The sequence below is a fragment of the Schistocerca americana genome, chromosome 9 (genome assembly GCF_021461395.2).
Source record: "Schistocerca americana isolate TAMUIC-IGC-003095 chromosome 9, iqSchAmer2.1, whole genome shotgun sequence".
Taxonomy (NCBI): Eukaryota; Metazoa; Arthropoda; class Insecta; order Orthoptera; family Acrididae; genus Schistocerca; species Schistocerca americana.
The window spans coordinates 121,762,860-122,051,217 of record NC_060127.1 but is presented as its reverse complement, the minus strand read 5'-3'; the positions used below and the strand labels follow the sequence as shown (position 1 = coordinate 122,051,217).

At 43.3% G+C, this 288,358-nt stretch overlaps 1 protein-coding gene across 1 annotated transcript; it reads right to left on the bottom strand.

The window, feature by feature from the left end:
• Positions 1-84,779: 84,779 nt before the first annotated feature.
• On the bottom strand, positions 84,780-267,224 carry LOC124551111 (esterase FE4-like). Its single transcript, XM_047126050.1, has 10 exons — positions 267,061-267,224; positions 236,672-236,809; positions 226,807-226,966; positions 219,273-219,458; positions 201,642-201,841; positions 190,118-190,292; positions 170,782-170,954; positions 150,149-150,314; positions 107,733-107,865; positions 84,780-85,133 (listed from the first exon to the last, which is right to left on the bottom strand). The coding sequence occupies exons 1-10, from the start codon at positions 267,208-267,210 to the stop codon at positions 84,974-84,976; spliced, it is 1,641 nt and encodes a 546-aa protein (XP_046982006.1). The 5' UTR covers positions 267,211-267,224; the 3' UTR covers positions 84,780-84,973.
• Between the last annotated feature and the right edge of the window lie 21,134 nt (positions 267,225-288,358).

Here is a 288,358-nt window from a genome sequence, read left to right as displayed (position 1 = left end):
GCTCAACGTGTGCAACATTTTTCAAATTGTTTTGCTTGCATGTATTTTCTTACATGTGGTTGTTAATATTTTATAAAAGATAAATATTATTGAAGTGAGTGTTCCCAGTTTCATATTTTGAGAATGTTTTGTTTGTTAGTCGATTGTTAAACTGTAATTACAAGAGGTGAAGCATTTCCACCTACTTTGAGGCACATCATTTGCATGTAAAAAAAAAAAGAAAAGCAGTAGGTAAAGTACTCGCACACATTCTTGGGATATTCCTGAAAAATGGTTAAACTGATTCTTGTGTTACAATTAAACACAAGCAGAATGTTGCTTGGATAGAATTGGTGTAGATTTTAATTGTCCATCATTAATTTCCAGATGTCAATTTGATGTACTGACTCACTCCGTGACTTGGAGATTCGCTCTTCCTTTTCGTCCTGCAGAACCAGATGTGTAAGACGCAGAATGAAAGAAATACAAACTTACTATGGATAGGATAGATTGCTATTCACTATAAAGTCTGGATTTTATTGGCAGAACACTTAAAAAATGCAATAGATCTACTACGCTTGTCTGTCCTCTTTTGGAGTACTGCTGCGTGGTCTGGGATCCTTACCAGATAGGATTAACGGAGTACATAGAGAAAGTAGAAAGAAGAGCAGCACATTTTGTACGTAGCGAAATAGAAGTGAGAGTGTCACTGGCGTGATACAGGAATTGGGGCGGATGTCACTTAATGAAAAGCATTTTTCGTTGTGGCAGAATCTCCTCACGAAATTTCAATTGCCAACTTTCTCCTCTGAATGCAAAAATACTTACGTTGATGCTGATCTGCATAGAGAGAAACAATCATCATAATAAAATAAGGGAAATCAGAGCTTGCATGGAAAGATGTAGGTGTTTATTCTTTCTGCGCGTTGTTCGAGGTAGGAATTATAGAGAATTATTGTGAAGGTGATTCGTTGAACCCTCTGCCAGGCACTTAAATGTGATTTGCTGAGTATCCATGTAGAAGTAGACGTTGGTCATCTGGGTAGTGCGTAAAGCTAGGTAAGTCAGCAAGTGTCAAGAGTGATGTCATGTTAACTTATTCAGCAACAACAGGAAGATTGGTGTGAAGCTGACACTTTCAAATTCCATCAGGTGTTCATGTGCCACTGTGAAAACTTACATCAAGAAGTTGTTTGAAAGATGTCGCTAGTGCGTTTAAAGTAAAACTTTAACTAATTCCCCAAAATATTCCTTATAGGCTAGCTGTCCTGTACAAGATAACTACTGGTATACATGTTGTTGGAAACAAGGTTTAATCATGAAAAAGAGACATGTTTGTTTCTCCACGTTTTGTAATGAACAAGTAGTGAAATTTCTGTTTCTAATGAGTTCAGTGATGATTTTTTTTATGGTCTGTTGTTGTGAACTGTGATCAGTGTAGTTCAGTTTCAGTGATGTGGCCTTCACTGAATGCACAATTAGCAGACATTGAAAAATCCAGGATGGAATGTAACACTAGCAGACATTGAAGGATAAAAGATTCCTGTACATGATGCTGCATTATGTTGTAAAATAACTGTCACTGACTGTCACTAAATGGCTGAAACTGCCATTTCAGCTCCGTTGTAGTGGCCAGGCCCTTGGTCTGTCAGTTGTGAATCTCCCTGTAGTAGACACGGGAAGAGGCTTCTGCAACTGTACCCAGCACGGTAACCCATAAACATGCATTATACAACGTTGTTATTGCAAATAAAGGAACTCTATATAATCTAGTAAGCAAATAGATCTGTCGGTTTTTAACCTATGTGTACATACTCTTGTAAAACGTGTACAGTCCCTCTTAGAAGAAAGGTGCCAAATGAAAGTGGTGCAAGATGTCCATCACTCATTAGCTGCTCATGTATGGTTTCAACTGTGGAATGATTTCATGCTGCAGAGTAGCATAAATTCATCCAGGAGAAGTGTCTGTGACTAATTGTGCTATAGCAATAAGCACTGTAGAGACCTATCCAGTCGATACAACTAATTTCTTTGATCCACCTTTGTCCTCTGAGCTGTGGCTCAGTCTCTGATCTCAACAGGAAATTAACTTTTAATCTACCTTGTTGACTTTGGCTATGTGGTTCATTTGATCTGTTTGAGGGGCAGCACTGCTAATAATGTTTTTCAACAAGTGAGTCCCAAAGGGAGAGAAGTAATTTTTTCCCTCCCCTTTTAATTTTTCGTAGATAAATATATTGCACCTCTTTCCTGGGCTTCTGCCCATAGATTTATTGATAGTGAGTTTAATTTGTCTTATATTTTTCCATTTATTACAACTCCAACTCCTTAAATGTATTTCACATTCATTTCAGATGTCGTGTTTCTTGTGAGGTTTTCCTGAGATGACTGATCTATGGTATACTTCTGGCTGCATAATATTTAGATGATAGACTCGGCCATCTTCTTCAGATGCTGTCAGTTTTGCTGACTGGTGGAATCCAGACAGCAAGTAAATATAACACAAAAACTTACAGCATTGGAAGAAAATAGTTGGGGCAATCATTGAAATATTATGTGTAAAATGAAACAGTAACTCATCAGAACACCCAGAAGTACACCATCAGTCCTGTTCTTAATTTCGTATAAACTTAAGCTGTTGTGTTATTGCAGTGAGGTGTGCTACTGGTGCTTGAAGTCCCAGTACTGCTATTTTAATTGATTACAGGGACTGAATAAAAAGTAAGGTTAATACAGTGGAAATGATGTGTGTCAGATGGTAGGCATACTCTACAGCCAACAGCAGGAGCTCAGTTGAAGTAGTGCAGTGAGTGGTGACGGCTGTGTTTGAGTCAGTTGCAGTGCCTACTGTCTGGAAATGTCAGAGGCCAGTTCAAGCTCCGTAACAGTATGTCACTGCCGCTTAGTAATACAGTTTCTTGTCCAATCACCATCATCCTACAATGAGAGGAAGACTGATGGCACCTGGAACTGCATCACATCATCCTTGATGTCGCTGCATGATGCCACACAGCGAACACTTTGCTTGAGCTCCTGTTTATATATGGGTGGGAGATACTTGAGTATCCCATGCATTCATCCGATATGAGACAGTGCAATTAAGACTTGTACGCCAGAATGAAGGAACCTCTTCCTGGCATGCACTACAGTGTAATAGGAGACATCACAATGCCATAGGGTGGTCCTTAAGAGACATCGACAGAGACGGACGCACTAACAGTGTATGACACCTTCCATCTATGTGGGGGAAGGTGATCGAGACACGGGGTTGTTTTATTGAGGGAGTTTAATATGGGGAACATCTGGTATGCTTTATAACAGTGCTGCCATTACTATCTATCCAACCCATGTATTGGTGACTTCACTACAACTCTAAACATTACTGTTGGCATCTTTAATCTAACAAAAGCAGACATTTTCTTCATTCATCCTGTAGATAACCTGGTGTTCTCTCCAATTACCTTTGTATGAATGGGATATTACATTTCCATTTCCATAAATAAGAAAAGAGAAGGGACAGTCCGATCATGTATCTCCTTTCCACTAAATTCAAATACTAATTGTGAATGACTCTTCCTGTCTCAACCTTAGCTATAATTTGAATAATTCAGTGTTATCACTTTCAATTTTGTCAACAGGCAAATAAAAAACAGAGTGTTGGGCAAGAACAACATCCTAGTAACAGGTGTGGTACTAAAATGTATCAACAGAAAACAGCAGTGCCTGTTATTGTTGGATTTATTAGAAGTGCTCAGAAGATTTCTGGTACGAAAAAATGAATGTTCCTTAGTATCGCTGAAGTTATTTGTCCCATTTTCATCTTTCTCTGTCAGGTGCTTCTCTCTCTCTCTCTCTCTCTCTCTCTCTCTTTATGAGTTGGTAATAGGTTTTTGGTTAAGTTAAGACAGGGTGTTTTAAGGGAAATTACATGTGGGTTTCCTTAGGTTAAAGATATTCTGTATGCCAGATGAGTACTAAAATGTTTTCTGCAACTCTTTCAGAGAGGGATGCATGTGCTGTGGTATGAATTTCTTTTTCTGAGGAGAGTGGAGTGAGATAGTGAGCACAATTTTTTATACACTGATTGAAGGAATTTCGTGATAATTAAAAATAACAATCCAGCATTATGATACCATGAATGTGTGTCAGAAGTACATTTTTTAAAATGTGAACTTATTTCAACAAGCAACTCTTGCCTGTCTTATCATTGTTTGTTCATTAAACATCATTTGCCAGTGTTTTTGTGCCCTTGCTTTAAATTAGTGGTGGTTGCAATGAACAAACGTCACTCATCACTCATTTTCTCTCAAAACACACTAAAAAATAATGCCGTAAAAGAAGACAATGTTGAGTAATAAGCTGTATGTAGTACTGTTTGCAATATTTGGCATATGTACACTTTATCTAAATATTTCAGATTTGTGCTGATCCTGACCTGTGGAGCAAGAGATGAAAATGGGGGTGAATACTCTGGAGAAATGAGCATTTTAAGCAAGAAGGTTATATATATTTCCTAATCGGAGAATAAATACTTAACTGCGGGGACCTTTACTGTAAGATCCCAGAATTACCATCAGTACAGGCTGAAACCAGAAATTTAGCAGGAAAATATTTTTGAATGGTATGTGCATAGGAAATAGAGGTTAGATGCCAATAACTATGGCGTATTTATTGTTTAAAAACCACAATCTTAAGTCAGGAAATAGTGATTTAGAATGAGATATTCCATATGAAGTTAGACATTAAAAATGGACAAATGCTACTGATAAATTCCTTCTCCTACCCATCTTCATCAAGCATTGAAGGCATAAGACACATCGGAGAAAGCTTAACATATTCTTGTACACAGTGTGAGCTACAGTTGTAAATGGAGACTGAAAGTTGCAGCAGCAGAGTGAAAGGTGCACATTGCACATTTTCATTATTAATGCTAGGGGTGAAAATTCACATTGAGTGCCTAAACAACATATTTGCTATGGTAAGAACTCAAATATCCTGACAAGAGGTGCACACGGTGAATTTAGTAAAACTTCATGATCGTATCACTAACTATATCAGACTACTGCAGTTGTTGAGGGGATTCTTAAGAAAGGTATAAAATATTTCTTCTTAACAAGTGTGATAAGAACCTGAGTTCTAATTATCCAGGCAGCTGGAACTCTCCTGGGAAGGGGTATATACATACAGAATCAACAACATAAACTAAATTATTGCAGGACATGGGTTAGATAATTATGTATCGAGTAAGGTAGTCATGGATAGAAAGGGCCCACCCTTGGCCAGTACAGTAACAAAGTTGGTAAGCTAATATGAAATCACACTTTAAATGCAGTTTCAAACAAATGTGTATACTGCAGAGAAAGAAAAGCTGAATGAAGAGAGAATGAGTAAGAACGGCTATGAAGGGAGTGTTTAAGCAAACACTTCACCTGCCAAATTTCCAGGAAAAGAAATAAAAATCCAGTAATGTTTTGTCCTATGTAGTCAGTCAGGAAATTAAAATCTATTCTTCGTGTTGCTTGTTCATCACACTGACGTGAAGGTGGAACATAATGATATGCGACCAAATAAACTATATGCTGTCCTCTGAATTCACATCTCCTAAACAATGGTGACCACAGTTCTTATTGAATGCCACATGGGCATAAAAATGATGGACTTAGGAGACTCCAAATTCAAAAAGCAAGTTCCTTGGTACAGGAAAAGTATGGACATGATGGAATATCTATTAGAAACATATTGATTATGCAAAATAATAAACTACTGCTCCAGCAAGCGTTTATTGTTTTTATTATAGATCTTCAGATCAGTAATGTGGCCAATAATAATGGAAAAAACACACTTTATCCATTTTAAGGAGCGTTGACTTTTGGTGACTAGGATCAACTTACTGTACAATTATGGATTTTGGCTGCTTATTACATTTTGAAGACCAAACTACTACTCTGTTAGAAGCAATGTGATTCTACATATGAGGATTTCGTGAAATTCAGCTCCAAAAGGCTATAGTTAATGAGGTCCAGGTTGATTGTGGTTTTTGTGTCAAGGAAACTGCAGGACTTCATAGTAAATAAACCGATATAAATTACAAGAGCAGCATGTGATTGAACTAAAGCTGTTACCAAAGGGAATTCAGTACATTGTTCGCAGTGAGGAAACTTGTGATTAAAATATCATCAAACATTTCTCAGGAAAGTGCGAAAAGTCCATTGCAGTTAAGAAAATATGTAAATGACCATTACATAACCCATACCTCTTTGCAGAGCAAGGCTGAGTCACTAGCAAATTATGAATTGCAGGAAGACCTGTAAATTGCATCACCTTTTGTCAACTGTCAGCTGACCACTGCAATGTAACCATATGTTACTACAATTAGATAAAAAGACTTGACGACAATCTGAGAAAGAACTAAACCTCTTGGAGCTGTGAAACATATAAAGGATTGCATCTGGAGGGCTTTTAAATCGAGTGACCACATAAATCTAAGTATGCGGTGTACAGGTGCCACACTACAATTTGTTAGAAGAACCTTCAGAGAAAGTAGTTTATCCATGAACGAAGTAAGATAAAATGTTTACATGTTGGTCTTAAAAGTATTGTCTGTCAGTTAGGAAGCTCTACCAAGGTGGACTAATTGAAGATAGGTAGCAATGAAGACCTTCATTTTATGTTTTATTTATTTATGTTTTATAGCCTTCATTGGACCACTCTAGCCAACTTTATACAAAGAATTTTTCAGTTTCCTGTCAGCCCAATACTTCATTCTCTCGGATCTCATCCTTTCTTCATCAGAAATCACACTTCCCATTGTCTGTTTGTTGATTCTCATTTCTGGTTTGTCTGTCTGTGAGTTTCCTGATTTTGTTAGTTTTCTTTCTTAGTTCTTCAAATCTTTAGCTCTGGGATATCTTCCTTGATTTCTGTAATCCACTTAATGTTGCACTTACTATTCCACAATTTTTCTATTATTCTCCTGATGATCCTGCTATCTGGTGTTCCGATTAGATGTCCGAAAAATGAAATGCGTTTCTTCCTGGTTGTACTCTATACTGGTTCTATTTCCTTGTAGACTGTATCATTTGTCCCCCCAGGGGGTCCACAACTCTTTTGTGGATACGTGCGTAGCAAGCATGGAACCCCGAGCTAATGTGGCCCTTCTTCCTTTCCGGGCTGCATACCCTCCCTTTCCGCATCCTTCCCCGTCCCCCATCTTCGCGCCCCCCCCCCCCCCCCCTCACCCCTGGCTCTTTCCTTCCCTTTCTCCCCCTCTGGGAGTATGGTCTGTGCCTATGTCCGGAGACGGACGCTCGAAACTGTTACAAATTCCTTTCTTTCTACACTTGCAAGTCTTCGTCCTTCCTCTGTCCTTCTCTTTTCCTTCCCTCTTCTCTTTGCCCTTTTCTCCGCTGCGGCGTTTGAGACCCCTCTTCTTCCCTTTCCCTTTCTCTTTTTTCCTCCGTGTGCGTGTCTGAAGGCCGACCCACGCACTTCCATGCGTAGCCGGTGACGGGGTAATGCGTAACTCCCCGCCCCGGGTAAACAGGTAGGACACGTACGTACCCCCTGGTAACGGCCAGTCCCAGGGAGGGGTGATTACCCGAGCTGATACCTTCCGAAAGTGCCGATTGGTCCCTCCGTCCGTTTGTCGGGAGGTGTGAACAGTCACCTAAGGCGGGAGTGCCCTCGGAGAGGGCCCCCACAGGGGAGGAGTGCGCCATCGGAGACGCCGGCAATCATGGGGGGATTCTTCCGCAATGGTTTCCTCACCTTCCACTATGTCTGCTCACAAACGTAAGTTCACTGAGTCTCAGCCACAGACAGTTCTTCCATCGTTGCCACAGTTCCTTGTTGTTTCTCGGTCTGACAAAGGTCACGACTTCTCCACGGTCAACCCTTTCATTATTCAGAAAGGTGTCGACGCAATTGCAGGTCCTGTAAAGTCTTGTTCCAGATTACGGAATGGCACCCAGTTGTTACAAACAGTCAGTGCCCTCCAGGCACAAAAATTGCTGCGTACCTCACTACTGCACACCTTCCCTGTCCGGGTGGAACTGCACTGTACTTTAAATTCCTCGCGTGGAGTCGTGTATACACGCTCCCTCAATGGATTGTCTGACGAGGAAATTCAGCACTACCTGTCTGACCAGGGCGTAACGGCTGTTCATAGGGTTATGAAAAGGGTTGACACGAACATCATTCCAACCCGCACTGTCTTCTTGACATTTGACAAAGTTCAACTCCCATCGAAAATCAAAGCAGGCTATGAGATAATTTCCGTTCGCCCTTACGTCCCAAACCCTACGCGTTGCTATCGGTGTCAGCGGTTCAATCACACCAGCCAGTCCTGTTCCAATCCGGCGAAATGTGTTACGTGTGGCAAGGATGCCCATGAGGGTGCTTGTCCACCTCCATCCCCTCGCTGCATCAACTGTATGGGTGACCACACTGCTTCCTCTCGAGATTGTCCCGTTTTTAAAGACGAAAAGCTCATCCAGGAAATTAGAGTGAAGGAAAAGGTGTCGACCTTTGCTGCTCGAAAATTATTCGCCAGTCGACAGCCCACCGTGCCTCAGACAGGAAAATACAGCACTGTCCTTGCTTCTCCTCGGCCAACAAAGGAGGCGGCCATGCAGACTTGCGACCTCACCTTTAGTGCCACGGTCGTGAGATCGGCCAGTGCAAAGATCGCCCGTTCCACCTCACCACTTTCGCCTGCCCACTCTTTGGCTCACCCTTCGTTGAGTTCTGCTAAATCTCGAGCCCAAAAGTCAGACACCAAGACTTTGAAAAAAGAGCATACTCGTGAAGAGTTTTTACGTACTGCAACTTCCCAACCATCGGATCCTCCTTCCTCTAAACATCATACTTCCAAGAAGCCTATAAAGAAACCCAGTTCCTCTCCTTCTCCGCCAAGGCGTGTCCCATCTACAGCACCACCTGGCGGAAATCGCCCTCGGCCGTCTTCTGTGTCGCCGAGGCGCACTGCTGGCGGCCAATCAACCGGCCGATCGCTGGTGGCAGGAGCTGCTCCTGACCAACCTATGGATCAGGATCTTCTGCCATCGGCTGAATGCCATTCCATGCTGTCGGTCGCAAGCTCTGAGCAGTCATTGAGTTGACAGCGACCTTGGTCACATTCCTGCATTTTCTGTCACCCTTTGTCCATTATCTACTGGAATATCCGCGGTATTCGAGCCAATCGGGATGAATTGTCGATCCTCTTACGATCCTACTCGCCGGTCATCTTCTGTCTTCAGGAAACAAAGCTGCGTCCCCATGACCGCTTTGTTCTCCCTCATTTTCAGTCCGTCCAATATGATCTCCTCTCTGTTGAAGGCACTCCAGCACATGGAGGACTCATGATTCTTCTCCATGATACTCTCCATTATCACCCAATCCATTTAAACACTTCCTTCCAAGCTGTCGCCGTCCGTCTTTCCCTTTCTGGATACACGTTCTCTCTTTGTACTGTATACATTCCGTTGTCCACACCAATGGCACGAGCTGATCTCCTTCATCTTCTTGGTCAGCTTCCACCCCCATATTTGCTGGTTGGGGACATCAATGCCCACCACTCGCTTTGAGGATCTCCACATCCTTGTCCACGTGGCTCACTATTGCTAGACGTCTTCCACCAAGCAGATTTAGTTTGCCTCAACACTGGGGTCCCTACATTTTTGTCTGCCTCCACGACAAATTTATCTCATTTGGACCTTGCGGTTGGTACTGTTCCGCTAGCTCGGCGCTTCAAATGGTTCGCCCTTGATGATACACACTCGAGTGACCACTTTCCTTGTGTCCTTAGACTGCAGCCTCAACTGCCCTGCATGCGCCCGCGACGCTGGAAGTTTGCCCAAGCGGATTGGACACTTCTTTCGTCTCTAGCGACATTCGATGACTGTCACTTTCCCAGCGTCGACGATGAGGTCACACATATTACCGACGTTATTCTTACAGCTGCGGAACATTCAATACCACGCACCTCCGAATTGCCTCAGCGCCCCCCAGTTCCTTGGTGGAACGAGGCATGCCGTGATGCAATACGTGAGCGGCGACGTGTTCTCCGCGTTTTCCACCACCATCCTACTTTGGCGAACTGTATCCGCTATAAGCAGTTCCGAGCGCGATGCCGTTGTGTCATCCGCGATAGCAGGAAGGCAAGCTGGAAATTCTTTATTAGCTCATTTAACACCTTCACTCCCTCCTCGGAAGTTTGGAGTCGGCTTCGACGGTTCTCAGGCGCGCCTAGTTTCTCCCTGGTCTCTGGGCTCATTGTTGCGCATGATACATTAGTAGACCCCTTCGCAATTTCTAACTCGTTGGGTCAGCACTTTGCTGAGATTTCGAGCTCTTCAAATTACCCGCCAGCGTTTCTCCCGAAGAAACGTGCAGCGGAAGTGTGACCCCTTGCTTTCTCCTCTCAAAATTGCGAAAGCTACAATACTGTTTTCTCCATGCGGGAACTCCAACATGCACTCTCTTCTTCTCGCTCCTCTGCCCCAGGACTGGATGGTATCCACGTCCAAATGTTGCTGCATTTATCAACCCATAGTCTGCGTTACCTCCTTCGCCTTTATAATCGAATTTGGACTGACAGTACTTTTCCCAGACAATGGCAGGAAGCTATCGTCATTCCTGTTCCAAAACCTGGAAAGGACAAACATCTCCTCTCTAGCTATCGCCCCATTTCTCTCACGAGTAGTGTCTGTAAGGTTTTGGAGCGTATGGTGAATTACCGTTTAGCTCGGTGGCTGGAATCCCGCAATCTTTTAACACCTGCCCAATGCGGATTCCGAAAGCATCGTTCTGCAGTTGACCATCTTGTTGCTCTCTCCATTTATATCATGAACAATTTTCTCCGGAAACGCCAAACAGTAGCAATATTTTTTGATCTGGAGAGAGCATACGATACCTGTTGGAGGACAGGCATCCTCCGCACACTGTTCTCTTGGGGCTTTCAAGGTCGGCTGCCCCTTTTTCTTCGCGAATTTATGGCAGAGCGCAGATTTAGGGTGCGGGTGAACCCTACTCTCTCCCGTACTTTCTCCCAAGAAAACGGAGCACCCCAGGGCTCTGTGCTGAGTGTTGTACTGTTTGCCATTGCCATCAATCCAATTATGGATTGTCTCCTTCCTGATGTCTCGGGCTCCCTCTTTGTGGACGATTTTGCAATCTACTACAGCTCTCAACGGACCAGCCTTCTTGAACGACGTCTTCAAGGGTGTCTCGATCGCCTTCACTCTTGGAGCATCGAAACCGGCTTCCGTTTTTCTCCCAGTAAGACCATTTGTATTAATTTTTGGTGACGTAAGGAATTTCTTCCACCCTCCTTACATCTAGGTCCTGTCAACCTTAATTTTTCCAACGTCGCTAAATTCTTGGGTCTTATGTTTGACAGAAAACTGTGCTGGACCTCCCACGTTTCCTATGTTTCGGCTCGCTGTCTGCGATCCTTTAACACCCTCCGTGTCCTGAATGGTACCTCCTGGGGAGCGGACCGAGTGGTCCTTCTCCGCCTCTATCGCGCCTTAGTGCGCTCGAAATTGGACTATGGAAGCGTAGTCTACTCCTCTGCTCAGCCGTCTATTCTTCGGCGTCTCGACTCTATCCACCACCGTGGATTACGTTTAGTGTCTGGAGCTTTTTACACCAGCCCTGTGGAAAGCCTTTATGCTGAGACTGCTGAACCTCCGCTGTCCAATCGGCGAGCAGTCCTTCTGAGTCGTTATGCTAGCCATCTGACTTCCATGCCTGCTAATCCAGCCCATGACCTTTTTTTCGACGCCTCCTTTGATGTAGGGTATGCAGGCCGCCCCTCCTCCCTACTACCACCGGGAGTCCGCTTCCGTCAACTGCTCCATTCTCTTTCCTTCCGCTTTCCTAAAACCTTCTTGACAACTTGGGGTACAGCACCGCCTTGGCTCCATCACCGGATCTGCCTGCTCCGTGACTTTTGTCGATTTCCCAAGGAAGGTACCCCTTCACTTGTTTATCGTCGGGCATTTGCTGCTCTATGTGCACAATTGACAGAAGCCACATTCATTTACACCGACGGCTCGAAAACATCGTTAGGTGTAGGGAGTGCGTATATTGTTGGCGACACCCCAAATCACTTTCGGCTTCCCGACCAGTGTTCGGTTTATGCTGCGGAGCTTTACGCTGTTCTCCAGGCTGTCCACTACATACGCCGCCATCAGCGGATACAGTACGTAATCTGCTCGGATTCTCTCAGCTCTTTCCTCAGTCTACAAGCTCTTTATCCTGTGCACCCTCTGGTCCACCGGATTCAGGACTGTCTGCGCTTGCTCCACCTGGGGGCGTCTCCGTGGCATTCCTCTGGCTCCCGGGACACGTTGGTATCTGTGGAAATGAGGCGGCCGATCTTGCAGCCAAGGCTGCAGTCTCTCTTCCTCGGCCAGCTATTTAATCGATTCCCTTCACCGATGTACGGAGCGTTTTATTTCGACGTGTTGTTCAATTATGGCACACGCATTGGTCGACACTTACCCATAATAAATTGCGGGACGTGAAAGCTCTTCCTTGTGCTTGGACCTCTTCCTCCCGAACGCGTCGTCGGGAGGAGGTAATTTTAACTAGACTCCGGATAGGGCACTGTCTTTTTAGCCATCGACATCTTTTAAGCGGCGATCCTCCCCCACTCTGTCCCCACTGCTCTCAGCTGTGGACGGTAAGACACCTTTTAATTGAGTGCCCCTATTTTAATCTGTTATGCTCCCGTCTACAGCTATCGCCTGATATATCGTCGATTTTTAGCAGATGACACGCGCTCAGCCGACCGCGTTCTCAAGTTAATTGGTGCCAGTGAAATGACGTCAGTCATTTGAAGCTTTTTTTTGGGACAACCAGCCCCTTTCTGTAGTGGATTTTTAAGCTTTCCTTCTGCTTTTAGTTTCTCCAATTTTGACTTTCGTTCCCAATGCTGCTGGTTTTCAATTTCGGTTTTTTACTGTTTCGTAAGTCACGGACCGGGCGCTAATGACCATAGCAGTTTTGCGCCCTAAAACCAAAACAAAAAAAAAAAAAATGTATCATTTGTAGCTACTCTCCAGTGTCCATCTTTCTGATACGATTTGTTGATGATGCACATTCTGATGATTCTTCTCTCTATTTTGAGGATTTTGTCTATTTGGGCAGTGTTAGTTGTTTTGAAGATCGTTTCACTTGCGTATGTTATATCTGGTTGGGTGACTGTTTTGTAGTGTTTTAATTTTGTTGCTATTGACAGGCTCTTTTTATTGTAGGTGTTCTTGGTGATACATTGTGCTCTAGTCAGTTTGTTAATTCTGTTATGCAATGTTGGCTTTTCATTGAAGTTTTATGTTATGATTTCTCCCAGATATTTAAATTTATCTACAATGTTCATTTCTTGGTTTCTCACAGATATTTAAATTTATCTACAATGTTCATTTCTTGGTTTCTGTGGCAATTTTGTTTGAGTTGTGCGTCAGTTAACATGACTGTTTCTTCAAAGGATATTCCAAGACCAATTTTCTGTGCTATTTCCTCTAGTGAGATAACTTGTTGTTTGGTTTCCTGAATACTGTGTAACAAGAGAGCAAGGTCATCAACAAATCCTAGACAATTTAAACTTATGTAATCTTTGGGTCTTCCAATTTGGATGTTCTTTGGGTTCATCTTGTACCATTCCCTCATTATGTATTCTAAAGCGCAGTTGAACAACAGGGGTGCCAAGCAATCTCATGGTCTTAAACCTGTTTTTATGGTAAAGGACTCGGATTCCCACTCCCCACCCCCCTACCTGACTTTCGATACAGTGTTGGTTAAGGTGAATTCTATCAGTTTGATTAATTTTGTATGGAGCCCAAAATTTGTTAAGATTTTTAACATTGAAGATCTATGGATACAGTCATACGCTTTTTTAAAATTCCACAAAGGTTATTAAAAGAGGTTTATTTCCTTTCTTGTAATGTGCTATGGCTAATTTTGAAAGTGATGATCTGTTCTGCACAGCTCCTCCAAAATCTGAAGCCTCCTTGGTATTCACCTAATTCTTCCTCTAGTTGCTCTTTGATCCTCTTGTATAGGATTCTGGAGAAAATCTTGTATGTGCAGTCTAAGAGAAAGATACCTCTGTAATTATCTGGGCCGCTTTTATCTCCTTTTTTGTGGAGTGGGTGGATTGTGGCTGTGGTCCAATGTTCGGGAAACTTTTCTGTTATCCAGATTTTTGTTAGGGCATGTATAAAGATGTTTGAACTGTATCACTGGCATATTTCCACATTTCTGGAAACACTTGGTCTTTTCCACATGCCTTATAATTTTTCATCTCTCTGAGTGTTCTTTGATTGTTGGAGGATTTATGGGATCAGGTGGCTGGGTGTGTCAATATTAATTGCTAAAATTCCTGGGGTTCTTCACAATTCAAAAGTTTACCAAATGCTTTTGCCATGATTTCGGCATTTTCCTTGTCATTATGTGCCATTTTTCCATCTTCCCTTTTCAGCATTAATGTGGGAGGGGTAAATTTTTGTAATCGTCTTTAAAGCATTTTGTTAAAGTCTCTGGAATTGGTTTTATGGTAATTTTCTTCTTTTGAGTCAATTAGATATTTCTGTGATTGTCTCTTGGTTTGCCTGATAATTTGTGTGAACTTTTTCCGGATTTCTGAGGTTGGCTGCATTTTCTTCTGTTTTGTGTGTTTGAAATTTTAACCATGCATGTCTTTTTTCATGAATTTTGTCACATTCTGAGTTCCGCCAGACATGTCTTTTTATATTGGTTCAGCGGGGATAAATTTTCTGCTTATTGCCTGAGAATTTGAACCAGTTCTCATAAATTATGTTTTATGTGACTAGTCTATATTTATAATTGACTGATGGGGACTGAAGTTCCTCATTCGTTTATTGCATTTTGGTTTCTTTTTTAGTGGTGTGAACTTGGATTTTGACAATGTAATGATCTGAAAATGCATCTACCCGTCTTAATACTTTAACATTGTATATTTCTTTTATTGTGCTAAAGTAGTTACATTCATGTCTTATATTAATGTATTAAACTATCCTTAAGAAAATGTGATTTGGTATTAAGTGAAAATATCTCTGTTCTTGCATATCACTGTAGCAAGCAGTGTTAGTATATTTAACAGTTATCTCAATTTAAATGCCATCTTGCTTCTGTTTAGAATACAATTATTTTAGCTTTTATCCTCAAACTCGTACCACAAATGTTGTTGTAGGACATGCCATAGATATATTTTATTTTTGCAGGTTAAACATTCCATTTAGAAGCAAAAATATAGAAACAACTGGTTTCGCTATAAAATTCGACCATACTGCCTTGTGAGGAAGGTTATATAGTACACTGTAATGTGCGTTTTGTCATTTGCTATTGATTCCAAATACGTAATTAATTTGACGTCTTTTTGATCTGTCATTCAGAGTAATTTTCCAGTCACAACAGCGCGCTGGCGCGCGCGCGCGCACACACACACACACACACACACACACACACACACACACACACACACACACACACACACACACACACACACAGTGCAGTGGGAATGACAGGATGGGCTAATCATATGCAGTATACTATTGACCACATATCAGAAATAATATCACAAGGTCTTAAGTATCATACAGTATGTGACACTTAACCAGAAAACAGACAACACTTTTTCAAAAATTGCAAGATGGGAAATATAGTTTTTGTGGAGTCAGTTTGATCATAGTGGCTCCAATAACACTGACTACTCCATATTATCTGATTCTGCACCAAGGACAAAAAAGTATAAAATACGTATCAACATTGTGGCGGACCTCAACAGCTCAATGTGGCGTGGACTCGACAAGTTGCTGGAAGTCCCCTGCAGAAATACTGAGCCAAGATGTCTGTAGCTGTCCATAAATGCTGGCACAGGATGCTGTGCACGATTATGTCCCATAAATACACAGCGGCATTCATATTGGGTGATCTGGATGGCCAAATCATTTGCTCGTATTGTCCAGAATGTTCTTCAGGCGAGTCAGACAGTTGTGGCCCGGTGACATGTTTGGGAACACAAAGCCCACGAATGGCTGCAAATTATCTCAGAGTGGCCTGACTTGACCATTTCCAGTCAGTGATCAATTCAGTTGGATCAGACATAGCCCACACCATTATGAAACCACCACCAGCTTGCTCAGTGCCTTCTTGTCAACTAGGATCCCTAGCTTCGTCAGGTGTGTGCCACACTCAAAACCTACCATCGGCTCCTACAAAAATTGGGTAACTGTGGCCTGGTCAGGTGAGTCCGTCATCTGGGGTCCAACCGATGGTCATGAGCCCAGGAGAGGTGCTGCAGGCGATGTCGTGCTGGTAGCAAAGCACTCACACCAGTCGTTTGCTGCCATTGTCCATTATTGATGAATTTTGGTGCACTGTCCTAACCAATAAGTTGGTGGTACATCCCACATTGATTTCTGTGGTGATTTCTCACAGGGTTGCTTGTCTGTTAGCATTGACAATTCTACATAAGCACTGCTGCTCTCGGTTGTTGAGTGGAGGACGTCGGTCACTGCATTGTCTGTGGTGAGAGGTAATGCCTGAAATTTGGTATTCTCGGTACACTCTTGACACTGTGCATCTTGGAATATGGAATTCCCTAATGATTTCCAAAATGTAATGTCCCTCACATCTATCTCCAGTTACCATTATGTGTTCAGATCTGTTAATTCACGTTGTGCACCCATAATAATGTTCGAAACCTCTCCACATGGATCACATGACAGTTCTGCCAATGCACTGCCTTTATATACCCTGTGTGCACAATACTACTGTCATCTGTGTATGTGCATTTTGCTGTGTCATTACTTTTGTCACCTCAGTGTACACTGGTGTGCAAAACATAAAGATGAAATTAAATTTTGCATCATGTCACTGCCATGTAACATAACCCAATGAAACTTGGGCGATACGGAAGATGATCTGCTACAGTATAGTACAAAAGTTAACTGAAAGAAATATGCAATGCAGTTACCAGAAATGACACTTTCAGTAAGAGATAATCATTATACTGAAGTCTTTATCTACATCAATACCCTGCAAACCACCGTGAGGCGCATGACAGAGGGTACGTCCTCCAATTGTACCAGTTATTCCTGTTCCATTCACGTATGGAGCATGGGAAGAATGTTTGAATGCCTCTGTGCTTGCAGTAACTATTCTGATTTCATTTTCACAATCTGTGTTTGAGTCCTATGTGAGCTTTAGCCTGTTCTTCAAACTTAGACAAACTATCCTGAGAAAGTCTGTTAACTATCTTCAAGTCTTCCAGTTCAGTTCCTTCGGTATCTCTGTGACTCTCCCATGGATTAAACAAACCTGTGTCAATTTGTGCTGCCCTTGTCTGTACACGTTCAATACCCCATTAGTCCTATCTGGTATAGGTCATACACACTTGAGCACTATTCCATAACCGGTTGCATGAGTGATTTGTAAGTAATCTCCTTTGTAGACTGATTGCACTTCCTTAGCATTCTACCAATAAATCGAAGTCTACCACCTGCTTTACCCACAACTGAACCTATGTGATCATTCCATTTCATATTCCTACAAAATGTTACACCCAGGCATTTGTATGAGTTGGCCAGTTCCAACAGTGACTCATTAATATTATAATCACAGGATACTAAATTTCTTTTTCGTTTTGTGAAGTGCAAAATTTTGTATTTCTGAACATTTAGAGCAAGTTTCCAATCTCAGCACCACATTGAAATCTTATCAAGATGTGACTGAATATTTATGTAGCTTGTTTCAGATAGTACTTCATTACAGATATGCAAAAAGCCTGATTTTACTATTAATATTGTCTGCAAGCTCATTAATATACAACACGAACAGCAAGGGTCCCAACACACTTCTCTGAGGCACACCCAAAGGTACTTCTACATCTGATGACTCTCCATCTCTCCATCCAGGATAACATGCCATGTCCTCACTCAAGTCACAAATTTCACTTGATACCCCGTATGATCATACTTTTGAAAATAAGTGTAGGTGTGGTACTGAGTCGTATGCTTTTTGGAAATCAAGTAGTATTGCTTCTACATGGTTGCCTTCATCCAAAGCTTTCAGTTTGTCTTGTCAGAAAAGAGTGATTTGGATTTCACATGATCGATGTTTCTGAAATCCCTGCTCGATGCCATTGAGGTGGTCATTCTGTTCAAGATAACTCATTGTGTTAAAGCTCAGTATATGTTCTAAGATTCTACAACAAATAAACAAGGATACTTGACGGTAGTTTTGTGGATCACTTCTGCTACCATTTTTGTAGACGGATGTGACCTGTGCATTTTTCCAAGAACTGGGCACAGTTTTTTGTTTGAGGGATTTATGACAGATTATAGTGAGAAGAGGGGCTAAGTTGGCCGCTAATTTGCATAGAACCTGACAGGGATTCCATCAGGGCCTGGAGCTTTGTTAAATTTTAACTACTTCAGCTATTTCTCAACACCTATTTCATCCATCTTTTCAGTGGTACGGCCATTAAATTGGGGCAATTCTCCTGGGTTTTCCCTTTGATAGGAACATTTGAAAGTGGAGTTTAGCATTTCAGCTTTTGCTTTGCTATCCTCAGCTTCAGTTCGTATCTCATTCATTAGGGCTGGACACTAACGTCGGTGCCACTAACAGCCTTCACATAATGACTAGAATTTCTTTAGATTTTGTAAAATGTCATTTGACAATATTATGCTATGTTAGTCACTGAAGGCATCAAGCATTGCTCTCTTGACAGCCAAACGCGTTTCATTCAGCATCTCTCTATCTATAGGTCTACACTTTGTTTTATGCCTATTATGCAGTAGTCTCTGTTTCCTTACAGTGACTGTATCGTGGAGATTCCCTCTCAATATGAACTGTTGTACTGGCACGTATCTATCCAGTGCAGTATCACTATGATTCACCTAGGAATGGTCTGTTAGACATCATAAAACCAAAGACATGACTCTTATTAGGGTGTGTGTTCATTATGGACAGAAGTGCATGTTCTTCAATGTACTCCCAAGTTGGCCACAAGGTTGGTAAAGAGTTCTTGTTTGTAGGGTGTTTCATTTTCCACCAGCACGGCTGACAAGTACTGGATGGTCATTGGTGCATGTGGACATGCTGCAGTATGTCTCCTGAATGCACCCCACACATCCACGCATGCTCAGTGATATTTTAGTTGGGAGGGGTTGCAGGCTAATCCATTAGCTGAACACCTCCTCACTGAGAGCTCCGCTTCACCTGCACTGTTCAATGCAGTCGCACATTATCATGACTAAAATTTAAGTCGGGGCCAAACACCCCTGGAACGATACACATGTGGAAGTAGTACAATGTCACAGTAACATTCACTGGTGAGTGTACATGTTCAAAGATTTGGAGATTGGTATGCCCATGCAACATTATGGCTCCCTACAGCATGACACCTGGACTACCAAAACGATTGTTTGGCTGTGGTGTATGCGTCCTCATATGGAAAGAGATGTTTTACAGTGTGGGGGACCATAATGTTGCACAAGAGATTTACTGGCCTCCAAACTTTTGAGCACAGTATACTCACTGGGCAATGTTATTGTGACATTTTACTGTTTCCAAATGTGTGTCTTTTCAGGTGTGCGTTCAACCCTGACCACATTGAACTGTAAAAGTGGGAGTGGCTCTGAGAATGAGAAGATATTTGGCAAATGGACTTACCTGCCTGTTCCCTTGACTTAAATCCCAACCACATCCACATGCACCAATGACTGTGCAGCAGTTCTTAACTGCACTGGTGAAGGAATGGAATGCCCTAGCACAAGAACTCTTCACCAACCTTGTGGCCAGTATTGGAGCATGTTCTAGAGTGAAGATTGCCGTCCTCGGTAATCACATGCGCTATTAAGAACCATGTCCCATCTTTCTTAATGTTCAGTGGACCATTGAGAACCACAGTAACTGCACTGTAATTACTATCTTTGAATAAAAGTGTCATTTCTATTCATCTCATTGTATATTGCTTTGTTACCTTCAGTACTATACTGTAGGGCTCCTATGTATGCTCAGTTTAATTGAAGTATGTTACTTGACAGTGACACATCATGCAAAATTTACTTTCATCCTTAAGTATTACACACCATTGTTACCATTTCAGTAATATGTTACTTACATTGAATTTCAAATATTACTTGCATTTAATTTTGCATAAGCACATTACAGTGGATCTACTCACTTTAATGCAAGAGTCACAACCATTATGACTTTGTAGCATTCAGCACCCTTAATGTAATCTTCAGATAACATAGCAATACATTTCAAGAGCTAACACTCTCATTGAGCTGGATGTAATGCTAAAAAAATCATATCTTCACCATTATTTTACTTTCTGGGCTGCTGAGCTGGCTACCACTTCTTTTCTTTCAGAATGTGTGAATATGAATGATTTAATCTCTGTGATGTAAGCCACACGATTATAAAAGAAACTTAAATTTCTTTTCTTTAGCTTTGTTCTCTGTCCAACAGCTCCAATTTATTTTAAATCACTTATTGGTAATGTTAATATTTTCTTTTGTCTTAGTCTACAGAATCATACTGAAATCTGCACCTGCATCCAGCAGCTGTGACCATTATCTCATTTACATTAATGTTAAACACTTGGTTGTTTCTGTTTATTCTGCTTTGACTTGTTACTTCGTTACACGGTAATAGTTTTCACTGGATTTGTAGCTTTGCCCAGCAATATGCAATGCAACTGACCATTTTTTAGTTTCTTCTGTCCATTTTATATATGTCCACCTTCATTCCTGTTTATTTCATCATTATCGAGTTCTTGTCCGTTATTTCTGTTGTTATTCTAACATCTTTTCAGTCCACATCTCCAATTTGTGTCGTTTCAAACAGGTTGGTGTCTGTGATTACATTGTGACAGTCAATGTCTAATTCTGTTCAAGCGTTCAGTGGTTTCTTTTCTGTTTCTGTCTCTGTTCTCGTGTCACATATCACTTCCGTTTGATCTTACTTTGTCACACTTTTGTTGATTCCATGATTTACTGCGTCACCTTGTGTTGTGTCAACTTTGAGTATGTGTGGCTCTGTGATTTTCCTTTGGCTTGTGTTGTTGAGGACAAGTAAAATTGCCTCCAAGTCATGGTCTGGTACCATTAACAATTTTTGTCACATGTTTAGTGGAAGTTCGTTATTCAGAACTCTCAAAGTGACCAGTTTTGACATATCTTGGTGATCGTGTATGGCCTTGTTTGGATATTTTTCAAAGTATCTGCAGAGAACGGAACTTCTCCTTACATATGACCTTCGACAAGTCTAATTTTCTCATTCTCTGTCTAGTTTTGTAGCAGTCCGTGGGTGTTCAAACACACATTTCTTTTACGTGGGCTACGCTTTCATTTACACCTTTTTTGACATTTTTCTGGACATTGATAATTTCCATGACTCTCTTTTTTAATTCCTTACAAACTGTTCATTGTATCTTGTCCACATTTTTGTAAATTTCACATGTGTGTTCATCTGCTTTTTTCTTAGGCATAAATTTGCAATCTGATTAGTGCTATAAGATGTCCATCTGTTTGACTCGTAAACTCGAAAATCTTCTAGACCCTCGTCCTACAATTCTTTGGCTTGTGATCTTGTCCATTCGGTCTAATTTTGTCATGTGGATCATGCCATTCTTTGAAGTTGCAATTGAACATTTTTACAGATGGATTGTACTTCTGAATCTCCTGCAATTGTTACAGTCAGATCTTTTGTTTGATCAGCTTACTTACTTGTCTGCTTGAAATAGTATTTTTCAGTTAACACTTAGCTTTCATACACATTATGTAATTTTAACTGTTGTGTACTATTTAATTTCAGTTGCAACAAATAAATATTTGTTGATTACCAATTTGTATAATTAACATAGCTGCAGTTCAGTAATGTTTGTGATTGCATGCACGGTTGCTCATGTTCTCAGCTCGGCATCAACCATTACTTGAAGTGCATGGTCTAGCTATACCTTTTCACTCGTCAAGGAATAAAAATTTCTACCACAGTCCATGCACTGTCTCCTTTAATTCCATGTTTGATTTGCACATTTTTATTCACGTGGTGGTCGTTCTTCATTTTTGGTCATGGACTGCTTCCATCTTTGTTAGTAGTCAACTCCATAAAGTAAAAAAAAAATGGATTAGTTTTACATAAATTCACTCTCATTATATTCTAAACTTAATTCTAGTTGCAAAACTATTCTTCTAAATCCAGAGTAACAGTGTTTTGAAGTTCTTGTCTGTGTTAAGATATAATATAAAAGAAATCTCTTCACTCTTTCTGTTGACCTGAGACGGCTGCTGGTAATTTTTGTTCAAACTACGTAAATATGAGAGTTGTCCAAAAAGTGTTCCACAATTTTTCTCAGAATGTTTATTCTTAAGTTACAATTCGCCAACAGTATAAGCATCATTTATTTTGCATGTTCTATCATATATAGTGTGTTAAAAAAAAAGTTTGAATACTTTGAGAGCTGGTAGTACTCATTGAAACAAGAAAAATAAGTCCAATATACATGGGTTCGGAAATGCATACCTCATGTGATAAACACGTTTAAAGAAGGCGTTAAACATGGTAACTATTCATGACAATGAAACCCTCTGTCGTCCGGCGTAAGAAATGATGCACCCACTGAAGTAAACCCTGTTGTTGTTGTTGTTGTTCTACCTGCGGGCATGCACTGAAGACGCGACCTTGTAGTGTCCACGCATCGTTGATTGGTGTGGCATAGACTGACAAATTGCTTAGTGTCCCCATTACCAAAAGTCTAGGGGACTGAGGCACAGCCTCCAGCAAGGTAGGCGGTACATAAATGAAAAAGTCCAGAGCATGTGCCCCAGTTAACCTTTGTGGTAGTATATGTGGCCCTATTAATCTATCTCCAAGTACTCCTGCCCATACTTTCATTAAGAATCAGTGTGGATGCTGCTTTCCTGAATTGCTTAGGAATTCACATCTGGCCATACATGCTGGTCATTTGACTCTAAGTTTATTTACATTGAAATTCAAAATTATAGTTATTATTGGTGTGTACTTATGTTTAAGCTGTTGTAACATTAATAACGTTATTACTTTTTCAGAATGTTGACAATATAGAAGAAGAATTATGGAAAGAGTCTAGTTTTGAAATAATTGAAAAGCTAAAAACATGGTTAAAAAGCTGGATGAAATGTTAAATGAACTGGCAAATTTGAAAGAAATTGTTAAAAAGTCTTCAAATCAGGAAACTGTTTGTAGGAAATGTTCATGTCACTGCCACTCCACACAAGCAACTGTTACGAAAAGCAGTGGCAGTACAGAAACAAATAGTTTGGGTAGCCACTAAGGCGAGCTCGAAGGGTAAATAACAAAGGAGCTCAGCGCTGATTTACCTTAATTCCTATCTGTTCCAAATTATTTGTTTCTGTACTCAGTATGCATATGAGTCTTAGGAAGAGTACAAAATAACTTAAAACTCCTCGACATGGATCTGCTAAAAAAGACGAACACCCAAGGAAGAATTTCTGGCAATTCATTTGTCAGTTGATACATTTACATTGACATATGTAAATGGCTGAAGTTATTGAAATGACATGTATTTTATGTTTTTACCATTTTTAGTTCTTGGATATCTAAAATGATCATTGTGTAAAATAATTGTGAAACTCTTTGATGGAGGTTTAAATGCTTGATTTAATTTTGTAAATATGTATGAAAGTTTTAATAAAACTCACCTTTATTAAAGAGAAATGCTTTGTTTACATAATTTTAGATTGTATCATTGCTGAGGAGGGGAGCAGGATCATTTGTAATTTTAAATACCTTTCCTCCTATGTTACACAATATAATACAGTAAAAGCCTAAGCAGTCACTGCGGTAAAGTCTGTGTTAACATGTGTTATACACCAGACATGAGTAAATGATAGGTGAGTGGTTGCCATTCCTTATATCTGTTTGTCATCTCCATCGTGGAATTTCCAGTTCCATAGAATACAGTTAAAACTAGTCAGACTGACATACAGTGACAAATGTTCAAATGGGAATAGTTATTAGTAGAGGCTAGAACCTAAAATGGGTCTAAATTGGACTTTAACAGAAAAAGTGGGGCCAAATACTACTTTTGCACAAAAAAATATTTTTTAGTTTTTAATTAATGCTAAGGAAAATCAATAATATGAATTTGCAGATTTTAAGAAAAGAATAAAATTTATACACTGCAGTGAAAAGCAAAGAATATGTATGGTGCAATGTTGCTTGTCTTCGTTGCGCTACAATGTTGGCCTGCTGCATTGGTGACGCTTGAGTCTTCTTACAAGGGAACCTCCCCATCGCAACCCCCTCAGATTTAGTTATAAGTTGGCACAGTGGATAGGCCTTGATAAACTGAACACAGATCAATTGAGAAAACCGGAAGTAGTTGTGTAGAACTGTGAAAAAATAAGCAAAATATACAAACTGAGTAGTCCATGGGCCACATAGGCAACATCATGAACCATGTGAGATCAGGAGCACCGTGGTAGCGTGAGCAGCTGCAGAACGAGAGGTCCTTGGTTCAAGTCTTCCCCCGAGTGATAATTTTACTTTCTTTATTTTTTGCATAGTTATTATCTGTCCGTTCGTTCATCAATGTCTCTGTTCACTGTAATAAGTTTAGCGTCTGTGCTTTGTGACCGCACCGCAAAATCGTGCGACCGTGCGATTAGTAGACGGAAGGACGTGCCTCTCCAATGGGAACCGAAAACATTTGATCACAAGGTCATAGGTCAACCGATTCCTCCACAGGAAAACACATCTGATATATTCTATACGACACTGGTGACGGCATGTGCGTCACATGACAGGAATATGTTGTCGACCCACCTAACTTGTACACTTGGCGAGTGGGTAAAAAGATTGTTCTACCTTGCCCGATTTAGGTTTTCTTGTGGATGTGATAATCACTCCCAAAAAAGTGATGAAAACATAAGTTTGTCACATAAACTGAAAATAAAAAATTAAACTTTTCACTCGATGGAAGAGTTGAACCAAGGACCTTTCGTTCCACAGCTGCTCACGTTACCATGAGACCACAGCACTCCCACATGCCCAGACTCCTTGATGTTGCATATTTTCCCATGAACTACTCAGTTTGTATATTTTGCTTATTTTTTCACAGTTCCACACAACTTCTTCCTGTTTTCTCAATTGATCTGTGTTCAGTTTTTCAAGGCCTATCCACTGTGCCAACTTATAACTAAATCTGTGGGGGGTGCGATGGGGAGGTTCCCTTGTTAGTCTTGTAGTTCAGAAGATAAAAGAAATATAGCCTGTGCTGAAATCAATGCTGTTTGAGAATATGTCTACACACAGCTGTGTTGAGACAAACCCAGCCAGCCATAACTTAAAATGCCATCGGGACAATAAAGAAGTATACTGAATGAACAAAGCATTGTCACTTGTGTCTATTTATTTCTTTAGTTTCAATTCAGTTTATTAGTGTCGTTGTAGTACACCATCAAAATGACATAGGACTTGTCAATAAACATTACAATTTAAAATACATGTACATGAAAACTTATAATTGAATTTACTTGTCACTTAGACATTACAATTTTAATAGAACTATAAGAACATTAACATAAAAATATACAAGTAGGATAATGTAACAAAAAAAAAAGCTAGTGATTCTCCCATCAAAGATTATTTCCATTCTTACATTAACACTGTTTCACACTTTCATAGAAACAGCAAGTATTCAAATGTGAGCAATTACATATATTTATTATGTCAGGGAAATAATAACTACACTTTTATTGTCAATGATTCATAAACTCTTCAATACTGTAAAAACTATTGCTCAATAACATGTTTTATAATTCTCTTTTAAACATGTGCAGTTTTGGTATTATTTTTAGTTCTTTGGGGAGAGCACTGTAGGGGATTTTGGGTTGGTATAGTACACTTTTGTGATACATAGCTGTTTTATGAATTTCTCTGTGGAAATCATTCCTATTCCTTGTTTCGTAGTTGTGAAATTCTCTGTTTAATGTAGAAAATTCCTTGTGTTCTTTTAAGAAACATACGCTTTCATATACATATAAGGATGGTAGTGTCATGATTTTTAATTCTTTGAAAGCATACGTACAAGAGTCTCTATATCCTATACCTTTTAGTATTCTGACGGCCTTCTTTTGTAGTCTAAATGAATGTTTTGTTAGACTCTTGTTCCCCCAAAACTGTACACTGTATCTTAATAAACTGTGCATGAATGAGAAATAAACACATAACACTGTTTTAATATTACATGAGCTTTTAAGCATTCTAAGTATATAACATGTTTGACTTAATTTTTTGTTCAGTGATATTAGATGCTTTTCCTATCTTAAGTGTTCATCAAACTATACTCCCAAGAATTTAGTGAATGATGCTTGTTCAATCTTACTTACCCAGTTCTACTGTAAGGTTAGTTTTTATTTTATTTCTAATATGTCTGAAGTTGATCCACATTGTTTTTTTTTTTTTTTTTTTTTTTTTTTTTTTTTTTTTTTTTTTTTTTTTTACTCAAAATGAGTCTGTTTTCATTAAACCATCTGTCTGCTTCGTCTGTTGCTAATGTGACTTTTTCCTGTAAGTCAGCTTCACTATTTGCTTTAACAAACAAACTTGTATCATCAACAAACAGTACTGCCTCTGCTTCAGATAGTTGACTTGGTAGGTCATTGATAAATATTAAAAACAGTAATGCCCCTAATACAGATCCCTGGGGTACTCCGTACAAAACTCTCTCAAATCTTGATAAATATGTCCTATCTGCATGGCTTATCTCCACCTACTGATACCTGTCCGACAGATATGATTCAAACAGTTTGTGGGCAACTCCACGTATCCCATAGGCATATAACTTCCTAAGCGGTAACTTATGGTCGATGGCATCAAAGGCCTTTGATAAGTCTAAAAACAATCCACAATTTAATTCCTTTCTATTTATGGAATTTAGAACAATTTGCAAAAAATTGAAGATAGCTGTTTCAATTGATTTATTTTCACAGGAACCATTTTGCACATTAACCAATATTCTATTCTTAATAAGAAATTTGTATAGTCTATGATACATTATCCTTTCTACTATTTTTGAGAAACCTGATAACACTGATAAAGGCCTAAAGTTACTAACATCATATTTATCACCGTTCTTGTAAAGTGGCTTTATAGTTGACATTTTAAGTTTTGATGGAAACACCCCTGTCTTAAAAGATTCATTTATAATTTCAGTGAGATGTGAGGCTATGTTTCTTGCACTTTGCTTAATGACTGTCAGGAATCCCATCACACCCACATGACATTTTATTTTTTACTCAGTTACTGGATAAAGGAACATTGTCATGTCATTCATGGGGATTTTTACCTTGCTATTGGAATTGCATTTAGTTTTAATTAGATTTATGGCTATATTTGTGGAATGTTTATTAAATATGTTGGCAATCTGAAGTTGGTCCTTAAAAGTTTTATCCCCACTTTTAATGACGAAGTTGTTACCTTTTCTTTTGTGTCCACCTATATTTTTATTTATTACCTCCCAAGTTGACTTCATTTTGTTGTTACCTTTCTCAATATATGAATCATTATCAAGCTTCTTAGCTGCAATTATTACTTTCTTGTACAGGCTTCTATAAATTTCACATGTGCTTTCAGTGCTACAAATTCTTCCTGGCTGACTTATTTAACTTTCTGAGTGTGTCTGATGACTTTCTAATCCCCTGTGTAACCCATGTTTTGGTTTTATGTTTATTTTTGACTCTTTTTATAGGAAAGGCAACATCGAAGCAGTGTTTGTAGCTTTTAAGGAATGAGTCAAACTTTGTGTTGACATCACCACTTGATTCACTACCCCAGTTGTTATTTTCCAGAATGTAATTAAAAATTCTTATACTGTCATCATTTATAAATCTCCTTTCTCTGTAATTGTTATTGATAACAGGGTCCTTGTAAGATGTGACATTTAAACTCAATTTGATACCCTTGTGATCCGAGAAACCAGTGTCAGTTACTTCAGTGTTATATTCACACTTGTCCTTGTTTGTAAATACTTGATCTATTATAGTTTCAGACATACTTCCACATCTGGTAACTTCATTTACAGTTGCCATCATATTATGACACAAAAACAGATTGCACAGTTGCTGTTGTTTACTACAGTCATTCTTAAAGTTAACATTAAAATCACCAAGAACAATTACATTATGTTTAAGTTCATTCAGTAGTCCCTCAAGGTGTTCCATAAAAATGGCAAAGTCGCCCAATGGTGATCAGTACAAACACACAATAGTAATTTTTAATTTGGTTAGCTCACATATACTGTATTCAAAATCTTTTTCTATGCATTTTAGTTTATATTTAATTTCTTTTGATTCTACCCCTGTCCTAACATAAATACATTTATGGTTGATTCTACAAAATTTGCTAATCATTTCAAAATTTGGAATAATTATGCTAGACGCTTGCATTTCTTTTACCCACTGCTCACTTATGCATAGTATGTTAATGTCTTTTCGATAGTTAATAGAACTTCTATTTCAGCTAATTTACTTTCTAGTCCCTGCACATTTTGGTATACAACTGTTAAAGTTTCATGTAGTGGATTTGCTGCACTATTTACCTTTGTACTTTCGTGTTGCTGTCACTGTAAAGATTCTACCTTTTCTTCTTCTTCGAATTGCGAAGATCCCATAAAAAATAGTCACCACGCACAGGAGCTCTTCTTATCCTGAGGCTCTTCCTTTGAGATGTCTGCAGAGCAGCTGATGAGTTTCTGGATCTAGTAGAATGGTTCTAGGCTGTTGGTGTGGTTGAAGCCCTAGTTACAAGTGAGCACGAGGCATTAAGTGTGTCGAATTTGCTGACAGCTTCATCCTTGGAGGCTTTCTCACCTGAAGAAATTGTTTCCTCTTCAACTCTGGTGGATGTTCCTGACATTTTTGCTGGTACCCCATTTTCTACCACTCCTTCAGATACTGGTACCGGTATGTTAGGTATCTCTCTCATCTTAGACATTTCCTTGCAAATTTCCATTTGCTCAGTTACTGCTATGGTGAGAGTTAAAGTTGCATGATGTATTGACTTGCATTGAGTAGTGCGCATTAAATGTAATTTTGTCGCACTTTAAGCAGAAATCGTAAAAAATGGTCTTTTCTGGCAGACAATTTCACAAACGATGCCTTAGCAATTTTTTGTCAAGCCTATCAACAAGAAGTAAGTAAACACAGATAATTTATATTCATTTTATCTACCAATCTTCTTGCGCTCATCTTCCTCGCTCAGAATTTCAAATCAAAATTTAAAAATTAATGTACTGACATGCATATGCGATTCAGTTGAAGGGACTTTTACATGATCGTGTTCTTATTTTTTAGTTACTGCCATCTTCTTGGTGTTAATTTTAGGTAATCCGCGATATAAAGACAAATTTCCTCCAACAGAAAGATTTTGCAGCTAAGGTAAGAGTGTCACTAGGAAAAAGAACAAACAATAGATTTTCCTCTGTAACAAGTAGCACAGTTGATAGCTTTACTCTGGCTTGTGTGAGACTTTAGTGTCACCTAATGTGCCATGGAACATGCTAAAGAACCCTATTTTTAATGGCTTCCTGGAGAGCATCAGTGGTTGCAGTATATCAGATGCGACGATGTTGCACAAAAATTACTTGAAACAAGTGTATGAAAAAGGATTTTGCTGATATTAAAACAGATGTTGGTGATCACTATATTTGGCTTTGTCAACAATACCACCCACAGTTGCAGATTTATGGCTGATGCATGGTGGGGAAATTAGATTCCATGGCACCAGGAAAACATCACATACTCCTGTGTAAAAAATTAGAGGAGTTGAATCTCAGTATTATAACCCACGCTATCAGTGAATCCCTAGGCATCCTATGGCCAGGAGAAGTTAGGGATGACAAATTCTTTTGTTAGTGACACTGTGTTGCCTATTATGTTAAAAGTGGGAGCAAAAATGAAAGAATTCTGTCCCAGTAATGTATGAAAAGATAGATTGCTACTTACTGTAAAGAAGACATGTTAAGTTGCAGACAGGCAGAATTAAGAACTTACACTAAGCTTTCAGCCACAGCCTACATCAGCAAAAGAGAAATGCAAACCATTCATATACACAAGCAAGCACACCTGACACACACGCGACCGGCAGCTCAGTCGCATTCTGGCCTGAGCTGCGGTCATGTGTGCTTAAGGTGTAATTGCTAGTGTGTATGAAAGGTGTTTTTTGCTGATGTGTAAGTGTATTTTAATTTTGCCTGTCTCCGATGTAACATGTCTTCTTTATGGTAAGCAGCAATCTGTCTTTTTCCTACATTATTGATATTCCTATGTGGAGTTTCCTTGGTTCCATTCTATCCCAGTTTGATCTACTGCATCTGCCTTGTCCACGGCCTTCGCTATTTAGCAGAGGAAGTCAGACATAATTTTCCTGAATTCAGCAGTATCATTTGGTCTAATAAAGTATTTCACTAAGCTTCTACCTGCATTCAGTCCTTTCATGAAATAGCTCCAAACATTCCTCTCCCATATGAACCCATGCTTACATGTTGGTGCACCTGGCTTTTTGGCAGCTTTATATTATGCCAAAGACTACCAGAAAGTCAGAGGTGGTAGACATGTCTGACTCCAGTGAATTTTCTTTTATTGAAAAGGTCAATATGGTCTTTAAGAATAACAAAAGTGTTGCATCCTTGGCATTTTTAAGAACACACTTCCAACATATACCTGTTGCAATCCATTGCCTAGAGACTGCATCACTGCAACTAAAAGATGTTGTAGATATCTCTGAGATACACCATTTCAGTAGTAAATACTTGGTTCAGAGGGTGCAGTATACGTCAATAAATTAAGGAATATTCTTCTGGGGGATCCCAGATATGAAAAAAAACTGTCTGCCATTAATTGGCAGAAGTAGTTCGAAGGTGGATTGTGTTATGGGCCATGAGCAGTTGTCAATGGAATATGTGTCATTGACTTCTTGTACTGTAGAAAGATCTCTCAGTACAAAAATGTATTGAGAGAAAGTAGAGAAAGTATCATTTTGCAAAATTTAGAAATGTGGTTAACTGTGTGCTCCACCATTAAAATGTAATACAGTATAACATTTCCTGTTAGGTGTAATGTTAACACCCGGGGTATGGTAATATGTAGGTACTTGCCAATTCAAGGGGTAGTTTATTGCTTATTTTCGACAAAGAACTGGAATAACTGTGTTCAAATTATTATAAAACTTTTCTGTATTAATGTTAGTGTTCATTATATGTTTCATTTAAAGACTCCAAAATGCTAAACTTGTTTATATCTAGAGATTGGTATTCTAAGACAATAGAGGACGAAAATCCAAATTATAAAAACCTAAAAATCTGATCCTAGTTATTAAGAAAGTGTAAAAATGGCAACTTTCAGCCAAAGATGAAATTCACTGAAGGAAATCAAAGGTATTCACAGGAAATATCCCGTGTGTGTAACTTTTAATATAAATTGTTTATTGACAACTTATTTAAGATTGTTTAGATTTGTGTGTGTAAAATTCAAGCAAAAATAATTTCAATGTAAATTCATGCATAACAGCATTAAATAGTGACACTATTGTCATATAAACAATGGAGAAATGTTATTCCTAAATAAATAAGCCATCTACTAGAACTAGACAGAACAAAAATTTCATGAATTAAATTGTCTATATCCTTCTCTTTGAAGATTGCGGTTTGTAATTGCAAATGAACATTTCGTGTTGAGCTGATATGCTGCAGTAATTTCAGATTTGTTCCATTTCTCTTCCAGTTGTTGAAGATCGTTAAGTTCATACATATTTGTTTATGATGCCCTGACTGATCTGTGGGAGGGAGGATGAAGGAAACGAGTATATACATACAGGATGATCAGAAAGAGTCTGAATAGAGTGTAAAGGTGTTGAAGGCATGTTATGCCGAGAAACAATTGTCAAGAAGAAACTTCAGTACATTGTGCCATTTCAGAGTTAATTAGCATTGAAGTTAGCCAGTTAGGCCGTTGCACAAGCAAATTCAAACTGCCTCCCGGAGTCGGTGTCTCCAAATGTGTTCATCATCCAGTTTCCTAAAATGAAACGAGTGATACAAGAATTAGACGTAAGACTATGTAATAACCCAAGGCAAAGGTGGAGCAATCTCATGCACTATCATCCACACTGTGAGAACAACTGACACTAATTTTCTATCTAGCAGGCCGCTTGAATTTCTGCACATAGTAGCCTGATTGCCTAATGTCAATAACTCGGAAACGCTCCACCACATCGATATTCTCTCTCCCCCCAGCACAACAGTCTTGAGACTGGTTTGATGCAGCTCTCCATGCTACTCTATCCTGTGCAAGCTGCTTCATTTCCCAGTATGTACTGCAGCCTACCATCCTTCTGAATCTGCTTAGTGTATTCATCTCTTGGTCTCTCTCTACAATTTCTACCCTCCACGCTGCCCTCCAGTACTAAATTGGTGATCCCTTGATGCCTCAGAACATGTCCTACCAACCGATCCCTTCTTCTAGTCAAGTTGTGCCACAAATTCCTCTTCTCCCCAATCCTATTCAATACCTCCTCATTAGTTACGTGATCTACCCATCATATCTTCAGCATTCTTCTGTAGCACCAAATTTCGAAAGCTTCTATTCTCTTCTTGTCCAAACTATTTATCATCCATGTTTCACTTCCATACATGGCTACACTCCATACAAATACTTTCAGAAACGACTTCCAGACACTTAAATCTATACTCGATGTTAACAAATTTCTCTTCTTCAGAAACGCTTTCCTTGCCATTGCCAGTCTACATTTTATATCCTCTCTACTTCGACCATCATCAGCTATTTTGCTTCCCAAATAGCAAAACTCCTCTAGTACTTTACGTGTCTCATTTCCTGATCTAATTCCCTCAAAAAATCGTAGCACCAAAAAATAATTAATGTAGAATAATGAAATTTCTGGAATACAGTTGTCTAGGTAACATATTTAAATGATTAACATTACAAGATCAGAGGTTACTGTAAGCACTAGAGAACCCACTGCAAATGTGAAATGCTGGTGCATTAATAACTGGTGTAGCCTCCAAACTACTGAATTCAAGCATTGTGTTTAACAGGTGCCGGATGTCAGTTTGTGAGACTCCATTCCACGCCTGCTGCACTTGGTCGGTCAGTAAAGGGACGATTAATGTCAGTTAAGGATGACACTGGAGATGCCGCAGAGTGATGTTCCATATGTCCTCGATTGGAGGCGGATCTGGTGATCGAGTGGGCCAAGGCAACATATCTACACGCTGTAGGGCATGTTGGGTTACAACTTCGACATGTGGGCGAGCGTTATCCCGTTGGAAAACACCCCATGGAATGCTGTTCGTGAGCCGCGCGGGATCAGCCGTGCGGTCACAACAAAAAAACTGCACTTTGTCGTCGAGATTCCAGTCCACAGTCGCGTTCCAAACAGCTTTCGCCTGTTAACATCCTGAAAAGTTTTCCACCCTTGGCACAGCAATAAGTTGCACTTTATTTCTATGTCAAATAACTGTCGGCAGACGTTCTTCTTTTGATTCCCGATCATGTGTAGCAGGCAACAGCTTGCCATCCCAATGAACAGTCACATCTGGTACCTTGTTTTCAAAATTAACTTTTATAGCTTCCGCACGCTCTTTCCGTTTCTCTGTATGAATTCTTTGAATTGAGGACTTACTTATAGGAAATTCATCAGTATTATATCAAAGTGCCTCAATGGTAGCTTCAAGAATATACACTGAATCTCTCACACTCAACTGACACCTGTTTTTGAAGTAATTAAATTTTTCCGCATAGTTGTTTTACTGGTTCCAGATTTTATGTTCTCAATCACAGTTGGGAAATTTTCTTGCAAACACGCCTCATTTTCATTACAATCTGAAGATAAGTCATTTTGTAATGCTTCATAAGATGCGGTCGAAGGAGCTGACGTGGAAAAATATTTAGCACGTCGGTTTTTCTTCCTCAATAGTTCTGATGCGCGACCTTTCCTCTTTATTAGCCACTTCTTGTCCACTCCAGCTAAGTGACAGGTCGACCTGGCTCTCTCTGTCGCTGTAAAGAGATTTTATCTTCATTTATTTTCATTAACTAAAGTGGATTGGCGTGTGCAATGTCGAACAAATCATCCATCTTGTTGACAGTTTGACACTCTTGTCGGCGCTGCTGCATTATCTTTTGGGCTTTTATGCATTTTTTGCAACTCCCTCCAAACTTGATATAGGTTCACTAATTTTTTCACACAATTAGGTACAGATTTTGTGGGTATACACGCCTTTTCCCAAAAGATCATACGTTCCCGAATAGTGAGATTTGCACTTTAACTGACAGTTAAATCCACTCCCCGGATATTATAAAATAAAACTACCTAGAATATGAATTTTTTTACATGATAAAGAAATTTTAACAGCCAATAAATGCGGAAGAATGGCTACTACATGACTAACTACGCTAAATACAAACATTGATATACAGATGTATACCAGCGAACGAAAGCTAGCTGTGGTGAAGGTTAGCTTGTACGAGTCGTAATTTCATATTAGGAAAACGTCTGGGGTTCGATTCCGGGACGTTCTTATATTCTTACTGACTAAGTTACAATTTTGTATACTTAGTTTTATGTATACTGTTTACAATGCATCGATAATTATATATTTTGAAGGTCTTGCCAAGGAACTTGATCTTCACACCTATCCCAGTATATCACACACATTTAATTCCTAATAAATTACAGTGAACCATGAAATTTTAAGGTATTTGATATTGCGAATGTAATTCATCAGCAGTCAGTGTTGAGGTCAAGCGTTCAATTACTCTAAATAGTCTGTAAAAGTAAAGCTTACAATATTTTTGAAATGGAAGTCAAACGTTTGTGTAATGATTTGTCAAAAGTACGAAATAAAATATGAGGGAAACGTTTGGTGCACTGCATTTTCTGTTCATGATTTCGAGCTTCATGCAAAGGCATGTAGAACTTTTCTCTGATCTACTTACTTCTTTTACACAAATCTTTTCGTAAAATATTTGATTTTTTCTTTAAGTTTTATTCAGAAAGGATGATCTTACTGACTCCTCGTTTGCCTTCCTAACGTAGATTCGAAGGAAGCCATTCTGACATTTAAATACCGCACCAATGTATCTTTTTATGCTCAAAATAGCTAGGTCTTGAACAGCTGAAATTTTCGACGCTTCATTTACATAGCTTGACAGCAGATTTTCTGAAATATTTCAATTTTTCCCCAGCTTATTAAGTTTTCGTTAATTACCCTGATTATTTTCAAGCTGTTACATATTTTTATGCCAACCTAGACCTCATGCTGGTCACTTTAATACCCCATTTACCTGATTCTCTCCCTTTGTTTAGCTATGAAAATGTGGACAAAACCTCATGGTGTAAGTTACAGGGAGTCCTATTTTCGATCTGCTGACTAGTTTACAAAAACGTAACGAGTGTTAATCATACGATAAAATAGTCTTTCTGCGTGCTGTCATTTCCAAAATTCGTCGTTTCGATATCTTGAACCTTTTGAGATATGACGATTTCTACGACCACTTGATTCCCGAAGCGCAGGAAAGGTTCGGACGCGCTGCAAGCGAGCCGTCCGCGGAATAACAACCAACATCTCAAGAATGAAAAGAGATATTATTCCGGTCTCAACTTTAAATACTATTTAGATATATTGGTTACATTTCATGGGCAATAACCTATGGCCTTACATGAACTATAAGGAAAGTCTACACAAAGTGATTTTAGCTCTGCAAATCCTTAAAAATTTCGTGCTGCACAGTAACTATGACGAATAACGAAAATAAACTCAGACCTTTATCGTTTATAGATCTCAAGCTATAGGTTGCGGAAGAACCAAATTTTGTCACCGAATAGTTTTCTTAAAATCGGATGTTAAGGAATTCATAGCTGCCGTACCGTCTGCTCCACTGCTTTGCCGAGAATACATGTGGGTGTCGCTCTCTGTCGCGCGTGCTGCAGCAACAAGATTCAAACACATTTGAATTCAAACGCCGCCAGTTGCAGCGGGGCCGGCCAGTGTGGCCACGCGGTTAAAGGCGCTTCAGTCTGGAACCGCGCGACCGCTACGGTCGCAGGTTCGAATCCTGCCTCGGGCATGGATGTGTGTGATGTCCTTAGTTAGGTTTAAGTAGTTCTAAGTTCTAGGGGACTGATGACCTCAGATGTTAAGTCCCATAGTGCTCAGAGCCATTTGAACCATTTTTTTTTTTTTTTTTTTGAAGTTGCAGCGGGAGAACGGCAGCGATACACATGTCGCTCTAGTAGGACACTTCCGTGCACCTGCGGGTGTGTTTTGTCGCCTGAAGCTGTCGCGCGCTTCTGTCGCTCACGTTAGACATGGCCTAAGGCCTTAGTCTAAATTGTTGTCAGTAGGTGAAAATGTCAGTGGAATTACGTAGTAGTTATAAAACGCCTATATTTGTAATAGGTGAGGAGAAGCGTCAAATAAAAGCTTCAAAACTGCCACCTAATGGACAAGTTCTAGCAGTTTTATAATATCTGGGAAGTGGATTTAACTGTCAGTTAAATCTCACTATTCGGTAATGTATGATCTTTTGGGAAAAGGCGTGTATGCCCACAAAATCTGTACCTAATTGTGTGAAGAAATTAGTGAACCTATATTAGGTGCGGAGGGAGTTGCAAAAAAAGGCACAAAAACACAAAAGGTATTTGAGCAGCGCCGACAAAAGTGTCAACAAGTTGGATGGTTTGTTCGACATTGCACACGCCAATCCACTTTAGTTAATGAAAATAAATGAAGATAAAATCTCTTTACAGCGACAGAGAGAGCCAGGTCGACCTGTCACTTGGCTGGAGTGGACAAGAAGTGGCTAATAAAGAGGAAAGGTCGCGCATCAGAACTATTGAGGAAGAAAAACCGACGTGCTAAATATTTTTCCACGTCAGCTCCTTCGACCGCATCTTATGAAGCATTACAAAATGACTTATCTTCATATTGTAATGAAAATGAGGTGTATTTGCAAGAAAATTTCCCAACTGTGATTGAGAACATAAAATCTGGAACCAGTAAAACAACTATGTGGAAAAATTACATTACTCCAAAAATAGGTGTCAGTTGAGTGTGAGAGATTGAGTGTATATTCTTGAAGCTACCATTGAGGCACTTTGATATAGTACTGATGAATTTCCTATAAGTAAGTCCTCGATTCAAAGAATTCGTACAGAGAAATGGAAAGAGCGTGCGGAAGCTATAAAAGTTAATTTTCAAAACGAGGTACCAGATGTTGAGAATGTTTATTGGGATGGCAAACTGTTGCCTGCTACACATAATCGGGAATCAAAAGAAGGACGTCTTCCGATAGTTATTCATATAGAAATAAAGAGCAACTTATTGCTGTGCCAAGGTTGGAAAACTCTTGAGGATAAGTCATAGTATGTTGTTTCAGATGTAAGCAAACTACTTTTTACTACATCTTGCTGTTTGCACTGTGAGATCTTTATTCTTACAAGTCCACATAGCAACTGTTATTGGAATATGTTTTTGTTAGTTTAAACAAAGAGCAAGTGCAGATGAGTTTAATTATGTCCTGTATATGCACTGTCCAATCTGAAAGGGCAAAACTGGCCTTTTTGTTTTAGTGATACCAAGATTCAGGAACACATAGGACTGCTTTTTTTCCTTATTTTATTTACATACTTTACGTTGGATCTCTTTTCACTGCCGTAAACAGTGAGCATAGAAATTTGGTATGTCATAAGGCAATGGCTGGTGATTTTTTGGGAGCTGTTGAATCATGATAATTAGAACTTTCTTTTCAAGGTAGCATGCTCTTCTGAGGTAAATATGCAGCCACATATCATTTGGATAATCTTGCAACGTGAACATTTGTTGTTACATACGAGAATGCTGCTGGTTGATGTCTTCAGTTGACCCAGTGTAGTGTAACATGGGTCATTTGCGAGAATGACTTCTGTGCCACTGAAGACGGTCATGTCTTTTATAAACATTTTATGTAGTGTTTAAAATATACTTACACGCTGCTGTCTGTGATTGATAATTGGATCTTTATTCACAACTGATGTTATTAGTTGAATCAATACAACAAATTATCGTTGAAAAAGTGTTCATCATTCAGTAGCGGGAAATAGACCCACACTTACAGTATCACCATGTCTGGACACAAAGTCGAGAAGGATAAGTTCACACACGGCCTAGGTATGGAGTAGCTGGACCACAAGAATAAAACAAAGAGGCGACTTTAACTGAAGAACAGTCAATAGGTAACCTAGCCCACATCAAGCTGACCGATCCCCAACGCAGTGTTCCCTATCCATGGTGTTATATACATACATTTGCATACATTATTTATATTGGCTATAAACATATTACTTACATCACTACGTGCTTCCATTTAATGTCACACAAAACACCAATTCAGAATAGAATGAATACCGTAATTGCTACTAGAGTCAATCATTCACATTTGATAGCAGATCTTCACATTCTGACATCTGTTGACCACAAATACTGTGTAGCTGTTAGTGGAAAGAACAGTGCTTTAATATTTCAGCAATTAATAGTGTGTATCTTGTTAATATGACTGTAATAGTGCTATGTTTTGCATCATCTTTTCAATTAAATTTCAAATAATTAAAAACAAAGTCCAGCACATGTTGGTTTAAAAGTCATAACCTCGTAAAATTTATATTCGTAGTTCAAACATGCCCATAACAGTGCTACAGAGTCGCCATGTTTGATTTAATAGCATTTTATATGACTAATTATTGAAATAATTGGTTACTTTGTAGGGTAAAGTCGTCAATGCTGAGCACCAGTGATAAACGAATGTGCCTTAAAACATATGAAAAAATATATATATTTGTTGTCAGCAGTTGAAGCTGTGAAACTGGGTAATATGAGAATCAGAAGGGTTCTAATGAAAATGCTGTGCCATATAATACACTCAATGACAGAGTTAATAATAGGCATCCTTGTAAGTTATGGGCGGCAGACAGTGTTAACCTGAGATGAACGACGTTTGGTGGAGGTCTTTATGACATTTGCTGAGTGGGGATTCCGTATGACAGACATTTGTGACGTAGGCCAAGATTATTCAATAAGGAAGATTTATAGATAACAGACCAGGAAAGGAATAGGTAAATATATTCATGCTACGGAATAAAATATTAATGGCCCGATTACGAGAGATTGTACAAAGATCAAGATCTTTTTTTTCACAACAATCACATTCACTAACACAGCAAAGAGTAGCATTTAATTACTCCGTGTCCTCTCCTACAGCGTCTGTGGCGCTTGCGGTAAACACTAGCCGGTGCCGCTCGTCTGACGCAGCTCCCGTCTTCCCACGATGAACGTCATCGCTGTACCCACAGACATGTGTTGCCCAGTAACTAGGCTCCAGAAGGTCGAGTGGTTCCAGAATTTACTTGTAAACTCGCCAAGTACTACACTCCTGGAAATTGAAATAAGAACACCGTGAATTCATTGTCCCAGGAAGGGGAAACTTTATTGACACATTCCTGGGGGCAGATACATCACATGATCACACTGACAGAACCACAGGCACATAGACACAGGCAACAGAGCATGCACAATGTCGGCACTAGTACAGTGTATATCCACCTTTCGCAGCAATGCAGGCTGCTATTCTCCCATGGAGACGATCGTAGAGATGCTGGATGTAGTCCTGTGGAATGGCTTGCCATGCCATTTCCACCTGGCGCCTCAGTTGGACCAGCGGTCGTGCTGGACGTGCAGACCGCGTGAGACGACGCTTCATCCAGTCCCAAACATGCTCAATGGGGGACAGATCCGGAGATCTTGCTGGCCAGGGTAGTTGACTTACACCTTCTAGAGCACGTTGGGTGGCACGGGATACATGCGGACGTGCATTGTCCTGTTGGAACAGCAAGTTCCCTTGCCGGTCTAGGAATGGTAGAACGATGGGTTCGATGACGGTTTGGATGTACCGTGCACTATTCAGTGTCCCCTCGACGATCACCAGTGGTGTACGGCCAGTGTAGGAGATCGCTCCCCACACCATGATGCCGGGTGTTGGCCCTGTGTGCCTCGGTCGTATGCAGTCCTGATTGTGGCGTTCACCTGCACGGCGCCAAACACGCATACGACCATCATTGGCACCAAGGCAGAAGCGACTCTCATCGCTGAAGACGACACGTCTCCATTCGTCCCTCCATTCACGCCTGTCGCGACACCACTGGAGGCGGGCTGCACGATGTTGGGGCGTGAGCGGAAGACGGCCTAACGGTGTGCGGGACCGTAGCCCAGCTTCATGGAGACGGTTGCGAATGGTCCTCGCCGATACCCCAGGAGCAACAGTGTCCCTAATTTGCTGGGAAGTGGCGGTGCGGTCCCCTGCGGCACTGCGTAGGATCCTACGGTCTTGGCGTGCATCCGTGCGTCGCTGCGGTTCGGTCCCAGGTCGACGGGCACGTGCACCTTCCGCCGACCACTGGCGACAACATCGATGTATTGTGGAGACCTCACGCCCCACGTGTTGAGCAATTCGGCGGTACGTCCACCCGGCCTCCCGCATGCCCACTATACGCCCTCGCTCAAAGTCCGTCAACTGCACATACGGTTCACGTCCATGCTGTCGCGGCATGCTACCAGTGTTAAAGACTGCGATGGAGCTCCGTATGCCACGGCAAACTGGCTGACACTGACGGCGGCGGTGCACAAATGCTGCGCAGCTAGCACCATTCGACGGCCAACACCGCGGTTCCTGGTGTGTCCGCTGTGCCGTGCGTGTGATCAATGCTTGTACAGCCCTCTCGCAGTGTCCGGAGCAAGTATGGTGGGTCTGACACACCGGTGTCAACGTGTTCTTTTTTCCATTTCCAGGAGTGTATATATCCCCCTCCTCAGATCGAACACGCGTTATATACATAACCATTATGTACATTAATATCGTACCTAGGATCCACATTTCAAAAGTAATCATTTACTGTATAAATTTATGTACACATTTTTTTCCATAAATTCTTGTACTCTATAGAGCAGGCTTCCGGTTGTTGTCTTTCCTCTAATTCTTTACTCTACTTTTGTTTTTATAACATAAACATCTATTTATGATTTCATTCCGCGTTACTCTTACTTATAAATGGTGAGGACTTTCTCTTCAGCTCCAATCGTAAATTCCAGGTGTCGTGGACATTTAAGCATTTCATCCTGTATTCTAGTTTTTTGTACTATTTTTTCCTCAGTACCGACTAGTATCATTATTTATAGTAGTTTCTATTCTGGAGGAACTCTGGGCAAATGAAAGTGTTCTTTCCGATACCCATAAAACATAATAATGCTAGTGGTATATAGAATTCAAACTTACCAGAATAATCCCTATAAAATCTGCGACTTGTGTATTGATACTGTCCATTTCCCCTTTTGGAACAGTACCTGTACCTTAAAAAGGGTTCATATGAGTGCACTCCATCCTTTCCTTTTCGGTAGGTACGCCCCTCTTGATTACTATTTTCCTATGGTACAGGTCAATCCCCTTCTTGGTGCCCCTGTCCACACAGTAAAGGTCAGCCTTTCTTAGGTCTGCCTATCTCCCTTTTATATTCAATAAATTCTGGGTGCGCCGCCCCCCCCCCCCCCCCTTATCCTCTACGAGTAGGCCTCATGGTTCATTTACCTAGTGTTCATCTTTATGTACACTATAATGAAATGTTTTCTGGTAAAGTTATAAATCTGTTTTACGCCTCCACTTCTTGATACTTCATTTAGTCCCCAGAGTCCTCCTTTGCTTTTCAGCTTATACATACTTGGTATATACTATGTCTCTATACACTATTCAATATATAATATGTTTACTTAAGTTATATGAGTCCCACTATCCTACATCTCGTCAGAACATTTGTTAGGCTGACATTCTTTAATAAGTATCCCAGTTGATTTCTCTCTGGCTTATGTTCTTTTTTCTTACTCATGCCTCCTTCTTATGTATACTCAGAAATGGTTACAGTATTCCCTATATACGTGCAATGCAGAGCCTTCACAATAAACAACAATGTGTGTATGTACGATGCAGAACCGTTACAATAAACGACAATGTGTGCATCTTTTCACGGGGTACACATTCCTGTCTGATGTGTTGGCAGAAGAGCCAACACCGTGTTGCTAGAGGAGGTCGAAATGCATGCGTTTAAGCTCACGCAGACTGGCGTGAGGTCTGGAACAGTTAAAGGAGTTGAGTCTACTAAATAAAGTACGAAGCTCTTGGAATACTTAACTTTAATCCATAATTGGAGAACATCGCTCTTGTTGATACATTAATAACAGTCTCAATATAAACTGGTAATGGCGCCTTGCTAGGTCGTAGCAAATGACGTAGCTAAAGGCTAAGCTAACTATCGTCTCGGCAAATGAGAGCGTATTTGTCAGTGAACCCTTCCTAGCAAAGTCGGCTGTACAACTGGGGCGAGTGCTAGGACGTCTCTCTAGACCTGCCGTGTGGGGGCGCTCGGTCTGCAATCACTGACAGTGGCGACACGCGGGTCCGACGTATACTAACGGACCGCGGCCGATTTAAAGGCTACCACCTAGCAAGTGTGGTGTCTGGCGGTGACACCACACTTTCCCCCTAGAACGCTTGACGGTTCTCCCCTTTTGATGTGTAAGATCATTGTTTGTGTAATCGTATTTTTTGTGTGTATGCATAAGTGTGTTTGTGTAGCCTGATTCTTCGGCGTACTTATATAAAATAAGCTGTAGGTTACTGAAAACCGCGGAAAATAAGGACTTCAGCGATTGAAGTATATGAATATGGAAAGAGGGAAAGATAGAGCGGTACTCAGATGAGAAGTAAGAAAGGAAAAAGTAGAAATGGTTGCTAAGATCGAAGAAGAGAAAGAAGATAGCCCCAAAGACAGGAAACCCTTCCCACCCCCCTTCCCCAGGATCTCTGCTTCGCCAGTACTTGAGTGAGAAGCCGAAGGAGGTACGGTGTTAAACGTCTTCAGTCTACTGACTGGTTTGATGCGACCCGCCACGAATTCCTTTCCTGTGCTAACCTCTTCATCTCAGAGTAGCACTTGCAACCTACGTTCTCAATTATTTGCTTGACGTATTCCAATCTATGTCTTCCTCTACAGTTTTTGCCCTCTACAGCTCCCTCTACTACCATGGAAGTCATTCCCTCATGTCTTAGCAGATGTCCTATCATCCTGTCCCTTCTCCTTATCAGTGTTTTCCACATATTCCTTTTCTCTCCGATTCTGTGTAGAACCTCCTCATTCCTTACCTAATCAGTCCACCTAATTTTCAACATTCGTCTATAGCACCACATCTCAAATGCTTCGATTCTCTTCTGTTCCGGTTTTCCCACAGTCCATGTTTCACTACCATACAATGCTGTACTCCAGACGCACATCCTCAGAAATTTCTTCCTCAAATTAAGGCCGGTATTTGATATTAGTAGACTTCTCTTGGCCAGAAACGCCTTTTTTGCCATAGCGAGTCTGCTTTTGATGTCCTCCTTGCTCCGTCCGTCATTGGTTATTTTACTGCCTAGGTAGCAGAATTCCTTAACTTCATTGACTTCGTGACCATCAATCCTGATGTTAAGTTTCTCGCTGTTCTTATTTCTACTACTCATTACCTTCGTCTTTCTCCGATTTACTCTCAAACCATACTGTGTGCTCATTAGACTGTTCATTCCGTTCAGCAGATCATTTAATTCTTCTTCACTTTCACTCAGGATAGCAATGTCATCAGCGAATCGTATCATTGATATCCTTTCACCTTGTATTTTAATTCCACTCCTGAACCTTTCTTTTATTTCCATCATTGCTTCCTCGATGTACAGACTGAAGAGTAGGGGCGAAAGGCTACAGCTTTGTCTTACACCCTTCTTAATACGAGCACTTCGTTCTTGATCGTCCACTCTTATTATTCCCTCTTGGTTGTTGTACATATTGTATATGACCCGTCTCTCCCTATAGCTTACCCCTACCTTTTTCAGAATCTCGAACAGCTTGCACCATTTTATATTGTCGAACGCTTTTTCCGGGTCGACAAATCCTATGAAAGTGTCTTGATTTTTCTGTAGCCTTGCTTCCATTATTAGCCGCAACGTCAGAATTGCCTCTCACGTCCCTTTACTTTTCCTAAAGCCGAACTGATCGTCACCTAGCGCATTCTCAATTTTCTTTACCATTCTTCTGTATGTTATTCTTGTAAGCAGCTTCGATGCATGAGCTTTTAAGCTGATTGTGCGATAATTCTCGCACTTGTCAGCTCTTGCCGTCTTCGGAATTGTGTGGATGATGCTTTTCCGAAAGTCAGATGGTATGTCGCCAGACTCATATATTCTACACACCAACGTGAATAGTCGTTTTGTTGCCACTTCCCCCAATGATTTTAGAAATTCTGATGGAATGTTATCTATCCCTTCTGCCTTATTTGACCGTAAGTCCTCCAAAGCTCTTTTAAATTCCGATTCTAATACTGGATCCCCTATCTCTTCTAAATCGACTCCTGTTTCTTCTTCTATCACATCAGACAAATCTTCGCCCTCATAGAGGCTTTCAATGTATTCTTTCCACCCATCTGCTCTCTCCTCTGCATTTAACAGTGGAATTCCCGTTGCACTCTTAATGTTGTCACCGTTGCTTTTAATGTCACCAAAGGTTGTTTTGACTTTCCTGTATGCTGAGTCTGTCCTTCCGACAATCATATCTTTTTCGATGTCTTCACATTTTTCCTGCAGCCATTCCGTCTTAGCTTCCCTGCACTTCCTATTTATTTCATTCCTCAGCGACTTGTATTTCTGTATTCCTGATTTTCCCGGAACATGTTTGTACTTCCTCCTTTCATCAATCAACTGAAGTATTTCTTCTGCTACCCATGGTTTCTTCGCAGCTACCTTCTTTGTACCTATGTTTTCCTTCCCAACTTCTGTGATGGTCCTTTTTAGAGAAGTTCACTCCACTTCAACTGTACTGCCTACTGCGCTATTCATTATTGCTGTATCAATAGCGTTAGAGAACTTCAAACGTATCTCGTCATTCCTTAGTACTTCCGTATCCCACTTCTTTGCGTATTGATTCTTCCCGACTAATGTCTTGAACTTCAGCCTACTCTTCATCACTACTATATTGTGATCTGAGTCTATATCTGCTCCTGGGTACGCCTTACAATCCAGTATCTGATTTCGGAATCTCTGTCTGACCATGATGTAATCTAATTGAAATCTTCCCGTATCTCCCGGCCTTTTCCAAGTATACCTCCTCCTCTTGTGATTCTTGAACAGGGTATTCGCTATTACTAGCTGAAACTTGTTACAGAACACAATTAGTCTTTCTCCTCTTTCATTCCTTGTCCCAAGCCCATATTCTCCTGTAACCTTTTCTTCTACTCCTTCCCCTACAACTGCATTCCAGTCGCCCATGACTATTAGATTTTCGTCCCCCTTTATACACTGCATTGCCCTTTCAATATCCTCGTACACTTTCTCTATCTGTTAATCTTCAGCTTGCGACGTCGGCATGTATACCTGAACTATCGTTGTCGGTGTTGGTCTGCTGTCGATTCTGATTAGAACAACCCGGTCACTGAACTGTTCACAGTAACACACCCTCTGCCCTACCTTCCTATTCATAACGAATCCTACACCTGTTATACAATTTTCTGCTGCTGTTGATATTACCCGATACCCATCTGATCAGAAATCCTTGTCTTCCTTCCACTTCACTTCACTGACCCCTACTATATCTAGATTGAGCCTTTGCATTTCCCTTTTCAGATTTTCTAGTTTCCCTACCACGTTCAAGCTGACATTCCACGCCCCGACTCGTAGAACCTTATCCTTTCGTTGATTATTCAATCTTTTTCTCATGGTAACCTCCCCCTTGGCAGTCCCCTCCCGGATATCCGAATGGGGGACTATTCCGGAATCTTTTGCCAAAGGAGAGATCATCATAACACTTCTTCAATTACAGGCCACATGTCCTGTGGATGCACGTTACGTGTCTTTAATGCAGTGGTTTCCATTGGCTTCTGCATCCTCATGTCGTTGATCATTGCTGATTCTTCCGCCTTAAGGGCAATTTCCCACCCCTAGGACAAGAGAGTGCCCTGAACCTCTATCCGCTCCTCCACCCTCTTTGACAAGGCCGTTGGCAGAATGAGGCTGACTTCTTATGCCGGCAGTCTTCGGCCGCCAATGCTGATTATTTATCAAAATTTTGGCAGTGGCGGGGATCGAACCCGGGACCGAAGACGTTTGATTATGAATCAAAGACGCTAGACCACGGGTACAAACGCTATGGAACGCAAATGGTGAAGAATCAGTCACACTTGTTTTCGGGGGTTGTTTGGAAGGTGTGGCGTGTTCTCTGTTAGCCATGTTTGTACCTACACTGCCCACCCCTTCCAAAAACTAATATAAATCCTCCCCCACACATCACATCCCATAAAGGTAAAATTATGTATCATGTTATCGCAATTGTGTAATGATTCAAACAAAATCCCATTTTCTATTAATCTAATATTCTTTGCAGTTTATAAATCTGCACCCAGGTTTGTATAGGCCAACTGGATAAGAGATTATTTTCAAAGAATAGCTTAGGCAAAAATAAGACCTAACTATACACTGATGGTGGGAGAGACTGGCTGAATAGTCATTACAATCGAGACCACTGCTGACTAGAGCGAGTGTGAAGGCGACTTAAATACTTATCGGGTATGATCCTCTAACAACTGAGGATGACTTCTTCCAGATACTTAGCAGGCACACTCCTTCAGAGACCGCGTCAGCTGCTGTCAACCTTACAGTCTAGACCACCACTGACTAGAAGGGAGCGTGAAGGTGACTTAAACACTTATCGGGCACGATCCTCTAACAACCGAGTACTGAGAACGCGGTCCTGACTCGATATAACAACAAAATTGAGTTGATGACGTAGCATGGAACAGAAGCCCATGTGACAAATTTGAGAAAACCAATGGTGATACGATCACTGCCGGCCAGAGTGGCCGTGCGGTTCTAGGCGCTACAGTCTGGAACCGAGCGACCGCTACAGTCGCAGGTTCGAATCCTGCCTCGGGCATGGATGTGTGTGACGTCCTTAGGTTAGTTAGGTTTAATTAGTTCTAAGTTCTAGGCGACTGATGACCTCAGAAGTTAAGTCGAATAGTGCTGAGAGCCATTTTTTTGTTTTGTTTTTTGATACGATCACTTATTGTTATTACTACTAGAAGCAGTGTGGTCTTGATATCAATGACTTGCAGCAGCCATTGCTTGTCAGCCAAATAAAGTAAATGATGCAGAACCAAGAGAAAACTGAACAGTTTATGTGTCTCATACCTGAGTTGTGCTTCATGACTGGACTTAAACTAATGAAATGAGAAATGATTTTAGTGAGATGAAAGATATTGCAACATACACAGGTGCAACATCAAATCAAAGACAGGCATCGGGTGATATCACACTTCCACATGGGTATGTTTCTCTAAAGGTGGATAATAGGGTAGTATAAGAATTCAAGAATAGATTACAGGATAGTTTAAGATTTGAAAGGAATACGCTGCAGGAAAAAACAGCACAGAAGAAACACCGAAAACAACTCAGGATCCGATGGTCGTCACTCCGCCCGTTAACAGAGAACGTTAACGTCCCTGGGGGATATACAACTTTATTTTTTTTTACATTGTATTTCCCTTTTCATAATCCTGTTATAGGATCTGCTAAAAACAAGGCTTTGGGATGTATTACCGCTTGTACTCGGTAAGGTCCTTCATACTTTTGGAAAAATTTGTGTGTCTCCTTCTTCAGGGCAGAGCTCTGACGATGCTGTTTTATGAGACCTAGGTCATCGACCTTTGTATTGAGGTTCGATAGCTTTCTCATTATGTCTACTTACTCGTTGTTGTGCCCTTTCAACCAAGTTCTAAGAAACTATTGCTTGATTAAGCTGGTAATCAACAGTAGATTGTTCTGGCCAAGCAAAACATTTAATAAGGGGTTCTCCCACAAAGTTACCTATTACATCCAAAGGTGTTAATCCAGTTGATAAATGTGGTAATTCATTTAAAATAAGTTCAAAGTCTTTAACTTTCGTTGCCCAGGATGTATGTTTTTCATAGCAGTAGGTGCGGCATAATTTCCCAATTTCTTTCGTAACCATTTCACACGGGTTAGAAGGCGGATTACAGTTGGAGATTAATACTTGATGAATATCTTCCCAAGCTAGAAATTCTTTAAAATCGTTACTAACAAACTGAGGTCCGTTACTGGTGAGAAACCGTTTTCGTTTTCTACCTCCAGAAAGTATTGTCGCAGACAGTGAATCACGATTGGTGTATTTGCTTTCATAATAGGACACAATTTAACATACTTCAACTAACACACTACTAGGACAAAAATGTACGACACTCCTCCCTTTCCTTTCGGAGTTGGTCCATAGAAATCTCCTGCTGTAAGATTGTGTAATGCCTTAGAAACGATTGGATACATTTTCTATTTAATGTGAGTGTTACTCTCTTTTACCTTCTGATAGATTTCACAAGTCCTAATTAAAGAGGCTACCTTCTGTCGTAGCTTCTTAAAATAATAGAACTTATTCATATGAGCTATACATTTCTTTATTCCGAAGTGTCCATATCCTGTATGAACATACCACACAATCTCATCTTCCATTAACTGCAGAATACGTATGCACCAACGTTGAGTTGTTATACTGTCCCTCCAAAATAAATTATGCCCTATAATTTTCCACCTACCTACTTGATTAAGAGGTAAGGCATTCTTGTTACACATAGCATATATTTCTGTAAAATAGGCATCATGATGGATGTTTTCGGTTATTCTTTGAGCCACATCTTGTACCCTGTTATGTGGATATTCTACTTTCAAAAAATTAATCGCAAAAGTTACGCCGGGCACTTCCATACGTTTTAACGCTTTCATGTCTATAGCTAACCTAGACAAAAAGGAAGGTACAATATTTTCAGAACCCTTTATATACTGCATTTTAATGTCATATTCCTGTAGGAACAACATCCACCGCATTAATCTACTATGTAGCAATCGACTACTCATTAAAAAGAATAGAGCTTGGTGATCCGTACATATATGTATTCCAGACCCCCATACTAGTGTTCGGAATTTTTGGATACCTCATACTATTGCTAATAGTTCCTCGACTAGCAAAAGCTATAGATCTGTGATTTGTTCTTTCCAGACCCCACTCTCCTTGGAAAAGTTCTGCTGTTATACCATAGTCGGATGCATCTGCTGAAATTTTAAATGGCTCATCCATAACCGGATGGTGTAATATGGGTGATTCGACCAGTGCTCATTTTACATTTTCAAACGCATCATTAGCCTCTTGGTCCCAAACCCACGATATTCCCTCCTTTAATAAACGTAAAAGTCTTGGGTCGTTCAGCTCTTGACTTCGTACGTATCGTCTATAGTACCCGGCCATTCCAATAAATCCCTTCAATTGGCTTATGTTTCTAGGGGGTGGACACTCCTTAATGCCCTTTATACGTTCCGGATCTGGTCGAATTCCTTGCACTCCTACGATATGCCCTAAAAACTTAAGCTCTTGACTCGCAAAGTGCGATTTAGACAATTTTACTGTAGTACCTTTTTCTTTAAACCTTTTCTGAGTTTTACTCAAGGACAGGCAATGCTCTTCCCAGTAGATGAGATTACGAGTATATTATGTACATATATTATTAATTAAATCCTTTAACAAATCCCTTCCTAACGTCCGGTGCCCGTATAAACACGGATACTGAGACATTTAGCCCAAATGGCAACACATTAAAATGATACGATTTCCCATCAAATACACTCCTGGAAATTGAAATAAGAACACCGTGAATTCATTGTCCCAGGAAGGGGAAACTTTATTGACACATTCCTGGGGTCAGATACATCACATGATCACACTGACAGAACCACAGGCACATAGACACAGGCAACAGAGCATGCACAATGTCGGCACTAGTACAGTGTATATCCACCTTTCGCAGCAATGCAGGCTGCTATTCTCCCATGGAGACGATCGTAGAGATGCTGGATGTAGTCCTGTGGAACGGCTTGCCATGCCATTTCCGCCTGGCGCCTCAGTTGGACCAGCGTTCGTGCTGGACGTGCAGACCGCGTGAGACGACGCTTCATCCAGTCCCAAACATGCTCAATGGGGGACAGATCCGGAGATCTTGCTGGCCAGGGTAGTTGACTTACACCTTCTAGAGCACGTTGGGTGGCACGGGATACGTGCGGACGTGCATTGTCCTGTTGGAACAGCAAGTTCCCTTGCCGGTCTAGGAATGGTAGAACGATGGGTTCGATGACGGTTTGGATGTACCGTGCACTATTCAGTGTCCCCTCGACGATCACCAGTGGTGTACGGCCAGTGTAGGAGATCGCTCCCCACACCATGATGCCGGGTGTTGGCCCTGTGTGCCTCGGTCGTATGCAGTCCTGATTGTGGCGCTCACCTGCACGGCGCCAAACACGCATACGACCATTATTGGCACCAAGGCAGAAGCGACTCTCATCGCTGAAGACGACACGTCTCCATTCGTCCCTCCATTCACGCCTGTCGCGACACCACTGGAGGCGGGCTGCATGATGTTGGGGCGTGAGCGGAAGACGGCCTATCGGTGTGCGGGACCGTAGCCCAGCTCCATGGAGACGGTTGCGAATGGTCCTCGCCGATACCCCAGGAGCAACAGTGTCCCTAATTTGCTGGGAAGTGGCGGTGCGGTCCCCTACGGCACTGCGTAGGATCCTACGGTCTTGGCGTGCATCCGTGCGTCGCTGCGGTCCGGTCCCAGGTCGACGGGCACGTGCACCTTCCGCCGACCACTGGCGACAACATCGATGTACTGTGGAGACCTCACGCCCCACGTGTTGAGCAATTCGGCGGTACGTCCACCCGGCCTCCCGCATGCCCACTATACGCCCTCGCTCAAAGTCCGTCAACTGCACATACGGTTCACGTCCACGCTGTCGCGGCATGCTACCAGTGTTAAAGACTGCGATGGAGCTCCGCATGCCACGGCAAACTGGCTGACACTGACGGCGGCGGTGCACAAATGCTGCGCAGCTAGCGCCATTCGACGGCCAACACCGCGGTTCCTGGTGTGTCCGATGTGCCGTGCGTGTGATCATTGCTTGTACAGCCCTCTCGCAGTGTCCGGAGCACGTATGGCGGGTCTGACACACCGGTGTCAATGTGTTCTTTTTTCCATTTCCAGGAGTGTAGAAACGCTGTATATTTCTTTGATGCAGGATGTAACCGAATTTGCCAATATCCAGCAGTTAGGTCCATCATGCTAAAATACTGTGTTTTCTCAAATTTGGGCAATGATTCATCGATGTTAATGAGTCTGTCTCGTTCCGTCTCTATATGCTTATTCAAAGTGCGTGCGTCTAGTACCAACCGCACAGCTCCTGCAGCCTTTTTTTTACTACTACCGAGAGGTTATTCATGACCCTAGTGCTACTTTTGTTATGTTATTGTCAATCATTTTGTCAATTTCTTCCTTAACTGCTTCTTTTAAACTTACTGGTGTTGGATAAGGCTTACAGAAAAATGGAGTACTATCTTTGATTTTAAATTTACATGCATAGTCACTAATACTACCTGGACGATCAGAAAATACCATTTCATATTCCAATAGAATTTTAAATAAATCTAATTTTTGTTCACTGGTTAATATTGGCGATTCGTTTATTTTATTTTGTATGTCAACGGTGTGATACGTGACTTACGTTATCAGTCGCTGGTGACAATCTTGCTGTAGCAGTTAACCTCAGACAGCGACTCTCAGTTGTCTGTTTATTAATATAGCTGTCTGTCACAAACTTTACACAATATTTGTAGTCACCTTTTCCAAAATCAAGAAGATTCGCCTCAAAATTTAATACGCCGTTAATTCTGATAGCCAATCTAGGCCAAATAACACATCCCTACTGATATTTTCTACTACTAAGAGTGTTTGACGAAATGGGATATTCCCAATGTTGCAGTTCACCTGGGTCTGGTATTTTACAACTATTCTCTTTGTTCCATTAATACCGACTATGTACACTCCCGTTACTGGTAATACCGGTAAGTGATATTTCGTTCGTAATGTGTTAAAGAAAACGCTAGAAATAAGTGTCACTCCACTCGCGGAATCTATAAATACGTTAACTTCAAAATCCTGTGGTTTTCCTATTATTATTGGTTGTGGATAATGGCAGTTAAGCTCGCTTCTTTCAGTAACACCTATTCTTTTGTTGGTATTTTATGCATGAAATTAACGTACCTATTGTAGACCAGGCCACCTAATGTATTTCTACGACCTGGGCCCCGGCCCTGCATCCAGATCGCACTACGTTTTCCGCCTTATTGGTAATGACAGGCTGGTTACCAAATCTGGGTATTTCGTTACTACTTTGTACTCTATTACTGCTTGGTACAAATTTCTGCGACGTCACGGGGCCCATATTCGAAGGTGAATGCGTGTTCTGATAATTTTCGTTACCCTTATTCCGGTTACACTGGTGTACTGCTAAATTGGCCTCATGTCTCTTAAAATTGCTATTACTGTTATTACTACCCCTTCCGAAATTTTTATTTTCACTTTGATGCACATTCTCGTCGCGGTCTTTGTTTAAGACATCAAGTGCGTCTACAAAGGATAATAATTCTTCTACGGTTTTCCACCCGCTACATAATATATCCTTCCTTGCGTAAATGGGTAAAAGTCTTATTAAAATTCGCACCAACCCTTCTTCCTCCATGGGCTTATCTAAGTACTTCGCTCTCGTTAAATGCCAGTCGAAATACTTTCGCATCGTCCCCCACGAACTGTTGTAATACTTTGGGTCCCACAAGTCGAATATTAGTTTTTCCTGGGCGTTTGCTGACCATTACTTCTCCTTAAACTTTTTCTGGAAGTCTGGCCAAGACGAAAAATTCCCCATGTTCACTGTGCCTCACTCTGAAGCTTCTCCTAAAAGGTACCCCACCGCAGATTCAATCTTTTTTTAATCTTCCCAGTTTTTCGGCAAGGCTTGATTAAACCATTTCAGAAAATGAGTAGGATGTACTTCCCCGTCTGGCTTAAACTTTGAAAACTGTCTGGATAGTCCAGAATTTGCCCCCCCCCCCCCCCCCTTTGTAGATCGGTCATTACTTCACTGGTTAACACCAGGTTAGGAGAAGTCACCTTCTTGTCTACCTTATCCTGGATAAGTTTGAATTCTTTCCAGAAATTATGTATGCCTCTCTTAGTATCATTAAGTTCTGTAGCTAAATGTGAAGAAACGTTGTCGGGAGTTACCCTCTCGGCAACTTTTCGGTCGATTATTTCCTCTACCTGTTCCTCCAGATTACTTATATTTACTGCGTCTGAAGTGGCTAGTTTCTCTTTAACATTTCGTTCCACGTCATCTATTCGAATGTTCAGACCTGCAATTTGCGATTGGACCATAGGTACTGATTTAGCCTGTTTGTCCAAACTCTCTTTTAAAGTGTGCAACCTATGCTTTACATCATCGAATGTAACATTGCATACGCTTTGAAATGATCCTAACTTTTCGCTAAGTTCAGTTTATACATTATTAAATGTGTCTTCAGTATCAAATTGCAGTGTTTTAGCTAAGTCCTGAGAGTGATTATTCTGTGTCTGACTAAAGTCAGTGAACAGTTGGTTTACATGGATAGTCAGGGAATTACTTAATTCATTCTTTAAATCTAACTGCCAACTCTCCACTTTATCACTTAAGCCATTGAACTTAGAATTTAAAAACTCACCCTGTGCTTCTAATTTGTCACTTAAGGTAGCACTTAGTTCGTTTCTTATAGCAGCTGAATCCGCCTTCTGTTCAACTAATCTATCATTTAACTGAGTATTTACTGAATCTAACTTAAGACTTAGTTTTTGTCTTAAAGTAGCTGAATTTGCACTCTGTGCATCTAATCTAGAATTTAATTGTAAACTCTGAGCTTCTAGATTTTCACTTAAGGTAGTAATTTGAGCGTTTTGAGCTTTGATTAAATTCACTACTTCAGACCGGTTGGCACTTCCCTAGTCACTCTAATAGCTGTGGCTGGTTCTGCTAGTTGCTGTTCTTGATCCATATTCTTTCTAATTTTAGATCGAGTTATCATTTAAAAAAAATTCACCTCTGAGTTTAATAACTATACTAACAGTCTGTTATTGAACAGCGTCCCTAGCTGCACACTCAATTAATTGTCTTTCGCTCACCCGGCGTAGAGTTTTAGCCTGCGTCAGTGAACAGCGCCGGTGAGCAGCACGGGCAGCGTCAAAGGTTGGTTCCAGCGTCGGTGTCGGAGAACGGATTTGTACTCGTTACCGGTGAGCATCAGCTGGCGTCGTTGGCGTCGGTTACTGGTTACGGGGTCCACGCCCCCGCGATGTGTGTGAGGGCAGCTTACTCCCCACGCTGGATCTTCGTCGTCGAACAGTTCTTGTCATAACTCTTCTTAGTCTAAAATGTTGACATTTTCCTTGTACAGTATTTATTAATTTTCACTCCTTTTTGCCGTTTATGCAGAATAAAACTCGTTGAACCATTTCCCTGTCGTGTTACTAATGGTTGATGTGGCAACTCACCATATATTTTATCTTGATTTCATTTGGAAATTCCTCTTTCTTCGAGTCTTGATCACGCCGGTCGCCATGTTCTACGATTTCGGACACAAGAGAAGCGGTGCAAAGCTGGATTGCGAACTTCACACTTCTCTTACTACAGCTGACTTACTTGAAACTTTTAGTCGATCATCTTCGCCGGCCAGGGTGGCCGAGCGGTTCTAGGCGCTACAGTCTGGAACCGCACGACCGCTACGGCCGCAGGTTCGAATCCTGTCTCTGGCACGGATGTGTGTGATGTCCTTAGGTTAGTTAGGTTTAATTAGTTCTAAGTTCTAGGTGACTGATGACCTTAGAAGTTTAGTCCCATAGTGCTCAGAGTCATTTGATCCTCTTCTCTGGATATGCGGCTGCGTCGATCTCCACAACTTCTTCTCTGAAGAAATAATGCTGGTTAGAGGAACTAACAAATAACTCGGTAACCTCATACTTCAGTTCAGGTACATTTTCATCTCCACAAGTTTCACATAAACATACAAATCCATGTAAGACTACTACGACGACACCCATTAGATACAATTAAACATAATCACATTTGCCTGGTTTTAGCAACCAAATAATTTATAGACGTCCCCTGCGTCTCGCTTCGTTCAGAGCTAAGCTATGAAGTAATTTAAAAGTCTATAGTCAAATGTTCGTTTTTCTTTTTTTTTTCACAACAATCACATTCACTAACACAGCAAAGAGTAGCATTTAATTACTCCGTGTCCTCTCATACAGCGTCTGTGGCGCTTGCGGTAAACACTAGCCGGTGCCGCTCGTCTGACGCAGCTCCTGTCTTCCCACGATAAACGTCAGTCGTGCACACACAGACATGTGTTGCCCGGTAAGTAGGGTCTCTCTCACACTTATCTTTAAAATATCAAGTGTTCGAGGTGGAAGGTCGAGTGGTTCCAGAATTTACGTGTAAATTCTCGAAGCACTACAGAGCTTGGAGGAAGGCGTTGAATCAGTTTAAGAGCAAGAACAGAAGGCTTCTTCACAAAAATTATTTTCCAGCTTTCCTTTGTGAAGCCTTTGACGAGGTTGGTCTGAAGTCTGCAACAAATGTGAAGTTGGAGTTTTTAGCCTCTGGGAAATAATCATTGGACCATCACAAGGTCTGCGAGCAAATCCCACACTTTGATGTCAGTAGGTCCAGCAAATCATCCTGAACTGATGTCTTCACTGCTCATCTGCTGAAACCTTGTGTCGGGGAAACTGTGCAGTTGGCCAAGAGGAAGGGGAAAAGTGTGTCCCTTCCACGTGGGAAAGTTATTCTCATGTAAGATACTTGCTGCAGTGAGAATAAAGGTGATACACAGAGGTAGGAGGGAGGGAAGATGTTCCTGATGGAATTAATGACCAGAGTGCGCCCTCGGAAGAAAATGGCAAGAGAGAATGTATTTTTCTCAGTCAGGATGAGGAAATGCAAGCAGTAGGGGGGGGGGGGGGCATCTTTGGCAGGCCTAATATTGAGAGTGGCTCTGTGGAAGGAAATATATACATAGTAGGAGATCTTTTTCTAGTTTATCTGAAAGACAACAATGGAAACTGTAAATTTGCTGTTGGGAAATTATTGGCGTCAATGATGAGGTAGAGGACCTCACAATCGTTTTCATGAGGAAAGGGGTCACTCACAAAGAAACTTACTATGTCTTTCCTCAAGCTGTTGGCAAAACTTTTGTGAAGCAAGCTGGTATTGTAACAAAAGTAAGAGGTTGAGATATCAGACGGGGTTTACGTGCATTGATGTTAAATATTGATGTTACACTAATCGATTAATATATTGACATTTTTACAGCAATAAAACAGCATTATGGGTTTGTGATAGGCTACGTCTTATTAAGGGGACTTGTATGTGACTAACGGTCAAAAAATCGATTTTTGGAATTTTTCTCTTAAAAAAATTCTCTGTAGTTTTCTGAATGAGAAAAAGTTTACTTCCAGGCAAATGGACCGCATGTAGCGGTTCCACCTGCTGTTTATTTCTTCATTTGTTGTCCTCGGTGTCGTCTTACCGGCTGAAATATGGAGTTTGTAATTCCGACAATGACCACCTTAAATAATGTAGCCGACAGATGCACAATTAAGTTTTAAAGTACTTTAATTTCACTGTTCACAACCCCCTAATAATACACAGTTATATATGTATGGCCAGTGCACTATTGTTTAAACTTTCCATAACCTCTTTAATAAAACTTCCTGGCAGATTAAAACTGTGTGCCCGACCGAGACTCGAACTCGAGACCTTTGCCTTTCGCGGGCAAGTGCTCTACCATCTGAGCTACCGAAGCACGACTCACGCCCGCTCCTCACAGCTTTACTTCTGCCAGTATCTCGTCTCCTACCCTCCAGGAGAGCTTCTGTGAAGTTTGGAAGGTAGGAGACGAGATACTGGCAGAAGTAAAGCTGTGAGGACCGGGCGTGAGTCGTGCTTCGGTAGCTCAGATGGTAGAGCACTTGCCCGCGAAAGGCAAAGGTCCCGAGTTCGAGTCTCGGTCGGGCATACAGTTTTAATCTGCCAGGAAGTTTCATATCAGCTCACACTCCGCTGCAGAGTGAAAATCTCATTCTGGAAACCTCATTAATAGTTTAGGCGAAACTCCACAAACTCCTACAATAGTTTACTGTTGAATATCTACGAGTCATAAAACCTAACCACAAAATTTACACTTCTCGAAGAATAAACAGGTATGTACGGAGCAGATACTGTCATTGCTGTAACACACAGCCTAATTGTTGAACTTATTACACTATTAAGTTGAAGCATTGTTGTTGTTCTAACCAGCACAGGTTACTCGTCTGAAACTCGGCCGTGGACTGACTGTCTAGTGACCAAAAATGGGGCCCTTATATGCCATCACAATAATAGTTACTGAAATTACACATTGTTTAAAGTTAAATTTACAGAAATTACAATTAAAACTTAGCTCATTAAATTAACTGAATAAATAGAAACATTGGTTCTTTTTAGCAATTTCTTCTACTGCAAGAGTTAGGCCGAATTATTTGTTTAAATCATGAAATTAATAAACAAAATTATGCAAACAATGCTTTTGACAAAACTGTTAATTACTGTGGACTTAATTCAGGGATGGTTTTGCTAAAATGTTTTCGAATAGAGCCAAATAGACACTTTAAGATTGCTAGTATGTCATCTTCCAAATGTTTACAATTATTACAGAAGTTATACTTGTTTACACGTCAACAATAGAATTTAAGTTACGAAACAGTTGCTGATTTCATCGTATACTGAAAGGCACTAACTAGGAATAGTTGAAATTATTTAGAAAATCAGTTACATACCTAAAAATAATCACAAAATTAAATCTGATGTTATATTCTTTAAAACTGAGGGCCAATCTTTCTCTTTTATGCAAATGCAGATTATATTCAGGTATGCTAATGTTAAACAGTTGAAAGTAACAAAACTAATTTTAAGGTAGCAAATGGCAAAACAAGAGAGGAATTAAACAAGAGAGGAATTAAAATTATCCCAGCTTGCTTTGTCACACGCAGAAAGTACCAAAATTAGAGGAATTTAAAAGTGGCTGCATGCACCTCGGTGTCCCCATGGCATACAGTTAGCTGTGTTAAAAATAAAGTTTTGCTCTCATTTGTTTCATTTTTATGACTTTTTAGTCCCTTAAGTTGGCTAACCTGCGAAAGCTTTACAGTTGCATATCTTTTGTTTATACAAAGAGTTTAGTCATTGTTTGTTGTTGTTTTGGCGTGAATATTTTGTTTACAGCGAAGTAATTTTGTGCATGAGTTTCTTATTACACTTGAAATCAATGGGAAGAATTAAGAAGTTGAAAGTTAAACAATGTAAATTTTATGGAAATCGGTTCACCAATCGGATTAACTATGCTAATACTCAAATACAAAGTGATACAACACTTGAATCAGCTTCAACTACTCAAAGTGCTACGAAGCTTAAACTGAAATATTTGGACAATTGACAGTATTAATGCTGATAATATAGAGACTGTTGTGTCTAGATAAGACAGCCTAGACACAATGAGAGGAAGCCGAAAGGCATGCGATAATCCAAAGCAGGGTGCGTGAGGTCTGAAACAGGATACGTTATGAATGCTATAAAGAAAAGTACGTAGCTTCTGGAATACTTAACTTTAATCTATCCTTTTGGTACATCTGGAGATTGTGGCGATACAAGTGAGACTCTTTAGATACATGCAATGTTACTAATGGCGCCTTGCTAGGTCGTAGCCATTGACTTAGCTGAAGGCTATTCTAACTATCGGCTCTGCAAATGAGCGAGGCTTCGTCAGTGTAGTCGCTAGCTACGTCGTCCGTACAACTGGGGCGAGTGCTATTCCGTATCTCGAGACCTGCCTTGTGGTGGCGCTCGGTCTGCGATCACACAGTGGCGACACGCGGGTCCGACATCTACTAATGGACCGCGGCCGATTTAAAGCTACCACCTAGCAAGTGTGGTGTCTGGCGGTGACACCACAGAGACTCCAACTACTGATTCATGTTGTGTTATTATTGAGCGTTCTGCTCTATGTGAACCAATAAATAAAACTTCGCAGTGTAAGGAATGCAGCAATAGTGGTGTGAAGGTAGTTAAGATACGTGCTAGAAGAGGTTGGGCTTCAAAATTAAGAACTGTTTGTAATTTTTGGTGATTTAAGCGAACGTGGTTATACTTGTGGCATAACTAAACAGAGTGTGCATAACACAAATATTAAAGTTGCTTATGGTATGAGGTGTACAGGTAAAGGGTACAGAAGTACGCAAATTCTTTGTGCTCCTATGGACATACCTCCCCCTACAAGGTATTACAGATACAATAAAATTATTCTACAGACTTCAGAACAAGTAGCAAATGATAGTATGACAAATACTGTTCAGGAAAGTGTAGACATGAATGACAGTAATACCTGTCTGCCTGCAGCCCTGGATGCATCCTGGCAACGAAGAGGCCATAGTTCCCCAAATGATGTACTGACAGCCACCTCCTTGGACAATGGTAAAGTCACTGATGTGAAATGTATTACCAAGTACTGTCATGGTTATGCCAGTGGAACTGAAAATCATAAATGTTTGATTAATTTTAGTGGTTATAGTGGAGGGATGGAATCTTAAGGTGTTGTGAAGATATTCCACAGGTCAGTGGAGAAATATGGTGTGATGTATACATCTTATCTAGGAGATGGAGACTCAAAAGGGTACCAAAAAGTCTGTGAATCCAAACCTTATGCTGACAGAAAAACTGAAAATATGGAATGTGTTGGAGATGTGCAGAAAATGTTATGTGCAAGATTGAGGAATTTGAAGCGAAAGAAATTAGCTGATGGTAAGTGCATTAGTGGATGTGGTCGGTTTACCGACGAAGAAATAGCTTACAGTATTATTATGGACAAGCCATAAGACAAAATAAAAATAACCTTTAGGGAAAGAAAAAGGCAGTATGGGCTACCTTCTTCCATTAGTTCTCCACAGTTGACAATTTGCTATAACGGAAGTTACAAAACCTGTATATAGGGATCTTAGTGACACAAGATTATTAGAGAAATGTTTACATGGTAGGACTCAAAATCCAAATGAAAGTTTCAGCAATCGTATATGGGAACGGATACCAAAAACTGTTCTAGGAGGATTAAATACTTCGAAAATAGATGTGCTAGATGCTGTTCTGTGTTTCAACGTCGGTGCAGTATCAAGGCTTAATGTTATGGAACTGATGGGAGGGCCTGGTGGATTAAATATGCATAGAGCTCTAATAGCCACTGACTGAAAGAGACTCTTCGATGCAGAAAAATCAGTGTTGGAAGCCACCAAAGAAGCAAGAATAAGAGCAACAAGTGTGAAAAACACAAGGGAGGAATAACAACGCAGGAAAGAAGATGAATATGGACCTGGGATGTATTAGTGCCAAGCAAGTCTTAGCTCTAACTTGAATTTCCCGAAATTATTTTATTTATTGGTACACTTTGGCTAAAAACTATTAGAGACAGAGAGCTGAAATTTTATTTACTGCCTTAAAACACACTCAACTAAAAAGTAGACTAATCTTTTGACTTAACTTTGAAAATAAAATGCTTTTTTGAAGAAAAACCTTCATTTCATTTCCAAAATTTTTGATAATCATACTTAAAATTTTTTGTACCACCATGTTTTCAAGAGTCTGCGTTAAAGACAAATAGTGTAAAGAACTTACAGGACAAAATAAGCCATCTACTTTGTTTGTATTGTGGCTAGAGTGTACCTATGATCCAAGTAAATAATTAGCATGAGTTTTTTCACTTGCAACAAAAATATACAATTTAAAAAAAAGTTTGATAGCTAAAGCTGTGGTACATTCATGAAACTGTTCCCAAAAGATGTCTTAAAAGATGGTATGCATTATATTGGTTTACAAATCCTATTCTTTGCGCTACACTGTTTAGAAGACTGACAAAAAATGGTTCAAATGGCTCTGAGCACTATGGGACTTAACTGCCGAGATTATCAGTCCCCTAGAACTTAGAACTACTTAAACCTAACTAACGTAAGGACGTCACACACATCCATGCCCAAGGCAGGATTCGAACCTGCGACCATAGCAGTCGCACGGTTCCAGACTGTAGCGCCTAGAACCACTCGGCCACCCCGACCTTCAAAACTGACAATTTTTTAGAAACACTATTCTCGTGGATATTAAATAAAGGCAAGTTTACACTGGCCATTACAGCATCATCTCATCAAGGGGTATTCACACCGTCCCTTGCATGACACAGAACTTAAAGTCACGTGATCTCAACTCATCTGGCTGCCCGGATTTGTTATTTTGATAGCGATCTTCACAAGATAATTTTCAACTGTTTTACATGCGAAGAGCAGCTTGCAGTTGGAGCTTATAATTAGAGAAGGAAGACAAAAGTACAGAACAACACAAAAAGGATGTGGGTCCAAAAAAATGTCATTATGTGGAGGAAGGGGATCTCACACATTATACAAGGAGCTCAAGGAGGAGGAATCTGTATTTTATACATATTTTAGGGAGTCGAAGCACTAGATTTTTTTACATTAAATAGCACATAAAATTACTTTAAAGAACACAGGGTTATTAGTAGCCATCACATTCCGTGAAAAGTTGGTTTGTGTAAGGTTAAGTTGTGCAGTTTTTGTGCAATAGTCATGTCTCCCACAATACCTTTCCCTTCAAGATTTATAGGTTTTTTTTCGTCTTGTGTTTGGCTTTTAATAGTTAAAGTACCTTATTTCTACTGGGCTGGCTAATGAAACCACATAAATATTGACCACCGAGGCTGCTTCACACACAAACCAGACAGCTACTTAAAAGTAAATAAGCCTGCCACAAACACTTATTTAAATAAACAACTCTAATACATCTCTTAATGTATGCTTCACAAAAAAGTATTATGCTACTGTTGCAGTGCCTGAATGTTTCAGTTCATTTCTTTATGAAACATCACGAATACCTGATAAGATACTAACAAATTCCACTTGTGACCAGTTCACACTGTCTGTCGCATCCCTTCCAGTCAAAACGTTTCGAAATGCGTTTCAAATGTTAACATCCTCACTTGCCGTCCTGTCACGCCACCATCAAGGTATCTTGGGAAGAAAGTTTTGACAGCTGACGTCGTGTGTTCGTTGTTAATCACATGACACTGAAGATCATTTCCACCTTTTACATGGCCATTTGCATATCCCCATATTTCGTTTCATTGTGGTTTTCATGGTTGATATCAGTTGTCTGTTACTTATTATAAATTGTTTTGTTATTCCTTTTGTTAAAAGTTATAATTTTATAATAAAATGTGACGAAAGATTAACTGAAGCAACGAAGCAGCCATCTGAATTGTATGACATGAGTGTGCTAAATTGTTTTCGATCTAGTATATTTATAAAGCTCATTTTCATACGTAGTATGCATTTAATATTTTACAATGAGATGGACTGCCATATGCCTACAGCTTGAAGTGAAAACCGTACTTGGGTAGAATCAGATTGATTATTCAGTGGAATTCGTTTGTTCATTGTCAGGTATTTGTGATGTTTCATAAAGAAATGGGCTGAAACTTTCAGGCACTGCAACAGTAGCCTAATGTTTCTTTGTTAAGTATACATCAAGTAACGTATTATATCTGTTTGTTCAAATATCTGTTTGTGGCAAAAGCTCCCTGGATTTGCAAGAATCAGTAGTCAATATTTATGTGGTCATGCTAACTAATCCCAGTGCAAATACGGCACTTGAACTATTAAAAGCCAAATACAAGACTTAGAAAAAACCTATAAATCTTGAAGGCAAAGGTCTTGTGGGAGACACGACTATTGCACAAAATTTTGCACTTATCTGGCAAGTAAAGTTAACCCTAAACATACCAATGTCATGGGATGTGATAGCAACTCGTTACACTATATTCCTTTTAGTAATTCTGGGTGCAATTTGATGTAACACACGAAAAAACTGGTGTTTCAACTTTCTAAAACACTCCTAAAATGCAGATTCCTCCTCTGTAAGTTCATTGTAGTGTGGGAAATTCCCCTTCTGTACCACGTAATGACATTTTTTGGACCCACATTATTCTTCTGTTGTTTTACACTTCTACCTTCCTTCTCTAATATACGAGCTGTTCCTGCAAGTTGCACTTTGCGCGTAAAAACAGTTGAAAATCATCTTTCAAAGACCACAATTCCATCGAAAAAACAGTTCAGCACAGTAATGCGAGTTGAGATCATATGTTTCGAAGTGACTTGATGTTCCGAGACATGATGGAGAGTGTGAATATTTACACCTTGACACAATGGCCAGTGTGAATTGCCTTTCCTAATCAACCTCATTCTACCCACAGTGCTTTTTTCACTTCAAGTTGCAGCCATATTGCAATCCATCTCATTGTAAAGTATTAAATACGGTATGTATGAAAATGAACTTTATAAATGTAATAGAGGGCAAGGAATTTAGCATATTCATATCATACGATTCGGACTGTTGGCTCGTTGCTTTCATTAATCTTTCATCATGTGTTATAAAAATACAACTTTTAACAAAAAATAACGAAACTGTAAGGGTCTACAGGTTGCGCGCAGCCGTATGGTACGTAACACGCGCTCGCCAACGGCCCTGCTCGGAACGTTGACAATTTGCTTGGTCAGCACATGTATGTCCAGCCGCAGTGTGACGCGCGAGTAAGCCACTAGCCGCTGTCTGCAGCGCGCCGTATTAACTAGCATGGCCTTGGGCGCGACTATGTCTCTTTTCTTAGCTCACCATGGAGCCTTTCCATACGGACCGTAATTAGGATGTCAGACATAGTGATGATGGGTGCGCATAGAGTGCGTGTTTTATAAACAGCCTTTATTAATAAACTGTTCAAACTTACTTCTCGTGTTGGCATATTGCGTACCTCAAGGACCCGCTGTTCACAAATCCTGACAAATATTTCGCCTAATTATCATTCGCAGCAACAACTCAAACAACCCCGTTATAGAAGTGGTGTCAGCGTGGAGATAATTATGGAAAATCTGCAGTCCTGAAGTAATGCAGCACAATGTGAACTTCGAGCAGCAGCAGTAGCGTGAACATCTACCGACTAGGTGGGGACACCCAGCGTTGGAATTCAGGTTGGTCTACTCCAGTTTGGCTGCAATATGAATGGCAGTGATGGATTTTTATTTTACATTCGAGTGACTCATTGGCGTTAAATTAGACGAAATGTCGCAATCCAGTCAGAGTAACGTTGTCGATCTACAAACTGTTATTAATAAACTGCAAGAAGAGATTCGGCAGTTAAAAACAGAAAGAAGCGAGCATAACATTCCAAAAAACTTGTCAGATGATAGTTCATGTAGTCCAGGTACAACTACAATAAAGAATTTTTCATTATTTCCATCAGTACCAGTGTTTAGCGGGAAACCCGAAGATGACGTGAAGGTATTTTTTCGTAAACTTGAAGGTGCCGCTATGTTAGGATCATGGACAGATTCCGATAAATTAGTAGTTGCCAAATTAAGAATTCAGGGAGCAGCACAAGATTTCATTAGTGCGGAGCCTACTTGCGTGTAAACAGAAGATTTCAATGAGTTTAGAACGATTGTTGTTCAGAGATTTAAACGTAAAAACTCGATCAGATTTTACAAAAAAATGGATCTGAGTACTATGGGACTTAACTGCTGTGGTCATCAGTCCCCTAGAACTTAGAACTACTTAAACCTAACTAAACTAAGGACATCACACACATCCATGCCCGAGGCAGGATTCGAACCTGCGACCGTAGCGTTCCAGACTGTAGCGCCTAGAACCGCCAGATTTTACAGAGAACAGCTTCACAGTTTGCAAATGCAACGAGACGAATCTATGGAGCAGTTTGCCGACAGAATTCGAAACATCAACGCTCAAACATACCAGTTAGTAGAAGATGAAAATGAAAATCGCATTCAGTTGTTCGAAGCCGACCGGAGAGCCTTGGACACATTCACTCATTGGTTGCACGGAGAGGAAGTAAGCAAAGCTGTTAGAATGGCGCGATGTAAAACGTTTCAGAAAGCAGTAGAATCAGCTGTTGGTTTCGTTGAAGCACTAAGACGACCGAATGAGATGCAGAAACGAGAACGCAGAGTTTTCAATACGACAGTGCAATGCTACAGATGCAATAAGCTGGATCACAAACATAGGGATTGTAAAGAGAATCGAATCTGCTATCATTGCGGGGTGCAGGGTCATGTTTCGAAAGACTGTCGCAACAAGAAGAAAGGTAATGCGAACAACAGACAATTTGCCAGATCTTTAAACGAGTATGGGGACGTACTGGCCACCACTCCATTCTCCCCTTGCCAGACACAGTGATTCCTGTTAGTTCCAGCGAAAATCAGGCCGAAAATGACTTCGTTATAGGTGCTGTATATCATGGGAGAAACATCAAATTACTTATTGACACAGGAGCACAGACCTCATTGATGTAGTGTGGCATAGATAAACGGGATAAATTGATACCGCCGCTATTAGAAGTGCGAGGGTTAAACGGAGGAATGCTACATAACTATGCAGAAGTTGACGTAGAATTAATTCTTGGCCAGCCGGCCGAAGTGGCCGTGCGGTTCTAGGCGCTGCAGTCTGGAACCGCGAGACCGCTACGGTCGCAGGTTCGAATCCTGCCCCGGGCATGGATGTTTGTGATGTCCTTAGGTTAGTTAGGTTTAACTAGTTCTAAGTTCTAGGGGACCAATGACCTCAGAAGTTGAGTCCCATAGTGCTCAGAGCCCTTTGAACTATTTTAATTCTTGGCCAAGGCCAAGATGAAGGTGAATATAGAGATAAAGATAAATACAAAGCAAGGGTGCAAGTAGTTTCAAATTACGAAACGTGTTACGACGGTGTACTTGGATTTGATTTCTTGTCCTCTAACGAGGCAGATATATTTGTCGCAGAAAGAAAGATCAGACTAGGCCGTAGCAACTACAACCTAGGAAATCAATCTTCAGATCGTACTCAAAGGAGCATTAATACTGACGTCGTGGGAATGGACCGCCCAAACGAATCATCAGTTCAAACCGTCCGAGTCGATGTTCAAATTGATGAGCCTCAGCAAATTCCCAAGGGAGCAGGAAAGACAATCTACGTTGAAGTTAAGTCACCCCAATGCATGGAAGGAACTTTGTTATTAATTCAGTGATCCGAGACAAGTGAGCTACTGGATACAATGCATTCGGACGACATTCGACAATGAACGAAGTGAGTGCTGCCACTTTGTCTTAGAAAGAGAGGCGTAATCCTCTTACAAGCCGCCAGATGCTAAATTCACGATCGCAACTATAATGTTACTGTCTCAATCGCCTTGATTCTACAGGTGCTCACAAGTATCGCTAACGATATCCATGTTAAAAACCATACAAGGCTTATAAATCGAGGTGTAGAATTACCTCCGAATAAAGTGTTTTTTTCTTTTCACACAAATATCGCGACACTGAACATATGTGGTGATCGTCGGTGTGTGTATTAACAGACCAACAGTGCGGTTACACGTCGCCCATGGCGTAAGCTCGTAATAAAATCACCGCACATAGGCAGTGATTCGACTAAGGAACGTAGTATGAAGGCAGTATTTGCAACTTCCTCATGCCGCTGCTAGATATTTCTCCAGTATTTGTAATGTATTCTGTCTTGATGCCACATCAGAAGCTCTGCAATATATCCACTGGGTTATAGATGACGATTGATTGAGAATGATCATATACAGTAGATGCTGTGATGATTGAGGTCGTAAGAAATGTACACAGGCTTTTCAGATCCCTAGTTTACGCTTTCCGGTAGAAATGCTGTCTGAGATCTGGAATCAAGTCTTTCCATTCAACCAAATACCTACGTTGGATCCTAAGGAGAAGTCTTTTAATAATTTAATGATTACAGACAGTAGTGAACCATCCCTGCAGCTTTGTGCATGTTACAGGCTAATCTGAGTTAATGCAACAGGGTTGTATTTTGACTATTCGGTGGAAATAGGAACCTGTTGTCGTAGCTCTGCCAACCGTGTACAACTTGTAAGGTCAGCGCCAAACGAAGCCCATTCCTGCAACATGAGGTAGTATAAAAGACAGTACGAACAGTTACGATGGTGTTCCTTATTGGGAAAATTAGAAAGATTCAACATCTTACAGGTACTGCAGTCCGAAGGAGATACAGTATCACTCAGGGTCCATTCACGTCTATCAACACAACATTCTATCATCGTTATTCTGTACCATCCAACAGAGAAAAATTACGAACTATAATAGCTCCGCTAACTTCATGTCATAGAGAACTCGGTAAGAATTTTACCACATCTCTCTCTTCCAATGTATCGAAAACAAATACAGTATGCATGCTGGCATCGAGCACATGCGGCAGTCCTATTAAATATACAGGTATTGATACATTACATAGACCTGTGTAATGTGTCAACGCCCATACTGTAGGAGGAGGAGGATCATGTCCCACAGACTATCAGTCGCAAGAGAGGCTCCCTGTGACCCTGTGTCGTTGTTTGAAACATTGATTTTTTCTGTTGTTACACTCTTTGTGCATCGCCATACATTTTGTTTTTTCCGCCACGACTTCGAGGTATGTGTCAGGTTTTAAACTGGCATTTACACTTTTTGATCCATTGCCTCTCACAGAAAACTAGACGTCACATAGTGTAAATATTGTTGTTGCTGCTATTACAACAGCACACACGCTGGATGAATGAACTAAGACACAGTCATAACATATGGAAACTGGAAGAGTTTTGCGGCGTTGTGGAGTTCGGGAAACCCCAAAGTGTGTAAAATTCTTTCGCACCTTTCCTGAAAGATTCTCGAGATGGAGGAGGCAGGAAGATAGGTGCCAAGTGTTGGCACATAGCTTCTACTGTTTCACGAACTATGATGCTCACGTAGCTTGGTGATATCCGGAAACCATATCCAAGGGACACAAAACTCTCCCCTGTAGCTATAAACCTGTAACACAAACCATAATTATTATTAATACATGAAACATAAATGTCTAGTCCTAATTACACAGCTAAACAAATATCGTTCCGTTTTAGGTAACCAGTGTAAGAAGAAATGGAAAGACATCAGAGATAACTACTGGAAACAGTTCGAAAAGAACAACTGCAAACAGGTTCTGCAGCACCAAGTTCAACAACAAAATCGGCGTTGTTCAACAGACTAGGCTTTTTGAGAGCTGTAGAAAGGGAGAGGGTCGTATTTTTGCAGCGTTCCGCTAAAGGAGCCAACAAGTGTTGAAGGACTGATATCTGATGAAGACGGCCAAAATGCCAATGAAACTTCCTTGTCCTCTGGTGACGTACTTGCTGCCAACTCTTCCATCTCAGCTCGCAGATCGAGGAAAACACACTGGGATTCAATCAACCAAAGGGGCCAACAACGATTGGAATTGCTGCAGCTCTTGGCTAATAATCGGGACCCGGAAGATGATGTGGGGCTGTTCATGAGAAGCATCGCAGAATCCATTAGGAAACTACCACGTCACCTCATTAATAAAGCGAAAATTGACATTTTAAGCTATGTTACGGGACTTGACAGTTCTTCAAAATCATCTCTTGTGCCACTACCTGTCAGCATCAGTCCTTCCGGCTCGTCTTCCCTTTCATTCCCATTCGAACGAACTTCATCGGTTGGAGACGGTACGTACACTTTCACCCCATTAATAAACGTCGAACCACAAGCAGGTGATACTACTTTTGAAAATAATTACTAATCATAATGTAAACACAGTGTAAAGATAATGTAAACATAAACAACAAACTGTACAGGCCCTGAGTCGTTTACAAATAAACTTATTATTTTAATAGAAATTATGTTATTTCATAGAGATACAAAATTATCCCTTTTAGGGATTATCCCTAAATATGGAGTGTTACATAACAAAGTGTTTTCCAATGTTATTAATTGGTTATGGATTACTTTCCAAGGCGTGTGCTTTTTGTCAAATTTCTTGTATTTCTGACCCTGTCAGCTGTGTGCCAAAATCTAACGGTATCACTTTTTCTGAATAGGCTTCACTATGAGTGTAAATTTTTCTGGGGTAGTAATAGAATATTTTCATGTCAATATTGCGTAGAAGTTAGAGTTGTCTGTTTATTATTTTGTTTACTTTTGAATCATATTTATTCAGTTTATATGTTTCTAGTCATTCAATACAGTAACAATATAATGATTAGTATTCAATTTATTACGACAAATTACATCAGCAGTAAATGCTAATAGACATTTGTAATTAATGTGTCACATTTAGCCATGCTATTTCAATGGGACGTTACAGCATTGGGTTTCATGTTGCCATATTACTTCAGTGAAATTATGCAGTATGCACAAGCACTTGTGATTAACCTGAGTACTCGCTTTGGCGGTACATATACTAAACTTGGAAATTGGGGATTAACCTGACTTATCTTGTTGCTAATTAGTGATTGACTGAATGAGCTAATTATGTACTTCGAATTTAATGCAGTGTAATTACGTGATACTAACTGTTATTTCTTAAATGCCATTTGCCATATACAAATATAAACAAATATTGTAAACAGGGGTTAAAATGAGAATTATTCTTCATGAATTGAGGTTCTGCGTTATTAAGCAAATAGTTTTGATTAATTACTGTAATTTTATAATTTTAAATTTTACATTTTTTCCTTTTCTGTCTCTCTATATAGTTTCAAACTTTAATATTCAAATCTAATGTTGCAATTCTATATTATCATATTAAAGCGTTATTTTGGTGGGGATATGTAAGAGTACAGTACCATAACATAGCTGTACCCTTACATAGTATTGATCATATGATCTATGCAGAATCATAAACTAATGCAAAGACTGCAGTGCAGTCAACAATGTGTGAGTGGGTGAGCAAACGTCGAGTGTTAAGAGTCCATGAGTGGAAGTCAGGTGTGCAAGAGGCTATAGACAGTTGCTCGGTAATGAGGCCAGAGATTAGTGGCAGAATATAGGCGTAATGGCAGACTGTATTTGATTTCTGTTGAGTGTTTAAAAATGTTGATTTACAAAAAGGGTGTCTTAATTAAGAACATCCAGTATCTGAGAAAGGACATTAATCACTTAGCAGTTTTTCTTAGATTTCACCAGAACAGAAGGGCACGACAATGAGTTTCATGAAAAGGAACTATTACTTATTATGCTAAATTAATTAAATATAACTTCATCTTCAGCATATGCAAACAATAAAATTTGGTGCAAAACTGGAGGGAGGTTACAGTCGGGTTCGGAGGCTTGTCTGCTCTGTAAAGTAGGATAGATGGTGGTATGTGGTATCTCTGGCAAAAGAGCCAAAACATTATTATCACGATGACCACCTGTTTAATACCTTGTTTGTCCATCTTTAGAAAAAAATACATCACTGATTCTGCATATCAGGGCTCCGGCAGTTTGTCATTAGGTTTGTGGAGGTATGTGGCATAAGGGGGTCTACTACACACAGATCACGTAATACACATAAATAACGTTGGGCTGTTTGGGTTGTTTTGGGGGAGGGGACCAGACAGTGAGATCATCAGTCTCATAAGTTCAGGAAAGGAAGTCGGCCGTGCCCTTTCGAAGAAACCATCCCGGCATTTTCCTCGAGCGATTTAGGGAGATCACGGAAAACCTAAATCAGGATGGCTGGACACAGGTTTGAACCGTCGTCCTCCCGAATGCGAGTCCAGTGTCGTAAATAATGGACCACTGATTTGCATACATAGTGATGGCCCCCAACAGCTATCCAGACGGGTTCTATGGGATTTACATAAAGTGAATCTGGTCGCCGAAACATTAAGGTGAGTTTACTATAACGCTGCTCAAACCCCTGTAGTGTGGTTCTGGTTCCAAGACATGGGTAATTACCACAGCATCATACTGCTCCCAACAGCCTGCGTCCGTAGTGTGCCGCAAGTATCGCGCCAATGTTCATCTCATTGACAGCATTTGTGAATGCGGCCAGCGACTTAGTGTGGCAAAAATGTGATTCTCCCGAGGAGCTGACATGTTTCCGTTGATCGACAGTCGAATCCCGACGGTCCTATACCCACTGCAATCGTAATTGATTACGTTCCTGGGTGAACATGTGAACATCTGAGGGTGATCTGTTGCAGAGTTCCGTGTTCAACAATGTACAATGAAGGGTGTGCTCCGAAACACTTGTGCGTGCACCGGTATTGTGCTATTTCGGCAGAGATGTCACAAATCACCATCTATCCTGCTTTACAGAGCCGACAAGCCTTTGAACGCCACGTTCTGTGAAGAGTCATGAACGTCCAACCATATGGCACCTAATGCTAATTTCGCTGTCCTACCTTTTTCCATAGATGCTCACAATGGTAGTACATGAATATCAGAACAGATTCGCCGTTTTAGAGATATTTTAATGAATTTCCCAATCTGCAGCCTATATATTCGCGAGGGTGATCCCCTGTCTGTGTCTGCTCCAATTACATACTTTTGTTACTGTGTCATGTGACCGCAACACCACTAGACGGGGCATCTAACATCAGAGTGCACAGTGGTCATAGTGTTTTGGCTGATCAGTGTCGATACTTCTCAAGCCACCACACAGCGCATGGTGGAGGGTACCCTGTACCACTACATTTCCTTTCCTGTTCCACTCGTAAATAGAGCCTCCATATGATCCCTAATTTCTCGTATTTATCTTGATGGTCCTTATGCATTGTATGTTGGCGGCAGTAGAATTGTTCGCCAGTCAGCTTCAGACGTTTGTTCTCTAAATTTTGTCAGTAGTATTCCTCACAAAGAACATAACCTTCCCTCCAGGCATTATACTTTTAGTTACCAAAGGATCTCTGTAAAACTTACGTTCTGTTTCAACCTACCAGTAACAAATCTAGCATCACCAGCTGCGACATAGTCACGTGTACGAATAGTGACCCAATACTGTCAAATGTTTTTTATTCCAGTCTTTGATCACAATATCAATTCTATTGACGATAACCGGTTTCAGTCCGTGATGACCATCCTCAGATCTGCAATATACAAATATATACACCTAGAGAGCAGTGTGTCTTTCAGCACAATACAGCAACATGTATCACAATATACTATCATACAACCAGGGAAATGTAGATAAAATACAGTAGAACGTACCTTTTCTAAAGCATGTACTAAAGTGGTAAGGCCATAATGGCATAATCAAAACATATAAATACAGTCAGCACAGCATCATCACATAGATCTAAAATAAGGTGTGGAATAGGCCACATCGTTCACACAGTCATTATTGCCACTGGCTACTGAAGTACAGGAGCTACCAGAAATCTGTTTACCTACATCCTACCTAGACGTCGCTATTGTGGGCTTAGATGTAGTCATCATGATGTAGGTAAACAGATTTCTGACCTATTCTACACCTTATTTTAGATCTATGTGACGATGCTGTGCTAACTATATTTATATGTTCTGACGATGCCATTATGGGCTTACCACTTTAGGACATAGTGTAGAAAAGGTACTTTTTACTGTTTTTTATCTGTACATTTTCCTGGTTGTATGATATTATATTGTGATACATGTTGCTGTATAGTGTTGAAAGACGCGCTGCTCACTAGGTGTATTCATTTGTATATTGTAGAGCTGAGGATAGTCATCATGGACTGAAACCGGCCATCGTCAAAAGAATTGATATTGTAATCAAAGACTGGAATAAAAAAAATTGACAAATCTAGCAGCTTGATTCTGTATTTCTTCAATGTCTTCTTTTAATCAGAGCTGGTACAGATTGCAAACACTCGGGCAGCAATCAGGAAATACCACAACTGGGAAGGCCCCTTCCGATAAGTTCACCACCTGCAGACTGTGCACTAGTGTACATAAATCCTCAGCGAAACTGCCATGGCCATGCAGCACCACAGAGAAGAGGCTGGGTCAGGCACACTGCCTCAACAGTGTAGCATCATGCTCCTTGCAACCAAAGGATGGAGTCCATTGCAGTAAGACTCAGAGAGTTACAAGCATGTGCCATGTTTGCAAACAACCACTACACATCCCAGCAGGCTGAATTGTGCTGTGTGCCTGGCAACTTTCACCTCCCTAGCACTTGTCTGGACTCGCAGGCGCCACGTCATTCAATGAGGAATGCAAGCGGCCATCTCGCGCCATTTGCCCCATACAGGCCATGTGACGTGCCACAATCGGCGAGATCTAGCCTACATGACTAACCAGGACATAGTTGCGCAGCGCTATGACGTCAGAGAACGAGGCCTAGGATACTGGTACGGCCTTAGTGTGACGTCAGAATAGAGTATGGCAGACCTGGCATACTGGCACAGCTCTATGATGTCAGAATCCGAGATGCTAGGACTTAGCGAAATCACTTGCCTGAAGGGCTACACTGAATCTGTAATTCCAACCAAGTTTTACGTCAATTTTGCGTTGAAACAGCGAATATTGTAACGAAATTAATGGAATTTGTACCTCCCCAGATATAGCGTTACGCTTGTCTCAACAAATATTGTACCAACATTGAATCGTCTGTTGAAATCAGTTGATAAAGGAGGCATGTTCAGAAAGTAAATGTACTAGACTTTTACATTTCTTTTTAGAAAAAAAGTGTTTCAAAAAAACTTACAGGATATTGTCGATATACCTGTAGACAATTTTCCCACATAATCGTCACCTGTTCAATGCATGTGGTGATCTGTGACACAAACTTCTCTGTGCATTCGACGAAGAACTCACCCGCCAACTTCTTCCCCCACTTCAGAACATCTTTCTGCACCTGCTCATCGGTTTAAAATTTAATTCCACAGATGTGTGGATTCAGGGAGGTGAAAGGCAATAATCTGAAGGTGCCTAGTCTTGGTGATTCAAAACATCTGAAAAAAATGAGTCCAAGAGCACCTCTGTGGCTAAGATTGTGGCTGTACACACATTGTCGTGCAAACAAGCACACTCCTCATCAGCGTTCTGTTTTGAATGCTCATTTTCACTTTTTAGGATTTTGGAATATCATTTGACATTGATAGTCTCTCCCTGAGGCAGAAATACGACCAAAATGATGAATTTTCGGTCCCAAAATACTGAGGCTGTAATTTTTTTGCCTGGAATTATGTTTTTGACTTTTTTTAAGATGGGAACTGGTGTGACCCAACACTAACGGCTGTCATTGCGGTTCAGGCGTTTAATGAGCCATCCGCGTTTCAACTCCAGTCACAATAGGGCCCAGAAAATCCTCACCTTACAATTCAAGCTGCTCAAGAAACTCATTGGCTCTATTCACCTGATTTTTTTATGTCTACGTGTTGTTGTGCTCTTCAGTCCAGCGACTGGTTTGATGCAGCCCTCCATGCTTCCCTTCCTGTGTAAGATTCTTCATCTCCCAGTACTTACTGCAACCTACATCCTTCTGAATCTGCTTAGTGTATTCACTGCTTGTCCTCCCTCTGCGATTTTTACCATCCATGCTGCCCTCCAGTACTAAATTCGTAATCCCTTGTGGCCTCAGAACGTACCCTACCAACTGATCCCTTCTTCTAGCCAAGTTGCGCCACAAATTCCTCCCCTCCCCAATTCTATTCAGCACCTCCTCATTAGTTACGTGATCTACCCATCTAATCTTCGGCATTCTTTTGTAGCACAACATTTCAAAAGCTTCTATTCTCTTCCATGGCTACACTCCATAAAAATACTTTTAGGAAAGACTTCCTCACATTTAAATCTATACTCGATGTTAACAAATTTCTCTTCTTCAGAAACGCTTTCCTTGCCATTGTCAATCTACATTTTATATCCTCTCTACATCGACCATCGTGTTATTTTGCTCCCCAAATAGCAGAACTCCTCTACTACTTTAAGTCTCATTTCCTAATCTGATTCCCTCAGAGTCACCAGCTTTAATTCGACTAAATTTCCTTGTCCTCGTTTTGGTTTTTTTGACGTTTATCTTATATCCTCCCTTCAAGACCTTGACCATTGGGTTCAACTGCTCTTCCAGGTCCTTTGCTGTTTCTGACAGCATTATGTCATCGGAAAACCACAAAGTTTTTATTTTTTTATGCATGGATTTTAATTCCTACACCAAATTTTTCTTTTGTTTCTTTCACTGCATGCTCAATATACTGATTGAATAACATCGCGGATGGGCTACAACCCTGTCCATTGATCGTGACTGGGCCAAATATGTCACAAAATAAATGTCAAACTAAAAAACTACAAAGAACGAAACTTGTCTAGCTTGAAGGGGGAAACGAGACGGCGCTATGGTTGGCCCGCTAGATGGCGCTGCCATAGGTCAAAAGCATATCAACTGCGTTTTTTTTTAAAAATAGCAACCCCATTTTTTATTACATATTCATGTAGTGCGTAAAGAAATACGAATGTTTTAGTTGGACCACTTTTTTCGCTTTGTGATAGATGGCGCTGTAATAGTCAAAAACATATGGCTCACAATTTTAAACGAACAGCTAGTAAAAGATAGTTTTTTAATTAAAATACAGAATGTTGGTACGTTTGAACATTTTATTTCGGTTGTTCCAATGTGATACATGTACCTTTGCGAACTTATCATTTCTGAGAACGCATGCTGTTACAGCGTAATTACCTGTAAATACCACATTAATGCAATAAATGCTCAAAATGATGTCCGTCAATGCATTTGGCAATACGAGTAACGACATTCCTCTCAACAGCTAGTAGTTCGCCTTCCGTAATGTTCGCACATGAATTGACAATGTGCTGACGCATGTTGTCAGGCGGTGTCAGTGGATCACGATAGCAAATATCCTTCAACGTTCCCCACAGAAAGAAATCCGGGGACGTGAGACCCGGTGAGCGTGCGGGCCATGGTATGGTGCTTCGACGACCAATTCACCTGTCATGAAATATGCTATTCAATACCGCTTCAACCGCACGCGAGCTATGTGCCGGACATCCATTATGTTGGAAGTACATTGCCATTCTGTCATGCAGTGAAACATCTTGTAGTAACATCGGTAGAACATTACGTAGGAAACCACTTAGATTGCCATCGATAAAATGGGGGCCAGTTATCCTTCCTCCCATAATGCCGCACCATACATTAACCCGCCAAGATCGTTGATATTACACTTGTCGCAGCCATCGTGGATTTTCCGTTGCTCAATGGTGCGTATTATGCCGGTTTGCGTTACTGCTGTTGGTAAATGACGCTTCGTCGCTAAATAGAACGCGTGCAAAAAATCTCTCATCGTCCCGTAATTTCTCTTTTGCCCAGTGGCGGAACTGTACACGACGTTCAAAGTCGTCGCCATGCAATTCCCGGTGCACAGAAATATGGTACGCGTGCATTCGATGTTGATGTAGAATTCTCAACAGCGACGTTTTTGAGATTCCCGATTCTCGTGCAGTTTGTTTGCTGCTGATGTGCAGATTAGCCGCGACAGCTGTGAGGACGGGGCGTGAGTCGTGCTTGGGTAGCTCAGTTGGTAGAGCACTTGCCCGCGAAAGGCAAAGGTCCCGAGTTGCAGCGCACACTCCGCTGTAGAGTGAAAATTTCATTCTAGCAACTAAAACACCTACTTGGGCATCATCATTTGTTGCAGGCCGTGGTTGACGTTTCACATGTGGATGAACACTTCCTGTTTCCTTAAATAACGTAACTATCCGGCGAACGGTCCGGGCACTTTGGTGATGTCGTCCAGGATACGGAGCAGCATACATAGCACACTCCCACTGGGTATTTTGATCACAACAGCCACACATCAACATGATACCGATCTTTGCAGAAATTTGTAAACGGTCCATTTTAACGCAGGTAATGTATCACAAAGCAAATACCGTCCGCACTGGAGGAATATTGCATATATCGCGTACTTTTATGTTTGTGACTATTACAGCACCATCTATCATAAAGCGAAAAATGTGGTCCAACTAAAACATTCATATGTCTTTTAGTACTACACGAATATGTAATAAAAATGGGGGATCCTATTTTAAAAAACGCAGTTGATATCCGTTGACCTATGGCAGCGCCATCTAGCGGGCCAACCATAGCGCCATCTGGTTTCCCTATTCAAGCTAGATGAGTTTCGTTCTATGTAGTTTTTCCGTTTGAGGCTTTTTTCGTGAGATATTTGGCCCGGTCACTATCAATGTATCACCCTGTATAATCTATCTGAAACCATCTTTGATGATTGTTAAAACAAGTGTTAACTTTGATTAAGTTATGCTCTGTGCAAAATTCTACCAGGTGGCTTCCTCTTTCATTCCTTACCCCCATTCCATATTTACGTACTCTTATTTTTTCTTACTATCGAATTCCAGTCTCCCTTCACTATCTGAATATTTTCTTTTATCTCATCATACATTTCTTGAATCTCTTCATCATCTGCGGAGCTATTTGGTGTATAAACTTTTACTACTGTGGTAGGTGTGGACTTCTTGTTTATGTTGGCTATAATTATGCGTTCACTATGCTGTTCATCGTAGCTGACCTGCACTCCTATTTGTTATCCATTATTCAACCTTCTCCTGCATTACTCCTTTTTGATTTTATATTTATGACCCTGTATTCACCTGACCAGAAGTCTTGTTCCTCCTGCCACTGAACTTCACTAATTGCCACTATATCTCACATTAATTGTCCATTTCCCTTTTTAAATTTTCTAAACTACCTGCCCGATTAATCTATCTGATATTCCATACTCCATTCCACGTGCACAGAGAGCAAATTTGGGTCGGAGACAGATACAGCTACAACAATTGCTGGAAGGGACATGTCCATTTTCTATGTTGGGAATCAATGTCTTAGGACCTTTCAGTTGAACACCATCAGGGAACAGATTCGTTCTGACAATAATAGACCATTTTTCGAGGTATGTGGAGATGGTGGCTATGCCAAATCAACAGGCATCAATGGTTGTGCAAGCATTAGTAAATAAATGGATTTTGAAGTTTGGTGTATTGGAGACAATAATTACCGACCAAGGGACCAACTTCATGTCAGATTTAATGAAGGAACAGTGCATATTGTTGAATGTAAGGAAGTTGAGGACAAGCGCATCACATACACAGGCAAACGGAAGGACAGAATGGGTACACAGAACAATTGGGAAGATGTTGAGTTTTTATGTGGATTCTCATCACCGTCAGTGGGATGTGTATTTGAAGCATATTTTATGCCCATACAATGTTAAAGTTCATACCAATACCAGTTTGTCTCTGTATGAGGTAGTGTATGGGCGAAAAATGCCTTCACCATTTCATTTAGTGAAGCTACAGAAAGGAAGGACCTGTGTATCTGTATGTCAATTCGGGGGAACAATTCAGGATGATTGGAAATGGGTATAAAAGGCGAATACGAAGGCTTTGGAAAGGCAGTAAGACGCAGTGAAGCGGAGAGTACGTTTACTGCAGTATAGAGTAAGGCAATAGGTAATGCTATCCAGCCCCTATGTGCCAAAAGGGAAAACGAAGAAGTTTGTTACGAGGGCCACACCAAGTAGCTGAAACCACATCCCCTGTTAATGTTAAGCTTCAGCTTCCAACTAGAACAACGATAGTACACATTGGGTGGTTGCGGCCATTTAAGGGTTGTCCCGGTGTGATGTTGCAGGAAGGGAAGAGGAAGAAAGAGAGAGTGAAGAGAGGCGTTCAGCACAGAGAAAACCAAGAAGATAGAGTACAGCATGATGTACCGTATGCTTTGCAATCCAGAAAGTAGTGGGGTATTTGGAGTTTTTTTTGTTTTCTTGTTATGTGTCATTGGGTTTGCGTAGATAAATTACGCATTGTATTTTCGTATGTTGTATGTGTTATCTAGTGTCATGTGCCTGCTAGGGACAGCAGTCTTTTTGAAGAGGGTTCAAAAATGGTTCAAATGGTTCTGAGCACTACGGGACTTAACTGCTGTGGTCATCAGTCCCCTAGAACTTAGAACTACTTAAACCTAACTAACCTAAGGACATCACACACATCCATGCCCGAGGCAGGATTCGAACCTGCGACTGTAGCGGTCGCGCGGTTCCAGACTGTAGCGCCTAGAACCTCCCGGCCACTCCGGCCGGCTTTGAAGAGGGAGGAAGGGTGATGGTGATCCCTGTCCTCAGGTCACTGAGAAGGGGAGTGTTGGCGGTAATCCATCTCTTCATTATCGGAGTGGACGCCTTGCGGGTGCAGCACCTGGATGGAGGTGTGCTGTACTCGAGGCAGAAAGATGTGGTCGTGTCAAGTCACCAGCGGGCATTAAGGTTGGTATGGAGCGTATGGAAAATGCGGAATGAAGTAAGGAGGCTTGAGGAAGTGTCTGAGGAGCTTAGGTAATGTGCAGAGGGCAAGGGAATGCTGAAGGAAGTAGCTGGGGAGTATAAGAAATTGCAGGAGGCTTATGAGATGCTACGGAAGCAGGTAGGATGGATGGAGGAAGCAGAGCCATGGGTAAGGTGGAAACGAGGGTGGCTGAACGCAAGAGGGAAAATATTGAAAACAGTCTTTGGAACTGTGGACAAAAGCGATATAAAGGAGATGAGCAACACGGTGGAAGGGGTGAGGCAACTTGCAGACGGGAATAGAGGAGCGGAAGCTTGGCACGCAACCTGGATAGGGACACTGGAGGAAGTCCTGAATAACACAAGGTCGCTCCATTCCTCAACTGCTCTGTCCTGCTAGCCCAGGGATTTCAGCAACGACAAATAACGATCGTTTTGAGCACCTCTGTGCCAAGTGCCATCGCAGCATTAACTTTGTTGCGTGTTTTTTTTATCTTGATCAGGCGGAGAACCAATTCCAAGAGGGAACCGACGGTAGTCCAAATCCCAGTGGATTGGATACCGAAGGCGTGAGACGGGTAGGTAAGGATCAAGTATTAATTGGAGTGGTCAGCCAGTAAGGAATTTTTAAGTTTTGTCTCATGTCATGTGTTTTAGGAGGACTAGACCATATCTGAGTTTCCTAACCGTAGTAGTAAATCTGTCGTAAGTATGTGCCGACGCAAACAAATTTAACAGCAATTAGAGGTCGACCCTGGGACCGGGTCTTTCCAAAGAGGGGAATAATGTAGCGGCACCACCGTTTAAGATGGGAAAAGGTTAGCTTTGGTGCAATATTTCTGAGTGCGCAAGTTATAGCCGGGGGGGGGGGGGGGGGCTTTTGACAGTAAGTTACGCTACCAGCGGTTGTGAAGTAGAATGGAAGCCACAGGGCTGTAGACCCACTAAAAAGAGGAAACGCAGCGATGTGCATGTCGCAAGTTACAGGCAGAAGGGCCCCCCTGGCCCAACCCAGGTTTTATGAGTATGTGACTCGGAGCAGAGCGTCAGCAAAACAGAGGCGCCCAGCCACATATAAATAGGCGCCGGTTCACTAACAAGGCATTCAAGTGTGACAGCTCTCCTGGACGGCGGGGCGTGGCACACCACCAGCTACATACAGCAGCAGATGGGGCGCCAGCATTCCAGTCCACGGCCGGTCGCTGGTTCGACCCTCTGAGGCCAGCGTGCGGTCTGCAGCCAGCCAGTGGCGAACCACACCACGGCTCGGTACTGAGGACAGTGTTGTTGGCTCCTAACACATGCCGGAGGCATCCAGAGGCAAGGGCCGCAGATTCGGATGCCGTATCGTGGGTGCTTGTTGTCGCCGCAATCTTATCCACACCAGCAAGGAAGCATGCCGTGGTCCACCTTGCAGCTCCCAGCAGGCGGCGCTGAGGTGGCTGGGATGGAGACCGCCTAGTTGACTGCCGGCGCATCCTGACGTCGTCACAACTCCGCGACCGTACAAGGCCGACACACAGCAGGGCATTGCACAGGTCGCTGAGGCAGCCATCCCGCACCAAGCCATTTTGCAGACAGTGAAGTGGTGTGCTCAGCATCGTGGGACCCGGTGACACAGATGAATGGGGGAACTGTAGCTGGAAATAATAAATCACTTGGGAAACTCGGACGAGTTTTAATACGGCGCATCTTGACAGTTTCCATCCACGTCCAACATACCTCTACAGTACACGGTCGGATTGATGTATTTAAATTTTCCACGAAGCGAATTTTCACGTCAAATCAAGACACCATAGCATTGGACATATACATCAAACAATTAAATGTAGTTAGCCACTCAGAACCGTCCACGCTGCACACGTGACGTCAGAACTCTCCATACGATCTGAGAACGGAGAAAGCTGACATGCGTACAGAAAATAGTTGAATATATGTCGGACAACTTGTGGCAGTACCATCCTCTGAATTATCACTTTAAGATTTTCCGATTTCTGCTGCAGATCCAAAACCAATTGAGTTTTCACCTGTATTTCTGCTGCATACTTATGCTAGTGATATAACGGCTTATTAATTTTGTGTTAGCAGAAGAGCCATCACCGTGTTACGAGTGGAGGCCGAAATGCACGCGTTTTAGCTCACGCAGGCTGGCGTGAGGAGGGAAGAACTATACTGATGTGAGGTCTGGAACATGACAAGGAATTAGAATTCAGAAAGCGGACGTAATTAGTTTGATACTTAACTTTAATCCATTAATGATGAACGTCGCTCTTGACGGTACATGATTCACAATATTATCTGTTCAGAATACATTCTTGAAGATAGTAATTATAGTAACTGAATATGGCGCCTTGCTAGGTCGTAGCAAATGACGCATCTGAAGGCTATGCTAAACTGTCGTCTCTGCAAATGAGAGCGTATGTAGTCAGTGAACCATCGCTAGCAAAGTCGGCTGTACAACCGGGGCGAGTGCTAGGGAGTCTCTGTAGACTAGACCTGCCGTGTGGCGGCGCTCGGTCTGCAATCACTGATAGTGGCGACACGCGGGTCCGACGTATACTAACGGACCGCGGCCGATTTAAAGGCTACCACCTAGCAAGTGTGTTGTGTGGCGGTGACAGTTAATGTCTGCAAGAAATCTAATTCTTCCATCCGCTTCTCATGTGCTTTATAAAGCCGAAGAACGACTCAGCTCTAACTGTGAAAGGTTTTCATGATCATAATAGTAACAGTCTGATATCTTTCAAGTAATTTCACGTATCTAGCGGTACTACATCTTTCAAGCATGCTATGTTTACATATTTAGCAGTTGTTACATCTTTCAATTCTTTGGAAGTTTCGGTGTTTTACGTCTGAACTTAAACAGTATGCAACAGTAACGTTGAAAACATAAACAGAACAGTACACTAGATGACCACAATCTTCCTCTTTCTCTCCCTCTTTCACATAATTAAAGGGACTGTAGCACACAAAATTTGGTCTTGTCTCCTGTCCAGGAAAATGTTCTATACTAGTTCATACATACAGATAACTGAATAGCGAAGTAATACTCAGTAAGCGTTGGGCTGTCTCTGTGATCGCGTATTGCCTGTATTCTCTGTGGAAAATTCAGTGATTCTGTATCAGTCACTGCCAAGTGTTGATCCCAGACATATTGATAACATCCGATTTCCTTCCAGTCCAATCATCTTCGGATGCCCTCCACGGCCAGGGTGGTGCAGTATGGCATATACGCACGTCCACGACTGTGGCAGGTTTCTCTGGCCTATGAGAGTTCGTGATGTACGAGGGGATGGGCGCTCTGCGTTTGGACATCTGGGAGGTCAGTGGGCCCTGTGCAGGAGTGTTTTCAGCGATCTCAGGCATTTAGTTGTGACAACAACTAGGACCGTGGTTTAGTGCTTCTTAATACATTACAGTGCACTCTTCCTTGTAGTGGCAATTGTTGTTTCCATCCTATCACGCAGTAGGCCCTTGTAGTGTAACGACGTGCATGACTCAATGATGTTTGTTTGAAATATGACCATGTGCAGACTTCGTCACCTACGTCGTTTACAAAACACTTCAAAAAATTATTTAAATTATTTTAAAGTTCTCTGTAAAAGATTCTTGGACGAAACTGTAATTAAAACACCTTCAGTTGAATCGTTTGTGCAAAATTACGTCACTCAGTCGAACTGGTTTGAGCAACTTTTGAAATTTAGATGTCGTTTGTTTCTTCTTGGAAATTATATTCTTGCAAGTTATCTTATTTTTCCCATATTAAACTCAAATTGTAAAACCCTTAAGATAAAAAAAAATCGAAATCAAACTCTTCTTAAAATTAATACGTCGGAAAAATTCAGTAATAATTCTTCCTGAATATAACTCTATACAATTCTGAACACGTATTTAAGCTTTAGAGCATACACTGTTTAATTGTGTTCGTATATGCTACATACAGATGCGAACATCAGACTCGACAAAACAGAGCGGAACAAAATACAACATGAACTAAACATTCTGTGACATTATTACAATGGAAAATTACAAATTTTTATTTATTTGAATGTTAGAGGTTCGACGCAACATCCCGGTCACATGACCTTCTGCTGCTCTTTGGCCATTGACCCGCGACGTCTAGTGGCCAGCAATTTTCTTTCTGGTTCCGGCAGTGAAGATGCTGTTTCCGCGAGTTGCGCTGCTCTCTCCAAACATGAAACACACAAAACAAAAATACAAAACTTTAAATATTTTACAAACGTAACAAATTATTACAAATACATAAACAAAACACTAAATTAAACTTATATTTACCTGCAAACTGAGCTGATCCTTGTGGATGGGTGACGCTTTAATTTTGCGTTCCATTACACCCTTCCTCCTCCACCTTCCAAATATAGCAGAAGGAAACTATTTAGGAATTTTATAGTGCTTTAAAAACCCAACAGCGACGTCAAATTCCCAATTGTTGATAGCAATCTCTGACTCCTATCTATGACAACTGCTACTTCTACGAATTCGTTCATGGTTTATGTGGGTCGTGTTTAGTGCTTCGCAATACTTCACAGTGAACTCTGTCTTGGAGAGGTATTTGTTGTTGTTGTCCCTATTCTATCTCGCTGTGGATCCTTCTTCCTCCTCTTGCTCATTTTTCGTCCTGGTGTAGCTGAGAGAACCAGTCACAACATTAAATTCCCGGTTGATCAATTTACTGTTTCAGACAGTTGAATTGCGTGCACGCACAACAGTCTAGCGCCTCCCACAAATTGTCTAAGAACATAGCCTGAAAACTGAGTTGAAATTTGAAATTTTCAGCTACCTCTAAGGTAATGGACTTCCTACCGAATGACATAACAGTGCCAGTATCCACCGATAGGAGGCAATGAGAAAAAATACAGTAGGCTTTGGAAACCAGGTGGTTGCTGGACCGAATCCCACCAAATATTCAAATCCTATTATCCAGAAACATAATTCTAGGAAAAGCTGTTTCACACAAAGTACCGATTTAATTAATTAATCGGTCAATCTGATAGAGTGCACGAATATTTCCAAGACATCCAAGACAGAAGGTCCTGGATCATTCATGTTAATTAGAAAGGGTTCATAGAAAGACTTGATAGAAATTTGTCTAATAAAGTATGAAAACTCCACAGTTACGATTCTATCACACAATTCCTACAACAAATGTGGAACATGCTTCTTACCTCAGCACATCAGAAAAGGAAAAACGAAAAAGTTTAATTCATTAATTGGTTAAACAATACCTTTGAAAGGAAGGAAGTGAGATACTTGAAAAAAATTAAAATTTTTATGTAATTAAATGTATGAGCATACATTGCCTCTGAAAACTGCCTTATAAAACTGGAATAAAAAATGGTGGTATTGTCCATTTACGAGTAACTAAAACAAGAATAGCATTTTGCTTAGTCCAGATTTTATTTTACATTGACAGTACTTTACAAAATCTATGAAATATTCTTTCCCTGTGTGAGGTGTAGATTAATCACAGAATTTTTGATGGTCGTGGTCGAAGTATGGGCAAGATCTCTCTCATAAAAGATTTCGGCGATTTCCCTTGATATTTCTGGGGTCTGCGCTGCTGCTAGCTGCCATATCGGTCGTAGAGTTTCTCCCAGAAGGCCACCCGCTCCTCAAATGGCCGTCTGGCTATGTACAGCCCGTCGCTGGTGATGTGCAGGTAGGACTGGTCCTGCTCTGTGAAAGGCGGCCATGACACCTCCACCTTCGGGTCTGCTGGTTGACTGCACACAAAAAAGGAAAGGTTCCTCACAAGAAGCAAACAATGCATTTAGATTGTTCAAAACATGTTGCACCAAAATTATACAGTCTGTAGAGGACACTTTATTTACAGATCCGCGTCCAAGGCTCGGTTTTAGAGAGGGAGGTGGGTATATTTTGTTACAATCTCCGTGTACCTCCACCTTGCACTCCGTCTTCAGGCCACAAGAGGCCCATCGGGACCATCCGACCGCCGTGTCATCCTCAGCTGAGGATGCAGATAGGAGGGGCATATGGTCAGCAAACCACTCTCCCGGTCGTTATGATGGTTTCCTTTGACCGGAGCCGCTACTAATCGGCCGAGTAGCTCCTCAATTGGCATCACGAGGCTGAGTGCACCCCGAAAAATGGCAACAGCGCATGGCGGACCGGATGGTCATCCATCCAAGTTCCGGTCACGCCAGATTCCGTGATGTTGTTGCAAACTTTCAGGGATGATGGAAAAGAGAAATCTATCAATTTAATGTAAGGGGAACCTGGTCTGGAAATGAGCGAGTCGAAAGTTATATGCGAAAATTGTTGTGATACCTATGACATCTATAACACAGGAGAGATACCGACAGACTTCCAGAAATGTATCATTGTTCCTATACTGAAGAAGGCAGCAGCTACAAAATGTGAAGTTACGAACTCTAAGCCTAATATCACATGCATCAAAAATTCTCATAAAAATAGTTCTAAAGAGAATTGAAGAGAAGGTGGAAGATATGCTGAGTGAAGATCAGTTTTTCTTCAGAAGGGGATTGGGAACAAGAGAGGTGATTCTGGCACTGAGACTCGTTATCGAAAAGCAATTACAGAAAAATAAACCAACTTATATTGCCTTTGTAGACATGGAAAAGGTATTTGATAACGTTACCTGGCAAGAGATCTTCAGAGTGCTGAGCAAAAGTGGAATAAAGTACAAAGACATCCGTGTGATTCTCAGTTTCTGTAAGAATGAGGTGGCAGTGATTAGGAACTGTCATCAGGAACAAGAAGCAAATATTAGAAAAGGGGTAAGGCAAGGATGTGCTCTCTCTTCTCTTATATTCAATGCTTGCATCCAGGAAGCTATAGACCAAGTTTGAGAAACTGCTGAGGTGGGGATCAAAATTAATGGGCAGAAGATAGACATGCTACGTTATGCAGATGATAATGCTATAGTCACGGAAACAAAAGAAGATCTAGTGGAAGTCCTCAGAACAACGGAAAAAGTTCTATGCAATCAGTATGGTATGAGAATAAACAAGAAAACGACTAAATTGATGGTATGCAGTACAGGAGCAGAATATGAACATCTGAGAATGAGAATTGGAAGAGAGGAGCTGGAAGTGATAGAGGAATTTACTTACCTGGGAAGCAAAATCACAAGGGATGGCAGAAGCCGGAAAGAAATTGCGAGCAGAATAAAAAAGTCCAAAATTGCATTTAATCGGAGAAGGAACTTACTCACCAGCAACAACATCAGTCTGAAAATAAGGAAACGTATCATGAAAAGTTTCGTTTGGATTGTGGCCGTATACGGATATGAAACTTGGACAATTGGAAGAGAAGAGAGAAGACAGATAGAGGCCCTGGAGATGTGGTGCTATATCCTCTGCCTCGTGATGACTGGGTGTTGTGTGATGTCCTTAGGTTAGTTAGGTTTAAGTAGTTCTAAGTTCTAGGGGACTGATGACCATAGATGTTAAGTCCCATAGTGCTCACAGCCATTTGACCCATTTTTTTGTGGTGCTATAGAAGGATGATGAAGATCAGCTGGACAGACAAAGTGACAAATGAAGAGGTGCTTAGAAGAGTACAGGAAACCAGATCTCTGTGGATGCACACCGAAACAAGAAGAGACAAACTTGTAGGGCACATCCTACGACACAACAACATCACTGGAACACTAGCAGAAGGAGCTATTGAGGGAAGGAATCAGCGAGGGCGACCAAGGATATCACACATGCAACAGATCATGAATGACTTTGGCTGTAAAACATACGTGGAAATGAAGAGGAAGGCAGACAGAAGAAAGGAATGACGCTCTGCTGCGAACCAACCTCAGGCTTGAACACTAAAAGAAGAAGAAGACAGTGGATTACTTCTTAAATTCCACCTGTGTGCTGAGTACTTTGAGATATTCCACATTCCAGGCAGTTCGTGGTTTGTCTCCACCTTGCCCCCCACGACACATTTACACTAAGCTGGCATGGAGATACCATAATATCGTGTAGAACTTCCTTTTGCCCAGTGTGGTGTAATAACTCGACGTGACACGCAGTTAACAAGTCGCCTAAAGTCCCCTGCAGAAATATGGAGCCATGCTGCCTCTGTAGCTATCCATAATTGTGAAATGTTGCGAGCGCAGGAATTTGTGCCCGCACTGGCCTCTCGGTTATGACCCATAAATGTTTGATGGGATTCATGTTGGGAGATTTGTCCAGAATGCTCGTCTAACCAATCACGAACAATTTTGACCGGTAACATGGCACATTGTCATCCACAAAAATACTACAGGGTGTTACAAAAAGGTACGGCCAAACTTTCAGGAAACATTCCTTACACAGAAATAAAGAAAAGATGTTACGTGGACATGTGTCCGGAAACGCTTAATTTCCATGATAGAGCTCATTTTAGTTTCGTCAGTATGTACTGTACTTCCTCGATTCACCGCCAGATGGCCCAATTGAAGGAAGGTAATGTTGACTTCGGTGCTTGTGTTGACATGCGACTCATTGCTCTACAGTGCTAGCATCAAGCACATCAGTACGTAGCATCAACAGGTTAGTGTTCATCACTAACGTGGTTTTGCAGTCAGTGCAATGTTTACAAAAGCGGAGTTGGCAGACGCCCATTTGATGTATGGATTAGCACGGGGCAATAGCCGTGGCGCGGTACGTTTGTATCGAGACAGATTTCCAGAACGAAGGTGTCCCGACAGAAAGACGTTCGAAGCAACTGATCGGCGTCTTAGGGAGCACGGAACATTCCAGCCTATGTCTCACGACTGGGGAAGACCTAGAACGACGAGGACACCTGCAATGGACGACACAATTCTTCGTGCAGTTGACGATAACCCTAATGTCAGCGCCAGAGAAGTTGCTGCTGTACAAGGTAACGTTGGCCACGTCACTGTATGGAGAGTGCTACGAGAGAAACAGTTGTTTCTGTACCATGTAGTGTGCAGGCACTATCAACAGCTGATTGGCCTCCACGGGTACACTTCTGCGAATGGTTCATCCAACAACGTGTCAATCCTCATTTCAGTGCAAATTTTCTCTTTACGGATGAGGCTTCATTCCAATGTGATCAAAGTGTAAATTTTCACAATCAACATGTGTGAGCTGACGAGAATCCGCACGCAATTGTGCAATCACGTCATCAACACTGATTTTCTGTGACGTTTGGGCAGGCATTGTTGGTGATGTCTCGATTGGGCCCCATGTTCGTCCACCTACGCTCAGTGGAGCACGTTATCATGATTTCATACGGGATACTCTACCTGTGCTGCTAGAACATGTGCCTTTACAAGTACGACACAACATGTGGTTCATGCACGATGGAGCTCCTGCAAATTTCAGTCGAAGTGTTCCTACACTTCTCAACAACAGATTCGGTGACCGATGGATCGGTAGAGGCGGACCAATTCCATGGCCTCACGCTCTCCTGACCTTAACCCTCTTGACTTCCATTTATGGGGGCATTTGAAAGCTTTGAAAGCCATTTCCGATAACAAAGTGATTGAAGTCACGCTGGTACGTTCTGTTGCTGTGTGTTTCCATTCCATGATTAATGTGATTTGAAGAGAAGTAATCAAATGAGCTCTAACATGGAAAGTAAGCCTTTCCGGACACGTGTCCACATAACATATTTTCTTTCTTTGTGTGTGTGAGGAATGTTTCCTGAAAGTTTGGCCGTACCTTTTTGTAACACCCTGTATAACTGTTTGGGAGCATAAGTTCATGAATAACCATTTCCAATCAGCTGGACCAGAGGTCCCAATTCATTCCATGTAAACACAGCCCACACCAATATGGAGCCCCCATTAGCTTGCACACGCCTTGTTGACAACTTGAGACCATGGCTTTGTGGGATCTGCACTACACTCTAATCAGTTCTTACCTACTGAAATCGGGACTCATCCCATCGGAGCACGGTCTTACAGTTTAACCAATATGATCACGAGCGCTGGAGAGGGGCTGCAGGCCATGTCGTGCTCTTAGCAAAGGCTCGTGTGTCGGTAGCCTGCTGCCACAGCGCATTAACGCCAAATTTCACCGCACTAGATTAACGGATGGGTTCGTTGCATGTATCATATTGAGTTCTGTGCTTATTTGACGCAGTGTTGCTTGTCTGTCAGAAATGACAAACGCCGCTGCTCTCGGTCGTTAAGTGAAGACGTCTGCCAGTGGTTGTCCACGGTGAGAGGTAATGCCGGCAATTTGGTATTCTCCACACACTCGTGACTCTGTGAATCTCAGAATATTGGATTCCCACAATTTCAGAAATTGAATGTCCAAGGAATCAGAGAGAACACGTCTGTCTGCGGACCTTATCAAGCAGGACGGTGGGTTATTATTTGGATACAATACAGAATCGTGTCATTGGAAAAATTCTGCATCGCGAAAATCCTTCTGCAGTTTTATCGAACAAAAATAGCGGATCTTCTTCATGTGTTTAAAAGCATACAAGGCAACACACAACTCCCCATCCATCAAGATGCAGTTCTACTATAAGGAAACTGACATGTAGGCTACCCCACACAACAGTCGTTGTATGAGAGTAACATCAGCCTGCTTTATCGACCTGCTCAAGGTATCAATGTGGAGAGCGTTCTGAGCGTGGAACAATGCACAGACTTACAGCAGAAGCGCTTGAGCTCACATAAGGGTTGCACAGTGATGTTCGAGTACACCACACATGCGCCAGAGGGTCTCAAACAGGGGAGCTCAGTATACTTTTGTCAGTACACATCAAAGTTGGAGAAGTAGACCTGGTGACGAATCAGATCCTTTGACAACCACCCCGCAACGCTGCAGACGAGGTTTTAGCTTCATTCAGTGCAGTCCTGACATCTGGAGTCTAGCCAGAAGCGTGGCAATCTCCGAACCTGGGAACGACACACGATGCCCCAGGAGCTATCGGCCCATAAGCCTACTTCTTACTGTTCTCAGCTTATTTGAGTGACTGTATCTGAAGAGGCTGCAGCGACACATCCAGGTCGAGCAGTTCCTCTTCATTGAGAGTCAGGTCCTGATGTGCAGCTGTTCCATGACGCACCAAGTGTTCAAATACCCCATGGAGACTACTGAACGGTGAGAGTACTATTGGGCGATACTACTCGATGTCTCCAGAGTCCCTGGCGGCGTGATGGCGTCCCATTCAAACCTCTGCTGCTTGGCGCCCCTATGTCAAATACGCAGCTGCTCCGTTTCTATCTTCTGGGGCTGCCCTTCCACGACAGCGCTGGATTAGGTGCGTCGACTAGTCGAAACAGTCGCGACGGAGTCCCGGAAAGTCCTATACCTGTCCCACTGTTGTATGTCCTTTACTTGAGCGGTATGCTTCAGTCCCGAAACACCTAACTGGATCTCTACGCTGACGATACAGCTTCCCTGAGTAACAACAGGAGCCCCTGTATCGTGCAGCGCCAACTACCTCCTGAACTGGAAGAACTTACCATCTGGGCCACTATTAATCGTCTCGTATACAACCCAGAGAAGACCCAGATTATGAACTTTGCATGGTGGCTCAGTCCAGTCGCTGTACCCGCTGTTGAGATCAGTATCAAGGATAAACGATATTAAATCATTCAATGTCATGTCAGACACACGTCTCACGCGGAGTGATCACGTCGAGGGTCCTGACTGCCCCACTATGGGACACTTGCACCAATTATACCCACTTCTACATCCACACTCGACGTTGTCACCAGATTTCAGTTTCACTGTATACAACGTCAGATTCGGAGGTCAGTATGCCGATGCAACATTGTGCCTCTCGACACCATATCAATTGGGCCATCAAAACGATCATGTTCGACAACGCTGTATGTACCTTCATATGGCGAGAGACGGAAACATGTAATACATCCAAGAAACATAGTCAAATATGATCGTAACCAGGTGCTATGTTGTGGGGTTCAAAATGGTTCAAATGGCTCAAAGCACTGTGGGACTTAACACCTGAGGTCCTCAGTCCCCTGGACAGAACTACTTAAACCTAACTAACCTAAGGACATCACACACATCCATACCTGAACAGGATTCGAACCTGCGACTGCAGCAACAGAGTGGTTCCGGACTGAAGCGCCTAGAACCGCTCGGTCATAACGGTCGGCTATGTTGTAGGGAGGAATAACGTTGCATGGACGGCCTGACGTCGAAGTCCTTGAACATGGTGCAATCACCAGTCAACGTTATTATGACACTGTACCCCTTCTACGTGTGTATCTTTTCCGGAGAGCATTTGGCTCTTTTATGGATGACAGTATGCAACCCCATCAAAGAGCGCAGGTGGCGGAACTCTTGTGACGAGAGGGTATTCGGCCAATGGACTGCCCCGCACCCGTTTCCTCGTCTTAAATTGTACAGAGCATATGTGGGATGCTTTGGGGAGACGTAGCGGTGCACGTCCTCGTGCACCACCGACCATCCAGCTAGTCTCAACCAAATTGGCAGAGCAATGGAACTCCCTGCCTCAAGAACGCCTTACCAACGTTTATGCCAGCATGGTAACACGTCGCAGAGCATGCACTGCCGACCATGGTGACCACACACACTATTAGGAACCATGTTCCGCATTTCTAATGATCAGGGCACCATCATGAAAGGTCATGACATCAGTGTAATTATTATCTCTGAATAAAAGTGCCACTTCTGTTTCTCTCATTCCATACTGCTTCCAGTTATATTTTACTAGTTCTTTCGATGTATGGTCCAAGTTCCATCGAATTATGTTTCTTGGCAGTGACTCATCACGCGAAAATTTCTTTCGTTCGGAGGTGCTTCACACCAGTGTGTATACATTGCGCAATAAAATGAAAGGGTCACTTTTTCGAAACACCACAATTATCCCCCATTGTGATGTGAAGTTCGAAATTTAGCTCAAAGATACCTCTTCGTCGTCGGGACGTGTGCAAAACAGGCCACGGCTCAAGCGTTCATGTGAGGCGTAAGATGTTTTAATGATGTCACATTGGCACGAAATTTCACCACAGTTCTGCCCAACGCACAGTGAACGTGCCACACGATGGGAAGGTCATCACACCCCCTCTTACCCATATTTCATCCCTTCTTTTCCGCCTATGCGATGGAAGTCAGAATCGCGACGCACAGCAATGATATCAGGCGGTTTTCATTCGGGTAGGTAAGAAAAGATTTCAGAAATGCCGCGAAACAACGGTAGGGGTTTGCGTAAAGGATACCAATGCAACCACTCCCCCCACTGGGCCTTGATTCGTACATATTTCGCGATCGAAAACGGAAAAACCTTATGGGGTGGCATAAAGGGCTCCTTCCCACGGAGCGTTGACTCCCGCATATTTGGAGATCGGGAAAGTGAGTTGCCAGTGTGACGAGCAACCGGATAACGACTTAACCCTGCTCCAAAGACACCATGGGCCAGGAACCCCAATGAACGCGATCACATGCCTTTGTAGTGCAGTGCGAAGCCAGATTTTGCTCTGCTACACGGGATGGAACCACTAGGGAACTTTCAAAACCATACGACGAAACCTGAACGTGATCCAAAGCAGTGAAAGGCGCTACAGTCTGGAACCGTGCGACCGCTACGGTCGCAGGTTCGAATCCTGCCTCGGGCATGGATGTGTGTGATGTCCTTAGGTTAGTTAGGTTTAAGTAGTTCTAAGTTCTAGGGGACTGATGACCACAGCAGTTAAGTCCCATAGTGCTCAGAGCCATTTGAACCATTTTGAACCACTAATCACATAAGGAAGGGGGATATGTTTGTATAATTTTATTTAACAAAATAAAAAAAGGTGATAACCCCCGCCGTAGTGGTGACAGCCACCCCAGTGGCCTCCACCGCGGTGAGGGGCGGTAGCTGGACTTCGTGATGTTTGAAGGACGCCTTGACATAGACAGTCGTCCTGCCACCGTGGGCTGGCCGCCGATAGTTGGCCGCCGTGATATGAATTCCCGGCTTCAGGAATGTCTCGCACACGGGGCAAATGTCAATTGCCTCGTCGCGCATGAACTCCCCGAATTCCCCCTACCGGGGGACCGAGCCGTTCTCGTTGAAGGCGCAAACTGTGAGGCCACGGATGTGGCGATTATCCGTGGCGGGGAGAAGTAGCAACGCAGGGCCGAAGGGTCGTCGTGACCGCGGTGACGAGCGATCGGAGCTCAGCTCCGGCGGGAGCAGAGGGGGCGGCGGGAGCCACTGGGGCGGCTTGTTGCAACCGTTCCGTAGAAGACGACTGCCGTGGAACATCGGCCGCTAGTTTGGGTGGCGGCGCAGCACGAGTTTCCGGCTGCCGCCGCGGCAGAGTGTCGGCAGAAGTACGTTCCGCAGCGGCAGGGGTAAGTAGCTCGGCCCACGTGCCGGCGACGCCTGCGTGGGGCGGCATCCCGCGCGCCAGGCGTGAGTGCGGCGGTTGCCACCCGCCCGGGCGAAGCCGCGGACGGCGCAGTCGGCTGCTGCCTCTCGCCAGCGCCCTGCTCCGATCGCCGGGTGGAGGAGGCAGACGGTCCGCCCTCGGAGGAGGCAACAAAGCTGGTCGACGGGTGTACTTGACGAGAAGGAGCAGCCCTGCCCCGTTGCTGGCTTCGGCCCCGTTTGAACGCCGAACATTCTCTGTAACTGGCAACGTGCGACGCGCCGCAGTTGCAGCACGTCGGTTTTCCTTCTCGGGTGAGCCCGCGGGATTTTTTCTCGCGCTGCCCCGCGCACTTTACGCAGCAAGGCAGCACGGAGAAGTATCGGGAGACGTGGTCCAGCCTCTGGCATGAGAAGCACTGGGGCCCCTTGCCTTTGGCCTGAAGCGGTTACACCTCGACATTTACGCGGCCGACTCTCTGCACCTGGAAAATCTTCCGGTTTTCCAGGTTGTCAACGAGGACAACCTGGTACACAGGCATGTCTCGGTGAGTTCGAGGGGACTTCATCAGGCCGGTGGACGGGATGCCAAAGCCCATGTCCTCGAGCTCCTGCTACTTTATCCCCTTAGGGGTTGAAGTTCAAAAAATACTGATTTTTATATATATATATATATATATATATATATATATATATATATACGGGGTTGCAGTACTAAAAATACTGAAATACCTAAATATATATATGGGGTTGAAGTTCTAAAAATACTGAAATATATATATATATATATATATATATATATATATATATATATATATATATATATATATATATAAATCAAATACCAACTTTCGTAGTTCTAGCTTCAAAATTGCGTTACTAGCAATATATTTTCAAAAAATCTTTTATCCCTTAATTCACCCTCCTAGATGTGGAATTTCGAAAAATTCCTTATCAAACGACGCGTACGCTATAAGATGAACACCCGCGCCACATTCCAAGTTACTATCCGTAGCGGTTTGGGCTGGGCCGCGATGAGTCAGTGAATGAGTGACATTTGGTAAATTGTCTTTTAGGTATAGAGATGCGTATATATACTTCATAGAGGGTCATCGTTGTTAGGATAAATCTCGAAATGTTCTTGACCAATTTACTTCAGATTTTTACAAGATACTTTACTTTGATGTAAACAGGACATATTCTTTTAAACAACAATGTACAAGTTTTCTGTCAAAGGCGACTGCGAGAAAGAAAATACTGTGCAATGCAGTGCTGTGAAAAGTGGGGATTTGTTTAATCTTCCGCAGTCCCCTCCACAAGCACCAAAGAAGCACTGAGAATGACACACCCATCCAAAGGAGTGGCACCATCAAGACTCAACAGTGTTGCATGCCCTCACTTCATGGGAAACTGAGGAGAGGAAGTCAATCCAGAACATTGGCGTAAAAAGACTGGTGATCAGGGACTTTACCAAACTTGAGGGGAAGGTGGCGGAATACCACCTTCAGAAGTTTGAGCGGCTCGGAAGGGTGCGTGTAGCACTGGAGGCCATCCGAGCAGATGGCGTCCATCATCGCGTGGTACTCTGTAATGCATGTAACTGTGACCTCGTATAGGTCACGGCCGGCGGCCTTGACAGCAGTGGTCGTGGTCACCCTGTCAAGTTTCTGTTGGAATTCCCTGTAGACGCCGTCCCATTGGACGACGATTGGCGGCGGAGACGGCGGCCTCTTCTGGGGCGGCGCCAGAGGCGCGTCGCCGTCCTCCGGCGCGTCTACGCTGACGCCCGCAAACGTGTTGGCGGTCGGCAGCGGCTGCAGTTGCCGCCTGGGTGGGGCAACACAGCCGTCTGCATCAGGTTGCCGGGAGGCAGCAGGCGAACGAGGGGGTCGCTGCGTTTTCGTTGTCGGTCTCGGCTTGGCGGTGCTCCAGGAGGAGCCCGCGACCGTCTTCACTGCCTCTGTGGTCGAGGCGCGGGAGGCCCTAGATGCCTTCTTCCGCGGCCTCGCGGCGTCAGAGGTCAGGGATGAATCATCGGAATGGTCGTGGGTCACAGCTCGGCGCTTTCTGGGTGCGCGGGCATCGTCAGGGTCGATGTGTCGACGCTCTGCCTCGGCAATAGCCTCAGCGAGGTTTGCGTCCGGCAGTTCGATGGCCTCCATCTCGGTGGCCTCTGCAGCTGACTGTGCCCCCGTCCAGACCGCGGGGTTTCCCCCAGCGCAGGTCGGGGTATCAACTAGCGCAGCCACGGGCTCTTTCTGCGTCTCTGGGGCCGGAGGGGCAACCGGGGGTACATCGACATCTCGGGTGGTCGAGTCCCGCGGCACGAAATCCCCGTGGCCGCCTGCGCCCGGCCCGCAAACTCATGCAGTGCGACTGGCGAGGCTCTGGGTGGCACACCCGACTCTTGCTGTCTCGTGTGCGGTAGTGCAGCAGCCTTCCAAATATTGCAGGAGGCGAGTATGGCCACCTCACCATCCTCTCGGCCAAGGTAGGAGCCCCTTGCATGAGCTTGTTCATAATAATGCTCGGTCACGAGAGTGCAAGTCAGAAGTAAAAGAGTCGTCAGCCTTGTCATAGTCAGGAGTCAGTAGCCGGTCGTCATAGGTGGGGGCTGGATAGGGCCGCCACCGTGATCAGCTCGGTCGCCTGAGCTGCCCCGACGGACTACGACCCGCCACACTCTTCGCATGAAAAGACACTTCTCTCGTCGACATCTCGAGCAGCACTGCTGTGTGTGCGTTGCCGGCGGTGCGCCGCCTTATATAGCTTATAAACCCCGTTGGCGAATGTATCTGCCAGAACTATTTGCGATCACGTGCATGGCGTAGCAAAGTAGTTCCTAGCCTAGCTGTGACCTCTGGTGAAGCTGTTGTGCAGCCTCCGCGAACGGATAGCGATCCCTGTTGGCCGTTGGTGTGTTGTGTTGTGGCCGCCGGTATGTCTTTGTTTTGAAAACACAGACGATGTAGGTTTTCCTGGTGAATATACACCCTGTGATGCAGGCATCCCGTGATGGTTAGACGTAAAGTGGGATGCCAGTGCAGTAGGCGCTACGGTGTCCGAAGTGAGCGGCCACAGCAATGATGATGAGGTCAACACGACACCCAGTCTCTGAGCGCTGACCACTCAGCTATCGAGGCGAACTCACGGGAGATAAGGAAATGCAAGCTACTTTATTTCAGTTTCGATAATAGAAGGTAACATCACCAAAAACCATTTTTTTTTAGAAACTCGATCTCCTTTAAACCAAACAGCAACGGACTGGTCTTAACAGCAAAGAGTATCGTACACATAAAATACGACTGTCCCATGTCCCCACTATACACTTCGTTCACTTGAAATATGTAATAAGGAATCACATCTCTACTATTAAAACTCTCCAGACTTGCAATGGCTTTCAGTGTATCACTAGGAGACCGCACAACTGCAGCAGTGATCCAACCATTACCATTTGAAGCTGCATCATTGCATTCGTAACTGTAAAGTTACATACTCGCAAAACACGGACGGCCCTTGCTGAATCACTTGCGCTCCGACGTTACTACTCGAAGTAACTTCAACCTTATCAATGGCCGTATACACAACAGGCCGAGAATGCCCAAATCTCCGCGAGGCACCTCTGTTCGCCGTCCAATGCTGTCGCACGCGCAGCTGCACAGTAACTGACGCCGTCTTTCCTGATTATTTACTTATATAGTCCCATCAACTTCTGTCTTGACCGGATGGACAATAAAATCGCGCGAGACTCTAACAAGGGAAATTCCCCATCGTCCTTCACTCAGATTTAGCGGTAAGAGAAGCCTGTGGGGAGCCCGCTGAAAACCTGAACACAGATCAAGCATGACAATAGGAAGAAGGTGTACCGAACGGTGCAGAAAAGCAAACTACAGGGTGTTACAAAAAGGTACGGCCAAACTTTCAGGAAACATTCCTCACACACAAATAAAGAAAAGATGTTATGTGGACATGTGTCCGGAAACGCTTAATTTCCATGTTAGAGCTCATTTTAGTTTCGTCAGTATGTACTGTACTTCCTCGATTCACCGCCATGATGTCATACAGGATGCTCTACCTGTGCTGCTAGAACATGTGCCTTTGCAAGTACGACACAACATGTGGTTCATGCACGATGGAGCTCCTGCACATTTCAGTCGAAGTGTTCATACGCTTCTCAACAACGGATTCGGTGACCGATGGATTGGTAGAGGCGGACCAATTCCATGGCCTCCACGCGCTCCTGACCTCAACCCTCTTGACTTTCATTTATGGGGGCATTTGAAAGCTCTTGTCTACGCAATCCCGGTACCAAATGTAGAGACTATTCGTGCTCGTATTGTGGACGGCTGTGATACAATACGCCATTCTCCAGGGCTGCATCAGCGCATCAGGGATTCCATGCGACAGAGGGTGGATACATGTATCCTCGCTAACGGAGGACATTTTGAACACTTCCTGTAACAAAGTGTTTGAAGTCACACTGGTACGTTCTGTTGCTGTGTGTTTCCATCCCATGATTAATGTGATTTGAAGAGAAGTAATAAAATGAGCTCTAAAATGGAAAGTAAGCGTTTCCGGACACATGTCCACATAACATATTTTCTTTCTTTGTGTGTGAGGAATGTTTCCTTTTTGTTACAGCCTGTATAAGCAGTGAACGGCCCGAGAACAAAAGTGTAATACGTAGTAGGATGAAAGAATAACGCCGTTGTGGGTAAGTGGTGGCGGGCATGCTGTGTTCAAACCTCCCTCGAGCCAATCTATTCCGCTCTTCGCTGTATTCAAATTTATATATGAGGATCTATAATGACAGTTGATTTCGCACAACTACTCTATTAGCAGCCGAAAGGACGTGGGTTTCGAATGGGAACCGCAAACGTTTGATACATTGACTGTGGTATAGTATGTGAGATACAGTCCGTTTGACTGTTCAGAGGTGGCACTAAACCTGCCCAAACATGTAAACAACCATGCATGAGCAGCGTCTATTAGACGGAGGGTGTCCGACAACCGATCAGTTCCAGTCATTCCACCAGGAAGGAGGTACACGGCTTGTCTGTAGTTCAACCATGCCTAGATGGTCAATACCTCAATTCGATCGCGCCCGCATTGTTACCTTGTGTCAGGAAGGGCACTCAACAAGGAAAATGTCTCGGAGTGAACCAAAGCGATGTTGTTCGGACATGGAGGAGATACAGAGAGACAGGAACTGTCGATTACATGCCTCGCTCAGGCCGCCCAAGGGCTACTACCGCAGTGGATGTTCGCTAACTACGGATTATGGCTCGGAGGAACCCTGACAGCAAAGCCACCATGTTGAATAATGCTTTTCGTGCAGCTACAAGATTCCGTGTTACAACTGAAACTGTACGCAATAGGTTGCATGATGCGCATCTTCACTGCCGACGTCCATGGCGAGGTCCATCTGTGCAACCACGACACCATGCAGTGCGGTACAGATGGGCCCAACAACATGCCGAAGGGACCGCTCAGGATGAGTGCCACATATGCCTTCAAGCAGACAATCGTCTGAGACGTGTTTATAGGAAACCTGGTCAGGCTGAACGGGGCACAGGTTCGAATCCTGCCTCGGATAAGGATGTGTGTGATGTCATTAGGTTAGTTAGATTTAAGTAAAGTGTAGGGAGGTGATGACATCAGATGTTAAGTCCCATAGTGCTTAGAGCCATTTCAACCAGGCTGAACGCCTTAGACACACTGTCCAGCGAGAGCAGGAAGATGGTCATGGAAGACGCCGTAATGGGTGTACAATACGTGAATGTCGTCCTCCGACCGATAGTGCAAACATATCGGCAGCATATAGGCGAGGCATTCGTCTTCATGGACGACAATTCGCGCCCCCATTGTACACATTTTGTGAATGATTTCCTTCAGGATAACGACATCGCTCGAATAGAATGGACAGCATGTTCTCCAGCCATTAACCGTATCGAAAATGCCTGGGAAAGATTGAAAAGGGTTGTTTATGGACGACGTGACCCACCAACCGCTCTGAGGGATCTACGCCGAATCTGGACCAAAAGTGCTTTGATGAACTTGTGGATAGTGTGCCACCACGAATACACACGTGCATCGATGCAAGAGGACGACCTACTGGGTATGAGAGGTACCGTTGTGTACAGCAATCTGGGCAACCACCTCTGAGTGTCTCGCTGTATGGTGGTAGAACATGCAATGTGTGGTTTTCGTGAGGGATAAATAGGGCGGAAATGATGTTTATGTTGACTCTATTCCAATTTTCTGTACAGGTTCTGGAACTCTCGGAACCGAGGTGATACAAAAAATTTTTTGACGTGTGTAGTTTGTCACATATGCTGCAAAAAATGAACGCAACAGTTTCACGATGACACAGTTTTCCTTTGGATCCATCAAAACGTATGTTTTGAATGTTTTTGAAGCTGCGTTCCGCTTTGGAAGTTTCGACTCTTAAATTCCTATGTTGTAACATAGTTCATACGCTTTTATTCGCTGTTTTCATTTCTGTGAGACGTCTATATGGTATCTTGCTGCTCTCACTATTCATCACATTCAATTGCGAAAGTACCGTTTCTTACCACGTGCATATTCTATAGCCAATGTATAGTACGACAACTGCCAAGACTACAGAAAGAGAACAAACATTTCTATGACCGGACAGACAGTTCACGATGCTATGAAAATAAAAAGCACCAGAGAGTTTTGAACACGAACACGGTTCGTCAGCTTCCTAGTCCAACACTGTGCCAACTTTTTTTGGTTGATCTCTGACCACAACACCACAGCCATTCACATTCACTCAATATTGCACTCTTTAAGCTTGGACATTCACTATTTCTATTTTGCTTTTTTCTCACACTTCAGAACAACTTCTTCCTCTTTATATACTTGATCTGTGTTCAGTTTTTGACAGGCTGTCCATTGGATCCTCTTACCACTAAATGTGAGGGGGGTGCGATGGGAAGTTTCCCTTGTTAGTAAAACCAGAGAGGCGCGCGTGCGTCACACCCAAAGTGACGTCAGAGCAGTACTGTAAGTACAGCTTAAATTCGCACGCCCAACGGCCTGATTGACTATCTTCAGCGCAAATTAACTAAGAAACGGCGCAACGTATCCAATTTTTTTCTGAACAATCATTTCTCAGCCCAGTCTACCCAGCAACGCGCTCACAAGCGTTTTAGACTGTTTCTGATCACCCTCTATCCATTACGTGGCCATCAGCTGGCGATTTGAATCACAGTGGACCGTCGATCGCCCCGTGTGGCTATGTGGAGGTGACGTCACCTCAGACACTTGTGGTCGTCCCGTGTGGCGGTTTACTGTGTGAGGAAACATAATTTCTGCAATATGCAGCTTAGACCCTGCTGACCTCGGAAAACCAAATTCTGGCGCAATCTCTCATGTGCTATGACCCACACGTCGTGCACCGATTATCACCCCACGTTCGAATTCGGTTGCGTCGCGGAGTCCTGTCCCTTCGATTGACATCTGTCTGTATTCAGGTGTCACGTCTACACTTCCAGCACAAGCCGCGTCTAGCAGCAACACTCCTTCGTATGAGGTACATCTTCAAATTGAACAATCGTGGTTTTTGACCCCGCAGATGAGAATATTAGAGGCATTTACTGCATTTTTCTATTGAGGAGTTTCATTCGTTTCATTAAAACACAATCAAATCGGTGTCATTTGGTAGTCTTCCGATGACTGAAAGGAGTAACCACATTAAAGTATTATCCCAAATATAGTGTGCCGGCCGTTGTGGCCGAACGGTTCTAGGCGCTACAGTCTTGAACCGCGCGACCGCTACGGTCGCAGGTTCGAATCCTGCCTCGTGCATGGATGTATGTGTTGTCCTTAGGTTAGTTAGGTTTAAGTAGTTCTGAGTTCTAGGGGACTGATGACCACAGCAGTTAAGTCCCATAGTGCTCAGAGCCATTTGAACCTAATATAGTGTAGAACTGAACGCTGATCCGATGGAATGAAAAATAACATGAAATTGGGTTAAATATGCCTGCCTCGGTAGCTGCGGGGTCAACATGGCTGAATGCCGACGAAAGGGGCCCGTGTTCGACCCCCGGCCGGATTTTTGGTGCTCGGAGACAAGGTGTTATGTTGTCGTCATCAATATTTCTTCATTACTGACGTGCAAGTCGCCTATATGGCGTCATATACTCGGAAGCGCCAAAGAAACTGGTATAGACATGCGTCTTCAAAGCCGGCCGAGGTGGCCGTGCGGTTCTAGGCGCTACAGGTTGGAACCGCGCGACCGCTACGGTCGCAGGTTCGAATCCTTCCTCGGACATCGGTGTGTGTGATGTCCTTAGGTTAGTTAGGTTTAAATAGTTCTAAGTTCTAGGGGACTGATGACCTCAGATGTTAAGTCCCATAGTGCTCAGAGCCATTTGAACCATTTTGCGTCTTCAAATACAAAAAAAGGAAACGGGCAGAATACGGCGCTGCGGTCGGCAGCGCCTATATAACACAGTTGTTAAATCGGTTACTGCTGTTGCAATGGTAGTTTATCAAGATTTAGGTCAGTACGACCATTTCACGAGTGTATCGTGAATATCAGGAATCCGATAAAACATCAAATCTCCGACATCGAGCGGTCGGAAAAAGATCCTGCAGAACGGGAGCAAAGACGACTGAAGAGAGACGTTCAGCGTCACAGAAATTGCTGCAGATTTCAATGCTGGGCCATCATCAAACGTCAGCGTCCGAACCATTCAACGAAACAACATCGATATGGGCATTCAGAGCCGAAGGCCTACTAGTGTACCCTTGATGACTGCACGACACAAAGGTTTACGCCTCGCCTGGACCCGTCAGCACCGACATTGGACTGTTCATAAATGGAATCACGGTGCCTGGTCGGACGAGTCTCGTTTGAAATTATATCGAGCGGATGGACGTGTATGGGTATGGAGACAACCTCATGAATCCATGGACCCTGTATGTCATCAGGGTACTGTTCAGGCTGATGGAGGCTCTGTAATGGTGTGGGGCATGTGGAGTGATATGGGACCCTTGATACGTCTAGATACTACTCTGCCACGTGACACTGATCAGCTACATCCATTCCTGTCCATTGTGCATTCAGACGGATGTGGGCAATTCCAGCAGGACAATGCGTCACCCCACACGTCCAGAATCGCTACAGAGTGGTTCCAGGAACACTCTTCTGAGTTTAAACACTTCCGCTGGACACTAAACTCATCAGACACGAACACTGTTGAGCATATCTGGGATGCCTTGCAACGTGGTGTTCAGAAGAGATCTCCACGTTCCCGTAGTCTTATGTATGGGCAGCCCTTCAGGATTCATTGCGTCATTTCCCTCCATCACAACTTCAGACATTAGTCAAGTCTACCCCACTCGTTTTGGGACACTTCTGCATGCTGGTGGGGCCCTAGTCGATATTGGGCAGGTGTGCCAGTTTCTTTGACTCTTCAGTGTATAAAGAATTTCACCTGGCGGGGACCCACCACAGGAAAGACAGAGAGATAATCTTCAGTTCTGCAATTGCACAGTGACAATGAACTTGATTTTACTTTGAAGGGTATCAGCCCTGTTCGCTGCACAGTGATGATTCCTAACAGGATGACTACAACCCACAGCGAGATAAAATGCGGGCATATCATACAGTAAGAAAAACACACTGATGGGAAAAAAATCGCAGCAATAAGAAGTAGTTGTGCGGCATAAACGAAAGTTGGTAGTCGTGTTTCTATCCCTGAAAGAGGATGTCTATTGATATTTAAAGCCGGTTGCATAAGAGTGGTACTGGTAGCGCGACTATGACGATGTAAAGTAGATTTGCTTTAAATACCGCTGTAACCGTCGTGAGCGTTACTTACCTTTCAGATTGGACGTAGCGTGGCGACAACGACGCCATTATCAATACCCCACAGAGTTTGAACGAGATGGTGTAATAGGGCTACGAGAAACTGGATGTTCTTTCTGCGGTATTGCAGAAAGACTTGGCAGAAATGTAGTACACTGTACACGATTCCTGGCAGCGATGGTCACGAGAGTCTGCGTTCGCAAGTAGACCGGGCTCCAGACGGACGCGTGGAACAGCCGAGTGTTCAGCTTATGGCTGTATCACATCTTACTGCATCTGCAGGAGCAACCTGAACAGCAGTTGGCACCACAGTGACTCAACGACTTGGTACAAATCGGTTACTTCAAGGACAGCTCCGAGCCGGACGCTGGTCTCGAGTGAGAGCTCATTTGAGGGCAGGCTGAAGGTCTGTTATGCTTTCTAATGAAATGTGGTTTTGCCTCGGTGCCAATGTTGGCCGTCTGTTGGTTAGAAGGAGGCCAGTTGAGGGCCTGTAAGCAAACTGTCTGTGTGCTAGACACACTGAACCTACACCTGGAGTTGCGGTCTGAGGTGTGATTTTGTACGACAGGGAGACCTCTCGTGGTTTCCCCACTGCAAATCTGCACGTGAATCTGGTGATCCGACCTGTTATGCTGCCATTTATGAACAGCATTCTAGGGGCCGTTTCCAGCAGGATAACGCTCGCCCACATACAGCTGCTGTAACCCAAGATGCTCTACAGAGCGTTGGCCTGTTGCCTTGGCCTGTTCAGTCAACAGATCTGCCTACAATTGAGCACGTATGGTACATAGTCGGGCGATAACTCCAGCGTCGTCCACAAGCAGCATTAAACATCCCTGAATTGAAACTTCCTGGCAGATTAAAACTGTGTGCCGGACCGAGACTCGAACTCGGGACCTTTTGCCTTTCACGGGCAAGTGCAAGTGGTTTGCAGGAGAGCTTCTGTTAAGTTTGGAAGGTAGGAGACGAGTTAGTGGCAGAAGTAAAGCTATGAGGACGAGGCGTGAGTCGTGCTTGCGTAGCTCAGTTGGTAGAGCACTTGCCCGCGAAAGGTAAAGGTCCCGAGTTCGAGTCTCGGTCCGGCACACAGTTTTAATCTGCCAGGAAGTTTCATATCAGCGCACACTCCGCTGCAGAGTGAAGATCTCATTCTGGAAGCATTCCTGAATTGACCAACCAAGCGGAACAGGCGTGGAACTCCATCCCACAAGCTGACATCCGGCACCTGTACAACACAGTGAATGCACGTTTGCGTGCTTGCATTCAACATTCCGGCGGTTACACCGGTGTTAATGTACCAGTATACCACATTTGCAATGGCTTGTCTCGCACTTACATTAAAGTGCTATCCTGCAAATCACTTACATGTGTTACGGAGACAAACACATTTCCTAAATTTTGATACTCTGCGTTAATTACCTTCTGGTGTTATTTTTTTTTTTTTTCGTTAGTGTATACAAGCAGAACATGGGCAAATGAAGAATCATTCTACTAGCATGCGTAAGTTTCTGCAAATGCAGTCTCAATAGGCGAGTATGAAAAAAATTTTTATGGCCCAGCGTCTGAGCGTGAACACATCGAAATCTGCGGATCTCGTCAGAGGTTTGCGGGCTATGAGGATGGTTTGAAAAGTTCTCGGAACGGAATAGAAAAAAAGTACTTACATCACTGAAACTCTTTTTAGTTTTCAATATAGTCTCCTTGTAGATTAACGCCCTTGATCCAACGATGCTCCAGTGCCTTGATCCCATCTCGAAAATGAATTTCCTCCAGGCCTGCAAAATAGTTATCAACTCCAGCTATCAATTTTCGTTTGAAGTGAATCTTCGTCCACCAAGAAAAATTTTCAGTTCTGGGAAGAGATGGAAGTCTGACGGAGCTATATCAGGTGAATAAGGCGCATGTGGCAACAATTCCGTACCTTGGTTCGTGTAATTTTGTCATGACGACGGCAAATGTGTGCGGGCGCGCGTCAAGAGTCGCGGCAACCATCTTGCAGATATTTATTTTCATTTCCAATTCTTCAGTTAAAATGTGATATACCCTCTCAGGTGACATCTGGCAAGTGTAAGCAATTTCATCCACTTTCAATTGGCGGTCCTTCATGACCATTTTGTGCACTTTTGCAATGATTTCTGAAATAATGACACATCTTAGCCGAACACTGCGCGGACAATCATCAAAGCTCTCGTGAGCAAATTTAAATTCATTTTTCCACTTGGCAACGTTTGAATATGAAAGATCAGAGTCCCACAGCGTGTTCTAGAAATCGGCATGAACAGCCTTTGCTTTCAGACCTTTCTTTATGAAGTACTCAATCACTGCTCGAATCTCGATTTTTTTCATCTTCTCAAATCACTACGTGGGAACAACAACAGAGCCACGTCACCGCCACAGCTCTCTTCCAAGAGCACTGATGTGGCACGTGTTTACAGGCAACAGTCCAGTGAATATCACGTGACCAACTCGTTGTGCTAGCGCTGACCTCTCGTGGTGATTCCGAGAACTTTTCAAACCACCCTCGTACTGTCGTGAGCACATACATAAAGCGGTTGCATGTTGTAGGAGCGAGATGTGTCCGCTCTGCAAAACAGGATAGATAGCGATCTGTGGCAGATTTTACGACAGAATAGAATGTTGGTGGAGACACACGTGTTTCAGAACACACGGTTCAGCGCACATTGTTGAACATGGGGCTCTGTAGCAGATAACCTTTACGTGTTCCCAAGTTCTCACTTCTCAGTTACGATTGCAGTAGGCACAGGATGGTCGAGATGAGACCTAGTACCAATACAGACGTGTTGCCTGATCGGATGATCACGTTTCTTGTTATAACGACTCGATAGTCTTGTCCCAATACACAGTCATTCCACTCAGTTCTAGTGAGACAAACTGAGGAGCTACTTGATTGAGAAGTAGCGGCCAGGAGAGTGGTGTGCTGACCACATGCCCCTCCATATCTGCATCCAGTGACGCCTGTAGACTGAGGATGACACGGCGGCCGGTCGGTGCCGTTGGACCTTCCAAGACCTGTTCGGACAGAGATTAGATACACATCATCCAGCTGAACGGCTGTTGGAACATGTATCGCCCCACTACTGTGGACAGAGTTATGCTGTGAGGGACATTCAACCGGACAACTGTGCACACAGTGAACTTCATTGCGAACCATCTGCGTCACTTCATATGTGAAATCTTCTCTGACAGCAACAGCATCTCAAAGCAGGATAGCCGCCGTGTCACAAGACCAGTAGCGTGCTACAGTGGCTTCAGGAGCATGGTAGAAGACTCACGTTAATATCTTGGCTTCCAAATTCTGCTGATCTGAGCCTGATGGAAGGCATCTGGGAGACTTGGGTGCCAGCTCTTCACCCACAAATTACAAGGCCCATAATTCAGGGGAATTGCGTGACCTGCGAGTAGTCACCTGGTGGTACCTACCACTGGAAACATACCAAGGATTCAGAATGAAATTTTCACACTGCAGCGGAGTGTGCGCTGATATGAAACTTCCTGGCAGATTAAAACTGTGTGCCATCCTAGACTCGAACTCGGGACCTTTGCCTTTCGCGGGCAAGTGCTCTACCAATTGAGCTACCCAAGCACGACTCACGCCCCGTACTGGCCGAATTAAAGCTGTGAGGACGGGGCGTAAGTCATGCTTGTGTAGCTCAGTTGGTAGAGCACTTGCCCACCAAAGGCAAAGGTCCCGAGTTCGAGTCTCGGCCTGGCACACAGTTTTAATCTGCCAGGAAGTTTCATATCAGCGCACACTCCGCTGCAGAATGAAAATTTCATTCTGGAAACATCCCCTAGGCTGTGGCTAAGCCATGTCTCCGCAATATTCTTTCTTCCAGGAGTGCTAGTTCTGCAATGTATGCAGGAGAGCTTCTGAGATATTTGGAAGGTAGGAGATGAGGTACTGGCGGAATTAAAGCTGTGAGGACGGGTCGTGAGTTGAGGTTGGGTAGCTCAGTTGGTAGAGCACTTGCCCGCAAAAGACAAGGTCCCAAGTTCGAGTCTCGGCCTGGCACACAGTTTTAATGTACCAAGAAGTTTCCTACCAAGGATTTATGGAAAACTTCAAAAATCGCTGTTGTATTCAGTTCTAAAGGCGGACCAAAATGCTAATAATCAGACGATAATAAGATTTTGGCTCATCAGCGTATGCTGCACTATGCCTTCCACGTACCCTGTCTTGGCGAAGCTGGTCCAGAGGCGCGTCAGCTGATCAGTGAGTCTACCATCGAAGGAATCTCTTGGTGGTGGGTCTCCGAACATGGTTCCTTTGCTAATGAACCCAAAGTCCCCACCGTGACCAGCACCTGGAACATGGTAAAGAAATTCCAGTCGGTACTGCAAAGCGCACAGCTCTTTGTACAAGGTTGCAACTGATGGTACAAAGGCGTAATTGGGAGGAAGCAATCTGGAGATTCAAATTACCATTGTACAGCAGAATAGTTGTGCACCGTTGGTCTAGGATTAGCATCTTTGATTGGTAATCAAAACGTCTTCATTCCCCAATTCGAAACCTGCCACCGCTTAAATCTTGATTAATAATAACATAATAATAATTAATAAATAACATTCCATCAGAATTTCTAAAATCATTGGGAGAAGTGGCAACAAAACGACTGTTAACGTCGGTGTGTAGACTGTATGAGTCTGGCGACATATCATCTGACTTTCGGAAAAGCATCATCCACACAATTCCGAAGACGGGAAGAGCTGACAAGTGCGAGAATTATGGCACAATCAGATTAACAGTTCATGCATCCAAGTTGCTTACAAGAATAACATACAGAAGAATGGAAAGGAAAGTGACGATGCGGTAGATGACGATCAGTTTGGTTTTAGGAGAGGTAAAGGCACCAGAGGGGCAATCCTGACGTTGCGGTTAATAATGGAAGAAAGACTAAAGAAAAATTATGACACGTTCGTAGGATTTGTCGACCTGGAAAAAGCTCTCGACAGTGTAAAATGGTACAGAATGTTCGAAATTCTGAAAAATTAGGGCTAAGTTATAGGGAGAGACGGGTCATATACAATACGTACAACAGCCAAGAGGGAATAATAAGAGTGGACGACCAAGAAAGAAGTGCTCGTATTAAAAAGGGTGTAAGACAAGAATCTAGCCTTTTGTTCAATTTGTACATCGAGGAAGCAATGATGGAAATAAAAGAAAGGTCAAGAATGGAATTAAAATTCATGGTGAATAGATATCAATAATCTGATTCGCTGATGACAGTGCTATCTTGGGTGAAAGTGAATAAGAATTACATGATCTGCTGAACGGAATGAACAATCTAATGAGTAGAGAGTATGGATTGAGAGTAATTCGAAGAAAGACGAAGATAATAAGAAGTAGTAGAAATGAGAACAGCGAGAAACTTAACATCAGGATTGACGATCACGAAGTAGATGAAGTTAAGGAATTCTGTTATCTAGGCAGTAAAGTAACCAATGACGGACGGATCAAGGAAGACATCAAAAGCAGACTAGCACTGGCGAAAAGGGCATTCCTGGCCAAGAGAAGTCTGCTAATATCCAGTATTGACCTTATTTGAGGAAGAAATTTCTGAGAATGTACGTCTGGAGTACTTCATTGCGTGGTAGTGAAACATGGACTGTGGAAAAACCGGAACAGAAGAGAATAGAAGAATTTGATATGTGGTGCTACAGACGAATTTGAAAATTAGGTGGACTGATAAGGTATGGAATGAAGAGGGTGTGTGCAGAATCGGAAAGGAAAGGAATATATGGAAAGCGTTGATTAGGAGGAGGGACAGGATGATAGGACAGCTGTTAAGACATGAGGGAATGATTTACATGGTACAAGAGGGAGATCTAGAGGGCAAAAAACTATAGAGGAAGACAGAGAAAGGGAATACATCCAGCAGGTAACTGAGGAAGTAGGTTGCAAATGCTACTCTGAGATGAAGAGGTTGGCACAGGAAAGGAATTCGTGGCAAGCCACATCAAACCACTCAGTTCATGAAATTCATATAAATACTGAGTGATTCTGGGTTTTCCTGGCGTAGGAAAATCCTGAATACTTGTTTGGTATTCAGAATATAGATGTTAATAGCTCCATATTGAAAATATAAATATTAATAGCTCCTACATAATTTAAAACATACTTGAATTCTGCGTTAACCTTAGCAACAACAATGCATTCTACTCCAGCAATAGGCAGTATAAAAAGCCTTATGACCACCACAAAACAGATAAATAAATAAATTAAAATTTCGTTAATTGTTGTTGACTTTAACTAACAACACAATTTTTGAAGACGTACTGATATGTAAGCAGAGTACGGCAACTTAAAATCTCGAATATAATATTTGTTTTCAAAAGTATCGTCTATTGCCACCTCTGCCAGATTTACATTTTTGGTTAAGTTTAAGTGAATAATTTTAAAAATTATAGAATATGGTGGAAAGACTCATTAAAACGAAGAAACAAATTTCAGATTTTTAAAATATTAAGTACATGACTATATTACAGTAGTTACACCCCCCCAATTGATATTACTACGGTTAAGGTAATGGGAATGTCCCTGTTGTAGTAAGAGTGTGTCTATAAATTTTGAGTAGCTCTTCGGTTTGTATTTTGCTGATGATGATGTCATTGCGGAAGGACTTGGGGATGACATGTACTACATTGTTATAAAGTTGGACAGACAATACCATAAATGGGGTTTAACTATTAATTTAGAAAAAAACGGAATATCTAGTTACTGGAAGAGTGAGCGAAGACCCAACATTATACTTTTTGGTAGTAAGGTTTGAGGACTGCTAAAAACTATTCGAGAAATATTATTGACGAGGACGATTATAGTAAATGCGGAACTCAGAATCGCATTTGCCAACGTAGACAAGCAACGAAGTGATTAAATAGAGTTTTATGAAGCTCATACAACACGTTAAAAACGAAGAGTAGCCTATTTAAAATGTTATAGAAAGTGTAACAACGTATGGAGTAGAGACATGGGAAATAACTCATGGAATTAGCAGGAATTTATTGTCAGTGGAGATGGGATACTTGAGGAGTTGCTTAAGTCCAATGGGATAAAATTAGAAATGGAGACATACTCGTACGTAATGGACTGAACCTGGTCACAAATGCAGGATGTGGTATCTAGGCGTTTCCCATAACACGAACTACGAAGGAGGCGGGAGGGGAACTTCATGGCCACTCGAAAAAAAAAAAAACAAAAAAAAACGCGAAATTCGTTAATTGTTGTATTAGCAACACACTTCTTAAAGATATACTAATCTGTAAATCTCCAGAACTAAAAATGCCTTTTAGCACGCTCGTGACAATATCAACTCACTTTCAGTAACATGTACTACCGGCTTTGTGTCCAACAAAAAAATTTAAAACACACATTTTGGTCATAGTTGTTGGCTTTTACTCTCAACATTCTTCTTAAAGTGATACTGGTGCGCAAGTAAGGCCCTTATCCTGGGAACATCAAATCAAATAGCTCTGAGCACTATGGGACTTAACTTCTCAGGTCATCAGTCCCCTAGAACTTAGAAGTAAATTAACCCCACCAACCTAAGGACATCACACACATCCATGCCCAAGGCAGGATTCGAACCTGCGACCGTAGCGGTCCCGTGGTTCCAGACTGTAGCGCCTAGAACCACTCGGCCACTCCGGCCGGCTTCGGAACATCGAAGACAACATATATTAAGGAAAGTGACATCTGCTACAGAGATTTAAATTTTTGGGTTAACTGAAAAAATTAGTAGATATATGGCACATGATGGGAGAATTCATTAAAACAATGAATATTTTTTCAATATTTTAAAATTAAAAGTAACTGACTAGATTAGAATATTTTCAACAGTTGGGCACAAAGCCTCTCCCCTACCCCCTCGCACCCTCTTTTGGTGTTACAAGGGTTAAGAAGACGGTGGGGTGGATTACAATGAATAGAAGAAGAAAAGGACACCCGTAAAGAAAACAGGAGGAGGGAGCCAGAAGAGCTGTGTCCGGGAGGGATTACACGCAGACAATTAGAATGATGGGAAACTTTGGAAGCTGGCATGTACAGGGTGATCAACAAGTCAGTATAAGTTTGAAAACTTAATGAACCACGGAATAATGTAGATAGAGAGGTAAAATTTGACACACATGCTTGGAATGACATGGGGTTTTATTAGAACAAAAAAAAAACCAAAAGAAGTTTACAAAACGTCCGACAGATGGCGCTGGACAGCGTAACTGCTACTGTGACGGGTGAGAGCTATGTTGATATGTTACAGAATCGCATCATTCCCGCCTCGCTGATAAACACCTGCTGGAACGTGCGATGTTTATGCAGGATGGCGCTCCATCCCATATTGCTAGATGCGTGAAAGATCTCTTGCGCGTGTCGTTTGGTGATGATCGTGTGCTGAGCCGGCACTTTCGTCATGCTTGGCCTCCCAGGTCCCCAGGCCTCAGTCCGGGCGATTATTGCCTTTGGGGTTACCTGAAGCCGCAAGTGTATCTCTAGAGATGCTGAAAGACAACATCCGACGCCAATGCCTCACCATAACTCCGGACATGCTTTACGGTGCTGTTCACAACATTATTCCTCGACAACTGCTATTTTTGAGGAATGATGCTGGACATATTGAGCATTTCCTTTAAAGAACATCATCTTTGCTTTGTCTCACTGTGTTATGATAATTATTGCTATTCTGACCAGATAAAGCGCCATCTGTTGGACATTTTATGAACTTTTGTATTTTTTTGGTTCTAATAAAAGCCCATGTGATTCCAAGCATGTGTGTCAGTTTGTACCTCTATATCTACATTATTCCGTGATTTATTCAGTTTTCAAATTTATATTGACTTTTTGATCACCAGGTATAAAAGGATGTAATGTTGAATTAAATAGCAATAAATGAAATAAAAATATACTTATGAGCTGAGCTGCTCGTATGGTGTAGCGTAATGTACAGAGCGCAAGCTTGTGAGACAAGGAGGTGAGCAACACTCGCATGAAATACAAACAGCAGATTAAAGATGGTTGGTCCGGTACTTCGGTCTGATTGTGCTTGACAGGCGGTTGTTGAAGGAGACACCACCAGAGAGACGAGGAGCTGACTTCCGTTATTGCCTTTGTAAGTAGGCTGTTTAGGTTTTTTTTATTGGTAACGCCACCTCTGTATGAAAATCACTGGCTGTGCTGTGTGCAGTCTGTGGCTGCTTTGCATTGTTGCAATACTCGCCATTGTAGTGTTAGGCAGCTGGCTGTGAACAGCGCGTAGTGCTGCGCAGTTGGAGGTGAGCCGCCAGCAGTGGTGGATGTGGGGAGAGAGATGGCGGAGTTTTGTAATTTGTCATGAACTGCTATATATATTATGACTATTAAGGTAAATACATTGTTTGTTCTCTATTAATATCTTTCATTTGCTAACTATCCCTATCACTAGTTAGTGCCTTCCGTAGTTTGAATCTTTTATTGAGCTGGCAGTAGTGGCGCTCGCTGTATTGCAGTAGTTCGAGTAATGAAGATTTTTGTGAGGTAAGTGATTTCTGAAAGGTATAGTTTAATGTTACTCAGGGCCATTCTTTTGCAGGGATTTTTGAAAGTCAGATTGCGTTGCGCTAAAAATATTGTATGTCAGTTTAAGCACAGTCTTGTATAATTCTTCAAAGGGGACGTTTCATATGTCGACCCTTAGCCGAGGATACCTCACTGGAATCTTCTGATTTTTTCTTGTAGTTTGTGTAATTAGTGTAGCTTTTGTTTATTGCTAGCGCGTAATTGTAGAGAGGATCTCCTTTGTAGCTGCAGTCTTTCATTGTTGTTGTGGCATGCATGTTAATGTGCATCAAGTATTTCGCTGCTGCGCTTGCAATTAACGAGATATTATTTTCAGTGCTATGTTAATGTGTTCTCTTATTGTTGCTCTTCAAATTGTGTTTTTCTGTGTTATCGTATGAAATATTGTGACAATAATGGCGTGTGAAAAACGTAATACTAGGCTCCAAAGTAAACTGAGAAATGACAGTGAAGACTAAAGCAGTGTGTTAGCGCCACCAAGTAATGAATTAACTAATGTTCAAAGTAGTAATTTGGTAACTGTGCATAGGAAAATGGAGCGGGCTGCAAACAATGGCGTAGACAGTGAAACAGGTAGTGAACAGGGAAGCATTATCGATCGATCGGTCGGCAACAGCTCGCCTCAGGAATCCGAAATGACAGGACACAATTTTGCAAATACTGTAGATTCAGGTTTTGCGTCTTCACCGTTTTCTCAAATGAGTCAGGACACATTTTCCGCTTGTCAAAATGTGAATGTTGCCGGTGCAAATTCACTGCCGAAAAGCACTGAGGAACATGTTTCAGACACCAGTGCATTGTTATTACAATTAATGCAACAAATGGGCCAAAAGCTTGAAAAGTTAGACACAATGGAACAACACCAGAGACAAACACAGCAACAGTTAGACACAATGGAACAAAATCAGAGACAAACACAGCAAAAGCTTCAAAAGTTAGACACCACACTTGAACAAACACGTGAAGATTTAACTACTGAGTTACATAAAATCGAATCGAAATGTCAAAAAGTCTGTAATGACGTAAAAACACAAATTTGTGAGCATTTTCAACCTATTTTTTCGCGGCATGAAAATGCATTACAGAATCACGAAGCAGCCATAAAAGAACTGCAAACTATTGTTCATGAAAATCATGAGACCTTGCAAGCTAAATTTGACTCAGTTGCATCTACCGATTCGGTTACGCAACTTGCAAAAACTCAGGAAAACTTGAAGGACACAGTAGATTCGATTTCAACACAAATGGACACTCTGAAACTTGGTTCAGAAAAACACACTGAGGAAATGTGTTCACTATCGGAGAAAGTAGCCGAACTTTCGGATCAGGTCACTAACTTATCTACAAAGGTAGATGATGATCTGAATGACACAAGACCTGTAGCCGTCACTGACACAGAAGAGTATGAACAAATTAAGAAATTCAAACAAAATCAGAATCAAATTAATACGCAATACAAAAGAGAAATCCGGGAAGTACAGGATCAGTTGGCACAAGTAATACAAAAATTTCATATTTCAGAGGGCATTCGCGCTCCAACACGGGAAGAGGGACATAGAAGTACGGAACAGCCACAAAATAATAACTCAGGGCACTTCGGAAATTATGAAAGAATATGGCAAGGCACACCGAATTTTGGGATGGAACCACCGAAACAACGTAACAATGACCGATATGCGACTCGCTGACACGATGATTTTGACTATAAGCTGTTCATTACTACACGTAAATTCAAAACATTTAAGAATTCTGGCAATGACATTCATCCACAAGCTTGGCTCCACCAATTCTCTCATTGTTTTCCTCCCAACTGGTCGTTAGAGCACAGATTAGAATTTATGTGTGGCTACTTAGAGAATGAACCAGCTGAAAGAATGCGATCGGTCATTCACGATTGTCACAGTGAAGGAGATTTTTATTATGCCTTCCTCTCAGCATATTGGTCTCAAGCTACACAAGACCGAGTAAAACATAGCATCATAATGATGAAACATTTCGAACAATCTGAATTTTCCAGTCTTGTGAAATATTTTGAAGACAAGTTGCACAAGAATCAGTACCTGTCAAACCCATACAGCCCCTCAGAACTCATCCGCATTTTCTTAATCAAACTGCCTGAACATTTGCGACATATTATTTTAGCAGGACGTTGCAAAGACGACATTGAAGCTTTTCAGGGACTGTTACAAGAATTAGAAATTGACACAGACAGTCGCGGGATGCGAAAACAGGAAAACAATCACTACAGGTCACATCCGTCACAATTCCGTGATGACAGAAACAATAACTGGACACGACAAGTCTATTCTTACAACGCAAATCGTGACCAAAACAGACACCACCCGTATGACAACCGTTGGCAGAGTAGTAATAATTACAGGGAAAGATCACCTCTCCGCGGTAATGACTATCACAGAGACAATCAGAGAAACAGGCAATATGGGAACCAAAATAATTATTATCAAGGGAGACAGAATAACTTCAGATGCAACGGTCCAGCGCGCAGTTACGATTCAGGGAGAAATTCTCCACCACGTGACCGACAAGAAAGGAACTATGGAATCTGCCGACATGACGACAGACGATATGATCGTAATGACAGACCTGAATTGCATCAGAACTGGCGGGATTCAAACAGAGCAGAGCCCTCTCGACAAAGTGAATTTGTAGAAGTTAGGTCTCCAAACCCCAATAGCGACGCGCGCCAACAAAGACACAATAGGCAATGGCTCATACCGCTGGCAGCCACAAAACGTACTTATGAAACTGACGACGCAGCTGCCGTAGCTAGTAATTACGTAAAAATGGAAGACATTAAGGACATCTTACTCCAGGAACACGACATAAAACAGAACAACATTGCATATCCTGTGATTCACATTACAGTAAATGACGTAAAATTTACGGCAGTACTTGACTCTGACAGTCCCATTTCAGTAATTAGTGAAACAGCCTTTAGCAAATGCAACAAATCGAACGATTGTCCCACACTTCCGTTACGTAAGATTAAATTACAAGGTGCAATCTTTGGAAAAAGATTCTCTATGAGCTTTCTTATTGTTCCATTATTGTCGACGGAAATTATATTGGGAGTAGACTTTTTGAATGAATACAAAGCAATCTTAAACTTTCACGATGCTGAAATAAGTTTAGAGAAGGAAGGTAAGTCAATAGCTTTGATATTTGAAGATTGGCTCTCAGACCATGACGAAGAAATTAATCGGCTTTACCTTCTGTTGGACAACAGTTCGGAATTTTCTACGGAACTAGACACTAACAATCACTCTGCAAGTACTGACAGGGATGATATCGACGGAATATTTGAAATTAATGAGTTAATTCAGAATAAAATTCAAACAATTGAGAATTGTAATGACACTGATAGGCAGGACGTTTTTGAGATTTTACAAGCACATTCCACAGTTTTTATTCATAAAACAGGAACAATCAAGGGATTTCAATACCAATTTCGTGTTCGTGAGCATACTAAATTTTGTGTTAGACCATATGTAATTCCAGCACATTATAGGGACCGTGTTAGAACAGAAATACAATCTATGCTTGACGAGGGCATTATTGAGCCTGCAGTAAGCTCATACAACAATCCATTACATGTTGTTGAGAAAAAAAATGGATCGATCAGGCTTGTCTTAGATTCGAGACAAATCAATACTATCATTATTCCTGAAACAGACAGGCCGCAAACGTTGGAAGAACTTCTTCAAAATTTTAATGGTGTAAAAGTGTTGTCTTCCATTGATCTCAGATCCAGCTTTTATCAGATCGAACTTCATCCAGAATGTAGAAAATACACAGCTTTCCTTTGTTTCGGCGTATGTTATCAGTTTCGGAAACTTCCTTTTGATTTGAACATTTCTTCAGCAGCATTCATTCGCGGGCTAAATTCCATATTACCTGAGTTCTTAAAACGTCACATCACCTTATATGTGGACGACATTCTAATAGCAGAAGCTTCATGGGAACAACATAATCGCATCCTCAACAGTTTGTTACGTATTCTTGCAGAATCTGGAATTACAGTTAACTTGGAAAAGTCTGAATTCGGTAGGTCAAAGGTGAGGTTTTTGGGACATATTATTTCTTCTGAAGTCATTCAGCCGGATCCTGAAAAGTTAGAAGCAATCAGAGCCATTCCAGTTCCATCCACAAAAAGACAAGTCCGCAGTTTTCTAGGTCTCGTAAATTTTTACCGTCGTTTTCTGAATATGCAAATTCTTGTTACACCAAAACTTTGTTCTCTCACTGGAAAAAATACTATTTGGAACTGGGACGAACAAGCACAGTTGGAATTCAATTCTTTGAAAGAATCGCTACTTAACGCGCCAATACTAGCTCATCCAGATCTGTCACAAGATTTCTGCCTTAGCACGGATTCTTCTAAAGTCGGTCTTGGTGCCCATTTATTTCAAGAAGCCACAGAAAATGACACTACTGTTCAGAAAATCATTGCTTTTGCTAGCCGAGTGCTAAAAAAATCTGAAAAAAATTATTCCGTTACTGAATTAGAAGCTTTAGCTATCGTTTGGGCATTTAACAAATTCCGTTTCTTTCTTTCTGGTAAGCACGTAAAAGTATACAGTGATCATCGTGCATTACAATTTCTTATGTCTTCAAAATTAAATCATGACAGATTAAAACGTTGGGCATTGTTTCTGCAAGAATTCCGCTTCACAATAGTCTACATTCCCGGCAAGGAGAACATTGTTGCGGACGCACTGTCACGCGCACCGGCTGGGCTTGAGAAAAGTAACACAGAAGGCAACCTCGAGAAAAATTTCAGTATTCTTTACATTCAGAAAGTCGCCTTTGATAACTTCATCACCACATCTTTAAAGGACATTGCTCATGAACAAGATAAAGATCCGATTTGGAAAGACATCAAGAGCAAATGGTATGAAAAGACACACACACAGATTCGGCATTATTACCTGGTTAGAAGCAACATACTCTTCAAACGCTGCACTGTTGATGACAAGCTATGGGTACTTTGCATTCCAGACGATTTTGTTAATAAGCTCATTTGGTACATTCATTTCAGCTACGCACATTTTGGTCCACGAAAATGTTATCATATTCTTCGAACGACTTGTTATTTTAACAACATGGAAAAGAGAATTCGAAGAGTCTTGTCTATTTGTAAACTTTGTCAAAAGGCGAAACCATCTACTGTCTCACATCGTGCTCCGTTGTTTCCTATTATTCCTTCTAAATTAAAAGAATTTGCTGCTGTTGATCTCTTGGGACCGCTTGTCAGAACATCTAATGGATTTTCGTACGTTCTAGTCGCTGTTGAACTTACTTCAAAATTTGTTTCTTTCACACCGTTACGTAAAGCCACTGGACGGTCTGTATCCAACGCCTTCGTTAAAAATTTCTTATGTGAAGTTGGACACGTTAGTAAAGTCATTTCAGATAACGGACCGCAATTCAGATCTGCTGTTTGGTCACGCATGCTTCGCAACCATAAAATCAAACCTGTTTTTATTTCATTGTACTCACCACATTGTAACCCCTCCGAACGGATTATGAAAGAAATCAATAAGCTTTGCAGACTTTATTGTCACAGAAAGCATCAGCATTGGGACAGATATTTACACTTATTTCAAAACGTGCTGAATGAAATGCCTCATGATTCCACTGCTTTACCACCTACTCTTGTACTAAAGAATGAAGAACCACCGAACAGAATCAGAGAGCTTGTACCTTTCCCGAATACACGTAAACTTCGACACAAAGACATAATTGATTTGGCTCTTAAAAATATAAAATCTGCAGCAGACAAAAGGAGAAAACTGCACGGTAAAGCAAATGCAAAGAAATTGTATATTGGTCAGAAAGTTCTCATTAAAGCTCATACATTGTCACATAAGAAGAAACACTTGAGTCACAAATTCTTTCTAGTTTACAATGGACCTTACAGAATCCGACGTATACCACATGATAATTGTGTTGAAGTTGAAACTCTGCGTACTAGGAAGAGTAAAGGTTTACACCACATTTCACATGTAAAACCGTTTATTGAAAGATAATCGGCTTTTTAACTTTGTCTTTGTCATATAACATTTCACTTTACATTACTAGTATGCTTTGTCAGACTTAGAATCTGTTAATATGCAACAATGTTTGAAGTTAAATATCCAGTCAAGAACCAAGAGAACTTATTTAAACAGAAATTACGAATGCATTGTTATTGTGAACAGACGACACAGTGTTATTGTGTGTGTACATTCTTGCTTGTTAGTTGCACGTTTACGTAATGACTATAAGGCTCACATACTTAGAACATTTACCAGTACTGCTAATGAGATTTTAATGCAACCTTTTGGTTTACTTGAAAATACATTCTGGATTTAAAGTACTTTCTGTGGAATTAATGATGACTTAGCATTTGGTTTCTTTGACAGCTACACGATTATATCACGACGCTACTAATGAGTGACAATTTGCAATGTTGTTTTTGCGGTGTATCTGTTTTATATCCGCACAGTTTTTCTGAATTCTTCTGGAAAGCAAAACATGTTTTAGTAGTAAGCTACAATGTAAGAGCCTTTTTCGTAGCACAACAATACTTTACAGTATAGTACTTTCTTGATCACAGTAATGTACGTAATAACTACGATATCTATACACAAAGCATTTCACTTTCGTTTATGATGGGGTAAGTACATTGACTTCTGCAGAACTTAGCTTTCGGAGGACGATAATTACGACACTTCCACAGAATTATCTTACAACAAGACGCAAATTTAGCGCTACAGGACACGCATTTGAGTGATTAATTTTGTACTTAAAACATTTATTTTTAAAGATATTTTAAGTACAACGATACGAAGATTTTCCGTGATACATTTCATTCCTTTGCTGTAATCTGTAGCACCTGAGGGTACAATTACATTGATCCTCAGGGGGGTACACGCCTACTTTGTGTACCATGTGTTTGGCAAGCACAAGCAGCCCTAGCTAATATGGTATTTGCTTATACAACTTTACACATCGGTACCATATTTCTCTAACACACAAATTACACAGCTATCTGATCATTTAACTGAGAGAGACAAACATTTATTTTACTATATCAGTGACAGATGTTTACGCAATTACAGAGTTGGATTACTTCACACTTACGAAATTGTATTTTTGTCTGTACTTCGTGAATTGTTCGTATTTTTTTTGGAACCATTGTGGTACTATAAGAGCTTTGAATGATGTATTTGGTAAGGGAGCATGATTTTAAAGTACGTTTGAGGCAGATGACACTTTTGACATGAGCAGAGAATTTTTTTTAATTATTGGAGGGAGCTACGACGATTTTGAGAATTGACTGAGGTGTTATGATGTTAGTATTACGATGACTATGTGTATTATGCTGTTGCGGTATGTTTATGATCAATAAGCTGATGCTATATGAGTTCTTTGATTATGCTACGTATCTTTTATGATGAAATATTGTAGAAGTGTCGACGAGTAAGGTAAGGAATAATGAGTAGTGGTTAGGGACTCTGATTTGTGGAAAAGGATGATGGAAACCAAGAATCGTACCTTAAGAGTTATGAAATGTGTGTAAATGCGTGAATGTATCACAATGCTGGCGAAAATTTTTTGGACACTGTTATATTCATAAGATTTTGTATCTACACATTTGCAACGCAAATTCTCGACCTCTGAAATTTTTTATATGAGACTGCCACTGTAGCGGAAACTGCTGTCGTAAATATTTCTGTAAGAAAATTAAGTGACCACCTGCACGTAATACGTCGTGGGCACCCAGCTGTGTCAGACGCCTGGAGAAAAAGCCATTAGCGCGTGCCTTTTCAGAGCACAGGAAGAAAAAAAAAGGGGGGGGCCATTATCCTCGATATCGACATTCCTTTGTAGAAAGCACCGCAAATACGACACGCTTGGAAAGATACTTACATCTGCACACCTGATTATGACAAGCGTTTTTCTCGAGAATTGAGAGAATTTTTACTGCCTTAGGAAATGCCATATGGTTAATGAATGATGTTTCATGCCGTCCTTTGTACATATTTGCTCATTTTTATATGTACTAATATAGTTATTTTATGCCTACAGATCCAGTCAATAAGAAATTTATGATCTACTTCCAAGAAAACGAGGGCACATAAATAGACATTTCCCTTTACAGGAATTGCATAAATAATTTCTTTACGATTTGGTAACTTATCTGCTAGTGTAAGTTCTCGTGATGCATCACTCTAGTATTAAGATGTGACATAGGTATTAGACATGGCCGTTTTTAATGTACTATTTTTTCTGCTTGAGCTTTGTCATGTTTAGGTATAAGTTATTTCATTTTCTGTTGTTGGTTGCCAGGCATAGTGCTACTGAATTTCAATTTGTATTATTCTGTTAAGCCAGTTTTACTAATGATTTATTTTTATTGTCTGCTGCACATTGCCTTATATTAGTTGTAATATTGCTGCTTGCTTTGACAATTTCCATTTTTTTCATTGCTATTTGTATTAAGTGTTTTGTGCTGCTGCATTCCCTCGTCCCTTAGTTTAGCATCTGAGCTCAGTAGATTTAAGTTAGCTTAAGAGGGGTAGACTATATAAGAAACTGACTATGGAGAATAGGTAAAGAATGCGTTGCAAAGTTATATAAAAAAGATTTGGCCAAAATGAGTATTGTACACTGAGAAATAATTATATTGAAAGAAATATGAATAGAATACAGAAAGCAAGTATAGATAGGACTTTTTGGGAATAATGATGAATGAAGGGAGATCTCCAAGAAGTAAAGAAAGTTTTGTTTGCAAAATACTGCAGTACAACAAACCCTGTCCTTTCCTTTTGTATTATTCCGCTATATGTTTGTGTACCCTTGTGTATTTGTGTTCATCCTGTCTTTATGTGTTTATCTGATACGATTTAGGTTGCAGAATTTTTCTAATACTCAGCTACATTCACTATGATGAGGAATACTGTTATCCTCAAATACAATTTGCATTAATAATATGTTATTTACTTTGTAAAGATGTTTAGACATTATTTATTCTGTTTTGTTTTAATGCTCATGTGTGAAGTTGATGTTTCAATAATTATTCTGATCTTTTATGTATGTAGTCATGTCATAATTCCTGTAACACTGATGTATATGTTATTTCGATTCTTTTGTAAAGCCCATATTACTGCAAATGTTATCTGTACTATTATGTTCTTTAACGATGTATTTTGTACCTTTGTAATTGTATTTTCATGTTGTAAATTTATAATTGTATAGACACCAGTTCTTCAAATTAAGTTACATTTCACTGCACATGTTTCTGTTGGTCATAGTATATGGACAATATGTGAGAAGTAGGGACTGATAGTCTTTGCACGTGTGTTAATAATTCAGCAAGGGACTGGATAACAGCATTGCTGGTTCTAAGGACAATTCCAAAAACTTTGTGAGTGCACAAGTGGTGGTTTATGGACTTGCTATATTATCCGCAAGACTCTTCAGTGGTGATTGTGCACCCTCACAGTCACAACAGATGGCTGCTGGCCATCTCTTCAAGGACTACAGTGGGTCTACATCTTTGATGATCCATCAATACTATTATTTCTACAAGGACTGCCGTGGTTCTGCACCTTTGATGACCCACCAATACCGTAATCTCTACCAGGATTACAGTGGGTATGCTCTGTGATGATCTACCCACCAATATTCTTCAAAACTTCGACTGACTCTGCTGTGGGTTTGCTCTGTTGTGGCGCATTTCCTGTCTGCATGTCGAGAGTCAGCACTGTCTTTCCGTTGGAAGGACAACACTACTTCTTCAAGACTGCATGGAAATCCACTACTTCTGTGTGCATTTTCTTTTACTGCTCAGACTTTGAGAAAAACACTGCAATTTTACTGTGACGAATGATGAGGACTGTCTTTATGGACTGTGAGAAAATTTTAGCTTTTGACCAACATTGTAAGTTGTCGTGTGTGCATTTGATTTCTTTGTTATTGTAATTATGAAAAATTTTTTTCAAATCTGTATTGGCCACTGCCCAAACCAATTTGTAAAATTTTTTGTGGGGAGCATGGGGGCTATGTAAGTAGGCTGTTTAGGTTTTTTTATTGGTAACGCCACCTCTGTATGAAAATCACTGGCTGTGCTGTGTGCAGTCTGTGGCTGCTTTGCATTGTTGTAATACTCGCCATTGTAGTGTTAGGCAGCTGGCTGTGAACAGCGCGTAGTGCTGCGCAGTTGGAGGTGAGCCGCCAGCAGTGGTGGATGTGGGGAGAGAGATGGCGGAGTTTTGTAATTTGTCATGAACTGCTATATATATTATGACTATTAAGGTAAATACATTGTTTGTTCTCTATTAATATCTTTCATTTGCTAACTATCCCTATCAGTAGTTAGTGCCTTCCGTAGTTTGAATCTTTTATTTAGCTGGCAGTAGTGGCGCTCGCTGTATTGCAGTAGTTCGAGTAATGAAGATTTTTGTGAGGTAAGTGATTTCTGAAAGGTATAGTTTAATGTTACTCAGGGCCATTCTTTTGCAGGGATTTTTGAAAGTCAGATTGCGTTGCGCTAAAAATATTGTATGTCAGTTTAAGCACAGTCTTGTATAATTCTCCAAAGGGGACGTTTCACCTTCTTAGACGTACGCTGCTTGATTAATATTATCCGCACACACCTCTCTGATAAGAAACTGGGGCTACGCGTTACGAGGGCAGACCTGCCACTGTAAGAACAAAGCGGTGAGTATTTTATTGCAACAGCGGAACGGACCGGTCAGGAGATGCCATCGACTTCGAACCGTGGACCAGTCGTTGGATACCTTAGTACCAAAACCGTCAGGCACATTTCAACATTTCTAAAGCAGTCCAAGACGACTGCTGGTGGAGCAACAATGCAGAGGCACAACCACAGTGAAACGAAGACAAAAAAAATAGCTCTGAGCACTATGGGAATTAACTTCTTAGGCCATCGGTCCCCTAGAACTTAGAACTACTTAAACCTAACTAACCTACAGACCGTAGCGGTCGCGCGGTTCCAGACAGTAGCGCCTAGAACCGCTCGGCCAATCCGGCCGGCAAACGAGGATTAGGCAGACCTCATATACTGACAGAAAGGGACAGTTGAACTATGCGGATGGTGGTTGTAAAGAACTGCGTGGAATCAGCGGGAAGACTCACTCGTAAGGTCACAAACAACTAGCCGCAGCCCAGCTCGTACAATGACTGTGCGTAGGGCGTTAAAAGGAATGGGAATCAGTGCCGAGCGGTTCATCATAACCTATGTGGTATAGTCAATGTCCACACCGTGGCGCCTGCATCAGCGGTGGCCGCAGTCTTTACGTCATACAGCCAACGGCCGGCACGCCCCGCTTATGCGCAGCTCTGTACAGCGCAGGCGCGGGCCTCACACACTGAGTGCCTCCGCACTGTCATGGCAACCTCGGCCGGCGTCCTCCCGAGAGATAGTCACGTGAGGCCGCGCCGCCAATCGTAACAGGACACGACAAGCGGACTCGGTTACGGCGGGCATAATCCTCCGCCACTCCCCTATATAGCCGCATACGCCGCCACGCCTGGCAGTCTCGTGTCGGGCTACCTACTTGCTACGTCGACGTCGTACCCAGGAACGACGCTACACTGTGCTACGACAGTTTACTATACCGGACTTGGGCTCTGCAGCCCTGTTCGTATTGTGGAACTGTTGGCAATACACAGAATTTGGAACTCACGCCAATCGTTATTTGTTGTTTCTACAATTACAGATACAACAAACTACACTTTTTATACTCGTCTGTAAGCGACGCTTTAAATGGTGTAAAGATCAATGCCGCTGGGCAGTGGTTCAAAATGGCTCTGAGCACTACGGGACTTAACATCTGAGGTCATCAGTCCCCTAGACTTAGAACTAGCCGGCCGCGGTGGCCGAGCGGTTCTAGGTGCTTCAGTCCAGAACCGCGCGACTGCTACGGTCGCAGGTTCGAATCCTGCCTCAGGCACGGAGTTGTGTGTTCTCCTCAGGTTAGTTAGGTTTAAGTAGTTCTAAGTTCTGGGGGACTGATTGAATGAATGTCGTGTGACTAGGGCCCCTCGTCGGGTAGACAGTTTGCTGGTTGCAAGTCTTTCAATGGAACTACAGAGGAGGTGGTGTTACAGTGCAGGGTGTATTTTGTGATTAGTATGTGGTGCCGTTATTGTTGGTTGGTTTGGGGAAGGAGACCAGACAGCGTGGTCATCGGTCTCATCGGATTAGGGAAGGATTGGGAAGGAAGTCGGCCATGCCCTTTCAGAGGAACCATCCCGGCATTTGCCTGGAGTGATTTAGGGAAATCACGGAAAACCTAAATCAGGGTGGCCGGACGCGGGATTGAACCGTCACCCTTATTGTGCATAAGAAAACGCTAAATGTTTAAAGAGAGGAACACGTTTTACGGCAGTGTGTTTTGCGCACAGTAGAGCAACACCTCTGAGACGATGGCTCTTTGTAACAGTATGACAATCTACCTTGTAGCTCAGTAGCTTATGTGAGGCAATGGGTTGTGGACATAAACCTATCAGAAATGGGTTGGCCTGCCCGAAGTGCGGACCTGAACCCAACGGAACTACCTTTGAGGTAAGTTGGAATGTCGGTCTCGCTGCACAACTCAGCGTCCAACATTACTATCTTCGCTGGTTTCAGCTTTTGAAGAAGAATAGGCTACCACTACAAACACACAGATGTCCCATTGAAAGTGTCCCCAGCAAAGTTCAAGGCATCACGAAGATGAAAATATGACACACACAATGTTGTGTCCCCAGCAAAGTTCAAGGCGTCACGAAGATGGACACACACAATGTTGATGTCCACTAATAATAATATGTCTCTATTTACAACCAATAGTTCGTCCGCCCCCGGTAGCTGAGTGGTATAGCCGGCACGGTAGCTCAGCGTGTTCAGTCAGAGCGTTAGCTGCCTCCTGTAATAAAAAAAGCTGAGTTAATGGATCAACGACGAACGGAAACGGGTGTCTTGTGAAGTCCACCCCGAGCAGATGCAACAAACTAAAACGAACAAAATGAGATTTTAAAAAAAGTGGTCAGCATGACAGAATGTCAGTCCTAAGGGCCCGGGTTCGATTCCCACCTGGGTTGGAGATTTTTCTCTGCTCAGGGACTGGGTATTATGTTGTCCTAATCATCATCATTTCATCCCCATCGACGCGCAAGTCGCCAAACGGTCTACCCAACGGGAGGCCCTAGTCACACGACATTTACACTTTACCAATAGTTCAATACATACTATAAATACTAGGAATAAGAACAATCTACTGGGTGGTTATAATTAGACTTTCCCTATTTAACACCTTATAACACGGAAATTAATGACCGTACGAGTACCAAACTTGGTAGCATTAATGTCCAGGGTATGTGGTGCATGATTTCCACGCGTCACAGCGCCACCGTCCAGTTCCAATTATGGCCACCAGGTGCTGTGACCAGTCATTTCGTTCTTGGCAAGCTGGAGAATGACAATTTTCTTCTACACTTAGTGTTTAGTGAGGAAGCAACATTCCATTTAAATGGAAAGGTGAACCGTCATACAGTGAGAATATGAGGTATCGAACAACCACATAAAGCTGTACAACATGAGAGGACTCCCCAAAATTTTATTGTTTTGTGTAGGTTCACGGGGAAAACGGTATGGTTCATTTTTCTTTGCCCAGAATAATTTTACAGGAAGCACATATCTCGAAATGGTTGAGAACTTTTTTTCCCACAGTTGGAGACTGATTCGAACGACTTCATTTACCATCAGGATAGGGCATCGCCACACTGGCATCTGGAAGTGCGGGAATTTTTAAATCAGAAGATTGCTGAACGATGGATCCGACGCACTGGACCAAATGACTCAGCCTTACATTACTGGCCTCCAAGGTCAGCGGACCTGACTGTACGTGGTTATTTATTGTGGGGGTTTATAAAAGTACTATGTTTATGTACATCCGTTACCACCAACAATGAATGAACTGAGACATCGCGTAACAGCAGCTGTGGAAGCTGCAACTCAAGACATGCTCGCTGCAGTGTGGGGACAATTTGAATACCGCATTGACGTATGCCGTGCATCTCAAGGGGGGCATATTGAACTCTGAAAAAACCTCTTGAGTTTCCCATTCATTAAAAAACAAAATTCACTATGTAATTTTATTGGTTTCAGAAATATAGACGTAACGAATCGGATGATTCTTTTTGATACACCTGTACTTTCTCGTTCTTTATACTGATGCTGAAGGTATTGGAGGAATTTTAAAGGTAACAATGGCATGCGCAAGAATGAAATGTTTGTCACAATTATTAATTGAAGGAAATCTTTGTTCTTCAAATAACTAATAACATTTGCATTCAGTGTTAATTTGATCACCATGTTTTTCACCATGTCACAAATTAAGTAACTGGTTGTGATGTTTATAATTTTTGTAACGAGAAAACTTCGCAATTTTTAGAGTCTTCTTAGATTGTACATTTCTTGTTGTCAATAAGAAGAGTCTAATTTTCCACGAACGATTTTATTGAATTTATTTCATTTATTTATTTAAAAACATCCGTTATTTATAGTAAAGTTCTGAACATTTTGTTGCGTGTGCATTACACCTTAGCGCAGACGAAGTCACAGATTGTTCCTGACAAGTAAACAGAAAGAAGTTAGCAGCGAGTAGTTTGTTATCCTTTAGCTGCTGCATCTGGTGATTTGTACACTACTGGTCATTAAAATTGCTACACCAAGAAGAAATTCAGATGGTAAACGGGTATTCATTGGACAAATATATTATACTAGAACTGACGTGTAATTACAATTTCACACAATTTGGGTGCATAGATCCTGAGAAATCAGTACCCATAACAACCACCTCTGGCCGTAATAACGGCCTTGATACGCCTGGGCATTGAGTCAAACAGAGCTTGGATGGCGTGTACAGGTATAGCTGCCCATGCAGCTTCAACATGATACCACAGTTCATCAAGAGTAGTGACTGTAGTGACTGGCTTATTATGACGAGCCAGTTGCTCGGCCACCATTGACAAGACGTTTTCAATTGAGGACAGATCTGGAGAATGAGCTGGCCAGGGCAGCAGTCGAACATTTTCTGTATCCAGAAAGGCCCGTACAGGACCTGAAACATGCGGTCGTGCATTATCCTGCTGAAATGTGGGGTTTCGCAAGGATCGTTCAAAATTGCTCTGAGCACTATGGGACTTAACAGCTGAGGTCATCAGTCCCCAAGAACTTAGAACTACTTAAACCTAACTAACTTAAGGAGGCAGCATTCGAACCTGCGACCGTAGCGGCCGCGCGGTTCCAGACTGAAGCGCCTAGAACCGCTCGGCCACACCAGCTGGCTTCGCAGGGATCGATTGAAGGGTAGGGCCACGGGTCGTAGCACATCTGAAATGTAACGGTTCAAATGGCTCTGAGCACTATGGGACTCAACAGCTGAGGTCATAAGTCCCCTAGAAGTTAGAATTACTTAAACCTAAGTAACCTAAGGACAACACACACATCCATGCCCGAGGCAGGATTCGAACCTGCGACCGTAGCGCTCGCGCGGTTCCAGACTGTAGCGCCTAGAAACGATCGGCCACCAGCGGCCGGCGAAATGTAACGTCCATTGTTCATAGTGCCGTCAATGCGAACAAGAGGTGACCGAGACGTGTAACCAATGGCACCTCATACCATCATGCCAGGTGATACGCCAGTATGGCGATGACGAATACACGCTTCCTATGTGCGTTCCCTGCCATGCCGCCAAACACGGATGCGACCATCATGATGCTGTAAACAGAACCTGGATTCATCCGAAAAAATGACGTTTTGCCATTCGTGCACCCAGATTCGTCGTCGAGTATACCATCGCAGGCGCTCTTGTCTGTGATGTAGCGTCAAGGGTAACCGAGCTGATAGTCCATGCTGCTGCAAATCTCATCGAACTGTTCGTGCAGATGGTTGTCTTGCAATCGACCCCATCTGTTGACTCAGGGATCGAGACGTGGCTGCACGATCCGTTACAGCCATGCGGGTAAGATGCCTGTCATCTCGACTGCTAGTAATACGAGGCCATTGGGATCCAGCACGGCGTTCCGTATTACCCTCCTGAACCCAGCGGTTCCATATTTTGCTAACAGTCATTGGATCTCAGCCAACGCGAGCAGCAATGTCGCGATACGATAAACCGCAATCGCGATAGGCTACAATCAAGTCGGAAACGTGATGGTACGCATTTTTGCTCCTTACACGAGACATCACAACAACGTTTCACCAGGCAAAGACGGTCAACTGCTGTTTGTGTATGAGAAATCGGTTGGAAACTTTCCTCATGTCAGCACGTTGTAGGGATCGCCACCGGCGCCAACCTTGTGTGAATGCTCTGAAAAACTAATCATTTGCATATCATAGCATCTTCTTAATGTCGGTTAAATTTCGCGTCTGTAGCACGTCATCTTCGTGGTATAGCCAGTATTGTGTTTGCTTTCGAGAATGTCAATACTCCAGACACAAAACCAGCATGCTGAGCAACTGTTGCGCATCGTTCAGGTCTTTGTGCAAGTGTTTGTCAGGTTGTGCGTGTAGTTGGTGTTATTTCCACTGATGACCATTTGAGATGTTGTCGACATTCTGAGAGGAGTCGGTCGGTTGGTGGGGACCAGGGAGGATATCTCCGCGCGGCGCCGTCGGCTGGGTCTGCTGCCGGTCCCTGCGCAGTGTCGCAGCGTGTGCGGAGCTGTCCGATCGCTACGAGTTTCGTGGCTCACCGACCCAGGACGCCAAAGTTGAGTAGTAGTTTATTTTGAAATCTTATGTTTTAATTCCCTTATACCGACTGGTGGCAAACAAGTCGTTTTGTCGGTCGGTCCGTGGCCGTCTCCTGGTTGGGTTCCGATGGATACGGTATTGTTGGGCTCATCACCTGTCTTATCTAAGTGAACAAGGGCAGATTTCTTGTTGGAGGCCTTCACCCGTGAAAGAGTTGCTAAATTACAATAAATGACAATTAGAAGCTGAAACTGACTTCAACCCTTGGCCCTTTCCACAATCCTGTTACCTCTTCTGCCCAGCGGGTTTAGCGAGTGTTTCATTTTTATATCGGGGCGGATCTCGCCTTGCATTCTTGTGCAAACAGTGTGTAGTCGGGACTGTGAGGTGTCGTGCTAGCAAGCAGATTAATTTTCAGTGAACAGAATTGGTAAAGTCTAACAATTATTTTCTCCCGAGTAGACCAGTCATTTATTTTTGTGCGTATTTTAACTCAGCATTGGGATTCATATCAGGCAACTAGCTGAACGTGCTTCGGTACTGAGTTTTAGTTACATAGTTTTCATTCAGCACGCCGTTATTTTCCTGTGATATTTATCAGATTAATTTTCTTTATTTCAAATTTTGCATTCCATGAAGTTTAAGGTTTTATTTCTCAACACTGTTCACAGGCGCAACACAGGGCCGGTCGACAGTCAGTTTTGTTCAGCAATTGAATACGGTACCGTAAGAACACGTTACTTGAGGAGGAAGTTTTAGAAATCAGTAAATTCAGTTTTCTCACACACAGACAGCATTTTATGGAAAGCTTACTGTCTACGACAGTTAAATCCTGCACTGACTGGATCAGTTCCGGAATAGCAATATCATCATCTTTCACAGTAAAGACCACTTATTCAGAGAATCCATTACTACTTTTTTCGGCCTGTCACCATTATCACTGCGGTGGCCGAGCGGTTCTAGGCGCTTCCGTCCGGAACCGCGCGACTGCCACAGTCGCAGGTTCTAATCCTGCCTCGGGCATGGATGTGTTTGATGTCCTTATGTTAGTTAGATTTAAGTAGTTCTATGTTCTAGGGGACTGATGACCTCAGATATTAAGTCCCATAGTGCTCAGAGCCATTTGAACCATTTGAACTACGTATTAAGTTGGTGCATAAGTTCGTAGCGGTTTTCCACAAGTTTACACATAATAGAGATTTTAGTTATCAGTAATACACTGTCCTTCACTAAATAACAACCTGTCAACGCTGGGGTAATCACGTGATTTTTAGGCGAAAACTCGTCGAATCATGTTCAGAGCGCATTTGCACCTGGAAACGAAGTTTCTTGAAAGTTGTTCAACGGTGAAAATCTGAGGGCGCTAGATCGGGTGTATAAGGTGGGTGCGCCATGACTACCCAACCCAAATCCTGTAGAGTGTTTTTCGTCAGTCTAGCAGAACATAGGCGGGCGTTATCGTGGAGTAGCGTCACTTCTCGCTGTATTTCCGGTCATTGTTTTTGGGTCGTGTCTGCAAGACGTCTTAGTTGTTAACAATAGATGTCAGCAGCGATGGTTACACCTCGGGGAAGCAGTTCGTAGTACACCACACTGTCGCCGTTCCAACAGATGCATAACATTATCTTTCGTGCATGCGCGTATGTCTTTGTACCGGGAGTTACTGCTTTGTTTGGTCTCAACCATTCCTTTCTTTTCCTTATTTTAGCACAATGACACCATTTCTCACCACCAATAACGATAGAGAACAGGAATGGCCGGTGTTGTTCACGAGCCAATTGACGACGAGTAAGCAGAGATGCACATGTAGACACCTGCTGATTTATGTGATTTTAGCTTAGGGCGTACAGTATCCACATACACGATTTTTGAACCTTCCCCGTTGCATGTAAACGTCTGTCGGTGGTGGAATGATCACATTTGCCAGTCCTCAAATACGCTGACGTGATCATTTTGAATTAAAGTGTTTAAACTATCTTCATCAAACCCCGAAGTTCTTCCTGAATATGGAGAGCCACTGATGCCAAAAAGATCCTCCTTAAATCGAGAAAACCATTTCCTTGCCTTGCTCTGCCCAGTGGCACTACCTCCACACACGGCGGAAATGGTTTTTGCTGCCACCGCTGATATTACCCCTCTACTGAACCCAAACAGAAGAATGTGTCGGAAATGTTCCGATTTCTCGACTTGGCGCTCCATTTTCTAGCGTCTTCAACACTATTCACTATCTCCAGATGACAAAATGACAATATATAAACTCAAGTAGCAACAGTTAACTACATATAAAAGCGACATTCTATAAATAAGTTCACAGCTACCAGAGTACCAACATGCGAACCAGAAAGGCTATGAATTTGTGCACCAACCTTATGTATAAGGCCACGCAACTTGTTTGGTGTAGCTGCAGTAAGTCACACACACAAACCTTCCTCGTGAATGAGTGATGTAATATCGCAACCCTCATAAAATGCTGAGGTTAGCCTTCACATACAGACAACGAAACACGGGTAGGGACTTTATAACACGTAGAGATACATTTATGAGAGCAGTTTTTCCAGTCCTGGAAACACTTCTGTAACTCGATCTTTGAAATAGTTTAGCTGTCCCAGCGACATGTTTTTAATATCTACGCTGTTTATCGCTTTCTTTAGTTTTGGGAACAGAAAAAAGACACATAGGACTATATCTACATCTACATCTACATCTACATACATAATCCGCAATCCACGATACGGTGCGTGGCGGACGGTACCTCGTACCACAAGTAGCATCTTCTCTCCCTGTTCCACTCCCAAACAGAACGAGGGAAAACTGACTGCCTAAATGCCTCTGTACGAGCCCTAATCTCTCTTATCTTATATTTGTGGTCTTTCCGCGAAATGTAAGTTGGCGGCAGTAAAATTGTGCTGCAGTCAGCCTCAAATGCTGGTTCTCTAAATTTCCTCAGTAGCGATTCATGAAAAGAACGCCTCCTTTCCTCTAGAGACTCCCACCCGAGTTCCTGAAGCATTTCCGTAACACTCGCGTGATTGTCAAACCTACCAGTAACAAATCTAGCAGCCCGCCTCTGAATTGCTTCTATGTACTCCCTCAATCCGACCTGATAGGGATCCCAAACGCTCGAGCAGTATTCAAGAATAGGTCGTATTAGTGTTTTATAAGCGGTCTCCTTTACAGATGAACCACATCTTCCCAAAATTCTACCAATGAACCGAAGACGACTATCCGCCTTGCCCACAACTGCAATTACATGCTTGTCCTACTTCATATCGCCCTGCAATGTTACGCCCAAATATTTAATCGACGTGACTGTGTCAAGCGCTACACTACTAATGGAGTATTCAAACATTACGGGATTCTTTTTCCTACTCATCTGCATTAATTTACATTTATCTATATTTAGAGTTAGCTGCCATTCTTTACACCAATCACAAATCCTGTGCAAGTCATCTTGCAACCTCCTACAGTCACTCAACGACGACACTTTCCCGTACACCACAGCATCATAAGCAAACAGCCGCACATTGCTATCCACCCTATCCAAAAGATCGTTTATGTAGATAGAAAACAACAGCGGACCTACCACACTTCCCTGGGGCACTCCAGATGACACCCTCACCTCCGATGAACACTCACCATCGAGGACAACGTACTGGGTTCTATTACTTAAGAAGTCTTCGAGCCACTCACATACTTGGGAACCAATCCCATATGCTCTTACCTTAGGTAGGAGTCTGCAGTGGGGCACCCAGTCAAGGAAGTCAGGGAATATGGCATCCGTCTGATACCCTTCATCCATGGTTCGCAAGATATCATGTGGTCTGTGGAGTGAGGAGACTGTGGCATCGTTAAAGTATTGTTTTTGGTCACAACATTAAGAACAGAGAACAATGTGTAAGGAGGTGCTTTATCGTGGTGCAAAAGGCATGAATTGCTTTCCGCAAATTCGGATGTTCTTGATTCCCATTCAGTATTGCAGTGCCAGCGTTGTGAAGGAGAACGATGCAGTATTCCTTCGGACGTGTATGCATGTGTGAAGGAACAGCGACAAAGCGACCGCAGCCTTTATGAAATGTAATCGCAGTTGCGAAGACGAACAGCCGTCAACTGTGAAAGGGGATGACGACAGTGAAAATTTATCCCAGACCGGGACTCGAACCTGGGTCTCCCGCTTTACGCTTCATTAACCGCATTCGCTGTCTGTGTAGGACCAACGGTCAGACAATGCTCTTGGGTAGCTCAGATGGTAGAGCACTTGCCCGCGAAAGACAAAGGTCCCGAGTTCGAGTCTCGGTCCGGCACAGAGTTTTAGCCGGCACGGTAGCGCAGGGTGTTCGGTCAGAGGGCTGCTCGTTCTCTGAATAAGTAAAGGAATCAACGATCAACTTGAACGGATGTATTGTGACGTCCGCCCGGACCAACCGCAACGAACAATACCGAACAAAATGAAAAAAAAAAAGAAATAGAAAAAAAAGACGCAGACTTCCACATGTCGTCATTCCTATGTCACAACCTGAACTCGTACACACATTATGTACTTCTCGTGCAGGGGAGGACATTTTAATTGAAAGTCGCTGCCTGGTATCGGCGCATAAGCATTTCCGAGCGAACAATGCGTCGTCCTTCTTAACAACACGCCCGTACCAGGCAGCGACTTTCTATTAAAATGTTCTCCCCTGTACGAGAAGGACATAATGTGTGTACGAGTATAGGTTTGAGTCGTGCACATATAGTGAAACCGGTTTTGGCTTCAGTTCACATAAAGTGGGATATCTGGGTTCGAGTCCCGATCCGGTACAAATTTTAATGCGGCCATTCCATTACACAGCTGATGATTCCTTGTATTGGCGATTGCAAATACATTTCTGCAGCTACATCCACATGGATACTCTGCAATCAAAGCGCCTGGCAGAAGGTTCATCGAACCACTTTTGCAATAACTCCCTATTATTCCACTCTCGAACAGCGCGGAAAAAAACGAACACCTATATATTTCCGTGCAAGCTCTGATTTTCCTTCTTCTTCTTGCGTTATGGCCTCTGTAGAACCACGGGTAGCCCCTTCATGGACTGCATTTTCCCCCTCTTCTCCCAGAACCTTTTCATTCTTTCTCTTCTCCTCTCCCGCTCTTCTTCCGAGATCTTCAGTTTCCGTTTCTGCTGGCGGCTCCAATGGTGACATTCTAGTCTTTTCCTGTATTCTTCTCTGTCATTGATCTCCGGCATATTTGTTGGTGTATATTTGTTCCTCCAATTTTCCTTTCCTTCGACCTTGATCCCCAATTCCAACCAGTCCTTCCGAAGTTCAACAACCCACTTGGTTCCTGTCTTTCCCCTTGTCCTCCCTGTTGTTTCCCACACTCTCTTTGTCATTCTGTCCATACTCATCCTAACTACATGCCCAGCAAACCTTACCCTTTTGAGTCTGATTTCCCCGGATATTGTTCTCATGTTCCGGTACAATTCTTCCCTAGGCCTTCGCATCCACCTCTCTCCACCTCTTTTGGGACCTACTATTTTTCTCAGTATTTTCCTCTCTCTAGTTGCTCTACCCCATTTCTTCCTAGTGTCATCGTCTCAGCAGCATATAATACTGCATTCCTCACTGTTGCCTTATGTGGCTTATCTTTGCCTCTGTGGATTTATTCTTTTTATTTTATACCTCTCTCGTCATGCAGAAGGCTGTCCTCACCTTCTTTATCCTCTCTGTTATTCCCTCCTTGCTCCTGTTCCTTCCTGTTATAAATTCTCCCAGGTATTTCAATTTGTCCACCATTTGCACAGTGCCTTCCGGTGTTTCCCAGTTTGCAGTGGTGTTTAATGTCTTTGTTTTGTTATAGGGGATCCTCAGTTCCACATTTCTGGCTACCTTACGTAAGTTGTAGAGTTGTGTCTTTGTGTCTTCTTCCGTCACACTTACTATTGCTATGTCATCTGCAAAGGCTAGGCAGTCCACTTGAGCCCTGTTGTCCTTTTTGTCCCCCACATGGGTCTTTGGTATTCCCATTTCCTCGTTTATTGCTCTGCTCCTCTGAATCGCACCCTTGCTTCTGTGTCTGTCAGAATTTCTTTTATGAGTTCTTGTGTAGTTCTGTCAATCCTCTGTTCTTCAGGGTCCTAACAAGAGTCTGTCTGTCGATGGAGTCATATGCCTTTGTGAAGTCCACGAAGGTTATTACTGCCTTTTTGTTTTTTAGGGCTCTATGTTGTATCAGTTGCTTCAGGATAAATATCTCTTCTACACAACCTCTTCCCTTCCTGAATCCCGCTTGGTAGTCGCCAACTGTACTTTCTACCTGTTCTTCTACTCTCTTGAGCAATAGTTTTGACTGCACCTTGTATCTGACCTCTAGTAGCGATATTCCTCTGTAGTTGTTTGCATCTCTCTTGACCCCCTTCTTTCCTTATTTTATTACGATGGTCGTTTTCCCCCATGTAGGTCGGGGTCAATAAAATATTCTCGCAGTCGGAGGACAAAGTTGGTGATTGAAATTTCGTGAGAAGGCTCTGCCGCAACGAAAAAGGGCTTTGTTTTAATGATGCCCATCCCAAATCTCGTATTATGTCTGTGACATTGTCTCCCCTGTTTCCTGATAATACAAAACGTGCTGCTCTTCTTTGGGCTTTCTTGATGTACTCCGTTAATCCTATATGGTAAGGATCCCGGACCACGCAGCTCTATTCCAAAAGAAGACGGACAAGAGTAGGGAGTGTGTTTAGTAGATTTGTTACATTTTCTAAGTGTTCTGTCAATAAAACGCAGTCTTTTGTTTGACTTCCCCCACATTTTCTGTTCTTTCCAGTTTACACTGTTCGTAATTATAATTCCTAGGTATTTAGTTAATTTACGGCCTTTAAATTAGATTGATTCATCGTATAACCGAAGTTTAACGGATTCTTTTTAGCACTCATGTGCATGACCTCACACTTTTCATTATTTAGGGTCAGTTGCCAATTAGATATCTTTTCTAAGTCGTTTTGCAATTTGTTTTGATCTTCATTGAGTTTACTATACGATAAAAGACATCATTATCTGCAAAAAACCTAAGACGGCTGTTCAAAATGTCTGCTAAATCGTTCATATTCATAAGGAACAGCAGTGGGCCTACTACACTGCCTTGAGGAATGTCGGAACTCACTTCTGTTTTACTCGACGACTTTCCGTCAGTTACTACGAACTGTGACCTCTCTGACAGGAAATCACGAATCCAGTCACGTAATTGAGACGATATTCCATAAGCGTGCAATTTCACTACAGGCTGCTTGTGTAGTACAGTATCAAAGGTCTTTTGGAAATCTAGAAATACGGGCACTCAACACTTCGCGTGACTAAAGAGTTACTTGTGTTTCACAAGAAAGATGTTTTCTAAATCCGTGTTGAGTATATCTCAATAGACCAATCTCTTCCAGGTAATTCATAATAATCGAACACAATATAGGTTCCAAAATCCTGCTCCATATGGACGTTAACGATATGGGCCTGTAATTTAGTGGAATGCTGCTACTACCTTTCTTCAATATTGGTGTGACCTGTGCAACCTTCCAGGTATTGGGTACGGATCCTTCGTCGAGAGAACGATTGTATATGATTGTTAAGTATTGACCTTATTACGTTATCAAACTCTGAAAAGAACCTACTTGGTATACAGCCTGGACCAGAAGACTTGCTGTAATAAGTTATTTAAGTTGCTTCACTAGTCCGAGGAAGATGTCTGCTTCAATTTCGCTACAAGATAAATACACTATGTGATCAATAGTATTCGGACACCTGGCTGGAAACGACTTACAAGTTCGTGGCGCCCTCCATCGGTAATGCTGGAATTCAATACGGTGTTGGTCCACCATTAGCCTTGATGACAGCTTCCACTCTCGCAGGCATACGTCCAATAAGGTGCTGGAAGGAATCGTGGGGAATGGCAGACCATTCTTCACGGAGCGCTGAACTGAGGAGAGGTATCGATGTCGGTCGGTGAGGCCTGTCACGAAGTCGGGTTCCAAAACATCCCAAAGGTGTTCTATAGGATTCAGGTCAGGACTCTGTGAAGGCCAGTCCATCACATGGATGTCACTGTCGTGTAACCACTCCGCCACAGACTGTGCATTATGAAGTGTTGCCCGATCGTGTTGAAAGATGCAGTTGCCATCCCCGAATTGCTCTTAGACAGTGCGAAGCAAGAAGACGCTTAAAACATCAATATAGACCTGTGCTGTGACAGTTCCACGCAAACAACAAGGGTCGCAATCCCTCTCCATGAAAAGCACGACCACACCATAACACCACCACGTCCTAATTTTACTGTTGGCACTACACATGCTGGTAGATGATGTTCACCAGGCATTCGCCATACCCACACGCTGCCATCGGATCGCCACTTTGTATAACGTGATTTGTCACCCCACACAACGTTTTTCCATTGTTCAATAGTCCAATGTTTACGCTACTTACACCAAGAGAGGCGTCGTTTGGCAGTTACCGGCATAATGTGTGGCTTATAAGCAGCCACTCGACCATGAAATCTAAGTTTTCTCACCTCCCGCCTAACAGTCATAGTACTTGCAGTAGATCCTGATGCAGTTTGGAATTCCTGTGTGATGGTCTGGATAGATGTCTGTCTATTACACATTACGACCCTCTTCAACTGTAAGTGGCCTCTGTCAGTCAACAGATGGGGTCCGCCTGTACGCATTTGTGCTGTACGTGTCCCTTCACGTTTCCCCTTCACTATCACATCGGAAACAGTGGTCCTATGGATGTTTAGGAGTGATGAAATCTCGCGTACTGACGTATGACACAAGTGACACACAATCACCTGACCACGTTCGAAGTCCGTGAGCTCTGCAGAGCGCCCTATTCTGCTCTCTTACGATGTCTAATGACTACTGAGGTGGCTGATATGGAGTACCTGACAGAAGGTGGCAGCACAATGCACCTGCTATGAAAAACGTATTTTTGTGGTGTCCGGATACTTTTCATCACATAGTGAACTTCTAACAGCAACAAACACGCCACCGCCTACTGTGTTTAGCCTATCCTTTCGGAACACCATTAGGTTCTTCGCAAAAATTTCAGCTGAGCTTATCTCCTGGTTTAGCCAGCTTTCAGTGCTTATAACAATTTGAACATCAGTGCTTTCTATTAGTGCTTGGAACTCTGATACTTTGCCAACACAGCTACGAAAATTTACAACTGGTATACCGATGGTTCCTGCATCTTTGTTCTTCCTATGTTCGACCTGCGCCCTTTGGGATTGAAGCCCTTTTTGTATTTCCCTGACACCTACGCGGCTGCAGAACCATCTGAGCCTCTGATTCATGCCCTCCACTCGGTTCTGTACCAAAATTTTCCCAATCGCTCCTGTCGACTATGCTGCAAATGGTGAGCTCTGCTTTCATTTCACAAGCAAGAGTGGCACCCTTTACCACTTCTGTTAGCAGCTCGAAATCAGAGAGACTCTCATCTGGTCCAAAGTGACACACTTCATTGGTACCGACGTGAGCCATCGTCTGCAGTTGGCTGCACCCTGCATCCATCTGCCCGATACAATTTAAAACGATAGTCTTCGTACCAGGCAATATGTTTTCAGTCATCAACAGTAATGTCAGTGTTGACGGGCCCAGGCGAGGCGTAGAGCTTTGTGTCGTGCCATGATGGCATCCGGAAGGACCCTTTCCACGTTTGGAATGACTCCACCTGGTATGCACCTGGAGTGGACTTGGGCTTTCTTCCCTTCCTTAGCAGCCATGTCCCTAAAGGGCCTCATAACGCGCCTGACATTGGAGCTCCCTACTACCAATAATCCCATCCTTTGTGATCGCCTGGAACTCGCAGGCCAAAGCTCCCTCTGAAACAGGACAGGTGATTGCATCTGGATGAGGGACAGTCTCAGTCACAGGCAGCACATGGAACCTGTTCGTCAGACTACTCGTGGAGGCCTTACGTACGGCCCCCTGGAAGTCTTTCGCCTCCTGCCACGCCCTGAGGCGACCTCCCACTCGACCACAGGTGAGTGGTCAACCTCAGTGAAACAATAGCTGGAATGGTCACCAGTGCGGGCCGATCGGCGGACTCAGACGTGCTGGACGTCCGCTGGATCGGCACGGCCGGCCCACAACATTGATGTCCACCCAGTGCAGCTTGAAGCTGTGTAATCGAAGCCATCACAAACTGTCACCAACTCAGCTCGCATCCGCGGAGAACCGTCACAGTCCCTATTCATGCTAAAGACCGTGGAAAACTACACTACACAGACCAACAAGGACATTCGTCACGCGCTTTGGAATTGTACTGTAGACACGGAGCACAACGCAAGTACTGTATCTAATAAATTATCTTAACTCGCCGGGATTCAAAAACTGAACTGCCAAAGCACTCAAGTGAGACTAAATAATTCATTCTTGATTAGGAACTTGTAAAATGCTACAAAATCTGTTAAATTTCCAACCCAAACGAAAACGCGAGAACTGTCTATTAAATATTAAATTAATACGCAGAAACACAAGAAATTAAACTACCAAAGCTGCTTGTTAGGAACTCGTAAAACGTCACAAAATCGGTTACTTCCCTGTTGCTGCTAGTGTCTCGGCCGCCTGCTGCTGACTGACTCATGTATTTATTCTGATCGCTTTACGCCAACGGCGTTGAACTTGTAAGTGGCTCTCGTCATTGATCGTTCGGCCTCGTAAAAAGACCTGATCCTCCACTATCCCCTTAAAATGGAAAAACGCAGCCAACACGGCCTTCTCATCTGACCGCACCTGTCAGACTTCCCTCGGGTTTCGTAATCCAGCACAAGTGGGAGGATTAAACCTTAATTCCGACGTCATATCCGTAATCCCATGATTTATTACCTGTTATCATACGTTTCATTAGTTCTGCCGTCGCTGAGTTCATCTAGCAAATCCTCAGCAACTTGCATTTGCCGATGGTTTTACTCAGAATCCAACAACTTGGGAACATATTTTACTGACATGAACTGATCAGCCAAAACATTATGATCACCGATTTAATAACCATACAAACCCGTCCAGGCGATAGCAGCGTTACACAGCGAGGAACGACTGCTAGCCCGACAAACGCACGGTGCATCTAATATCACTGAGCGAGCTGTTCGTGTGTAGAATGCAAAAGACGCGCTGAGTTTGACTGGGGTAGGTTCTGATCATTGGGGGAAGTGGCAACAAAACGACTATTCACGTTGGTGTGTAGAATATATGAGTCTGGCGATATACCATCTGACTTTCGGAAAAGCATCATCCACACAATTCCGAAGACGGAAAGAGCTGAAAAGTGCGAGAATTATCGCACAATCAGCTTAACAGCTCATGCATCGAAGCTGCTTACAAGAATAATATACAGAAGAATGGAAAAGAAAATTGAGAATGCGCTAGGTGACGATCAGTTTGGCTTTAGGAAAAGTAAAGGGACGAGAGGGGCAATTCTGACGTTACGGCTAATAATGGAAGGAAGGCTAAAGAAAAATCAAGACACTTCCATAGGATTTGTCGACCTGGAAAAAGCGTTCGACAATATAAAATGGTGCAAGCTGTTCGAGATTCTGAAAAAAGTAGAGGTAAGCTATAGGGAGAGACGGGTCATATACAATATGTACAACAACCAAGAGGGAATAATAAGAGTGGCCGATCAAGAACGAAGTGCTCGTATTAAGAAGGGTGTAAGACAAGGCTGTAGCCTTTCGCCCCTACTCTTCAATCTGTACATCGACGAAGCAATGATGGAAATAAAAGAAAGGTTCAGGAGTGGAATTAAAATACAAGGTGAAAGGATATCAATGATACGATTCACTGATGACATTGCTATCCTGAGTGAAAGTGAAGAAGAATTAAATGATCTGCTGAACGGAATGAACAGTCTAATGAGTACACAGTATGGTTTGAGAGTAAATCGGAGAAAGACGAAGGTAATGAGAAGTAGTAGAAATGAGAACAGCGAGGATTGATGGTCACGAAGTCAATGAAGTTAAGGAATTCTGCTACCTAGGCAGTAAAATAACCAATGACGGACGGAGCAAGGAGGACATCAAAAGCAGACTCGCTATGGCAAAAAAGGCATTTCTGGCCAAGAGAAGTCTACTAATATCAAATACCGGCCTTAATTTGAGGAAGAAATTTCTGAGGATGTACGTCTGGAGTACAGCATTGTATGGTAGTGAAACATGAACTGTGGGAAAACCGGAACAGAAGAGAATCGAAGCATTTGAGATGTGGTGCTATAGACGAATGTTGAAAATTAGGTGGACTGATTAGGTAAGGAATGAGGAGGTTCTACACAGAATCGGAGAGAAAAGGAATATGTGGAAAACACTGATAAGGAGAAGGGACAGGATGATAGGACATCTGCTAAGACATGAGGAAATGACTTCCATGGTACCAGAGGGAGCTGCAGAGGGCAAAAACTGTAGAGGAAGACAGAGATTAGAATACGTCAAGCAAATAATTGAGGACGTATGCTGCAAGTGCTACTCTGAGATGAAGAGGTTGGCACAGGAAAGGAATTCGTGGCGGGCCGCATCAAATCAAAAAGGTTCTGATGGCCCGGGGGCTCGGCGCGAGCATTCCAGAAACTGTACGACATGTCGGGTATTCGAGGAGTGCTGTGGTGAGTGTTTTCAACACGTGGCGAAACCAAGGTGATACCACGTCCAGACGTAGTGGGGTTGGGTGGCTTCCCCTCATCATAGAACTTGGACGTCATAGGTTGGGCAGGACAGGCGGCGAACTGTGGCGGACCTAACATCAGACTTTAATACTGGTCAGAGAACAAGCGTGTCTGAAATCACTGTGCACCGAACGCTTCTAACGTTGGGCCTCCGCATCTGATGACCATATGCCAATGTTAACACCACGACATCAGAAACTACTACTGAAATGAACACGTGACTATCGGCGCTGGACGTTGGCGCAGTAGCAGAGAGTTGCATAGTCTGACGATCCCGATCCTTTCTTCATTATGCTGATGAAAGGGCGCGAATCCGTCGTCTTCTAGGGGAACAGCTCTTTGACACCTGTACTGCTGGAAGGAGACAAGCTGGCAGCGGCTCCGTTACGCTCTGCGGGACATTCACACAGGCGTCCACGAGTTCAGTGGAGCTCGTGCAAGGCACCATGACGGCCAAGGAGTATCGTACAGTAGTTGCAGAGCACATGAATCCTTCGTGACGACCATGTTTCCCGACAGCCGTGCCATTTTCGACAAGGTAATGCACCATGTCAGAAGGTCAGGAATGTGACGGAGCTGTTCAAGGAACACAGTGGTGGATTCCAATTGATGTGCTGACCCCTCAATCCGCCAGATCTGAGCCCAACTGAGCACATCTGGGATGTTATAGAACGTGCCGTCACAGCTCATCGCCCTCTCCCCTGAACCTACGCGATTTAGATGACATGTGTGTGCGTATGTGGCGCTAGCTCCCTCCTTCGACTTTCCAAGGCCTCATTGCTTCCATGCCACAACGCGTCGCCACTGTTATCCGTGCCAAAGGTGGACATACGGGATATCACGTAAGTTGTAGTAATGTTCTGGCTGATCAGTGTACGCTTAAGACCCAAAATATCCAAAAAATTTCATACCATGAGGCAGTTGGTCTACCTACATTATCAGCGAGTTCTCTTATTGTGATGTATCCTTCATAATTATATATAACATATAATATTCACGATTGTATCGGTCAGTGATGCAATTTCTCCATGGCCCACTTGGAAACGTTTACACCACTCCTAAATCCTTGTGTTACTCATAGCAGACGAACCAAAAGCAGTATTCATCATCTCTACGGCTTTGCAATTATTTCTAGTAGCAAGATGCAATATAAGGTCTCTTATCCATTTTTATGTGGCCCGGATCGAATCACCCCCCCCCCCCCCCCCCTCCTCCGTGGATTTGTCGTACCGGCCAGCGTGGACGTGGTTTTTAGGCGGTTTCTCTCATCCCGCCGGGTGAAGGAAGGAAGACTCTAATGACATCAATGTCGACGGGACGTCAAACGTTAGAGACGGAGCACAAGCTCGGATTGTGTAAGGAATGTCCGCAGCTCGTGGTCGTGCGGTAGCGTTCACGCTTCTCGCGCCCGGGTTCGATTCCCGGCGGGGTCAGGGATTTTCTCTGCCTCGTGATGGTGTTGTGTGATGTCCTTAGGTTAGTTAGGTTTAAGTAGTTCTGTTCTAGGGGACTGATGACCATAGATGTTAAGTCCCATAGTGCTCAGAGCCATTTGAACCATTTTGTAAGGAATGGGGAAGAAAATCGGCTGTGCCCTTTCAAAGGAACCATCTCGGCATTTGCCTGGAGCGATTTAGGATAATCACGTAGGCTAAAGCCTAAATCGGATGGCCGGACGCGGGTTTGAACTGTCGTCTTCCCGAATGCGAGTCCAGTGTGCTAACTACTGAGGTCCTTCGCTCGGTCCCGCTAGGTGAGTACCGGGCAGGTAGCCAAGTCCCGCCTCCGTTACGCGACTCGCAAACTTATCGACAAACTTCGCCCACTTTCACATGAACCAGACTATAACCGAACAGTTGCCGGTAGCGAGGTGGCAACAGGAAAGGCATCCAGCCACTCCTTAAATTAACGGCACCATATCCTTCAGTAATCATGTCAGTCCTGCGTCGAAGCGATGCAAAGGCACTAGAAAAATAAGAAGATAATAAACATTTTCTGATACTACCAAAACACATGTAACATTTTCGACACCTGATAGATTAAGTATCCGACGTACACTGACGAAAAAAAATTGCAAGACCAAAAAATTATTAATGTAGAGTAATAAAATTACCGGAGTACTTTGGTATCGGTAATATATTTAAATGATTGGCATTGTAATATGACAGGTTAATGTAAGAGCGAGGTGAACATGTTGAGCAACCATTCAAACGTGCATGCATTGAGTTGAACACATGCCGGATGTCAGTTTGTGGGATGGAGTTCCAAGTCTATTGCACTTGTTCGATCAATACAAAGACGATTAATGCTGTTTGTAGATGACACTAGAGGTGTCCGATGATGTCCCATATACGTTTGATTGGAGTCAGATCTGGTGATTGAGCAGAGAAACGCAACAAGCCGCGAATGTGTAGAGCATGGTGGGTTACAACATTGGTTCAAAAATGTTCAAATGTGTGTGAAATATTATGGGACTTAACTGCTAAGGACAAACACACACACCCACGCCCGAGGGAGGAACCTCCGCCTGGACCAGCCGCACAGTCCATGACTGCAGCGCCTAAGACCGCTCGGCTAATCCCGCGCGGCTACAACATTGGTATGCGGGCGTGCGTTGTCCTGCTGGAACACAGCCCCTTGAATGCTTTTCATAAATGGCAGCACAACTGGTCGAATCACCAGATTGACGTACAAATTTGCAGTCACGGTGCATGGGATAACCACGAAAGGACTCCTGCTGTCAAACAAAATGGCACCCCACACCATAACTCCAGGTGTAGGTTCAGCGTCGCTAGCATAGAGACAGATTGGTAGCTGCTGATCTCTTCTAACCAAAACATGGCCATTACTGGCACCGAAGCAGAAGATGTGCGACCTCCACCCTGACCTCCAATGAGCTCTCGCTTGACATCACTGAAGTCACAAATGGCGCTGGTTTGGGGTCAGTGGAATCGATGTGTCACAGTTATTTGTGGTACCAATTGCCGCTAAACTTGTTGCTGCAGATGCAGTACGATGCGCCAGATCCATACGACGAACAAGATGGTCCTCCCTCTTGCAAGTGCCATGTTTCCGTCCGGAGCTCGGTCTTCTTGCGACCGCACATTCCCGTGACCACTGCTGCCAGAAATCATTTACTTTGGCTGCATTCCTACCAAGTATTTCTGCAATAACGCAGAAGTAACATCCGGCTTCTCGTAGCCCTACGACACGACCTCGATCAAACTCAGTAACATGTTGATAATTGTGTCTTTGCCATCTCAAAGGAATTCTTGACTAACATCAACTCGCCATGTGCAAATTCGAAGCTACCTAACACTCACGTGTGTTTAAAGCAAACCTGATTTGCATCCTCATTGTTGTGCTACCAGCGCATTCTTATGCGACTGGCGCGAAACTGAATAGGCCTCATTTTTCAGACGTATGAGGGCTATTCGGAAGGTAAGGAACGATAGGTCGCGAAATGGAAGCCACAATGAAAATAAAAACTGCTTTATTGGCAATAGTTAGCTACAACTTCCAGCTACTCATCTCCATAGTCGCCGATCCGACTTAGATGTCTGTCGTAGTATTGTACCAACTTTCCAATAACATCGTTGTAGAAGGTAGCCGCCAATTCTCTACGCTGGCCTACAGATCGTTGTCTGTCCCAAAATGTTGTCTTCATAGACAGCGGTTGATGTGAGCAGACATGAACCTCAGAGGGAGACAATTACGGGCTGTATTGTGGGTAATCAAACATTTCCAATTGAAAACGATGCAGGAGCATCTTCATTGCCTCTGCAGAGTGCGGCTGAGAATTGTCTTGAAGAAGAAAACGCACGACAATTATGTAACGTTGGCTGCATAGCTTCAGGCGAAATTTCTCACCAGGTCCTCGTACTTGGCGGGAGACACTGCTGTTCTAGGTATCTTTAAGTGCTCCCTGTGTGTTGTTGTTGTTGTGGTCTTCAGTCCTGAGACTGGTTTGATGCAGCTCTCCATGCTACTCTATCCTGTGCATATCTCCCAGTACCTACTGCAACCTACATCCTTCTGAATCTGCTTAGTGTATTGATCTCTTGGTCTCCCTCTACGATTTTAACCCTCCACGCTGCCCTCCAATGCTAAATTTGTGATCCCTTGATGCCTCAAAACATGTCCTACCAACCGATCCCTTCTTCTAGTCAAGTTGTGCCACAAACTTCTCTTCTCCCTAATCCTATTCAATACCTCCTCATTAGTTACGTGATCCCTGTGTGCTCAGAACTAAGAAGAACGACGTAACGCGATCGACGGGCATACTAGAGACACTGCCCAACACACCTGTGCAAAACTTCACCAGATTTTCACTGTGGTTTTCATTTCGCGACGCTACGCGCTACGCTACGCGCTGTTCACATCCAACTGCCCAACACAACAATAGCGAGTATTTCAACAATGCCAACCAGCCACAGACTGCACACAGCACAGTCAGTGATTTTCATACAGAGCGCTACGTGGCGTTACCAACATGAAAACCTAAACAGCCTATTTACAGTCTATCGTTGCAAATATTCGCCCGTTCAACGGGGTTTTCAGCACTGGAAATAAAAAAAAAGTCCGCAGGAGCAAGGACTATAGAGTACAGAGGATGAGGCAGCACAGTGATTTCGTTCTTTGGGCAGTAGTCACACACCAACAGGGATGGACGGGCGGGTGCGTTATCGTGAGGAAAGAAACATGAATTCGTCGCAACGCTTTCCAATAATGCCATCGATTAACAGTTCGTCCCTGTGGCAAGAATTCATGATGAACTAATCCTTCAAAGTCAAAGAAAACTATCAGCATGGCTTTGACATTTGACACGACCTGACGAGCTTTCTTTGGGCTTGGAGACCCATTGTGAAGACTGAATCTCGGTCTCAACATCATAACTGTAGCGCCACGTCTCATCACCAATTATCATTCTCTTAAGGAACATCTCGTTATGATTTGGGTGATCCAAAAACTCTTCACAGATTGCGAGGCGAAGGTCTTTCTGGTCTTGGCTCATGGACCGTGGGACGAACATTGGCGGCAACACGGTGCATTCCAAGATGCTGTGTCAGGATTGTATGATCCAACCGAAATGTTACCTTCTCCTGCAATCTCTTTGACAGTCAGCCTTCGATTGGCATGCAACAATTTCGTTGATGTTCCTGACATGACCATCGTTGCTAGACGTCAAAGGACGTCCTGAACGACGGCCATCTTTAACTTCGGCGCGGCCATTCTCAATACGTGTGAACCATTCGTAACATCGAGTAGGCTTAAACACTCACCACCGCAGGCTTCCTGCATTATTTGCTGTGTCTCTGTAAAGGTTTTCTTGTATTTTACGCAAAATTTAATGCAGACGCGATGCTCCTCTAACTCTACTAACTATGCACCACAACGTTCTACTCAATACAGCACTGAACAATAACTAACATGTATACAACAATGGAACTTCCATCAGTCACACATTAAACACAGGCGTGTTCAGGGATGCCAACCGCATTTCGCTTCGACACACTATAGGCGCGAAATAACGAATGTTATGGAATTTTTTGAACAAACCTTTTACGTGTACGCAGTACGATACGGTTGTTTATATTGAGGGCTAATTCCTGCTCCCAGCACCAAGCATCGATTCTCTGCAGGCCTTCCTGCGTTTCGCTACAATTTTTTAGCGCCACTAATTCTTCGTACACAACAGCATCACTCGCGAAAGGCCTCATGGAGCTTCCGATGTTGTCTACATTAGCTAAAACGTTCAGGGAAAGAAAAACTTCCGTGAGACAGTTCAGTTCTGTCAGAGTCGGCAAAGAACCTGGAAACTCAGTAGAACTGAATGGATAGCCCCTTGGAAATGCTTGCAAGACGGAAAGAGTGGAGTAAAACGTTCAAAATGGTTCAAATGGCTCTGAGCACTATGGGACTTAACATCTGAGGTCATCAGTCCGCTAGAACTTAGAACTACTTAAACCTAACTAACCTAAGGGCATCACACACATCCATGCCCGAGGCACGATTCGAACCTGCGACCGTAGAGGTCGCGCGGTTCCAGACTGAAGCGCCTAGAACCGACTGGCTACAACGGTCGGCGAGTAAAACGTAAGTCAGGGAATGTGGTGTAATTAATTCAAGTGATTCTGGGGGAAACGGAATATGAATTAAGACGTCAGAAGTAGTAGATGAGTTTTGCTCTTTGGACAGCAATTAAAACACCAAAAACAAGAAATGCTTTTTTCAGAAACAGGGAGCTTAACGTTCCTTCGACAAGAACATCATTAGGGGAGGAAGACAAGCTCCGATTATCGAAGAATAGGAAAGAAATTTGTGAGTGTCCTTACCAAGGAACCATCCGGGCATTTTCCTTAAGCGATTTAGGGAAACGACGGAGAAAGTAGAAGTACAGGGTGTTCAAAAAGTCTGTTAGCCACGCGTGCCGTATGCCGCAGTGAAGTATACCGAAATGAAACGCAGTGAAATACAAGTTAATAATTTATTGAATATTCATTTTTATTTACAAATTTTCACATTAAATGAAAGTGTCCGCCCTGTTGTTGAATACACAATTCAATTCGTCTAATCATGTTCCCAAACACAAGCTGTAACATTTCTTCTGTAACAGAAGCAGTGAAAGCGGAGATTGCAGTTTTCATTTCATCGATGGATTTTGGACGGTTTTTATAGACAGTTGCTTTCGCTGCACCCCAAAATAAAAAGTCAGGTGGTGTCAGGTCAGGCGAGCATGGAGGCCAACGTCCCTGTGACATTATGCGATCACCAAAAACATCAGCAAGCAGTGACATCGAAATGCGAGCTGTATGCGCGGTTGCACCATCTTGTTGACAATAACCGTTCACTATTTCACTTAACACAAGTTCTCCTATGAATTGGTACAGAATATCACTGCACTATCATTGTGCGTTTATTGTTTCGTTGAAAAACCGAGGCAGGCGAACAATCATACGGCACGGCGGCTAACAATCATACGACACTGCGAAGAGACTTTTTGAACAGCTCGTAGATGACCGTACGGGGATTTGAACCGCTATTCTCCGGTATTACCAGTTCAATCACTTCAGAACCTCGCTCGATTGAAGACGAGGTACATACTAATACTAAATATAGAGTTAAGTGCTAGGAAGGCGTTTGAATTGTGTGGAGTGACAGATAACAAAAGGATGGATGCTATTGAAATTGGTGTAACAGAGTAATACTGAAATGTCATGAATAGCTCAGGTAACCAATGAAGAGGTACTGTATTGAATCTGGAAGAAAAATTTGCATTAAGAGAAGAAATCGTCAAGAACAATAGCTAATTGGTAACGGTAGAGGTAGGGGGCAGTGCACGAATTGTAGATGCAGAGCAAGGATAGAATACAATAAGCAGCTTCAACTGTAGTTCTGATACCAAAAGATTAAGAAACTCACGCAGTCGAGACTAGCGTGAAGGGTTACTGCCTTCTGATTGCAGGCTACAACAACTACACATCGGAACTACTCCTGGAAAAAAAGCTCGTTACAACTACATACGAAAATATCAAATCTGACTGAATCTTGGATACAATGAAATTATAAAATATTACGAAGGATACTGTACCGTTATACTTCTCCCTGATCTTTCGGAACATCTCCCCCATCGGGCCTTCGGGAAGTTTCTCACTCACGTAGTGGAAGACAAAGAAGTGGGCCGGAGCTGCCGACTTGGAGCTGTGTAATTTGGCCACACGCACTGCGTGGTACGTGAACATCAGGTCGCCCAGAAGCTGAAAAGAAAGAAAGCTGGACTCAGCATAACAATGAAAGGCGAAATCACTCTACTGAATCTGTTGAACAATTATGCTCTGTAAACATAACATGGAGGCGGAAGGTGTATGTGTTCCTCCGTTTGAAGTTGTGACAGCGCCGGTACTACGCTCAGGTTCCGAAAAAAGAGACTTTGGACGGCAAAAGGCAGTGAGCCGTGGCGGGACTGGCGCCAGTAGTATCTCTGACATGAGTACGATCGATTTCCTAGTACAGAGGTTTGTCTCGGGCTTGGGTCGGCTCGGGATATAAACGAGTGCCGACCGCGAGTAAGGGGAACAACGCTTTAAGAAAGGAAGGCGGCGGTGCGCGAGTCTGCGATTGGCTGGCGGGCGGAAGCGAAGACGGCGTGCCTGAAGCCGGGCGGCGGTTGTCACGTGGTTGTACTGGAGGCGGCGGGAGTTGGCCGGCGCTGTGCATTCTCCGGCAACCACGTGAGCTGTGGATGTGCCCGCTTCCTTGGAGGGACACGCTGTTAAGGTCCTGCGAAGTGATGGTCTGACATCTTCGCAAAATCGCTCCAGCACCAAGACACCCAGCTAAGTACTCTAATTACTAAGAGCGCTTAGTTAACTGTGATTGTGATCGCTCTCGGTACAATAAGACGTTGCCGGACGCGTGATGTTATGTGTGTTCGATTTCATTTGATGCCTTTTACTAAGAGTGTGCTCTGCTTCCGCTTAATGTTGATATATTTTGAGCCGTGCCGGCTCGTATCGATTGATCGATCGGGTCGGCATGGTGTGATCTTTGGGCTCGGCCGTTTGACGTGGCTTTTGGCCGCGACGGGCGTGTGGCGCTAGAGAGGGTCAGCCGGAGAACCGCGCGGCGCTGGGGAATCTGGGGGAGCGTGGTTGAGCAGGCCGGGGCACGACGCACAGGTTGTGGTGTGTCTGACACGTTTGCAAGACCGAACCTGGCCCGTAGTGTGGGAACTGCACTCGGCCACATTACCCGAATCGAGTCGTGCAGCCCTCATTTGGATCTGTAAAGGATTTCATAAAAGATTTGGTGAGAATTGCTTGTCATGTTTTTGGTGCGCATATTATACTGATCCTTGCTTTCCAGGTATCGGCACCATGACCGGAAACTGTTGTCTTGCCAACCAAAAGGTCCCCTCTATTTAGTGCTGTTTAAGTAAACACGTGTTATTGTGTTTGGTTAAAGGTTTATCTGGATTTTGTGATGTGATGCAGTCCGAGTAAGCGAGGTGTATTAATTGGCACTATTGCAGTTCGGACTGACGGACGGCATAAGCCAGTATGGTGGAACTGTAATATTCTTCCTGGTACACTGAGCTGTGTGGACGTTGTTATAGTTGGTTCAAAGCACAGGCTTAACATTGAATCTGTACGTTCTGTGTTATCTAATTGCATTACTTGTTCACTCGTAAACAGTGAAATGGTAGCCTTACTTGACTGTTTATCAGTATCCTGTTAAGGGGTAATTTAAATGAGCTACCCAGTTTCAGTGAGCATATATTAACCTAATAGTGTAGTTTAAATTTCTAAGCTGACTTGGTATTATGCTATTCGCCCTCGTTCTTTAAGGTTACGTCAAGTTATTGATTCACCCTTGAATATTTTATTTCAATGTTCGTGAAATAGGCTATCATATTATACATCGTAGTTACTTTGCGTTTGAAGAATTAATGTTTGCCGTTTTCTCTCCCCTCCCCCCTTTTTTCTCTGAAACTGTATAGTAGCACGGGCTCTAAGACCTTTGTTTTCAGTGTGTTATAGCGTACTGTGTGCGGCACCCTGTCCGGCTCGCCCGCTTGCTGTGGGTTCTGGGTCCAGCCGCCTCTGGTCTGGGTCCAGTGGGCCCCGCCCTTCTGCTACTTGAATTAGCCTTAGCCCGTGCCTGTGTGACGTCACCTGTCTTGAAAATCTGTCACGAAGAGGTGTATCTGTATTTTACTAAGAAAAATTTGTTACATCCATGATTGGTTAAACTTTATCTCATTATTGCAGTCTCCTTTTGCGAGTTTTACTGTGTCCAGATTTTAATTAACTTTTGAATCACTTAATGCCTGTTTAAAGATTAATGTTGCATAAGGAAAGGGTTCCTCTGCGCCCTATTGTTAGTAATTTGGGTGCACCCACTTATAACCTGGCAAAGTATTTATCATCTGTTCTCAGTCCATTTGTTGGCAAGTGTGAACACTATGTCTCCAGTTTGGTGGATTTTATTCGACGATTGGGATCTCTGAAGTTGAGTCCTTCAGATCTGTTAGTGAGTTTCGATGTGGTATCCCTTTTTACACGAGTTCCTCTGGAAGAGTCACTTAGTTTGATCAGTGAAAAACTGGATGAAGAGCTGGTGAAGCTTTGTCGTCATGTGCTGACGTCCACGTATTTTTTATTTAACGGTATCATTTTTGAACAGAATGACGGAGTGCCTATGGGTAGTCCTTTATCACCCATAGTCGCCAATTTATTTATGGAGGACTTCGAGGGTATGGCACTGAGGACTTCAGCTTTGCAACCACCGTGCTTCTGGAGATCGTGGATGATACCTTTTTCGTCTGGATGTGATGCTCAATAGATTTTTGGACCACTTCGTCTTCATCCCCGTATCAAATTTACTATGGAAGTTGAAAATGATGGGATGCTTCCATTTTTAGACGTTATGGTTTATAAAAAACCAGATGGTACTTTGGGACACAGTGTTCGCCGAAAGCCGACGCACACAGATTGGTATCTGCATCCTAAGAGTTGTCATCCACCACACCAACGCAGTGGCGTCCTTAGGACTTTGGTACGGAGAGCATATGCCATTTCCGACGCGGACAGCTTAACCCAAGAACTTGAGCATTTGATGGCTGTTTTTAAGGAAAATGGATACTACGAGAAGCAGATTCGTTGGGCTATGGAGTTTGGACCATCACCGGAGGTGTATGGACATAGATCGGTGGCCTTTCTTCCTTATGCTGGAGGCTTATCGTTTAAGGTTGGACGAATTTTAAGGAATTTTAACATTAAGAGTGCGTTCCGTCCACCTTCTAAGATTAGGGCTCTGCTTAGGGCTTAGGAAACCTGGTGTGTACAAAATTCCGTGTCAATGGGGGAAAGCTTACATTGGCCGTTCGATTCGCACAGTGCATGGCAGTTGTGTGGAACATCGCCGTCATACGAGGCTACAACAGCCGGAAAAATCGGCAGTAGCAGAACACTGCTTAAATGAGGGATACAGTATGATATTTGATGAAACTGTGGTAGTTGCCAACATTTCCGGTTTTTGGAACAGTGTCTATAAAGAGGCGATTGAAATTAGGTTGGCTGATAATTTAATCAACAGAGACAATGAGTTTCCTGTTAGCAAGACGTGGAATCCTGTATCATCTCGCATCAACAGTGAACGTTCTTCGATGCGGCCCTGAGTGCGATATATCGTTGCCAACAGTGTTCCACTAAGGGCGGCGCCACCTCCCCGTCTTGGAAGGCAGAAACCGTGATGGGCGGCGCATGCGCCGTGTACTGAACGGTGGCCTACATAGGACGTCGATTTGCAGCCTGGCGTCAGTTCTTAGCGGGACTCGTCAGCAGAAGAAGCATTTTCCTGAAGATGGCGACGAGTTGGATCGCCGAAATATCGAGTCAAGTTGATTTCAGGATCGGGCAGCAAACCCGAAGAGACTTTAAAGACTTATTACGCCGGGAAAGCCTACGTAATCACATTAATGCTGTTGTTTGAATAGGGCGTTTCCGCGTCCTTGTAAGGATTCTTTGCTAACTTACTTGATCACAAAAATTTTGAAGATAAAATTTTATTTCCTAAAGAAAAGTTTAAAAATAGTGTTGTTGTTATAAACTGTGAATGTTGCTTATGTTGCCAGGCCCTCCCGCTCAACAGCAATTGGCTGATTAGGGTGGACTGACCGCCACATATTTGCAGAATGTTAGTTCGTTAGCTATTATGAGCAAGTGTTTAATTTGCTTACGATATCGGTTAATCCATGTCAATATGTCCTCTGCGGGCAATCTGAGTTTTTATTTCTAAAGGTTAGCGTGTTGAGCTTTGCAGGACCACTTAAGGTGGCCAATATGTGTGTCATTAAGTTCTAGTGAGTGTCGGTTCTCGTGAGCCAGTTCATTTCCCATTCTTAGCGCTTGTTTATCAGGTACTTGGGTTGTTGGGTTATTTGAGGGAAGAGACCAAACAGCGAGGTCATCGTTCTCATCGGATCAGGGAAGGACGGGGAATGAAGTCAGCCGTGCTCTTTCAGAGGAACCACCCTGCATTTACCTTGAGCGATTTAGGGAAATCACGGAAAACCTAAATCCGGATGGCCGGACGCAGGATTGAACCGTCGTCCTCCCGAATGTGAGTCCAGTGTGCTAACCACTGCGGCACCTCGCTCGGTTTAACAGGTACTGTTTCACTTAAAGAAAGGACTTGCGACTGAAATTAGTTGTTGGTTAGCCTTGATTTTATGGTGTTAATTTACTGGTCACTCTTGAATGTTAAAGTTAAGAAAAGTCTTCTTGGCCTCATGTTGTTGGGTGTGGTCTGTGTTTCAGTGAGCTGAGGCAGCGGGCAACGGAAGCGCAGAGCTTCCCAGTAGATTACAAGTTTGGCTTACGGGTGATGGACTTCCCCTGAGCTCGTGTGTTCCTCTTTGGTAGCGTTTGCCGGGTTTACATTTCGGTGGCCTACTCGATGTGGGGCTGCAAACGGAGCCACGCCTTGGTTCGAATTAAGTATCATTGCCCTCAGTTGGTTCCACCGTTTGTGGTTAAACTTCGGCCTTACAAGCTTTGGCCTTACTTCTGTTGTTACACATTGTACAAAGTTGTAACTTTCTATGCCCTAAAAGCTCATCTTACAAGCTAATGGGCATTTGAATAATTTCGTGGTTCGCTGTCCAAGGTTCTGTAGTCTAGTAATTTGCACGATTGCCCAAGTTACGCTTTAATAAATACGTTCTAAGTATTCGTGTTAAAATTGAGGTTGTGTGTCCACTGTTATTTTACATGTAATGTTAAAGTATTGGAACTGAAAGGGTCTTAAATAACGTGTCTTAACTAGAGCTGTTTTGTTAAAGTTATGGTCAGATTTAACCTTAGTGGCTACCGTCAATTTTTATATGGGATCGTTGCTAATGGTTTATTAGTTTATTAATGATTTTATGCAATGAGAGAGTTTCTTAAATATTTTGCCTGAGGGGCGTCTCTCAATGTTTATGGGAGATCGTTGGTTAATATTTGCTTATGACTTTATGTAATGAATGTTTCGTAAATAATCTTGCCTGAGTGGCGTTTGCCAAATTTTATGTGAGTTTGTTTTTGGTAGTTAATAAATGCATTGGAATTAAAATGTTCACTTTATTGGGTCCGCCCTTCCACTCCCCTTATATTTAAAGGTTAAAAAAAAGCAGGTGTTAAGTAAAAACGTTCCAGGTAGGACGTTCAAATTCACAAGACACTTATATTAGCAATTACTATTAAAAACAGTCTTGATCACGATTTATTTAACAAGGTGACCGGTTTCGACCACTACTGTGGTCATCTTCAGACTCAATGGTCTGAAGATGACCACAGTAGTGGTCGAAACCGGTCACCTTGTTAAATAAATCGTGATCAAGACTGTTTTTAATAGTAATTATTTACAAGACATTGATCACTGCTGTTCCCGTAATGCATTCAAAAGTAATTCACTTATATTAGTATCTTATGCAGAAATGGTTAGCATTTCAGTAACCTGGGTTCAGCATGTGCCCTGTTGCCTAGTAAGCACAGCTTCCCCCATGGCCCATGATGACTTGTTCCATGGGTGATGGCATCGACGGGTATAAGGCGCGAATCGTGTCCTTTGGTTAAGCCATCCATGCTGCATTCACTCAGTTCCAAAGTTCATCTGTGGTGGTTGGCATCGGGTCACAGCACTGTACCCGACATTCCACCGTACCCCCCCCCCCCCCCCCCCCACACACACACACACATTTTCAATTGGCGACATGTCTGGTGACCTGGCGGGCCAAGACAAAAGGCTGACACCCTGTGACACCAAGAACGCACGTATTCGTGCACAAACATGTGGTCGTGCATAGTCTTGCTGAAAAATGGCGTCTGGAGTGTTGCGCAGAAAGGGTATGGCTAGGGGTGGCAGGACGTCATTCACGTAGGTCATACTGCCCACAGTGCCCTGGACACGCACCAACTGTGATTTGTGGTTGTACCCAACAGCACCTCACACAACAAGGCCTTGAGTTAGCGCTGTATGTCTTGTGTGAATACAGTCGTTGTGATGCTACTCCCCGTGTCTGTGGCGAACCAAAATGCGGCCATCATTTTCACACAAACTGAACCTGGATTCGTCCGAAAACACTGTCTGATGCAATTTCTGTCCCCAGTGCCGTCGTTCCATACTCCATCGCCGTCTAACATATTTCTCATGTCCATTATAATTACCCGAGCTGTTATGCCGTGGTCGGTTGGTTGTCAAATCCCAACGTTTCGTCCCCGTCTGCGGGAGACATCTTCAAGGGGGTCTGTGGCTCGATGGAAGGTCCAACACACTACCGCTAAATTGGACACGGAATTTAGCGGCAGTCAGTAGCGAGCCAGTGGGTGTGTTGGACCTTCCATCGAGCTACAGACCCCCTTGAAGATGTCTCCCGTAGACGGGGACGAAACGTTGGGATTTGACAAAGAATTCACCAACCGACCACGGCACAACAGCCCGGATAATTATAATGGGCATGACATTTCCGGCCATGAAAGTCTACATTTTAGTAACATATTTTTGCACATTCGTCAAAGACAGGTGGAGAAGTGGACGACGCGCACGTAACCCATGCCGTAATAATCGTCTACAGACTGTCAACCCTGTTAGTATACGATGTTATACATTGCTCCCCTGTTGCGCCATAGCCGAGGAGGACGCAGATCAGTCCTGCAATGACGTTCGGATGAGGTGTCAATCATCTCGGGAGATAGTCTGGGTGTTGCGACCTGACCCATCTCGTCGTGTTCTACGGCCTTCCGTGAACCATTCTGCAAACATCCGTTGCACTGTCGACACACTCAGTCCCACATGAGAAGCAACTTCCCGGATGGATGCATCACATTCTCTCAAGCCAATAATGCTCCCTCAGACTCACTGAGCCGGCCGAAGTGGCCGTGCGGTTAAAGGCGCTGCAGTCTGGAACCGCAGGACCGCTACGGTCGCAGGTTCGAATCCTGCCTCGGGCATGGATGTTTCTGATGTCCTTAGGTTAGATAGGTTTAAGTAGTTCTATGTTCTAGGGGACTGATGACCTCAGCAGTTGAGTCCCATAGTGCTCAGAGCCACTTGAGCCAAGACTCACTGACTTGACGGTACGGATTGTGCATACGTCTGCAAGGCATCCTGCAAGTCCGCTCAAGTCACACTAATTCAGTACCTTCGGTTTATAGCGACAACGAGAGCCTCAAGCACATTTTACCGGTACGAGGTGTTCCCCAGCGGTATCTATGTCGACCCTGAAGCCACTGGCCGACATGTTTCGAATGCCAATCATTTGTGCAGAACATAATAATGTACATATTCTGTGAATACGAACGCCCTAGCTCTAGTCGGTCAAGGCGTTCTGTTCTCTCTTAACATAAGTGCATGTACAGATAGAATGATTCCTTGATGATTTTCCGAATTTTCTAGGATGAAGGAGAAGGATATATGTATCAATATGAGGTAGCGTCTCCTGTACCGGAAACGAACGGGCCGAAAGTTATGAGCGAAAACCGTTGCAATACCTCTGACAGCGGAATACATGTACCGGTACTTTTGTTGCTAAGAACACAGCATATGAAACTTACCGAAATGGTAGTATGGACGAAAATAACAAAAAATGTTTAGTAAACATAGGCTCTGAAATCCATTCCTTAAGAGCTATAAGCACTTTTTTAATAGAGGAGGTATATTTCACAGTACCGAAGATGGACAAGTACTCATAGTTCCTCAGGTATGCATATTAGAGCCCATATTTAATAGACTTTTTTCATTGTTTTGGTCCATACTGCTCCACAATTTTAGCAACAACAGTACACACGTATTCCACTGTCAGACAAATTTTGGCGTATAACTTTCGACTCGTTCGTTACTGGTACACACTCACCCCAAATTCATACATTTTTCCTTCTTCATCGCTCTGGAAAGCTTGTAACATAATCACGAAATCACCCTGCCCATTTTTTCTTCAACAAATCTTTATTGAACATAGTGAGAATTACACACACGAAAGAATGGTTTTTTATCTACAGACCCTATTTTTCCATGTGATGTCCATCCCGTTCTATGGTCTTCCTCCAGCGCATAACAAGGAGCTGTATGCACTGTTGGTACCAATCCTTGTCCTAGTGGCGGAGCCAGTACTTCACTGTTTGAATCACCTCCTCATAGTCCTCAAAATGTCTTCCAAGAATGACATCCCTTAATGGCCCAAACGAGTGGAAGTCCGAGGAGGCTAGGTCAGGGCTGTAGGGTGGATGGGGTAACAGTGTCCAACCCTGTTTTGCGATGTGTTCAGCAGTCCTCACACCTGTGTGGGACCGAGCGTTATCGTGTTCCAGCAAAACATCTCTTGGGTTGCCGTAGCGTCAAAGTCGCCGGAAGCGTCTCTTGAATTTTGTTGATGTGTTGACATATGCTTCTGAATTAATGGTACCGCCTCTTGGCATCACATCAATGAGAATCACACCTTCACAGTCACAGAACACGTGATCATGACCTTACCGGCGGAAGCAATTGCCTTGAATGTTTTCTTCTGTCGTTTTGTTTCAGGCTCAAAATGGTGAGTCCAGATTTCATCGCCTGGCCCAATCTGGGACAAGAAGGCCTCCTTCTCAGCTTGAAAACGTTGCAACAAATCAAGAAAAATGTTTTTTTCTGTGCGACTGGTGATGCATCGTTAGACACGGTGGGAACCATCTTGCACACACTGTTGAATATGCAAGAGTGCGGACTGACAGATGCAGCGCCAACTGCCGAGTCGTAATGCGTGTTCTCACGAATGACTAGGGTGACCAGTCCTCCTTTTTTGCTCTTTGTCCGAGGTCCGGACGGATTTTTACAGTGTCCGGCTTTTTCGCAAAGTCGAGCGTAATACAGTTAAATTTACAACTTGTCCCGTTCTATTGCTCTTTTCTTATATACTTTAACTATTGGTACAACCTTCGTGATAAACACGCACGAAGGCGGTGTTAGTAGGTGGCACCAGGATCGTCGATGTTATCGTTGATCTACCTATAAGCGAATGCAAATACGATTATTTAAAATTTTCGTTTCGTATCTTCGCTTTGTATTGGCTTGGCTTCCTGTAGAGCACGTGTGATTTGTGAACGTAATTTTTAACCGATGGAGTTACGTAAAATATTTGGCTACGCCTAAACGAAAGTGTACATTTTCTGATGTCCTTTCCTGCAAATATCCGGCTTTCAAGACAGGTAGAAATGAATTTGAAGTGGAATGTAAGATACGTGGAGCTGGAACGTACAACTCAGTGGCCAATAAAGGTAAGAAATAACTCGACAGATTAGCTGTCATGGTTTTATTTCATCCATAATTTAGGACTTTATCTTGTAGTAAAAAACGGGTAAAGATGTTTTTGTGAAAGTATGTCAGTTGACTGTCACTCAGAGTTGCTGAATACTTTTTCAGTATTTCACGGCATAATTCCAAAAGAATGTTTTCTCTAATTACCACATTGTGAGAGGAATAGATTAAACCTTGAATCAGTGAAAGGTCTGTTGATGGTACAATATAATTTCAAAGAATTTTTGTATGTGTCATCTTACAATTATCTGTTATGTAAGCCTAAACTTCTGCAAAAAATTGGTTCCCTCGAGAAGTATCAATAATTGTTAAGGAATGTATGTATGTAATGCCTATAAATAATAAACTCATTTATTAAAACTGAATCTATGTTTGATGGGGAATACTGCAGATGAGGATACCACTCGTCAGCTTTGGACAAATCACATGAAAGAAGCCAATCAGGAGTGGCGTTTAGGCAGCCGTCTTTTTTAAATCTTAAAACTACGCGTATATATAAAAACAATTGATGCCATACTGACACCACAATCAATGTTTTTAATTTAAAATAAAAAAAATATTGCTCTGGTAATCACCACCTGACCACCAGTAACAATTAACTACTAGTTATACTGGTAATTCCCGGCAATCACATTACTTGTCCAAAGCTGACGGTGGTATCCTCATCTGGATTTGACCCGTTTGATGTGTCCTCTTTTTTCTTCCTTTGTCCTCCTTTTTGAAGCAGTTTGTCCCGCTTTTTAAACAACCGCATCTGGTCACGCTACGAATGACTACATCGGCTCGCTGCAACATGTCAGGTGTGACAGCCGTGGATGGTCTCCCCGACAGCTGCAAATCGCGGAGCTCCGCCGAACCGCCTTCTCATGACCTCCCCCTCCTTGCCCAGCGAATACGTGTACGTCTGTCGTCAGCAAATGCTCCATAGACTTTTCATAAGCGTTTGTGTATATTCTCACAGTTCCTTTCTCTGTAGTGAGAAGTTCAATGACGGCACTTTGCTTGTAAAGTACATCACCTACAGACTCCATTTTGAACTGTCCCGCAGCTACGCTATCTGTCGGAAGTGATGGAAACTTGGCGCGCTCAGTAGATTTCAAATAATACGCACGTAACGTTTCGCATTCGTAGCATAGTTTTCGGCTGAGCAAAAAATTGCAGTGCATTACTGTAGGGTGCGTACTGTAAGACCTTCGGTACACACACCATCAGATTATTTGACTTGTCGCTCTAACGAAGTAGGCGAGTGTCAGCAATATGTCTCGTGGTCTTATGGTGGTGTGTTTATCCTCTGCCATTAGGTCAGACGATAGAAATGCCACTTGCACGCTTAGAGTAGCAGATTGACGGTGAACAACTTTAAACAGAACTTGATTAATTTTCACACACATTTATTAAAATAATAACTAGCATAGAATTACTTAACTTCATTCTGGATGCTATTTACAATTGACAATCTGAAGTTCCTTTGGTCTTGGCACGTTAATCTTATTCTCACATATCTCTGATACTTGATGAAGTGTCTAGTCATTTATCTTCATGGCTATGTACAGGAATATGGTAATCTTATTAGGCACAGACTGAAACATAACTATAGACTGCTGCAGACCAATTCAGACTGATGCAGACTGACTAATCGGAGGCCTGTACACTCGTTATAATACCTCGCTCATTCAGGTATCACTGCGTGAGTTTGATCCGCGAGGAGAAAAGGTTCTACGTTAGCAGCAATCGCATTGGCTGCGTTACATATTAATACGTGGATCAGCGGAAGAAGAATTTGGTCCATCTCTAAGGCAGCACCATCTCATAGTGCGGAGACGGACGAGCGCTGCGCCTGCGCTGTTGTGCTTAGTGGGGCACGCTCTAGTGGGAAAGTTGTGTACGCGCTGACTATGCGGAACTATGTACACAACAATTACTTTCTGGGCGGCATGTACAGGCGCTGGTGACTATAACTTTGACGCACTGTGACGTCGTAGGATGACGTTTCCGCCATGGGTTCCTACTGAAATTATGACTCCCGTCTACAATTCCTAGAAGTCCGTAACGGGACTTACCGATGTATATTCCTGCACGTGCACGTTTTTGTTCCCCAGTACAATGTTTGATTACAATGTGATAGTTGTAGACTTGCACACGCTCAGTGGACATTCGCGCGCCGGAGATCACCGCCATCAGTGTTTCGTGTGTGCCGTCATGTTTAGTGTTCAGTGTTTCACCGTTACGCTACATCGTTCACCAGTGCCATCGTCTTCTTCAGTGTTTGTGCGTCGTATCAACAGTTTGCAGTGTGGATTATCGTCGAGTGTGAACGGCTTCGTGTTTGTCTTTATGTGTCTACTGTTTTATTACCCACCGTTCTGTAACTTATGTGTCTTTTCAGTGTTTCTTCTCTTTGTGTATCATCTGGCTGAAGAGCGGCGCTGTATGCCGCTGCCAGCCTACCTGATTGTTCAGGTATTAAAATCACAATAAAGTAAAAAAAAAAAAAAAAAAAAAAAACGTTATAGTTGTAAGTAGGCTGTTTAGGTTTTTATATTGGTAAAGCCACATAGCGCTTTGTATGAAAATCACTGGCTGTGTTGTGTGCAGTCTGTGGCTGGTTGGCATTGTTGAAAAATTCTCTATTGTAGTGGGCAGTTGGATGTGAACAGCGCATAGCGTTGCGCAGTTGGAGGTGAGCCGCCAGCAGTGGTGGAAGTGGGGAGTGAGATGGCGGAGTTTTGACAGCGGATGATCTGGACGTGTGTCCATCAGAGAGAGTAAATTTGTAAGACTGGATGTCATGAACTGATACATATATTACGCCTTTTTCACACTATTAACGTAAATACATTGTTTGTTCTCTATCATCATCTTTCATTTGCTAACTATTCCCATCAGTAGTTAGTGCCTTCAGTAGTTAGAATCTTTTATTTAGCTGGCAGCATTGGCGCTCGCTGTATTGCAGTAGTTCGAGTAACGAAGATTTTTGTGAGGTAAGTGATTCATGAAAGGTATAGGTTATTGTTAGTCAGGGCCAGTCTTTTGTAGGGATTATTGAAAGTCAGATTACGTTGCGCTAAAAATATTGTGTGTCAGTTTAGTGATGATCAGAATAAGTAAAGAGAGAAATGTCTGAGTGCGTTCAGTTTTGCTCAGCTGTTTGAAGATCAAATAACGTAAGGGGTTTACCAGCACAGTAATTCATTAATTTTTCTAAGGGGACGTTTCATAGTGAAAGGCTGCATTTAAAACTTTTGCTGAGTGATAGAATTAGGGCTGCAAGTGGATGCATATCAGGTTATCAATTGTTGAGTGCCGTGCCGCCAGCCAGTGACACCGAGCAGGGAACGCAGCAGGCGAAGGGAGGTTGCATGAGCAGTGGCGACGACAAAACACCGGCCCGGACGGGACGGAGCCTACGGGTGCCAGTGTTGTGTCAGCCGCAAGTTTTTTGACAATCTGGAAAACGTCAGTCACTGCCTTGTGTTCACTCCAGACTGATATTAATTGCTTCTTGCAACAGGCCAGACTGACTAAACTGAATAGTTCTTACTTAACATCAAGGGAATGGTCAAATATAACGATGTGCAGCAACTGTCTACATGCTTCAAAAATATACAGCGTGTTAAGAAAGCAGTATCGAATATTTTAAGATTTGGTAATACCCACCAAAACAAGAAACAAACGTCCAATAAACACGGGGCCGAGAATGCATACTTTCTGACGTATGGACAATTGTTCATAGTACCTGGAAACGGAAGTGTCCAGTATTGCGAGAGGTGAATGAATACAGGGTCTGTCGAAAACAATCATCCGATTTGGCACGTATATATTTCTGAAACTAATAAAAACGTACAACGAATTTTGTTTTTTGATGAACAGCAAACTAAAAAAGTTTTTTTTCATACCTTTTCATAGATGTTCTATACGCCTCCCTTGAGGTGCGCGGTATACGTGAATGTGGATTTCAAATTGTTCCCACACTTCAGCGAGCATGTCTTGAGTTACAGCTTCCACAGCTGCTGTTACGCAATGTCTCAGTTCATTCATTGTTGGTGGTAACAGAGGTACATAAACAGAGTATTTATAGACCCCACAAGAAGTAACCACACACATTGTCGGGTCCAGTAAACTTGGAGGCCAATAATGTAAGGCTGAATCATTTGGTCCAGTGCTACTGGTCCATCGTTCAGTGATCCGTTGATTTAAAAATTCCCGCACTTCCGGATGACAGTGTGGTAGTGTCACATCCTGTTTGTAAATGAAGTAGTTCGAATCAGTCTCCAGCTGTGGGAGAAAAGTTCAAACATATCGAGATAGGTGCTTCATGTAACAGTGTTCTCGGAAAAGAAAAATGGACCATATATCTTTTACCGTGATACTGCACAAGACTTATTAAATTTTAGAGTGTCCCTCTCATACTGTATAACTTAATGTGACTGTTCCGTACCCCATATTCTCACATTATGACTATTCACCTTTCCATTAAACAGAATGTTGCCTCGTCACTAAACACTAAGTGTGGAAGAAAACTGTCATCCTCCATCTTGCCAAGAACGAAGCTACAGAACTTCACATGTTGTTGTTTGTCACCTCCGGGAAGAGCTTGCAGTAGGTGAATTTTGTATAGTTTCATGTGTAAATGTCGACGTAACACACCCCAAACAGACATCGGTGGCATGTTGAGCTGTCGAGCTGCACGGCGGATTTCTGCGGACTCTTTGGAAACTGTGGCAGTTGCGTTCGACGTCTGTGTCAGACACTAGGGGATGGCCCGGCAATTTGCCTTCACACAAACAACCTGTTTCTCGGAATTGTTCATGTTCTGTGCTGTAGGAGGATCCACACCATACCTAGTACGAAAGTCACGCTGAACAGTTACTACTGACCCGCACTGCACAAAATGTAGAACATAAAACGCTTTCACGGTGTCTCGACACCATGTTTACTAGAACTGAAGTGGGCGCCCACTGCTGCTACCGAGCGGGAACCATCTAAAACTCTAGAGTTCGCTCACACATCTCAAATAATAAAACAGTTATGATTTTTTAAAATCGGATGATTCTTTTTGATAGACCTTCTACATCAAAACATGAAAAAGACACATATGAGTGCTACAACACATACTCTCTGTAACCTGTACACTTATTCATAGGAAGGGTTAATCGCGAAGTCCATTCGTGACGCTTGCTATAGGAGGTGCTCGACGGCAAGTCGGTGGATGGCAGTGCATCCCTTTGCCCTTCGGCGTAAGGAATCGCGCACACTTTGAAATACACTTGGCTGCTGTAAGTGTTGGCATGCGTTCAAGACGCGATCCTGTAATGTCTGGTTGTCGTTGACTGGGGTGACGTAGACGAATGCCTTCGTGTTCCCAAAACCAAAAATCTAGGGGATTGGAGGCTGGGGAACGGTGAGGCCAAGCTGTGGGGTCTCACCGAGCAATCCAGAGGTCTTGCAATGTCGGCGTCACATGTTCACGAACATTACGGAGGAAAAGTGCTGGTGCGCAATTGTGCGTACACCACATCTGTAGACTTTCCTGACATGGCACATCCTCCAACAAGACAGGCAATACGTTAACAGGAAATTGATGCTAATGAGCCGCTTTTAATCTTTGTGGTAGGATATATGACCCCAGTAATTTATCTCCAAGAACGCCCGCCCAAGCATTGATGGAGAAAAGGTATTGATGGCCCCTTTCTGCAACTGCGTAGGGATTTTCATCAGCTCACACATCCTGGTTATGAAAGTTCACAGTGACATCTCTTACGAATCTCACCTCGTCGCTAAATGAATTTTTTGACGAAAACAATAAAGCTGCAGCATACTTCTGACAACAACAATCTGTTACGCGGATGTTCTGGCTTAAGAGCCCAGATGTGCTAAAAATGATATGGATATTGCAGTTGAGAACAGTAGAACCGTACTGATCCAAGCGATAATTTTGCTTTATTACAGCTTTTCATATTGTCGCATGGGAGGCAACATAAATTTTCGTACCAAGTTGATCCATTTGCAGAAACCACACTTTTCTGTACGAATGTCTCAATCTTCCACTTTAGAATTGCTCTTACTTTGAGAAATACATCCTACCATACTGATCCAAGTGAAAAACCATTGTTCTATAGATCTTATAATTAAATTTTCCTCGAGACATTTTAGTCTCATCTTTATCTATGATAATGATGGAAGTTGAATAAATGAATTAAAATTTGTTCCAGCGATGGGATCCGAACGCGGATCCCCTTGCATTTGAGGCAGGAATGGTGACCAATAGACCACAGCAGCACTATTATTCACATTGCTGATCGGTTAGATTGCTGCACGTACTGTGGTGGTCTAATAGTAATCCGCCCCCGTTAGTTGATGGTCAGCGCGGCAGAATGCCACGGCAAGGGGCCCGGTTTGATTCCCAGCTGGGACAGGAGATTTTCTCCGCTCAGGGACTGGGTGTTGTGTTGTCCTCATCATCATTTCATCCCCATCCCTTATGCCGGCACAGTAGCTCAGCGTGTTCGATCAGAGAGGCGGTGGCTCTCTGTGATAAAAAGAAAAAAAACTGAGTTAACGAATCAACGATCAACTTGAACGGATGTCCGCCTAGACCAAATGCAACGAACACCGAAGAAAAAAAATTGTCGGCATTCATGCCTAGTAAGCAAGGAGACTTGGGTTGAAGTACCGGCTGCGGCACACATTTTAATTCAATTATTCAGCTTCCATCATTATCACTTTTGGATAGTCATGGTTCCAAGTTATGCCTCTGATTTAGTGCCAGAGTTCAAATGATGCAGGTACAAAATATTATTATGATTGAAACTTAAAGTTTGGAGTTCGTGTAACTTGTTATATTAAAGCCAAAAAGAGGACAAACATCTTCACGCCTCAGACGTAGATGGACCTCGTAGGTGGCTGCTGGAAGTCTAAAACTTTCGTAGTTCGAGACGTGACTGCCAAGTTCCTGGGTTTTGTAAGCCTATCGGATCACTACAAACACTACTAAACTGTTTTGGAAGAGAGCGCGAAGATATCACAAATGCAAAAAATTAAATTCTTCAAGGGCTAAATCCGTATGCATTACAATGGGTACCATACAGAAAAGTATAACGCGATTCTAATATATCTACATACTTACCTCGGAAGGCAGCGTACGTTGTGTGGCGGAGGGTACCCTGTACCGTTAATAGTCATTTCCTTTCCTGTTCCACTCGCAAATGGAACAAGGGAGGAACGAATGTCCATATGCCTCCGGATGAGCTCTAATATTTCGTATCGTGTCTTCGTGGACCTTAAGCACAATGTATGCTGGCGACAGTAGAATTGTTAGGTAGTCAGCCTCAAATGCCAGTACTCTGCAATTCTCTCAATAGTATTCCTCGAAAGGAACATTGCTTCCCCTCCGGGTATTGCCATTTGAGTACCCGAAGCATCTAAGTAACATTTACGTGTTGTTCGAATCTGGCCGCCCTCCTATGAACTGCTTCGATGTCTTCCTTCAGTCCGACCTGGTACGGATTCCAAACACTCGAGCAACACTCAAGAATAGGTCTCACCAGCGTCCTGTGTGCGGTCTCCTTTACATATGAACCACATTTTCCTAACATTCTCGCAATAAACGGAAGTCGACCATTCGACTTCCCTACCAAAGTTCTCACATGTTCCTTCCATTTCATATCGCTTTGCAACGTTACGCCCATACATTTAAACGACTTAAATGTTTCAAGCAGGATACTGCTAATAATGTATCCTTTCATTACAAGTTTGGTCTTCCTACCCATCCGCATTAACTCACATTTTCCCACATGTAGAGCTAGCTGCCATTAATCACACCAACTAGAAATTTTGTCTACGTAGTCTTGTATTTTCATATATCCACTCTACTTTGACACCGTACCATACACCACAGCATCATAAGCAAACAACCGTATATTGCTGCCCACGCCGTCTGCCAAATTATTTATATATATATATATATATATATATATATATATATATATATATATATATATAACAACAGCCGCCCTATCACATTCCCTGGGGCACCCCTGACAACACCCTTGTCTCTGATTGTTCTCAAACCTAACAAAACAGATTTGCAGGCATTTCTGCTAAGCCTCCGAAATTACATAGCTGTCCAGGCTAGTGCAGCAAAGCCAATGCTTCACATAAAGGAAGTTATTAATTTGTTCCACCAGTTCCTGATCTATTCTACCTTTCAATTCCGCATGTACTCAGAAAAGGAAGGGATGACTAGGACTGGGACCACGAAAACATGCTATCCTCCGGATTTGCAGATGATTAAGTTTGATTACCTTCTTGGATCTTCAGAGGTTTGATGTAAAGCAACCGCAATTTCATTATTTGCTTGTACCAAAGAGACCCCAGTGATTGTTTAATGCAGAAACCAAACTTTCTGTATCTCCCAATAAAAAGGGTTCAATAAAGCATATTTATTTATTCTAGGACGTTAGTCAACCTTTCATTAAAGATAACACAATAAAAAAGACCCGCTTCCTTAAAACAAACACAATTGTGTTTCCCTATTTTCCTTGAAAACCTCGCCAGAGGTTAACTCACGCCTTCTGCGGCTTCCATTCGCTGCACACTAGTTTCATGTGTTTTGTCCAGCAAATGTGACACAGGTTCCTCCTCCTGTAGTGTGCGGACTGTCTAATGCGTTCCACTGTTCCATTGTGGGGTGCTAGGGAACTGTGTCTCTAAGACGCTGGAAAAGTTATCGAGCTGCGCGGGGTAGCTGCGCGGTCTTAGGCGCCTTGTCACGGTTCGGGCGGCTCCCCTAGTCGGAGGTTCGAGTCCTCCCTCGGGCATGGGTATGTGTGTGTGTTGTCCTTAGCGTAAGTCAGATTAAGTAATGTATAAGCCTAGGGACCGATGACCTCAGCAGTTTGGTCCCATAGAACTTCCCACAAATTTCCAAATTTCCAAAAGTCGGCCGAATAGCTTGTCCGATGGTACTCTGCGACGTGGATATTTTTCTGCACAGAGGATAGGGGCTCCCACGCTCCTTGGATTTGCTAACTCGTACCACAAAATCATATCGCCATATCATGTGTCATGTGTGGAGTAATACACTTCTGTTTGTAGTATATGGAAGGCCAAAAATATGTACTGAACCACTCATATACAGGACGCTATAACTATCACAACAACATTAAATATAACAATTCAGTAATTTTTGTAAGTAGTTATGACATTACTGTACAAACCTTGTATTGCATGTAATGTACTGCACAGTAACTCACGCTAATGAGACTACAGCTAGAGTACCTTCAACACAACGCAAACAAAAAAGCTGCCCGCAGACTACCCAATGTTGAGACTGATGTGTACACTAGACTGCAGAGCGACATGTTAAGTAGTGTATCCTGTTTACAGATCGCTGAGGCAACGAATCTACCTGTACAGTGTTTATTACCTTGACCTTGCCTTGTCTCTCACAAAAGTGGACATATTCACAAACAAGCGTCTTCAACCACTATCGACAAGTGTACAGACCTAAGTGAGTATGTGTTTCCGAACCCATGTTTATTAAACTTTTTAAAATTTTTTTGACGGTTATTACCACCTCTTAACATGTTAACTGAATCTTCCATCTGTTCTTGATGGAGCAAGATTATAATAAATGAAAAGTGCTTGTCTGCTTTTGTTCTACAGAACTACTTTTATTGTGTTAACCAGTTTTCGGGTTACAAGGCCATCTTCAGACATTTACTAACTATTGTCGGCAAAGAAGTTACAATGTTTGTAAACGACATTGGAAAAGAAGTTACACATCTAGACTGAAGCGTAAATATACAGTAAGTCACATGTTTGACAGTGTGAAGGTTATACTGGGCCAGCATAAGCTGTCGCCAGCATACCAGTCGGCAAAGACGTAGCGCGAAGATCGATTAGTATGCGCAGGATCAAGCGCGCCTATCACAAGAGAGGTCAAAGACAGACTCGCAAGCAACACGCTGCCAACGCCCTCTCGACAGCATGTATTTAGGCCACCGCCGCTGACCGGAGGGCCCCACTCAGTCTCTCACTGCATCATCCAGCCTGGCGTGACAGATTACTCGCAGAACAAGTTTAGTTCATCACAAGTTACGACAGTACATAGCGACCAGATTAGCGAATATAGTGGGACTAGTTTACCTCAATCAGAATTGTACTTTACTAGTACTGAATACGCGATTAGATCAGTCTGCAAGAGGACTATTACTGATGAGCTTGTACCACAACACATGGACTCCATTCAAGTTAAGCAATGTTTACAATTCGTGTTAATAATGAACCGTATTAATCCACGTGTGCATTTGTGTCTTAGAAAGAGGGTACCAGCCACCCATAACAACATACTCTCCCTTGCTTCCTTGCAGTACAAGAGTCTACAAATACAATGTTAAAAGTATAAACTTGAAGTAAAGAGGGCAAAACTTTAACACAAATCTGGAACAGCAAGCCTACATAACACTTTACATTAATAAACGGAACCAATGAAAAAGTAAAATTACTTCACAAGGCTACTTCAGGACGCATAAAACATGGAGAGTGATTCACAAATCAATTAAAAGAAATAATTATCAGTATAAACACAATATATGAGGAACTTCAGCAATATCAATAAGATAAACAGAAATGAATAAATGCAGGGAAATTGAGCGGTGTGAGGCAAGGTACAATAAATGCCATCGTTGAGAGCTTTTTAAAATGCACTACCACATTGAGACATGATGTGTACTATAGACTTAAATCAGATTAATAATCGACGTTGTGCAAACCCAGGGACAAAACGAGCGAGAAGGCACCGCGTTGCCGCGTCTTCAGTCGAAGCCCACACACGTACACAGATTTGCAAATAATACAATACTAATTTTGGTCACTTATGAGGTTACTCACGGTACAGAGATCCATCCGCGTGTCGGGTCCGATGTCGCTGTCACCGAAGTAGAAGCGCCGAATCTCCTCTGCCACGGCGTCCCTGTCCGCTTCAGGGCAGCGCAGGTTGGTGGGGATCAGCAGGCGGGGGTTCGCAGCATAGCTGGACGTGCGGACCGTGTCAGGCATGGGCTCTGTCAACAGAAACGTACGTTGACTGCGCAACAAGGGAAGTCCGGCAGTATTATAAAATTGTCAAGGAGTGGCCATGCCTTCACGAAATAAAGTTCTCAGTAATGACAAATAAGTGTAAAATTACAAGAAAACTATTGTAGCTTTCGAAACAACGAATTGCCTTCTCGGAGAGAAAACAGAGATACGTTGGGAAAGACTCAAAACAAAAGACAGGCCATTCACAAGGAACCCCTTGAGTCCGATGTCACAAGTACAGTATTTAGTAAATTCTTCCAGTCCATATGTGGCATACAGCAAACCAGTGCTTAACAGTATTGGTTAAAAACAGTCTTGCTCGCAATTTTAGTAATCATAATTCTTACTACCTGAGCCCCCATCTTACTCTGTTACTCGCTCCTGTGAACGGCAACGCGTTATGCAGATCTTGGTGCCTCTCGCGTCCATCTAGAAAAGATAACCTGAAGATGCCTAAATAAGGCGAAACGCGTCGTTGAAAAATACAAAAAATAAAATTGCAACCAAAACTGTTTTTAACCAATATAGTCTTTAGTAAGGTTCGTTTGAAAGTGTTGTATTAACACTTTGCCGTCCGCACGTCTCGTACAAATTTATTCGCTTGGCACCGGCAGCGCTAATTCCGAGTACTCGGCTTGTCGCCGGCCGCTTGTCACCTTTCCGTTGATGACTAGCTTCAAACACATTGACTTTTGCGCGCTTTAATTTTTCCGGAAATCCTCTATTTCGCCGTATCGTTCCACAAACTCGAATTTTCTTTTCAAGTGACTTCTCTGCAAGTTCTACACTGTTATAATTTTTATCCACTTACAGGTGATGCCACTTTCCATAAGAAGGTGTCAAGAGTTCCATCACAGTTTTTGCTAAAGGTAGTCCAGCGCCGGAATATATCTTGAATGAGGAAATGTATCCCGTACAGCATCCGAATGAGTATGCCATATTTCGTAATTTTCGACGCATTGTAAACTTTAAAATTTAGCTGTCCACGCCACGGTATCATTCTTTCATCAGTTGAGATGTTTTGACTTAGATTAAACGTTTCTTTAATTTTTTTGGAAAAATAATCAATTACGAATTGCACTTTGAAAAGCTGGTCTGCATTATCCGGTTTATTGTTGTTGTCAGAAAAATGTAAAAGTGATAATATTTGCCTGAATCGGTTGCGGGTCATCGTTTTGCGAAATATCGGTGTGTCTATCAACGGATTAGTTGACCAGTAATCATCGATCCTTGCTTTTTTTTTACAAATCACATAAGGACAGCAAGCCCAAACCATTTTCTAAGTTCGGGTCCCGTAACGTCGAAAAATTTGGCATTTTTTATCCGGTTTCCTTCTATTGCAATTTTGACTAACACTTGTTGCTTTCGTTGCAAATATATTCAAATAGATCGTTCCCAATATATACGATATCTACGATGCTCTGCGTATCTTCGGGAAATATGTGTGTACGCGAAGATCCTTCAAATTTATTATTGGTCCTCAGTAAATCATAGTTTGTCTTCTTCGTCTCATTTATCCTAATCAGTTGGCAACAGTAGCGTTCGCCGAATTCTTCTTGGATGTATTTCAAGACGATTCTGCATCACTTACATTTTCTTGATATCCAATATATTCTTCCCAATCGGCCAAGTCGTCCGGAACGTCAGACAAGGCGTCCTCGCGTTCATCGCAAATAATCGTATCGTCTCTTTCGTCTGCCACTTATTGTTACCCAAACAAAACACCAACAGAATGAAAAAGATACTAAAGTGCCGTCACCAGCCACTGAGCGATACTATGCACACGACACCACTGTGGTGTCGCCGGACGGCAAAGTGTTAACAGTTGTGTCAGGAAAAATATTAGCTGCTAATGACTCACCATGTGCATCAGAATGTCAACGGAAAATGAGTTTCTGGGAGGCACAGAGATCAACCATCAATGGGATGTGTGTATTCCACTAGTCAAAAAAGACATCGTCGACATTCAAGAAATCTTCAGAGCAAACCATTAACTTGCAACACGAACACCGAACGAGAAATGGCGTACCACAGCAACCAAAAAGGTCCGCACCAGGTACATCGAATGCGAACTCTTTGGGAGATATAAGCCATGAGGAATGTTCAGCTAGGTATCCACTCTTAAAGAATGCATACAGGATCTTATTGGTGTAACTGGATGGTCAGAACTGATGGAATGTGACCGCTTGAAACCGAATGCGGAACAGTCTGTCATGGAGCTTATCGTGAAACTGGTTATCTTTTAAGGCGTACCTGCAGGTAGTGCGATAATATGTTTTATAGGCACGTAAAAAACAAACATTCAGAGGCTTAATTTGTCCTTTCACGTGGTATGAACTACAATGTCACACGTTTCTCAGGACGCATAGTTTGCTCTAAAGGAATATAAGCTTTACGCTCCGGCCAGCGATGAAGCGAAAACAAGATATTTTGATCAGCTGTTGGCCAAAAGCAGTGCTCATACCATGGTTGTAGCTCCCTTTCACACTTTTCCCCACTCTTGCTTGCTGTGAAGTAAACATAGCATTCCACACTGTCCTTATAAGATCACACTCACGAGAACGAATCGTAGGGGGCAGAGCACCTCCAACTTCTTGCAAATGAATAACTTTCCAGCCAATTTACCACCCAGATTAAGAGTTGGCATAATTGTATACGAATGCGTTAAGGCACTGATGTTAGTTTACCTTGATACAACTGTCTCGGTACCTCTAATTTCAAGACTTCCTTTCACCTGCATTTTCTCTTCTAATATCGATTGGTCGGAGCTGGAAACGAACTCCTTGCCGAACGATGGGTTAAGTTTATCTTATCTACAATTTTCGGGCCGATTCCGCGATTTACTGTGCGTCGCCAAGTTGACGTTTTGTTTGAAATTTCGTTATCTTATGTCTTCCAATTCTGTGGCACTGTTTGAAGTTATGCAACCATGCACTGATTCTCTTTAAATTATTGTGGTGTATGTCGCGCTCAGTTTGATGTGCTTAACGTATTAGGTCACTATGATCCATATCCTGTGAACTGTCTCGAGCATCTTTGAAACGCGCAAACACCAGTTCTTGTAAGAAGTGTGCCTTGTCCTTCCTCCGGTATCCACACGTTTTCTTTGCACTGCATGGTCATATTGCTGCAGACATATTGGAAATCTGTTCATAATTATTTTTTTTTATTATGCTGCGGATGCCCTTCCACGTACGTAATTATGGTTAGTACCCACTACTTGGACAACGACTGCGATTTACTATTTCAGTTTCGCGTGTTAAGCACGTATCGTCATCATTGTACTCAGGTACATTGTCTGCTCAGCCGAGCGTATACAACACCACACATTCCACTGACTCATCTTGCAGGAACGCTAATATTTCATCTGCCACTTCTTTCTCGCTCTGCGAAATTCCTTGGGTTCCTTTTCGACGAAATGTCAACTGCGGCAGCTGTTGTTGTAGATACACTATGTGATCAAAAGGATCCGGACACCCGCAGAACATACGTTTTTCATATTAGGTCCATTGGCAGATACTCCATATCAAGGCCTTCAGTACTCATTAGACAGAGCGGAATCGGGAACTCACGGACTTCGAAGGTGGTCAGGGCATTGGGTGTCATACGTCTGTACGAGAGATTTCCACACTCCTGAACATCCCTAGGTCCACTGTTCCGATGCGATAGTGAAGTGGAACACACAGCACAATAGCGTACAGGCCGACCTTGTCTGTTGACTGACAGAGACCGCCGGCAGTTGAAGAAGATCGTAATGTGTAATAGACAGACATCTATCCAGGCCCTCACAAACGAATTCCAAACTGCTTCAGGATGGACTGCAAGTACTATGACAGTTAGCAGGGAGATGAGAAAACTTGGATTTCATGGTCGAGCCAAACGACGCCTCGCTTGGTGTAAGGAGCGTAAACATTGGACGATTGAACAGTGGAAAAACGTTGTGCGGCGTGACGGATCACGGTACACAATGTGGCGATCCGATGGCAGGGTGCGGGTATGACGAATGCCCTGTGAACTTCATCTGCCAGCGTGTGTACTACCAACAGTAAAATTCGGAGGTGGTGGTGTTATGGTGTGGTCGTGTTTTTCATGGAGGGGGCTTGCACCCCTTGTTGTTTTGCGTGGCACTATCACAGGAGAGGCCTATATTGATGTTTTAAGCACCTTCTAGCTGCCCACTGTTGAAGAGCAGTTCGGGGATGGCGATTGCATCTTTGAACACGATAGAGCACCTGTTCATAGTGCGCGGCTTGAGACGGAGTGATTACACGACAGTAAAATCCCTGTAATGGACTGGCCTGCACAGAGTCCTGACCTGAATCCTACAGCACACTTTTGAGATGTTTTGGAACGCCGACTTGTTGTCAGGCCTCACCGACCGACACAGACACCTCTCCTCAGTGCCTGCACACCGTGAAGAATGGGCTGCCATTCCCCAAGAAACCTTCCAACACCCGATTGAACGTACGCCTGCGAGAGTGGAAGCTGTCATAAAGGCTAAGCCAACACCATATTGAATTCCAGCATTACCGATGGAGCGCGACACGAACTTGTAAGTCGTTTTCAGCCAGGTGTTCGGATACTTTTGATCACATAGTGTATAATGGAATGTTTGCACTGTTGTGAGTCACTCGTCGAATAAGCAGTTCAAGTACATTCCGTATCCTCATGCTCTGCTCACCTCTAGTTCCGCCCCCGTTATCATTAGCAGCCAATACTGTGCATGCATGGTATGCGATACGTGGGGTGTCGAATGCCTTAAATATCATTGGCTGTTTGCTGCCTGGCACTCAACAGGTTCCTTGTCGGATAACGGGATTAGAGGGAGCCACACGTTGAAAGGAGGAGGAGAGACAACGATGTAACCTAGACTAAACGAGGACATACCTGCAGTCTTTACAGCTCTAAGTGTAAACCCCATTTTTCCAAGCGCTGGGAGACATCTCCATCATAAACACACCTTCGTGCAAACTACAATGCCTGACGAAAAAGTGAAGCGTCCAGAAGACATCGGCAGATGTCAAGGTAACTTCGTACACGTACATTCCAGCGGATGGTATGTAAACGATTACTGTTGCAGTTCTATACGACGGGTACAACGGCCACCATAGAGCACTAGTGCTGTTGGCGCTTAGTGTTGTTATCAGGAAGTTTAGGGTATCTAATAGTCACGAACAGCGTTAGATGTTGTGTGGTCACTGCGAACACTTAACATAGTTGGAAAAGCTCTTCTCGTGGGTCCTCATTGGGAAGGACGGCCGAATTGTGCAGTATCGAGATACATGGAGCATTCCATTGTGACAGTGGCCACATGATGGACTGCACGAGAAGGTGGAGGCCTACCGTGATCAGTGCTTAAGACGTCCTCGGTGTTACGAATGGTTCACAGAGTTTAAAAATGGCCGGACGGAAGTTAAAGATGACCCTCGTTCAGGATGCCCTTCGACGTCTAGCAACGATGTTCATGTCAAGAACGCCAACGAAATTGTGCGTGCCTATCGAAGACTGACAATCCAAGTGATTGCAGAAGAATGTGAGATGTCTGTGGATCATGCGATAAAATCCTGACACAGCACTTGGATGCATCGTGTTGCCACCAAGTTCGACCCATGGCTCGTGAGCCGAGACCAGAAAGACCTTCGCCTCGCTGTGTGTGAAGAGTATTTGCATCACGCAAATGAGAACGAGATGTTGCTTAAGAAAATCATAACTGGTGATGAGACGTGGGTTTATGTTTCTGATGTTGAGACCAAGGTTTAACCTCCACAATGTGTCGGGAAAGGTTAGCCAAGAAGTCGAGTCCCATAGTGCTCGGAGCCATTTGAACCGTTTGATCTTTCCTCCTCCTCTTGTTACTGTCCGATGGGAGGTGTAGTTTTGGCAGTTTAATTGTTTCGCTATTCTGTCGTGAGTTATGAGTAAATTCATGCTTCTTTTTGGTTGATCATGTGGTCGCTCATTCAGGACTGTGTGGTGTAATGTTTCCTTGCACGAGGTTAGCTGTAATTCTGTCAGCAAGTTAAGCCATCTTATTACAAGTTTTCGCTGGCTAAAAGTCGGTGCAGTGACCAGCCTGAGAGTGGCAATTGTGTTTACGGGCGTATTTAAATTGGTCAGTATTCTGCCTAGCCTGATCACCCCTGAGTGGGTGATTCGTGGCCGTCTTACACGTCCGTCATGTTTGTTATGTTCTAATGATATTCCGGGACACTTATGTTTAAAAACTTTTTAAATTCCTCCATTCCTTTATTGCCAGTAATCGGGTGTTTGCTGAGACCTTTGATTTTTTTCTTAATAGCAGTGTTGGTAGCTTCACTACCTCACCGTACGTTATTAACAAATTTCGGTATTTACTTTAGTAGCCTGTTTACTAATGTTCTTTAAAATTTTTTTAAACTGTGGTATTGCTATAAATTACTTGATTGCCGTTAGCGGCGTGTTTTGAAAGGCTGTTATTGTCGTACTATTAGCTTCTGTGTTTTTTTTAAAAAAAAGAAATTTTAAACTGTTGTATTGCTATAAATGACTGGATTGCCGTTTTTGGTTCAAATGGCTCTGAGCACTATGGGACTTAACAGCTGTGGTCATCAGTCCCCTAGAACTTAGAACTACTTAAACCTAACTAACCTAAGGACATCACACACATCCATGCCCGAGGCAGGATTCGAACCTGCGACCGTAGCAGCCGCGCGGCTCTGGACTGCGCGTCTATAACCACGAGACCACCGCGGCCGGCTTGCCGTTTTTAAAGGAAATTTTTTAACTGCTGCATTGCTGTAAATTATTTGGTTGCGCGCTAGCGGCGTGTTTTGAAAGGCTGTCTATTTCCGTACTGCTAGTTTCTATAAGATATGAATAAAACGTTTGTGTGTGAAAATGTTAGCTCGACAACAAACTACGAGGCTGCTATTGGCACAACAACACAAATGGCTACATTGGGATCGGTGCCATGACCGGATTGCTTATCATAGGGTCGTATTGTGTTTTGCGGTGACTTGCAGTTCTGCACTACCCCAGTCGATCATCGTCGGCCGTTATGGCGGCGAGTGGAAGTACGAACATTCCAGTGTTTTGGAGAGACACAGCGGTGTCAGTCCTGGCAGTGTGTATGGTGTGGTGAGCCACCACGTTAAAACTGTGTGCCCCACCGAGTTCTCCTGCGAACCTTGGTAGTTTGGAAGGTAGGAGACGAAATACTGGCAGAAGTAAAGCTGTGAGTACCGGGCGTGAGTCGTGCTTCGGTAGCTCAGATGGTAGAGCACTTGCCCGCGAAAGGAAAAGGTCCCGAGTTCGAGTCACGGTCGGGCACACAGTTTTAATCTACCAGGAAGTTTCATATCAGCGCACACTCCGCTGCAGAGTGAAAATCTCATTCTGGAAGCCACCACGTATTCTCCATGTGACGGGTGATGGTGATCGAGGTTTCGGACATCACAATGGTACGTCACTGACATCCAGTGTCCTAATGTGTTGACTGCCATCACATTGTACTATGGTACCATTTATCAACAGGGCAATGCTCTTCCGCACAGTATATGCGACGCAGTGGGACTCCAGAGGGCAGCAAATTCTCCTGCTCTGTCTCAGATAGAACTTGAGTTGGACTAGTTTGGACGTTCTGTCTCAGATAGAACTTGAATTGGACTAGTTTGGACGTTCCAGATAGAACCTGGGTTGGATTAGTTTGGACGTCAAATCTGCCCCAGTGCTATTATCCAGGGAATCAACGAGAAGCTATAACAGTTGTGGGTATCTTTATTTTTATATTATTTTATTTATTGAATCTGATCTCATTAGAGCCATTAGGTCTTCTCTTACAACGGACCATGGCGTCGCGTACAGAGTACCTTTGTCACACCACTGTTACCTAAGAAAGTTACCTAAAAACGATTTTACTATGACAAATAGTATTAAAATGATTTGTGCATTTCAAGCGACAATGTGCATAAATAATTGAACTAATGAAGTTAATACTAGCAGAACTTGTACTGCTGCCACTAATAGTGATAAATAATAATAATAAATGATAAATAGTTTGGACAAGAAGAGAATAGAAGATTACGAAATGTGGTGCTACAGAAGGATGCTGAAGATTAGATGGGTAAATAACATAACTAATGAGGAGGTATTGAATAGAATTGGGGAGAAGAGAAATTTGTGGCACAAATTGACTAGAAGAAGAGATCGCTTGGTAGGACATGTTCTGAGGCATCAAGGGATCACCAATTTAGTATTAGAGGGCAGCGTGGAGGTTAAAAATCGTATAGGGAGACCAAGAGATGGATACACTAAGCAGATTCAGAAGGATTTAGGTTGCAGTAGGTACTGGGAGATGAAGAAGCTTGCACAGGATAGAGTAGCATGGAGAGCTGCATCAAACCGGTCTCTGGACTGAAGACCACAACAACATAATAATAATAATTATTATTATTGTAGTGGCGGATGTAAAAAGAATTTATAGATGTAAAAAATAGATGCCTTTTGACGTGGTGAGTTCTGGGAAAAGGAATTTTATGAAGACTGCAGCAGTTAAGAAAGCTGGGAAATGAGGAAGATATGGTTGGAAGGAAGGATGTACAAGGTGCGTACGAAGCCAATGGTAATCCTTACTGTTACTGTAGGAGATATGTCATAAACTTGAAGCTGGAGATGTTATCCCGTTCTCTAATATAATGTTGGAGGTTATTCCGGAGTCGGCTTCTTGCTACCGAGAAGTACGTCGAGAAAGTGGCTGAACGGTGGAGTGGGACAGGCTGTGATGGGCACGGATGTTTCTACCGTGTTGTTGAGATAAGAGCGTTAAGGTCGAGGAGAGATGTGGGGGACTGTGGTCATTGATAAGACAGTAGAGAAGACAGGAGGTATGGAAACCTCTGCGTTTGTCTGCGCGCTCCCATGACAGCTGTGCAGACTACGGTGAAAGAGTCGAACATCACAAATATTACGAACATAGTATTCATAGCCAGTTCCAGGTGCCGTGAGTTTTCCTGAGAAACGCCTTGCAAGGTAATATCGCTGCAATCCAAATAATTGTAAGGATAGGTGTATGAACAAGTTTCTTTTTATGATGAAGAGGAAAGAGCATTTCATATTTTTGGAGTCGGTGATGCCTTCTTTCACGCTGTAGTTACATGCTAAATCCAGTCTAGATTTTCACCTATTACTACTTCTGTCTCCTTTACTGAAGGAGAGAAGTTGATACTTGTCCAACTTAAAGTAAAAGGTGGTAGAGATTCCCGGTATTTCGGGCTAATTAGCCTAAAATTACCAACCAGTACCGCTTGCGTTTCGAATGGGTTGAGCTTTAGCCCTATATCCTGAACCCATTTAGATAGTGCTCACAGGTCACTATTGAGATTCTCGATAGGTGACTTCATGTTTATTACTCTTGCAATGAGATACGACTGTAGTCATCAGCGTATATGTGGTATCTGCAGTGTGACAAAACTGACGACACATCATTTACGTACAATGAAGAGAGTATAGGACCTAATACCGAACCCTTGGGTATGGCTGATGCTTAAGTGCGTCCACTGTGACTTTATGGTGCCGGACATAACGCAGTAGAGGATACGACGACTTTGTGGCACCCTTCCCTACAGTATCAGCGCATGCATCCAGGTCAGAGAGGGCGTATCGTCATTGTGATAAGTGGGCTCACACTAATACACTCCTGGAAATGGAAAAAAGAACACATTGACACCGGTGTGTCAGACCCACCATACTTGCTCCGGACACTGCGAGAGGGCTGTACAAGCAATGATCACACGCACGGCACAGCGGACACACCAGGGACCGCGATGTTGGCCGTCGAATGGCGCTAGCTGCGCAGCATTTGTGCACCGCCGCCGTCAGTGTCAGCCAGTTTGCAGTGGCATACGGAGCTCCATCGCAGTCTTTAACACTGGTAGCATGCCGCGACAGCGTGGACGTGAACCGTATGTGCAGCTGACAGACTTTGAGCGAGGGCGTATAGTGGGCATGCGGGAGGCCGGGTGGACGTACCGCCGAATTGCTGAACACGTGGGGCGTGAGGTCTCCACAGTACATCAATGTTGTCGCCAGTGGTCGGCGGAAGGTGCACGTGCCCGTCGACCTGGGACCGGACCGCAGCGACGCACGGATGCACGCCAAGACCGTAGGATCCTACGCAGTGCCGTAGGGGACCGCACCGCCACTTCCCAGCAAATTAGGGACACTGTTGCTCCTGGGGTATCGGCGAGGACCATTCGCAACCGTCTCCATGAAGCTGGGCTACGGTCCCGCACACCGTTAGGCCGTCTTCCGCTCACGCCTCAACATCGTGCAGCCCGCCTCCAGTGGTGTCGCGACAGGCGTGAATGGAGGGACGAATGGAGACGTGTCGTCTTCAGCGATGAGAGTCGCTTCTGCCTTGGTGCCAATGATGGTCGTATGCGTGTTTGGCGCCGTGCAGGTGAGCGCCACAATCAGGACTGCATACGACCGAGGCACACAGGGCCAACACCCGGCATCATGGTGTGGGGAGCGATCTCCTACACTGGCCGTACACCACTGGTGATCGTCGAGGGGACACTGAATAGTGCACGGTACATCCAAACCGTCATCGAACCCATCGTTCTAACATTCCTAGACCGGCAAGGGAACTTGCTGTTCCGACAGGACAATGCACGTCCGCATGTATCCCGTGCCACCCAACGTGCTCTAGAAGGTGTAAGTCAACTACCCTGGCCAGCAAGATCTCCGGATCTGTCCCCCATTGAGCATGTTTGGGACTGGATGAAGCGTCGTCTCACGCGGTCTGCACGTCCAGCACGACCGCTGGTCCAACTGAGGCGCCAGGTGGAAATGGCATGGCAAGCCGTTCCACAGGACTACATCCAGCATCTCTACGATCGTCTCCATGGGAGAATAGCAGCCTGCATTGCTGCGAAAGGTGGATATACACTGTACTAGTGCCGACATTGTGCATGCTCTGTTGCCTGTGTCTATGTGCCTGTGGTTCTGTCAGTGTGATCATGTGATGTATCTGACCCCAGGAATGTGTCAATAAAGTTTCCCCTTCCTGGGACAATGAATTCACGGTGTTCATATTTCAATTTCCAGGAGTGTATGTTGTTTGTAAATCTCACTCCACCAATAAGCACTGCAATTGCATCACATACCCACTCAACCGGCACTGCGTCATTTTGTTCCGTTCCCAATCTACGGGTGCTTCACTTTTTTGGAGGCGGTATGTTTCAGATTCGTCTTTCAACACTTCCCACTGTTTTATACTATTTCATATACCTGCTCTGTGCATGACTGTCTCAAAATAAATTCTCACGGACCGATACTTCAACCTTCTTCGTCCTCTGCAGCTATTGTCTGCAACGCTCCTTACAGAACTGCGTTAACTACTCGTATTTGTTAATTTTTCCAGGTTCAGTGGTGCATTTTGTATCTCCATTTACTCCTATACTCTACAAGCCAAATTAAGGTGTGTGGCAGAGGAAACTTCTGGGTGTCCGCAGCTCGTGGTCGTGCGGTAGCGTTCTCGCTTCTCGCGCCCGGGTTCCCGGGTTCGATTCCCGGCTGGGTCAGGGATTTTTTCTGCGTCGTGATGACTGGGTGTTGTGTGATGTCCTTAGGTTAGTTAGGTTTAAGTAGTTCTAGGGGACTGATGACCATAGATGTTAAGTCCCATAGTGCTCAGAGCCATTTTTGAACCAAACTTCTGGAACTATTTATTTGTTCCATTCATTTATTTGTCTGGTTCCGTAGGATTTATATGTCTAGTTCAGTAAGAGCATGCAATCCAGAGTTACACGGTCATAGAGGGAGCTCTCATTACAAAATTTATGAACAAAAGGATTAAAGATTGAATAAAAGATGAAAAAGCGTTGAGGCATTATACTGCGGTGTAATCACCTTATGGAGGAAGAATGTTGTCAACATTAATAATTCAAAGTAAACGTCTTCACGAAATATTAATTTGGTCAATTGTAACTGAAATAAATGTCATCGAAATTAAATGCGATGTAACTCAGTTTGTTACCAAAAGGTGACCAGAATTTATCTTCATTTCGTTGCTTCGCTGCAGCTGATTTTTCTTTAAGTTTCTTAAGTGAAAACCGCCCGGAGAACACCATATTTCTCAAATGACGTGAAAAGTCAGTTATTGTTTCAGGCACGCAATTTATTACGTCACAAAATGCAGCTTAAGATTTTACGTAATACTGCTACCTCCCCTTCCCCCCTCTCCCATACCAATTCTCGTGGGTCCTATATAATGTTGCTAACAACTGCTGTATTGTTCGCTTCTTACAATTACAGCTGTTGATAACTACAAAAAATGTTACCATCCGGTGGCTACAATTAAGATGCATGGAATGTGATACAAAGACGATTACGTACCTCTTGTTTTCATGGGGAAATGATGAAATGAAACGAATAAACAATGTTAATTACTTTTTGTTAATTATATCGAAACTTCCGTACATTATCCCAAGCATTACAACCACGTTTCCTGATTCAAATACGACTACATTCTTTTTCAGTGTGAGCTGAAATTCAGTATATAATACAGCAGTCCAAATAAGCACTTTCTTTACATTATTAATTTGGTTTAGTTTTATGAATTACAGTAATTGTGAGGTAATTAGATGTTGTTATGTTAGCCAGTAGCATAGGTAGCTGACAGTAGTCAGCTACCTACAGGTTTCAAACATTGTAATTACAGTGTATTTGGTATCTCTTTTGATAGTCGATTGTTCGAAATGACAAGCCATAAGAAATTTACGACACAGACCTCAGAAGGCGAATTTACTACCTATTGGCATAACAGTTAATAATGCAGTACAAATTAGCTTCGAAATCTTATGAAGATTGAGCTGTTACGTTTCAATACGAATCAATAACATTACAGAAAAAATGTTTTCCAAATCTGCGGGAAACTATTATACATAACAGAAGTAGTGTGCCACAAGGAAACATCTGAATACTTGTGGCATCTCACTCCAATTTCTTAGTTCTGCTACAAGCCTCCTGAACATGAATTATACTGAGTAGTGCATATCGATTTGTGCAGTTGCACTTTCCTCTAAATGAGTCAAAATTGTCAGTAACGATCCTGTGTTGCAATACATGCAAAGGGATGACAGAGCTACAATTCCGAGACACCTCAGCGAAGTTCGCATAACAGTCTGACCACCCTTTTCTGGGCTAACAATATTTATGGTTAGTATATAAGGTTGTCCCAAAATAAAACACTATAAACTGAAAGTGATTAAAGTTAGCAAACCTTCTGTCAGAAGCAGTGCAGGTCATTCCTACAGTGGAGATGGTACCATTCAGTTTCTGCACAAGACATCGAACCTTCATTCTATCCTCAACCTAACAATTTAAATTGGTCACCTTCTTTGGGTACCCTAAGACAGTAAAATTTCGGTTTTACAAGAATTCCGTATTTGGCAGATCCTTCCCTATGAACCATTGACCTTGCCGTTGGCAGGGAGGTTTGCATGCCTCAGCGATGCAGATAGCCGTATCGTAGGTGCAACCACAATGGAGGGGTATCTGTTGAGAGGCCAGACAAACGTGTGGTTCCTGAAGGGGGGCAGCAGCCTTTTCAGTAGTTGCAGGGGCAACAGTCTGGATGATTGACTGAACTGGCCTTGTAACATCAACCAACATAGCATTGCTGTGCTGGAACTGCGAATGGATTGTAACATCAACCAACACAGCATTGCTGTGCTGGAACTGCGAATGGATGAAAGCAAGGGGAAACTACAGCCGTAATTTTTCCCGAGGGCATGCAGCTTCGGGGGTATGGTTAAATGATGATGGCATCCTATCGGGTTAAATATTCCGGAGGTAAAATAGTCCTCCATTCGGATCTTCGAGCGGAGGCTACTCAGGAGGACTTCATTATCAGGAGAAGGAAAATTGGCGTTTTACGGGTCGGAGCGTGGAATGTCAGATCCCTTAACCGACCAGGTAGGCCAGAAAATTTAAGAAAGGAAATGGATGGTTTAAATTTGGATATAGTGGGAATTAGAGGTTTGGTGGCTGGAGGAACAGGACTTCTGGTCAGGTGAATACAGGATTGTAAATACAAAGTCAAAGAGGCGTAGTGCAAGAAGGTCTAATAACGAATAAAAAAACAGGAACGCAGATAAGCTACAACGAACAGCATAATGAACGCATTATCATAGCCAAGACAGACACGAAGCCCACGCTTACTACAGTAATATAAGTTTATATGCAACTAGGTCAGCAGATGATGAAGAGATTGAAGAAATGTATTATGAGTTACAAGAAATTATTCAAATAGCTAAGGAAGACACAATTTAATAGTCATGGGGACTGGAATTCGATACTAGGAAAAGGAAGAGAAGGGAAAGTAGTAGGTGAATATGAAGTGGGGGTAAGGAATGAAAGAGGAAGTCGCCTGGTAGACTTTTGTACAGAGCATAACTGAATCATTGCAAACACTTGGTTCAAGAATAATAAAAGAAGATTGTACATGTGAAAGAGATCTGGAGACACCGGAAGGTTTCAGATTGATTATATAATGGTAAGACAGAGATTTAGGAACCACGTTTTAAGTTGTAAGTCATTTTTAGGGCAGATGTGAACTTTGTCCGCAATGTATTGATTATGAACTGTAGATTAAAATTGAAGAAACCACACAAAGGAATAAGACGAGAGAGGACCTGAATAAACTGAAAGAATTAGAGGTTATACAGAGTTTCAGAGTGATCGTTAGGGAACGATTGATAAGAACAGGGGAAAGTAATACAGTAGAAGAAGATGGGTGGCTTTGAGAGACGAAATAGTGAAGGCAGCAGAGGATCAAATACGTAAAAACACGAGGGCTAATAGAAATCCTTGGGTAACAAAAGAAATACTGAATGTAAATGATGATAGCAGAAAATTGAAAAGTGCAGTAAATGAAGCACGCTAAAAGGAATACAAAAGTCTGAAAAATGAGATTTACAGGAAGTGCAAAACTAGGATAATTGATAGAGTGGAATTAAATCAATAGATGTTGAAGGAATTAGATTATGAAATGAGACAAAGTAGTAGATGAGTTTTGCTGTTTGGCACCAAAATAATTGAGGAAGGTCGAAGTAGCGAGTATATAAAATGTAGACTAGCGATGGCAAGGAAAGCGTTTCTGGAGAAGAGAAAGTTGCTAACATCAAGGGTAGATTTAAGTGTCAAGAAGTCTTTTCTGAAAGTATTTCTATGGAGTGTAACCCTGGGTGGAAGCGAAACATGGACGATAAATAGTTTAGACAAGAAGAGAATTGAAGCTTTCGAAATGAGGTGCTACAGAAAAATGCTGAAGATTAGAGGGTTAGATCTCATAACTAATGAGGAGGTACTGAATAGAACTGGGGAGAAGAGGAATTTGTGGCACAACTTGACTAGAAGAAGGGATCGGTTGATAGGACACGTTCTGAGGCATTAAGGGATCATCAGTTCAGTACTGGAGTTGTACATGGAGGGTAAAAATCATAGAGAGAGACTAAGTGATGCATACGCTATGCAGATTCAGAGGGATGCAGGTTGCAGTAGTTACTCGGAGTTGAGGGGGCTTGCACAGGACAGAGTAGCATGGAGAGCTGCATCAAATCATTCTTTGGACAGAAGACCACAACAACAACATTTTCCAGATGCTGTATACATTGCATGTTGATACAATTAAACTGTTCTCTGAAGCCACGAGCTGATGTTATTAAATACTGCATTAGCTACACCACTTATTTTAAGCTCCACTCCTTTCACAATAACACTTACGTCATTCGTGAATAGCGTGTTGAAAAAATGATTGTCGGTACCACCGTAATAGAGCTAACTTCTGCAATTCAGAGAATGTCTTTCTTGCAACGAGTCATTACATACGAACCTCACTTAATGCTAATAAAAAAAAACAGCACACGAAAATGTAAATAGCTTCAGAAGTATGTGTAAGTACTTGTAGGTAGGAGTATTTGCAGGTATTTTTCTGGCTTTGAGGACAAACGTTCGGATAGGATTATTATTTCTCTCGGTGATCACCCCTTCAACCTTAGGCAATGCTTGTTACGTATTCGACTAGTGAACATCGCCAGAATATTACATGAGCGACGGTTATGCGGTCTTTCTACGTCCTACTAAACCTGCAGCACTCCCCTTAAACAATGTTGCTCCCTAGCAAGTTGTGTCACAAATGGGATAGCTTTAAACCTTGAACAAAAACGCAGTACATTCAGTTTCGTACTGTCAAAAATATGGCGCTTCCTACTGACCTCGTTAACCAACAAGAACTAGTAAACAGGGTAGAAAATTGTAACTTCCTATGTGTACATATTGTTGAAAACTTAAACTAAAAAAAAAAAAAAAAACATTTAGCAGGTCTACTAAACGTTTGTGTGCGGCTACTATTGCGATATGAGTAACTCCTAACGTTTGGGACACAGAAGTCAGTAAGTTAATATATTCCACGTATTTTCATTTATTTATGTCTTGTGGGATACTATTGTGGGGTAACCACGCTTAGGCAAAAAGTATTCACTGCCCAAAAGAAAGTAATCAGACCTGTGTATGGAGTTCACAGACGTACATCTTGCTGGTATCTCTGTAAGTCGCTAGTCCTATTCGTGGAGGTAAAAACAGAAGGGAGTTGTTATTACAAACTTAAAGCCGGTGTTCTCCATCTTATGTAGCCCAAAACATTAGGTTTACCACGTTTATACCTCTATCGTACACTGCTGTGATATGGAACATGTGTTGGAAAGTGGTTAAACAACGAACATGAACAAATTTAAAGCAGGGGTAGTGCAGTAAATAAAACAGAATCAAGCAATGCTGAGGGAATATGATTTGGAAATATGAATCTAAAATGCGAGTTTTGCTTTATGAGCAGGAAAATAATTGATGTAAAAAGCTGAAGATGATATAAAATGTATGAAGACGACAGCAAATAAGGCTTTTCTGAAATTTTTTTTAAGAAGAGAGCTTTATGGTGAAATGTGATCCAAGGGAAAGATTTTTGTCTTTTGCTGTTGACTGTCGTACTTGTTTCTACTAAATATGTTACACCTACTCATGGTAGATATCAGTTGAAGTTTATAATATAAAGAAACTTATTTTATTATACACATTTTGATAGGAGAGCTGTAGTGATTCTTGGCAGCACATTTGAATTATTTAACTTTTCAGAAATTTTGTAGTTGTGTTCCTATAAACTTACATTTATAAATATCCTTTTCATGTAACCACGCTTTCTCCCGCATGTACTACGTGCATTTAATATCAGTTAATAGGTCACATTTAAACATTTCGCTGCGTGTGACCTATCATGTAGCACACTGCACGTGGTCTTACATATATGCTACAGGGCTGACTGAAGGATCGTAGTAGCTGTAGGGTCGTTATTGGGGTGAGGATAGAGGGAACGTGAGTGGTAAGGGACGTTTCTTCATTGCTTTTTGTAGTAACTGATGAATTAGTGAATGATGTCCTTCTGCTATTGCTTTTTGTCATTTAACATATTGTTTCTTTCGTTATGGTCTTTTGTAGTGCGAAATATTCTTTCTCGAGGGCAAGTTTTCGCTTTGTTTTGTTGTTGAAAATAGATATTTTCACTATGCTACATTCTCAATACAGTATCCCCACGAGGGTGCATATGTTTCGGAAGCAACACCATACACGAAATTTACTACTGTGTCACACAAATCACACCATCATGCTCGCATCCAATAAACGTGCTGACTTTTAAGTTCTTACAAAAACAATAAAAGAAAAATTCCGTCTTTGGTCCACATTGTATCTGAATTTCACAAAATATTCACCTTTGTATTGTATGTACTTTTTGCTTGTATTCGAACCATTTCTGGAAACATTTAATTCTTTGTGACATTGATACTCCGAAAAAACGATTTTAGAAACATTTAGCAGCTGCTTGTGGTGTTTTGAAATCACTTTCCACGAATTTTTTGTTGACATAAGGAACAACAAATATCCATTTGGTAATAAGTCAAGTACGCCTGGGTAAAGAGATCTTCTCCATCACATAATTAATTTTGTGGTTTAACGCAGGTAGACTGAAACATTCGATTTATGTTTATTTTCCGGTATGTGTGAATAAATCCTAGTGTTCACTTCAGGTTAAAATGATCTATACGAATTTTGAATTTACTTAGACGTGTTTTTTGAGCACTTCCTTGCATCAGCTGACAGTAGCCTGATTTCGAGCATCAATTAAATTGTGCAGAATTCACTGGAAAGAGATTTCATCATCAGTTATGGTAAAGTTGGCGAAAGAGGGTCCCTGACTGCTGGCAGCACTGTTGCCAACTTCCAAGTACAGAATGCTAAAGGCATCAGGCACGAGATGTTGCCTTAGAGATATAAACAAAATTCCATTACATTATTCGTTGAAGCAACATGCAAAGCAGTTACATCAAACCGACTGCAGCCGTCAGGGATCTTCTTTAACTTATTCCAGTATTATAAACTGTTTTGCAAAATAGAATGTAGCACAGTCTTCAATACACTTAACGATGGCCGTGTCTCACAGTGAGTCACAAGCCAATGCTCTGCAGCCATGTTGCGTTTGGGATTAGAACCGATTTTGGTCACCTTCACGAAATTGATCGCTGATGGAAACATGAAGACATCAAAATTTTCCAGTCCAGTGGTAAACAGTTTTCCTCTGTAGACGATTACAAACAGTTGAAGAAAATAATTGAGGGCACTCTTGTTGAGTTACACGTTTATGAAAACTGTAAAGAATCATACTTTAAATTTCCATTTTTCTTTCCACAACATCCTTTCTATAAACACTAACAGTAAACAAAGTACACTGCCAATTTCTGAGGTTTCTTTGTTTTCTTAATATCAGATTTAAAAAATTTAAAGCAAGAACATTGTTTATGAAAACACAAAATACAACACTGGTATATTCCAAAAGCAATCACAGACTACAATGGTTTGCTCCTGATCAAACGGCTAGGGGCCATAGTTTCACTGTGTTATGCAATCGCCAAATTAGCAGTGCTCTCCCACAACTAGAACTGGACATTAATGGACAGACAGTTCTCAACAAGGTATGAGTGAAGACAGTCTACTAAAGCAGGTTGTGACAATAGCCTGACTGGTGAGATTCTGCCATGAAGTCACCACTGCAGGCACTGACCTCCGACAAAGAGGGATCCCTCGTAGGTGCAGACCCCCGTGATGAAGGGCACATGCTGGAAGTCCCCAGAGTGCAGCAGCTGTGCGGGGTCCCTCGGGATGAATGCCCCACCTTCGGCGTCAGCTGGCTCCACTGTAGTGCCCACAAAGGGGAACAGCACACTGCGGGCCTTGTCCTGCAACAAACATGTTTCAGCACAGTCTGAGCAGGGATAAATACGTACAGCCCAGTCCAGGCATGGGCAGTCTCTTGGCTGCCTGGTGGCTCCTTACTATTCGATTACGGTATCCAGTAATGGAAATGTTTTCTAATGCGCGCTTTTTTGTGTAAATGCTGCTTTCAGCAAGGCAGGTGATAAGTTCCTCGCCAGAGATCCTTTGATAAGGCAGACTTAAAGTGATTATCTGAGTGAATCTGACACTTTGTAGTGGTGTGTACACTTGTTTGAAATTCCCATCTAGATCAAAACGGCGCACCGAACTGGGACTCGCACCAAAAACCTCACCTTTCATGAATGTTGCTGTTAATGACTGAACCATCCAGGCATGGGTTTAGAGATATAAGTGCAGCTTCACTTGTGTCAGTACCTCTCGCCCACTTTCCGAACATTGTAGAAGCTCTCCTGCATACATTCATTCCCAGTCTTCAAGAAGGGTCGTCGAGCAGATGCGCAAAACTATAGACCTATATCTCTGACGTCGATCTGTTGTAGAATTTTAGAACATGTTTTTTGCTCACGTATCATGTCGTTTCTGGAAAGCCAGAATCTACTCTGTAGGAATCAACATGGATTCCGGAAACAGCGATCGTGTAAGACCCCATTCGCTTTATTTGTTCATGAGACCCAGAAAATATTAGATACAGGCTCCCAGGTAGATGCCATTTTCCTTGACTTCCGGAAGGCGTTCGATACAGTTCTGCACTGTCGCCTGATACACAAAGTAAGAGGCTATTGAATATCAGACCAGCTGCGTGGCTGGATTGATGAGTTTTTAGCAAACAGAACACAGCATGTTGTTCTCAATGGACTGACGTCTACAGACGTTAAAGTAACCTCTGGAGTGCCACAGGGGAGTGTTATGGGACCATTGCTTTTCACAATATATATAAATGACCTAGTAGATAAGTGTCGGAAGTTCCATGCGGCTTTTCGCGGATGATGCTGTAGTATACAGAGAAGTTGCAGCATTAGAAAATTGCAGCGAAACGCAGGAAGATCGGCAGCGGATAGGCACTTGGTGCAGGGAGTGGCAACTGACCCTTAACATAGACAAATGTAATGTATTGCGAATACATAGAAAGATGGATCCTTTATTGTATGATTATATGATAGCGGAACAAACACTGGTAGCAGTTACTTCTGTAAAATATCTGGGAGTATGCGTGCGGAACGATTTGAAGTGGAATGATCATATAAAATTAATTGTTGGTAAGGCGAGTGCCAGGTCGAAATTAATTGGGAGAGTCCTTAGAAAATTTAGTCCATCAACAAAGGAGGTGGCTTACAAAACACTCGTTCGGCCTATACTTGAGTATAGCTCATCAGTGTGGGATCCGTATCAGGTCGGTTTGACGGAGGAGACAGAGAAGATTCAAAGAAGACCGGCGCGTTTCGTCCCAGGGTTATTTGGTAACCGTGATAGCGTTACGGAGATGTTTAGCAAACTCAAGTGGCAGAATCTGCAAGAGAGGCGCTCTGCATCGAGGTGTAGCTTGCTGTCCAGGTTTCGAGAGGGTGCGTTTCTGGATGAGGTATCGAATATATTGCTTCCCCCTACTTATACCTCCCGAGGAGACCACGAATGTAAAATTAGAGAGATTCGAGGGCGCACGGAGGCTATCCGGCAGTCGTTCTTCCCGTGAACCATACGCGAGTGGAACAGGAAAGGAAGGTAATGACAGTGGCACGTAAAGTGCCCTCCATCACACACCGTTTGGTGGCTTGGGGAGTATAAATGTAGATGTAGATGTAGGTACCCCTAGCAGTTTTATGTAGATGATGCTGTTATCTACAAACAAGCACTATCTGAATAAAGCTGCTTAAATATCTGTGCAGATCTTGATAAGTTTTTATGATTGTGCACAAATTGGCAACTTAAATGTACAGAAAACTGAAACTGTGCGTTTAATGAAACACCAGAAAGTACCACTACCTCACTACAATATCAATGATTCATAAATCATTGCACCAGGCAATCAAATAGCTATAGGCAGAGTCTCCTGACCAATATTGCCATACAATCAATATTAATTACAATTAGTGAACTCATATAAATATATAGGTGTAATAATTTGTACCGATATGAAATTGAATGGTGACAAATGTTCAATCACAAGTGGCCAATTTCAGTTCTTTACTGGCATACTGAGACATATGTATCACTTACACATCCATTTAGAAAATATTACCATTTTTGTGAGGCTCATGCTAAACTGAAATAACAGGCTTATTCAACGATAACGAATACACTGAGGTGACAAGTAATGGGATGGCGATATGCACATATACAGATGGCGGTAGTATCGGGTACACAAGGCATAAAAGGGCATTGCACTGGCGGAGTTGTCATTTCTACTCAAGTGAATCATATGAAAGGCGTCAGACGGTATTATGACTGCATGATGGGAATTGACAGACACTGAACTCAGAACTGTTGTTGCAGCTAGATGCATGGGACATTTTGTTTCGGAAATCGTTAGGGAATTCAAGATTCTGTGATAGTGTTAAGAACTCGTGGAGAATGCCAAATTTCAGGCATTTCCACTCCCCACCGACAATGCAATGGCCGACGGCTTTCACTTAACGACCGAGGAAGTGGCGTTTGTGCAGAGTTGTCAGTGCTAACAGACAAGCCACACTGCGTGAAATAACCGCAAAATGTTTCAAATGGCTCTGAGCACCATGGGACTTAACATCTGAGGTCATGTCCCCTAGACTTAGAACTACTTAAAACTAAGTAACCTAAGGACATCACACACATCCATGCCCGAGGCAAGATTCGAATCTGCGACCGTAGCAGCAGCGCGGTTCCGGACTGAAGCCCCTAGAACCGCTCGGCCACAGCGGCAAATAACCGCAGAAATCAATATGGGAAGTACTACGAACGTATCCGTCAGAACAGTGCGGCGAAATCTGACGTTAACCGGCTATTGCAGCAGACGACTGCACGGGTGGCTTTGCTAATAGCACAACATTTCCTGCAGTTCCTCTCTTGGGCTTGTGACCCTATCAGCTGAACCCTAGACGACTGGAAAACCGTGGCTGGGTAGACGAGTCCCGATTTTAGTTATTAAGCGCTGATGGCTAGGTCCGAATGTGGCACTGGTTACACGATGTCATGGACCCAAGTTGTTAACAATGCATAGTGGTGGCTTCATAATGGTGTGGGTTCTGTTCACATGAAATGGACTGGGTCCTCTGGTCGAACTGAACCAATCATTGACTGGAAATGGTAACGTCTGGCTGCTTGAAGTCCATTTGCATTCATTGATGGACTTCATGTTCCCAGACAAGTGTGGAATTTTTATGGAAGTTGTGCACCATGTCACCCAGCTACAGTTGTTCGTGATTGGTTTGAAGAACATTCTGAACAATTCGAGCAAATCATTTGGTCACCCAGACTGCCTGGTATGGAATTGCGTGACATGGATCTCATCGAAGATTTTTGGGACATAATCAAGTAGTCGGTTCGTGCACAAAATCATGCACAGGCAACACTTTCACACTTATGGACAGCTATAGAGACAGCATAGCTCAGTATTTCTGTAGGGGACTTCCAACGACTTTGACTCCATGACACATTTAGCTGTTGCACTACGTCCAGCAAAAGCAGGTTCGACACTATATTAGAGGGTCCCGTCCCGTCCCGTCCCCCCCCCCCCCCCCCCCGAATTTCGTCACCTCAGTCTAAGTGCAGCAGGAATACAGGTTTGTTCCACTCTGGGGCGACCATCACTGCGATGCTGAAAAACTTGAAATGATAGATGTTTGAATACAGTCGTCAGTTATCCTGCAAAAGCATACTAACCAAGTTTCAAGAGCCCATAGTAAGTGAAGAATCTACAAACTGTCTGCTACGTACCTCTTCCGCAGGGACTACAAAAACTACAATAGACTAACTGCAGTGCGCAAAAGGTTGTCCCACACACCATACGCAATGGAACGGCAAGAGATCCTGTTTTGTGCTACAGTGCTTACGAGGGAACCTTCCTCTCGCACCCCTCTCAGATTTAGTGGTAAGATGACTTAGTGGATAGCCCGTCAAAAACTGAACACAGATCAAGCATGAAAACAAATTGCACTGATCTGTACAAAAAAGGCAAAATAGAACCAGCGAACGCCCAAGGTCAACAAGTGCTACACTGAGTAGAACGTGAGAGCCATAGCGTTGTGGTTATGTGGTCACGGTGTCGGACTGTGAAGTGGGTTAGCTGGGTTCTAAACATCTTGGTGCTATTTATATTTTTCGCAACTTAATGAACTGTCGCCGGCAGCTTTGACCGAGCGGTTCTAGGCGCTTCAGTCTGGAACCGCGCTGCTGCTACGGTCGCAGGTTCGAATCTTGCCTCGGGCGTGGATGTGTGTGATGTCCTTAGGTTAGTGAGGTTTCAGTAGTTCTAAGTCTAGGGGATTGATCACCTCAGATGTTAAGTGCCATAGTGCTTAGAGCCATTTGAACCATATGAACTGTCCGTCAGGTCATTGCAATGTTCGTCCTCCTTGTGTAGTCTTGGCAGTTGTCATATTTTAGGCTGATTACGAAATTGAGTCATGGTAGGGATACGTTACTGTCATAAGTAAATGTGTTGAACAGTTCATGGTAGGGATACGTTACTGTCATAAGTAAATGTGTTGAACAGTGAGAGCGTGGCGAAATACAGCATACACCTCTCACAGATATCACAACAACAAATAAACGAGTATGAACTACGTTACAACGAAGGAAATCAACAGTCAACACTTCCAAAACGTAACGCAGCTTCAAAACCGTTTGTTTTGGCAAAGTACAGAGAAACTGTGTTACTGTGAAAGTGTTGCGTTCATTTGTTCCAGGTTATATGACAAACTGTTATGTTTTCATTATTTACTTGGGACTGATCACATTCACTTTCATACGAACACCTAAATTGGGCAAGGAGGCATATCTCACGCATACAAATTAGATCCTATCATATGACACTCGTACTGTCACTAATGCCGTGTATGACATGCCAGACGTGTTTTCCGGTGGGCGATTCAGTTGACCTGTCGCCTCGTAATCAAACGTTTGCGGTTCACATTCCAAAGCCACTAACGTCTGGCTGTTATCAGAGTCGTTGTGCAGAATCAACTGTCATTATACGGGGTGATTCACGAAGATATGCAAATACTGTTAATGTTATTCTACAAGTAAAAGTAAAGAAACACATTAGAAACTAAAATCGGAGCTCGTCGTTCACGAGGAAAAAGCCACTGTTTCTTATGACTTGTCAGAAGAAGACGAAGAAGGAGTAGTCGCTATTGCCTATGACGGCAAAAGAACGCGCCTCTTCTAAAACTGCCTGATCTGGCCGCTTACTTCTCAAGGCAGGTGTACCTGTATACCTCCACAGTTTGCATTGGCAATTCTCATGCTCCCCAGACTGCGGAAAACGTTTACTCGTATGTGTCATTTGAGAGGGACTACGAAAAGGGTACAAACCTGATAGCGTTTGCTGTGCACCATACATTGGGCGTATCAAAACTCGACATTATGAAAAAGGTTCGTTTGTTCGCTGATGACTGTGGAGGTCAGAACAAGAACAAAACCATTATCGGAATGATAATGCACTGGTTTTTGAACAGGGTGCTCCCTGCTGTGGAAAAGATTGAAATGTGGTTCCCCATTGTAGGCCATTCTTTTCTTCCCCCCCCCCCCCCCCCCCCAGACAGAGGGGAAAGTTATCGAAAACCCTGACGGATATATTTAACTTGTTTGCTTAGGAGACGATTGCGATGTGAGGGACTGGAAAGCAATCACAGCTCATGTGCTGAAAGAAACAGGTAGATGGCACTTCGTCTTTCAATAAGCTAAAAGGATATGTGTAACCAAAAGCAAGAACAAAAAGATTTGTCTTATACAAGAGAAACAGTTTTATAACTTGGAGATCCAAGAACCAGAAAGCATCCTCAAAAAAAGAAAGTCGTTGAAAGATCCCGAAAGGCCTGTTCTTGTCCTGAAACGTGCAGTAATGAAGATGCTAAAGTAAAGGATGCAAAAGCTTAGCTACTTAAGCGTTATGGTGATAGCTGGTAACAACACGATAAACTTAAATTTTATGTTGCAGTCTTTCAAGGTCAATAAGAAGTACAAGTCCTAAGAAAAGATAGGAGACTTTCGAATTACTTGCGGAGGTAACGGAAATGTTGTAAACTTATCTTTTCAACTATTCTTTGGTGCTTTTGTTGGGCCTTTTTTACTCGCAGTGATAGTAGACGATTTCTGTAGACAACTGTCAGATTCGATGTGTTTCTTTTATGATACGTATGTTTTTGTTCTATTTTTCAAATTGTTGTTTTCGTAATTGAGTCCATTGTGTTTTCCTTCAATAAATCTAATAGACTTACCCTGCTTTCCTTTACTATTTCGTTTGATTCCTTAAAAACCTTAGCAAATTCAAATGGCACTTTGAGCACTGAGGTTTTGCTAAAAAATATTATTTATTTAATCTTTAGTATTTATTTAATTGTTTATTCACATATTAATTTCATTTAAAAAATTTGCATAGCTACGATACTAGAATGCGCATCAAAGCAATATTACAATGGTTGCAAAATATACTGAAATGGTCCTACGGTTGCAAAACTGCTATTCGGAAATTTTGTATAAAAATTTCAAAAATACAGTCAGTCTGAGATTGTACAGATTACTGCACTTGCGAAAAGAGTTTTTCCCAATTTTTTAAAAATAGAATATTTCGTTTATCTTGTAGAAATCATACTGCCCACATTTTTTATGATTTCCTAATTTTTTTTTCGTTTCGCAGGTCTTGCAACTGGGCGACTCAGTTTTCTTTTCCATTCTTTTGTATATTATTCTTGTCAGCAACTTGGATGCATGAGCTGTTAAGCTGCTTGTGTCGTAATTCTTGCACTTGTCGGCGCATGCGATCTTCGGAATTGTGTGGATGATGTTTTTCCGAAAATCGGATGATATGTTGCCAGACTCATACATTCTACACACAAACGTGAATAGTGGTTCTGTTGCTACTTCCTTCCCCCAATGATTGTAGAAACTCCGATGGAATGTTGTCCGTCCCTTATTTAATATTAGGTCTTCTGAAGTTGTTTTAAATTCTGTCTCTTATATATCGACTCCTGTTTCTTCTTCTAACACGTTGTCAGTCCACGCGACCAACCGAATATTTTTTATCTACTACATTTTAGTGTTTAATGTCGATGCGACCTAACACCCGAAAAGATGTTAAGCATATCAGCTACAGACGTTATAAAAATGTGTAATGAAATGGAGGGATCTTATTCAACATGTGGTGGAAGACGGAGTCACTGAATAAACCCAGAGGAAAATTAGTATCGATCGCCAGCTAAAACTGTGGTGTGGTCAGTACAGAGTTGTAACAGCTTATGATCCGCACCCTTCACTTTAAGCCAATATAAGATCATTTCACTGTTCGTTAATAGTGACAGGTATTAAAACTTCTAGGAAATGTGGTACTCAGTGACAAGTGCCTCATATTCATGTAGCAATTTAATAATGTCTGAAAATATACAGTCACATCAGCTACTTAAGTCACTGGAATTATTTTATTTTAAGATGACTTAACAAGCCGAAACATTCTGACTGCTTTACATCTCTTCAACCCTACATCTACATCTACATACATACTCCGCAATCCACCATACGGTGCGTGGCGGAGGGTAACTGGTACCACAACTAGCATCTTCTCTACCTGTTCCACTCCCAGACAGAACGAGGGAAAAATGACTGCCTATTTGCATCTGTACGAGCCCTAATCTCTTTTATCTAATCTTTGGAGTCTTTCCGCGAAATATAAGTTGGCGGCAGTAAAATTGTACTGCAGTCAGCCTCAAATGCTGGTTCTCTAAATTTACTCAGTAGCGATTCACGAAAAGAACGCCTCCTTTCCTCTACAGACTCCCACCCGAGTTCCTGAAGCATTTCCGTAACACTCGCCTGATGATCAAACCTACCAGTAACAAATCTAACAGCCCGCCTCTGAATTGCTTCTATGTCCTCCCACAATCCGATCTGATAGGGATCACAAACGCTCGAGCAGTACTCAATAATAGGTCGTATTAGTGTGTTATAAGCGGCCTCCTTTACAGATGAACCACATCTTCCCAAAATTCTACCAATGAACCGAAGACGACTATCTGCCTTCCCCACAACTACCATTACATGCTTGTCCCACTTCATATCGCTCTGCAATGTTACGACCAAATATTAAATCGACGTGACTGTGTCAAGCGCTACACTACTAATGGAGTATTCAAACATTACGGGATTCTTTTTCCTATTCATCTGCATTAATTTACATTTATCTATATTTAGAGTTAGCTGCCATTCTTTACGCCAATCACAAATCCTGTCCAAGTCATCTTCTATCCTTCTACAGTCACTCAACGACGACACCTTCCCGTACACCACAGCATCATCAGCAAACAGCCGCACATTGCTATCCGCCCTATCCAAGAGATCATTTATGTAGATGGAAAACAACAGCGGACCTACCTAACTTCCCTGGGGCACTCCAGATGATACCCTCATCGATGAACACTCACCATTGAGGACAACGTACTGGGTTCTATTACTTAAGAAGTCTTCGAGCCACTCACATATTTGGGAACCAATCGCATATGCACGTACCTTAGCTAGGAGTCTGCAGTGGGGCACCGCGTCAAACGCTTTCCGGAAGTCAAGGAATATGGCATCCATGGTTCGCAAGATATCATGTGAAAAAAGGGCGAGTTGCGTTTCGCAGGAGCGATGCTTTCTAAAGCCGTGCTGATGCATGGACATCAACTTCTCTGTCTCAAGGAAATTCATTATATTCGAACTGAGAATATGTTCGAGAATCCTGCAACAAACCGATGTTAAGGATATTGGTCTGTAATTTTGAGGATCCGTCCTTCTACCCTTCTTATATACAGGCGTCACCTGCGCTTTTCTCCAGCCGCTCGGGACTTTACGTTGGGCAAGAGATTCGCGATAAATGCAAGCTAAGTAAGGAGTCAATGCAGTAGGGTACTCTCTGTAAAACGGAATTGGAATCCTATCAGGACCTGGCGATTTATTTATTTTCAACCCATTCAGCTGCTTCACAGCCCCAGGGTTGTCTATCACAAAGTCCTCCATTCGGGAATCTGTACGAGATTCAAACGGTGGTATGTTTGTACGATCCTCCTGCGTGAAAGATTTCTCAAATGCTAAATTTAAAACTTCAGCTTTCGTTTTGCTGCCTTCCGTTGCCACGCCAGACTGATCAGTGAGTGACTGGATGGAAGCCTTCGACCCGCTTACTGATTTTACGTAAGACCAGAATTTCCTTGGGTTTTCAGCAAGATCTTTTGCTAAGGTATGGCGGTGGTAGTGGTTGAAGCTTCGCGCATCGCTCTTTTTACAGCACCACGAATCTCTACTAAATTTTGCCTGTCCTCATTCTCCCGATCTCTCTTGTACTGCAACTGTCTTTGCTTCCTGAGCATTCTCCGATTTGCGCTGTTAAATCACGGTGGGTCTTCCGTCCGTAACCCACTTTTTCGGCACATACTTGTCCAATGCGTGATATACAATGTGTTTAAAATTTGCCCATAATTCTTCCACGTCCATCGTACTGGAAGTAAATGAAGTCTATTCATTTACTAAGTGGGATGCTAACAACTACTTATCTGCTCTTTCCAGTAAGAATACTCTCCTAGCCTTCTTGACCGACTTTTTAACTTTCGTAACCATAGTCCTAATGACATCATAATGACCACTAATCCCTTTCTCAACACTGACACCGTCGATGAGGTCTGGTCTGTTCGAGGCTACCAGATCTAAAATATTTTCATTACGCGTTGGCTGTCGGTTTAGCTGCTCAAGACAGTTTTCGGATAATGTGTTCAAAAGTAATTCACACGACGGCTTGTCTGTACCACCTGTAATGAATCCATAGGTATCCCAGTCTATATTAGGTAGGTTGAAGTCGCCTCCGACTAATATAGCATGATCCGGGTACTTCTGCGATTCTAGAACTGTCACGGTGGAACCTGGTGGCCGGTAATAACACCCAACAATTAACTTTATTTCTCCTAGCCCTGTTAAATGTGTCCAGATAACTTCACAATCACACTCTACTTCGACCTCAGTAGACACAATATTTTTGTCAACTGCAATGAAGACACCACCCCCTACAGTGTCTAATCTGTCTTTCTGATACACGTTCCAACCCTCACTAAATATTTCAGAACTTCCTATCTCAGAGTTCAGCCAGGTCTCAGTCCCGAGAATAATTTGCGTGCCACACGCTTCCTGGAGGGCAGTAAACTCAGGAACTTTATTCCGAACACTCTGAAAATTTACTGCTAATATCTTGATAGCTGACGTGCGTTTACACTGAGCACATTGTGATTTCCCTGCCTGCACGTCGACTGGTGAGTGTTCATCAGGACACCTCGCACTACTGCCTAGCCTAAGAAAAACCCATGTGCACGCCACGAGTACTCTTCTATCCGAGTAACCGTTTCCTTTGTGTAGTGCACCCCTGACCTGTCTAGGGGCGTCCTACAATTCCCCACCCAACAGCGCAAGTCTAGAAATCTGCAGCCAAGACCGTCACAGAGTCGACGAAGCCTCTGGTTGAGACCCTCCACTCGGCTCCAAGCCAAAGGACCCCGATCCACTCTGTGAACGATGCTGCAAATAGAGAGCTCTGCTTGCACCCCGCGTGCGAGGCCAGCGGTCTTCACCAAATCCGCCAGCCGCCTGTACGAACTGAGGATCGCCTCAGAACCCAAGCGACAGGCATCATTGGTGCCGACGTGAGCAACTACTTGCAGACGACTGCACCCCGTACGCTCGATAGCCGCAGGCTCTCCTCTTCCCACCCCATTCCCTCAGGGCTTGTGGTATTGTAAAGGGCAATAGTTTTAATCCATGATATTGATGAAGGTAATTAATTTTGACAGCAGGAACTGCTCAGCTATATAGTGTGCGTTATTTGATGCTGCCTCCTTTAATGCTGTCTGATTAGACGCTATTTCATGCAGCCTCGTTTGACCCATGAGATGTAGCACCATTTAACTCTGTCCAGTTTAACACTACGCCTAACGACGCATGCTGAACTGACGCTGTCCCATTTGACTCTGCCCATTTGACGTTGCCCAATATGACGCTTCCGCGTTGACGTTGTCTGGCTGTTAGCAGCTCTTTCGACTCTAATCGAAGCCGCGAAGCAGCTGAGCGTCAGCGCCAAAACACGTGACGAAGCACTTCAAAATCAGGCAGTATTTAGGATCCTATTGCGGAATATGGTGACGTACCTCCTCAGTGCGACCAAACATCGCGTTCTCGATCAGCAGCTGCGCAGGCTGTTTCCTCAGGAAGTCCAACAGCTGCTTAGAGTTGTCGGTTTCGAGGCCCAGGTGGGCGCCCAGCGCGAAGGAGCGAGCCCGCATGCGGTCGGAGCACACGCCGTCCCCCACAGCCACACCACTGTGTGCGATGGCTTTGTGGAACAGGCCTGCAAGGGTCGTAACACAACAATGTGGAGATAAAGCTACCATCAACGCGAAGTTCGGTTTGAACATTAAAGTGCTTTACTACACACAGTCATGTGAGGTGGTACCCCACTGCCCAACCAGTTATAGGGAGACATACTGTTTGAGGTGGATTCCAAACCACGGTGCAGCTCGGCATTGAAAAAGGCGAAAGAAGGGGGAGAACATTCCTAAAATTACTAGGACTGACCAGAGATTAGACCCCAAATATTTGGACCATTATTCCACTGAGTCACCCAGCTCAATGTAAGCAATAGAGAAACATAATCAGAAAACTCAGACACTGGTAAAACCATAATATAACACTTGTTTTCTCTGACATTTATTCTGTTCTTATCGTCCACTGTTTTAATGCTTTGATAAATGTGTTGAATCCAAAACCTCATATTGTCAGAAGTACACTCAGCTAATGCCCGTTTCCCAAAGATCTTGGCTACTGCTATACATGGGAAAGTGGTAAATAAAGTGGCCTACAGAGGCACAAACATTTTGGTAAGAGGGCATTAAGAATAGTGGTGAGGGATCTCTTGTGAACCATCAGCACGTGACAGGGAACGTGCAGTTTGAAACCGGTAGCTTACGTCATACATACAGCGTGACGATTATTGAACTACATGAAAAAAAAGTAAATTAGATATTAGAGCGTGCACACATGTAAACGTCACTACAGATAATCGGTTTTAGGTTATGACAACTTCGATATGCATGCCATCATTGCCCATGATGTGGCGCAAACGATTAGCGAAATTCTGCAGGACCCGCTGAAGTATCGGAACATCGATGCTCTCGATGACCTCCTGAATGGCTGTTTTTAGGTCAGCAGTGCCTCTGAGGTTATTGCTGTACACCTTGTCTGTAATACAGCCCCACAAAAAGGAGTCGCATATGTTCAGATTCAGAGAACATGGCGACCTTTTGGTACCCCGGAGCCAGAATGCGGTCCTCAAAGTGCTCCCCCAGGACATCAGATACTCTCCTGCTTCGATGGGGTCTAGCTTCGTCTTGCATGAACCACATCCTGTCGAAATCAGGGTCTCTTTGGATGAGAGGGATGAAATCATCTTCCAAAAACTTCACGTACTGTTCAGTAGTCACCACGCCATCAAGAAATATCGATTATTCCGTGGCTGGACATTGCACACCACACAGTCACCCGCTGAGGGCGAAGAGACATCTCGAAATGCTGATTTTCAGTCCCCGAAATGCGCCAATTTTGCTTATAGACCTACACAGATGAGGGGGAAGAAAGGGTGGAGGAGAGGAAAAGCAAACAAAAGGGGGGGGGGAGCCGATGCAGGGACAGGGAAAAAGGGGAGGCAGGTTGGATGCGAGAAGGAGTGGGGGAAGCAGTGGAGGGGAATGAAAAAGGAGGAGAGGAAGCAGTCAAAGAAAGGGTAGGTGGGGAAAAGCAGGATGGTAGGAGGGGAGGGAGTTCGGGAAAAGGACAGAGGGGGGGAGGGGGAGGTGATCAGAGTTGACAGGAGGGATAAATGGAGGGAGAGAGTGCATCATCCGGCAGGGGGAGTTGCCAGAGGCCATCTTGGGAAAGGAGATGAAGGGCATAGAAGTGGAGGGTAGGGGGGACACAACGGTGAAGGGGCGGCAGAGGGTGGGGGTTGGAGAGGAGAGGAGCAAGCAGGGGATGGGGGGGATCAAGTCGGGTGGTGGTGTAGAGGACTTGGATATGTTCGAGGAAAAGGAGCAGAAGGGGAAAGCAATCAGGTCATAGAGGATCCGTGCAGGGGACGGGTGAAGTATATAGAAGACGAGGAGGAGTGCATGGCGCTAGAGGATATGGAAGGGCTTATAGAATTTGGGAGTGGGGGGGGGGACGTATATCCAGATGGGACTGGCATAACAGAGGATGGGACGGATTAAGGATTTGTAGGTGTGGAGGATGTTAGAGGGGTTCAACTTCCAGAGGAGTTTAAGGAGATGGAGGCGGTTGTGGGCTTTGGATTGGATTGAGCGGAGATGGATCCAGGTGAGGTGACAGTGGTGAGTCCAAGGTGGGAGAGGGTGGGGGAGAGGCGGACAGGACGGGCACAGATTGAAAAATCAAGGAGCCAGAAGGAGCGATTGGTACGACCTACAATGATTGCCTGGGTCTTGGATGGATTTTTTTTAAAGAGACATTGGTTACACCATGTGGCAAAAAGGTCAAGGTGATTCTGGAGAGACGGCCGGAGTGGCCGAGCGGCTCTAGGCGCTACAGTCTGGAACCGGGCGATCGCTACGGTCTCAGGTTCGAATTCTGCCTCAGGCATGGATGTGTGTGATGTCCTTAGGTTAGTTAGGTTTAAGTAGTTCTAAGCTCTAGGGGACTGATGACCTCAGATGTTAAGTCCCGTAGTGCTCAGAGCCATTTGAACCATTTGATTCTGGAGAAAGTGCCGATCTTACTTGCTGTTCCAGTTCATGTCTCTTTGCAACGTTACACTTCTGTTTTTAACTAATGTGACTGAGGCAAGCAGCACCACCACTAATACTCTATTCGAACATTAAAGTACAGGGTTATTCTAAAGGACTCATTTTCAAAAATTCTTATGTATTCAAGTACAAATTCAAAATAAACAAGCTATGTACCAATGAAAAGAGGAAGTTTGAAAGTTTTTGGCGGGTGGCGGCGGGCGGGCGGTGATGGTTTCAGAAACGGCTGGTAGAGTTCGCGCGGCAATATGGTTGTCTTTCCGTTTCACTGACAGTTGTGAATGAGATGATTGTGGAACACAAGGTTTTCTAAGTTCTTGAGTTCGCGAAAAGTGAGTCACAGATCGTAGTGCAGCGGGCATTTCGTACCAGATTCAGTATTGAACCATCAACTCGAAAGAGCATTAGCCGTTGGTTTAAGCAATTTAAACGGACTGGGAGTGTGCGCAAAGGAAAAAGCACAGGCCGATCGCCTATGTCGGAGGATGATGTCCGACGGATTCGAGAAAGTTCAGTGTATAGTCCCAATAAGTCTACCAGTAGAGCCAGTTGAGAACTTGGAATACCCCAACAAACTGTATGGAAAGTACTGAGACGGCGTTTGCTGTACAAGCTGTACCGATCACAACTTCTGCAGGCTGTCAACCCCAATGACGGAGAGAAGCCTCTCGCATTTTGTGGTTTGTGCTAGGAAAGATGGAAGACGACGCATTTCTAGAGTGTGTAATTTTTAGCGATGAAGAGACGTTCCACCTTAGTGGAAAAGTAAACAGACTCAGTGTTCGCATATGGGATTTGGAAAATCCACATTCACCACTGCAACACGAAAGAGACTCACCGAAGATCAGCTCATTCTGTAACAGGAATCACGTACCTGGACATGTTGAAACAATATCTGTTCCTTCACGTTACAGAAGATTCCCAGGACTTCATTTTCCAACGGGATGGAGCTCCACCGCATCGGCACTGTGATGTACGACGCTTTTTGAATGACTCCTGTAGTGACTTGGCGAGACAGCTAATCCACTAGGACGGGTAGCCGAAAGGCACGCGTTTAAGCTCACGCAGACTGGCGTGAGGTCTGGAACATGACAATGTCTTGAGAATTGCAAATAAAGTACGAAGATCTTGGAATACTTAACTTTAATCCATAATTGGTGTACATCGCTCTTGATGATACATAAAACAATCTCAATATAAAACTGGTAATGGCGCCATGCTAGGTCGTAGCCAATGACGTAGCTGAAGGCTATGCTAACTATCGTCTCGGCAAATGAGAGCGTATTGGTCAGTGTAGCATCGCTAGCAAAGTCGGCTGTACAACTGGGTCGAGTGCTAGGTCGTCTCTCTAGACCTGCCGTGTGGTGGCGCTCGGTCTGCAATCACTGACAGTGGCGACACGCGGGTCCGACGTATACCAATGGACCGCGGCCGATTTAAAGGCTACCACCTAGCAAGTGTGGTGTCTGGCGGTGGCACCACAACTCCCTTCCTCAGCGATGGACCGGTCGCAAGGGACCTGAGAACCTGCCTCTGCACTTCTGGCCACCGAGATCTCCAGATCTGACTAGCTGCAACTATTTCTTATGGGGTTATGTGAAGGAAGCTGTTTACACCCCGCCTCTACCAAGCACTCTGAACGACCTGCGGAACCGGATCACTGCTGTCGTGCACTCAGCAACAGCAGATACGCTTTCGCGTATGTGGGACGAGTTTGGCTACCACGTAGATGTTTGCCTTGCAGCCAACGGGGGCCGCATTGAACATTTATAACATTTATCACATTTCTTATTATTAAATAGTTATTAAAAACTAATTAATTACAAATTATAAAATTTAGTAAATTGATATCAAACATTACGAAAGAAAAAAACTTTGAAACTTCCTCTTTTCATTGATAAACAGCTTGTTCATTATGGATTTGTACTTGAATAAATACGAAGTTTTGAAATGGGTCCTTCGTTTACAATAACCCGGTATTACTTTGCATGATCAGCGGCATTAACTGCATTTTACCACATTTAGTTTTACCCGGTATTCATCATCTCTCCAAGCCGTTGTGAATACTCTTACGTTCAGTCAGGGGCGACTCTTTCCGGAGCACTAAAGCGTCATCAGCAAACAACCGCAGATTGCTCTCCACCCTGTCCGCCAAATCATTTCTGTGTACGGAGAATAACAGTGCACTATCCTGGGGACACTCCTGACGATACCCTTGCCTCTGATGAACACTGGCCGTCGAGGACAACGTACTGTTCTGAATATTTGAAAAAATCTGGGAGCTACTCACATATCTGAGAATTTGCTCCGTGCGCTCGGCCCTTAGTTGACAGTCTGCTGTTAGCACTGTGTCAAACACTTTCCGGAAAATGAAAACAGCCTGTTGCGCACCATCCGTGGTTCACAGGATATCATGTGAAGAAAAAACGGCAAGCTGAGTTTCTCGCGACCGATCCTTCCCAAATCCGGACGGTTTTGTAAATGGAAAGTTTTCCGTCTGAACGGTATTTATTATATTCGAAAATGGAACGAGGTCATTTATTCTGCTGCGAACCGACGGTAAGGGTATTGGTCTGTAATTTTGTGGGTCCGTTCTTCAACGTTGTCAATATACTGGGAGTTATTTACGCTTTTCTTCCAGTCACTTGGAACTTAGGGCTGGGTGATAAATTTGCAATAAATGCAACAGGAGTAAGGACCGTTGCCGAAGAGTTCTCTCTGTACAACCGAGCTCCGTCTTTATAGACATTGCCGTCGAAGGGAAGTTAAACTCCAAGACTCATGGAGTCTTGGCGATAGATTCACTAATAACATTGGAATGTTCTAGTGATACTACAGCCAGCTTGATTTTAGTAAGCGCAATTTATTTAACAAGGCGAGGCCACGACGTTGAGATCACAGGCTCACTTCAAACTTTGTACGTACATACATTAATGCTTGTTCCGTAGATCATCAATACGACATTTCGTAACGACTTGGAACGAGCCAGTTTAACGTAAGTTTTCTTTACGCAAAATCATTGATATATATATATATATATATATATATATATATATATATATATATATATACAGATGCTACTTCATATCTGAAAATTCATCTATGGAGTGAAAAGAGTTGTCACTTAGACATTGTTTTAATTTGCTTTTAAATGTTGGTTGGCTATCTGTCAGATTTTTAATGGTATTTGGTAAATGACCAAAGATTTTTGTGGCAGCATAGTTCACCCCTTTCTATGTCAAATTGAGATTTAATCCAGAATAGTGAAGATCATCCATTCTTCTAGTAATGTGGCTATGTACGTCGCTATTATTTTTGAGTTGGGACGGATTATTAATAACAAATTTCATAAGTGAATATATGTATTGCGAAGGTACTGTGATATCCCGAGTTCCTCAAATAAATGTCTGCAAGGTGATCTTGGGTGGGCTCCATGTTTTACTCTGATTGAATGCTTTTGTGCAATGAATACTTTCTATCTTAATAACGAATTGCCCCAAAATATGATGCCATATGAAAGCAGTGAATGAAAATAGGCGCAGTAGGCTAATTTAATGATATGTTTGTTGTGACGTAACAAGACTGCCACGCCACACGGAGGTAGCCGAAAGGCACGCGTTAAACTCACGCAGGCTAGAGATAGGTCTGAAACAGGATACGTAATGAACGCTATAAAGAAAAGTACGTAGCTGCTGGAATACTTAACTTTAATCCATCATTTCAATACATCGTTCTGGACGGTACGTTCAAGACTATAAACTGTTAATGGCGCCTGGTTAGGTCGTAGCAATTGACTTAGCTGAAGGCTATTCTAACTATATTCTCTGCAAATGAGAAAGGCTTCGTCAGTGTAGTCGCTAGCAAGTCGTCCGTACAACTGGGGCGAGTGCTAGTAAGTCTCTCGAGACCTGCCGTGTGGTGGCGCTCGGTCTGCGATCAGTGACAGTGGCGACACGCGGGTCCGACATGTACTAATGGACCGCGGCCGATTTAAAGCTACCACCTAGCAAGTGTGGTTGGTGTCTGGCGGTGACACCACAATGTTTATCACCAAAATTTGCAATAACCCTAATAGCATAAGTAGCTGCACCTAACCGTTTCAGCAGATCATCCGCGTGTTTCTTGCAATTCAATTTCTCATCAATGCACACATCCAGAAATTTTGAATATTCTATCTTAGCAACAAACTTCTGTTCATAGTCTATATTTATCAATGGTGTTGTGCCATTTACTGTACAGAATTTTATAAACTGTGTTTTCTCAAAATTTAGTGAGAGTCAATTTGCAGAGAACTACTCCTTTAGTAGGCTATTAAAACAACATAATGCTCAAGTAGTAAGTCGCACTGCTCTGGCAATTGCGAGAAAATCGCAACAGAAGTTTTACGCGTGTGTTATGTAAATTTTAACATTTTAAAAAACATAGTTCTTATTATAGGAAACAGAGATCTATAATTATTATAAATAAACTGGAAGCGGACATGATCGCATAAATCTTTTAAAGTGGTGACCGGTTTCGATCTTATTATAAGATCATCTTCAGACCATAATTGTCTGCCAGAGGCGGTGGCGCATGGCAACCCTCTTGCTTGTACTGCAGTACACCACCAGCCACACACAAGAGGGTTGCCATGCACCACCGCCTCCAGCAGTCAATAATGGTCTGAAGATTATCTTATAATAAGATCGAAATCGGTCACCACTTTAAAAAATTTATGTGATCAAGACTGATTCCAGTTTATTTATTATGTAACTGATGTATCTTTACGTAGGTGTTGGAAGAGTTCTTGGTGGTTAAGTGGTGCCGGCACACTAGCTCAACGTGTGCGGTCAGAGGGATGGCTGCCCACTTTAATAATAACAATAATAAAATCTGGCACTACTCACAGATAACGAAACTACAGCAATCAGACAGATAGAAGTACTCAAAGAATGGGCAGAAAAAGTAGGGCTACAGATTTCCTTTCAGAAAACTGAGTTCTTTTGCACGAAATTAAACATTCCAAATCTGATCACAAAGTATGGCAAGATCAACAGGGTCACACACTTTAAGTACCTACATGAAGTGCTCGAACCGACAGGAAAGGAGAAAATTGCCCAGAACACTAGGTCATTGAAAATGGCGAGAGCCTTATACAAAAGACAGGATATTTATAACAAGAAATGTTTGTCCACCTGCACCAAAATTCGTCACTACAACAATCAAACCTGAGGTCCTATACGCTAGTGAGACACTGATCTTACACACAAAGGCCGATCTTGTAGAACATTCTCACACTGGAAAGAAAAATCGTTAGGAAAATTATTGGGCTGAAACTCACGGGCGATGGAGGCTTCACTCCAGGGACATCACAGAGAAGTTCTCCAACATCGCAGCGGACACTAGAAAGGGGTGCCTAAAATTTTATGGACACATAAGCAGACTTCCACAGACCAGACACCAACAGAATCCTCAGGTACACCCAGAGACTCAAGACCACTACACCCTGGATGACACAAGTCAAAATTGATCTGGAAAGAGCTCAGATAGATTCAGCGGACGTCATGGACAAAGGCGTCTCTAGGTGCAAGATGTACGAGTGGGAAGTGATGTCAGAGAAAACAGCACCTAAAGCCAAAAGGCCAAAGTGGACGGAAGAAAGGAAGAGAGCCTTTAGTGAACGAATGGAGGAGTACTGGAAGAACAGGAAGAACAAGTAGTCATAAACGTTTCGCGTGGTGTGATAAAAGGCTTGTAACGCGTGTAATAATAATAATAATAATAATAATAAGATGAGTGAATGTATCAACGATGAACTTGACGGAGTGTCATGGACATCCGCCCCGAACAAATGCAACGAACAAAATAACATAAAAAAGTGGTTACCGTTTGAGATTAGTGAGATAACGTTGTATCAAGCGATGGTTGTATTCCAGGTCAGACTTAATTGTTAGTCTAGATTTCTTCATCACTGGTCATATTGTTCAATTTATTTAACATTTGTAAGGTAATACAATTTTAAAAAACCACGTGTATTTGCATGAAGTTTTAGTGAATTTCATGTTATTTGACTAATTATTATTTTTAGTTAAATATAATTATTAGAATAAACATATTTACAACTGTCGAAAGGTAAATGAAAAAGCTCATAGAGTTTTCCTCAAAACATATCCCTGTGATGATTTACGACATGTTTTATACATGCAATCTGGTAAGGTATCCTAAACTACCTTGTACCTCGACACTTCGAGCTGCAGACATAGCGGCAGGCAGCACTTGGCAGATAACCTATGTAGCGGTGGAATGCTGCTAATGTGGCAAGAACGAATAGTGTAGGGTGCAAATTTTTTGAATATCACGTAGTTAACATTTGTACTGCAGAAATGAAGGTTTGAGGGAGAGTCGAACCGTTGCTTCATACATATTGGTCTTACGAAGTCCAAATGCTAACCACTTGACCGGTACCTACGAACAGATATATGAGTTCCATAATAGACGCCTGAAGCTTCTCGGAATTGCCAGAGTACTGCACCTTACTGCTCGTGCATTGTGCTCTTTTAATTGCCTACTAAAGGGCACCAAGCCTGAAGTAAATCCGTGATCCCAACGTCGTTGTCTCCCCTTGCAACATGAGTAACCCTCAGGAGATATCTCGCTCATAGCGAGTTACACCGCCTTTAGCGTTGATAGTGGCTTCAATTTGGAATGGCAGACCACATCTTTCTTCAGATCAGCCATAAGTACAGGAGGGTATTCACTTGTGATTAGATTCCGTAGAACCACTAAAATGTGGGGATGTTGTTTGCTACGTTTCACCCACTGTTTCAATTAGGCCCAGACATTTGTTAATTGGATTAAAATCACGTGATGTAAGGATACTTGTATGTTCGTCAAATCAGGAACGTATCCGTGGAGCCCTGTGAACGCAGCTGATGTCATCCTGAAGATGGAAGTATTGACAGCATACTCATGGTAAGTACGTAGATGAAAGGGCGACATTTGGTTACCGAATATGTTCAAATAAACGTTCTGGACCATGTGCACAGTAGCCGGAGTGAGTGGACCCAAGCGTGGTACGGAAAAAAAAAAACTCAAACATTACAAAATCACCTCTACTCTGAACTAGATCCTCCACACAGCGCCAGTGAAATGTCTGAGCCGGCCTCGGTGGCCGAACGGCTCTAGGCTCTTCAGTCCGGAACCGCGCGACTGCTACGCTCGCAAGCCTCGGGCATGGATGTGTGTGATGTCTTTAGGTTAGTTAGGTTCTAGAAAGAGTGCTCTGCGGCAGTGGCCCATTACCTAGTTTTCATTTATCATGAATCTCTCGCACGGCACGAAGTTCCAACGACTAGAAAATAGCGCAGGTGACTCCTGTATATAGAAGGGTAAAAGAATGGACCCGCAAAATTACAGACCAATACTCCTAACTTCAGGTGGCTGCAGAATCCCTCAACATATTTTCAGTTCGAATGTAATAAATGAGCCGAGGACGAGAAAAGAGAGCCGCTTGTATGAATATCAAGAGCTCAGATGGAAACCAAGTTCTAAGCAAAGAAGGGAAAGCAGAAAGGTGGAAGGATTATATAGAGGGTGTATACAAGGGCGATATATTTGAGGACAATATTATGGAAATGGAAGAGGATGTAGATGAAGATAAAATGGGACATACGATACTGCGTGTAGAGTTTGACAGAGCACTGAAAGACCTGAGACGAAGCAAGGCCCCAGGAGTAGACAACATTCCATTGGAACTACTGACGGCCTTGGGAGAGCCAGATCTGAGAAAACTCTATCATCTGGTGAGCAAGGTATATGAGACAGGCGAAATACCCTCAGACTTCAAGAAGAATATAACAATTCCAATTCCGAAGAAAGCAGGTGTTGACAGATGTGAAAATTACCGAACTATCAGTTTAACAAGTCACAGCTGCAAAATACTAACGAGAATTCTTTACAGACGAATGGAAACACTGGTAGAAGCCGACCTCGGGGAAGATCAGTTTGGATTCCGTAGAAATGTTGGAACACGTGAGGCAATACTCACCCTACGTGAGGCAATACTCACTGCCACGATTTCCTTTCCTGTGCTAACCTCTTCATCTAAGAGTAGCACTTGCAACCTACGTCCTCAATTATTTGCTTGACGTATTCCAATCTCTCTCTTCCTCTACAGTTTTTGCCCTCTACAGCTCCCTCTAGTATCATGGAAGTCATTCCCTCATGTCTTAGCAGATGTCCTATCATCCTGTCCCTTCGCCTTATCAGTGTTTTCCACATATTCCTTTCCTCTCCGATTCTGACATCCACATTCCTTACCTTATCAGTCCGCCTAATTTTCAACATTCGTCTGTAGCACCACATCTCAAATGCTTCGATTCTCTTCTGTTCCGGTTTTCCCACAGTCCATGTTTCACTACCATACAATGCTGTACTCCAGATGTACATCCTCAGAAATTTCTTCCTCAAATTAAGGCCGGTATTTGATATTAGTAGACTTCTCTTGGCCAGAAATGCCTTTTTTGCCATAGCGAGTCTGCTTTTGATGTCTTCCATGCTCCGTCCGTCATTGGTTATTTTACTGCCTAGGTAGCAGAATTCCTTAACTTCATTGACTTCGTGACCATCAATCCTGATGTTAAGTTTCTCGCTGTTCTCATTTCTACTACTTCTCATTACCTTCGTCTTTCTCCGATTTACTCTCAAACCATACTGTGTACTCATTAGACTGTTCATTCCGTTCAGCAGATCATTTAATTCTTCTTCACTTTCACTCAGGATAGCAATGTCATCAGCGAATCGTATCATTGATATCCTTTCACCTTGTATTTTAATTCCACTCCTGAACCTTTCTTTTATTTCCATCATTGCTTCGTCGATGTACAGATTGAAGAGTAGGGGCGAAAGGCTACAGCCTTGTCTTACACCCTTCTTAATACGAGCACTTCGTTCTTGATCGTCCACTCTTATTATTCCCTCTTGGTTGTTGTACATATTGTATATGACCCGTCTCTCCCTATAACTAACCCCGACTTTTTTCAGAATCTCGAACAACTTGCACCATTTTATATTGTCGAACGCTTTTTCCAGGTCGACAAATCCTATGAAAGTGTCTTGATTTTTCTTTAGCCTTGCTTCCATTATTAGCCGTAACGTCAGAATTGCCTCTCTCGTCTATTTACTTTTCCTAAAGCCAAACTGATCGTCACCTAGCGCATTTTCAATTTTCTTTTCCATTCTTCTGTATATAATTCTTGTAAGCAGCTTCGATGCATGAGCTGTTAAGCTGATTGTGCGATAATTCTCGCACTTGTCAGCTCTTGCCGTCTTCGGAATTGTGTGGATGATGCTTTTCCGAAAGTCAGATGGTATGTCGCCAGACTCATATATTCTACACACCAACGTGAATAGTCGTTTTGTTGCCACTTCCCCCAATTATTTTAGAAACTCTGATGGAATGTTATCTACCCCTTCTGCCTTATTTGACCGTGAGTCCTCCAAAGCTCTTTTAAATTCCGATTCTAATACTGGATCCCCTATCTCTTCTAAATCGACTCCTGTTTCTTCTTCTATCACATCAGACAAATCTTCACCCTCATAGAGGCTTTCACTGTATCCTTTCCACCCTCTGCATTTAACAGTGGAATTCCCGTTGCACTCTTAATGTTACCACCGTTGCTTTTAATGTCACCAATGGTTGTTTTGACTTTCCTGTATGCTGAGTCTGTCCTTCCGACAATCATATCTTTTTCGATGTCTTCACATTTTTCCTGCAGCCATTTCGTCTTAGCTTCCCTGCACTTCCTATTTATTTCATTCCTCAGCGACTTGTATTTCTGTATTCCTGATTTTCCCGGAACATGTTTGTACTTCCTCCTTTCATCAATCAACTGTAGTATTTCTTCTGTTACCCATGGTTTCTTCGCAGCTACCTTCTTTGTATCTATGTTTTCCTTCCCAACTTCTGTGATGGCCCTTTTTAGAGATGTCCATTCCTCTTCAACTGTACTTCCTACTGCGCTATTCCTTATTGCTGTACCTATAGCGTTAGAGAACTTCAAACGTATCTCGTCATTCCTTAGTACTTCCGTATCCCACTTCTTTGCGTATTGATTCTTCCTGACTAATGTTTTGAACTTCAGCCTACTCTTCATCACTACTATATTGTGATCTGAGTCTATATCTGCTCGTGGGTACGCCTTACAATCCAGTATCTGATTTCGGAATCTCTGTCTGACCATGATGTAATCTAATTGAAATCTTCCCGTATCTCCCGGCCTTTTCCAAGTATACCTCCTCCTCTTGTGATTCTTGAACAGGGTATTCGCTATTACTAGCTGAAACGTGTTACAGAACTCAATCAGTCTTTCTCCTCTTTCATTCCTCGTCCCAAGCCCATATTCTCCTGTAACCTTTTCTTCTACTTCTTCCCCTACAACTGCATTCCAGTCGCCCATTACTATTAGATTTTCGTCCTCCTTTACATACTGCATTACCCTTTCAATATCCTCATACACTTTCTCTATCTGTTTACCTTCAGCTTGCGACGTCGGCATGTATACCTGAACTATCGTTGTCGGTGTTGGTCTGCTGTCGATTCTGATTAGAACAACCCGGTCACTGAACTGTTCACAGTAACACACCCTCTGCCCTACCTTCCTATTCATAACGAATCCTACACATGTTATACCGTTTTCTGCCGCTGTTGATATTACCCGATACCCATCTGATCAGAAGTCCTTGTCTTCTTTCCACTTCACTTCACTGACCCCTACTATATCTAGATTGAGCCTTTGCATTTCCCTTTTCAGATTTTCTAGTTTCCCTACCACGTTCAAGCTGACATTCCACGCCCCGACTCGTAGAACCTTATCCTTTCGTTGATTATTCAATCTTTTTCTCATGGTAACCTCCCCCTTGGCAGTCCCCTCCCGGAGATCCGAATGGGGGACTATTCCGGAATCTTTTGCCAATGGAGAGATCATCATGACACTTCTTCAATTACAGGCCACATGTCCTGTGGATACACGTTACGTGTCTTTAAAGCAGTGGTTTCCATTGCCTTCTGCATCCTCATGTCGTTGATCATTGCTGATTCTTCCGCCTTTAGGGGCAATTTCCCACCCCTAGGACAAGAGAGTGCCCTGAACCTCTATCCGCTCCTCCGCCCTCTTTGACAAGGCCGTTGGCAGAGTGAGGCTGACTTCTTATGCCGGAAGTCTTTGGCCGCTAATGCTGATTATTTATCAAAATTTAGGCAGTGGCGGGGATCGAACCCGGGACTGAAGACGTTTTGATTATGAATCAAAGACGCTATCCCTAGACCACGGCTGAATCACGCCTTATATTAGAAGTTAGATTGAGGAAAGGCAAAACTACGTTTTTAGCATTTGTAGACTTAGAGAAAGCTTTTGACAATTTTGACTGGAATACTCTCTTTCAATGAAGGAGGCAGGGGTAAAACACAGGGAGCGAAAGGCTATTTACAATTTGTACAGAAACGAGATGGCAGTTATAAGAGTCGAGGGGCACGAAAAGGAAGCAGTGGTTGGGAAGGGAGTGGGACAGGGTAGTAGCCTATTCCCGATGTTATTCGATCTGTATATTGAGCAAGCAGTAAAGGAAATAAAAGAAAAATTTGGAGTAGGCATGAAAATCCATGGAGAATCAATAAAAACTTTGAGGTTCGCCGATGACATTGTAATTCTGTCAGAGACAGCAAAGGACTTCGAGAAGTAGTTGAACGGAATGGACCGTGTCTTGAAAGGAGGATATAAGATGAACATCAACAAAAGCAAAACGAGGATAGTGGAATGTAGTCAAATTAAGTGACGCTGCGGGAATTAGATTAGGAAAAGGAGTTTTGCTATTTGGGGAGCAAAATAACTGATGATGGTCGAAGTAGAGAGGATATAAAATGTAGACGGGCAATGACAAGGAAATCGTTTCTGAAGAAGAGAGATTTGTTAACATCGAGTATAGATTTAAGTGTCAGGAAGTTGTTTCTGAGAGTATTTGTATGGAGTGTAGCTATGTATGGAAGTGAAACATAGATGATAAATAGTTTGGACAAGAAGAGAATAGAAGCTTTCGAAACGTGGTGCTGCAGAAGAATGCTGATGATCAGATGGTTAGATCACATAGCTAATGAGGAGGTATTGAATAGAATTGGGGAGAAGAGGAGCTTGTGGCACAACTTGACAAGAAGGAGGGACCGATTGGTAGGACATGTTCTGAGGCATCAGGGGATCACAAATTTTGCATTGGAGGGCAGTGTGGAGGGTAAAAATTGTAGAGGGAGACCAAGAGATGAATACACTGAGTAGATTCAGAAGGATGTAGTTTGCAGTAAGTACTGGGAGATGATGAAACTTGCACAGGATAGAGTAGCATGGAGAGCTGCATCAAACCAGTCTCAGGACTGAAGACCACGACAACAACAACGTGTGTCCGGCAGTGAGTTGGAGACGGATCAGCAGTGCAGTCGGGACGCAGCAGCAGTGCAGTCTGGGACGGAGCGCCGGTGAGACGCGGACAGTCAGTGCTCGCCGACCGCTGACAACACAGATGAACTGTCCGACGGAGCGACATTGGAGGAGAACGACCGTTGGTTGGTCGTTCGGTTGGTCGTCTCATCGGCCGACGTATATTTGGTCCTTTCATCGTTTCCGGGACTGGGCAGTCGGTCAGTTGGCGAGGAGCAGCAAGAAATCCCCCACCGCGCGGAATCGGGCCAGAGCCGCTGGTGGTGTGCACGCGCAGTTGGAATGTGAGGTGCTGCCTGCGAGTGCTACGAAGTTCGTCGCCCACCGATCTTGGACATGGGAGTTGAGTCCTCACTTAACCTATTACCGAGCCTCAGCTGTTTACAATTCTTCGTTTGATCCTGGTTGTTGCTTTTGGGAGATTCCCACGAGCAACAACGTGTGTGAATAAAATGTTCTCGGGTTTCCAACCGCGTCAATTGATTAAAACTACACGAGCTTTCGGCCAAGCACTCCTTGGCCATTGTCATGACTGTCAGTGGGCTGTTGGTGCGCCCTTATGTACGCTAGCTACCGGCTGTGACGTCGCTGGTGCCCGTGACATTGCCATATATGGGCATGTTTTGAGTCGGCGTTCGATATGTTGTGTGGCACCACGTTCTGCAATTATTCTTAATTTATGAGCATGAGTGTATTTTGTTCGGTGAACTTAAGATCTCTTCTTCTGACGAAGTTCAGGAATGCTGTGTTGTGTTCCCTTAAATAATATTTCATCGAGCAGTGTTCTTTATTCAATAGAATAAAATATGGTCATACCTTTTACGCAGTACACGTCCCGAAATGTGGTGACAGGTATAGTCATGTTCAGAAAAAACAGACCACCTTGAACGACTAGAGATAGGGTTCATATTCGCAGAACGTGTACATTAGTATATTCCGCAGAACTGATTAGCTTTTGTCACCTCAGCTCAGCATTTGACTGTTGCCAAGTAGGCACAGGGTCCTCCTTGACCCCTGTTAGCTTGTTCCATGCTTGTTGGCATCAACGTGTACAAGGCGCGAATGGCGTCCTTTGGTATTGCCATCCACACTGCACTGACGATGTTCCATGAGTGTTGACATCGAGGGCGTACAATGCGCGAATGGCGTCCTTTGGTATTGTCATACAAAGTTCATCTGCAGTAGCTGGCGTAGGGTCACAGTGCTGCACACGTCACTTCACCATGTCCCACACATTTTCGATTGGCGACATGTATGGTGATATGGTGGGCCAGGACATCCTGTGACACCAAAGAGGCACGTGTTTCCGCAGCAACATGTGGTCGTGCATTGCCTTGCTGAAAAATGGCGTCTGGGGTGTTGTGAAGGAAGGATATGGCCACAGGTCGCAGGGTCTCATTCACGTAGGTCAACTGACAAGCAGAACCTGTGATTTGTGATTATATCCAGTAGCACCCCACACCACTTCATCTGGTGCTGTATGCGTTGTGCAAATGCAGTCATTGTGATGCCGCTCCTCCTAAATGTAAATGTCGAGTGACTAGGGCCTCCCGTCGGATAGACCGTTCGCTGGGTGCAAGTCCTTCTATTTGACGCCAATTCGGCGGCTTGAACGTCAATGGGGATGAAATGATGATGATTACGAAAACACCAAGTCCCTGAGTGAAGAAAATCTCCGACCCAGCCGGGAATCGAACCCGGGCCCTTAGGATTGACATTCTGTAGCGCTGACCACTCAGCTACCGGGGGCGGACACCGTTCCCCCGTCTGCGAGGAACCAAAATGCGTCCCCAGTGGCGTCGTTCCATACGCCATTGCCATATAGCGTGTTTCTGCACATTCGTCAAACGTAGTCGGAGAACTGGTCGACGCGCGCTTAACCCATGCAGTAATAAACGGCGATGGACTATCACCAATTGTTGCGCCAGAGCCGAGGAGGACGGAGATCTGTCCTGCAAAGCAATTCGGATGAGGTGTCGCGATATTCTCAGAGTGGCTGGGGAAGGGGATTTGGGGGTGGCGGTTTGGGTGGTGCGACCTGGTCTCGTCTTGTTCTACAGCTACCCCCCCCCCCCTCCCCCCTCCCGTCCTTACCCTTCGCCACTGTGCACACACCCGCTGCACTGCCGAAACACTTCGTACCACACCTGCAGGAGTTTGCCAGATGGATGCATCCCACTCTCACACCAATAATACAATAATACACCCTCTTTCAAACTCACTGATTTGACGGTACAGTTCGTGCATACATCTGGGAGGCATCCTCCACGTCTGCTCAGGTCATACTGATCCATTCGGTTTATAGCGACAACAAGAGTTTTAACAGTAGGTGGTGTCGCGCCGCGATATCATTTTTGACCTTGTCCCCGCGGTCCAACGTGGTTTAAATGCTAATCAATTCTGCAGAAGATACTAATGTACATGTCTGGTGAATAAGAGCGTCCCATCTCTAGTCGTTCAAGGTGTTCTGTTTTTTTATGATGTGTAGTTACGTACGTACCCTTGGCCAATGGAGACAGGACGAGGGCGTGGCAGGACCACGCCCCTGCGCTGACGCCGAAGATGGTGACGTTGTTGGGGTCCCCGCCGAAGCTGGCGATGTTGTCCTTGACCCAGCGCAGCGCCATCACCTGGTCCTTGAAGCCCATGTTCCCCGGCACCACATGGTCCCCCGTGCTCAAGAAGCCTGCAGCACAACACGCAGCAATTACCACAGCTGTTTACAACCTCGTACACCGGTACAGCTACTAACGCCACAGCCATTGTTTTAAACATGATGAAACAAGAGTGTGGATGTGGTAGCACGCTATGTCATGAAAATGTTTAATTTCATTTATCTTCTTATTGTATTGCAGTACTGTAATGAGGAACTAGCACATATTTTCATCTAAGATCTGAGGCTGCTCTGAGGAAACAGATTCAGTCACCGCAAAGCACTCCCAAATTACACTGCCCCTCAATATGGCAAGTGAGCATGTACAGATAAATAGTAGCTACCTGTGTCTGATGCTCAGAATACTCAGTGTAAGCTTCCACCCTTCTTGCCACTTGTCGGTGATTGTTAGCGCTTGCAAATCATCCATGCCCGAGGCAGGAGTCGAACCTGCGACTGTAGCAGTCGAGTGGTTCCGGACTGAGCGCCTAGAACCGCTAGACCACCGCGGCCGGCACTTGTGATTACAATAAGCGTCTTTTAGACAAAAACTGCAACCCCCAAAAAACCTCATTCGCCGTAGTCACTGCGATTTTCACTCTGGCTAGCGAAATACTGAATGTGGAATTACTAGTGTTACCTTCTTGGAGATGTGGTATGTCTATGCAACTAAATAAAACGTTGTTTGTTTTTTGTTCTCGCATGTTTAGCTTCATTTTCTTTACAAGGCACTCTCAGAAGCCTGTAATACATGTCTGATGTGTGTATATCTTGTTGTTGTGGAGTTCAGTCAGTAGACAGGTTTGATGCAGCTCTTCATACTACAATGGCCTGTGCGGGCCTCTTCATCCTTATATAACTACTGCGACTTACATCCTTCTGAATGTGCTTACTGTATTCATCTCTTGGTCCTCTTCTACTCTTCTCTCTTCTACAGTCCTCCGTCCCACCCCCACCCCCACCCCCCACCCCCCCGCCCTCCGCCAGACTACCTTCCAATACTATTTTGGTGATCCCTTGATGTCTAAGAATGTGTCCTATCAACCATCAACCAATCGATTCTTCTAGTCTGGTTGTGCCACAAATTTCTTTCCCCCCAAACTATATTCAATACCTCCTCATTAGTTACGTGATCTATTCACCTAATTTTCAGCATTCTTCTGTAACACCATATTTCAAAACCTTCTATTCTCTTCTTGTCTAAACTGTTTATCGTCCATGTTCCACTTCTATACATAATTACATTCCATACAAATACTTCGTGAGAAGACTTCCTAACACTTAAATTAATAACTAATGTCAACAAATATCTTCTTTTCCGAAACGCTTTTCTTGGCATTGTAAATCTACGTTTTATATCCTCTCCATATCGGCCATCATCAGTTATTTTGCTGGCTAAATGACAAAACTCATCGACTTCTTTAAGTGTCTCGTCTCCTAATATAATTCCCTCAGGATCACCTCATTTAATTCGACTACAATCCATTTTCCTTGTTTTACTTTTGTTGAAGTTCGTTTTACATCTTCATTTCAAGAGCCTCTACCTACTGTTCAACTGCTCTTCCATGTCCTTTCTATCCCTGACAGAATTACACCGTCGTGAATCCTCATAGTTTTTACTTCTTGTTCTCATAATTTAATTCCTAATCCAAATTTTTCTTTTGCCTCCTTTACTGCTTGTTCAATGTTCAAATTCAAATAACTTACGGGTTTGCTGCCGGGTGACGTCGTCGAACACCGCCGATATTTCGACAGGAACACACCCTGCCATTCTCAAGGCACAAATGCAAAGAAGAAAAAGTGTGCAAGCAAATTTAATACCTCGGCTCATAGAGGAGAGACAAGGAAGACACCACACACAGAACAAGTGTCAACATAACCAAAGATAACCAACATCAGAAATACCGATGGTTATTATTAATCAACAGGTGACGTAGCATTAATTCTGTCTTTCTGTTTTTTGATGAGAGACAGAGCCGGATTCCAAGCAGCATTTAAACAAAATCCACCACCTCTGTTAATAAGGTTGCTTGATAGTCTGATTTCAACAGCTTCCTTAATAACACTATTCCAATAACTTGACGTGCAAACCAGAATCTCGTTGTTGTTGTATTGCATAGGATGACCGGCGTCGAGGCAATGCTCTGCAATAGGGGATTTGCTCGGCTGTTGTAAGCGTGTGTGACGCTTATGTTCAGTACACCGGTCTTCCACAGTCCTGATTGTCTGACCAATATATTGCCTCGACACCGGTCATCCTATGGAATACAACAACACGGAGATTGTGGCTTGCACGTCAAGTTATTGGGACAGTGTTAATAAGGAAGCTGTTGAAATCAGACTATCAAGCAACCTAATTAACAGAGATGGTGGATTTTGTTTAAATGCTGCTTGGAATCCGGCTCTGTCTCTCATCAAATAACAGAGGGACAGAATTAGTGCTACCTCACCTGTTGATTAATAGTAACCATAGATTTTTCTGATGTTGGTTATCTTTGGTTATGTTGACACATGTTCTGTGTGTGGTGTCTTCCTTGTCTCTCCTCTATGAACCGAAGCATTAAATTTGCTTGCACACTTTTTTCCTTGCATTTGTGCGTTGAGAATGGTAGGGTGTGCTCCTGTCGAAATATCGGCGGTGTTCGACGACGTCACCCGGCAGTAAACTCGTAAGTTATTTGAACATTCGATTCGCCGGGAAAAGTTAAGGTCTCACAATGTTCAGATTGAATAACATCGGCGGTAGACTACAACAGTGTGTCACATCCCTTTCAACCACTGCTTCCTTTTCGCACCCGTCCACTTTTATAAGTGTCGTCTGTTCTTTTTACAAGTTGTAAATAGCCGTTTGCACCCTGCAGTTTACTCCCGGATTTCAAAGAGTTGTCAGTAGTGCCACTCTTTACCTCCGATGTAGACAGCCTGGGTAGGAAGCGTTGCTGTTGCGGGTGCCAACGAACCGCTATCTGTAACGAGACCCACGCGGAAAGCCGCGCATGCACAGTGTCGCAAACTTCAAGCAACCAGATACCTTGATTGAAACGTTGGGGGCTGGCTGCCACATTTTAAATTACCAGACTGCAATAATCAGAAATAATATACAAAAACATTCTGACTTGTTGTTGTAGATGTGGTCTTCGGTCCAGATACTGGTTTGATGCAGCTCTCCAAGCTACTCTATCCTGTGCAAGCTTCTTCATCTCCAAGTACCTACTGCAACCTACATCCTTTTGAATCTGCTTAGTGTATTCTTTCTCTTGGCATCCCTCTACGATTCTTACCCTACACTGTGCCCTTCAATACTAAATTAGTGATTCCTTGACGGCTTATAATGTGTCCTACCAATCAATCCCTTCTCCTAGTCGAGTTCTGCCACAAATTACTCTTCTCTCCAATTCTATTCAGTATCTCCCCATTAGTTATGTGATCTACCCATCTAATCTTCAGCATTCTTCTGTAGCACCACATTTCGAAAGCTTCTATTCTCTTCTTGTCTAAACTATTTATCGTCCACGTTTCACTTCCATCCAGGACTAAACTGCATACAAATACTTTCAGAAAAGATTTCCAGACCCTTAAATCTGCACTCGATGTTAACAAATTTTTCTCCTTCAGAAACGCTTTCCTTGCCATTACCAGTCTACATTTTATATCCTGTCTACTTCAATCATGATCAGTTATTTTGGTCTCCAAATAGCGAACGAAACTCATCTACTACTTTCTCATTTCCTAATATAAGTCCCAGCGCATCACCTGATTTAATTCGACAGCATTCAATTATCTTCGTTTTGCTTTTGTTGATGTTCATTTTATATCCTCCTTTCAAGACACTGTCCATTCAGTTCAACTGCTCTTCCAGGCCCTTTGCTGTCTCTGACAGAATTACAATGTCATCCGCAAACTTCAAAGTTTTTATTTCTTTTCCATGAATCTTAATTCCTACTCCTTTACTGCTTGTTCAGTATACAGATTGAATAACATCAGGAATGGGCTACAATCCTGTCTCCACTCCCTTCCCAACCACTGCTTCTCCTTCACGCCACTCGACTCGCACGACTGCCATCTGGTTTCTGTACAAATTGTAAATAGCCTTTCGTTCCCTGTATCTTACCCCTGCCACCTTCGTTGAAAGAGAGTATTCCAGTCAAGATTGTCAAAAGCTTTCTCTAAGTCTACAGGTGCTAGAAACGTAAGTTTCCCTTTCCTTAATCTATCTTCTAAGATAAGTCGTAGGGTCAGTACTGCCTCACGTGAGCCATTATTTCTACGGAATCCAAACTGATCTTTCACGAGGTCGGCTTCTACTAGTTTTTCTATTTGTCTGTAAAGAATTCGTGTTAGTATTTTGCAGCTGTGACTTTTTCAACTGATAGTTCGGTAATTTCCACACCTGTCAACATGTGATTTCTTTGGGATTGGAATTATTATAGTCCTCTTGAAGTCTGAAGGTATTTGGCGTGTCTCATTCATCTTGCTTACCAGATGGAAGAGTTTTGTCACGGCTGGCTCTCCCAATGCTATCAGTGGTTCTAACGGAATATTGTCTACTCCCTGGCCCTTGTTTCGATTTAGGTCTTTCAGTGTTCTGTCAAACTCTTCACGCAAATCATATCTCCCATTTCATCTTCATCTACGTCCTCTTCCATTTCCATAATATTGTCCTCAAGTACACCGCCCTTGTATAAACCCTCTATATTCCTTCCACCTTTCTGCTTTCCCTTCCTTGCTTAGAACTGGTTTTCCATCTGAGCTCTTGATATTCATACTGATGGTTCTCTTTTCTGACCACTTTCGAAGTCCGTGAGTTCTGCGGAGCGACCCATTCTGCTCTCTCACGATGCCTAATGACTACTGAGGTTCGCTGATGTGGAGTACCTGGCAGTAGGTGGCAGCACAATGCTCCATATCAGGCGCCTGGTTGATACACGCAAGCTTATTGTTCATCGGAGACGAAGGCTGGAAATTGCACACCAGTACCACAACTGAACGCCCACTGAGTTACGACAGGAGGGATCTTTATGCATCATCAGACAGATGACCGTTGGCGATGTACGACGTCGTCGGAAGCTTCCATGTCGGGAGAGGGAGCATTATGATGTCGGGAATATTTTCGTGGAATTCTCTGGGTGATCCGGTCATTCTGGAAGCACAGTGGATCAACACAGATATGCATCATTCCTTGGGGACCATATCCACCCCTGCACGCAGTTTGTTTCCCTCTGCACGATGGCGTCCACCAGCATGACAATACACTGTGTCGCAGAGCTTGTAAAGTACGTGTGTGGTTCAAAGACCACCAATATGACTTTACTGTACTCTCCTGACGGCCAGATTCCCCAAATTTAAACCCAATCGAGAATCTCTGGGACCGCATCGATCGAGCTGTTCGCGCCCTACACCCTCAACAGAGAAACCTGACACATGTGGCCACGATACTGGAGTCGTCATGGCTCCTCATGCCTGTGAGTACCTTCCAGATCCTCATCCTCTCTTGCTACACGTTGTGCAGCTACATTATGTGATCAAAAGTATCCGGACACCTGGCTGAAAATGACTTACAAGTTCGTGGCGCCCTCCGTCGGTAAGCTGGAATTCAAGATGGTGTTGGCCCACCCTTAGCCTTGATGACAGCTTCCACTCTCGCAGGCATACGTTCAATCAGGTGCTATAAGATTTCTTGGGGAATGGCAGCCCGTTCTTCACGGAGTGCTGCACTGAGGAGAGGTATCCACGTCGGTACGACGTCGGCGTTCTAATACATCCCAAAGGTGCTCTAAAGGATTCAGTTCAGGACTCCGTGCAGGCCAGTCCATTACAGGGATGTTACTGTCGTGTGACCACTCAAACACAGGCTGTGCATTATGAACAGGTGCTCGATCGCGTTGAAAGATGCAATCGCCATCCCCGAATTGCTCTTCAATAGTGGGAAGCAAGAAGGTTCTTAAAACATTAATGTAGGCCTGTACTGTGATAGTGCCACGCAAAACAACAAGGGGTGCATGCCCTCTGCATCAAAAACACGAGCACACCATAACACCACCGCCTCCGAAGTTTACTGCAGTATTGGCACTACACACGCTGGCAGATGACGTTCACCAGGCATTCACCATACTCAGACTCTGCTATCGCATCGTCACATTATGTACCGTGATTCGTCACTCCACACAACGTTTTTCCACTGTCCAATGGTGCAACGTTTACGCTCCTTACACCAAGTGAGGCGTCGTTTGGCATTTACCGGCGTGATGTGTGGTTTATGAGCAGTCGCTCTACCATGAAACCCGTTTTCTCACCTCCTGCCTAACTGTCATAGTACTTGCAGTGGATCCTGATGCATTTTGGAATTAATGTGTGATGGTCTGGATAGATTATTATACATTACGACCCTCTTCAACAGTCGGAGGTCTATGTCAATCAACAGACGAGGTCAAGCTGTAAGCTTTTGTGCTGTGCGTGTCCCTACACGTTTCCACATCACTGTCACATTGCAAACAATGGACCTAGGGATGTTTAGGAGTGTGGAACTCTCGCGTACAGACGTATGACACAAGTGACAACCAATCACCTGACCACGTTCGAAGCCTGTGAGTTCCGCGGAGCGGCCCATTCTGCTGTCTCACGATGTCTAATATCTACTTAGGTCGCTGATGTGGAGTACCTGGCAGTAGGTGCACCTAATACGAAAAAGTATGTTTTTTGGGGTGTCCGGATGTTTGTGATCACATAGTGTATTTGCTTTTGAGTTGTTGTTACATTAATATGACAGGACAGTGTATTACCATACTATGCCAATATGACTGACAATTCGACGAAATAAATGGTCTCTGACTAGAGTACGAAGTGAGAAAATCAGCGCATATGCAGGAGAGACGGCCGTTTCTGGCTGACAAAGTGCTTATCTCCTCGGGCGACAGCAGCCTAAGGCGGCCACGTGTCTGGAACAGAGGGAGGACTCACCCAGCGCTTGGAATGACGTGCGAATCTGCGCAGCTGCCACGTTTTCTTGACTGTAACCGGAAGAAAAGCCGGCCGAGATGGCCGAGCGGTTCTAGGCGCTACAGTCTGGAATCGCGCGGCCGCTACGGTCGCAGGTTCGAATCCTGCCTCGGGCATGGATGTGTGTGATGTCCTTACGTTAGTTACGTTTAAGTAGTTCTATGTTCTAGGGGACTGATGACCTTAGAAGATAAGTCCCATAGTGCTCAGAGCCATTTGAGCTATTTCAACTGGAAGAAAACTATCTGGAATAAAAGAGTCCCATCCTCCACGGTCTTCACAGTGATTAGCGGATGTACCTGTGAGCGCATATTCTAAATTCTTAGAACTGTCCCGAATACCCATTAGCGCGAATGAGCTGGCTGACACTTTTTCATATACTCACCCAGCACTCCGAGGCGGTAGTTGAAGGACACGTAGACGACGCCCTTCTCTATGAGGAAGTCTGGACGAGCGAAGAACTCGTTGCCCGACAGTAGGGCGAGCCCTCCACCGTGGACCATGAACATCACCGGCAGCAGACTGCCAGAACCCTCTGACGGCAGCTGGGGGACAAACCATCTCTCAGTGCAAGTCACATTTCACCTTAGTAAAGCACAACAGTCTATTATAGACTCTTCTAAATGATTCCTGTCGAATATTGCCAAAGTGGAAGTACGCCTGAAGAGAGACTCTATGGCTTTGAGCATACTGCTCAAGCAAGTGTGAGCTTTGTGCTGTGACTAGGAAGAACATGTTTAATAACACACAAGTACAGAATTTCACCCATCAGATGTACCTCAACCTCCTGAGCACAGCAAAATGTTTCCAGAATGGCAACGCACCACCTTCCTTCCAGTTCTATCAGCCCTCCAATTCAGCCTGCTGCAATCTCCCGTACTTCAAAATCTAGCGCTTCAATCCACCAGTTTTCCACACATCCATCTACGACCGTCCCATCCATATTAGACACGCTAAAATATATTTGAATAACACCCTCTTGCAAACTATAGGGGAACTTCCATCTATTAAATACAGGGTGTTACAAAACAGGTATGGCCAAACTTTCAGGAAACATTCCTCACACACAAATAAAGAAAATATGTTATGTGGACATGTGTCCGGAAACGCTTAATTTCCATGTTAGAGCTCATTTTAGTTTCGTCAGTATGTACTGTACTTCCTCGATTCACCGCCAGTTGGCACAATTGACGAGAATCCGCACGCAATTGTGCAATCACGTCATCAACACAGATTTTCTGTGAACGTTTGGGCTGGCATTGTTGGTGATGTCTTGATTGGGCCCCATGTCCTTCCATCTACGCTCAATGGAGCACGTTATCATGATTTCATACGGGATACTCTACCTGTGCTGCTAGAACATGTGCCTTTACAAGTACGACACAACATGTGGTTCATGCACGATGGAGCTCCTGCACATTTCAGTCGAAGTGTTCGTACGCTTCTCAACAACAGATTCGGTGACCGATGGATTGATAGAGCGGCCTCCACGCTCTCCTGACCTCAACCCTCTTGACTTTCATTTATGGGGGCATTCGAAAGCTCTTGTCTACGCAACCCCGGTACCAAATGTAGAGACTCTTCGTGCTCGTATTGTGGACAGCTGTGATACAATACGCCATTCTCCAGGGCTGCATCAGCGCATCAGGGATTCCATGCGACGGAGGGTGGATGCATGTATCCTCGCTAACGGAGGACATTTTGAACATTTCCTGTAACAAAGTGTTTAAAGTCACGCTGGTACGTTCTGTTGCTGTGTGTTTCCATTCCATGATTAATGTGATTTGAAGAGAAGTAATAAAATGAGCTCTAACATGGAAAGTAAGCGTTTCCGGACACATGTCCACATAACATATTTTCTTTCTTTGTGTGTGAGGAATGTTTCCTGAAAGTTTGGCCGTACCTTTTTGTAACACCCTGTATACGAAACAAGCCGACAATACGCGAGGCAGCCGCGCGGTCTGGGGCGTCTTGTCGCGGTCCGGGCGGCTCCCCCCGTCGGAGGTTCGAGTCCTCACTCGGGCATGGGTGTGTGTGTTGTCCTTAGTGTAAGTTAGTTTCAGTTAGATTCAGTAGTGCGTATGATCAGGGACGGATGACCTCAGCAGTTTGGTCCCGTAAGACCTTACCACAGATTTCCCAAGCCGACAGTAGACTAATAAAATAAAATCGTGATGTGGGTTTAGCGTGTTTGGAGAGTAATCAAAGCGTACTGACTCCCCATTTCGGATCCAGCCACTGCTTCAATTTGGAACACAAATTATCTGCAAAAGTGGCGGAACGCTTCTGGGGTAATGGGTCATTCTCGTTCTGCCAACGACCTTGTCATAGACTCCGCCAAACGAATCTGTATTCTTGTGACATATTTTCATTATTAGGTGATGAAACAGCTCTTTCAAATAGAGCTTTCGATAGTATTCTCTTTCAGATATTCTTTTTTCGATATTTGCATCTCTCATACTGTAACAGGAAGTTTTCGGAATTATTTCGATATTTCGCGACTGTCAATTGAAATTTGATTTATCATGTTATATTTTTTCTATTATAGTTTGGAAATCTGTGTCCCTATATTCCCCACTCGTTGTACAAAAATTATATTTACGATTATGAAAACATACATTTTTTACAAAACATATTTGTGTTTCGAATAATATTTTCTACATAAAGGTTATCTCAGTGTGATTACATTGATATCAATGAAGCTCTTTGTACTGTCGAAATGCAACAGCACTGCCATGGTGCCACGAGAAAAAGACTGAATAACCGATGAAAGGCAAACATTGTACGAAACAGAGCGTGGAATGTGAAAAGTCTGGTCGTGATAGGGAAGCTAGAATATTTTAAAAGAGAAATGAAAAATCTCAAACTACATATAGTGGGGGTCAGTGAATTGAAGTGGAAAGAGGATGAGAATTTTTGGTTTGACAAATATACATACGGTAATAACAATAGCAGCAGAAAATGGTCTGATGGGAGTAAGACTCGTCATGAACAGGGTACGGTGAACAGTGTAGTAAAAAGGCTGGTCACATCAGAATCGACAGAACCAGCGCCAACGACCGTAATCCAAGTATATATGCTGACTTCTGAAGCAGAACAAAAAGTGGAGAAAGCATGTGAGGACATTGATAGGGTGGTAAGAGTAAGACAGGAGAATGATTAAATGAGTTTTGCAAAAAAATTCAGCTAGTAATAGCGAGTACACTGTTCAAAAATCACAAGAGGAGGAGGTGTTATTTGAAAAAGCGTCCAGACACCAAACATTACACAAAATGACACACAGTTTGCGGAGCCAGGTGGTAAATTGTAAGGCGCACTCAAGAGCAGATATATATATTTAGATCACAATATGGTGAATTTTAAGAGTAAATGGCAATCGCTGAAGTTGGAGACACAAATATAGGTTCAAAGAAGGAAACAGCGTAGAAACCGTGGATAACAAATTAATATTTCAGTTGATCTACGAAATAAGGAATCTTAAATCTGCTAGGTGTAAGACATTGGTACATCAATATGAGTCACTTAGGAATGAAATAAGTAGAGAGTGCTAGGAAGCTAAAGGGAAAAGGTTCCCGAAAAATGTTAAGAAACTGAAAAAGAAATGGTCCCCGGAAGTATGGACACAGTATATACAAAAGTTAAAATAACCTTCGATGAATTAATAGCAAAGGCAACGACTTTAAGAGTGCAAGAGGAATTACACTCCTTAACGTAGAAATGATGCATGGAGAGAGTACATTAAAGGCCTCTGCGAGGAGCAGAAGCTTCCTGATAATGTGACAAGAATATGTAGAGAACATAGGGGATCCTTTTTTGGAGTTTAACAAAGCTTTGGAAGACTTGTGTTCAAATTAGGCGAAAAGCATAGATAGTATACCTTCCAAACTACTAAAATCGTCGCGAGAAATGGCAACCAAACGACTATTCAAGATGGTTTGTAGGTGCTATAAGACTGGAGATACTTTCGGAAAAATATCATAACCCAGTTCCGAAAACAGGAAGCGTAGATATGTGCTAGAACTATCGTACAATTTGCTTTACATTACTATTGCTGACTAGAATTATGTACAGAAGAAGAAAAGAAAGAGGAGCAGATGACGATCAGTTTGGTCATAGGAAAGATAAAGGCATCAGAGAAAATCTTCTGACGTTGCATTTGATATAATGGAAGCAGGACTTAAAAATAACTGAGATACGTTCGTTGAATTCGTGGAGCAGAACAAACGTTCGTCAACGAAGATAGTGAGGGAAGTTCTTAAGTCTAAGAAAAATTGGTATAGACTATAGGCAAGATATGTAATCTAAGGTACAGAAAGCAAGACACAACGGTAAGAATCGTAGAGCAAGAGCGAACTACTCGGATTAAAAAGGGTGTAAGACAGAGCTGAAGTCTTTCGCTATTAGTGTTCAATCTATACGTTGAAAAGCCATGACGGATAAAAAGATTAAAACTCAAGTTGCAAAGATATCAGTAATAAGTCTCCCTGATTATACTGGTATCCTGAGTCAAAGTGAAGAAGAATTGCAGGACAAGTTTTATGCAATGAAAAGTCTAACAAGTACAACATATGGATTGGAGGTAAGCCGAAAAACGACTAAAATAACGAGGAGTAGCAACTTGGCAAGTGCCGGTCACAGGCACAGGGCCCAATCCCGCACGTGATAGAGAAGGAGTAGTGGGGGGAGTAACAACCTCGTAAAAAAATATCCCTCCATCTGGGTCCGGATGGAGCACCCAGTGAAGTGCCATTGCTAAAGCTACAGGTGAAATCTGGCCAAAGATCTCAAACGTGGAATAAGAATTCGAATTCCTAGTGATGGAGAGAATCAAATAGCCTAGTGGTTAAAACACGAATAAAATGTCAAATTTCGGACTAACAGTTCTATCTAATCCTGTAATATAATTCCAAACTTTCAATTTGACAGTTGTAGTGCGGAGAGTGTACTACCCTAGGTGATAATTAAAAAGAAAAATCCACCACTTACAAAATAAAATTTTAAAAAATTGTTCTTAGGGACTTTAAAAGTAAACTATTTACTTAAATCTGGTAAACAAACAGAACTGGTGGTATTTTTAGAGAAAAATAAAATTTATATTCTAGAAACTTAAGAATTGTCGGAAGAAAATGTAACAGATACTCGTAACTACAGCATCTTCTAAGGAAAACCTGCAATCAGAGCTCTGAAAGGGATGTGGCTACTGGGTACAGCTTTCGATGTTAAAAAAAAAAAGTAGGGATTCAACAGAATTCAAATTTGACTAAGAAAGACTATCTGTCCTACCAGTCAAATGCAAAAAAGGAGGACAAAAGAAAGCGCGTGTTAGTCTATTAAATTTCGGGCATGCAGCCGCGCAAATAAATTTTTTCCCATAGATATTTCGGCCGCATATCGTCCGGCCATCCTCAGAGTAAGTCTCAAGACTATCCATGTTAGTATTAAATTTACTATGGAAATATCAAAAGACGGCTGCCTGCTCTTTTCGGATGTAGTCGTTTGCCGTAAAGTAGGTGGCACAGTACGACATGCCGTATATCGTAAACCAACACACAAAAATCTATATCTGCATGCCAATAGCTGCAATCACCCTTCACAGAGCATGGGTGTTCTTAAGATCTTAGTGCATAGTGCGCACTGTATACTCGATAAAGATAATTTGCAAGAGGAGCTCACATACCTCATGAGCAGCTTTAAAGCGAATGGATTTTCTCCACAACAAATTCGTAGAGCATTCAATAAAAAAACCTAGAATGCAGGTATGTGATGGGAAATGCTCAATGTTTATGATGTCATATCTCATGACCTATGTATCTTACAAAGATACATTTTTCTTGATACATTTAGCGACATATGTGGATCCCTTCTGCAAAATGCATAGTACGATAATAAAACGTGCGGCAGTTTCTTACGCACACTATGTGAACAAAAGTATCTGGACATCTAGCTGAAAATGACTTACAAGTTCGTGGCGCCCTCCATTGGTAACGCTGGAATTCCATATGGTGTTGGCCCACCCTTAATGTCAGCTTCCACTCTCGCAGGCATACGTTCAATTAGGTGCTGGAAGTTTCCTTGGGGAATGGCAGCCAATTCTACACGGAACGCTGCACTGAGGAGAGGTATCGATGTCGGTCGGTGACGTCTGGCACGAAGTTGGCGTTACAAAACATCCCAGAGGATTCAGGTCAGGACTCTGCGCAGGTCAGTCCATTACAGGGACGTTGTTGTGTAACGACTCCGCCACAGGCCGTGCATTATCAACAGGTGGTCGATCGTGTTGAAAGATGCAGCCGCCATCCTCGAATTACTCTTCAACAGTGGGAAGCAAGAAGGCGCTTAAAACATCAGTGTAGGCCTGTGATGTAATAGTGCCACGCAAAACTACAAGGGGGCAAGCCCCCTCCATGAAAAACACGAGCGCACTATAACACCACCGCTTCCGAATTTTACTGCTGGCACTACACACGCTGGCAGATGAAGTTCACAGGGCAATCGCCATACCCGGACCCTGCCATGGATCGCCACATTGTGTACCGTGATTCGTCACTCCACACAAGGTTTTTCCACTGTTCAATTGTCGAATGTTTATGAGCAGCCGCTCGACCATGAAATCCGTTTCATCACTTCCCGCCTAACTGTCACAGTACTTGCAGTGGATCCTGATGCAGTTTGGAATACCTGTGTGATGGTGTGGATAGATGTCTGCCTATTACACATTACGACCTCTTCAACTGTCGGCGGTCTCTGTCAGTCAACAGACGAGGTCGGCCTGTACGCTTTTGTGCTGTACGTATCCCTTCACGTTTCCACTTCACTATCACATTGGAAACAGTGGACCTAGGGATGTGTAGGAGTGGGAAATCTCGCGCACAGACGTATGGCACAAGTGAAATCCAGTCACCTGACCACGGCCGAAATACGTGAGTTTTGCGGAGCGCCCCATTCTGCTCTCTCACGATGTCTCATGACTACTGAGGTCGCTGATATGGAGTACGTGGCAGTACGTGGCGCAATAATGGACCTGATACGAATAACGTATGTTTTTGGGGGTGCCCGGATACTTTTGGTCACATAGTGTATCTTAGTGTTTATGACGTCATGTACTCTGAACTAAGTGTTGCACAATTATGTAATTTTTCTTGTATATTCAGTGATGTATCTGAATATTGTCTGGAAATTGTGTCATGAATAGAGTTAGTAGTAAAGAATTAATAAATTTAAATTTCATGCTTCATGTTGGAGTTTCACAACATGAACAGTGAAAATTTAATAAACGACAAGCTTCTTTCCTTTCATCATTTTGCTGGAGTCAACAACGAGAGAAAGGTGCGTAAAGGTTTGAAATTTTGTGTACAGTTTGTTGCAAGTCTCTAAGTACTCTCATTCTCAAAAACAGGATAACTGAAGCGTGGGTATTCTTGTGTTGATGTCTCACCCTCATCCCACCCCCTTCGATAGCAGGGTGGTTGTTATCCCCCACAGTGATTCATTCCAGGCAGTAAATGATATGCGTACCAAGTTTGGTTGCAGTCGCTCCGATGGGTTTAGGTTGAGATGTGGAACATACATACATATGTATTTATTTATATTTTTGTACTGCGTATATTAAAAATATGTAGCCTATGTCTGCCCAAATGTTCATTTGGTGATCATGTAGAAATTTGAAGTAAATTGGCCAAGAACTCTAATAGAGCTTTTTGGAAACAATATTTCCCCTTTATGTATCACATACATGTATGTTTGAATTCAGATTACGAAATCGTATGCAGACACTGGGCTTTCTCTTGTCCTGAGGGTAAAGTAAGCAAAATTTAATGAAGATCGGAATGAAACAGTAATAACTGATAAATTGCAACTCTGCCTTGCCCCATTCTCTACACAAACTTATTCCTCTCTAAATTTTACTTCGCACCATCTGTAGACTATTTTTCTATGTTCCACTTCCTAATAGTGTGTGGAAAAATTGAAATTTAAATATTTCAGCACGAGCTCTGATTTCTCCTATTTTGTTACGATGACAATTTCTCCCTATGTAGGCTGGTGACAGTAAAATTTTTCACGTTCAGAGGTGAAAGGTGGTATTGATGTTTCGTGGAAAGATCTCGCCGCAACGAAAACGCCTTTGTTTTAATGATTGCCATACCAACTCATTTACCATATCCGTGACATTCTCTCCCCCATTTCGCTATAATGCTAAACGAGCTGACTCATTAGGACGGTTTCGATGTCCTCCATGAATCCTGTCTGGTGAGGATCTCACACTGTGCCTCAGTACTCTAGGAGAGGACGAAGAAGCATGATGTAGGCAACGCCTTTAGCAGACCTGTTGCAGCTTCTAGGAATTCTGTCAATAAAATGCATTCCTTGGCTCATCTTTCAATCAGAATTACCTATATGTTCGTTTCAGTGTAAATTATTCGCTGTTGTAACATGTAGAAAATCAGTTGAATTGATAGCCATTAAATCTGTGCAATTTATTGTGTAACCTGAATTTAGTGAATTCATTTTAGTACTCATGTGGATGAAATTACACTTTTCATGATTTAGAGTCAATTCTCGCTTTTCGCACCATACATAGATCTAGTCTAAATCTTTTGGCATGTGGTTTTAACTTTCTGGTGACTTTACCATACGGTAAATAACAGCGTAATCTGCAAACAATCGAAGAATGTTGCTCCATATCACGTATTTTCTGAATCCTTGCTGACCATGTGCTAACAGACCATTTTCTTTAAGGTAATTTTTGATATTTGAATACAGTATATGTTCCATAACCCTACTGCAAACTGACGTCAGTCATATTGGTCTGTAACTCATAGGACTACTCCTATTTTCTTTCTTGAGTATTGGTGTCACGTGTGGAAGTTTCCAGTCTTTTGGTATGGCTCTTTCATAGAGCTCTTTCGTCCTGCATCCTTTGAGACTGAAGCTCTTTCTGCATTTTCCCGAGACTTCCCAATATAAGCGCCCAGTCCATTTCAACACAACACCCACTACCCGTGTAGCCATCTTCTGTGTATGCTTGACCCGTGACCTATTATAGGGAACCGAAAATCTCACCAGTCTATGGCGTAAGTCGAGAAACCTGCAACCTACACGGTAACAGAACCGTCTGAGCCTCTGCTTCAGATTCTCCATCCGGCTCGGCACGAAAGATCCGCAGTCGGTCCGGTTGATGCTGCAGATGGTGAGATCTGCCTTAATCTCGCGAGCAGGATTGACAATCTTTATCACTTCAGCTAGTGGCCTGAAACCAGAGAGAAACTCTCCCAATCCAGAGCAACACACATTTTTAGTACCAACATTAGCCACCACCTTCAGTTGGCTGTACCCTGTGTTCTTCATGGTATCAGGAACCATTAGTTTCACGCCTTGAATGACTCCTCCAGATACACACACACAGTGTAGTTTGGATTTGTTCTCCTTCCAGACCACCATAACCTTTAGAAGCTCCATTACATGTCTGGCTTTGTAGTTCCCAACTAGCAGTGAACCCACCCTTTGTGACTGCCCAGACCTTGCAAGCTTTTCTGGAACTGGGCGAGTGACGGCATCTGGTACAGGATTTTTGTCAAGCACATTTATAGCGCCCTAAATCTGTTCATCAGATGAATCAGGAAGGACACTCGATCGCCCCTCCCCTCTCCGGAGGAGGCCACATGTTGCCACACCCTGAAACGACCGATCACTCGGCTACGGTGAGGCATTATCCTTAATGTGGGCTGTAGCCAGGGAGGGTCACAGTGGTGGACAAATCGGGGATTCAGTGTACGTGCTGGAAGTACTTTGCTTCCTTACATCCAGCCCCACATAGTGAAGCCCACTGGCAACAGCCTCAACCTGCACGGCTGAAACCAGCACCAACTGCAGTTGTGGCTGAAGCGTTACCAATTCAGCTCGCGTTGGACTGCAACAGTCACAGTCCCTATCCATACTAAAGCCGTTGGAAATATACACAACATTGTTATAACTCCATGGAACCGTGATGACTGGATACACAAATACGCAACAAATTTAACAATTCTCACTAAAATGTGCACAGTAAATAAAAATTAACACACTTCTGGTTATTATATGCGCGTTACAGCTCACAAACGAAACGTTGTGCTCTGGTTTGCTGCTGCCCAACTGAGTAGCTGTTTTGTTTGTCTCTGAAGTCGAGCCTCAATCTCCTAAGAGGTGTGATGATACTACTGGCCTTACAGTGCACTGTTTTCATATAGCTCAGAGTAGTTGTGAGTGAGATGTACCTTGGGCGTGCTGACGTTGATGAAGAGGCAGTCCTCGTCGCCAATGTACTTCCCCACCAGGAGGTCCATCTGCGGTGCGACGTTGCCCTCTTTAGTCGCATCTCGGACTCCACTCCAAGCAGCAGGCGGTTGTGGTGGCTGAAACATACAACATACACACGTACTGTCACAGAGCTGCAGCCTCACACGTTGTCATGGAGGTAGTGATTGACGTTTTCACTGCACACTTAATATCCTCCTTGAAATAATCACAAATAATACTTTATAGTGACAACTGGCATCGGCTTTCACTTTTTCAATCGCTACAGTGATTGTTAATCATGGTCTATACTGCTTAACGCTAAAAAATGTTTTGTGTGGTTGCGTCAAAATGTTAGTACGGAGTACTGTCCGCTGCTGAGTAGATTGTCGGTGTCTACATGTCAAAGGCGGATTACAGTGCCACAGAGGCTAGCGTTCTAAACACATTGTTTATGAATTCAGTTCTGTCACCATCGTAAGGGTGACTGATGTGATTTAAGAAATGTAGACTACAACATCAGAAAGAATAGCAAAATTGTGAAACTTTACTTACTACGCGAAAGGCCAACCGAGCGTGTCCTCTCGGAAAGCTATTGCACGGATACCAGCTGTGCTACTGAGAGACAGATCGGTCCCCATCAGGTCGGCTACTAAATTAATAACTATCGCACAACGTATTTAACAGTATCAAAGTAGTGCGCCTTGTAACTGAATAATGAATGTTGGCCTTGACAAAAACGTAGAGTATACAGAACGGTAAAAGATTCACTAACTACTACGAAAATTTATTCCAATCATATGCAGTGCATACGTCAATGAATGACATGATGTAAGATTTAATTCAGCACACAATAAACGACACAACTATTAAGACTATTAAGAAATAGCCATCTACATTAATATCATATGAAAAAAGTCGTTGTTTAAGGTTATTACGAAAAATCTCAAAAAGCTCTTGACAGTTTTAGTACCAATTTTTACACAGTACTATAATTAACTTTCAGACAGACAGAGACTACATATTTCTTAAATATGTATGTTATACAAGGTGAAGAAAAGTTCAAGCACTCGGACTTCGCAGCGCCATTCCTCACTTATTGGCATTACAAAAATGTCCCTCACAAAATGACATCCTACGAATATTTCCGGCAGTAAATTGACGTTAAAGATAGACAATCTGGCAATGTTGTAATCACACGTACAGCAAGTCTACCTGTCCGTATATCACCGTAGTGCTGTGCAGTTCGTGCCGGCCGGAGTGGCCGCGTGGTTCTAGGCGCTACAGTCTGAAACCGAGCGACCGCTACGGTCGCAGGTTCGAATCCTGCCTCGGCCATGGATGTCTGTGATGTCCTTAGGTTAGTTAGGTTTAATTAGTTCTAAGTTCTAGGCGACTGATGACCTCAGAAGTTGTCGCATAGTGCTCAGAGCCATTTGAACAATTTATTTTTGCTGTGCAGTTCGTGCAGTGGATCGCGTTTTGGGTTAGCTTACAGGAGGTCGGGGGTTCGTTTCTGGATCGAGGCGTGTTTGTTTTTATGTGCCAGTTTCATTCTGCTATATAAAATCGTAGTATACACCATTTCGTAGTCCACACGTACCCGACATTTGCGTAGTACAGTGTTTTGTAACGGCGAACATAACAGAAGTGTGGTGTGACAAGTCAGAAACAGGGAGTTTAAACAAAACAACATCAATTTCGAGATGATTTCACAGTTAAGTAGCTTAGCATCTACTAGTTATTTATAGTACTTGCAGTACGTCCACTCAAATGTAACACATTAGCAACTAGTGACAATATTAATATTAATGACCGCATGACGTTTACAAAAGAATACGTTTTTGTAAGTCCATCCTTTTAGCAGGACGTCTCTGGGAGGACGGCCGTTTACTATCTTGACAAAAAATAAAAACACCGACAGCCGTCCTTATTTTATTTTATTTTGTCGCTACCAGTTTCGACACTTCATTGCGTCATCTTCAGTCTATTTTGATGTGGTACGGGTGGATACTCTCCCCATGCAAAACCCATCAGTTGCCAGCCTTACTGGAGTGCTGACACGTGAGTTTCAGATTATCTGTGAATCCAGTAAGGCTGGCAACTGATGGGTTATGCATGGGGATCGTATCACCCTGTACCACATCAAAACAGCCTGAAGATGATGCAATGAAGCATCGAAACTGGTAGCGGCAAAATAAAATATAATTATAAGGACGGCTGTAGGTGTTTTTATTTTTTGTCAAGAAAGAATACGTTGTCCTCAGAGCAGACGCTCAAAGCGACTCCCAGCACGTCCAAACGTTGCGCTACCCGCTGGACCCTACAGCTGAGGCAACATGGCTTCATCTACAGATACAAGAGCAGCATGAACGCGCACTATCAGTTCTTCCAAATGTGTCGGCAGAGCAGAATACACATGCTCCTTCAAGTGTTACTACAGGTTGAAGTCCAGGGGATCCGGGTCAGGTGAACGCGGTAACTATATAACTGGATCCCCCCTCCCCGCCTTGGCCACTTTCCTGGAAATGCTCTGTTTAGATATCGTCGCACGTAGACTGCAAAGTATGGAGGCGCACCACCATCTCGGAACGATATCGTCTGCCGAATATGAAGTGGAGCCTCTTCGAGTGCGTCAGGCATATAGTTTGAGTGCCATGCATGAGACCTTCGTGCAGCCAACCAGTCGGGCAACAAGTAGGGATACAAACTCCTGTCTGCCAACGTTCCGCTCGAGGCGTTGATGCCAAAGCGAACCTGATATCCACGGTCGCGGGTGACGTGTGGGTCAACCTCACAGTAATGGTGAGGACTGTGCTTATTGAAGACGCTCTCAGGTGCGAACGTTACTTCATCTGACCGTATTACAGTGTTAGTGAAGTCGTCGTTGGCTTCCCGTTGTTGGAACCGTTCACTGAACTGCATCCCTATGCAGCTGTTGGTCAATGATAGTCAACGACCTTGCGTTTTGAGCCACGCAGCTGCCTAGCGACGAGGACTGCCTCTTCATCAATGTCAGCACGCCCAAGGTACGTCTCAATCACAACTACTCTGACCTATATGAAAAGAGGGCACTATAAGGCCAATAGGATCCTCACACCTGTCAGAAGATTGAGGTTCGACATCAGAGACAAACAAACGAGCTACTCAGTTGGGCAGCAGCTACCGTCTACGCAGCAGCAAAAGTGTTTTATTTTTTATTTACTGTTCACATTTAAGTGAGAATTGTTAAATTTGTTGCGTATTTGTGTATCCAGTCATCACGGTTCCATGGTGTTATAACACTGTGGTGCATATTCCCGTCGGCTTTAGTATAGACAGGGACGTCGCGCCGCAGATGGACCTCCTTGTGGAGAAGTACATTGGCGACGCTACGTGTATTTTGTTGCGGTTCTTGGTATGTGACCTCCATGATAACTTCCTCAGTACCTGGGGTAAGGCGAGCCCTTGGACGACCTGTCGTGCGATGTCGGAAAGAGACAACCTGTCTCCAGAAGGCGCAGCTCCAGATGACGAAACACATTTTTATCTGGATGAACCAGGATATCTACAGGGTGTTTCAAAAATGACCGGTATATTTGAAACGGCAATAAAAACTAAACGAGCAGCGATAGAAATACACCGTTTGTTGCAATATGCTTGGGACAACAGTACATTTTCAGCCAGACAAACTTTCGAAATTACAGTAGTTACAATTTTCAACAACAGATGGCGCTGCGGTCTGGGAAACTCTATAGTACGATATTTTCCACATATCCACCACGCGTAGCAATAATATGGCGTAGTCTCTGAATGAAATTACCCGAAACCTTTGACAGCGTGTCTGGCGGAATGGCTTCACATGCAGATGAGATGTACTGCTTCAGCTGTTCAATTGTTTCTGGATTCTGGCGGTACACCTGGTCTTTCAAGTGTCCCCACAGAAAGAAGTCACAGGGGTTCATGTCTGGCGAATAGGGAGGCCAATCCACGCCGCCTCCTGTATGTTTCGGATAGCCCAAAGCAATCACACGATCATCGAAATATTCATTCAGGAAATTAAAGACGTCGGCCGTGCGATGTGGCCGGGCACCATCTTGCATAAACCACGAGGTGTTCGCAGTGTCGTCTAAGGCAGTTTGTACCGCCACAAATTCACGAAGAATGTCCAGATAGCGTGATGCAGTAATCGTTTCGGATCTGAAAAATGGGCCAATGATTCCTTTGGAAGAAATGGCGGCCCAGACCAGTAATTTTTGAGGATGCAGGGACGATGGGACTGCAACATGGGGCTTTTCAGTTCCCCATATGCGCCAGTTCTATTTATTGACGAAGCTGTCAAGGTAAAAATAAGCTTCGTCAGTAAACCAAATGCTGCCCACATGCATATCGCCGTCATCAATCCTGTGCGCTATATCGTTAGTGAATGTCTCTCGTGCAGCAATGATAGCGGCGCTGAGGGGTTGCCGCGTTTGAATTTTGTATGGATAGAGGTGTAAACTCTGGCGCATGAGACGATACGTGGACGTTGGCGTCATTTGGACCGCAGCTGCAACACGGCGAACGGAAACCCGAGGCCGCCGTTGGATCACCTGCTGCACTAGCTGCGCGTTGCCCTCTGTGGTTGCCGTACGCGGTCGCCCTACCTTTCCAGCATGTTCATCCGTCACGTTCCCAGTCCGTTGAAATTTTTCAAACAGATCCTTTATTGTATCGCTTTTCGGTCCTTTGGTTACATTAAACCTCCGTTGAAAACTTCGTCTTGTTGCAACAACACCTTGTTCTAGGCGGTGGAATTCCAGCACCAGAAGAATCCTCTGTTCTAAGGAATAAACCATGTTGTCTAGAGCACACTTGCACGTTGTGAACAGCACACGCTTACAGCAGAAAGACGACGTACAGAATGGCGCACCCACAGACTGCGTTGTCTTCTATATCTTTCACATCACCTGCAGCGCCATCTGTTGTTGAAAATTGTAACTACTGTAATTTCGAAAGTTTGTCTGCCTGAAAATGTACTGTTGTCCCAAGCATATTGCAACAAACGGTGTATTTCTATCGCTGCTAATTTAGTTTTTATTGCCGTTTCAAATATACCGGTCATTTTTGAAACACCCTGTAGCAGCATACTCAGGTAGGAAAGGACCAGAAGCATATCCACGTATTGACTGTCTGTGAATGCCATGCGTCTGCCACTCCGTTTTAGAATAACAAAAGAAGGAGGTACAATGTGTACGAATGTACATAGAGTTTCTCATGGACGCGTTACTTCGCTAGCAACTAGTTCCTGTCTGACGAACGATATAAACACGTCATTAGTCTTAGCGGGCTATTCCACCTAGCGCGCATCACCTCTATTACAGCTTTTGTTCTGCATGATTCATCCCGACACCGTTAACTGTGAAATGTTCGTTTTCGAATTACACTGTTTCCCTAACGATGACGGACGTGATTATTACTAATAGTAACAACAGTAACGCATGAAGGTATTTACTAAAGAGCATGTGCTCATCAGACTCAGTGTTAAAGACCATAATTAGTTGTATCATGGTGACAATACATACAAATGGTAACAGAGTTTGGGAATTATTTGCGAAGCATGTTGCCAGCCCTACTGTTGACGTAAGGCCCTAACGAAATGTAAAGGACCTGAAAGTGCCAATAACAATCGATGGGATGGCGGGGGAGAGCACACAGGAAACAGTTTGGAACCCAGTAGATGCAGCGTTGCGAAACAATTCGCGTTCCACGACGTGCAAAAACCTTCTTAACAAGATGACCAATGACGATTGTATTTCCATTTCTGTGTTCGTAGCATGTAAGTGGAAACGTTTTCTGAAAGATCCACTGTAATCGCTGTATGACGATTAAGACGCCAGAAACCGCACCTTGCAGACTACATTTAGCAAATAAAAATATATACGCCTCGAACCAGCGACCTTCTGCATACTAACCCAACGCCCTGTCTACGACAGCTACCGTACTTGTGGTTACAGTATTGCAAGATTGCCGTCTTTGACGTCCATTTATTGCCGGAAATAAGCTCAGGACAAAACTTCGTGATGGCCTTTTTTGTATGGCTAGTATGTGAGGAATCGCTCTGCGAAGTACGAGTGCGCGAATTTCTCTTCACTTTGTACGGGGGTATTCGGAAAATGAAGAAAGATAGGTCACGAAATGGAAACCACAGTGAAAATCAAAATTGTTTTATTTGAAACGGATAGCTACACCTTGCAGCTACTTCTGTACACAGTCGCCGCTCAGACATCTGTGTTGTACCAACTTTTCAATTCTCTCGCTATGGAAGACAGCCGCCAGTACTACTCTGGACTGCAGCTCGTTGTCTGAGTCAATATATTGCCTTCATAGCCAGCGGTTCATTTGAGTAGAGATGAACCTCAGAGGTAGCCAATTACGGGCTGTATTGTGGGTGATCAAACACTTCCCATTGGAAACGCTGCTGGAGCATCTTCATTGCCCCTGCAGATTGCGGCCGAGAATTGTGTAAAGCAAACAGCATGACAGTTATGTTATGTGGGTTGCATAGCTTTAGGCGAAATATTTCGCCAGGCCCTCATAGTTGGCAGGAGACGCAAATTTCTAGCCATCTTTACGTTCTAAGTGTGGGCTCAGAACTACAAAGAACGACATGATGCGATCGACGGGCGTACTAGACACAGTGCCCAACGCATCTGTGCAAAGCTTCATCAGATTTTCACTGTATTTTCCATTTCGCGACCGATCGTTCCTTACCTTTCGAATAACCCTCGTTTATTGTTCCGTCCGTCAGTATGCCTCTAACGTTGACTTCATACTTAAACCGAGCGGGCATTTTCACTTTTGACTTACGCGTTATGCTGCTGGACTGACAATTTTTTGACAAACTACCTATTGGCTTCTGTCTCGGGTTCTTCGGCCGACGTTCATCTAATGATTTATCTGACGTTTCGCCAGGACGAGTGCCTGGCATTGTCAAAGCTTCACCCTCCATTGCCGGTGGTGAACTGGAGCCGAGCTCGCGGGCGCAGACTATATGTACCTGGCGCGCCAACGTCCGAGGGCTTCTCCGAGGTCAGTTCCGGTGCGGTTCTCCTCTCGCTACCTGCGACGGTCGTTCGCTGCAGTACGGGAAGCCAGGATCCGTTTACCTTAAGGCTTTCCTCTTTCTTGTTGAAACTGTTCGCGTGTTTTTGTATTTCTACAGCTTCTCTGAACAAGCGTGTGTGATAGTGCTTCTCTACAGCCAGAACTTCCGTGTCGGCGAATTTTATTACGTGGTCGGTCTCATTCAGTGCGTGCTCTGCCACGGCCGATTTCTCCACCTGCCCCAACCTGCAATGTCGCTTATGCTCTTTGATCCTGGTGTTGATTGATCGTCCAGTCATTCCGACATAAACTTTTCCGTATGTGCATGGTATACGGTATATTCCCGACATTGCAAGTCGGTCTCTTTTCTCCTTCGCCGATCTAAGACACTCTTTGATCTTCCTTGTCGGTTTAAAAATCGTCTTTACGCCATGTTTGCGCAATATACGGCCGATTCTGTCCGTCACTCTGGGAATGTATGGCAGAAATGCCGTACCCGACATTTCTTTTTCTGGTTCCTTGCTTCGCCGAGTGTTCGGCTCTGTTACGCTTCTAATATAATTTGTGGAGTACCCATTGCTCCTCAGAACAGTTTCCAGGTGTTGCATTTCTCGTTTGAGGTGTTGAGGCTCACATATTCGTCCTGCTCTCGTTACGAGCGTACTAATCATGCTTCTTTTCTGGCTCGGGTGGTGGTTTGACAGTTTGTGCAGGTATCGGTCCGTGTGTGTCGGTTTTCGATACACGCTGTGTCCCAGGTTTTCGCCGTCGCTTGTGACCAGCACATATAGAAATGGTAGTTTCTTGTCCTTTTCTACTTCCATGGTAAATGTTATGTTGGCCTGGAGGCTGCTCAAGTGTCTTAGGAAGTCACCGAGCTGTTCTTCACCATGGCTCCACACCACGAAAGTATCATCGACGTACCTGTACCACACCTTAGGTTTGCAAGTCGCCGAGTCCAGCGCCTGTGCTTCGAATTGTTCCATGAAGAAGTTGGCCACCACTGGACTGAGAGGACTACCAATAGGCAGTTTGTCAACAAGTGACCACGAAAGCCTTAACAATTTTGACAATTTTTTGTCGAACATCGTCACAGACGATGAAACATGGGTTTATACTTCGAACCAGAATTAAAACGGCAATCGATGTAGTAGCGCCAAACCACCTCTACTCGGAAGCAGAATTTAAATTCGCATCCTCAGCTGGTAAAGTCATGGCGACGGTCTTCTGGGACTCAGAAGGGACTACTGTGTTTGACGTTCTCCCTCGTGGCACAACGATCCACTCGCACGTGTACTGTGCTGCCCTTAGTAAACTGAAGAAACGTGTTCAGCGTGCCGTCCTTCTCCACGTCAATGAAAAGCCTCACACAAATCTGGGCACCTGTGAAGAGGTCACAGAACTTCATTGGACTGTTCTATTATCCACATTACAACCCGAAGTTCGCACCTTCCGACTCCCATCTCTCTGGCCCAGTGAAGAATGCACTCTGTGGGAAGCAGTTCGTGGATGATGGGGAGTGAGCCGTGGGCGGCTCGCGTTAATGCCATTTTTCCTTTTGGGCATGAGTGGCGTCTTATTCCTCCCTTAGTTGCCATCTGAACGAGTTGCACACTTGCCTCCATCAGTGGCAGCAGCAGCGTTTATCGGTACTGGTACTGCTGCAACTTCTTGGGTGTGGAAGTTACATTTCCGTGCCATGGTGTGAGTGGTAGGTGGTCGATTGCGGCGGAACAGCGAGGAAGTCTCTGCGGCGTGTAATCGGGCCGGGGCCGCTGTGGCGTGCGCACGCCGTCGGACTTGTGTGGCACTAGCTGCGAGAACTGCTCAGTTCGTCGCCCACCGTACCTGCATACTGGACCTGCATACTGAACCTGTCATGAAAGCTCAACTGTTGTGACATCTCTTCGTTAACTGCCAGTTGTTGCAAGCAGCAACGTAATGGTGTGTCGGAGTCGACAAAATTTTGCAGCCGTCTCCCTGTATGGTGTTTAACTTTGGTAATGCTTATAATTTATTAGTGAAGTGCACCAGCAGTATCTTCTGTCTTGTGGCCGTTAACGTTCCAGTTACCTGGCCTTGTCGTTAGCGTAGTTTTGCAGCAATGTTTTCCTCGCAGTGTTCATGCTGTCCAGCACGGCGTGCAGTTTTACAGTTTGATGTTGTTCTCTTTTTCTCTTTGAGTGTTTATTCTGCCTTAGTCAAGGCGTGTGTGTGGCATTAATAAGATATAATCCTGATGCGATTCTCGTCTTCGCTGGTACCTTTGGTTGTCGTGCTGTTGATTGGGTGGAGGGAAAGTGATCAGGTATTGGTTGGTTCGTCGGCCGTCCGTAGGTCGTGCTGCAACCCGATTGTGTAGTGTTACGCTTGGCTGTCGGTCTCACCAGGCCGATCCTTGGAACACTTCTGATCACCACTGTTTGTTGAAACTTCCTGTCAGATTGAAGCTGTGTGCCGGACCGAGACTCGAACTCGGGACCTGTGCATTTCGCGGGCAAGTGCTCTACCATCTGAGCTACTCAAGCACGACTTACGCCCCGTCCTCACAGCTTTAATTTCGCCAGTACCACGTCTCCTTCTGGACCACTGTTTGTTGTTTGTGATTGTTATTTTATTTGGTGGCAGGTATTGTGCCAGGCCTTCAGCCGTGTATTAATATTGTCTGTTTTATGTTTAGTATATGGTCTTCAGCCAAATTTCATAACAACTTTAAGATTAGGCCTTCAGCAGTGTTTCATTTACAATTCTTCTTGCTCTATATTTAGTCCTTCAGCCACGTTTGTTTCAGAATCTGTGGCTTTAATACGTAAATCCTTGTCTGTAAGGTTTCTCTTTAACTACGTTGAATTCTTGAAACGGCCTTCTGCCGTGTTCTGTAAATGTTTATCTTAAGGTTGTCGTTAATTATTCGTGACTAATTGCTTGGGTCTTCAGCCGACAAGATACTTTAAGTTTTCTTAAGACGTTTTCCTGTTGTACTGTGTAAAGGCTTATCTTTAAAGTCTCTCTTTTATTGCGTAAAGAAAATTTTTTTAATTGTGCTTTCGGCCGAAGAATTAACATGAATTTTCCTTAATATGGCCTTTAGCCGGAATTTGTAAATTCTTGGCTTTTAAAGAATTTCCTTAGCTGGTATGAAATATTATTTCGGCCTTTAGCTGAGAAGATATTGTGATTTTAGTTAAGTAAGGCCTTCAGCCGTTACTCTAAATCCTTCTATTTATTTAAAAGCAATCATTTATATTCTGGAGAAGTTACTTGGGCCCTGATCCGTGAATTGATCTTATTTGTTTTAAAGAGAAAACTGTGCATTGGTTTAAGTTCAAAATGGTTCAAATGGCTCTGAGCACTATGGGACTCAACTGCTGTGGTCATAAGTCCCCTAGAACTTAGAACTACTTAAACCTAACTAACCTAAGGACATCACACAACACCCAGCCATCACGAGGCAGAGAAAATCCCTGACCGCGCCGGGAATCGAACCCGGGAACCCGGGCGTGGGAAGCGAGAACGCAACCGCACGACCACGAGATGCGGGCATTGGTTTAAGTAATAAAGTTGTGTGTGTTCTTGTATAACTAACAGTAAGTGACCTTGGCCGCTTTCCACAAGCTGATCCGCTCTTCTGTCCTGCGAAACCAGGTTTCAGGGAGGTTAATAATGCAGCAAATGGTTGTCAGATCCGACGTCGACCAGCAGAGTTGTACACTGAGCGCATACAGGCCTCCTTCGCTACTTCTTATGTTATTCTGTTAGGCGGAGACGAACCCAGCGGACACACACTTTTGAGTACGCAAACTGGTGTGTCAACACTACCAGCGGGGACGTCCAGTATTGCAGCGCGATGTCTGATTGAGACCGGTTGATCACCCCGAATGAGAGTGTCCGCACGTTCCACCATTACAGGAATGACACCTGTGTGCGGCCAGACGGCACACGGGAGATCGGACACCTTTGCCCGACCTTGCTGCGATGATGGCAGACGCCTCGCCCAACGACTCACCTTGCTTTTGTTCACTGCCAGGTCTCCGCAGACACTCCGTAAGCGATGCTCTGGTTTTCGACCAAAAAAACTCAATGACAGTTCTCTGCTTGGAACGCAGCTCCTTTACGGACGCCATTTTGAAGTACAGTGTCGCCAGTGATCGGAACTTCATGATCCTATAGGGGATAAATTGAGAATATTCCACAGCGTCGCGCAACAAATTCCGTATTTTTCAAACTGAAATTGTCAAAGAAAAAAAGTGTTGCGTTACTCATCGAAAGCTACTCGTAATTTGTGTTTTTAAGTGATATAAAGATCCGTTATTTCACAATATATGCATTTTTTGGTACTTTTTAACATGACATTTTGGGACCGTGGCTGCGTATAGAATACAGGATAGTTTCTGCACAGAAGGAAGCAGCAAGCAGCCAAAGCAGCAAGCAGCCACTACGGAAAATGCTAATTGTTTACACAAATAGCGGCGTTACCGGTTTAGAAACAAGACTTTTATCTTCAGACGACGGTTCACATTTAGATATGCCTTTTTTGTTGTTTAAATAAGTTTCCGGCCCCTTATTTCCGTGCGCCGGACATTTCTCGTGGTGGTAGTATCTTGCAGCAAAAACTGATTTTAGAAATTATCTATTTAATCTAACTATCCTTAATGATGACTGAAGAGAATGTAAAGAAATCTTTAAGGTTGAGATATTGTAGTCTACTTACGTCGAAAATCCTGCGCCATTTTGTTGCGGTGTTATTTGCTTGTGTTCACGACGTCGTCCACAGTACATACATAAACCCTTTATTTAATGTATACGTCGTGAACACATGCAAACAATATTAGAATAAAGTGACGTGGTATTTTTGACGTAAGGGAACTGTAGCTCAACATTATAGATTTGTTCACATTGTATTCAATCATTACTAACGATAGTTACGTGTACATAGGTCGTTTCTGCCATCGTTTTTCGCTGTAGGGCAACACCACCCCAAGAAACGAAGGAGCAATAAAGAGTCGTGAACTTAAATGAACGCCAAAGAAATGTGTATTTAGACGGGAAGAGCTCTCTGAAGACGAACCCGTTGGTTCGAAATCAGTAACGACGCTAGCTGTGTGAAAAACAACGTTGCCAATAGTGGCTGGTTTATTTTTTCTCCTTTCAGGAATCAGTATGTACGGTATCGTTATGAATGTGAGATGAATATCATTGAAAATGTTAACCGCGAAGGAAATTATAGATTGACACAACCATTGGCATATTTTAAACTTCAACAGTAAAGTAAGTCTTGTGCAGAATTCTACTATCTTTTAGCCTACAGATGTACAATAGAGCAGACGTTCTGAAGTTTGGCTGTCACTTTCCGGCGTCGAAGTCATTGTCATCTGCCAGGGCATGGTGAAGTACATTATGGCTGGGCAGTTTCTAAATTTCATTTAAAGATGACTGTGTCGAAAATGCAAGTTGCTGCCATTGAAGCCAGTGTGGTGACCTGCGTAGAAAGCGAACTACACAAGAGGGAAAACATTCCCAGCGACCAAGAGGCTCAAGGAGTCGTAAGCAGCCGGCGAAGACTCCTCTGCAACAGGGGGCAGGCAGTCAGTGGGTACACCTGGCGCGACTGGAGTGGAAGAATCTTCTAACTGGCTTGAAACATGGGGACAACATAAAAGCTACAGCCCTATGTTGGATATCTAAGGATGTGACAAAAGTCCTGGCATAGTGATATGCACATTTACGTACCGGGGTAGTACCGCGTACGTAAGGTATAAAAGGGCAGTGCACTGGCGAAGCTGCCGTTTGTACTAACGTGATTCGTGTGATTATGGCCACACGACGGGAGTTAACAGACACTGAATGCAGAATGGTAGTTCGAGCTAGACGCATGGGACATTCTGTTTGTGTAATTTTTAGGGAATTCAATATTCTGAGATCCACAGTGTCAAGAGTGTGCCGAGAATAACTAAGTTCAGGTATTACCTGTCACCACGGCAACGGTGTGACCGGCGGCCTCCACTTAACGACCGAGAGCAGCGGCGTTTGAGTAGACTGGTCAGTGCTAGCATACAAGCAACATTCTGTGAAATAACCGCAGAAATCAATGTGGGACGTACGGCATCGTATCACTCAGGACAGTGCGGCGGAATTTGGCATTAATGGGTTACAGCAGCAGACGACCGACGCGAGTGCCCTTGCTAACAACACGACATTACCTGCAGCACCTCTCCCGGGCTCATCACCGTACAGGTTGGACTCTACACGATTGGAAAACTGTTGATTAGTCATATGAGTCCCGATGTTAGTAAGAGCTGATGGTACGGTTCGAGTGTGGCACAGACCCGTTGAAGCCGTGGAAGTAAGGAAGATTCGGTTTAACTTTCCGTCGACATTGAGGTCATTAGGGATGGAGCACAAATTCGGATCGTGTCAAGGATGGGGAGGGAAATCAGCCGTGCCCTTTCGAAGGATCCACCTCGGCATTTGCCTGGAGGATTCAGGGAAATCACGGAAAACCTAAATCTGGATGGCCAGACGCGGGTTTGAACCGTCGTCCTGCCGAATGCGAGTCCTGTGTGCTAACCACTGCGCCACCTCGTTCGATACAAAGCCATGGACCCAAGTTGTCAACAAGCCTCTGTGCAAACTGCTGGTGGCACCATTACCGTGTGGGCTGCATGTACAGTCGTGGATTCCTGTCCAGTCCTTGCATTCCTGTAAACGTGATTTGGATCGAAAGCGAAGCTACGATTAATATGCTGATGTATCGACTGCAACTAGAACATTTCGAATAAAGAGTAGGGGAAATTATTATGCGGCCCTCATCTTCGGTAACTGTGGTAGCTATTTTCGTTGTTAGGATTTCGTCACGTAAATCGGTAAAAATGGAACCCTACGAGTCTCACTTTCTTGGGCGTCTATCTGTCTACCCAACCCTTAAAACCCGTTTACTTCGAGTATGGGTGGACATAATAAGCGGAAATGTACCTCACGTCCTGCGGTATACGGTCCCTTGGTGGTGTAAAAAAGTGAGCTATGTCAACGCAATCTAAAGATACGCGAAAGGTCAAAAAATGGCTCTAAAAACTATGCCACCAAAATGCTTAGGTCATTAGTCCCCTACATCTAGAACTACTTAAACCTTCCTAACCTAAGACACATCCATGCCCGGGGAAAGAATCGAACAGACGGCGCAAGCAGCCGCGCGGTCCGCGATATGACGCCCCCTAGCGCACGGCTAACCCGCGCCGGCAATCTGTTAACATCATCTGGTGTTGCTAAAAAGTTATTCACTTCTGGAGAATGATTTTCTGCGCAGTTCATTTAAGAAAGAATAACTGAAACATATTTGATGTTACGGAAGACGAAGGACGCCTAATTCATTTCCCCTTGTCTTTATTCATGATAGATTCGCAATCTGAGCACACGTACTATCCATAACCACACTTAAGATCCAAGTCATAGTCACAGATATGCGAATACAACACATTGGCTTATACCTGAGGTATCTCGTATCCCACGAAGTGGTGGCAGACGATGCTGTGGCGTCTTCGAAGGGTGAGTTTCTCCAGTATCTCAGCACATCAGCTGAGCGAACTTGCATAGTATGTTGGTAGCACTTGCCTGTTATGCTGTGTAGCAGACTTTAAAGCTGTGCGGACCAGCATAACGAAAAGGCGAGGGGTCTCGCTCGTTTTATCCACGACTATACATGGAACGGACTTGGTTCTCGGTTATGTTCAGCTTTTTGTAGATCATTTATGGAGTTTGTGTTCTCAAACAACGTGGAATTTTATTGATGGCAGTGCGCTATTTCACAGGGCCACATATGTTCGTAATTGGTTGAAAGAACATTCTGGACAATTCGAGAGAATGATGCGGCCACTCAGATCGCTCAACATAAATCTCATCGAACATTGATGGGACATAATCGCGAGGTCAGCTAGTCTACAAGTAATGCACCGGCAACACTTTCGAGATTATGGACGGCTGTAGAGGAGGTATAGCACAGTATTTCTGCACGAAACTTCCAACGACTTGTAGACTCCATGCCACATCGAGTTCCTGCGCTACGCCGTACGAAAGGAGATCCGACATCATATTAGGGCGTATCCCATGAGTTCCGTCATTCTGGACGCGACATGCAACACAGATCCTAACACGATTAGCAATAGCACACAAGGCCTTAGTGGGTAAAGTATTGGAATTTCTTCTTAACTAACGATAAACTTTAAAAATCATATAACAACTCGCGGACGAACGTTGCAAAATACCTTTGTATGTCTTAGGTATGCAGCCCCTGCGGTTCACCAAGAATGTGGGTCAGAGATATGTGTTTCAGTACCATATAGAGATAGAAGACACGTCTCACTGCTATCGAGGGTACTTTGAGGGCTATTCAGTATCGGGATACGAGTCTGCAATCCACAGCCAAGCTCCACAGTCAATATTTCTGCTTTGGGTTCGCTTTTGAGGACGATAACGCACGGCCACTCCATGCCCATCTCATGAACAGCTTCCTCCAGGAAACAGTAACCAACCTAATGCAACAGCCTTCCCTATCCACGGACATGAAACTGATTGAGTGTTACTGGGACCAACTGAAAGTTGTAGCGAGTCATCGTAGGACAATCCCTCTCCCTTCCCCACTACTCCTTCCTCTTCCCCTGTACAACGTCTGGATGGATACTTACATGGTACAGGCTTCAGCGGAAAAGTCTCAACTATCTTGTGGACAGAATTCCAAGTAGGAGCGCCAGGCAGGTTACAAAGCATGGGTTGGACCAATCCAACACTGAATGTGAGCCACAAGTAGTTTTTGATATCACAGATGTGCAATTTTCAGTACTAATGTTATGTTTTCTTCTTTAGTTTCAAAACGTCCATCTTTCCATACTGTGTTTCAGTCTAGACCTACAAACGTTCCCAAGCAAGCTGTGAAAAGGTTTATAGCAGTTTATATAATTTTACCATTAGTTCACAAACATAGTACTCACGTCCTTGCTGTTTTGTTGACAGATGTCTCAGTTACATCGGCAAATTGTTATTTAGTTCCTACAGCGAATTGCATAACAGATCCTCGTTAGTCGGATAGCATATTTTGATTTAATGTGACACGCTGTGGACTATTTACCATTTCCAGTCTACTAGGCTGTCTTCCAGTCTCAGCCACGAATACTGGCAGGCAACAAAATATTCTTAGAATCATCCAGACGTTTGGAAAATGTCCGGTTTTCATTCAAGGTTTTGGAAGTCAAGTGAAGTCAGATACCACTATAAGCTGCTTTCATGTCTCTTACTGAATCGAGTACCTGTCATGGGAAGACATAGATCAATCCTGGGTAAATTATTTTTTTAACAAAGTAAAAAGCATTTGATACTATGATAGACATATGTGCCGGTATTAAAAGGATAAATTCTGCCACAACCAACTACAGGAGAGAAACGAGAAAAATGGAAGTTATTAAAAAACTCAAACAGAAGGAGATGAGGTACATAAACCAACTTCCTCACATCACTGAATTTCTCATATAAGTTTTTTTCTGTATAATTTATAAAATAATACCTGAAAGGAGTACTTGATGGGTAAACGTGACAAATGTTACTCTTTCTGATGAACACAGTTCGTTTACTTATTCTGGCGAGAGTTGCAACAATGAGTAGCATTATTTTTTCTGTTATGTAGCTGACGTACTCGAACCAGATGCCTACAAAATAATGTAAATAAAATTTGTATCAATTTCAGTTAGAAAAGTTCCGAGATTTGGGTGCAGTAGCAAACTCCTGTACATAACTGGCTGCGTGCATATTGACGTTCTGGTAGCTGAATATTCATTTAAATAAATTATGAAATGAGTGGCTATTTCCTGACTACAAGACTGTGTGCGCCATCTACACGACTTGTGGACGAGATGTAAAGTTGCTGAAGTCACCGACCAATAAGTTTCCCCGATGCGCTGCTTCCCAGTCGTGTTTGGTTAGGCGGCAGAATGTAGCCTTACAATGGCGTTTACAGGGCAGGCCAGAATGCACACACAAACGAAGTTCAGTCTGCCGCAGATAATGACGTGGAATAAACACGGTATCAGTATCCAACGAGTACGTTGTCATGTAGCCGGTGTTTGGCTAGTGTCTGCACCATATAAACGAACCAGCCTAGAGTGTCCTCCCGAGACACCAGCAACTTTACAAGTAGTTTACAGGCCGATATTAAGATGCGTTCAGTACTGCTTTTAGGAAAAGGCTACTCGTTTGAACATCTCATTGCAATGACCATTTCATCACTAAATATCCTGTCAGTTACCTACTGCAGGTTGCATCCACCCTTAAGGCTCTGAACGGTTTTAGTTGAAACACCCTATACACGAGGGTTCCAACTTTAATAGTGGCAGCTATTTATTTACACCACGTACAAAATAGATACGTGTTTCAAAGTTTTACTGACCTTCAAAGTAGTCACCAGCATCGTGTATAACCCGTTGCCAGCGATGTGGAAGTCGTAGGATACTCTTAGCAGTGCCAGTTCGAGCGGCGCAATGTATTGCCCGACGAATTTGTAGCAGTTCTGAAGCGAATGCCGTGGAGTGTTTCCTTCAGTTTAGAAATCGAGTTGAACTCACGAGGGCGTAAGTCAGGCGAGTGCAGTAGGTGGTATAGCACTTAGCAGCCTCATCAGTCAAACAAATCAGTAACAGCTTGCACTGTATGTGCTTGAACATTGTCCTGCAAAATGATGATCAGGTCCTGCAGAAAGTGTCATCACCTCTGTCTCTATGCAGTTCGTTTTTGGAACACAGCCTACGACCAGGTTATAGACAGACGTGATGACACTTTCCGCAGGGCCTGACCATCATTTTGGTTGACAATGCTCGAGCACGTACAGTGCAAGCTGTTACTGATTTTTTTGACTGATGCGACTGCTAAGTGCTATACTACCTACTGCACTCCCCGACCCAAGCCCTCGTGAGTTCAACCCGATTTCTAAACTGAAGGAAACACTTCGCGGCATTCGCTTCAGAACTGCTACAAATTCGTCGGGCAATAGATCGCGCCGCTCGAACTGTTAACACAACTGGCACTGCTAAGAGTATTCTTCGATTTCCACATCGCTGGCAACGTGTTATACACAATGCTTGTCATTACTCTGGAGGTCAGTAAAACTTTGAAACAAGTATCTATTTTGTACAAGCTGTAAATAAATAGTTGCCACTATTAAGTTCTAACCCTCGTATGCGTATTTGAGATCTTCATAGGCCTTTGACACCGCGGAAATCGTCATTTTGGTGCCCCTCTTTCTCCTGGTGCCACAGTTTCTCTTACCATTCTATCCTTCTTCCCAGTTAATGGTGTTAAAAGCGTTAGCAGGTTCAGTTATATTTCTCAGTTGATCTTGCAGTATTTGTACCTGTCACTTGGACACAGGGTAAATCGTCCATAACGAGTAAAACTTCATTGTACAAGCTGCACGTATTCGAAAGACAAGCCGATGATTCAGCTGTGTGGAGGCGATGGGAATTAGTGTATTTCCCGAACGGAGAATTTCTCATTTTACAACAGAGCTAGCTCAAATCAAACTTTCTGCCAGATTAACCCTCGCAATAGCAAGAGGTGGCGGGATTAGGGAGATACTTTATGCACACTTATTGAAAATATTGTAATGTGGTGAGTTACATTGTATTTTACAGTTTTGGAAAACATGTTTCCCGAATGAAAAATGCTCCTATCACAGCACAAGAAAGGCAAATACGTCCTGGGCAGACTTAGGGATGTAAAAGAAGGGGCTTTTCGTCTTGTCCGGCAGTTTCAAAGATGTCTACGTCAAAATATTTTCCCATATTTAGAATTTTTTAATTCCTACTATTAGTACCCACGTCATGTAGGCTCATGTAAACAAAAAAAAAAAAAAAGCCAAAAGATTCAAAATGGTTCAAATGGCTCTCAGCACTATGGGACTCAACTTCTGAGGTCATCAGTCTCCTAGAACTTAGAACTACTTAAACCTAACTAACCTAAGGACATCACACACATCCATGCCCGAGGCAGGATTCGAACCTGCGACCGTAGCGGTCTCGCGGTTCCAGACTGTAGCGTCTAGAACCGCACGGCCACTTCTGCCGGCAAGCTAAAAGAGGTAGGACGCTCATATGCATAGGACATGGACATTAGTGAATTCCTCACCCTAGTGTCTTCTCTCCTATCAGCTTCATGACCTGACTCAAGTTTCTCTGAGTTTATCCTTAACATGGATCTTATTTGAAACCTCTGTTCATGGTATGTGCCTGGGCAAAGGTAACGCACCGTATGACTGACTGCGGGAAGCTCTACAGACTCTTACTGAACGGTGCAGCGACTCATAACAGACTAAGATCGAAATAAAACATCTCTCATTTATTTCTATATAATGTGAAAATAAGTTTGCAGTAACCTACACTGCCCTTGGTCTGCGACTGTGAAAAGACGTCTGTACTCTTCACCAACACCAGCCATGTAAATAAACGATTCTCCATCTCAAGATTATGGTGTGAACCATCTAAACGCTTAGTGGCGAAACAAACAAGTGGCTGACGCAGGGAATGTTTTATTTGTATAGACAAGAACCTGACAAAAACCAGAATATTTGTCCTATTATTTGCTTTTTAGCTGGAGTAAAGTAGATTTTTTTAAAAAAAATCTCCTACAAAACAGTAGATCTGAGAACACTGCTGTCAAGGCTCAACTTAACGCCGGCACAGATAAGTATTTGGGATCGGAACATCAGTGCCACATACTGTGGCACCACTGTAGATGCAGAGTGTTCGGAAATTCTTGTAACAGACTTCTAGGACTGGTAGAGAGGCGTGAGCACATAATATTCTGAATAGGAATCCATGTCCGAAAAGTCATCCAACGACTTTGCAGAGCGTCAGTCACAGGCACCGGCGCTTGTAAATGTTTGTACATACAGGGTGATTCCGTGATGATGTCACAAACTTTCAAGGGTAATGCAAATGAGCGTTTGGCGTCGTTGGCCGTGAGGCCCATTACGGCGCAGGTCTGGCCGCCTTGGTGCAGGTCTTATTACATTCGACGCCACATTGGGCGACCTGCGCGACGGATAGGGATGAATTGATGAAGACAACACCCAGTCAATGGGCGGATAAAATTTCCGACCCAGCCGGGAATCGAACCCGGTCCCGTAGGAAGGCAATCCGTCAGGCTGACCACTCAGCTATCGGGGAGGACACTTTCAAGGGTGATGGAGGCGGATAAATATATCCGTTTGAGGTAAGGGTCTCTGTACCGGAAACAATCGAGTCGAAAGCCACAAGTGAAAATAATTCTGATACCTCTGACAGTGGAATAGATGTGTTGGTAATGTTGTTACTAAGATTGTAATGTAGGCACCTTTCAGAGGGGGCCGGTATGGACCAACACAAGAAAAAATGTCCAATAAACATGGGCCCTAAAATGCATAACTGTGGAGCTATGGGCACCTGTTCATCTTCGCTACTGTGAAACACATCTCCTCTACGGAACAAGTGCTCGCAAGGCTTAAGGTATGCAATTTATAGCCCATGTTTGCGAGATAATTTTTCTTGCTTTGGTTCACACTACCATCTCTGAAAGGTGCATAACCTACATTCTCAGCAGCTACAGTACCGGCACATCTGTTTCATTGTTAGAGGTATCACCATGAATCTCGCCTGTAGCCTTAGATTCGTTCGCTACGGATGGGGACCTACATCTACACATACATCTACATCTACATCTACGTACATACTCCGCAATCCACCATACGGTGCGTGGCTGAGGGTACCTCGTACCACAACTAGCATCCTCTCTCCCTGTTCCAAACATAACGGGGGAAAAATGACTGCCTATATGCCTCTGTATGAACCCTAATGTCTCTTATCTTCTTTGTGGTCTTTCTGCGAAATGTAAGTTGGCGGCAGTAAAATTGTACTGCAGTCAGCCTCAAATGCTGGTTCTCTAAATTTCCTCAGTAGCGATTCACGAAAAGAACGCCTCCTTTCCTCTACAGACTCCTACCCGAGTTCCTGAAGCATTTCCGTAACACTCGCTTGATGATCAAACCTACCAGTAACAAATCTAGCAGCCTGCCTCTGAATTGCTTCTATGTCCTCCCTCAATCCGACCTGATAGGGATCCCAAACGCTCGAGCAGTACTCAAGAATAGGTCGTATTAGTGATTTATAAGCGGTATCCTTTACAGATGACCCACATCTTCCCAAAATTCTACTAATGAACCGAAGACGACTATCCGCCTTCCCCACGACTGCCATTACATGCTTGTCCCACTTCATATCGCTCTGCAATGTTACGCCCAAATATTTAATCGACGTGACTGTGTCAAGCGCTACACTGCTAATGGAGTATTCAAACATTACAAGATTCTTTTTCCTATTCGTCAGCATTAATTTACATTTATCTATATTTAGAGTTAGCTGCCATTCTTTACACCAATCACAAATCCTGTCGAAGTCATCTTGTATCCTCCTACAGTCAATCAACGACGACACCTTCCCGTGCACCACAGCATCATTAGCAAACAGCCGCACATTGTTATCCACCCTAACCCAAAGATCTTTTATGTAGATAGAAAACAACAGCGGACCTACCACACTTTCCTGGGGCACTCCAGATGAACACTCACGATCGAGGACAACGTACTGGGTTCTATTACTTGAGAAGTCTTCGAGCCACTCACATACTTGGGAACCAATCCCATATGGTCATACCTTCGTTAGGAGTCTGCAGTGGGGCACCGAGTCAAACGCTTTCCGGAAGTCAAGGAATATGGCATCCGTTTGATACCCTTCATCCATGATTCACAAGATTTCATGTGAAAAAAGGGCGAGTTGAGTTTCGCAGGAGCGATGAAATGATGATGAAGACAACACCCAGACCATGAGCGGATAAAATCTCTGACCCAGCCGGGATTATTTTTTTTTTTTTTTTTATTGTTTATTTATTTATTTTTATTTACTGTTTTAATACATTCGTAATGTGGTTTTACTTTATACCACAACAAAAATAAATGTATCTAGCACCGCATCGTGCTCTGAGAAAAAGAAAACAATATCTCGGCACGTTCCTACACCGAGGTAATGTATATGGGGAAAACGAAAAAAAAAAGTGCTTCATACAGGATACAGAAGGGTGTGTCGCTACACTCCTTACGCTTCATCATCCAGGTACGTCTTCACGTATATCATGTTGTTCCACCGAGAATCGAACTTAGTCATGTCAGCTCACTCAATGGGTATCTTCTCCTACCTGTTGATGATCCAGCTGCGTGGAGGGTCGCGTAGGGCACTCCCTAAGTAGTTAGAAAAATACTGTCTGTATTTTGGGTTCCGTACGATCTTGCAATGACGTTCTTGTAGGTAGTTCCAAAAGTCTAATACATCTTTAGGTCCATCGTGAAATAAGTAGTGTACCGCATGCGCACGGATCCACGTGACAGCGTTGGTCTTGGCGCGCGGGAAATACTGTTGATCCGGAAATAGTAGAAACCGAGGTGTAATGTGTTCCGGAGTCACTCGTAGAAAATACGACAAAATTTGTCGCACCAAGCGCCATACGTCTTCTGCCGCGCCACATGTGAGACGGTGTTCGTCCGTGTCTGGTATCCCGCAGTCTACGCAGAGAGGCGATTCCGCCATGTTTATCTTGTGGAGGCGTGATCGGGTGATCTGTTTACCATTGACTGTGATGTACCATGTGGATCGGACGGCTGTGTCCAGTGGAATTGCGTGAATCGTCTTCCACACCACCTTCCAATGAACCTGAGGGCTTTTCGTCTCCACGATGTTTGGTGGGCGCCTCTGCTGTAGGACATGATATATATCCCGCGCCGACGCCTGTTTCGTCGGTGGTACTGCGATACGGAAATAGCTGTGTTCAATGTAAAAGTTCCCGAAGTAGTAGAAGGGTGGGGGTATGTCTTGCGTCGTCAGTGGGGGCATAATGGACGGCGGAGCTAAGGACTCCAACAGCAAACCTGTCAAACTTTCTGGGTGGTGGCGCCACAGCTTGATGTGTGAGCTGACATACAGGGACACAGCTCTGTCGTGGACATGGACTAGGCCAAGACCTCCCCTTTCTGGGGGAAGGGTCAGTGACTCATAACTGACTTTGAAGAGCATGCCTGTACTGACGTAGGCTCCGAATGCCGCTAATAGACGTCGAGCCATCAGTAACGGTATTGGGAGAACACGCGCTATGTGTGGAAGGCGCGATGCGAGGTAAACATTAACCAAGTGTGTCCTTTGGAGAATGTCGAGGGTCCGCAGACGAAGGTTGAAGATCTGGACCCGAATTTGTTGTAATAAGCGGCGGTAGTTAAGAGCCGCGGTGCGCCGTATGTCGTCATGAAACTCTATTCCGAGACATTTGATAGTGCCACGAAGCTGTAGGGGTTCGACACACGCTGGGGTCAACCCGTCTCCTATGGCCATGGCGACTGATTTGGCGACGTTGAGACAGCTGCCGGAAGCCACACCGTACGTGGTAATCCATTCTAGTGCTCTGTTGACATCATCGCGATTGCGGAACACGAGAACTAGGTCGTCTGCATATGCTGTACAGCGAAATGTGACGTCACGTAGGGTAAGACCGGTGAGGCGTTGACGGAGACCACAGAGGAGCGGTTCCAGTGCCAGAGCATATAGTATCGTCGACAAGGGGCAGCCTTGACGGACGGAGCGGAAAATCGGGAGGGACTGCGAGAGACGCCCGTTAACGAGCACTTTGGAAGTCGCTCCTCGGAGTAGGCGCATCACGACGGCTGTGAATTGCTGTGGGTACTGCATGTGCTGGAGAACGGACGTTAGGTATGCGTGATCCACTCGATCAAACGCTTGGCTAAAATCTAGTGATGCCAGCGCTCCCGGGACGCGGCGTGCCCTGGCTAGGGCTATTAAGTCACGGTATCGACACAGTGCTGTGTGGATGTTGTTGATACCCCCTAGGGAAGTCTGATCTGGCGAGATGACGTAAGGTAGGGTCGGTCGTAGACGGTTTGCTAATAGTCTGGTGAATATCTTCATGTCGCAGTTGACGAGTGTTAGCGGGCGGTAATCTTGTATCCGAGCCCCACCTTTAGGCTTGTGAACCGGTATAATTATTCCTTCTACGAAGGCCGCAGGGAGCGGCACCGCGGGGGACATAAGCTCCCGACAGATGTCTGTTAACTTGGGAGCCAGTAAATACTGAAAAGTTCTATAAAACTCCACAGGGAGCCCGTCGGGGCCAGGAGACTTATTCGCCGCTCCTTTACCGATGGCGTCGATAACTTCGTCTTCCGTAATGTCGTTCAATAATTCAGTTTGTAAATCCTGTGGGACAATGCCGTAAACCAGTTGTGAGACTGCTGTCACCGTCATCGGGTCGGAACATTGAGCAGAATAAAGTCGTGCGTAATGGTCGAAGAAGGCTGCAGCAATATCGCGTTGTGTGCTGTGATGAAGGCCGTCCTCAGTGGTGATGGCATGTATCAGCGCCCGTCTTCGCAGTGTACGTTCTCGGATGACGTGGTACATGGTGGGTCGTTCCGTTGCGAGTCTGTCTGGTGTCCGCGCTCGGACGATCGTCCCTTCGAGGTGTCGGCGCATATGGGCTACGATCTGTGCTTTCGCACGCTGAACTGTCAGCTGTCGTTCCGGTGTGGGTGGCAAGGAGGCGCATTCGCGAAGGACGGTGAAATAAAAATCAAGGGTCTGCCGCCTCCAAGCAGCAGTCTCACGACCATACGTAATAAAGGTTCGCCGTAGGGCCGGCTTGGCGCAGGTTAACCACCAACTAATCGACGTAGGATACGTTGGGAGGCGGCGGACGCACAAACTCCACGTGTCTTCGATGGCGCGTCGACAATCCGGAGAAGCGAGATGAGCAAGGTTTAATTTCCAGGGATGTCGGCTGCGCCACACCCGTTGGCGACGAAGGGTGACGGCACATATATAGGCCTCGTGATCAGAGAAGGCTACTGGCCACACCTCCGCGTCACTCACCGTTGCCGCGAGAGAACGGGAGACGTAAATCCTATCGATGCGACTAGACGAGTGACTCGTGAAATGGGTGTATCCCTGTCTATTTCCTCGGACATGTTCCCATGTATCTACCAGCTGGAGATCGCCGATGAGTGTCCCAAGTTCGGGGCACGGTGAATGGCGTGGCAGCTGATCTTTAGGTGCTTGGGTGCAATTGAAATCGCCCCCTAATATCAAGTCATCGTGCCTGCCCTGAAAAAGCGGTGCTATTCCTTCTGCGAAGAAGAGCGATCGGTCACGACGGCGATTCGTTCCGGAAGGGGCGTACACATTGATAAACCGGACGCCTTGCACCGTTACGGCCATTCCTCTAGCGTCGGGGAGATATCGGACTTCGTCCGCCTCGAGGCCCTCTCTGAGGAGAATGGCGACTCCACTGTTAGTTGGCGAGGCGTGGGACACATGAGCCGTATAACCATACATACCCGGGAAATCTTCGACGAAGACTTCTTGGAGAAAGACAATGTCAACGTCTGCGGCATTGAGCATGTCTTGGAGCAGCGACAACTTCGTACGTGTCCGAATGGTGTTAATGTTGATGGTCGTTAAGCGATAGGTTTGTAGATCGTCTCCTGCGGTGGGGGCTGCCGTCAGTGTCGCCGTAAAAGGTGGGGCCTGTGATCTGCTGGCCGCGTCCGCGCCGTCATCTGTTGCTACTCGGGAGGGGCCGAGGTGTGGGAGGAGAGACCCCTCTCCTCATCCACCACAGCGGCCGTAGAATCGTCTTCAATGTCATCCGCCCAAGGTCCGCAAGTTAACGGTGGCTGCGGCAGAACACTTGTGGGCTGAGTGACTAAGGGGGAATCCGCAGTTGTTTCCGGTTGTGTACCAACGGCGGGCGCTGTGCTGGCCATCCGTTTGTCCGAGGGAGCGGAAACGGATTTGTCAAAATCAGACAAAGTGACAGGTGAGGGCGATCTCGTGTCATCCGTTCTCCTCGTCGTTTCGTCGGCCGTCCGGTCGTCAACTGGAGAAGACGTCCGCTGGAGGCAATCGTCTGAGGGTGTGCGACGTCGCTTTTTATGTTTTCTCAGTGACCTTTGTTTGCGGACGTGGGTTTCTGAGTCCGAAAGAGTTTGTGGTTCCCGTATAGCATCCCCCTCAGGGAGAAAGGCAGAGGTCGGTACAACCCTAGCGTCGAGTTCCATTCTCTCGTCCGAATCTTCTTGTGGAGTCGATGGGCGGCGTTCTTCAACCCCTGCAGACACCGTAATGGTGTTGGTCAATCCAGGACCGGCGACAGGTGCGCATTCTAACGCTTCCTGTCTTCCGGGGGGGTTGTCGTCTGTCATGACGGTCGATCGTGTCACCTCTGCGTAATTGAGGGGGAGGGCCGTGAGCGTAGGAGGTGGTGTCGTGTCATGCAATGGAAGTTGTGTAATCCGACGTTGAATACACGCCGAGCGGACATGACCCTCCTGACCGCAACCAGAACAAGTACGAGGTTGGCCGTCGTACATTATTATTGCTCGACAACCACCTATGACTAAGTAGGACGGCACATGTTTCTTTAATTCAATTTTCACTTGTCGGACGCCGTTGAGGACTTGGTACGTCTCGAAGGTGTTCCATTTTTCGGCCACGTGGCTAATTACCGTCCCATAAGGGCGGAAAGCTGAGGTAACGACGTCCGGTGGTACTTCGAAAGGGAGTTCGAAGACTCTTAGTGTGCGTAATCCTAGTCCAGCATGGTCAACAGTAAGCTCTCCGATGTGACCATCGGAGTGTTTGAACTTGAGAGTGTTCGCGCATCTGTTCACAACTGCGTGACATAACTCGTCATCGACCATCTTGACGTAAACGACGCTGCTTGTGATGGATAGGTGGATACCGATGATGTGCTGTGTTGGTATTTGAACTTCGTCACGGATAAATCGTTCGACTTCAAAGGCTCGTGGTCGTGCGTAGTCGGGCTGGAAGCTGATCTTGATGGTAGCTTTTCTGTACGAATGAGCCATGGCGACTCAGTGTTAACGGACGCGAGTATTAGCTGCGGCGAGGAAGTAAACAAACTACGCGCGCTCGCGACTCTGCCGACGGGACCGCGACACTGCGGACGGGACGTAAACAAGACGTCCTCGCCGCTCACCGGCCGAAAGCAGACTGCGGATTCGAACCCGGTACCGTAGGATGGCAATCCGTCAGGCTGACCACTCAGCTATCGGGGCGGACACTTTCAAGGGTGATGGAGACGGATAAATACATCCATTTGAGGTAAGGGTCTCTGTACCAGTAACAAAGGAGTCGAAAGAAGTTCTGATACCTCTGACAGTGGGATATATGTGCTGGTAATGTTGTTACTAAGATTGTAATGTAGGCAATTTTCAGAGGGCGCTGGTATGGACCAGCACAAGAAAAAATGTCCAATAAACATGGGCCCTAAAATGCATAACTGTGGAGCTATGGGCACCTGTTCATCTTCGCTACTGTGAAACACATCTCCTCTACGGAACAAGTGCTCATAAGGCTTAAGGTATGCAGTTTAGAGCCCATGTTTGCTAGATATTTTTTCTTGCTTTGGTTCACACTACCATCTCTGAAAGGTGCATAACCTACATTCTCAGCAGCAACAGTACCGGTACATCTGTTTCATTGTTAGAGGTGTCAGTATGAATCTCGTCTGTAGCCTTAGACTCGTTCGTTTCCGGTACAGGGACCCTTTCCTCAAATTGATACATTTATCCATCTCTATCATGAAAGTTTGTAACATTATCACAGAATCATCCTGTATATACATACATTTACAGGTACTGGCACCTATAACTTTGGCATTCTATAGCGTCGCTGGATGACATTTCCGGACATGGGCTCCTATTCAAAATATTATGTACTCCCTCCCCTCTACAAGTCCTAAAGGTTTGAAACGGGAATTTCCGAACGCCTTGCAGATCCTCCTTATGTGCCAGCTATTTCGTTGTTATTCTTGCGTGACACCATAAGGCACTGTGAAGCATTGAAAGTCTTGACTGTGGTCGACAATCACCGCAGTTCTTGTTTCAAATCTCATTGGACATTCGCATTTTGGCTGGATGTACTGATGTCACGTTTGGTTCAACGTAGTACAGAGGTCACTGACGTCAATTCCCCACTCTGCTTCTACGCCACTCTCGTCTACATTATAGACTTGGCCACTGTTTCTATGTTTCGATACAGTGTATCGATACGTGGAACTGCTTCAGTGTTTCGGAACGACTGTGGTTCACTGTTTCGAAACAGTGGTGTTTCATTCCACCCTGTCTCGGATAACCGGACCAGATTCGATCTCGAGCCAGACACAGAAACTGTATCGTTGTTTCAAAATAAGGCTCTTTCAGTCCACCTGTGCTTGGAACGGACTAATTGTATCGAAACAGTGATGTTTCATTTCACTCTGTGTCGGACGAGATTCGGGCTCGGCAGAGGTACTGAAACACAACAAACCACCTCATGAAACTCTTTCAAGAGTGTCGAAATCTTTTTGACAAGCAATAGCATGAAGCTTAAGATATACGAAAATAAAGCTTCGTTTCTAGCTGACTGTCCTATTCCAAAATGGCGTGACACCTGGTTTATAAACACTAACCAAACAATAAAACAACGCATACTATTCACATTCAAAATAATAAATATGTGAAAATCATTCAGTTAAATTACACTTTTTCTATAACATACGCCTCTCTGTTCATATACAGTAGTCATATTAAGAAACGCAAGTAAGCCTACAACATTTTGAATAAAAAAAGGCGTAGAGTGACAGTTATTAGACATATACATAAATTTGATGTAGGTATAATTGCAAGCAATCTTTTTGACATATATCACTGATAGTGTAATGGTGAACGGGAAGGGCTGGGAAGCATGGTGAATTTATAGTAACGATTCGAAACACCTTGAAAGACAAAATTCTTGACTGTTATATTTTGTTATTTATTCGAATTATTTGGCGTTATTTGTGTCTATAGTCACTATGCCTATTATCCACAATTATTCCCTTTGTTTAGATGGAAATTAGCGGGATGGGTATATTACCCATACTAACGGAATGTGGGAACCCCAGTAGAGTATCCGTTGTTTCTGCAGTTTGCTCCCACCTCCCGTTCGTGGTGGTTCTTCTGTCTTCAGCTATGACTGTCCTCAGCCAATTGAAAAGCATGAAAGTCACACGACACGAAAGCAGCGCATTTGCTGCAGGAAATACGAAACTGCCAAGACGCCTAAGTGATAGTTTCATACTTTCTGCGACGTGATTAGTGCTCTCACACCTCATTTGTGTTTATATGGTAGAGTTGTGGCGATTCGTGAATGAGTCGTTCATTTGAACGACTCTAAATAAAGAATCGTAAGAATCGAATCGTGATACGGACGAATCGTCGTTCAAAAGAATCGTAAGAACGATTGCGTGTTTCCGAGTCTTGACGATTCCAAGTTCCAACGATTCATCGATTCTTAGTACGCTATGCTTCGAAGGCAATTTCCGAATCATGCCGAGTCGTGCCGAGTGATTACGACCGCCAGATGGCAGTCAAGTGGAGGATGCGTGTGAACAAAGGAAGCCATTTTGCACCACCTTTCTCACAAATCGACTCCTCTTTCCTGGCTTACTGAAATAAAACAATAGATGCAATCAAATCTAACGTGGCCTTTCATCAATTAAGGCATTATACGTATAAATCGAGAATAACACTTGTAACGTCATATGCATGTTTACTCATAAATAAACTATTTCTGGCATATATTATCATGACACAGTTCGATTCTCATTGACAATTTCAGACATGTCCTGCCATCTGAGAGTAAGATGTAGAACTTTTTGCATTCCGTAAGAATCGTACCATCGCAGACTAGAATGAATCGTGAACGAATCGTAGGAATCGATTCACAATGTGAGATTGAATCGTAGGAATCGGATCGGGAAAAAGAATCGTGTCGCCCAACTCTATTATATGGACATAATTATACAGTAGACATTCAAGATGATGAAATGTGTAGGTTTATTAGATTACAAAACACAAACTGTGTTTGTGTTTATATGGACATACTTATACAGTAGACATTCAAGATGATGTGTAGGTTTATTAGATTACAAAACACAGACTGTGTTTGTGTTTATATTTATACAGTAGACATTCAAGATGATAAAATGTGTGGGTTTATTAGATTACAAAACATAAACTGTTTCACTGTTTCGAAACAGCGTATTGGAACATTACATTGTACTGTTTCATTTGTTTCGAAACAGTTACGTGTTTCAGTTTGCCCATCTCTACTACATAATTTGGGCGGGCACTCACCTTGAAGCGCAGCGGTCCGACCGGTGGAGCCGCGTAGGGGATTCCCTGGAAGGAGCAGTAGGGGAACCCCCACACTGTGCGCCGGCGGCGGCCGAGCAGCTCGCCCTGCGAGATGCGCACCTTCACCGTTTCTTGCTCCGCGCCTGCCATGTTCGCTGCTGCTTCTCGCGCTACTGCTGAATTGCGTCGCCTAGAAAGCGAGGCAGGCGGTCAGCGGCAGGCGGCTACGTAACCGATGGACTCGCGCGGTGGAAGGATAAGATAACGGCATCCAGTACCTCCGCTAATGACGAGGCAGAAACGGCCGCGACCAGTAAAGTGGCACCTGTCCTCTGTGACGGATGACGTCAAACGCAATGACGAGCATTATCGTGAGGTGGCAATGGGGTATTTTCCACTGTTCGGTCGCTGCAGGCCGCGTTTCCCAGCGCGCCGCTGCACAGTACCTACACTGAAGAGCCAAAGAAACTGGTACAACTGCCTGATATCGTTTAGGGCCACCACGAACATGCAGAAGTGCCGCAACACGACGTGTCATGGACTCGACTAACGTTGAAGTACTGCGCGGAGAGAACTGACACCATGAATCGTGCAGGGCTGTCCATAAATCATTGGGACTACGAGGGGGTGGAGATATCTTCTGAACAGCACGTTGCTAGGCAGATATACTCAATAATGTTTGGTCGCTAACGGAGGTGTTTAAACTCAGATGAGCGTTCCTGGAGCCACTCTGTTGCAATTCTGGACGTGTGGGGCGTCGCATTGTCCTGCTGGAATCGCCCCTCAGAGTTAACAATGGACAGGAATGGATGCAGGTGAATCAGACAGGATGCTTACGTACGTCTCACCTGTCAGCGTCGTATATGGACGTATCAGGGGCCCCATATCACTCCAACTGCACACGCCCCTCGCCATTATGGAGCTTCCACCAGCTTGAACAGTCCCCTGCTGACATGCATGATCCATGGATTCAAGAGGTTGTTTCCATACCCGTACACGTCCATCCGCTAGATACTATTTTAAACGAGACTCGTTCGACCAGGAAACATGTTTCCAGTCATCAACAGTCCAATGTCGGTGTTGGTGGGCCCAGGCGAGGCATAAAGCTTTGTGTCGTGCGCTCACCAAGGGTACACGAGTGGGCCTTTGGCTCCAAAAGCCCATATCGATGATGTTTCGTTGAATTGTTCGCACACTGACACTTATTGATGGCCTAGTGTTGAAATCTGCAGCAATTTGCAAAGGGTTGCACTTCTTTCACGTTGAACGATTGTCTTCAGTCGTCTTCGACCCCGTTCTTGCAGGATCTTTTTTCAGCTGCAGCGATCTCGGAGATTTGATCTTTTACCGGATCCCTGATATTCAAGTTACGCTCGTGAAATGGTCTTATGGGAAAATCCCCACTTCATCGCTACCTCGGAGTTGCTGTGTCCCTTCGTTCGTGCGCCGACTGTAACACCACGTTCAAACTCAGTTAAGTCTTGATAACCTGCCATTGTATCAGCAGTAGTCGATCTAACAACAGCGCCAGACACTTGTTATCTAGGCGATGCCGATCGCAGCGCCGTATTCTGCCTGTCTACTTATCTCTGTATTTGAATACGCATGCCTATACCAGATTTTTTGTGCTTCAGTGTATATCCATGACGTTCACAGAGGATGAAACTCTTTCTCAATCTCTTTTAAATAATCATATGTAAAGATTTTACAGTGGCACCAAAGGTAGTGTTCAGTCACTGGCGAATAAGACAGGAAATGAAACTGAGGGTAGCAAAGCAAAAGCTGAAATGCTTAACTCCATATTCAAATGTTTCTTTTACAAAGGAAAACCCAGGAGAATTGGCCCAATATAATATAAAGGAGAATGAAATAAGTATTAGTGGTGCTGAGAAACAGCTGAAATCTTTGAAACTGAACAATGCTCCAGGGCCCTATGGAATCTCTGTCTGATTCTATACTATCGTAGATCACTTGAACAAAAAAACTGTGCCCATTTCTTTGAAAAAAAAAAGCACAGGTCACACCCGTCTACAAGAAGGATAGTAGTTGTGATCCACAATACTGCCGTCCTATAGCCTTGACATCGATTTGCTGTAGAATCTTAGAACATACGCTGAGCTCAAACATAATGAGGTATCTCGAACAGTGACCTTCTCCATAGTAGCCAACATTGATTCCGAAAACATCGATCATGCGAGACCCAGGGAAGTGTGTTAGGACCCTCGCTGTTCGTGTCGTTTAATTTGTAAGGGTATGAAGTGGAATGATCACATTCGCCCAGTCGTTGGTAAAGCAGATGATAGACTTCAGTTTATGGGTAGAACACCAGGGTAAAGTTTAATTAGTGTACAGTGAAGAGTGTTTACGAGTCACTCATGCAACCCATTCTAGAATATTTCTCAGGTGTGTGGGACCTTCACGAAATAGGACTAACAGGAGATATTGAACGTATACACAAAAGTGCTGCACGAACGGCCATAGGTTTGTTTGAGCCTTGGGATAGTGACACAGAGCTGCTGAAGAAACTGAACTGGCAGGCTCTTGAAGACAGACGTAAACTAAACCGAGAAGGCTTACTAACAAAGTTCCAGTAACCGGCTTTAAATGATAACTAGGAATATACTACAACTCTCTTCGTATCCCTCAGGTAAGGGTGGTGAGAACAAGATTACGACAATTACAGCATTCACAGAGACATGTAAACAATCATTCTTCTCACGCTCCATACGTGAATGGAACGAGAAGAAGTCCTAGTAGCTGGAACGATGTGACGTACCCTCTCCCATGCACTTCATACTACTTTGCATAGTGTAGGTGTACATTTAGATGTAGATGTGTATTCCGTTAAAAATCCGTTTATTCTGCATCTTACAGCCTCATCTCACTACATAACAATGAACTAATTATCTTTTCATTATCGCCCATAGTTATTTTCCTGTCCAGATTTAGATAACAGTGGTCGACAATATTTTTGTTACGAACAATGTGAGTGTTGTGGTTTGATAAGTCGTAAATAGTGAGTTCTAAAATGAAGTCAGGTTTCTGCTATTGAGCTCTCAGTTCGTTCTACCCTCCATCTCTCGAAATCCTTGAAATGCTACACATGGTTTATTCTTTTGTGGTTTAACTGGAATACTGTTGAGATTCAGTTACTGAAAAGTAATGAAAATACGAGTACGCGCAAGAAATTATCATATATGCTGCTTAGCTTAGGAATATACCGCCAGGTGCGCCAAAAGTGCCAGTATTGTTTGTTTATGCATAGTCGCAGTGACTGAACAATCTTCTGTTTCTTGCTTCAAAAATGGCTCTGAGCACTATGGGACTTAACATCTGTGGTCATCAGTCCCCTAGAACTTAGAACTACTTAAACCTAACTAACCTAAGGACATCACACACATCCATGCCCGAGGCAGGATTCGAACCTGCGACCGTAGCGGTCACGCAGTTCCAGACTGAAGCGCCTAGAGCCGCACGGCCACACCGGCCGGTTCTGTTTCTTGTTTCAAACATGAACGGGAAATTAGAAATTATGTTAAATGCCACAATGACTTAAGTTTTCGTTGCATGTTAATAGTGCAGATATTCAGGATCAGTTGCTGTTTAAACTGATTTATGAATGTGTTCCCAGTGGACAGTGGTTACCGCTCTGAACTTGTTACGTGTTGGCTTTGGAAGAGAGTTCTGAAACATTAAAATCGTTCGTGACACAAGAGAGACGTTCGTTAAATTGATGTTGTTAACGTGTTGATGTTTCTTGTGTCTGACACTGAATTGTTTCAGGTAAACATTGGCCTAATGTTTAATTGTTATGTAAAGTATAAGCACAGATGATAATTGATTGTTCTTACAAAATTAAGATGTAACAATTTTCACTTTTGTACTGGAACCAGGTGGATTTATAATAACAGTCAGGTTTTAGGAGGGTTGTCTGTGTTTCAAACCTGGAACCATCGAAGTTCATTAGCAAAGGGAAACTACGTTTCTTTTATGTTTAATTTGTAAGCTAATGTCAGAGTCTGTAATCATTGTTTTAAACATTAGTGTTACTACCATTAAATGGTTTTTTAAAAATCCTCTGGTTGTTAAGCATGGTGTTTCAACAGTTGTTAAGCTACTCTCAATCCTTTAGATGTTGATGTAATTTTCTTGTGAGCTAGGTTTTTACAGTTCTTGATGCATTTGGTGCTGTTTCCGTTTATGAGACATTTTGTGGCATAACTATAGATGTTTAAGCTATCAATTGATTGAATTCAATTTAAATTTAGAGACTGGAAGGTATTTTGTTAAGTAGTTCTAAGAAGCAATGTGTTCAAGATATTGTTATTTGTTATGTATTTCAAAAGTTGTTATTTAGATGAATGTAAAAATTTCTGTAATTTGTAAGTTAACTCAGTCAGATATAGTCTTCCATCCTACTGCCAAATACCGCCATGAGGGGAATGAATGTCGGTTGGTGCCACTGTTCACGTGTCACATTTAATCGTGTGGTGGTTGTTGTCACTTGCAAATCTCTTACTATTCATTTAGTGCTATTTAGACCACGTATAGAAGAATAATCTTCAGCGATGCTGAATGGGTGTAGGTATACATTAACAAAAGAGAAGGCGATAAAATAATAACTGATGTGTTGGTAAATGTGCCAACACCTTGTAGATAGAGGAGGCCGAAATGGAAGCTATCTAACGCAGACGGGCGTGAATTCTGGAACAGGATAAGTATTGAATGCTAATAAGAAAAGTATGCAGCTCCTCGAATACTTAACTTTTATTTATCCTTGTTGTGAATACAGCATTCCGAATGAGACATTTCATACTATAACTATCAAACTATCACTTGCTATGTAAGGCTAATGGCACCTTGCTAGGTCGTAGCCATGGACTTAGCTGAAGGCTATTCTAACTGTCTCTCGGCAAATGAGAGAAAGGCTCGTCAGTGTAGTCGCTAGCAAAGTCGTCGTACAACTGGGGCGAGTGCTATCCCGTACCTCGAGACCTGCCTTGTGGTGGCGCTCGGTCTGCGATCACACAGTGGCGACACGCGGGTCCGACATGTACTAAATGGACCGCGGCCGATTTAAGCTACCACCTAGCAAGTGTGGTGTCTGGCGGTGACACCACAATAACAATAATAATAATAAGCGTTTGGCATTGGTGGCCGGGAGACCCCTGGCGGGGCGGTTCGGCTGCCGCTCCACAAGTTCTCTAACGCCACTACGGCGACTTGCGAGTGAATGAGGATGAAATGATGCTGAAAGACACACAACACCCAGTCATCTCCACGCAGAGAAAATCCTTGACCCCGCAGGGAATCGAACCCGGGACCCCGTGCGCGGGAAGCGAGAACGCTACCGCAAGACCACGAGCCGCGGACGGTGACAAAGTAATGCATTACCAATAAACTGAGACTAACTTTGACTACAGTGCTCAATGCAAGTTGTGTCGGCTGTTGTGGAAGTCAGCACCGACACAAACAAGGTAGGAGAGAAGTTGCCGTGGCAGGACTCCAAAACAATCTGTACATAACACTTGCTGATTGATAGTACACTTTATTTCTAAAAAGGAAAGAAACATAAATTATCTTATCACTATGAAGTGGCTTCCTGTGCCTCCTACTTGCAACTACTTTTACACTCTATTACTACTCGCAGAACGCACGCTAAGTATCGTCCTCCTGTTACTCAGTACTGATGCTCTCACAGTCTGCAGCAGACCTGGGCCGACCACCGATGGTCGGCTGGTTAAATCAGCGTTGACAGGGACCACTGAACTCGGTCTCCTTGGAGGTGTGGCGCTGCATGTTGTCTTAATTGGCGCGCGGGTCAGAGCGTTCTTGATGCCGTTTCGCGGCGATACTTTAGAATCGCACACAAGTCAGACTTACAGCATCCAAATTTAATCGAATAAATCTGTAATAATGGTACTACTATGAATAAAGCCTTAATTTTACTGGGTAGCTATTACTGATAGTTTTTGTTGTGGCCTTCAGTCCTGAGACTGGTCTGATGCAGCTCTCCACGCTACTCTATCCTGTGCAAGCTTCTTCATCTCCCAGTACCTACTGCAACCTACATCCTTCTGAATCTGTTTAGTGTATTCATCTCTTGGTCTCCCTCTACGATTTTTTCCCTCCACGCTGCCCTCCAATGCTAAATTGGTAATCCCTTGATGCCTCAGAACATGTCTACCAACCGATCCCTTCTTCTAGTAAAGTTGTGCCACAAACTTCTCTTCTCCCCAATCCTAATCAATACTTCCTCATTAGTTATGTGATCTACCGATCTAATCTTCAGCATTCTTCTGTAGCACCACATTTCTAAAGCTTCTATTCTCTTCTTGTCCAAACTATGTATCGTCCATGTTTCACTTCCATACATGGCTACACTCCATACAAATACTTTCAGAAACGACTTCCTGACACTTAAATCTATACTCGATGTTAACAAATTTCTCTTCTTCGGAAATGCTTTCCTTTCCATTGCCAGTCTACATTTTATATCCTCCCCACTTCGACCATCATCAGTTATTTTGCTCCCCAAATAGCAAAACTCCTTTACTACTTTAAGTGTCTCATTCCTAATATAATTCCCTCAGCATCACCCGACTTAATTCGACTACATTCCATTATCCTCGTTTTGCTTTTGTTTATGTTCATCTTATATCCTCCTTTCAAGACACTATCCATTCCGTTCAACTGCTCTTCAAAGTCCTTTGCTGTCTCTGACAGAATTACAATGTCATCGGCGAACCTCAAATGTACTTCATATTTTCAAATAAACTATTCCACTACATCCGTAAATATACTATTTCTCATGCATTGTTTGTAACAAATGTATCGTGTAGATAAAAATATTGAGTCTAAATATTCAGATAATTTGTAGAAAGAGTGGTTCACGTGGCATGTTTTGAATCTTCTTTTGAACTGATAGAGGTTCTTAATTTCATTCTTTATGTTAGATGTGGGCCAGTTCAACATATTACCACCAGAGAAAATTACGACATTCTGAAGCATACACAAACAAGGAAATGTCTACTGGAAAATCATTTTTGTGTGTAGCATTGTGAATGTGTGCATCACAGTTCCCTAGAAACTGGTTTTTGTTCCACTGGTCGACAAGGCTTCTATTTCCGATATTAGTGTGTGCTTCTAAACCAGTTTACCACAGGAAACTCAAATATGTAAACCAAATATCGTTGTGAAGGATATTTTTATGTAATACACATACAGGGTGGTCCATTGATCGTGACCGGGCCAAATATTTCACGAAATAAGCGTCAAATGAAAAACCTACAAAGAACGAAACTTGTCTACCTTGAAGGGGGAGACCACATGGCGCTATGGTTGGCTCGCTAGATGGCGCCGCCATAGGTCAAACGGATATCAACTGAGTTTTTTTGAATAGGAACCCCCACTTTTTATTACATATTAGTGTAGTACGTAAAGAAATATGAATTAGTTGGACCACATTTTTCGCATTGTGATACATGGCACTGTAATTGTCACAAACATATGGCTCACAATTTTAGACGAACATTTGGCAACAGGTAAGTTTTTTAAATTAAAATACAGAACGTAGGTACGTTCGAACATTTTATTTCGGTTGTTCCAATGTGATACATGTACCTTTGTGAAGTTATCATTTCTGAGAACGCATGCTGTTACAGCGTGATTACCTATAAATACCACATTAATGCAATGAATACTCAAAATGATGTCTGTCAACCTCAATACATTGGGCAATACGTGTAACGACATTCGTCTCAACAGCGAGTAGTTCGCCTTCCGTAATGTTCGCACATGCACTGACAATGCGCTGACGCATGTTGTTAGGAGTTGTCGGTGGATCACGATAGCAAATATCCTTCAACTTTCCCACAAAAAGAAATCCGGGGACGTCAGATCCGGTGAAACTGCGGGCCATGGTATGGTGCTTCGACGACCAATCCATCTGTCATGAAATATGCTATTCAATACCGCTTCAACCGCACGCGAGCTATGTGCCGGAAATCCATCCATCATGGTGGAAGTACATCGCCATTCTGTCATGCAGTGAAACATCTTGTAGTAACATCGGTAGAGTGGCAAATCAGCATACATTGCACCATTTAGATTGCCATCGATAAAATGGGGGCCTTCCTCCCATAATGCCGCACCATACATTAACCCGCCAAGGTCGCAGCCATCGTAGGTTGTCCGTTGCCCAATAGTGCATATTATGCTGGTTTACGTTACCACTGTTGGTGAATGACATTTCGTCGCTAAATAGAACGCGTGCAAAAAATCTGTCATCGTCCCGTAATTTCTCTTGTGCCCAGTGGTAGAACTGACTGTACGCGACCCATGCAGTTCCTGATGCATAGAAATATGGTACGGGTGCAATCGATGTTTATGTAGCATTCTCAACATCGACGTTTTTGAGATTCCCGATTCTCGCGCAATTTGTCTGCTACTGATGTGCGGATTAGCCGCGACAGCAGCTAAAACACCTACTTGGGCATCATCATTTGTTGCAGGTCGTGGTTGACGTTTTACATGTGGCTGAACACTTCCCGTTTCCTTAAATAACGTAACTATCCGGCGAACGGTCCGGACACTTGGATGATGTCGTCCAGGATACCGAGCAGCATACATAGCACACGCCCGTTGGGCATTTTGATCACAATAGCCATACATCAACAGGATATCGACCTTTTCCGCAATTGGTAAAAGGTCCATTTTAACACGGGTGATGTATCACGAAGCAAATACCGTCCGCACTGGGGGAGTGTTACGTGATACCACGTACTTATACGTTTGTGACTATTACAGCGTCATCTATCACAAAGCGAAGAAAGAGGTCCAACTAAAACATTCATATTTCTTTACGTACTACACGAATAAGTAATAAAAAATGGGGGTTCCTATTTAAAAAATAACATCTGCGGGAAGTTCACCTTTGTCAGAAATAGGAAGAAAATTTCAACACTCATAAAGAAAGCATATAAACTTTACTTTGGTGTAGAGGTCGGAGACTAAGATAAATAATGGTCAAAACATTTCTGTTGTGTTACATGTTACTGCAAACTAATTCAGTGTTGGGGAGGTAAAGAGAACATGGCGTTGTTCGTTGCGCCCATGGTGTGGAGAGAGCCAAAGGACCACGTTACTGATTGTTAGTTCGGTTTAACAAAAATTCACGGTTTTACTAATAAAACATCGAGGAGGCACCTTGTTTACTCAGACCTGCTTTCAGCGAGAACGCCAGTGCAACATTCTGACCATCCCTCAAGTGCCTTCAAGAGCGCCAGGTCAAAGTCGGAGTGACAGATGATGATCCTTTATACCACTGCACAAGTGAGTCATCCCCAAATTTGTTAACACAAGCAGATTAAAATGATTTAGTACGTGATCTAGGACTAAGTAAACAGGCGCAGCTGCTTAGTTCAAGATTACGAGAGTGTAATCTACTCGATCAAAGAACTAAAATCAGTGTGTTCAGACACAAAGAACATGCCTTTATTTCCTATTTTGCTACTGACGGAGCACTGCAATTTTGCAATGACGTTGGAGGCCTAATGGAAGCGTCAAACTTCACCTATATGTCGCAGGACTTTTCATAGATGCCTTGAAAACAAGTCTCAAGACTGTTTTGCTCCACAAGGGAAATAAAATACCCTCTATTCCAGTAGTTTCCGCCAGCTTGACCTAAGAGAATTACGAATTCATTATAATACAATGCATACAAACATAACGAAATCATTATAGTACAATGAATACAAATGGAAAATATGTGCAGATTTCAAAGTAATTGCTATGGTACTGGGAATGCAACAAGACTACACAAAGTATACATGTTTTCTTTGCGAGTGGGGTAGTCGAGACAGAAATTCTCTGTGCGTGAAAAAGAAATGGCCTACGTGGAGATGGAAAGTGGGCGAAAAGAATGTGCAACGTGAAAGTGTGGTAGCTCATCAAGATATACTACTTCCACCACTTCACATCAAACTTGGCCTAATGAAACAATTCGTAAAGGCCATGGATCCAACTGGCAATGGGTTTGCATGCCTAGCTACCAGATTCCCCCGTCTTTCAGCTGCAAAAATACAGTAAGGTGTATTTGTAGGCCCATAAATAAAGGAGCTGCAGAAAGATGCAAATTTTGAAGCACGTTTAACTGACAAAGGAAAGACTGCATGGGACTGTTACAAGATGGTGTCTGAAAACTTCCTTGGAGGAAGAGCAACTACTAACTACAAAACAATGGTGAATGACATGTTCAACACATATCAAGATCTGGGGTGCAATATGTCTTTGAAGATACATGTGATGGACTCTCATCTGGACTATTTCACAGAGAGTTGTAGTGATGTATCGGATGAACATGGCAAAAGTTCCATAAAGACATTTCTACCATAGAAAGGCGTTATGAATGGATGTGGGTACCTTCTATGTTAGCAGATTATTGCTGGAATATCATTTGAGAGGAGAACGATTCACAATACAAGAGATAAAGTGATGTGCATTACAATACCATGGCTCATTTATTTGTCAATTTTCTGTAATGTCTCATGTCAAATAAATGTTTCAAAGCATATACTCAAAGATTACTGTTTTATATGTTAGATCTCACCCTGCATTAATGGGATGTACATATAACATCATAAAAACGTGAATTTGTTTATCGAATTTCACCTCATGTTTGCTGCACTATATCAGAAACAGATAAGAGTAGTAAAATTGCAATTGCTCATAAAGTGTCCCTGACAGAAAAACTAAAAACAGTTTTGAAGTACAACTGGGATCACAATGTATTTTTTCAGAAATAGAAAAAAAGTTTTTTTTTGTTGAACAGTGTTGTCAGCGACAAAACCCTAGTAAACGTAGTAAATGTTTGGAAGTGATCCTTTTAAAAAGGATTAGACATACGGTTGTTTACTTTATGCAGTATTCTTCGTACTATCTTATGCTAAATAAACGATTAATTGGTTTATGTCCACAGGCCCAGAAAATAACTCCATAAGGCGATTGGGAGTGAAATTATGTGAAATAAATCAACATCATTGTCTATGCTTCAATACTATTGTAGATGCTTCTAACGATGTAATCCGCTGAATTGAGCTTCTTGATTAGTCGATACGTGTGTTGCTTGCATTTTAACTTGTTACCCAGCTGGACTCCAGGGAATTTTGCACTCTGTGCTTCACTCAGTCTACTTCTTATGCTTAGAGGCCATTGCTATCTATGAACCACTTACGGGCTGTTCAGATGTTATCTGAACTGTGTCTTATAGGGCTGCGTGTGGACAGTTTATTAATATGGTTGCATCTTCATCAGACGTTGCAGTTAGCATTGAGAATTCTGTTGTTCCATGTTAACGGAGGCCTGTCGTTGGTGTTTTGAGTTAAATAAAATCGAATTGACTCATGCAAGTGTAAATACGGCACAGTTTGTATGTTATATCGGAATTAAGCCTGGAATAGCAAAAATGGACGTTTAATTATATTGTCATGAAGTGCTACGAACTATTAGGGAGTAAAACTATCAGCCAGGGCTTAATCATTCCTCATCCCCCCCCCCCTACCACCACCGCTTCTCGCTCCCCCTCCACGGCACGCATATATCTTTGGTCATCTTCTATAGTTCTGATATTCTGGTTAAAACCGTCATATCACTCTCCCTTACTGTACCGAGCGAGGTGGCGCAGTGGTTAGCACACTAGACTCGCATTCGGGATGACGACGGCTCAAACCCGCAACCAGCCATACTGATTCTGTGATTTTCCTAAATCTCTAAGGCAAATTCCGGAATGGTTCCTTTAAAGTAGCACGGTCGATTTCCTTCTCCATCCTTCCCTAATCCCAGCTTGTGCTCCGTCTCTAATGACCTCGCTGTCGACGAGACGTTAAACACTTATCTCCTCCGCCTCTCCCTCTAGTGTTCGCAAAGTTTGGAGGGAACCAGCGAATCAGGTAAGGACTGCTATTTTTCTCTGAGAAAAATAGATGGAATCATCTTGGAAACAAGGAAAACTCTGCAGTAGCCCTAACTTATCATCTGCTTCAAACCGTGTAGGTCATAGCGAAGAATTACAAGTAGCATTAGAGATTTCTGAGCTTATTATAATGGCTGAAATGAAATGCAGTGACGAAGATGCAGAAGACAGCGAAAGTGATACTCATGTCGACCAATCATTTCAAGGCTATTGTTAGGGTATGAAATTGTAAAGCGTAAATGTACCGGATGACAATATATTTAGGACGACTGTATAATGGTTCAGATCCATTCAGATTGTAATGAATGACGACAGTTGAGATAATCACTTATTATTCTCCATTAGGTTAAAATTTACAAGGCAAAATGTACATACTTGCCGTTTTAGATGGCGCGTGGCTACGGGACAAGAGCAGCCGACCGACCGAGAGTCCATTCACTGTGCATTAGAACGTTGAGCGTGTACATGTCTGAAGTCATAGCGCGGATAAAATACGACAGCAATAAACGGCGACAGACTGTCACCCCTGATAGTGCACAATGTGTAACAATGTTCCACTGATGCGCCAGAGCTGAGGAGGACGCACATCTGTCCTGCAATGCCGTTCGGATGAGATGTCGATCCTCTCGAGGGATGATGTGGGTGGTGCGACCTGACCCTCTCGTCTTGTTCTACGGCCTTCCCTGAACCATTCTGCACACACCCGTTGCACTGCCAGAACACTTCGGCCCACACGAACAGGAATTTCCAGGATAGATGCATCACATTCCCTCGCGCCAATAATGCGCCCTTTTTCAGTCTGGCTGCTTTCATAGTATGGTTCGCGCAGACATCTACGAGGCATTTTGCACGTCTGCTCAACTCACATTGATCCATTACTTTCGGTTTATAGCAATGACGAGAGCCGCAGGCACATTTTACCGGTTCGTGGTGTTGCACTGCGATATCGATGTTGATCTCGAACCCGAAAACACACATGGTCCAAAGGATAATCATTTCTGCAGAACATGATAATGTACACAACTGCCCATTAAAATTGCTACATCACGAAGATGACGTGCTACAGACGTGAAATTTAACCGACAGGAAGAAGATGCTGCGATATGCAAATGATTAGCTTTTCAGAGCACTCACACAAGGTTGGCGGCGGTAGCGACACCTACAACGTGGTTACATTAGGAAAGTTTCCAACCGATTTCTCATACACAAACAGCAGTTGACCGGCGTTGTCTGGTGAAACGTTGTTGTGATGCCTAGTGTAAGGAGGAGAAATGCGTACCATCACGTTTCCCACTTTGATAAAGGTCGGATGTAGCCTATCGCGATTGCGGTTTATAGTATCGTGACATTGCTGCTCGCGTTGGTCGAGATCCAATGACTGTTAGCAGAATATGGAATCGATGGGTTCAGGAGGGCAATACGGAACGCCATGCTGGATCCCAATGGCCTCGTATCACTAGCAGTCGAGATGACAGGCATCCTATCCACATGGCTGTGCAGCCACGTCTCGATCCCTGGGTCAACAGATGGGGACGTTTGCAAGGCATCAACCATCTGCACGAACAGTTCGACGACGTTTGCAGCAGCATGGACTATCAGCTCGGAGACCGTGGCTGCGGTTACCTTTGACGCTCCATCACAGACAGGAGCGCCTGCGATGGTGTACTCAACGACAGACCTGGATGCATGAATGGCAAGTTCGGTTTACAGCATCATGATGGTCGCATCCGTGATTGGCGACATCGCGGTGAACGCACATTGGCGTATCACCCAGCGTGATGGTATGGGGTGCATTGGTTACACGTCTCGGTCACCTCTTGTTCGCATTGACGGCACTCTGAACAGTGGACGTTACATTTCAGATGTGTTGCGACCCGTCGCTCTACCCTTCATTCGATCCCTGCGAAACCCTACATTTCAGCAGGATGATGCACGACCTCATGTTGCAGGTCCTGTACGGGCCATTCTGGATACAGAAAATGTTGGAGTGCTGCCCTGGCCAGCACGTTCTCCAAATCTCTTACCAATTGAAAACGTCTGGCCAATGGTAGCTGAGCAACTGGCTCGTCACAATACGCCAGTCACTACATTTGATGAACTGTGGTATCGTGTTGAACCTGCATGGGCAGCTGTACCTGTACACGCCATCCAAGCTCTGTTTGATTCAGTGGCCAAGCGCATCAAAGCTGTTATTACGGCCAGAGGCGGTTGTTCTGGGTACTGATTTCTCAGGATCTGTGCACCCAAATTGCGTGAAAATGTAATCACATGTCAGTTCTAGTATAATATATTTGTCCAATGAATACCCGTCCTGACGCATGATGGTGCAGAAGGATGTAGGAAATGAGGTTGACTGATAACAAATGAGGATGTTCTCCGCAGAATAGTAAAGGAACAGAACATATGAAAACTTGTGACAAGAAGAAGAGACAAAATGACAGAACATGTGGTGAGGCATTCCAGGAATAACTTCCACTCTACTTGAAGCTGTAAAGGGTAAAAACTGTAGGAGAAGACAGAGACTGGAATATATCCAACAAATAATTTATGACGTTCGGTGCATGTACCAATGTTCAGATTATGAAGTTGGTTCCGCGTCGCAAGTCCACGACTCACAGTCCTGGAAAGGAACTGGTAACAAACATCGACTCCAGGCTTTACTTTAGAGATATGTCGTATACACGTAGCACGACCATACCCAAGAGTGATAGATTTTTTCAGTAGAAATGTAACATGAAGACATTTGTTGCAGTAATAGTCCAGGCCGAAGCCATGTAGCATTATTTATTTATTTATTTATTGACTTAGCCTGACGAGATTAGGGCGACGAGATCCTGTCTTCCAAATAACCACTCATTGCACGTACTTTACGTTACATTCTTTAATATAAGCGTTTTATGAGCTACATTTAATACAGAACACAATTTAAAAACAGTGCAGGATAAAAGTGACGGTTTACGTTCGTTTATGAGACGTCAAAAATTAAGACAAATTTTAAGAAATCAGATTTACAGTGAGGTGATAAACGTTATGGTATACCTCATGATATCGTGTCGTACCTCCTGTAGTACAGCAGCTCTACGTGACCTGGGCTCAACACGTCGCTGGGAGACCCCGCCGAAATATTGATCCATGCTGTCTCTACAGCCATGCGTAATTGCGGAATTGTTGTCGGTGCAGGATTTTGCGCAGGACCTGACCTCCTGATTATGTCCCACAAATATTCGGTGGGATCCATGCCGGGCATTCTCGGTGGCCAAATCATTCGTTCTAATTGTCTAGAATGTTCTTCAAATCACTCACAAACAACTGTGACTCGGTGACACGGCGCAATGTCATCCATTAAAACTCCAACGTTATCTGGGTATATTAAGGCCATTAATGATTTGAAATGGTCTCCAGGTAGCCAAAAATAACCATTTCTAGTCAATGATCGTTTCAATTGTATCAGAGGATGCAATGAATTCCATGTAAACACAGCCAACAGCACTATGGATCAGCCACCAGCTTGGACAGTTCCTTGTAGACAACCTGGGTCCATTCCTTCGCGGGGTCTGCGACACACGCGAACCCTGCCACCAGCTCTCACCGACAAATCGTGATTATCTGACCAGGCCACGGTTTTCCAGTCGTCTCGGGTCCAACCGATATGTCACGAACCCAGGAGAGGTGCTTCAGGTCATGTTATGCTGTTAGCAAAGGCACTCGCGTCGGTCGTTTGCTGCTGTAGCTCATTAACGCCACACTGCGCCGAACTGTCCTGAAGGATACGTTCATCGTACGTCCCACACTGATTTCGGGGGTTGTTTCACGCAGTATTGCTTGTCTGTTACCACTGACAACTCTACACAAACTCCGCTGTTCTCGGTCGTTAAGTGAAGGCCGTCGGCCATTGCGTTGTCCGCCGTCAAGGGTAATGCCTGAAACACTGTTAACACTGTCGATCTCGGAATATTAAATTCCCTAGCGAATTGCTATATGGCATGTCCCATGCGTCCAGGCACAACTAACATTCCGTGTTAAAACTCTGTTAAATCCCGTCGTGTGGCTATAATTATGACGTCGCAAACCCTTTAACATGAATCACATGAATACAAACGATAACTCCGCCAATGCACTGCCCTTTTATCCCTTGTGTACGTGATGCTGCCGCCATATCGCCATCCCATGATTTACGTCACCTCAGTGTCAAACTATGAGTGCTTACCGGCCGCGGTGGTCTAGCGGTTCTAGGCGCTCAGTCCAGAGCCGCACGACTGCTACGGTCGCAGGTTCGAATCCGGCCTCGGGCATGGATGTGTGTGATGTCCTTAGGTTAGTTAGGTTTAAGTAGTTCTAAGTTCTAGGGGACTGATGACCACAGATGTTAAGTCCCATAGTGCTCAGAGCCATTTATGAGTGCTTGCGGCAGTGGACATGAGAGAAGTTTGGTAGAAGGGGAGACAGACGAACTTGGTAAAACACAATTGACGAGGAGAGGGGAAAAGAAAGTCAGGTGACTGATTACGAAACCAAAATGGAAAGAACGGGAGCTGGGAGAAGATGGCAGTATTTGCTTTACTGTCTGACACAGGGAAACTAGCTGTATATGTTAATTAATGTCGAAACATTGTTAGGGTGATGAAGTGCTGGCTTAAGATCAATTGTATTAGGTATAGGTCTATTACTCAATACTCTCATGTGGAAATTTGTACCTCACCGAGACTCATACACGGATTTCCCACTGATTGCCTTAGGCACTACTGCTCTCCGTACACGTTCCCCAGATAGACCAAAATTTCCATATATCATACTATCTACATGCTTACATCTCAGCACAGTAAATTCGTCACCTACTGCTCGCCTAGGCAGGCACACGCGGATACCGACATTGGTCTGCATTCCTCTTTGTCTCGTTCTAACTGTTGCGGGAATCTGAATAAGCTTTTGAGCATTACGTGATGAATTTACTGGACCACGATACAAGGATGTAGATAATGTGAGATATGGAGATGTGAGTCAGTCCGGGGAGCGTGTGCAGATAGCAGAAGTGATTCAGGTGACCGCTCGCGATAAGCGCGAAATCCGGGTTCAAGTCCTAGTCCGACACATATTTTCATATGTCGCTATAGGATTGTCAATCTATACATAATACAGTTGATATCAACAAATTCGCAATCAGGAAATTAATTTCGAAAGTATTTCGCACAGCTGTGGGTGGTCAATTGTGTACTTTCTTTCAGGCTTGCATTTAAGCTTAAGATTCTCCATAAAAGCAACAGGGCAGTGGGTTGTGTACAGAGTGCGGGGTAGCTGATTCCAAAGGGAGACACCTGGGACAGAGGAGTTTGATGTTCTAGGGATGGGCACAGTTAGGACCCTAGATATGTGAGACCTTTCGTTTCGACTTTAATTTTCAACTCGAGACATTAAGGTACGACTACAAATCTCGGCGAGGGTGTCGGAGTTTCTCTACATACTCAGCCTTCAATGCGATACGTTTTTAGCAACGATCAATGACTTGGCGGAAACCTTAGTTGCAGAAGTCGGCATTTTGGTTATTCAGAAAACTGTCCATCTTGAATGTTGTTGTTGTCGTGGCCTTCAGTCCTGAGACTGGTTTGATGCAGCTCTCCATGCTACTCTATCCTGTGCAAGCTTCTTCATCTCCCAGTACCTACTGCAACCTACATCCTTCTGAATCTGCTTAGTGTATTCATCTCTTGGTCTCCCTCTACGATTTTTACCCTCCACGCTGCCCTCCAATACTAAATTGGTAATCCCTTGATGCCTCATAACATGTCCTACCAACCGATCCCTTCTTCTAGTCAAGTTGTGCCACAAACTTCTCTTCTCCCCAGTCCTGTTCAATACCTCCTCATTAGTTACGTGATCTATCCATCTAATCTTCAACATTCTTCTGTAGCACCACATTTCGAAAGCTTCTGTTCTCTTCTTGTTCAAACTATTTATCGTCCATGTTTCAGTTCCATACATGGCTACACTCCAGGCAAATACTTTCACCTGAAATCTCATCTTGTAATGCTAGAGATGCCTACCACACAATGCTCGTTCCAGGAAAGGCGGAGATTACAAAGGGCACCATGCCAAGAAAATTTGGGGGCTATGGCAATACGTTCATGAGCTGGAGCGTTGTTGTGGAGCAGGAACTTCACTTTGGAGCTATTCACATGACGCTTTGTCTTGAGAGCATCCCTTAACGCCGTCAAGGAGATTCTGGGAATACATGTTCCTTGACAGTGTTCCATTACGAGCATAATCTGACACCAGCACACTGTGACAGGCCCATAAACCACTCAGCATCACCTTGACCGATTGTGCTTGGGTCTTCACTGTTGTCCACGTGTGTTCCTCTGTTGCTTTGCTCCTTTGTACCGGTGTCACCGTGTGGTATCACCTATTGACTCCACCCCACTGACATTCTGCAGTTGGTAACGGAATTTTATGTTTCCTTGAGGCGCCAATAGCGATTGCACAGGACTGGACAGACTGAATAGTGCGTGTCTGTGTTGAGTTACACCTCCAGCGGCTCCGTACCACGAGCGCCCTCTGCCGCCACAACATAGGATGGTCGGGGACAGCCGTCCAGTCCACTCTCAGTTGGAGCCTCTTCGCCAAGGGACACCACACAGTAGTCTCATCCACGTTGACTCTGATATCAGGATGCTAATTCTTGCTGCAATATTTCTAATGCGTCTTCGTTCTCTTCGAGAAACAGAAGTTAACTAAACCTTCTGCTTTCTGAATTTTTTAAAGAGGACATTGAAGGCAAATGGGTATGATAGTTATTTAATCGACAGGGCTTTTAGGCGAATATTTATACGGCTAATAAGAATGACAAGGAACCGCCTTCTCACTCCGTCAGGTTACCGTTCGTTTCTGGGGTCACTGACCGCATGAGCAGAATTTTAAAGAAAAATGTTATTCAGACATCTTTCTTTAGTCAAAACAAAATAAAAGACTTTTCCACGGATGCACCTGATAACCTCCACAATGCAGGCGTCTATCAAGTGTCATGTGGCTCCGGCAAAGTGTATATAGGCGAAACGGGAAGAACTGTTAAAGAACGCATTAAGGAACACGAACGGCACATGCGGCTAAATCAAAGTGCAAAATCGGCAATAGCGGAACATCACGAGAACTGTGACTCTGACATCGATTTTAATAACGTGCGTGTACTGGCTAAGGAAACAAACATTTATAGAAGAAAGGTCCGAGAAGTGGTTGAATGGTTGAAATTTCTAAGAATGCTTCTAATTTCAATAGAGACGACGGCTATAGGCTTCCGGCATCGTGGCTCCCCGCCATCAAGGAAGTAAATACTCGGCCGCGGTGTGTGATCGGCATAAACAACGCGCTGCAAGTCACAATAATACTTTGGATAAACATTGCCCCTCTCTTACTCTGTCCGTTTCAAATCTAGCCACTGATGACGACTAACCAATAGCGGTAGCAGGCATTTCAACCAATAACCCTTCTCCAGCATAAGTGTGGAACAGTGCCTTTCTATCCAATGACGATGACCACCAATGGTATCCACAGGAGATGAGCTACCAACGCCTCTTCTTCTGTATTAGCCTATGACTATGGCCCACCAATGGTAGCCATATGAATTTTAACCAATACTATCACTTCTCCAGCACGAACGCCAGAAAACTCCTCCTTTATATGTCGACGCGACATTTGTCTCTGACAGTTTTCTAGCTGTAGTGGACGCCAAAAGGTCCTGAGGAAGATCGGAGGGGTCGAAACGTCAAACATTTTAGAAGAAACATGACGCGGCCTAATAACCCAGAAGATTTTAAATTAAGTGACAACGGCCACGAAAGCCTGCAGACTTCCATACTTCTGCTTTCTGTCTTAATTTGTACACTAATCATTTCCGCTGCTGTCCAGATTTCCTACGGCGACAGTTGCCACCCTACTCTGTAGTCCACCTCCCCTTACCACTGTTTGCGAAGTTATACACAACATATAACGAAAAGCCCAGCATTAGACCTTCGTGACTGGGCAGATAATGAAATCAGCTGGATTGGTAATGTCACCACTCAAAAGTCAGCAACACCTCTGAAACTGTCTCGGTATGGCAGTGTTTTAGAATGGATGTCAGCTGTTTTGGAATCCAGTGGCTGGCGACATTTGTCACGCACAAAGTGCCGTGCAGGATGTTGAAAGCTAATGCATGACAGATTTTTCTCTTTCTCCACTGTTGCTTCGATTGTGATACACCTGTCTGCGAGCACCAGGGCTCCACTCCTCACGCGATTCCGCGGTCATCAGAGAGGAATGGTCTGCTAGTTCGTTGCTGGCCATTCAGACTTAAATTAACACGCCGACAGCGTGAGCGCCTGAACATTGCGTCACCTGTGTCATACTGCCGTACACTGTCGCCGTTCACACGAAGAAACTCAGCGTGGAGTACTGCAGCGTTGTTGTCCTTCAATGCAGGAAACGGAATCCTGAACGATCCTGTACAGGGTGTCCATAATTTATATTTACAGCGTGAGACTTTAATACTTTTTAACTATACTAGATATCAACATACGGTTTTGAACATGTGAAAGATAATTGAAAAATTTTGTTTCCTCATTCATACACATCCACTTGTGCAACTTTAGCGGCACAGGTAATATCTGCTTGGAATGCCATTTCTCTCCGTGTACGACTCAAGATCTCCACAGTGGCGTGTTCAAATGCACTGCCAATGCGCGCCTACACGTCCTGTAGGTTTCTAACCTTCGTTCGTTACACCAGATCCCTTATAAGACGCACAGCCAGGATTCTAGTGGTGTGAAGGCAGGGGATCGTGGCGGACATCGAATTGGGCCATCGCGTCCAATACTATCTTTCGTCTAGACACTAATGGATATTTAGAGGCCAGTAGGGTAGTGTCCTCCATCATGTTGGAATAGGAAATCAGGTTACAGGGGTTCCAATTGTAACACAGCAAACTCTTGTAAAACGTCCAGATAACGACCGCCGTTGACGGCAGACTCGATGAAAAAGAATGGACCAATGATGCAATTGTGCATTAGTCCGCACCAGATATTCATCTTTGGGCTCTATCCTTCCATTTGACGTGCAGCATGAGGGTGCTGTGAACACCATATACGAAACTGAATTGTTTGCAAGATTGAAACGTTGCCCCATCGGAGAAACAAGTCTTTTCCAAAAAGTAATTGCTATCGTCAATCTTGCTTAGCACATCCACTGCAGCCTGTTCGTGCTGAGCCCTTAATGCCTGAAGCAGCTGGACTTCTGATGCTAGAGATTGTGCACTGTCGATCGTCTCGTTTCCACCTCTCTGGCAGCCGTACGCACCGATTT

What these genes read in the sequence shown, in the direction of transcription:
- LOC124551111 (XM_047126050.1), bottom strand. Translation starts at nt 267,210, where the DNA reads ATGGCAGGCGCGGAGCAAGAAACGGTGAAGGTGCGCATCTCGCAGGGC. An exon ending in TCGGACCGCTGCGCTTCAAG is followed by an intron (nt 236,810 to 267,060) that starts GTGAGTGCCCGC and finishes TGTATGTTTCAG; the next exon opens with CCACCACAACCGCCTGCTGC. An exon ending in CTACCGCCTCGGAGTGCTGG is followed by an intron (nt 219,459 to 226,806) that starts GTGAGTATATGA and finishes GTTGTGCTGCAG; the next exon opens with GCTTCTTGAGCACGGGGGAC.